The sequence below is a fragment of the Meriones unguiculatus genome, chromosome 15 (genome assembly GCF_030254825.1).
Source record: "Meriones unguiculatus strain TT.TT164.6M chromosome 15, Bangor_MerUng_6.1, whole genome shotgun sequence".
Lineage (NCBI taxonomy): Eukaryota > Metazoa > Chordata > Mammalia > Rodentia > Muridae > Meriones > Meriones unguiculatus.
Genome location: NC_083362.1, coordinates 59,172,447 through 59,416,977, shown reverse-complemented (window position 1 = coordinate 59,416,977; position 244,531 = coordinate 59,172,447). Strand labels below are relative to the sequence as shown.

At 44.7% G+C, this 244,531-nt stretch overlaps 4 protein-coding genes and 5 non-coding genes across 14 annotated transcripts; 3 read left to right on the top strand and 6 right to left on the bottom strand.

Annotated features, from left to right (window-relative positions):
* Positions 1–18,060: 18,060 nt before the first annotated feature.
* Positions 18,061–106,992, bottom strand: Xrcc5 (X-ray repair cross complementing 5). Of its 2 annotated transcripts, XM_021645386.2 has the most exons (21): positions 106,856–106,992; positions 103,887–104,000; positions 102,998–103,181; positions 101,313–101,361; positions 99,787–99,909; positions 95,421–95,612; positions 89,464–89,578; positions 88,088–88,226; positions 84,481–84,593; positions 79,250–79,312; positions 74,993–75,130; positions 73,968–74,058; positions 71,523–71,656; positions 68,608–68,804; positions 58,625–58,718; positions 56,567–56,636; positions 32,826–32,935; positions 30,870–30,966; positions 30,539–30,606; positions 19,076–19,147; positions 18,061–18,301 (listed from the first exon to the last, which is right to left on the bottom strand). In XM_021645386.2, the coding sequence occupies exons 1-21, from the start codon at positions 106,874–106,876 to the stop codon at positions 18,287–18,289; spliced, it is 2,199 nt and encodes a 732-aa protein (XP_021501061.1). In that variant the 5' UTR covers positions 106,877–106,992; the 3' UTR covers positions 18,061–18,286. The 2 variants fall into 2 exon arrangements, with proteins under 2 accessions (XP_021501061.1, XP_060224580.1); XM_060368597.1 differs by lacking the exons at positions 30,539–30,606; positions 30,870–30,966; positions 32,826–32,935 and having other exon boundaries at positions 106,856–106,975.
* LOC132648198 (small nucleolar RNA SNORA62/SNORA6 family) lies at positions 89,699–89,851 on the top strand. The gene has a single exon (XR_009586572.1). It is a non-coding gene; the product is annotated as a small nucleolar RNA SNORA62/SNORA6 family (small nucleolar RNA).
* A 5,815-nt stretch (positions 106,993–112,807) lies between the features above and the next one.
* Positions 112,808–131,450, bottom strand: Tmem169 (transmembrane protein 169). 4 transcript variants are annotated; one of them, XM_060368596.1, is made up of 4 exons: positions 131,316–131,450; positions 116,904–117,045; positions 116,195–116,598; positions 112,808–114,158 (listed from the first exon to the last, which is right to left on the bottom strand). In XM_060368596.1, the coding sequence occupies exons 3-4, from the start codon at positions 116,463–116,465 to the stop codon at positions 113,536–113,538; spliced, it is 894 nt and encodes a 297-aa protein (XP_060224579.1). In that variant the 5' UTR covers positions 116,466–116,598; positions 116,904–117,045; positions 131,316–131,450; the 3' UTR covers positions 112,808–113,535. The 4 variants fall into 4 exon arrangements, with proteins under 4 accessions (XP_060224579.1, XP_021501054.1, XP_021501051.1 ...); XM_021645379.2 differs by having other exon boundaries at positions 116,933–117,045; XM_021645376.2 differs by having other exon boundaries at positions 116,937–117,045.
* Positions 131,451–131,487: 37 nt separating this feature from the next.
* Positions 131,488–156,244, top strand: Pecr (peroxisomal trans-2-enoyl-CoA reductase). The gene is made up of 8 exons (XM_021645385.2): positions 131,488–131,690; positions 138,391–138,524; positions 139,306–139,471; positions 141,482–141,563; positions 143,441–143,537; positions 145,993–146,103; positions 153,277–153,388; positions 155,993–156,244. Exons 1-8 carry the CDS (start codon positions 131,567–131,569, stop codon positions 156,076–156,078), a joined length of 912 nt encoding a protein of 303 aa, XP_021501060.1. The 5' UTR covers positions 131,488–131,566; the 3' UTR covers positions 156,079–156,244.
* Positions 156,245–158,417: 2,173 nt separating this feature from the next.
* On the bottom strand, positions 158,418–158,608 carry LOC132648159 (U2 spliceosomal RNA). The gene has a single exon (XR_009586538.1). It is a non-coding gene; the product is annotated as a U2 spliceosomal RNA (small nuclear RNA).
* A 5,439-nt stretch (positions 158,609–164,047) lies between these two features.
* Positions 164,048–164,238, bottom strand: LOC132648165 (U2 spliceosomal RNA). The gene has a single exon (XR_009586545.1). It is a non-coding gene; the product is annotated as a U2 spliceosomal RNA (small nuclear RNA).
* A 5,170-nt stretch (positions 164,239–169,408) lies between these two features.
* On the bottom strand, positions 169,409–169,599 carry LOC132648147 (U2 spliceosomal RNA). Its single transcript, XR_009586531.1, has one exon. It is a non-coding gene; the product is annotated as a U2 spliceosomal RNA (small nuclear RNA).
* A 7,033-nt stretch (positions 169,600–176,632) lies between these two features.
* Positions 176,633–176,823, bottom strand: LOC132648135 (U2 spliceosomal RNA). Its single transcript, XR_009586520.1, has one exon. It is a non-coding gene; the product is annotated as a U2 spliceosomal RNA (small nuclear RNA).
* An 11,999-nt stretch (positions 176,824–188,822) lies between these two features.
* Mreg (melanoregulin) lies at positions 188,823–243,775 on the top strand. 2 transcript variants are annotated; one of them, XM_021645381.2, is made up of 5 exons: positions 188,823–189,142; positions 207,292–207,448; positions 238,194–238,284; positions 239,716–239,879; positions 241,974–243,775. In XM_021645381.2, the coding sequence occupies exons 1-5, from the start codon at positions 189,048–189,050 to the stop codon at positions 242,106–242,108; spliced, it is 642 nt and encodes a 213-aa protein (XP_021501056.1). In that variant the 5' UTR covers positions 188,823–189,047; the 3' UTR covers positions 242,109–243,775. The 2 variants fall into 2 exon arrangements, with proteins under 2 accessions (XP_021501056.1, XP_021501055.1); XM_021645380.2 differs by having other exon boundaries at positions 188,824–189,142; positions 207,289–207,448.
* Positions 243,776–244,531: the final 756 nt, after the last annotated feature.

Here is a 244,531-nt window from a genome sequence, read left to right as displayed (position 1 = left end):
ATATCATGTAACGTGAGTGGCAGGGTGTGGATGGAACTGGCCAGTTGGTATCAGCGTGGTTACAGTGGGTACCACATGTAGGCAATGGGAGACATAGCTCATGCTGACAACAAGGAGTGTCAGAGCAGATTTTTCTGTGGAAAGAGACCCTGGCAAGAAGGCTTAAAGCTGGCGGGCTAGAGGACTAGATCTTAGCAAATGTTCAGGAGTGAGGTAAACCGTAATGAGAAAGGAAAGAAAGGAAGAGAAGGATTAATGAAAGGACGAAACGCAGGAATGAATGAACAAAGTCAAGTGCTAACATGAATAAACTAACTTTACCTCGCTCGTGGAGAGCTCTGCAGAAGACGATAGCTGCTACCCTGTCCAGGTTAGTCTCCAGCAGGTAGGAAAGCAAGCAAGTTCATATTTCAGGACCAGATGGTGCTCGCCTCATTGACTTTCACGGCTGATGTCGTCTTGTATGCTGCATTTTCACTGGTTGTTTTATTTCCTTTATTTCAATTCATTCTCTTCTTGTCCCACTTTCATGCTTTGCACCACATTCATCACTCTGGCAGAGAGACAACTGGATCTCTCAGCAGGTGGAGTTTACAGGGAGCCAGGAAAACCTAGTTCCCACAGCTGAGCCCCTCCGCTCTGGGAAAACACTGCGGTGGGAACCCTGAGAACAAACAGTAAATACAGCTTCAGTGAAAAGCGCTGTTGTGTAAGCAAAATGGCATGGCCGCCAGTTACAGCCACGACTGAGAGATGAATAGCCTGTTACTGTCTTGCATGGGACCAAGTCTAAAGGAGTAAGTTCCAGGATGGTTGACATCCAGGTAATGTCTGCTGCGACTGCTTCCCTGTTTGGCCACCAGAAGGGACAATCAACCTAACCATCTGCTCATTCCATGCTCAGACACCAAGCGCCTTTCCTAACGGTTGCATCCTTTCTTCCCAACCAAGCAACATCGCCTTCCATTCAAGTCCAGGCCTAGTTGCTTCCAGAAATACTCTTCCAGCATTCTCTGGCACTTACTCCATATAGCCTTGTCCAGTCTGTCCTTGTCTGAGTCTTCTAGACATTAGGTGTTTCTGTCCTAGTTTCTCTAGACTCTAAGACCCTTGGGAGTGAGAATGGGACTTTCTCCCCCCTTTCAGAATCCAAGACTTTGGAAATGGCCTACACTGTTGTGAAGCTGAATGACACGTGTCCATGGCTCTTTTCTTTTTTTTTTTTTTAACATCCTGTTCTAGCTATGCTGTGAACCCTGGGCCAGCGCTTCTCCGTCAACTACTCAAAGAGGCTTCTACTGTCCCACCTGTGCCATCAGGGTTTGCCCATAAGGCGCATGATTTGTAAAGATATTCTGAGGTCATAAGAGGAAATAAGGCAGAGCAAAGCATGTCTGTTCCTTGCACCTTTTCTACTCTTACGCACGCTGGTCCTTCCTTTTTGGTTCTGTTATTTCTTACTCCTCTGCCTTGTATTTACAGCGCTATGTAACTGTTTCACATTTGGATTTAATTGACTCTTGGGATATTGATCAGTCCTTTTCCTGACTGGCACACAGGTCCCTGGATACATATTCGACACCTGTGTGGAGGTGGTGGCAATGGTGTTGTGTGTGTTAGTGGAACAGGGAGAAACAGAGCAGCAGAGCGGGGGCCAACTGGCTGCCTCTCTGGATCAATAATATTAATGATTTCAGAGATTTCCAAAGAGCTCCTGCCAACACTTTTGGCTTTTCCAATACTATTATCACGATTACAAGGGCACCCCACGGCCCTTTTACTTAAAGAAATGACAGCATGCTCCAAGTGAGAGTACTCATGATTTCTGTCTGCAGGGACTACAGCACTAATGTTTCCTGCGGAGAGGATGGCTAGGCTTCTGCTTGACCTTACCATGGGGTCAAGGTACAGGAAGAAGAGATGGCATACTCTTCTGACGGCTCATTTTGCCACTGCTGTCCACATAGTCACTTCTTCATCTACACTGTCCTAAGGATTTCCAACCCTGATGTTAGGCAACGGGCTAAGAAGCAATAATCCGAGGAGTTCTACCTGCTTTTATGGAGATACGTTATATGCTTAATCGGCAAGACGAAGTCTGGGGAGACACACGGCGGTTCCGCTCTGCTGTGTTGCTAATGGAGGATGTGTTCTCAAAGCCCTCCACCTCGCCAAGCCATTGCCACCCTTTATGACAGGGAGTGATGAACCGAGAAGTTGACTGATGGTGAATGGGAGCTGAGAGTCCATGGTCGTCACTCATTTCGGGGGAAGTGGTTTGAGAGCAAGGAGACACAACTAGAGAAGAGAAAGCCTAGAATCCATGGAAGCCATTCGTTCACTTCCTTACCCAGCATCTGCATATCGAGCGCCTACTCTATGTCAGGCTACACTGATGAACAGAAATTTAATTCAAGTCCCACCTACAACTTTGAATTTTATATTCACTATTATTTTTAAAAGTAAGGGGGGAGGGTAGAGAGGTGGCTCAGTGGTTAAAAGCACTGGCTGCTCTCCCAGAGTACCTGGGTTTGATTCCCAACATCCACCCAGTGGCTCATAACTGTCTATAACTCCAGTTCAAAGGGATCCAAGACACTCCTCCTCCTCCTCCTCCTCCTCCTCCTCCTCCTCCTCCTCCTCCTCCTCCTCCTCCTCCTCCTCCTTCCTCCTCCTCCTCCTCCTCCTCCTCCTCCTCCTCTTTTTCTTCTTCTTCTTCTTCTTCTTCTTCTTCTTCTTCTTCTTCTTCTTCTTCTTCTTCTTCTTCTTCTTCTCTCTGTGAGTACAAGTCATGCATGTGGTACACAGACATATACGAAGGCAAAACATTCATACATCTAAAAAATAAAAGTGTAAAAAAATGTAAAAATAAAAAGTGGAAATAGGTAAAATAACTATAAAAAGTAGCAAAGTTTTTTTTTTTAATAACATTTTCATACTTACTATACCCAAGATACGGTCACATTGGCATGTAATCAATGCTCCCCAGCAGGCACAAAGCCCTGGATTCAATCCCTAGCATGGCCTAAAAACAGGTATGGTGGCATTTGCCTGTAATCCCTGCACTTGGGAGGTAGAGGCAGAAGATTCAGAAATTTAAGGACATCTTTGGCTAAGTCATGAGTTCAAGGCTAGTCTGGGCTATAAGAGTGTCTGTCTGTCTGTCTGTCTCTATATAATCAAAGTGTGAAGGACTAAAGAGGCAGGTTGCGTTCTGGCTTTCACTAAGACACTGAAGCCCAGGGGTGCGTTTTATATTTTCGGCACGTCTCAGTTCTAGCCAAATACCAAGTCCCCCCCCACACACTTGTGAACACCAGCAACTGCACTGGACGGCTTAGCTTCATGTAACTTTCTGGAGGGGTCTATCTGGACCGAAAAGTCGCATGGTAACAATGAGGTAAGAGAGGCGCTCAACCGACGTCTCCACATGGAAATCAAGCAACGGCTGCGTGAGCTTGCAGATCTGCTGGGGGTGGGGGGAGGCTGCACCGGAGCTGCCGCGGCTACTGCTGAAGTGCTCCTTAGAGGGGCAGGCATTGTGCCGTGCACTTTCAATGTCTTGAATAATCTCGGCCTCTGGCACGTCTACCAGCTCCTGCTCTTCCGCTTACGCGGTGAGCAGACAGGCCTAGACACTCTAAGTCGCTTCGGACCATATGGCTGCTGAGAGCGGGCCAAGAAACCCAGTCTGTCTGATTCCTTACACTCGGGCATGTATTTACTATTCCGCATACTGCGTTCCTTTGGGGGAAGTTAGTCCATCTGAGTCTGCTAACAGCATGTGGTTGCTTCTTGGTGGTTAGGGTAGTTGCAGGGGAGAAAAGGCAACTGCCGTAAGCGGTGTGAACTGGGGACTCTACCTCCCTGGGATGTCAAGGATGGTCACAGTCCTTGGATCCTTCTGACTTAAATTATAGGCATCGACATGCTGGTTGACAAGAGCTTGATTGATTGAAGGTCCCTAGGACCGATGGATTCCTTAAGGAGGGCTGCCTGGTTTCATGACCACCTGCCACTGTCCCTGTGCACAGAGCCAAGAGGACACTAGGCCTTTCCCAACTAGAACTTCTAGCTCATACCAAAGTTGACTGGAGAGAACACTACAAGATTATCACAATGCTATACCTTCTTACGGCAGGTCCTTCAAAGCACAACAGAACAAAATTAAAATGTCCACATCCAAGAAAAATATTTCAAAAATTTCTGATTTACAGTAACCGCTAAAGTTCATATTCCCACATGGCTGCCAGTAGCTGGGATTCAGTCATAGCTGTTTCCCTTAGAATGGGATACATACCTCAGTTGGCCATAGCTCTCACCACTCCGTACTGTAGCTCAGGCAACCGGGATTACAACTTTCACTGATCCGCTTTGTCATTGCTTTCTACTGCAGATCCCCGTCTTTCTGTAGGCACACCTCAGGAAAACAGAGTCCACAGTCTGGCCATGTGGTTCTTAGGGTCGACAGGTATACTCATCACTTATATGTCCCTTCCAACACTTGCTCCGTCCTCACAATCTGGTCCTTAAGATCCCCCACACAGCCATTCTCTGCAGATCCGCCAAAGGCACCATCATGGCAAGGGCAGATGGTGTGGTACTATCTTCAAATCCCTCCATCACTGAAGAGATCTGAAACACTGATGTCTGTTTCCGTGTGAAATGTGCTTCCAATGAGGTCAACCTTGAAAGCCCCTGGGGTCCATTTTACTGTTGTCAGGGGTTGGGGAAAAGTATCACACTGTCTTCCTAGGGAGACCACATAGTATGATGGCTAGGAGCAGAGAGTAGGAAGCCATACATCTAGGTTTGAATGGCCTTCGCTTCTCACTATTTGTATGAACTTGGGAAATTCACGTCGTCTCCCTGCTTGTTTTTCCGGCTGAAAATGCTATCAGAATACGAGACCCTTCTGTGCCACAGTTAGTGTTGTGCAAGTTGATATTATTCTTACAAAACCACAAGCCACACTTTTAGCGTGTAAGCTACTGTGCTGTTTCATCTGACATAGTAGGCACAGAGAAATTAATGACTGTTTTCTCTCAAACTGTCACCAGAATGCAAAAGGCTCTAGAAGACCCTTACTTCTCTTAGAAAGTTTTTTATTTCAGCCAGACCTGATGGCATAGCCTGTCAGCTTAACACTTAGGCGATAGAGGCAGGGGGATCAGGAGTTTGAGTCATCTTTGGCTACATAGCAAGTTAGAGGCTGAACTGGGCCATATAATACCCAGCCAAAATAAAGAAAAAAAAAAGAAAGCTGTGGCTTCATAGCAGAGATTTAAAGGGTACGCAGTGCCACTTTCATGACGATTATATACTACTAAGAAACGGGTGTAACAAAATGACCCCTGCTTATTCTGTTTACTTTCGACAAAGAAGGGATCTATCTCACAAAGAAGAGCTGACATTTAGACCATCTCACAATCAAGATTCCCCAAGTGTTCCCCTGGCACCTGGTCCTGTTACAGCCTCATGACTCAGCTGCAGTATGAGGTAAGGATGCTGAATAAAGGGTCTTCCAACAAGCCCCTGGAGAAAGGCAGGATCTACTTCCTAGAAGAAAACTCAAATGCCAGCTCAAGGAATTGACACAACAGGGATAAGGTCAGGAGGATCCGTGGAAGGCTGCTTTGAGTACATGGGTGAACAGGTCGAGCTGGGGTTCCTGGTAGCCTGGAAACCGAAGAAAGAAGATGCAGGGGCCCGACACTTGGACCTTAGGTTCACTTGTACCATAACCAGGGTTTCCAGAACTTTCTCCACTAATGACCTCTCTCCAATCAGGTAAGTTTTACATAATCCCAAGTATATAGGCATATAAAATGGGTATACAAATTAAAACATTTACTGATAATAAATCATAAAGAAACATTTATATATATATTTATATATAAATATATATATTTATATATATATTTAATATAGCATATATATATATATATATATAGTAAAGATTAAAGAAAATTGCCATACTAATGCGATGGGTGCATTTAGGACTTTGGGGTCTTGTTTTGTTTTGTTTTGTTTTTTTTAACACAAATAATCAAATCTTGCCTGGATATTTGATGCTGCAGCGTGTGGAGTATCTTCAATGTCTTTCAAAGTTGATCCATATTTTTATTTTATAATGGCCAATGCTGAAAATACCACTTCACATAAATACACAGAACAAGACAGCACATGTGTGTTTAGGGTCATTTCAGAAATTGTTGGGCATTCTGTTCTAATCCCGAGCCAAAATTCATTTTTATAATTTTTTTTTGTGAAACCCAACTCAAACAGCAATTTTTAAAATCAAACATTTAAACATGATGATGGCGGGAAAACTATTATAACTCTGTGTTCTGTAATTAAGTTTCTATAGGAGAAGAAAATTTTCTATGTACGGTAAAAACACACACAGGGGTCTGGATTCTAAGCTGAGATGTTTTTGGGTAGGGTTTGTTAGCACTGTATAGCATGCAGGCATGTGTGTAGAACAAAATAATGGGAGGTATGCAAGATAATGCAGGATATGCAAGGCTGCAGCGAGGCCGTGTCGTGCAGCCCAGGCAAGCGCTTCCAGAAATACCTCAGACTCGTTATGCATTTGACTTTGAATTGGGATGGGATTGTTGCACATTCAGAAACTTCTCACTGTAACTAAATTTTTTCTCTTTTGGTTACACAACCCCATATTGTGGCTGTGACCCACGGAAGGAAGGAAGGAAGGAAGGAAGGAAGGAAGGAAGGAAGGAAGGAAGGAAGGAAGGAAGGAAGGAAGGAAGGGAAAGAAAGAGAGAGAGAGAGAGAGAGAGAGAGAGAGAGAGAGAAAGAGAGAGAGAAAGAAAGGACAAACTTGTCTATAGATCAGACCAGTAGCTTTGATTTTGCCAGACCCCAGGCTGCTCACTCAAGGAGACTGGACTGCATGATCCCATGATCCCTTGTAGCCAAGGACTCGCTGCAGCTCTCCCTGACCCTGCTTCTCATCCCTGAATGGCTATGATTATTAGTTCTCTCTGCCCAGTGCTTTTGGAGGTACACAGCAATCCGCCAAAGTGAGAGCTTTATCTATGATAAGATTCAAGTTCCTGTATTAGAAGATGCTTAGACCTTCAGAACCAAAGTAGGCTAAATAGAGGTTTTTTTTTTTTTAATTTCCTAGAGACAGTTGCCTGCACGGAGTACTCCACATTTACACAGTCTTTCATGAATCCAACACTGTTTATAACTGATAATAAATTATAAAAATATACGTTCATAACACGGTTTTGGCACTGGGGAGAAAGAACAAAACAACGTAGTATAAAATCCAGCAAACGCTTGCAGAGGTCATGGCCACTGGATTAAGAACTAGTGGATTAACCTGTCCAATCAGGCTTACCTGCCACAACTTACTCTGTATAGCCTTAACTTCATTAACCAGGTAGGTGCAAGGGGTGCCAGCAAATGAGGCCACTTCGAGAACAATCTACGATGCTATACTATCAAGACATCTTCCTTTGAGGGCTGGAGATACAGTCAGCAGTAGGATGCTTTTCTAATATGTAACAAGGCCCTGGGACGATCCTCAGCACACAGAGAGGGGCTGGCGGTGAGATCTTGGCATGAAGGTACATGCCTGTAATCCTAGCATTTTCAAACGCTGAGCCAGGGCTGTGAGTTTGTTACTGGCCTGCACTATGTAGGAACACTATGTTTTTAAAAATCGAGCCTTGGTAGGCCTTCTCCTCTAACTTAAGTCACTACCCCGTTCTATACCACAAGCTAGAAAAAGATCTGAAATCAAGGTATTTCCAGAGATTCCCCCCAAACTTCACAGATTCTGGGCTCCGGTGTCGGGAGTGTCTCTTCCTTTCCCAGAATCCTAGATGCCTCCCACTGATGGAGCCTGATAATAAATGAGTTCATTACCCTGGCTGCTGGGGCCCATGACAGCCCATCTGCTGGCATGATTAATTAAAACTTTGACTGGTGATGGAGGTGCCATCTCAGGGCTGGAAGGCAATTAATTGGAGTGTCTTCCAGAGCAGCATTTCTGCTGGATCCTAAAGAGACCCACAGAAGACAGAGTGGGGTCTTCAGGGGTCAATCCCATTGCCTCACTGGCCCGTATATTACCCGCAGGGAGGCATTCCCAAGGCAAGCTCATCCTACCGAAGACAAGGAAGAGCGGATGAACCAGACCCTTAGAGTCTAAGGAGGAGCGCTCACACCAGGGAGGGTTTACTACTCCTTCCAGGAGCTGGGAGTGTTGAGATTCAAAACAGAGCTTGCCTGGCCTGCGCCTTTAATCCCAGCACTCAGGAGGCAGGCGGGTCTCTAAGACTGAGGCCAGCCTGGACTACAGAGTGGGTTCCAAGACAGCCAGTGCTACACAGAGAAACCCTGTCTCAAAAAACCAAGCCAAACCAAACCAACAAAAAAACAGCTTCAACCTGTTTTCTGGACTTTGGGTTCTAGCACAGGGAACTATGCTTTCTATCAGACAAGTGAGATACATGTTCTTTGTTTGTGATGGGGTCAGGTCCTGACAAATCTATCACCAGCCGACAATGTCCTGAAATGCATTTGGTAACCATTGAATGGCTTGGATAACTGTCTCCCAAAAGCCTTGGTCACAAGCCTGTGGTGCTATCTGAAGATGTTAGAAAACTAGGTCACTGGAACCTGCCCTTAAAGGGGTAGAGCCCAGCCCCTTCCCATTTTGCTTTCTGACTGCCATGAGATGAGAGGTCTCCTTTTTACTTTTTAAGATTTATTTATTTATTATGTATACAGTGTACACCTGCATGCCAGAAGAGGGCACCAGATCTCACCATAGATGGTCGTGAGCCACCATGGAATTGCACCCAGGACCTCTGGCAGAGCAGCCAGTGCTCTTAACCTCTGAGCCATCTCTCTAGCCAGAGACGTTTCCTTTACTGCACAAATCACATGATACACTGCCTCATTACAGGGCCCAAAAGCGATAGACCAACCAACGGAAACTTCCAAAGTTGTGAACCAAAATAAAATGTTTTCTTCTTTTAAGCTGACTTCCTCAGGTATTTCGTTACTGTAACGCAAAATGGACTAGCATACCTGTCAAACATCATAACTTATCAACTGTGCAATATCGGTGGCTTTATTCTACAATCTTGTGCTGCCTAGCTGCTGTGGCTTGGTGCCATCGTACAGAATTGGGAAAGAATATCATGTTGCCACATATCATCATCCATGGCAAACAATTAAAACTGAAAATTCCAAGTATATTTTCTACTGAATAAAGATGCTTTCACACCATTGTAGAGTTGGGAAATTGTAGTCTGAGCCATTCATTCTACGTCAGGGATCCACTTACTAATCTGAACACTGACACACACTTATGGAGGGCAGGAAGTCCCGTGACCTGTCTGTCACTTGCAAGCTGGAGAAACAAGTAATCCAGTGACTTGGTTTCTAAAGGCTTATGAAGAAGGGTATTAGTGTTCAAAGGTAAGAAAACGTGTGAATTGCCGGTCCAAATCCCACCCCCTCCCCCACCTCTTCCTTCTGATGACAGAATGGGCACCTTCTTCTACCCAGGCTCTCAGTGGGCAAGATGACGCCTGTCCATGCTGATGAGAGTGGATCTTTATTTACTCTACCAACTCAGATGCCAAGCAATTCTAGAAACACAGCTGTTTGTTGCCAAGAGTAGACAGAAAACACTACAGCGATTCCCGAAAGCGGCTGTCCGTGAGATCCACTGAGGATCTGTCTCAGATACTTTCTGGTTGTCACGATAAAATACCCTAACTACAGCATCTCAAGGAGAAAGATTATTTCAGCACACAGTTCAAGGGTACAGACACAGCCGGGAAGTCAGGGCAGCAGGAACTTGAAGCAACTGCTCACATCAGCAAACAGAAAGGAAGGAATGAGCGCTCATCATTTGACTTCTTTCTCCATGTTATATAACCCAGGATTCCATGCCTAATGGTCCCACCCTCAGCAAAGATGGCTCCTCCTGTGTCAATTAACGTAATCAAGGTAACCGTCTATACCCAGAGGTCCAGATGATTCTAGTTGGCAATCAACACCATCACAGGATCCTTTCTGTCTGGTCGGCTGATTGAATTTTTTTTGAGACAGGCTCTGACCCTGTAGTCTGGGATGGCCTTGAATTTGGTATAATCCTCTTGGGTCGGCCTCCTGAGTACTGGGATTACACATGCGAGCCTCCATGCTGGCCAGCTGGGGAATCCTTAAACATGACTTCTGCTGGCTCCTTAGCTGTGGCATAAACAGCCAGGCCTTCAATTTGCAGGTTGGGAGGCCTGAGCTCTCCGGGTGATGCAAATGTACAGCACAGCTGAGCAACACAGCGCTGCCCAGAGGGCAGTCTGAAGACTTCCCTAACACCCTGAGTGGCTAGCTTCTGTGAAGAGTTTGGGGTCAGGGGAGAGCCACCCAGAGCCTGGTAAGAGAGAGCTGCAAGGGGCTCAGTAAATGTTCCTTGAGTTCAGATGGGTGGGAGGGCCAGCCCTCCTGCAGCCCCAAGAAGACAGCACTTAAAATGGTTTCTTCCTACCCAGGTAGTGACAATGGTAACAAAGGTCAGAACTCCCACAGGAGGCTGAAAACAAACAAACAACAACAGCTGATGAAAAACTATAAGGACTTTTCTGGAAAAGAGAGAAAGGTTGGGGAGAAATGTGGCTGAGGCAGAAATGGGGACAGGTGAGTCCAGGAGCAGTGACCACCTTGATATCAGAGAAGAGGGGAGAGCTGCAGACGTGTGGCCTGAGGGTGTGTTGAAGGGGCGTCCTTGCATATGCTTTTGACAGCGGCCACTTTCCCCCAAGATTCTGAAGAAGTGGAGGAATGGATTCCCACACCCAGTGGCTCTTTATGCTATCAGACACCTCTACTCCCTCAGAGGCTGCCCGGGCTTGCCCCCACCCCCACCCCAGTCTCCTCTCTTGGAGACTTACTGCAGCAGCCTCTGCATAGCTCTCCTGCACCCTGCCCCTGAGAAACCCCCTTCATTTCACTGAGTACTGTGATCTGCATAACCTTGCTCAAGTGTCCACCTGATCCTTTTCTCTCTTCAGAGTCAAGGGTCTCCAGAGGTAACGGGTCAACCCTGTCTTTGTAGTGGAACTCACTCCCATTTCCCTTCCTGCATTTGTACCCGCAGGCCAACCACTTACCCCTCTGTGAGCCTGGACTGACCTCTGCTGTGTCCTTTATTTGAACAGCCTGTCCTCTCTCTTGATTAAATTCTGTACCATTAGTGTCCATCTTAAGTGCTGCCAATTCCAGAAAGCAGCCCCTGCTATCGACTGAAGCCAATACCTCACCAGTGTCTTTGCTGCTCTTCTCATACCTCTTTCACAGCTCTGTGAACTTCTCACCCTACCAATCCAGGAACTTCCAGAGTACAAGCCATGCGTATTCTTCAAACTCTAATCTTGAGGGCCCAAGAGTATAGACACAGCAGGTGTTCAATACACCTTTATTAACTTGAATCTACAGAGTAGGAGCAAGTATACAGGTACCTGCTTGAGGACTGCAGGAAAATCAATAAGGACCTTTCTTCCCATCATCCTTCACAGGGTTTAAGCAGTCTACACAGACTCATAGAGAGAAACGCAAGAGGATGGAGCCACATCCTGGGACCAGGAAAAATGGGGATTATGTGCTCTCTTGCTTCGCAACAGTCAAGAACTCATGAATAAAAGGACACAGAGTACAGGGTGTAAATACGAACCAACATTTAGTAACAGACACACTGATCACTTCCTCAGTTTAGCAGCGTGGCCTTTTCTGCTTACCCAGGATGGACAAATGTCCCACCTCCCACAAGCTAATGCACATGTGTAAATGTACATGCATGCAGAAACACATGCTTTCGCCTTGTCTAGAAAGACAAAACCTCAGATTATAGCTTGTCAACAAACACAAATGCATACACCCCCAAAAAGACCTCATCTCCCCTGTGTATGTGTGTGTGTGTGTGTAGCAGCATTCTTTCCCCTCACACATAAAACACACATTTTTTTTCTAACTGTAATTTTTTTTCTTTGCAGTCAAGATAAGAGTTTTAGTGGTTGCACTGTTATTCTCCCCAAAAGCTATGCTGAAGTCTGAACACCCAGTACCTTAGTATGTGACCTTACTAGGAATCAGGGTATCTGCTGATGTAATCAGTTAAAAAGGGGTCACTGGCATAGGTTAAGCTCTAAATCCAATGTGAATGATGTCCTAGGAAGCAAATAGTGGGTCAGGAAGGGAATATGAACATATATGGCAGGCAAAGAGATTATAACTTGTGAGTGGAAAGACAGCACACACGCGTGTGCCAGAGGGGTTAGTTTTGCTCTTTAGCTATCACATAGCCTCTCTTTCAATTTCTCTCTTTCTCTTCTCCTCCCCCCCTCAACACTCTTAGTCCTGAAACTCCGAATGCCCTCTCTGCTTCAACTATTAATTAGAATCATACTTCCCATCTCTCTGTGCCAGTGGGCGGATAGCAGTTTATGAGTGGTGATTAAGCCTCGATCAGGGCGCTAATAAAAATGGCCCATAAAAGGCGTCCAGCCCTGACACTGTTGGAAGATCCAGGGCTCCGTGGGGTGGGGGTGGGGTGCCGTTAAACAAAGGAGCCAGAGGAACAGATACCTCATGGTTGGCTTGCTAAGATTCAAGGACTTGAAACACACATGCTTCTCCTGTTGAGAGCCCGAGGTTCTTTTCCTCTTCTTCTACTGTCACCAACATCCTTGAGGGGCAGCTGCCCATTTTATTTGGGAAAAAAAATGCACAGAACAAGTTGGGGACAGAGGTGAGTGCTGTTGGCTACTGGCTCATTCATGTGAGGCTCAGCAGAGCAGGAAGAATGCCGGAGTAGAGAAAGAATGTACACAACCCTGGAGAGACTAATAATGGGAAACGTTACTGGGTGCTCGCTCTGTGGCAAACATTTTATGTAGTTCACCTTCATTTTCCCCTGCAACCCTGGATGGCAGGTTAACATAAATCCTGTCTGACAGTTACAGAAACTGGGGTTGACAATGGTTGAGTGATTTATCCAAGGTCAAACAGCTAGGATACAGCAGAGGAGATGGAAAAACACCTTACACTTACATCATGGGTGTGCAGATGTAAGTTCTGGGAGCTGCAACTTGCTGGCAGAGACTAGAGAGGACACTGAACATTGCATGGCAAGAGACAGGGAGCATGTGTGGCTATGATCTTGACTCTGTCCTTATTCTTCTAAAGCCACCAGGGCTCGGTCATGGGGTGTCCATTTTGGTGGGCACTAAAAAACAGGTGTGTAGGAAGAAGACAGGAAAGCTATGTATGATATTATCAAGTGGTTTTGAAACCTTGGCTTCCAGAACTCCACATCTGTCCTCACTGCTTTTCCAATCACTGTAAGAGCCAACGACAGGCTTTCCCCAAGCCTCTGGTGGTAACAGGAAGGTCCACTCTGTCTCCTGAAAGCACTCTCTTAAACTGTGGCGGCAGGAGAAAGGCTATGGGAGGGACATAGTATGCCTTCCCAATCCTTTCTGGGGGTTCCTGGGCCTCACAACAGAAGGCAGGAAATTTTCCATCTCCCTCTAGAAGACTCTCTGGCAAATGTAAGTGTGAGGAAGGAGGTGAAGCAGGAAGGCTGGGAGGGCCTGGAGTTGCTGCTGCTGGCTGACTCCGTGGGAAGTGTTTACCTCAATGAACAGTTATATTTTGTAACCTTTTAAAAGTTGGGATGTAGGCTGGAGATGGCTCAGTAGGTAAAGGAACTTACTGTTATGCCTGGTGACTTGAGTCTGACCTCTAGGACTCACACAGTAGGTGAGAAGTACCTACTCAACTTCCCGTCTAACCTATGTCCATGGCATGGACAGAGTGGGGGAGGGGATTAAATAAGTATAAATAATTATTTTAAGTTGGAGTGCAAAGTAAAATGGCCGCCAGTTTTTTTTTTCCCCCTTAACACCATCAATGCTATTTTGGATCTGGAGAAAGACTATATTTAAACACATTCTTTGAAGTGGGCTGTTGGAAAAAACCATCAAAAAGTTTTGGTTTTTCCAAAGGTCATATTGTCCTCTTTGCTTCACGGTAGCCAGATCCAATGGTGACAGAGAAAGGAAGAGTGTCCATGGGCTGCCTCAAATCAACACAAGCCCTGGGCAGTTTCTGCTACTGAAGACAGAAGTCCCTTTGAAATGGAAATGTCATTCGTACTAAAACATATGTATAGTGGCACTGAATAAGTTTCTTTCAAATTGTCTTTGGAGCATGTGACTCACCCTTTTGCTTAGTTGTGGTCTCTTGACTTCTGGGAGTACATGTAATGTGTGAAAACTGTAAAAAGTCACCACTGGAAAATTTTTATGAAGCGCAATAAAAACAATGATGACGACGTTTGGCTTGAGAAGGGTGACTAAAATGTGTGTGGCTGAGATTACTTTGAAGAACATCAAGAATTTGAGTTTTAAGTCATGTACTTCCATCAGCTTTGGATGACCTATGGATGGGACATTTCCTACAGCCAGAGGCCAGTCCATCCTCCCCTCCCCCGGGGACCTCCAAAGCCCTCAGACACCAGAGGCAGACTCTCTCAGTCCACCCTTTGATGTAAACCTAGAGTCAGCAGTGGCCGTAGCTCCCTCCTCAGCTTTGTATCTGGCCCAGGACTGACCTCCAGAGTGGAGTCCATTCTCTCCTCAGGTGGTGCAAACACCATTCATCGTCTCCGGCCAGTCCTGGGGCACAGGCCACAGGAACTCAGTGCTGACTAACATGGTTCTCGGGTGTTGCTGAAGCTGCAGAAATGACAGCACAGAGCCAGAAGCGCTGAGGCTCCTTTCACACTCCCCAGGTGGCTTCAACGATGCCCCGTGAGGGCCTTCTGTACCCACTTCCAAAACTCTCCGTCAATGCAAACTAAGAAAAAAATCAAACACAGTTTTCAACCTTTTGTTCTTACTAAGGGAGAGATAAATACAATTCAAGTTTGTATCGTATACTCTGACCAGGGCATATCCGTTTCTAGCCTTAGTGCAGACACTACCAGAGAAGGATCAGAAAATCTCTTGCCTGTTTCCAAAATCACCAGAGGGGAACCCTCAAAGGGACAAGTCCTAACTCCAGTAACAGACGCCACATTCTTGAAATAAACAAAAACAATGTTGGGTATGGAACAAATATGACACTTTGATGGTATATTATTTATAAAGGTTTTGCCTGAATGTATGTATCTGTGTGACGGTGCCAGAACCCCTAGAACTGGAGTTACAGACAGTTGTGAGCTGCCACAAAGGTGCAGGGATTTTAATCTGTGCCCTCCGGAAGAACAGCCAGTGCTCTCAACCGCTGAGCCATTTCTGATGATGTATTTGATCTTGCCCCAGTGTGTGCTCCCTTAATCATTACCTTCAAACCAACAGCTTGGAATGCAGTTTGTGCGCTATGGCACACTTCTGTAATGCCAGCACCAGAGAAACAGAGGCAGGTAGATGTCGGAGATCAAGGTCAGCCTGGTATGAGTTCAAGGTTAGCCTGGTATGATTCCAGGACAGCCAGGCTTCACAGAGAAACACACATACACACAAAAAACAACCAACCAAACCTACCACCACCACCACAACAACAACAACAAAAAAACGGTGATATCTTAGGCACTCTATGTTCTGTGCATTCCTGGATCAGCTCTCATCTCCAAATCCTTTGTTTTTGTTCTAGTGAACACTTATACAGAGGCTTGGTCCTGGTCACAGGAACAAGGACTTCTGTTTGCTGGGCTCCTATCCAGGTTTAGACAGGGCATCCACATGATACAAGCATGGCTCCCCTGGGCAGCCTCTCTTCCTTGCCCACTATGAGAGGTCAGTTTATAACTCTCACCTGTAACTCTCAAATAATCAACTCCAAACACACGCACAAGACACAGATGCTGTACAGTGTCTCTGGTGGGAACATGAAGACTTACCCATAACCACCCACCGAAAATGAAGAACAGATGGACACGAACACCTGGGCTCCCCTGCTCCCCGAGGCCACTCTCCCTACAGAGAATGCAGCTCTGTCCACTTCACCAGCCCCCATCTCCACAGCTCTGCCCTAGCTTATGCTACAACCTTCACCAACACAAAGGCTGGAACCAGCCAAAACGCCTAGCTACTGTCGTGCCCCTCCAGAGTGCACACGCCTGTCTTTATCCTGCCACCTCCTACTCTCAGGGAGATCATCAAAACATTTACCCAACAAATCAGACCTGTTTCAGAATGAAGAGTTCTGCTTCAAAACAAGTCGCATTTCCCTGGTTTGCCGAAGACTATCTGCTGTTCACAGTATACATTCATGAACCATACCAGTAACACAAATTTTAGCATGCTGAAGAAGTAATAAATCTCCACTAACCTCATCCAGCTCTCTCAGGGAACCCTCTGTTCCCTCACTCATGCTATTGCAGTGGTGAAGCCCCCTGACCATAAAATTATTTTTGCTGCTACTTCATAACTGTAATTTCGCCACTGGTATGAATCATGATGTAAATATCTGTGTTTTCTTATGGTCTTAGGTGACCCCTGTAGAGGGATTGCAGGCCACAGGTTGAGAACCACTGCCACATTGCATGGCAAATGCAGGTGGGCCTAGAGAGAGAGAGAGAGAGAGAGAGAGAGAGTGTGTGTGTGTGTGTGTGTGTGTGTGTGTGTGTGTTTAAAATGGGCATGTTTTGGGGGGGGCTGCTTCTCCTACACAGACAGCCACACCTGTTCCCATCATTCAAGCATCCCCTGCGTAGCCACCACTGAACCCCCTCTCACTGGGAAGATTCTGTCTTCTCCAGGCAGTGTAGCCATGGCTGAAATGCAAGAGATTGCTTTAACTTTGATGTTCACAGAGGTGAAGGGACTCTGCAGCAGCTACGGGCTGGCGGCACTGAGAGTCGGTAGGCACAGCAGGCATCTGGGGAGCTATCTCAAACACTACACCATTACGTATCTAGAGCGATTAGTTCTGAATTATGCTTAAAAGGAGAAAAGGGGGCACTCCTATTCGAAAATGATTTCAAGACCCCCAACTCTGAACAAGGGTTTGCAACTCTATGCTTCTGATAGGTGGACAAAGAAAGCCACATGAGGATCAGAAAGTGAGGACGAGGAAGCTTGGGTGCTATTTTGAGGAAATTAAAAATGAATGAACTGACAGTTGGGTTGTTTAGATAATTTTAAACAGTGTATTATTTCTACTTTGTGTCCGTTCTGCAAATCAGGCAAGAAAGCCAGGGCTCACTCCTAAGCAGGCTCAAAAATGTCTTAGCTCGGTCCAGGGTTAGAGGCAGGCTTCAAACGTTAGCCATGAGCTACAATTTAACTGCCCCAAAGCTTGTTGTCTGGAAAGCAATTTTTGACTTCCATTTTGCTGTTGCTCCTGTGCCCTTTGCTGCATGGAAGAGAGGCAAGGCAACAATCAGCCATTTCTTGGGCCGTGGTCGCAGTACTAACGCAATCTAAACCTAGGGTCCCATATCACCTATAGTCCACACTAGAGACACTTTTGAGAGTTTAAGAGAACACAGTCATGCCAAGGCCATTCACTAGCCACCTTATCAAAACTACCAAAGCATATTCTGTGTCCTACCTTTGGTCACACAGACCTCGATTTTTTTTTTTCATGTACCACTAGATAGTGGTAACATGTCAAATAGCCACAGGTGGTTCTGAAAGCCAACACTGGAAGATTCAGACTCCACAAGAAATAAGATGGATATATAAGCAAGGGGCAGACCTATTAAAAAGTCTATTGGGCCAGAGAGATGGCACCCCAGGTCAAGGAGCTTGCCACCAAATCTGGTATCTTGAACTCAGTCTGCAGGACCCATATGGTGGAAGGAGAGAAAAGACACCTACAAGTTGTCCTCCGATCTCCTCCGGGTATACACACGCAAACAAATGTTATTAATGTTTTTATGTTAAAAAAAAAAAAGTCCATGTATCCTACCTATACTTTCTATCTGGAGCGACCATTCCAAGAGCACCTTAGTACTTACAGAGTACTTCTAAAAAGAAAGACTTCACACAAGACATGGTATGCCAGTCAGAAGATAATGACTCTTTATAAATGTGGATAGGGTCTAAGTTCTTCTTTGTAATATATGTGTTTGTGGTCACTGTGGAGATCTGGGTTGATTTGCTCCCAAGCTGTCCGCTGGAATGATGGTCAGAGCTTTAGGTCCCCCTGCATGGCCTCAGGATGCTCGGTCAGAACTCTCAGCAACATGGTGATGGCACTCTTGGGTTCCCCACACATCCATGGTCTATATCATGTCCAGCTGTAAACAAGAACAACATGTTTATAAAGGACCCAGGCCGCCCTTAGACCCGCAGCTCCGGTGAGAGGGCGAATGGAAACTGTACTGGTTGTTACATGCACAAACCTGTGCGGTGTTCCCTGCAACTATTTTAGGACTTACAACACCAAATGTTTCCTCATTCCAGCCCTAAAAACTCTCCCACAAAAAAGCTGGTAGCATCGATGTGGTTTTCATGTGAGGCTGAGGGCATGGTTTTCCCAAACGTGAACAATGGTCGTGAAAGCCCACGCTTACACAGTCTCCCAGCACCAACAGCATGGTGTGATGAGGTCCAGAAATCTTCAGGTGCCTATCAGGCTGCTTTGTTTATAAGAAGCTAATTGGGAACATTTAAGAAGTGGGCTTTTTAAAGGATGCCTGTATTTGTCAGCCCACACAAACTGCATGGTTTACTGCTTATTTCTGGTTAAGAACGATTTCAGTAAATTATGACCTTTTTCTACGAAGGGAATAGCGTCCCTGGCTCTGCTCTTAGCTCTTCAGAGGGGAGGATTAATCTGAATGAACACTATAATTGAAACCGCAGAAAACAGGAATTCCCATTATAAAATTACCTATACGATTATATTTGTAATGGGGATAATTAACAGTGTAAGGAGCGTCTGGTGTGTGTGAAGTTAATACACACACACAAAACAAAACAAACAAGTCTACAATGACAGATTTTGTGGCTGTATTTACAGCTCAGACAACTCCGTCTTCAAACACCTGGTGCCCATTAAAAGTACTCACTAAATCATCCACATCGCCACCTTCTTCGAGTCCTGTCTCGTCTTCTTTTGCTTTGTCCTTGAGGGCCAGAAACTGTAAACAGGAAGTCAGTCATTACACTAGGATCACTTTTGTCTTTTTTTTTTTTTTTTAACGAAAAGAGCAGGCAAACTCAGGAAGGCTGAGACACGGGAGTCAGTCCACACTAACTCATCACCAGAGAGAGCTCTGGCGGGGACGGGGAAGCATCAGTGCCTGGTAAGGAGGAGCTGGCGCGCACCCTGTAGGTATTCCATTTCTTCCGCAGGGCGCACTGGCATGTCCAGGCTAAGAAAACAGCAAAACCTCTCCCCCAGATAAAACCACCTCCTCTGGTCTCATTTGAAAGGCACAGAAGAATTACGCAAGATTATAACCATCTATTCCTGAACCCAACAGAGGACAAAACGGGCAAGCTTGGGAGGCTGTTGAATCTTTGGTGGAAATCCTTCTGTTTGTGTTAGAAATGGCCTGAAAACAGGCAGATAAGAGTAGGAGTAAGACAGAGATGCTGTAAGGAACCAGGAGTGACATTCAGACTTTTGAAAGTACCATGAGGCTCTGGAAATTATCTGAACACTATTTCCCATCCTGCCCCCGTCCAAGACAGAACAGTAGGGCATCTTTTCAGACTCTGGGGCACATGACCACTGTATGTAAGGGGTGAGTTTGACTGAAGCCTACTGTCCCAACACAGAAGGTGACCTTCCTGGAGCATCTGTACTCCAGGTAAGGTGACATGAGCCTGCGTAAGTATTTTGAGTGGGGTAGTGGAGATGGGCATGGCACATGGCTTTCTGTTGTTTTTCTGCACGTCAAGCAAGCCTTCCAGTTCAACCCTGCCTCCGTGCAATAGGGAAAAGGCATGTACCTGCAGCTTTCTCACTTTCCTAACATGATAACTGGCCAGATTTGTTTTCCCTATGAATCCATGTTACTTTATGAATGACAGGGATGACCATGACTTTTGAGACTGAGGACCTACATGAAGTTATCACCCTAAAAAGAGGTAAAGCAGTCTCCCATTAAATACGAGGCTGCATGGAGTGCATCCTGGGAGTGCACTCTGCTCAGTCACACACGCTCACTCACTCCCATGCTTGCACCCTTGCATGCATGCATAGACTTGAGCGCCTAACAGAGCTGCAGGTTTCAGGCTATTGCTGGCATCGCTCTCAGCCCTGGGACAGAAGCTGTGGCAGTCTGTTGATGGCTTCTCTTCCCTGAGTTTATTTTCCCCTCACTTCATGTTGATCTCCATTTTGACTGACATTCTTTAAGGCCACTATGGATCTTCCCATAGTTCCTTTGTCATCTTCCACGAGATCCCATTCAGAATTGGGATCAACACTATCAGAGAGAAAATCCGGGACAGACAGTCTGAACAGAACTGTAGTGCAGCTTAGGTACATTGATTCTGGGTGACATTAACAAAGATTTATGAGGACCAACTGCAGAAAAATGAAGTTTTGCACATGGTTTACTGTGTTGTGGTTTACTATGCCAAAGGTTAAAAATAAGCTTTGCCCACCCTTAATTCTTAACTTAATCTTTATAGTTGTCCTGACTATTATATCTAAAATGATTATTTTCTGCCTTGCCTCTTCCACTCATTATCATTAATCAACACAGACAATTTTCCACATATTAGAAATCTATAGTTAAGACTTACCTAGTTAGGGTGAAAAGAATAACAGGCAGAGTTGGCTCTTGCTATGTATCCCGAAGGGCCACAGATATCCAGCACCTTCCAAAGCAATGAGCCCATTCCATCTTGCGCCTCAGACACCTGAAACATGGCAGGTACTCCCTGACGAATCTAGAAAAACCCTAACACATCGTGGCAGTCATCCTCCAAAAGCTCCAATTCCCACTACCTCTCTTCCTGCAGGGCATCTTTATAGTGTAATTAAAGGACAACGTAAGGTAGGGCTGTCTGCACAGTATGGCCGTGGTATATATAACCAAACACCAACGGCACATCTCTGAGACAAGACCAAGTTTCTGGAAAGAACAGAGCAACAGAAAGAAGAAAAAGAAAAGCCTGAGTTTCCACCAAGTGCAGAGCATCTGCCGCTGATTCCCTGACAGACCTGCTCCACATCCCTCCATAAGCGGATTATGGCTACAGGCTGGGCGGCCTCCTTACCCTCCCCAAAGCCCCAGGCAAGGCTCAGCTCTTCCCCAGATCGCTCCTCATCGGTTTTAGCGGCAGGTCATTTCTGGCCTACACAGTGACAAGGAAGCTAGAGAGCGAGCACACGAGGACTGGCCTGCTTTCTCAAAGAACCACATTCTCAGACTGCAGCAAAATAGGAAGAGTCCTTCTCATCTTTCGTTGTTCTTTCCCTCAGCAATATCCTGAGTGGAGACAGAACAGAATGGACACTTGGGTGACATGCTCTCCCCTTCCTCAAACCACCATCATTTACTTGCGGTTACCACAAAGAGCCTCCTTACCTAAAGACTGATCATTATGAAATGAATAAACGGTCCTACGCTAAGTACATGAGATTCGATGCTGGCCACGTTCAGAGAAATGGAATCAATAACCTCTTTGTAGGAACTGCCAGACCTGTCCCTCCATTAAGACTAAAAGCTAACAATCAGACCCTTACCAGCACCCTTACTGAAGGCACACGGGGCCGGATGTGGTGGCTCGCACAGGCAGTGCCAGCACTTGGACGCTGAGGCAAGTGGAGTGCTGTAAGTTCCAAGCCAGCCAGGTCTACATATGGAGTTCCAGGCTAGCCTGGACCATAAAGTGAGACTTTTGTCTCAAAATACAACAAAGCCCTAAAGCTTTCACTGGGCTGATTCCAACACCACCAGGTGACCACAGCCCATTCAGCAACTTCAGGCTGGGACAGTAGTGGTAGAGTCTTTCTACCATGTGCTGAGCCTGGGTCCAATGCCCAACACTATAGCGATGAAAATTATGAAAACAAACAAACAAGCAAAACAAAGCTCGAGGTGGTAGTTCAGTCATGAGGTGAAGAAAGGGGGGGATCAGTCATGAGGTGAAGAAAGGGGCATAAGGAGTTTAAGGTCACCCTCCACTACACGGCGAGTTCAAGCCTGAAAAAGCACAAGGTTACCTAAAATGACACCAACAGCTTATTTCACCCTGCAGCCTGGTGTGCGGAACACAGCCAGAACCTTAGCTCGGCTGGTTTCTTGGCAGCCCCTGGGCAAGGACCTGACCATCGCACAACTAATTATTCTCTAATACCCCCTCTAACTCATGGGTTTGTGCTTAGTCTCAGATGAACTAAGGGAGGCGGAAATGTTTCTGTAAGGGTAAATGCTCTAAGCACAGGGGTTATACCCAACTTATACCCAAGTACGTACAAGAATATCTGCCATGACTTCATTTGTAAATGTCAAATGTCCCAAACAAGCCAAATGCCTGTCATCAGGAGAAATGGCTGACACTGTGGCCCTACACAGCCACAACATACAAGAGTAGTGGTGGTGAATCATAAAGAGCATGACTCCAAGCATACGGAGGCCAGGAGCAGACAAAAAGGTTCTCTTGTGGTGTTCAATAGCAGCTACGCAGGAGACAGGAGGTTCTGATGGAAAGGCACCAGCAGACATTTAGGTATATGATACGTAAAAATCCATCAAGTTGTAGACGCGTGACGTTTATGAATGTTCAGTATATGTCTGTTCTGCCTTAATGAAAATCTAAATGTAAACACCAGCAAGCTTGCTGTGCGTGGTAGCATAATCCCAGAGACAGGTGGTCTCTGTAAGTTAGGGGCCAGCCGGGTCTACAAAGTTAGTTCCAGGACAGCCAGGGCTACACAGTGAAACTCTGTCTCAAAAACCAAAAAATAAAAACAAGATAAAAATTGTCAGGTTTTAAATAACCATTAAGTAATATTGCAAGATCACACACAGTTTTTTTTTCCCCTAACAGGGTCCAACAGAGACCACCTGAGTTAGAGAAATGCTTCTTTTCTTTTTAGACAGGGTCTGGCTGTGCAACTTAGGATGGCCTTGAGCTCAGGACCCTCCTACATCAGCCTTGTGAGGGCTGGGGTTACAGTCAAGTGTCACCGTGCCTAGAAACAGTTCTTCAGAGACTGGCTCACTAGTTAAGAGCACTTGCTACCCTTCCAGAGGACCCGAGCTAGGCTCACAGCTGTCTGTCACCCCAGTCCCAGGGGGTCTCATACCATCTTCTGACTCTGAGGACACTTGGCATGTACGCGGTACACATACATACATGCAAGCAAAATACATATACACATAAAATAAAAATACATGCATGCCATACTGTGCAGGAAGAGGTCAGAGGACAACTCTAGAGGCCCCTCTTCTCCATCATGTAGTAAGCGCTTTACCTACTAAGCACTCCCCCTGGCCAAAAAACCATGTAGAGTATAAAATAAAGGGTTTGCTGCTATTAAGGTAGACACAAAAGCATAATTGTGCACAGCAGACACTGAAAGGATCCACACGGTTCAGGCTCTACTTTACGGTCTTTAGGTCACTGTACGCAGTCACTGTAAGCACCTTTTGGCGGTGCCAGTTCCTTGTTGAAATGAAGCAGATGGGGACAAGTGTGTTTTAGTGACTGCTGGTCAAAGGTTCCACTTATAAGACCATCCATTCACTCGGGAATGCAGGCCCAGCGCAGGGCATTTTAATCTTCTTGCTGTCTTTTAAAAGCTCACAGTATAACCCCATTTAACCTTTCTAGGGCTTGGCTTCCCAGTGCTAACAGGATGACATTCCACTCCTGTCAGTTCTTAGAAGGTCACTGTGAAGATCAGAGTGGTAATGGGAACCACTGGTTCTATGTTTAAATAAATACAAAATGTTATCCTCATTGTTTCCTACTCTTACCTGAACATGATATGTATAGATACACATATACACATATTCTAAATGAATATCATACACTGTGGAAGTTCTTTCTATGTCAAAATATTATCATGTAAACATTTATTATAAATACTAAATTAAGGGCTACAAAGACGTAAGAATACTTTCTACATCTGCATCAGTACATGTTTTCAGATCCCAGTACCCACATAAATACCAGGTGTGACCTGCCTACTAGATATGCTAGTGCAATATTGGCACAAATGCTATGGTGATAACCAACCACTTTCTGACTGGATTTAAGGCCCACTCCATGAGATGGAACCCATAACTGACACTGCAGAAGAGGCCAAGAATCTTGGGCTAAATAGATTGTGGGCCTAGAGGAGTCAACTACTACTCTGCTAAAGGAACAGAGCAATAATACGACTCCTAATGGAGAATGTTATGGCTATAGGTCAGTGCACGGCTCAACCCTCATCAAAGAAGCAGCAGATGAGAATTAACACAGAGACCCACAACTGGACAATGTGCAGGAAGAATGAGAGAGTTTGAAGCACTCAGTCCTAGCAGCATGCCTGTATCTCAGCCCTCCCCACAAGGCTCAGGGATCCACACAGAAGATGAGGCAACGGATGACACCACAGAAACACTGTCCTCCAGACACAGGACTGCAATGTGCATGAATCCCAGGACTGTTACAGCCTGCACAAGACTTGCACTGGCTCAAGCCACACAACACCCCAGCACTGAGAAGAGCAAACAGACACAGAGTCCCACCCCTTACCAAGAAGCTACTGGCAAGGGGTGCCTGCTGGGAAAGTGACAACCAGTTTTCTCCAACGAAGTGTCACAAGGTGTACCATCCACCCTCCAGGCCAGGCCCCCTCAGTAGCTGGCCAACTTAAAACTCCATGTTTGGGGGCTTTTTCTGTAGTCTCTGCTTTGTTTTTTGTTTTTTTTTTTTTTTTTCTTTTTGTTTCTTTTGATTTTTTTTTTTTTTTGTTTTATTATTGTTTTTTTTAAGAGGGGGAAGGGAAAGAACATGAAGTCTGGGTGGGTAGGGAGGTGGGGAAGGTCTGGGAGGAGGTGGGGAAGGGAAAAGAATGTGGTCAAACATATTGTCTGAAAAAAATTAATTAAAAAATAATAAAATCCAGGAACGGCTATGTGCACCTGTCACCGCAAAGATGTGGGAGGTGGAGACAGAAGGATCACTGGGGCTTGCTAGCTGCCAGCCTGGCTCCATGTTCAGTGAGGGACCCCAAAATGATTAGGTTTTATTCTTAACCTGATACAGCCTAGAGTCTCCTGGGAAAAAGAGTATCCGTAACAGATATCTGGATAAGGTTGGCCAACTGTGGGCCAACTGTCCTGATCGCCTTAAAGAGTATGGGAAACCCAGCCTGAAAGGGAGCAGCATCATTTCCTTGTTTGGGGAACGTGGACTGTGTCAGAGCAGAGAAGGCTGGCTCAGTACTCAGCATGCATTCATCCATTCTCTGCTCTTCACTGGTTAGGACCAGCTGCTTCAGGAACCTGCCTTGGCCTTCCCACAGTGAGGGACTGTAACCTGCAATTGTAAACCAAATAAACCCTTTTTTCCCTAAGATACTTTCTGTTACGGGGTTTTATCATAGCAAAACTATGACAGTCCCTGTCTCAACAATGAGACAATGGTGGAGCACGAGAGAGCAGAATACCTGAGGCTCTGTGCTCTTAAATTTGAAAGAAGATATCTTCCTCGGGCCTCCATGCACCTCCACATCACGTATACATGAAGTACTCTCACACATATGCATACGCACATGCATAAAAATAGTAAATTGGTAGAAGCACTAAAAATGTGAAAAAAGAAAGAAAATGGGTACTTTCTAGATGCAAAAGGCAATCCGCAAGGCTGCTATGAAACGTACTTTTGCAGAGGGTGTAAGATGATGCATACCAAAGCGCCTGCTACAGAGCTGGTACTCCATGAATTCAGCTGCATTTTTGGCTTCTCATCTGTCATAAAGTTTTGCTGACAGGGGTTCAACAAGCAAGAAGGCATCAGGCAGCCAGTGACAGGAGAAGTGTGTCCCCCACCTGTCAGTCACTATGCTAACTCCACTCAAAGATGGCGACATCCCCAGAGTTGTCTTAAACTACAACCAAATCGGTTCTGGTAATATCAGAATCATCTAACAACTCACCTTATTCCTAGCAATTAGCTGAAATCTTTCTCTAAAGCTTAATTATCAGCCATTAAGACTGTTGAGGCATAAGCTCTATGCTCTTAACTTTGAAAGACGATTTACATGTACAATACAGAACAAGTCTCGGACAATCCGAAAGTGTTATCTCTTTTTAGATTCCTTCCTTTACTAACTCCCTTCTCACCGACATGTGACATTTTTGGCTAAGATGTGCTGCTGGGAGGAAAGCCTACCTTTTCAACATCAGCATTCCCCACTTCCTGTAAGAACTAGAATATGTGGTCAGTCTCACCAAGATGACAGATTTTCATAATGCATAATGACTAATTAAATTACATATGGACTTACTACATTTAGCAAGAGCTACTGGCACAGCTTTACTCTAGCTTCTCCAGACCTGAAGCCCAGCTGTCTGTCAAATGCTGTCTGGATGTTGCTGTGATGGTGTCTTGTAGTAAGATAAACATTTATAAAAGCTGACTCAGGAACACCCTTGATAATGTTGGTAAGCCTCATCCAGTCAGGTGAAGGCCTTTCTCTCAGGGGTTCTTATTTGAGATGGTGACACAGGAATCCTTTCTTGATCTCAAACCAGCCAACCTGTCATTCAGATCTCAGACCTGCGCCACTGCTATCACCAGAGTCAGCTCCTTATAGTCAGCTCGTCCATCGTGTGCTGGACAAGAGGCTGGCAACAGTGATGTCAGGTAGGACCCAAAGCACCTATGTCCCTATAATCTGCACAGATTGGTCCAGGTGGGTCTCGTCATCTGTTGGGAACAGGGATTTACAAGAGACTTTTTTTTTCCCCTTTGAGGGTGTCATCTTGAGAGAGCCTTTGCTTTTGAAGGGTCACCCTCTCGCGTCTTTAAACTTTATAAGGTCAGGGTGGTAGCCAGCACCCATCAAGAAGGATAAAGACAAGCAAAGTATCTGTCCTTCTCGGTGTGTAACTTGAGATCCTCCTTGGGGTAAAAGCCTACACCCACAAAAAGTTTGTGTGTGCCTGCAAGGGGAGGCAGACGTGAAAAACTCAACAACTGTTCTCCCTTTTATAAAGAGATAAGAGTTGTCAGACCATGCAATATGATGACTGGCATTTCCCCATTACAGGTCACACTTTTATTCTCTAGTGTAATTTGAAGCCAAACTTGAATGCAGAAAAAGATACGGAATTTCTTTCTTTTTATAAGGTCTAGGTTAAACAGATTCATTCTCTTTCTCTCTCTTCCTCCTTCCCTCCCTCCCTCTCCCTCTGTTCTATTTGTGTTTCTCTGAAGACCCTTGATTGATTCCAGCACTGTAAAAAACTGATGAATAGAAATAAAATCAAACATCTGAGTGACATTCTCAAGCCCACGGCCCTCAGTACTAACTGTGGCAGGAGCGGCTCCAGGTACTGTGGAGCACAGAGACGATAATAAGCACCAAGGAGCACTCTTCGGAGTACTATGATCTTAATTCTCAAGGGTAGGCCCCGACCTGTTTTTTAACAAAAACTTATGCAATGGGTGGGGAGGGTGGGGCACAGCTCAGCTGGTGGTGTGCGTTCTCAGCAAGTTCGAGGCCCTGGGTTCAATTCCCAGTATTGCAGGCGTCGGTGTGGTGAGGTACACCTGTCATTTCAGCACTTGGGAGATGGGAGCAACAAGATCAGAAATCAAAGCCATACTGAGGAAATGGCTCAGCGGAGAAAGCACAGGATGGACACCTGAATTTAGAGCCTTACAACCCCTGTGAAAGCTGGAGACTCTCATACACATCTGTAAGCCCACAGTTCCTGAATAAGATGGGAAATTGAAACAGCAGAAGCCCCAGAAACTTGCAGGCCAGCTACACTGCCACAGGCAGCAGCAAAAAGAAATCCTGTCTCAAACAGAAAGACAAAATGACACCCAAGGTTGTCCTCTGACCGCCACACCCATGTCCTAGCCTGAGTGTGCCTGCACTCATATGAACACGCACTTCAACAGGTGTATACTCACACATACACACACATTTTGTTTTCAAGTTCAAGGTCTTCCTCAACTACATATAGGGAGATCAAGGCCAGCCTAGGCTATAGACCCTATCTAAAAATAAATAAGTAAATAAATCAAGCCAGGCACGGTGGGGCACGCCTGTGATCATAACAACACTCTGGGAGGAAGGGGCAGGTGAATTGCTGTGAGTTCAAGGCCAGCCTGATCAACAAAGTTAGTCCAGGACAGCCAAGGCTACACAGAGAAACCCTGTCTAGAAAAAAAGAAACAAAACAAGGCAAATAAAACAACTCAGAAAAAAAAAAAAACACTTTGTAAATTAAAATAATTAGTTAGAATTCTTGATTATTCCTGGTTATCTTCTCTCCCAAATAATACTTTGGTTCCTGTATGATGCCCTTTTTTTTTTTTTTTTTTCAATGCAGTTTATTCAGGAACCTTGAACAATCATCTGACCCTGGGGAAAGCCAGCCCACAGCTTAAATAGCCTCTGGGTAGCCAACCCCAGCATGCCACGTGGGCAATGCAGATAGGTCCACATACGTGGGAGCAAGCCAGATCCTCGGCCTTAGCCAAATGTGGAGTTGTTCGTGATAGAGAGCACTCACCATCGGGAAGGTGGAAGGCGGAAACCAGCTCTATCTTTAAGGCACAGCATTACGCAGCTCTCTACAGTTCCCCCTTTTTGTTTTAGACGCATCAGGCAAGAGTAGAGGTCTGATCTCTGATATTAGAAATAAATTGGGACTTTGTACTGATGTTCATTTAGGTGTCATCCACCCAAAGAGCATCAGACCCGTCCGATACCTTTTTCTCAGAGGCGGGACTTGAGGCATCAACCCGCATGCAATCAGACATGCTCTTCTCTGGGTCGAAAGCAGCTGACCCTGAGTGCAGTGCTTAGCCTCGCATCCTGAGCATAACATTTTAGCTTTTTATGGTAGCCAACCATGCTTGGGGAGACTGTCCTGCTTCAATGGCTGTAAAGGCCTGAATGGTCATGGCTGCATTACGCTGTTGTGAGACTCTAATCTTGCATATGTATGATGCCTTTTCTGAGTTGAAAATTCATGGCATTTTCCATTTGGCCTGAAGCTGGACGAGTAAAGAACATTCCCAGTCTTGTCCCTGCCAGTCCTTACTAGCTGTTCAGTTCTCCTTTCCACCTGTGCTTATTTCTGAGTCTCCATCACAGCCCTAATGCTCCCAGAACTTTGAGCTTCTAGAGGTCAGACTACTGTCATTACCCAAGCCAAGTGACTACCAGGCAGCAGCTTTAGCCCACTGCCAGCTGCCAGGTACTGTGCTAGTGGGTACTGCCAGGTACTGTGCTAGGGGGACTAGGTCAGCCAGTATCTGCAGCTGGAGCAGAGTATATAAACTATGTACTCTGAGTTACTCAATTTAATTTCATAAAAATTTCATTACAACCTTGAGGTACAAAGAAGAATTACCCAACTAAATAGCTATATATATTTGACTGACAGCTGAGTCAGACTTAATATTCAATACATCAAACACGGAGGCCTTAGCCTCATAAATGTGCCAATCAAAAGCTCATGGTTCTGTATACATGGGGTCTTCTGCTGAAAACACCCAGCTGTTCCCGGTGTTGGACTAGAGGGTTTCTCTGCCAGCTCCACACTGTATTCACACGAACAGCTTTAAAACCTCAAACAAACCACTCCCGAGACCTGTCTCAAACCAGCAGAATCTTTGGAGTGGTCTTTATCTTTTCTTCTTCTTTTTTTTTTTTTTTTTTTTTTTTTTTTAGTGCAGGGGAAGAAACTCAGTACCTTATAGGCACTTTCTAGCCAGTTACTCCACCGCAGAACCACAGTCACCAGCCCTTGCTGTTTAACCAGTTTAACCTTGCTGTTTAAAAAAGAGGTGGGGGAGGGTGCGCTACATGGCTCTGTGGGTGAGTGTGTTTGCCACCAAGTCTGACAACCTGAGTTCAACCCCTGGAACCCACAGGATAGTAGGAGAGAAGCAATTCCTGCAGTTGTATCAGGCAGCCACACAGGTACATGTGCCCAAGCCATGCACCACTGCATGCAGTCCACCCCACCACACACACAGACACACAGACACACAGACACACACACACACACACACACACACACACACACACAACTTAAATGTCATTTTAAAAACTTAAGGTGGGGAGAGAGTTGGGAGATGGGGACTTCACGGTCTTTGTTAGGATCTAGGCTAAGCAGGAAGTACACTGCGGAGTTCAACAGCTCTGCAGTTATGGAAGCTGGGGCTGCAGGTGGACTCCAGAAACAACAAGAACAGGCTGAGTGTCTCGTCTGAGAAGGCTGCAGCTGAGGCAGCCGACTTGACCAGTATGGAATGGGTGCACTGTGCTGGCAGCTTCCTGGTGGACTAACTCATCTAAAGAGACAGAGGGGATTAGCTCGCAGTACCTTTGTGGCTTCCTCGGCAGTGACAGAGCTTCCAGGGCCTTCATCTTTGCTGATCAAAGTAACTCCATCTAAAAAGTGAGGTGAAGAACATTGGAGACGATTCCCAGCATCAACTGTGCGCCCGTGTACATGTGTATGTGTGCACACACACGCGAGCGGACACACACAAACCCACACACAGGGACACACACATACATATCTCATACATGCAAACATGCAGATGTACATACATGTACACCACACACATGAAAATGAAAACTATTTCTTAAAAGGAAAGTTTCATATATATTTTAAGTAGCATAAATATCTGAAGAAAACAGCATCACCTTACCCTGAACAACAATTTCCCAGAAATGGTTTAATTGTTTAATTTCCACTTTCTCTCGAAGGGCTTCCAGGAAACTGTTGAAGCGCTGCTCTTTTGCAAACTGGAGTGGACAAGAGCACAAGAGGCAAGTCAGCAAGCACGGAGCCGAGCACCCCTTTCCCCAGGGCACTGCACCTGAGCCCATCAGAAATCAGAGGTGTTTTGCTAACGGCGAACCAGCAGCTCAGGCGGCTCTGCTCTTTGTGAACCAGAAAGCCGTCTATCCACGGAAGGCACGGAGCTGCTCAGAGCCACGTAGATTTGGGCAGCTTAGAACTTCATTTTTAACCTTCAGCACAGACAATTTCAAACAAGACAATAGTTCACTATTGATTGCTCACGCAGCAATCCAACTGATCACCTGACTTCAGGAATCGCCAATATATACAATCTTTGCTTCTTTCTGTCATTCTCAGAGACTGACCACAGGCTCTCATGCACGCCAGCTGAGTGCTCTACCGCTGAGCTACGTCACCCCAGTGGTAACTCAGCCAGGCTTGTTATGTCTACACTACCCACAGCATCTGCAGTAATTTTAAAGTGAAATTCACTCATTATTTCAATTATGACTATTTCAGTATGTTATATCTAATATAAATATGTGTACACACACATATATAAACACACTCATCTTGGCTCCTTGGCACATGCCTATAATCCTAGCATTGGGGAAATGGAGGCAAGGGAATAAGGAGTTCAAGGCCAGCCTCAGCCGTATTGTGAGTGTGGACTGCTGAGACCCGTTAACAGACAGGAGACTAGTGAGAGTGGGAGGAAAGGAAAAAGAAATGTCATTATGCATCAGAAAATTTGAGAAGATTTTTAAGGAGCAAAGAATCACTTGGTATTTTGTATCTTTAGATGAATTTCATGTTCTTTTAAAAAACTAATTTCACTTTTTACCAGGTCTACATTAAAATGGACCGATCTGTCTCCAGACCTTTTTGCTCCTCTTCCATCTTGCTTTCATCTTTGTGGTGCTGAGGCGGACGGAACACGGAGCCTCGTCCACACAAGGCTGCTGAGACAGATAGCCCTAGCCTTCCTTCTGTTTTCCCACCCAAGTCCTAGCTGGATCTGTGATGCCAACATGTACTCACCTGAGCCACGCTTAGCCTTTTCTTAATTCTACTTTTCCAGAATGTTGGGATTTTTTGTTTTTTGTTTTTAATCTGTAGGGTATTTGGATCATCTACTTCTGAGTCTTTTATTTTAATTTTAACCATTTTCTCATTTTCTTGTCATTCTTTGTAAGCACCTAAATTATTCAAGTATTAGTTTGTTCATTCAGCAAATATTTAATCAGCACCCACACAAAAACATACTCTCCTACTGTGCCAACTTTAAAAATACACCTTCCATTTCAAACTGGCTCACTTTTAGCTTAGAGAAATAAAGCCAGTAAATAATCTGGAAGAAGTTTATAAGCATTTTCTAAAAGTTCCCAACAAAACAAAGAAAAGCCACTTAGAACATTGCAGAATTATTGTTGTTTCTAGGGTTCTTTGTTTCTCCTGGCATTCATATACTACTGTTGTCATTGTAAAATCCTTCTCAACAATCACACTAATATATACGTTCCATCAATTTCCCTAAAAGAGTTGGCTTATCTTCTATAATGAGAGGGCTACCAGAGGTTACCATGGGACTTTCCTCAATTCTCTAAGTAGGAGCATGAAGCCTGTACACTGTTGTTATAAAAAGCTGACTCTGAGGGATGAACCCCTTCCCCAGCCGCAACTACCTCCGTTCCTCCTGAGAGATGATAATGACAGTTGCCATGAGTGTAGACATTTCCACTTTCCTGGATACTATTCTCAGTGAGAATGATGCTTTCCAAACCTTAGGCTTGTTTGTGGGGTGCTGCTTACCTCTGCCCTATGGCAGCTGTTGGAGCAGAAGATGGGCGAGCGTAATTACCTGAATGGCTTCTTCCCGGAAAGCTTTGATGCAGTCCATACTCTTCATGAAATACAGTGTTTCATTGGTATCCAAAAACTGTTCAATGTGACTTATTAACTGGCGACTCGCTAGAATACAGGGTAATAAATTTATTCTCTTAAGTGTGAGGAACATTTGTGAGAACATAGTACAATTCTTCGTGCATAACTGTAAGGATGGATAAACTCTTGTCCAAGAGTCTGGGAATCCGGATGCATACTGGCCAAGTTTCTTTGGGGAAGAATAAGATGCAAAAATTCTACCTCAAAAGTCTGTAAAACTTGGGTGCCAGGCATTGTGATCCAAGCCTTTAATCCCAGAACTCTGAAAGGAGAGGCAGGCAGATCTCTGTGAGTTTAAGGCCATCCTGATCTACAAACTGAGTTCCAGGACAGTCAGAGCTACACAAAGGAACCCTGTCTCAAAAAGCAAACAAACAAACAACGACAACAACAAAAACCAAAACAGAAAAAGAAGGAAAGAAAGAAAGAAATTTGGTAAGGGGCTAGAGGAATGGCTCACAGTTAAGAGCACACGCACTGCTCTTCCAAAGGCCAGGAGTTCTGTTTCCAGCACCCACAGTAAGGCACCTCCCAACAGTCTGTAACTCTAGATCCAAGGAAGCAGACACCCTCTTCTGGCTGCTGTGGACACCACACTCACACGCACATACTCCCACACAGACACATACCCACACATAATTAAAAACAATAAATCTTTTGAAAACAGAAATTGGTGATACTTTTAATTACCAGATTTATCAAGAAAAAAATTAATTTCTAAAGTGCTTAGAATTATAGCTAAGTATTCTTTCTGTAGGTTGCAGTAGGATGTTTTGTTTGCTTGTTTCATTTTAAATCTTGTTCTTGTTTTTATTTTTCAGTTTGAACAACTCAAAAACTACCTTCCTCAATGTATTCACAGGAAATTAATCCTGCAGTTCCTTCCCTAACTCTGAGACTTAGGGTAACTGTCAAACGATACCAGGCAATGAAAAGTAATGAGCAAGGGACAACCTACCTTTTGCCAATCCCATATCACATTAGGAAAGTACAGTCCACATTCATCACTAGAATGAGCAATCATTACTGTATCTATGCCCTTCCTGGACCTGAATATTTCCCATGCTTCTCAGCACTGCACTAGCTCTGGATATTTAACAAGCAAGAGCTGTTAGCAGGCAATGTATAAATGACTTGGAAAGCAGAAGGGCATTAATAATGTTATCATTTGCAAGGCAGGTTGAGACTTGTGGCTGCCTCACAAACAAAGAAAAAAGGAATTCTTCAGTATGAAAAAAGCAGAGGAAAACAGAAAGATGCCCTGACCTAAGCTGAAGAAGAAACCAATGAAACATGAATATCATGGCCTTAAGGCACACTCTCCTTCATCCTGAAATGATGTACTGCCTTGCTGCCTGACAGTTTATGTGGCACGGCCAAGATTCTTTAAGACTGCTATTTCCAAAATCATGACCTCATTTGAACACTATATTTAAAATGTCTGTGTGAGTACAATATTAAAAAAGCAAACTGCTTTTCAGAGTCACCTGTGAGGGCTCAGGGCCACTAACTCTGTGAAGCAGAGACCTGAACATTGTTCAGTGTCTTACAAAAGACCTGAATCAGTGCCATCTACTCATTTCCTGAGGACCTTAAAGCATGTCGAAAGGATTAAAAAAAAAAAAAAAAAAAAAACTGAATGAAGCATTTTCTCATATAGCAATTTCTCAGGAAGGAAAAAATATCCTCAAGAACCATTCCATTTCTCCTAACAACCCGGAGATTATGATCTCCATTATTATAAAGCATTTGACAAATTTGAGGATTAAAGAAACACTTCCCTGTGCAGTTTTAGAAATCTCCCCCAACGCGTCCTCCAGCAGTAAATTAATATCCAAAGTACAATTCAAAGGAGAGACAGCATGTTCCGATGGTCTTTTTAAGAAGGTAAATAATACAACCCTGATTATCAGGCAGGAGAAAACCATCAACAGGAAGCTCAAATCAAACAAAGGCATTTTCTCTTCCCAGCTTGCAAAGGCAAAGTAACCAAAGGTCTGATATTTCTAATACAGCTCATAAATGCATCCTGTCGCAAACAGTTTGATAGGAAGCTCACTTAGCATTATATATATCTAGCATTACATGTATCTGGAGGTCAAAGACACTATCTCCAATACTCCAAGTCCTCCATTTCTTCTGAAATGAGAATGAAGAATCTGAGGAAGCTATAACGTAACTGTTCTTCTGTGTGTTGTCATTTAGCAAGCAATTCATTACCTAGTTATTATGTAACTACTGTGTATAAGACAATTAAGCTGAAGGTAAGCCCCTTCCCTTTAAGGACTGCATAGTCTACTGGGGAATGTAATCAAACACACACTAAAACAATAATCATTTAAAAATAATAATGAATATGCAGAGGCTACGACTGTTATGAAACTATATTAACTCACCTGAAAAAAAAAATGTTCATGGGGCTGAATTTTTTCAATGGGGGGGGGATTATAGGAGGCATTATTGATGAACATGGCTCTTAACTGAGTAATGAAAAGTAGAAGTTGGCTTCTTCCAACGAGCCCAGGGAGATGGCTTAGTATATAGAGTGTTTACCACATAAGCACAACGACATGAGTTCTGCTCCCCAGCACCCCTGCTAAAAGAGGATCTCCAGGGCATCCTGGTGAGCTAGTCTAGCATAGTTAAACTGGTAGCTTTCAGGCTCAGTAAGAGTCTCAAAAATAAGGTGAAGAGTGATAGAGGAAGACACCCAAAGTTGACCTTTGGCCTTCTCTCTCTCTCACACAGAGTGAAGGAGAACAGAGGTGGGAAAGTGGCCAGAATGACTATACAAGAGTAAGGGAAGAAAAAGGAGTAAGAATTAGACAGAAAAATGCTGGAAAGAGGAAGTTAAAAGAGAGTATGTACATATGAGGAGGGTGGAATTTGACTCCTGAGAAAGAATAGAAGAAGGAATTCAAGGCTAAGGCCTTAGGAATGGTAATATTTAAAGATGGACAGAGGAATGAGAGCTGCAGGAAGCCAGAAAGAAAGAGTCAGAAGGAATACACAAGCCAGGACTTGGAGCACGGATGGTAACAGAAGAGATAATCTGTGTCCAAACTTTTACAAAAAGGGACATGGGATGGCTCAGTGGGTAAGGGTACTTGCCACCAAGCCTGATCTGAGCTCAGTCCCCCGAATCCATACGATATGAGAAGAGAAATTTGTACATGTTGCCCTCTACCTGAGCACCACAGGATGTCTCCCCATAACAACACACACATATACATATCATCATCATCATCATCATCATCATCATCATCATCATCACCACCACCACCATCATCTAGCTCAGGGGCCTATTAAGTAAGAGGTACTAAACTGTTTCACAAAAATCAGTTTCCTTATCTGTTTTATCCTGAAAAATGAAAGAACACACTCATATGCATACACACACACACACACACACACACACACACACACAAAAGAGCGACGAGACATAGACCAGCTTACAGAGAAAATACCCAAATATTTGAAAATACTCAAATAAAATAGGTAACTATCACAGCCAACTATCCATGTGCAATGGTGATATGGTAAAGAAAGTACATAAAGAGAAGGCATCTTGACATCCCATTTCAATTTGAGAATGAAGTTCTCAGGACCCGAGAACCTGTGCAGACTTAGTCTTGTATACATGCCTGTCACACCTGCCTAGTCCTTTCCCCTACAAGGTTGAGAAACTCAGCAGACGAACAGAACAACCTTCCAATAAATCCAGTGACTACAAAGAGCTGGATTTTGTCCTTCTAGAAGCAGTCAGTCACATGGCCAGTGCTTCTGGCCCCTGATTCTCAATTCTGCCCCCTTACCCAGACAATTTTGTGGTTCACTGACCATAATGAACCATTTAATATCAGGGCTTAGCAGTGGCAGGTAACACTTTACATACTAATTATGTAGGCTGCAGTATGTGGACAGGAGACTTCCCTTCCAACATTTGGGGCATGGCCCACTTCCTAGCCATCTTTAATAAAAGTAATCTATAAAAAATGACTGGGAGAAAAACAATACTCCTTCCTAGCTGGTTTGTACATTGGCTCCCTGTATGTATGAAGGAAATGCTGCTCATCAGGTGCTTTTCTCTGCTTCTATAGCAATTACCGGGCTAAGGGAAGAGACAGCCTGCCAGGAAGTCACAGACGCAATAACGCACCAGAATGTTCTTCAGATTAGCCAGTCACTCAATAATACTTACTAGTAGCAAATATAACAAATGGCCACTGGAAGAACCATCCATTTTAGGATACTACAGCAGGCAAGGGGCCTTCATTTATCTTAAGGAGGCTTCAAAGATATCTATTCTAGATTCAGGCTGTACCTGGGCTTAACAGCAATCTAGATCTTGTTCATATGTGAAAGGAGCCATGCATTCATGTCACATTCAGAGGATGCCCAGATTCAGAAGTGTTCCATCAGAAGACTTTTCTTGTTTTATCTGAAATACATGCCTTCCCTCTGCAGAAAAATGTAACAGCACCCCATGTCCTACAAGGCTGACCATGGTAACAAAGGTGGAGCCATTGGGAGCCATGACCTGGCCTGCCCATTACTCACTACCTCTGACCTACAAAGATGTTCTCACTCAAAGGAAAGAAGCTAACTATGGGCTTTTCTTCTTATCTGACAGAAACAAAAAAAGCAATGAGCTCTCTCACCTGTCTCACACCATAGAACGAACGCTGACGGCATCCTGAATGATTTTATTGAACGCAAGCATCATTCAGGATGTCCCCCAGTTGAATTCTCCTCACTGCTCCAATGCCTCACGGGAAGTTTACGTATTGCTTGTTCCGCAGGTATCAGTGCTTAAGTCATTTTTAAATAATAAGAACAGATTTATATTCCTAATGACGACGGTATCTTTATTTAAAAAAAATACAAGCCAGCAATAAAATGTATGAGTTTAAATCAAATAAACAGGTTAGGCCACTCGTTTTTAACAGAATAAAAAGGAGTAATGTTCATCAGCAACTACAACTATAGGCGAAGAGTCTGTCACCAGTTAAACCCACATGTAAATGACAAGCCTTACTCCAAACCAGAAAGTTGGAAAGAATATGTGCTGGAGAATAAAAAGGAATTTGTGGTGTAGATTCACAAGCACCTAAATTGAGCCGGATCACAAAATGACTCCTCTTCGGTGGCTCTTAAGGACAGCAGTTCTCAGCCTATGGGGCACGACCCCTTTGTAGGTTGAATGACTCTTTCACAGTCATTCAGAAAACAGATAATTACATCACGATTTGTAACAGTAGCAAAATTACAGTTATGAAGTAGCAATGAAATCGCTTTATGGCTGGGGTCACCACAACACGAAGAGCTGTTGAAAGGTAGCAGCATTAGGAAGGTTGAGAACCGCTAGTCTACGATATGAATTGGCCGCTGCGGGTCGAGCTTGTGAGTTTATCAGCCAGAAGGAAAGAAGTCACTTTAAATACTTACCACAGGAAATGTAACACGTCCTTACTCTCGTGATGGAAAGCTAGGAAGCCAGCTGAGAATGTTCTATAAGGCAGCTAGCAATCGGCAAGCAGCAAGAAGTCCTTGGCACCTTTTTCCTTTCCCTCTTCCAGCCCTCCTACCAATTTCCTGCTAGAATTTCCCTTGACTGAAACCTGCATTAGTCTGTAGACCTGTGAGAATGGGAAAGGCAAATGGCAGGGGCCACCTCGGCCTCCTGTCCCCTGACCAGTCAGTACACACAGAGGATGGAGTGAGGGCCGCCTGGTGTGTGCCTTATCATGAGTTTGCAAAAAAAAAAAAAAATCCCTCACTTTTGAACTGGGTGTTTCTGGGAGAACTGGATATTAACAAGGCATTATTTAATATAAATAATAAAGGAAGACAGCATTTGCAGCATTTTCTTTCCTCGCTAATGAGGGGGGATACAACAAACCCAGTTAAGTGACTGAAAAGGCTTACTAGCATATCTGAAGCTTTTCCTAGATTTTTTTTTTTTTAAGTTTTACTCTACAAAAACAGAGCCGTATAAAAGCCATTAGTTTCACTATTTGTAGCATCTTTAGCAAAGTGGCATACATTTCCTTCTCTCGTCAGATTTAACATGGGGAGATACAACCGCAGCTCAACCCCACACCACCACGTGAGTGTAGAAATGCACAGAAGGCAAATTGGGTGACTTCCCAGAGGACCCATGCCCTCACAGGGGGAAAACTGGATAGCTAAGAACAAAGAGAAGGTATTTTAAATAGTTTTTCTAAATGACAAAAGACAGGCTGATTTGTTCCTTGACCTAAGATTCCAAGAAGTTTTCCTTGGATGTCTATGCGCCTTGCTTCAGTTTTTACAGTCTCTAGTGAATATGCTTATGGGGAAAAAGAAAATCAACAAACACAGAACTACAAAGAAGCATAAACTTTATGAGCCTGAAAATGGCCTTTGAAAGTGCCTGTTCAGGCAGCAGTGAAGTAGGCGGAGCTTGCCCTTTGCTTCTTTTGTCCTTTGCCCCTTAGGAACTGTTCTGCTGAACTCTGCCTCAGAGTCCTTTAGCTAGCACAAGTGGTGTGGCTCCCTCATAGAGAGCAAAAAGCCAAATGCTCCATAAGGATCACGTCTTAGGTATCACACTATGCATGCTGGGTACCAGGGGATGCTGAGCCTAGAGTACAAGGTGCTGACCACCTCAGCAGAAGAGGTGCAGCCCTGGGTTATTGTGTTATTATTATCATTATTATTATTAACATCATCATTATCACCATCTCTTTCTAATAAGTAAAAAAAAAAAAACTCAATTAAAATCTCACCATCTAAGCTCCACAAGTTCCATCACAGCCCATTTTTTCATGCTTAACGATTTTCTCATTAAATGCAGTAATTTCTTACAAATTGCACTAATAAAAGTAAGTCCTGCTGGGTGTTTCGTCCCTTCTTAAATGCTGTCTTTTCATTGATGTGTTAAATTAAAACCCCAGGCACAAGGAGCAGAGTAAATGCAAAGTCTTTATTGTCAGAATCTACTCCTAAGGACTACAAAACTCTCTTGCTTTATTTTTGTTTTTATTTGTACTAACAGTGAGTCCCACTTCTGTAGCTACAAGAAAGGAATATGCTGAAGGCCTCTTAACCTTAGCTTACTCTGTAGAACAAAAATGGTAGCGTGAGCTAAGGAGAAACTAGCCAAATGGCATCCAGTTAGGTCACAGGATGTGAACTCACCACATGTAGAGAAGCCCAACAACACTCATTTTTTTAATCTGAATGGATAATAGTCATCATCCTCCCAAACAGTTTGGTTGTAAGACCAGATCTCTTCCCAGGGCAGGTGGCAAATTTTAAATTTCATAGTCAATAGAGGAACTCTTATAATCTTGCTTTTTTTTTTTATTCTTCATTAAAAACATATGCGTTAAACATTAAAAGCTCACTGATCATTGCCCAGAAAGCCTAAAGGTCATCAATTAACACAAGAAACAGAGCAGTGACATATAGAACAAAGGACATCCTCTTTCTAAAACGATTAATTTTCTCCAGCTCCAGAAAAAAAGGAATACATTTGAAGGAAAAAAAAAAAATCACACCATACTAACCTAAGAAACCAAAGGAAGACTTTCTCATTAAATAAGGAAGAGATTTCTTTGGCTCATTTATGTAACGTATACACCATATGTTTGTGTCCTGTATATGCCATACTCCTAAAAGAATGTGCTGGGCTTGGGGTGAGAGGCAAGAAGGGAAGAGAAAGATGGTTTCTACAGGTTCCCAAGGTCCTATACTTCTAACACTTGGCAAAAGTTATGAAAATAGAAGAGGTATGGAGAAATTAGGAGCCTTACCATCTTGATTTGATCCTATTCCAGATGGGCAAAAAGAAGAAAGAGGATTCAAGATGACAGTGTTTTGCAGTACCTGTCTGGCTTCATGCCTAGCTAGATACTGGTGTCATCAACTACTGCAGGCATTAAGCAGAAGGAACCAAGTAGCCATAGTAACAGCATAGCCAAGAGGAAGCAGTCTGGAACAGGAGACCAACCTGGCAATAGGATCCAATTAAAAGTTGGTAACTGAATGAAACTGGAATTCCTATCTCAGTTGATGATATACAGTGAGTAATCAGTTAGACTCCGCACAGGCGGCCACCAGATGAAGGTGCTTCTGGGCGTACTAGAGGCAAAGGGAGCACGCCGCTTCCACGATGCATCAAGGATCTGAGTCATTCGGAACAGCCACGTTCCAAATAAATCCTTGAGAACTCCACACCAACACCTACATTAACAAACACAGCACCTTTCCTTAGGAGCTCCTTAGAGCTTCTCCTTTTTCTCCCATTTACATTTTTATTGCTTAATGAAGAACATTTAATATTTAGAATTCAAATCTAAAAAGCTGTATTTCTCTATGTGTTAGTTAATCTTCTTTGCCAACCTTTCCTAGACTTGGAATCACCTAGGAGACATATCTCTGGGTGTATCTTTGAGGAAGTTTCCAGAGTTTAACTGAGGAGGGAAGAAGTACCTCCCATGTGGGTAGCTGTGGTGGTTTGAATGGGAATGGCCCCACAGACTCATATATTTGAACGCTTGGTCTCTAGGGAGTGGCATGATTAGGAGGTGTGGTCTTGTTGGAGGAAGTGGGGGGGGGAAGGGAGAGGGCTTTGATTTCCAATTCTCAATCCAGGCCCAGTGTCTCTTTCTCTTCCTTCTGCCTATGGATCAAGGTATAGAACTCTCAGCTAACCTCTCCAGCACCATGTCTGCCTGCATGCCACCATGATGACAATGGATTAAACCTCTGAACTGTACGCCAGCCCCAATTACATAATTTTCTTTATAAAAATTGCTGTGGTCATAGTGTCTCTTCAAAGCAACAGAACAGTGACCAAGACAGAAGCACCATCTCATCAACTGGGTCCTAGACTGAAAATAAGAGAAAACAGGCAGAGGAGCAGCATTCATCTCTCTCTGATTCCCGGCTGTGGATGCAGTGTGAGCAGCTACCACATATCCTGCCGCCATGTTTTCCCTGCTACTAAGGACGGTCTCCCTACAAACTGTGGGCCAAAGTAAAGAATCCCTTCTGTAAGGTGCTGTTGTCAAGTACTGTGTCACTGCAATGAGGAAAGGAACTGATATGTTCTATTTTTTTCTTTCAGAGTTCTAGAATTTGGGAAATGATTAAACAAAGGAAAAATTCTGGTGCAACTTAAAAATTCAAATTCTTACTACTTCTGGTCTGTTAAAGTTAACAACAGAAACAAAGTAACTCACTATAAGCTGGCAGTGTGCAGAGAGCATCAGAAAATAGGGAAGTCATTCTGTCTCACCCATGGAGGAAAAACTATGTTATAAGACAACTACGACTAGACTCTGCTACCTACAGGTTCTTAAAGCACAGAGTAAGTCTGGGGAAGAGAAAAGATAGGACATTTTTTCGGATAGAATAGCACAAGCAAGCACAGAGAGGAAGGGATCGGCAGGGATACTGTTTGGTTTGAGTACAGGGTTCACAGAAGAGGAATGCTGGGCCAGAGTGGCAGCATGGGATCACGTTGCAGCAAGTCTTAGATAGTGGACTGCAAAAACATGATGCATGGTTAAAAAGGGCTGACCCACATACTATAAGCTAAATCTATAAAACACATGGGCTAGGCTGAAAATAAGAACTTTATGGATAATTAATATAGGATGTTGGAACTGACCAATGGTGAAATAATGACAGCTTGGAACAGCTCAGTGGTAGTTAAGATGCAAAGAGAGATGTGAGAGGATGAATTTAGAAATGAAGGGATTTAAAAATGACTACAAAGTGGTCTGAAATGGTCAATCATTAAAGGGACAAAAACAGCAAATCATATTTGGGGGAGGTGCCACAAACATAATGAACCTAGGAAGGACCACTTAGGACATGTTGGGGGCCCTTTTAGGCTACTTTATGACCTATTTCTTGGCCATTTCCTTGACCTGTCTTTCGGTTGCACCTGGACTCATACAGCCTGCCTTCCCTCCTACTACACATCTTCCCTGCACCCCTCCCCTACCAAAGTATTGCATCCAGTCTCATGCCTTTAGAGACCATTTCTGTAACAACTTTCCCCAGAAGTATTCACGTCCAGATCTGGGTAACCAACTTAACATGCTGCTCCTTTCTCATCAATAGCAATTCTTTCTAGATGCTCAAGACAAGTCTTGAGAGTCACTCTTCATCTCCTTCCTTCTCTCGGGCCTAATAAGCAAAACTGCATACTGTACTTTCAAATCACATCAAGGGTCTGACCTCTTTTCACTATTCCTTACTCCCTCCCCCATGACCGCTTAACTCAGTAATCTCCTAAACCATCTGCCTCTGCTGGGTCTACCTTTCCAACTGAGGCATAAGGTCAAGCAGATTACTCATCACCTTTCAGGAGAGCACAAGGTGTGAAGATCCAGACCTCTGTGATGTGTGTCTAGCTACTTCTCTGAGCTCTACTCCCTCTGTCCTCCAGGAAGGTTGCCCCGACAGGGAGCCATGTGCATTCTTTTTCAGAGCAGGAGCATGTTGTTCCTGACTGCACACTCACCCTACATACCCAGTGGACGCTTCCTCCCACAACAATGAGGCCTCCGACCCTCCACACATCATCACAGTGTATCTTACTCCAGAACCCCAGTCCTGTCCGTCTGTAGAATTTCCCTTTACAGTACTGTAATCAGCTGATAGTATTCTCCCAAAATTCATGTCCTTTTTAGAATCTGACCACGTGACCTTACATGGAAATAAGACCCCCGGAGACACCATTAAGATGAGGTCACTAGACTGGACTTTATCTACTATGACAGGCCTCCTTATAAAGCAAGAGCAAATTTAGACACAAATACATACGAAGTACTCCATATTAGAAGGAAGCAGAGACTGCGGTAATACATCATAAGCCAAGAAAACCAAGGACTACCGGGTGTCACCAAAAGCTACACAAGAGCAACTAACACATTCCCCTCAAGTTCTCAAAAGAAACCAAATCCGCCAAACCTTGACTTCAAGGCTTCCAGTCTCCGGAACGGTGAGACCGATCTTTGTTGCTTTTTTTTTTTTTAATCAGTACATTATTTATAGCACTCGAGTGTCCAAGAACACATCCCCAATACAACTCCTATACCTAAGACTCGGGGATTATTCCTGGAGAAGGGCCAGAAGCATTGTAAGAGCACGAGAAACAGGGAGTTAGCTGTGAGATTGCGTCTCCTGAAAATGTCACAGAAGCTGCAAAAAGAAAAGGCAATTGTCCCCGGAGAAGAGCTCACAGCTGGTTATCCAATACCAAATGATGGGCCCTAAACACATACATATGAGTAACCATGTACAGACCGAGCGGGTTGTATTCATATGTGCACATCCATGCGCAACGACAATTCAAGGGGAAAATGCCACGAATCTGAAACGAACTTCTGTTGCTTTAAGCCATGCAGCCTGACCTACTCTGCTCCAGTGGCCTTGAGAGACTCTGTACTTATCACTCTATGGGGCACGCAGAGTGCTTTATCTGTAATTATCTCTGTCCTACCATTGTAAGTGGCTCACAGAAAACATTCAATAAACCTTCACTAAGTCCAGGAGCAAATGACCCAGTCTCACTGACTTGATCCTCCTCCTCATGGAAAGAAGATGCTTTCTTAGCCTCCTTTCACTGAAAACAACAGGGTATATTTGGCGCTTGCTATTCACTTAAGGAAACGGACGGTCTGCAACTCCCTTTAGTTTTACGCAAGTGGAAACAATTTCAACAAAGTTCTGTGGAGTAAGAAAATCCACACAGAAGAAGCCACATAAGAGACTAATGGAGGGTGTAAATACGATTGTAATTATATGGACACGCACCGTCTTCCCTTCTTTTCCCGTTGCTCTGATAAATTACCCTGGCGAAAGCAACCTGAGGGGGAAAGGGTTTATTCTGCTCACAATTCAAGTTCTAATTCTTCAGTGTGGAACTCAAGGCCACAAGAACGTGAAGCAGTAAGTCACGCCACACCCACACTCGAGAGCAGAAAGCAGGAAAATAATGAATGCATGCTGGTCTTTAGCCGGCTTGCTCCATCCCTACTCGGTTTAGAATTCTCAGTGTAGGGAGTGACGTCACCCACGGTGGGCAAGCCTTCCCACCTAGTTAACATAATCAAGATAATCCCTCTAATCGAGACACTCTCTCGTTGAGATTCCTTTCATAGCTAACACTAGACTGTCTCACAACTATCTAAAACCAGGGAATCCAACACCCTCTTCTGACCTCCTTAGGTATCAGCCATACTTATGATGCAGCCTAAATTATTCCGTATGTGTTTTCTTACACACATGCAGGCAAAACGTTTACACAAATAAAATTTTAAATTATTTAAAATTTTTTATTTTGTGAATTTTTTCTTTGTTTTAAGATGTTTTTTATTTTATTTTTATCAATTACAGTTTATATCCCACCTGTAGCTCCCTCCCTTTTCCCCTCCCAATCCTACCCTCCCTCCCTCTTCTCCCCCAATCCACTGATACGTGAAGTCCTCCTCCCCTTCCCTCTGATCCTAGTCTATCAGGTCTCATCAAGAGTGGCTGTATTTCTTCCTCTGTGGCCTGGTAAGGCTGCTCCCCCCTTAGTGGGAGGTGATCAAAGAGCAGGCCAATCAGTTCATGTCAGAGACAGTTCTTGTTCCCATTACTAAGGAACCCACTTGGACACTGAACTGCCATGGGCTACATCTGTGCAGGGGTTCTAGGTTATGTCCATGAATGGTCCTTGGTTGGAGTATCAGTCTCAGAAATCACCCCTGTGCCCAAATTTTTTGGTTCTGTTGCTCTCCTTGTGGTGCTCCTGTCCCCTCCAGGTCTTTCTATCTCCCCATTCTTTCATAAGATTCCCTGCACTCTGCCCAAAGTTTGGTTGTGAGTCTCAGCATCTGCTTTGATACTCTGCAGGGTAAAGTCTTTCAGAGGCCTTCTGCAATAGGCTCCTGTCCTGTTCCCTGTTCTCTCCCTCTTCTGATATCCATCCCCTTTGCCTTTCTGAATGAGGATTGAGCATCTTAGCCAAAGTCCTCCTTCTTGATTAACTTCCTTAGGTGTACAGATTTTAGTATGTTTATCCTATATTATATGTTTAATATCCACTTATGAGTGAGTATATACCCGTGTGTCTTTCTGCTTCTGGGATACCTCACTCAGGATGATCTTTTCTAGTCCCCACCATTTCCCTGCAAATTTCATTTTAAAAATTTTAACATATTATATTACTTCACTAATATGTTCAATTTTTATTTTATGTGTCAATTGAAAATTATTTTTAAAATAATTTTATTTTTGGTTGTTTTCTGTTTTGGGGTTGTTTTTGTTTTTGATTTTTTGAATAAGTTTTTTGCCTCTGCGTATGTATGTGCACCTTCTGCTTGCCTGATGCCCAAGAAGGTCAGAGGAGGGTGTAGGAACCTCTGGAACTGCAATTACAGATGGTTGTGAAACACCTCCAATGCCTCAAAAATCTATTTTTAGGGTGCTATAAAGAGAGCTCAATGGTTAAAAGCACTAGCTACTGTAGTGAGAATTTTGTAATTTTGGTTTCTTTAAAAAACACAGAAATGTAATAGAAACATGTTTTCATTTTAATCCCAAGTGTGGGGATATGAGGCTGCTTCACAGCAGGTGACTGTGATTTGCCTCGTGCTCTATCAGGGGTGTGGTTTTGCCAGCGGCAGATAGTTTCTGCAACTGTGTGACATTTGGAATTCTGGGAACTTGCCAGAGGATAGATAAATGCTGGGGCCCCGAGAGGCAGAGTTGCTGTTACTGTTGGTGGTTGGTTGGTGATTGGATGCTGTTGCAGTTTGTCAGGTAGTCATGTGCAAAGAAATGAGGAGAAGACATTAGATATCCGGACAGCAAAGAGCAAACTTGCCCCAAGGAACTCAATACCCCTAATCAACAAGAAATTGTGTAACAATAGCATCACCCCTTTTCCTCTCTATCTTTTTTTTCTCTCCTATCTAGTGTTAGAGCGTTAATAGGGGTGGAGAAGAGCACAAGAGGAAAAAATACACAAAGTAGCAAGTGTCAACTACAGGCTACACTTCCAGATGATCCAGGATCAACATAGCACCCCTATGGCAACTCAAAATTGTCTATCACCTCAGATCCAGGGAATCTGATTTTCTTTTCTAGTCTCTGCAGGTACCTACTTTTACACACATAGCATTCACACAGAGACATATACATTTAAGTAAAAATATTTTTAATAAAAAATTTAAAACATATTAAAAAGAGGAATCGAGTAAATTATGAAAAAATACATCCTAGATGATTCCATATTTATTTTCTTTTCAGTGCATAAGACTGATTACTGAACAAAATAAACATGAGCTTAATAAAAATGGCACAAAAGAAAAAAAACAAATGAAAGGAATAACAAACTGATACATTTTGCCAATCTATAAACATTGGTCTAAGACCTGACACTCTAAAATATCTATCAATAAAATTCTCTTCATTTCTCACAAGTAATGACCTTATGCTCCAATAAATTCTGAAATCTATGTAATATTTCCTATATTGAGTAACCTCATCTTTTCATAATATGAACAAATTCTTCTTGAGAAGCAGAGGGTTCTAAAAACAAGTATAATCTTGTAACACTTGTATCCAGGTTAATTTAAAAAAAAAAAAAAACCCAATACCCTATGTTACCTGAACAGACCGTGTTTTCTTTTTGGTGCCCTGTAGAAGTTCACTTAGTCTCTTAGTAAATGAGGTGAAGCAAAGCCCTGGGGGTGAAGAACTTTCAATACCCAGCACATCACAGAAAAGCGCTAGACAGAAAACCAACAAAGACGTGCATCCGAACAAATGATCAGCCAAAGCGACACTCCTGGAACGCTTCAGCTAACAGCAGCAGAATGCACACTCCTTGTCAGGCCACGGGGGATGTGTCAGGGTAGACTATACGGTAAGCCATAAGGCCTAGCACCATTGCAAATGGTTTTAATCACGACAGAATTCAATTCAAAATCAACAGCAAGTTAAATGCACGCAAAACAGGCTTGCATACAAATGTGAGAGCAGCACCACCAATTGAAACAGCACCAACTGGAAACAGTCCAAGTGTCCATCTGGTGAATGGAGAGATAGAACGTGACAGTACTGGGCAGGCAAGCAATAAAAGGTAAGGTTCTGTATTCATTGTTTTACCCAGGAATAAGCCGTCTGCTGAAGTACAGGGATCCACCCCTGCTGCACACTCCAACGTGGAAAACATAAAAACATAATCAGTCAAAAGCTGGCTGCAAAGGTTGCATTGAGAGATTCCATTTAGATTTTTCTAGAGAAAGCAAATCTTCAGTGACAGAAAGTACTTGCTCACAGTGGGATGAGAAGAATCAACTACAGGCATGAGGACCTTCTGGGGGAAAGAAAACATTTTCCTCGCTGGACTGGAGGATGGCAGTAAAACTCTAGGAACTCGTCAAAGCTCCCCAAGCACACTAACAAGGAAACTTCACAGTAGAAACATTTACTTCAATTAAGCTGTAGAGAGCTGGCACCAACACTGGATTCCGGAGCCCTACCTCAGTGTGGAAATACCACATTTCTACTATGGAACAGCCACTGAGGCTCAGCTGGAAAATCAGCCCGGATGAAACACTACAGGAAATGACAGAACAGTTCTCCAGAAAGAATGGCTCTTGTTTAATAAAAGTTCATCTTTCTGTTCTTTCTACAGACAGCCCTGCTGAGACCACCCTTAAGCCCTGCTGAAACTCGTTCTGTATGTGAAGCAAACTCCCTTCCCACTTCTGGCCAAAGACATGAGAATGGGCCGGTTTTAGTTTTAATTCCCGTGTAGCGCTGCATGGACCTAGGAGGGACTCACTGTATTGATTACACTTGCCATTTCTTCCTGCGTCAGCATATTTTTAGCCTTGGGCTTGCAATCTGCAAGAGGACCAAACACTTTTATTACATTTAAGTGTAATAACTCCAAGCTGTTTCTCGGCTACTCTCAACACACTGCAGCTGATTAGTGCCTATTTTAACAAAAGTCTAACGTCCTTGCCTAAACGTCTTAATTGGTTCAGAGCTTCTGTTGCTTGCCACCAGCAGTCACTTTAAGTCATTGATTAAAGCAGTTCGTGCATCAGCACAATCTGAAATCAGTTTCCTTCTTCAACCAGCTGGGCTCGAGAGGCAATCTTCACGACAGCCCAGTTCAAGCACCAAACACAAGGCCCTGCATGACAGTGGTCTACCCGCAAGGAAGAATCGGAATCTCTAGACGGTGAGGGGGAAAGCAAACTGCCATGAGTGAGGACTTCACTGCTCTCTGTCTTATCACCTGTATCATGTGCATTTACTGCAAGTGTGAACTCTGGCAGCAAGCAGAACTATACGCCCTTTCCTCCTAAGTGTTCTGCATTTCCGCCACCTGTGAGCATTGTGCCCTGTCTCACGGATGGCAGAAGTCACCAATGTAAGCTGGCTGTTCAGCATGTGAAAGGAATGTCGGAGTGGATTCTGGCCTCTTCCAGTTAGCTAAAGCAGGGAAGGCAAGAATGAGATCTGCACTTAGGGAACTGGGGAGATAGCTTAGCTGTTAAAAGCACTGATTGTTCTTCTCGAGGACCTAGGTTCGAGTCCCAGAACCCACGTGGGAATTCAACACTGCCTGGAAGTCCAGTTCCAGGGGATCTCATGCCTTTTCCTGACCTTCACAGGCATTGTACATCCACGATGCACAGATAAATATTCATGCAGAATTTGCATATATGAAAAAATGAATCTCAAAAAAAATTAACATTTTTCAGCCAAAGAAAAAGGTATCTTCCATTTTTTAACATAGACTATGGGGGAGGGGGGCTTATTCAGCAAGTTTTCGGCAAGCCACTTTACTGCACTGCATGGGGAGACAAAACCATCAAGGACAGGATTGCTGGGGTATGTTACATACAAGTCCCCGTAACGCTCTAATAAATAGCTAAGTGCTCACTTTGAATGCAGGCATCGCTTGTGCGTGTTCATTTTAAGGCTTCAGGCATCTTTCTTAAGGGACAGCCAGGCCATATTCTCCAAGGGCCATACATCATACTTAAGAGATTTTTCTCATGTACACAAGAGCAGCAACAAATCTAAGAATTTGAGAAGCAGAGAAAGGGTGGAAGCCTTTTAAGAGAGTTGCTAAAATATGAAAATACAACCAGACACACACAATGTATACATACAAACACATACACACATACGTATACACATACGTGTATTTATAGAAAGTGTGCATACACGTTCATGGGTGGAAGTATGGCTACGCATGTGCATGTGTGCGCAAACATGTATGCACTAATATGCAGAGATCAGAGGTCAACGTTAAAGTATCTTCTTCATTCTTTCTCTACCTCATTTCTTTCATTTGTTTTTAATATTATTAGAGACAGTGTGTGCATGTGCACGTGTGTGTGTGTGTGTGTGTGTGTGTATGTGTGTGATGCCTCAGCATGCATACAGATGTCAGATGACCACTTTGTGGGGTTCTCTCACCTTTATGCGGGTTTCAGAGGTCAAACTCAAAGTACATTTACCCACTGAACCATCCTGCCAGCCCTTCTCTCCCAGAACTTGGAGCTCACCAATTTGGCTCGGCCAGCTAGCCAGCACCAAGCCTCACTTTTCTGTCCTCCCCAGGGGTTACAGGCACACTCCACCACTCCACCACGCCTGGCCTGTTTCACGTGACTGCTAGGAATCTGGACTCTGGTCACGATGCTTGCACGGCAGGCACTTCAGCATCTAAGCTGCTGCTGGAGCCCCTGAAAATACGGCAGTGACTTGCACGTGGTGGTCTTTAGTTTCCATCTAATGCCATTTCTAGTTCCTCTTTTCATCCTTATTCCACTGCACTTTAATCACTTGGCTGATGAGTTTTATTACACTACCATGTATACTTTCAGGGCAGTGTTGTGTGCTAATTTAAGCTACAGAGGACATGAAGTGACTCTCTGGAGCTGATGCGGTGTCTCCTACACATTTGTAGCACTACGTGGGAAGCCATCCTAATTGCTCTGTGCCTCAACCCGCCCATGTGGAAGATGACTCCCGGGGCCGCTGATGTGTAATTACGTGTCAAATCGTAACACACCTCTTCTGCAGGTCCTTCAGGTTTCCAAAGAGTGTTTTATGTTCCACTAAGATGACAAGCCCTGATAAATGGTGCACGAAATGAGCCTGATACTCAAGTTCTAGGGCTTAGCAACTTAAATCAAGTAAAAAAAAGAAGCAAGTAAAAAATATTTAATAAAAAATATAAATTATAGTCTAAACCCCAAGAACTGGCAAGTGTGTGTTCTTTCCCTCATGACTACGTGCATCAGAGCTACTTTAAGGAAAAAAAATAAGAAAGTTATGTCAAACTTTTTTGAAAAAAAAAATGGGTCTAAAGATGTTTATAAGTTAGTCTCTGTATTTAGTATCTTTTAAGATGTTCAAGATATTTAGCAGAACTTTTTCTTAAGTTGACAAGATAATCTATTCTTTATCTGCACAAACTTTGACAGATTATCTAATTCATACTCAGAATTACATATATCAAGGCAAACTACAGAAAGGAAACAGAGAGAAAGAGAGAGCCTAAATCACAAGGCTCTAAAATCCACAGTTAAGAATTAACTCATGGCAGAAAAATCACGTATTTATATAAATAACTTCCTGTGAAAATGGTACAGAACTATCTCATATAAAAACAGAATGGAAAAATACACTTACTGGGCTTTGATGAATAATATAATTTCATTACCATTTAATCATAGCATATTTTACCTAGTGCTGGTAGAACTTGGAAAAACAAATTTTAGAAAACGGCTCTTAAAATTAAAAGAATGTTTTTGAAGAAAAACATACAGACAAGGTGAGGAAGGGGGAGACACATAGATTTCTGGGTGAGATCTGATCTACATAAACTAAAGGAAAAGGAGGAGAGAGTAAATCTCCAAAAGCCACAAGACAAACCGAGCGTCCTCTATCAAATGGGCACAGTGCATTGCTTCTCCTCACTTACAAAGAAAGCCAGCATCAAACAAATCGTGGAGGACGGGGTCTGTGCCATTTCTATCTGGGATGCCCTGACACCCTTTTTTCTTTTAAGCCAGTCACATTCCTGAAAGTTCAACGTGGTAGACTGGAGTTCCAGTTCCCCATCACTATACAGAAGCCTAATATAAAACAGATCCTATAATCTACATGGCAAAAACAAGATCCATGAATGGGAAAATCATCTTATAAGTTATGTTGCATCCTATTAGCTGTCTCCATGTGTCCATCTTTTCTGAGAGGAACAGCCTAGCTCTTTGACCTAATGTTCCGTATTCAGGTGATATTTATCAACTCAGACGGATCTGAGTCACACAGAAATGGGAGAAGTGACTAAAGTGGTGTGGCTATTCTTCCTCCTCTACCTTGCCCTCTCCTCTCAGACGATGTTAGCGTTAAGTGAAGTAGAGAAAGTGCTAGAAATCTGTGGTGTTCCTCAGCAGCCCTACTAATGGCTGGGTAGAGAAAGACATTCAAACACGTGGAAAGATTTGATTTGAGGGGTCTCAGAGGTAATAAATAAGCCACAGATGATAACACTCCTCTTATGAACAGCATGAATGAACAGGGAAATGAGCCAACTTTCACAACTGAAGGATGCTATTACGCATGCGGTCATGGCCAAAAACTTCTCCATCGTAAAACTTCAGTCACAGACTGGCAGGGCAAACAGCGAAAAAAGGATGTAATAGAAAGCCAGACACGGTAGCACACGCCTGTAATCCCAGTGCTCGGAATGGCAGAGGCAGACAGATCTCTGTGAGTTTGAGACTAGCCTGGTCTACAAAGCGATTCCAGGACAGCCAAGGCTGTACAGAGAAAACTTGTCTCGAAAAAACCAAAAAAAGAAAAACAAAAAAAGACAAGAAAGAAAGAGAAAAGAAAAGAAAGCCACCTGAGAGAGCATCAACAACAGCTCCCAGAAGGCCCTGCAGCCAGGAGGAGTGTGTTCTATATCCTATCTGCCAACACGATTAGAACTAGACTCATCATCCCTCACACTGAAAGCCAGAAGCCAAGGAAATGTGTAACTGTCTACTGCGGATTCTGCTATCAAGAGATGGCAGGCACTACCAAGGTCCTGGCGGACCTATGCTGCAAGCAGGCAGGACAGAGAGTAAGTGCTCCCATGTTTTAGTTAATATCAATATGTGATATGTCAGCTCTACCTCGGTAGTATTATCAACAGTCTACTGTTAGTCAAGCTTTTGTCCAATCAACCAAAAAAGACTTCCTCCTCCTTCCCCCAGAATAGAGGTCTCTTGAAAGGAAAACAGATCACCCCTGGGACACGCTTGAGATCTGGACAGAGTGCACTTCCGCAGGAAAGGAAGTGAGAGTCGGGGATCACAAAAAGCCTGGATAAAGAAATGCCCAAGCAGAAGAATAAAAGCAAGAAGTGAGCAGACAGAACTTTTGAAGTGGAAGCAAGAGTGGGAGGGACAAAAGAGGAGCCAGGTGTGAGACACAGGGCACCAGTTAACAAGCCTCATCCCTCTGCCGACAGCCCTATGGCAAGTCTGGTTTGGTGACAGCCGTGGGGAGCTGTGATTCACCACCCCCTAGGTGGAAGTACAGAGGACAACCATTACCACAGCACTGGCAATGCCTCATCCAAAGTGAAAGAACAGTCTACCGATCAAAAGGCCCATCACAGACGCAAGGTTTTAGTATGTGATGTCAAATGTAGGGAAAGGGGCCATTGAAACAGCTGAGCAGGTAAAGCTGCTTTTTGCCAAGCTTGAGGGCCTGAGTTGGATCCTGGGGAACCACATGATAGAAGGAGAAACCAGCTGCTGCAAGCTGTCTTCTGATACACACAAATAAATAATAAATAAATATGGTGTTTAAGATTAAATGTAGGAAAAGAGGTTGTTAGGAAACTGGGAAATATTTGACTAATGGAAAAATTCAGTATGTGAATGAGACTTACGTTCAAATCTCTGCTAATTTTACATTGTTTTAGATCAGCAAAATGGATATAACCGTACCTCTTATAATATACATGCCATGTGGTCTATGTGCCTTGTCACTGTAAAACACTGATTTGAACCACTAAGGCTGTGGCTCAGGGAAGCCATGTTTTCCCAAGGTTGAAGGAATTCTTAAGAAGGTTCTATCTCATGTTCTCATTAGACTTTGGTCTCCTGTACTCTCAGAAGACCTCTGCCAGGGTGGAAGTAATTCCAGACACCAAACTGCCCCTTCACCAACATCCCCTAGTATAGTGTATAAACCCTGTATTGCCAGAGCCATCTGGGTTTTGTGGTTGTCACTTGAGGACCCACAGTGAAAACCATAGATATGCCCATGGGTTAATTCACTCACTCTCCCATTCCTCTGCTCACTCCTCTCCTGAACCAGCTCTGGCAGCACTATCTTTGAAAGGGCTATGACATTTTCCCCTTCTTCTCAAGCCTTGGCAATGACTGATGACCAGGCCTAGGGACAAAGATTCACTCTCTGCCCTGAACACCCATCCACGTGTTTCCTGAATGAAAACAACCGTCTCGGGCAGCCACTATTAAAGTCCTGACTCTTCTCCATTTCCTCAGCATGACCCTGCAGAACTGCTACACCAGATCTATTAGGGTGGCAAGTAGTAGGAGAAAGCGCTATTAGACTATAATCTGCGCAGGAGACACCGAATAACTAAAAGGTGCCACACAGAGGTGATCAGAGCTGTATCTGCTCCCTGAGGAGACCACCCCACACCGATTTGGAAGACCAACCACTGCCAGAAAGGGACAGCGGACACTGACTGGCCAACGTAGTTGACAACAAACAATTAAAAACTAAGATTTCAATCTTTCTCCAAAGACAGAATAAACATGCCAGAAGTGTTGGCACTCTCCTTTAAGATCAGCACCTGGGACGCAGAGGTAGCTGGATCTCTGTGAGTCAGGGACCAACCTGGTCTATATAGTAAGCCCCAGGCTAGAGGGGTTACCAACTGAGTTGCTGCCCCTAAAACAACAACAACAAATGTATATACACACACACACATACACACATATGACTGACAACAGGGTCCTTCGATTTATCTGCCCTCTTCCAAACACAAAGTCACTGTAAAAGTCCCTAGTGATGACGTCATTCATGAAAGAAATTTTAAACAAGCAAAAACAAAAACACAAACAAAACAACAACAACAAAAAACAAGGTCTGCCACCTAGAATTCTATTTAGATGAAGAGATTTTTGGCTTTTGGTTTTTTTTGAGACAGGGTTTCTATGTGTAGCCATGGCTGTCCTGGAACTCACTCTCTAGACCAGGCTGGCCTCAAACTCACAGATCCACATGACTTTGCCCCTGGAGATCTGGGATTAAAAGTGTGTGCTACCAGCCCCAGATTAGATCAAGTTTTTTTTCTGTCTCATAACTCAAAGGCTCTTGGCCTACATAGTAACACTTAACAGAACAAAAGCCTCTTCCTCCATCTCAAAAACAGAGCATAGGCAGACCCCTTCTGTCCACAGATCATTATGACCACGAAGCTGGTGTTTTTCAGGAAATGGTCATGAACTTGGCCTTGGGTGTTCCTTCCAAAAGGATCTAACCTGGTCACTGCTGGTGCTCTCTGAGGCTTAGTGCATCATACTTATCTTTGGGACTAGCACAGCAATCCCAGGTGTTTTACTAGACCCCAGATTATACACTGTGCTCGAGAGTAGTGTTCACTGGTCCTGAAAAGTCAGTTTTTCACTAAAAAGCTGCCATGTTGGAAGAGAAACTTCTGTGCATGCATGAAGATAAACACACAGAGAAAGGGCAAATCATAAAGAACCTGACTCTGGGAAGCAAAAAAGGAATGTCCAGAGCCGACATAAAAACAGCTGGGCGGTGGTGGTGACGCCTTTACTCTCAGCACTTGGGAGGCAGAGGCAGGAGGGCTCTCTAAGTTAGAGGCCAGCCTGGTCTACAGTGAGTTTGGGACAGCCAGAGCTACACAGAAAAAAAACTGTCTCAAAAAAAAAAAAAACCCCAAAACCAACCAAACAAAAACCCTCAGGCTTACCAACTGCCAAATGCTGCCTTTCAAAGAGTCAATGGGCAGGAAGGGTAGCGTAATCGAGTGAACACTGGTCACTGACCCTCTGTTCACCGTGTAAACTGCTTTGGTATTAGCCACAACCTAATGGAATTACAAGCACTGTATGCTAAGGAAAGGTAAGAACAAAGTCATTTGAGAAGGATCCAGTATCATCCTTCAGAGACTGTAGGCGGAGGCGGCTACGCTCTTGGAACTGGGGCAAGAACCATGTCTCAGAAGACAGAAAGATGGGATCCACCTCACTCACAGGACACCAAAGAACTTTAAGGAGGTGTAAATAAAGGTTCCATAGTACCGATCCAAAGCTTTTGTAATAGGGAGGTCGGCACCACAGTTTAATCTCTGTTTGGGCAGATCTGTGCTGCATTGACTACCCCTGACCCATGACCCCTGACCCTGCTGTGTGTTCATAATGACAACGCAGTAAGCCCTGGCAAGCAGCACAGATCTACCCGTGAAGACCAACACTGTGAAAGCATTGCAATGGAACAGCACAGCACCTAATCTAGACCTTTAGTTAGACTATTTATCTCATGAACACCACGTGACTAGCATGCACTTACCTTCCTCAAAGCTGACAATCTTCTGTCTCACAAGAACACGGAAATTTTCAACAGGATTCACACTTCCAACCTGGAACAGACACCGGCAGTTCACTTCTCATTTTGGCAGTACCCACATCTTAGCTCCATTCAGTTACTCTGACAGCATACCCTGACAAAAACAACTCCAAGGAGAAAGGGTTTATCTGACTCACAGTTCCAGATTAAATCCATTACAGGGGAAGAAGCTTGAGGGAAATTGGTCACATCATAACCACAATCAGGAAAAGAGAGCAATGAATGCATGAATGGTAGTGTTCAACCTTACGAACTTCAGGATCCCCTTCCTAGGAAGTGGTGCCACATACAGTAGGCAAGTCTTCCCACCTCAGTTAGTGTAAGCGAGGTAATTCCCCACAGACAAGCCCATAGGCCAACCCGATCTAGACAGCTCCTCACATCAATTCAATTCCCAGGTGAATCTAGAGTATGTCAAGTTGACAGCTAAAACCAACCACCACACCTCAGGCAAGACAGATGGCTATATGCAGGATGTGTGCTCTTAAAGACAAAAGAGAAGGCTTTTCTCTCATTTTGATTTTCAGGACTCTCTTAAAAGCTAGAAGATTCAGGGGCTGGCAAGATGGCTCACCAGGTAAAGTCAGTTTGCTGCCGTGTTCAATCCCCGTTGTAAGTTGTCTTATTTCTAAACGTAAACTGTGACACACACGTGTGTATGCAAATACATACACATACAAAAACATCAACTTTAAAAAAATTAAAAAATTCAAGCAGTCACATAGTTGCCCTCTCTACCTCCACTTGACTATCTTTCTTCAAGGTGACCTATCTCCAGGGAGGTCAGAAGCCACTAGCCACCCCAACCTGAAGGCTTTTTGTGGTGGAGACCACCTACACGTTGATACCAACTCAATTAGGAAAGGGAAACATTGTTGTGTGAGGTCATGCTAAATACTTTTTCCTGTAATGATGATGACATGAGAAACTGCAGCCAAATGCTTGATTCACTGAAATTCTTTCTTTTTGTTTTTTGTTTGTTTGTTTTGGTGGGGGAGGCTGCTATTGGCCCTTTGGCATTGAAAATTTGGTAGCATCAATATGTCCATACTGAACATATCCTTTTAAGGAAGCAGATCATATATGCAGATTTGTGGCAGTGCAACTCTGTCAGGCTGCATGACACTTTCTAATCATACCTGTCTTTAATCGCATTAATCCTAACAAGGCCTCTGCAGCACTCAGATACCTGAGAAGGCAAAGGGGTGGCTGTATGCTCTGTCTGGTAAACTTACTACTTTGCTTTGCTCGGAATTGTGCGCAGGAATAAAGTGCTCAGGGCGTGAGAGATTGACTTATCAATACTATAAAATATTCCCAAATCCAAACCACGGTTCAGATGTTTGACTTTTCTGAGACATTTCTACTTGACTTTACTAAGGGAGAAGTGCTAAGATCTGCTGATTCAAAACAAGGTTGCATGTAAGAAGTTAATACACTCAACTTCCGGAAACCTCATCAAACAAAGCTGTCAAAGGGAATTTGATTTGGAAAGTCCTAACCTCGCAAGTTGGGTTTTGTGGATTTATTTTTTAAACTTATTTTTTAAATTACACCTGAGTATCTGGGTGTGGGTTTCTGCACATGAATACAGATGTCAGAGAGGGCCAGAGGTGTTAGATTCCCTGAAGCTGGAGATACAGGGGGTTGTGGGTGCTGGGGATGGAACTCCTTACTTCAACTTTATATATTTGAGGATAAGGTTCATACCATTAACTGTGCCCCACTTAATCCTGTCATCTTGACTAAACAGAAAACAGCAACATGAAGCCAGTAAGAAGATCTGTACAAGAGTGCTACCACAGAGGCACCCTGCTTACTACAGTCACACACATATTTCTGCACATCATTCACTCTCATTAATTACTCCTGGATAGAAAGGAAGAACTTGAGGTGGTTCGTGTGCAGAGAGGACTGGAGAAAGTGGCATGTCGACAGACTCATCAAGCCCACACCTCAGCCTTCCTGCAGTGGGAGAGAGGGCGGAAAGGCTCAGTTTACCTTGGTGACAGTCCCTTCAGCCAGGCTGGAGATACTTATGTGACCTTCTTCTTTCTCCGTCTTGCATTTTTTAGCAGCAGGTCCCTCTTCCTGACTAGAAAGGAAAGAAACAGGTGTTTTCCCCTTATCACAAAACAAAAATACAATACCTACAAGACTGTATGTGAAAATTACAGAGTTATCTTCCAAGCAGCAAAACAAACAGGCGTGACGTTAAGATGTTCTATCCAAGCATTGGGCACCTTCTCCCCGGCCTTGGGGCCCTGGCAGGAGGCCCTTGGAGTAACATGGAATTTATGTCACAGCGGTACAGAAGTCAGCAGCAGCTGCTTCATCACACAAAATGGCAAGCACAGGTAATGGGAGCTTAACAATGACTAAGAAACCATCTGTCCAGCTGTCCTTCTGGTCCCCGTCTCAGAATGCAGAGCCCAGCTTTTCATGTACACAGGAGAACTTTGTGTCTGAAAACCCACCTTCTCCACTGTACTAATTTATATAAGAGCTTTATATACAGCTAATTAAAAGTGTCAAAACTTACTAGACAATCACAAAATATGCAAAAACTTTTTAAAGTTTAACTTTTTTTTTAGATCACACCTTCTAATCTACTTTCTTAGGGCCCTGATTCTTTTTGGGCACAGTGCTAACAAAGCCCAACAGCATCTGGGTGCCAAGGAAAAGACAGCTCCAATAAAGGCCCTCAAACATCTTGCCTCAAGTAACATGCTAGCTTTAAAAACATGTTGGCTTCAAAGTCATGGGGATGTTAAGGCAATTAAAGGAGAAAAGGAAACCCAACCAACGATGCTTGCTATCTTCTCCTTCACAAAGTGAAACACAAGGATGTGAAAACTTTTCTCTTAAAGAAATACTAAGCATAGGTCAAGAGCAGCCATCAAAAAATAACTGAAATTAGCAACTAAGAAATTTCTAACTGAGGTTTAGTTAAGGATGGGGAGATAGCTCAGCCAGTAAAGTACTTGCCTTGTAAGCAGAGAAGGATCTGAGTTCAATTCCCAGAACCCATGACAGTGTGTATGCGTGTGTGTGTGTGTGTGTGTGTGTGTGTGTGTGTACATGCATACACATGCACTGTAGTCCTAGTGTTTGGGAGGCAGAGAGAGGTGGATCCTTGTAGCTGGCTAGTCAGCCAGCCTAGCCTTCTTGATGAGTTCCAGGCCAGCGAGAATCTTGTCTCAATAAATAAATAAATACATACATACATACATACACACATACACAGTCACTTTTTAAATGTGGATGTCACCAGAGAAATGACATCCAAGGTTGTTCTTTGGCCTCTGCACGTATGTGTGCACACACACACAAACATGCATAATATACACACATACATACACACCAAGAAATAGTCTACTTTAATTGACAGACTAAAACTATGTATGTATGTCAAAAATAATATGATGTTTGGGAATAAGTAAACATTGTTATGGTATGACTAACTAGAGCTAATGAATATCCACATTACTTCACCTTGTTCTTTTTCTTTTTTAATAGTAGTAGGAACAGTTAAAACTCTTTCTCTAGGCTTCTTCTCCTTTGGTGGGACTAAGTGGCGAGGTAGTGCTGGGCTCAAACTCATAGGCTTGTGCATGCCAGGTGCCCTTCCCTCTGTTAAGTATTTTCCAAATTAGTATTTCAAAATGTATTGGTTTTTGCTTAAATCCTTACCTTCAGACAGTAAGCCCAGAAATGAGGGTATCTTAAAAATGAACAGAGAATTAAAAAGGCAGAAACTGGATTCAATTAAAAAAAAAAACTTTTTACAAGGATGCACAGAATAATTAGCACAGTAATAAACATTGTGTGACCTAAAACTTTCTATTTGCTGACATTTTCCCTTTGAGAAGCAGAGAGGCGAGAAGTCAGGGGGACAAGAGCAAGAGATTAAGTTATCAAGGCTCTTTCCTTGCAAGAAGAGAAGTACATAAAGGCTGCTAACAGAAACGGAAGAAATTACACAGACCCAAGAAAGACTAATTCTGGTAGTGTGAGAACAAGCCACAGCCAGCCACTGCAGCTAGCTTTCACCAGCTCTTCCCAAGAAACAAGAATGGGGTACAGTTGAAAATCTTGGGACAAAATATGCCTGGGTCCCAGCCTTAGTATTCTGTAGACTTTTTATTAGAAATTTTTCAATTATTATTTTGTGTGTGTGTGTGTGTGTGTGTGTGTGTGTGTGTGTGTGTACACAGACACTCACATGCTACAGCTTTCATGTAGAGGTCAAAGGACATGAGGCAGCTGGTGCTCCAGACCTCTCCACTGTGGATTCCAGGAATCCAGCTCAGGTCATCCGCCATGCACAGCAAGTGCAGTTATGTCCTGAATCACCTTGCCAGCCCTGGTCTCAGCCTCTTAACCAGCCTCTTAACATCTTCTTGATACAGTCATGCGACTTGACTGTGGGATATTATCTAGGCTTTAGAGTTTATTAAATTACCACTTGGCTGAGCATCCATTTACACCTAAGGAAAGCACTGCAATGGAAAGTGTCATTAGAGGCAGCTCAGTGGTTAAGAGTATTTGCTGCTCTTGCAGAAGACTCTCAGGTTTTGTTCCCAGCATCCACATGGCAGCTCACCACTGTCTGTAATTCCCGTTCCAGGACATCTGACACCCTCTTCTGGCCTTCACGGGCACCAGGAACACACATGGCGCATATATATACATGCAGGCAAACACTCATAGAAATAAAGTAAAAAATGAATACAATCTGGACCTGCTAAGGAACACATGTCCTGCCTGGATTTCCACACCCCTTTTTGCATCATATCGATGGCTCGTACCTCATCTACTGCTCCTGTTTGCAGTAGATGGTGATTGACACAGACCCACAACTGGCCAAAGGGCAGACAGTAAGAGCCTATAGAATGCTCGGCTCTAACGGGAACACATGCACAGCAGCCCCATCCCAAGGCTCAGGGCTCAGGGGAGGGGGGCCACACAGAATGTAAAAGGTAGTCCTGACTGTGAGGCACATCTTCTGGACACAGCAGACAGCCCTGGGACCACATGCATAAAACCAAGCCAAACCAAATCCCAGCATGGGGAGAGGAGCTCGGCACACAGTTCCAGCCCCTGGCCATGGAGAGACTGGCGACTGTGAGCTGTGGGAGAGGAAGACTGTTTTCTCTAAGAGTGTAGCCCCTGGTCAGCTGACCATTCTCCAGCAGAAGAGCACGCATCCAACAACATTTGGGCAGCACACATTGTTCTTTTAAAACTATTTTTTTTTTTAAGTCAAAGGGTTGGGTGGGTAGGGAAACTGGGTGGATCTGGGAAGAGTTGGAGAAAGTAGGTTGAATATGATCGGAACATGTATGAAACCAAAGGATGAAAGTTGATAAATAAAAATCTTTTTAAAAAACAACAAAAAGAAGGGTTACACATACAATATGTCACATTGAGTTTTGTGGAGCTAGAGGTAAATCACGTGAAGACTTTCTTAAACCTTCTGAAATAAGACTGGAGGGAAGAAAAGATAAAAGTATATGGTATTTGTACACCATCCCCTAGTATCCAGCAGGTAAAAACAGCCCCAGAAATAAGTACATAGTAAATTTTACTATGGTTAAAAGTTTCAAGGTCAAACAACTAATATTGGAAATTCTGCATATAGTACTCACAATATTCATGTGATGTGGCAAAGGATGATGACATAATCTCCAGGTTACACAGGACTCTAAGCCCTAGAAAGCAGACAATGCCCACGCAGCCATATGGACACACAACCCTTACTGAAGCTGCATCTGGATGATGGGACCATGAGGAAGTTATTTCTCTCTTTTTCATTTACTTTCTGAAGTATGTGTGCATCTGGTAATTAACTTAGCAAAATGTGTAAGGAACACTGATGTGCCAGCCACTAAACTAGATTCTAAACCCTAAATTTGCCAACACTAACAGGCAATCAATACTTCCAACAAGGTCGGACAAATTCAAGAAGGGTGAACGCGTGAACAAACGAAATGCTGTGCTGGGCGGCGTGCCATGACCAGCAAGTGGCTGTCTTAGCTGGCGCACAGGGCCCAGCTGGAATGCGGCAAGAGATGGGGCTAGAGAGTACAAACATAAGGAGGGCTGGGGGTGCCGGTCACAGAGCACATGCGTGAGGCCTTGGGTCAATCCCGATCAAAGGGGTGGGAGTAGAGGTGAGGAAAGCAAATGGTAGCTAGAGTGTGGAGACTGCTGTCTGATCGCTGGATTTGTACAATGGTAGTTCATCTTAGGCGGAGAGTAGAGGAGGCCACTGAAAGCAAGGGCAGTCTGCAGTCTGAAGAGTCAGAACAACTGAAATCACATTCAAAATGTGAGGATAGGGGTACCCTCCTGGAGAGTGGGTTCATAACACTGAATGAGTCCATTATGGAGAGGAGAGGGAGGGAGGAATCGTGGCATTAAAGAACTTTAAGTGGCAGTGATGGAACTCTGCTCTGATGGCTCAGGAGAGAAAGGCACCTGCCAGCAAAACTGACAACCTGAGCTCCATCCCCAGGACCCAGATGACAGAAGGAGAGAATCGCCACCCACAGGTTGTCCTTGGACACCCCCAACACGTGTGCCACAGTGTGGGCATATCCCCCCACACACACACCCAAAAAATAAACAGAATTAATAAAATTTAAAAAAATCACTGGAATTGGCGGGCAGCCCCTAGGTGGCCTAGGAAAAGGGAATCAGGAGAAATCATTAAGACTAAGGCAGGCTTAGAGAGCTGAGAGTTTATACTCCACCCACTCTGAGGAGGGGTTGGGGTCAAAAGCTAACCTGCTCACCACGGGCCCCTGACGTAATCAATCTTGCCTACGTAATGACATTTCCATAAGATGGAAGATAATGGCTGGAGGTAATAGCTCAGCAGGTAAAAGCACTGCCTGCTCTTCCAGAGGACCGAGGCTCAGTTCCCAGCACCCACATGGTGGCTCACAACTGTCTGTAACTCCACTTATGAGGGATCCAACACCTTCTTGTAGCCTCTGGGGACGCTGCATGCCTGCCCAGGATACACAGGCACACATTCAGGCAAAACACCCATACCCATAAATTAATTATTTTATTTAAAGGGCAGGGTTCAGACACCTTCTGCACAGCCGAACAAATGAAGGGTCCTGGATCCCGGTTCACCAGAAGACAGGGACGCTTGTAGACCTTTCTAGAGGTCTCACTGTATGCACCTCTTCCTCTGTATTTTTTCACAATATCTCTTACAATAAACCAGGAAATGTTGAAAAAGGAAAAGGAAACATGAACCTTGCTGAGGGAGCCGAGTGTTTGGAAAGGAATGAGACCGGAAGAAGGGAAATAGCCACAAGCTACCTCAGAAAGGCAGGCCGGAGCAGAAAGCACAAGGCATGCATAAACAATGCTGGTGGGAAACGCTGTTAAGAGCTAACGGGCCAGGCACTGAATAAGCCAAGCACGGTAAAATTACCACAGTTAAACTATACAGCAGCCCTCAGAATCATCCACTGCCCTTGTCCTCTATAGATGAGCAAATGAAGGCTCATCAAATGCAGGTATTTGTTTTACACAGCACAGCCTAACCTGCCAATTTCAAATGCCAGTAAGGGGAAATGCTTGAATTTAGATTCAAATCTACCTGACTCCAAAATCAATGCCATTAGCCACTATATTAACCTGAACTGCAAGGAGCAGATTTGGGGTAAATTTAATACAGCTTGGTATACCAATTAGACATGGGAAGTTAAAGAAAGGGATGACACCCCCCCCCCCAAGAAATCAGGTGCCATTCTCTGAAGTGGGAAATACCAGCACAGAGGAGAGGTACTGGAAAAGCAGCATGCCAGGAGAAAGATAATTACGCCATTTCCGTACGCACTGAATTTGAGATAAATACAGACACCTGAGCCGCCCACGGATCGGATGCAGACAGACTTTGTGGCTTTCGAGGCCCTGTACGTGAAATGTCAATGGTGTGTGGGACCTGCCTTGTGAGGGCAAAGAGGGTTTAGGGCTGAGTGTCTGAGCTCTGGATTCAGACCGTGCGCATTGATTAAATCCTCCACCACTTACCAAGAGATCTCGGGCAAGTTGTTCCTTTTCTCCGACCCTCAGCCTTCTCAGGCTTAAGATGACATCAACAAAGCAACCTACTTCATAGGATGGCCAGAGGATCCAAGTACATAATGCAAGGAAGGCACCTCACATCATACCGTGCTCCGTGAGGCTGTTCTGAAGACAAGCACTAGACACACAACACATGTAAAGTCGGCAGAGAAGGAAAACATCAGAGGAGTCTAGCCGGGAGTTTTCAAAGCCTAGGAAAAAAAAAATCTGGAAGCTTAAGTTAGGGGAGATGCACAAGTTTCAAGAGGGAAGAATAACTGACAACGTCGAATGCTCTACAAAGAGAAAAGTGACTATGGAAAAGGACTGAAAGGCTGAAGGGAATTTAAGTGGTCGTATCTTTTGGATCTTCAAAGAGACAGCAGAGGCAGAAAAGAAGAAGCTGAGACAAGCCACAGTGTCTATTCCTGCAATAGACCCAGACTTAGAAGAAAAGATGGTGATTAGACTGGTGATGAGTAACAAGTAGCAATTAAAGGAGAAGCCTGGAGGGGTTATTTTGTTTAAGATGAAAGAAATGTTAACATGAAGAGGATGAGGCTACGGTGGAAAGAAGACATTATGAGTGGACCAGGGTAACAGCTAAGACAACAGGAGCTCAGGCCTGGACAACAGGGATGGCGAAGGGATGAAGGATGTCCACTGGGCCTGGAGAGAAGGAAATTAACATGACTGCACAGCAGGCAGATTCAGTGATAAGAGGGAACATAACATTGAGAAGTACCCACTTATAACCAGTACTTTCCCTATGAGATCATCACGAACACTGTTGCCATTGATAATGGGCTAGGGACATGATGAGGGCTTCTGGAAGACTGTTTCCTGATAAACACTGTTGCCATTGATAATGGGCTAGGGACATGATGAGGGCTTCTGGAAGACTGTTTCCTGATAAACACTGTTCTTTGCTACAATACGAGGTACGATATGACGGGGTATGCACTGAGTTTGGTTCCAGGGAAACAGCCTGAGTTATCAAATTAGTCCTCATGACAACCCTATGAGGCAGGTATCCCTACCACCCCCATTTCACTCGTGAGGAAACACAGAATAAGTGACTTCTGCCAATAGTCACATAGAGCAAGGGAGCTAACTCTCCCTGGCTGACTCTGGGACCTCGTATCTTGAATGTCAGTCAGACGAAGCTGTCGCTGAGAGTAAACAGGAGAGTGGTCTTAGGAAACTTGAAAAGAGCAGCAGCCCTTAGATGATCTGTACAGAGTCCAAAGAAAGCAAGGACGTGTATGCGTCGTATGCAGGGCTGGCCTTCAGCTGTCCCAACTCTCCTGGACACCTGTCCCAGAGAGATACTTTCACTTCCAGGTATATGCCAATCTGAAGGGAAGCAATACCTTCAGACACTGGGACGACATTTAGGAGACTGTGGGTCAGCAATGAAGACAGCACCACTATAGCAGGCTGAAGATGACAGCAGTGTCTCAGATGTGCTGTGTTTTCAGAGTGATGAGGTGTCCCTGACTGCCCTCCCAATAGTTCAGAGTTTTCTACACTGCATTTTGTTGCTGTGATCTCTCCTAAAATGAGACTTGTTTTGTAATATTTTCCAGTTATTATTGGGGAGGGACATATGCCATGGTATGAATGTGGGAAGGTCAGAGGACCACTCTTTGGAGCTGATTTTCTCCAACCATCTTCAGGTAACCAGGCTTCTAATTTTTACCCATGAAACCATCTTGACTGCCTAAGACTGTATTTAGAGGGGAAAAAAATCATAAAGATAAAATTATTTAACCCAAATCCTATCAAGTGATGTCGCTGTTATAAAAACTAGTGATTCCCAGCTTGGGAATCTTATTTTTTTACTATGAAAAGTTCCTCACTCCAAAATCTTAGCTTGTTGCCTAACTACTGGAAATAGGTAAATGGATTCAATGACAATGAATAAGTAAAAAACACAGCGCAGTATTAGCTATGTTTCCCCTAAAGCTAACTGGAAATTTTTCATTAAAATGGAGGGTTTTATAACCCATGTGAAAGAGACTGAGTCACCCTTGAATAAAGAGTGCTAAGAAAATATTTGTTAAAGTCATCGATTCTACGGTTCTTAAAAGCTAAGACTTCTGATAATAAAAGGTAGAGAACAGAAATATGAGTAAGAATGTATGCGTGAGCCATTCCCCAGGCCCCAGGAAGATCATTTGCCAAGGTCCCGCATACCACTGGAGCAAACAATAAACTGAGCACACCCAAGCTTCCAGAGCAGTGAATGAGAGGACCACAACTGAAGGTAAAATCACTGCAAGGACCAAACCACAGCACAACTGCTTTCTGGGTCTCTTCAGGTTTGTTTTTTAACCAGCTACTTTACATTTTAATTGAAGGAAGAGGAGAAAATGGTTCGTTTCTTTTCCATAGTACCAGAAGGTAATCAAGATCACAAACTAGAATTTAATGCCGGAGAGAATAGCTCCGTGATTGCAGTGAGATCAGAGCAAGGTGCCAATGGAAGAAAGACATAGACTTCACTGAGCTGCTCTCTGCTGGATCCAGTGGTGAACAGGCAGAGAAAGACGGAACTGAAGTGGGTTTTAGGGACAGGCTTTCTATGTAGAAGGCAGGATAGAATAAAAAGGGCAACAGCCCTCTCCAGGGTGTGATGGGAGTACATGTAACTGAATCAATCCAGGTCTGTTTTGTTTTGTTTTCCTTCCAATTCTGACAAAGCTTGGAGTGTTTACCTCTGGGACAATAGGAAGAATGCAAAGCTTTCTACTCCACTTGTACAATAATTCACTAAACATTGATTTATAGAAACCAATGAAAGTTTCTGGAAATTACTCATCCTTTCCCACTGGGTATTTATAAATAATAAGCCTTGCTTTGTCAATGAAGATACAGCCGTGGGAAGGAAACCAAAGAAAAAGGGGAGAGTGAATCATGGTCTGATGCCAAATCTCAAAATGCAGCAGAAAAAAAACATTATTTTAGCTTAAGAAAAAAAAAATCACCAATAACCAGTTGAGTGAAGTCTAGAAAGTCAATGTCACATATGCAAAGGATTCTGTATAATGAGTATATTTTTCTGGCTTACTTTTATTTATATAGAAATTAATATAGATTCTGAACAAAATGTAAAGAGGAGAAACACTTATTAGCCATTTGCAAGCTTGGCTGATCTATCATATGAAATGCATTTCACTCCTTAACCTGCAAATGTCTCCCTCATGCTGTAATCAGGCATGTCAGTGACCCACTAACAGAAGAGCTAAAGGGCCACAGTTTCACGGTCCTCCTCACTTCCTCAAAGATCTCACAGGCACTTAACCACCCTACATGGAAATCTCATAATGTTCAGGCTGTCCTTCCCATCCCCAGCTCTTTACTTTAGAGAGGGGACAATTCAAGACCAGCAGAATGACCTGCTGCTAAGGCAGACAGCTTGAATTTGATCTGAGGATCCATATGGCAGAATAAAAGAACCAACATCCAAAAGCTGTTCTCTGACTTACACATACACATACATGTGTGTTCACAAGCGCGCGCGCACACACACACACACACACACAAGTAAAGAAATAAGAATATAATAAAAATTGTTTTAAGAAAGGAAAATTCAACCTTGGGTAATCACTAATGTTGCTTAGCCTTCCTACGTATAATTCACAAATACCAAATTGTTGATGCAAAAGCCAGCCCAAGCCAGAAGACTGAGCCCAAGTGACCACCAGGGTCAACCATAACTCCAACGGACAAGGATTAAAAAGCTGCTCTGTCCCCCTCTGCAATTCCAGAAAACCCTGGGCAGCACCCTAATTCCAGGAATTCCAGACTTGTCTTCATGCCCGCACCCATCTAGCACCATCCCACCTCCCTTGCATTGCTACAAATCCCAAGGCAATGGCATCCCATACTTGTCTTGGAAAATGTCCTGGGCAGTCACTTGGTCCTTCTTCTTGACGGCTTCCATCAGAGGGAAAAGGGTCTTCACTTTAGAGAGTGGAATCTCACATTTTGCTTTCATCTCAATGGGGGGATCCAGCATATTCAAAATATGCTGCTGAATGGGAGGCAGCTGCTCCTGGGGATGTAAGGCCCTGTGCAGCAGGCACTGTAGGGAAAGAATAAAGGTGTTAAGGATGCTGATGCTTATACAGTTTTCTGTTTCCTGGTCAGGAGCCCTCCATCTTTAATTGGAAAGGCTATGAAACTCATGCCAAACAACAAAGACAAAAGAGAATGGCTCATAGGGCATTGGTCACATCTAAAACCAGCTACAAAAGCAGACTCAAGCACAGAAACAATGCCGTCTGTAAACCTCCTGGAGGGGTCCTCATCTTATAAACTACTCAGGGAATATACAAGGTTCCTAGGAATACCTCCCTAACACTCCAAGATTGCAGCTTTTTCATAACAAATCTTTTACTTCCCTTAACACACGCACTTTCTCTTTCAGTTGGTTTAGAGGTCAATGTGTGACGGGTGAGACAGAGGCTAAAGGGGAGCTGCCCATCCTGAGCCTCAGGAGAAAGCCTGGAAAACATGACAATACCGAGCTGACACAAGCCGTCAGCAGGAACAAAGTATGACCCAGTCTCCACGTGTTGCCCTCCATGCCCACTGACACCACCACTCCGGCCTGCTCCTGGCCTACTCACCCTCTGACTACTCTCTAAGCTTCTGCTGTCACCATCCTCCTGGTCATTACTCAAATATTAGCTTCTCAGAGAGCCTTTTCTCCGACACTACCTATGAAGCAGCCTCTTCGCTTGCAAGCTACTGTCTGATCATAGTCTAACATTTTCCAATTTTGTGTTTTTTCAAACACTTACTTAAAACAGTCTCATGAATTGTTTAGTTCACTTATTTATTATCTGGCCATTTCCCTTGAAAACAGGCATCTTCTCACTTACTGCTCAATCCTAAGCACAGAAAATATGCCTGGCATATAATAAGTATCTGATAGATCTTGACTGGGGGAATAAATGCTCTTTTTTAGGACTCACTGTTGACAGGGATGCCAATAAAGGAGTACAAGAGCTGGGTGAAGGCCAAGGGCAAAGCAACCTGTCCACTCTCCAAGTGACTTGAACTAGGTGCAGGCTACTTCCACTCAGTCATCAGTACTGCCTTCCGTCTAAGTCAGCCTTCGGCAGCACTTGAGGTTCCATTTGTATTTGACCAAAGAGTCAGTACTCTAGCAGCGATTTTCAACCCTCCTAACGCTGTGACCTTTTAATACAGTTATGTTGTGGTGACCCCCAACCATAATTTTCATTACTGCTTCCTAACTGTAATTTTGCTGCTGTTATGAATTGTAGTGTAAAGATCTGATATGCGACCCCTGTGAAAAGGTTGACACAAGCAAGGAGGTCACGACCTACAGGTTGAGAGCCAATGCTCTAACAGCACAGGAAGGTAAGCCGCAAGATGAACTTAAGAAACAATGAAGTGAGAGAGCCCACTGATGTTTCCCTCCTGTGAAGAAGGCTCTAACAGCCCATTTTATTTGTTATTGCCATGGATTGAACCTAGGGTCTTGCACACACTAGGCACATGCTTGGTCACTACACTACCCCCCAGACTTAGTCCCACTTTAAAACAACTGACATATTAGTAATTTTGAAGGGGATGAAAAAGGAGCCAAATAGCTCTTGAAATTTCAAACTACTATTTCATATCACCAAGCATACTGTTCATTCTATTCCATGAACTGTTTCTGTATAATAATAATAAAAAAAATGCTATCTAGACATTTGTGGCAAAACAGTAAAATAAATCTTGGGTTCAACAGTGAATATCACTTCGGAGTCAGTATCCTGAAAATTCTGGGGAACCCTCCCCAGGAATTCAATGACAATTTCATCTAGAAAGCCCATGTGCTCTTCCCTCAAGCACCCCGTTTCAACATACCAACAACTCTTCCCTCTCCATAGTATGTTCACTTATTAAATATGTTCACTTTTTGCTCACTCTTAATTACCCGATTTCCCCTTGAAGTTTATTGGGCCTTTTCAGTGAGTTCTCTGTCAGTTCAAGATACTGGCCCTTCGTTGAGAAATAGCTGATGAAGCTTCTCCCATTCCGTGGCTGTCTTTTCACTCTGCTAATAGTTTCCTTTTGTGGGCAAAGCTTTTTAATTCTGTGAGGTTCCATTTGTAAATTGTTGGCTTTATTTCCTGGATGACTCCAGTCCTATTAAAAAAATCCTGTCTACACCTAGATCTTGAAGTAGTTTCCCGACTTTTCCCTCTATGTTCTCTCCAGATAAGCAGAACTGGCTAAGCATGGGGCTCTTCGTATTTCTTTGCCTCATTCCGTCCTCCCATCAGGCATCCTTCTTTTTCTTTTAGATTTCTGACCATTGTTACTACCTTAGAGGAGGTTTCTGTAAGATCCACTTGCAAGAATCTCTCCCCTCTCATTTCCACAGTGTTGCCATACTGCTGCTGAACTGAGGCTTCGTATCTGTCCCAGCATTCTGAGGCAGAGGCAGAGGCGGAGGCAGAGGCAGAGGCAGAGGCAGAGGCAGAGGCAGAGGCAGAGGCAGAGGCAGAGGCAGAGGCAGAGGCAGAGGCAGAGGCAGAGGCAGAGGCAGAGGCAGAGGCAGAGGCAGAGGCAGAGGCAGAGGCAGAGGCAGAGGCAGGCAGATCTCTGAGTTCAAAACGAGTCTGGTCTACTTATTGAGTTCCAGGACAGCATGGCTAAATAGCAGAGACCCACTCAAGAAGAAAAAAGACAGGAAGAAAGGTAGAGAGGAAAAGAGGGAGGGAGGAAGGGAAGGAAAAAGACAAGAAAAAACAAAATAAGCTGACCTTTCCTTTCTCACCTGGAACAATCTCTGAAATTGAGGATTTGGAATTTTGGAGGTTGGAAACAAGTCTTCAATGATGTCTCCTTCCTCGTTTTTCTTTACCAAGCTCATAGAATCAATCAGATCATCAATAGCACTCAACTGTGCCTCTTAAAACAATGATAAAGAGAGAAGCAAAAGAGAAAAAATAGATTATTTCTATTATTCTCTGTCAAAATGAAATACTTTACATTTCTGAATGTAATAACACTGGCAGTTCATATAGCACCTGATCTGCCAAAAAGTATTCCCTAGTTACATAAGTGCTTAACCTGACTCTTGGTTTTCTCATCTGAGAAAGAGCTACTAGCAATAGTTGAGGCCGGGCGGTGGTGGTGCACACCTTTAATCCCAGCACTTGGGAGGCAGAGGCAAGTGGATCTCTATGAGTTTGAGGCCAGCCTCGTCTACAGTGAGCCTTTGGAAATGGAGTATCAAATCAAAAGCAAAAGAGTTTGTTGCAGAAAAATACAAAATAAAATAACTCCTCTATGAAGAGTTGGACAAAATACTTAGTGTCCAATAAGCTAATATTTTTTTTAAATAGTAATTACCTAAAGAGAAAGACATTTAAAAACTAACAAATTCCTAGTGAAGTGAAGCTTTCTAAAGGCACTGAGCAACCTTCAGCAGGGTCCAGCTGCATCACAGAAAGATACCCTTTGACCAGAACAAGCAAATTCCTTTGTGATCTGCTGGTGTCGCCTTCTCATTCTGTAAAGCCACTAAGGACACTGCACACACATGAGAACATTCCATTCAAGCTCCAAAGCTCCCTGATGTCAGAAACTTGATGGTTTCTCTTTGATGTGTCACTTAATATTTAGCAACTGCTCTTCAATAAAAATCTACCAAGTCAATACAAATGGCACAGCCCAAAGCTACATGGACAAGAAGCAAGTCTTCCCCAAAAAGCTTCTGGCTCTCCCAGCACGTGTCTGCCTTTCACTCTGCTGGTTCATGGCAGTTTGAGAAGCTGTCCAACTAGAATATTGTTTCTCACATCAATCACAGGCCAGTGGTAGAAGAGTAAGTGGTTTCTGAATGGTACCTTAATGCTTCTGTTTTCTACTTAAATGTCACAAGATGAAAGAGCATATAATTACGTATCACAAGGCACTGTCTGCCTGGGTCTGCACCTTCCACGGTGGTTTCAGGCAATGCTACAACCATCACCATCATAACTGATGAGCCATGAACTATTACCCGCACAAGGGAACACTCAGTGAGTACCACCTGCTATGTTCCCAGCCACTCTCTTGCTAGACAACGGTGCTATCGCACACCCCTTCATGAACATCAACTTGGGAAATTTGCCAATAGCTTTAACAGAATTCATTGAGACACAGGAAATAGGCCAACTGATCAAAAGATGTCCAACTTTCAGACTCAGGCTGGTTTATAAGAACTTCACTGAGCTGGGGTATAGCTCAGTGGTTAGATTGAAGGCATGGTATGCATGAGGCCCTGAGTTCAATCCCTAATACTTCCTTAATTAACAGTAATCAAGAGGTAGAGACATACCACCAGCCCGGCAACAGCTTCTCTTATACTCAGGTCCACATGCCTCTACCATGTTAGCATGAGACCGAGCTCCTGAGAAGATGCAGCAGCCCCAGGGACCCATTTGATCTCTTGATCTTCTTTACAGTACGCTGTACCCAAAGGGCGTAACCCTAAGAACCCCACTTGCAAAGTCACCTCAAAATTCCTGAACCCTGCCTTGATAGAGATAATAGAGTAAACTTGTAACCTAAAGCATCTGTCACCATTTGTTTTATCTCTTAAACTATACCTCTTAAAACTTCTATCATTATTCATCGTTGTCTATTTTTTGATGTTTTTTTTTTGGGGGGGTGGTTTTTTGTTTGTTTGTTTACATTCTACCCACAACTACACAAATGGTGAGTGGCCTAGAAGCCAGCACCTGTGACCGTGAGAATCACTCTGGCACTGAGACACCTGCAGCCATTTGTAACTACCAGAAGCTAGCAACAAGCCACAATGAGAACTGAATTGCAGCCATGAACCTCAAGGGAAGAAGAAAGCGGAAAGAGCATACTGAATACCACCACTGCCGTTCCAGCTACGCCGAACAGCATACAGGACAGGGAAGCCCGTGAATTCACTTCAGCAGGAGCAAACTTTCTGCTCACAACTGGAGAACAGGTATTCAGCAAGCTGCCCCTCTGATGGATGCCGTGAGTCAGAAGGGAGAACCAGACAATTTGGGATGTTAGGAGAATCTGCTCCCTCTCAGCACACCTGCTGGACCATCTTCATCGTTATTGTGAGTGTGTGATTAGAATCCAACTACTTCACCCCGTGAAATCTCGGCCCCGCCAACAGCTGCAGCCAGGTGATTTCCCAAGAAAAGTCTGCGTGAAGAGCCATTCATGAGAGAGATGGAAATAAGCTCACCTGTGGGAGTGCACTTCTTATTGTTATTCAGCGATGAGAACATGTATTGCCTCAAGTCTTCCATGAAAGGCAGCTGCACATAAACTAAACACTAATGAGAAAGAAAGCAGAGAAAAGCAGGAATCATCCATTAATGGAAATATATAGGAGTGGTCCCAGATGTTGTGGAAGTAGCACAGCAGAAGTAGTTCAAAACGTATCCAAATCTGACTGACACATGTAAACTAAAGTGTTTTGATGCCTATTGAGAACTTCACAGTTCTAAACAGTATGACAGATACCAGATATAAAAGGAATGCCTCAAAGCAAGGCTGCTACAAAGTGTAAAATGCAGGGCCAAGCAGAGCAAGAGGAAAATGCTGGGATGGCAGGACATCTGACTGGGCAGTCAGCATCCCTACCTGCTCCCACAGTCCTGCCGCATGGAGTTCTCCGAGAACGGGGACAGTAAGCAGGCCTGACCTGTACTTTAAATAGAAGAGCCTCAAATAGACTGAACTTCACATGAACCACAAGAAAATCATATCCACAACTTCTAATCACGGTCCTTGTTTGCTAAACTGGAGGTGATTTCTCTTCCCATGTGGCTCTGAAAAGGCCAAAAGGATGAGAACTCAGAGAAAGCCCTGCTTCATCTTTACTGGTTTAATACAGAGCTCCTTAAGAAGCTCCATGAATCATGTTGTTTTCTAACTGAAAACCTGGCTCGCTCACAGACCAGCAGTCCCAACATTATTTGGAAGTTTGCAAGAAATTCAGGAACTGGGTCCCCCTTAAATGTACATGACTAGAATGAGTATTTTAACAAGATCCCGAAGCAGAGCTTAGAATAAGGGAACAGACAGCAAGGAGCCCAGCAGTGAAGCACAGCCTAGCAGGTGTGTGAAGCCCAGACGTTGGATGAGTTGAATCCCCAGAACTACTGAAAAGGATTTAAAAAAAAAAAGAAAAAGAAAGAAAAGAAAAGAAAAAAGAGAAGATGGAAAAGGGGCAGGGGAGGGTGACAATGCCCTGAGGGGCCTTACCTCATAGGCATCCTTAATATAAGGAAAGGCTACACCAACTTGAGGGTTAGCTCTTTTGTCGTAAGTGTATCGGACGATGGCGACCATGTTTAACTCATCCAAAGCATGAACAAGGGAAGAGAGTGCAACAGCTGCCGCCTGTAAGGAAGAAGTGTGCATCAGCACAGGTCCACAACAGGACCTAGACACTCACACGGGACCATCTGCGTTTACCCTGTATCAGGCTTCTTTTCTGAGAACACACAGCTCAGTGGTAGAGCGCCCTGAGCAAGCACAGAGCGATGGGCCGCATCTACACTACCAGCAGGCAAAATAAAACGGTGCCCTTTTCCCCCTTCAAAACCAAATGGGTATTTAGCACCTCATCCAGAACTTTATTAGTGAGATCCCCACTACCTTAATCTCCCTTTCTCTGAGTTCAACCCACAGTCTACAAACTCAAGACTCAGCCTTCCTAAACAAAATCTTTCTTTCTCCTTGCAAAGATTACTATTGATCTGTCTCTTTCCTTCTCTTGTTCTCAAAACTTCCTGAATTAAGTCTGCTTAGAACATGATTATTCTTTGGCTCAATCCAGCTTTCGTCGCTGCTTTCTTAATGGACTACCGTCCGGATTCATAACTTCTACCTGCCAAATCTCTGGTTGGTGGACTCACCCACGTCTGCCCGGCCCCTTTCTCCATGCTCTGACTGCAGAAGTAAGTCTCTAATTATTCTGGGTGGGCCACTGCTCCCCAAGCTCTTTTCTTCTTCCAACTAGTCCTTAAAGTCTGCTTTCAGCCTCTCATTCTTCTCGCTCTAAAGCTCAATTTAGGGATTGTTTCATCCAGTCCCATGAACAGAAGAGTCAAAAGTCTTACAGCTCAGTGAGCAAGAGTGTTTGTTCTTATTAACTAAAGATGTAAGGCCTGGTCTTGGGCGTCTAGGCTCGAATCTCCAGCACCCACATAAAAATCTAGGTTGTGTGTGTCTGTAACCCTAGCATTCGGGGATGGAGACTGGCAGGTCCTGGGAGCTTGCTGGCCACCCAGCCTAGCCAAAATGGCAAGTTTCTAGTCCAGTAAGAGACCCTGTCTCAAAGAAATAAGAGAGAGAAAAAAACCCAGTATTTTTTTTTTTTTTTTTATCGCTTCTGCTTATGGGCACACAAATCAATACTGTCCTATGATCCAGGCATAGACCTCTGGTAGATATCTCCTCTTGCCAACTCACTACTACCTGTCTTTCCTACTTCCACTAACAGCACCTCCAACTCAACCAAACTACAGCCTCACTGTCCTTGACCTCCCTCATCCCTCAGCTCAGGCTCCGCGCTGTCTCTCAAATCCATCGCTGCCTCTTCTGCTCAGGGGTGAGCATGTCAGTCTCTTCCACAAGCCTCTAACAGTTCTATTCCAGCCTCATGGTGACCAGGGGAGGGTCTTGTACTTTCCTCCCCTGGTGCTTCTGCTCACATAATTCCCTTCTAGCTCCAACCCGCCCATGTCTTCATGTTTGCCTTACTAAGTAAGCGTCATCTTCCAAATTCCCAGACACTATGTGCTTTTCTTGTATCACAGCTACCTGTATCACAGTTAGCTACGTGTATCCCATCCCTTCATAAGAACCTATGGCTTCAATATCTTGCCATCAAAGTTGTCTATAGATTTCATAACAGATAAATTTCCCCTTGTTCCAAGTACTACTTTTGTTAATACTATTCTTTGCAGGCTCACAGGGCCTGTCAGAGAATAAAGGGTACTCCCTGTCTTCACTGAGCAAATGTATTCTTTACTAGTGGGAATGAAAGATGTACCACACAGGACATGTATGTTCTAATACTAAATCCCATAAGAGAGGACCAGATAAGCATAGAGTTGGGAAACAGACTATTTCTAATTTGCTTGGAATTTGAAATTGTATGTCTTTGATGGGACCAATAAGAATATTTAATGTGAGGGTTGATGGGTTAATGATTATGCTCTATATTGTAACAACACTAAGCCTGCATTTAACTCAACTGAGTCCTCATTCTTTTCTCCTCTGCCTGTCTCTTCTACACACACTGCATGCAAGTCAGCACATAAAACAGATATACTACACACACACACACACACACACACACACACACTTACACACATACACTATAAACAAATAACCAGAGAAAACATTTAAAGGAGTTACCCACTGGTCACAGGATATTTTAATTAAAACCCAGTAACATTCACACACATTAACAACCCCCACATGCTGCAGAGACTTTCTTGCAAACTTCCATGGATGGACACAAGACTGCCTCAGAAGAACAAGACAGCAATCTCTGATGACAGAATGATTCATCTGGAGCAAAACTCTGCACCTGTTGGCCCCAGTTCACTTCTCTGGTGTGAAGCACTGATTAATTTCTATTCCACATGATCATCCTCAAAATATACGAAGACTGCTATTACATCTGTCATCGCCCTCCTACTCCCCTATCTGCCCACACAGGCACTCTGCACACATTTTTTACTGGAAGCTCTCATACAGCATACTTTCCCTACTCTCCAGGAAGATAACATCAAAATTTGACTACCACATAAAAAGCTGACAGATGCCAAAGAGCCATTAGGAAATAAAGGTATCTTTTCTTAAAAAAAAAAAAACAAAAAACTCAAAGTGACCCTAGAATATGTGAAAATTCATTATATAAAATTGAGCCATATCTGTCACAACCCACAAAAAGAAAATCAAAGGACAACAGGAAAGAAGAAATACCAAGGTCACCAATACCTACCCCAGAATTAGCTCAAGGAACCAATCGGAGACAGCTGTCCCTACTCCCGTCTAGCTGTACTTTGTAACTGACTGCAGAACAGCTAGCTAGAACCTTGGACTAGCTTTACCCAAGGACTTCCACAGCTCACCCCTGAGAGCTTACCAAGTCTCTAGACACCAAAAGAGCCAATAAAGAATCTTTCATAATAGCTTTCCTAATGCACAGGCACCCCGATCCTAGTAAAACCTCTGAACTCTCCTCCATTCTTCAGGCACACAGGCTACCGCGTCCATGCACATGGGCCCTAGATGCAGCCCCAGTCTATTCCAAACACAAGCCGCCTTACTAGAAACTTCATTTGACTTTGACAACAGGAATTAGTTACTTATGTGACGAATTTGAATTGCAGCTCAGGCGCCTCATTACAGCTCTGTAACGGAACATTGCTCACTGGACTCCCTGTAGTTCTCATGAAATGATCAGAATTTCCTTTGCGGAAAAGGAAAACAAGTGCGAGTCAAATCCACAGCTGAGGTTTAAAAAGTTTAACATGAACAAAACACACCACACCAGACCAGCACAATTTCTCAGGAGAACACAATGAACTAGAATTCTCAAATATCAAGTCATATATGTGTTGTAATGGACCCACCCACACCCAGTGGATGTGGTGAAAGGCAAGCATCGTCTCCTGATGTTAACTGTTCTCGGAAATGGCATGACCACTTCTAGGTGAGCAGCCAGCCATGTTCCAGAATAATGGAGAGAAAGGGGTCACCAATACCCTCCTCCCACCCCAAACAAATTGACATTAAGTTCACTATTTTCTAATGCAACTATCTTCAAACTTTAGAAGCCTGCTTAAACTGTCTACAACACATTCTCTATTGGAATTTTCCAGCTCAGATCAACCCATCAATGAAATACTCACTCCTGACTTAATATTCCAGAAAGAACATACATACAAGCAGCAAGGCATGAATGTACAGTGTAAAGGTCAAAGCTCTTAGCCTGGAAGAAGCCAGCCCGACGAAAAGAAACTCCTGGGTACCTGGGAGACAGGGACGTCATCCACAGGTCACGAGCACTTCCAGAGGTCACACCAGCACTAACCAGAGAGGCAGGGGTCAGCATGGTCCAGCCCTCCGTAACACCCAACAGGAAATGCCCACGCCTAAGTCAAGCTGCTCAAAGGCTACTGCTGTGCAGGCACTGTGCTCAAGCTGAAACAAACTAATTTATAACTTCTCCATTTTCAGAGTTAAAGGTCGGTGATTTCCTCACTGCTGCTGTGCATATTCATATTAAAACACAAAGGCAGGCCATGCCGTGGTGGGCTCGCAAATCCCAGCACGTGATAGGCAAAGGCAGGCTGATTTCTTAGTTCAAAATCAGCTTGGTCTACAGAGTTCCAGCACAGGGCTACACAAAGAAACCCTGTTTCAAGCAAACAAGACCCACATTCCTAAAATAACAGTTCAGTTTTGTAGTACTATCTCAAAATTCCACAGCCGACTCACCTCATCATCTTTTGCTGCAAAGACCTTTAGAACTTGATATCCCATGAAGAATCTTCTATGAACCTATAAGAGTAAAAAAAAAAAGGGGGGGGGGGGAGGGTTGAAATAGCACACATTACTAAAAATGTCTGTGGACCAGTGAGGTCAATATCAAGAGCAACTAGAAACAACTTAGTACTTGAAGCTCAACTCAATGAGTGGCCAGGGCATGTCCTGAATTGTTCAATAGGCTGTACACTACAGCAGAGTGGTGGGCAGGATATAACCACATCCTTCAGAAGCCTAAACAGATGTGGAATTAAATACAATGCTGTATTATAGTCCAACAGAGGGCACTGGATCTTCCTCAGGAGCACTTCACAATATATATAAAAACTGAACCTCAGCCAAGACTCGGAAAGTAGGAACTAACCAAAAGAAAAGTTAAAGGTGGGAGCGATGGCTCAGCTGTGAAGAACACTTGCTGCCCTTACAAAGGGTACCAGGCATGTGCATGATGCTTATACATGCATGTAGGCAAAACACGCATATCCAAAAAAATGAATACATTTTAAAAAATAAAAAGGTGGAACAGTTTATACACTAGATCCAGGGCAGACATAACAGTGAACAGCAATCTAGAATGACAGGTACATAGTATGTGTTCATTGGCACTGCTTTTAGAACCGTGTAGCACAGTTCGGGGGAAGGTGAAACGTTAGGGATTAACAAAGCATGTCTCATAAAGTCTCTTAGGAATAAAGTCCTCGGGAGGGGTGACAAGCCATGATGAACTGCAAAGAGACCAAAGCACAGAGCCGATTCTGAGCAGGCTGGAGGTGGGCAAACTAGTTAGAGGAAATGTACTGCCGGTCCTTGCCCCCGCTTGAACTGCAGTCAGGGTCACAGAACTCTACAATACCTGACTAGAAAATGAATGCTACAGTTCCTGAAGTCACAGCCCCTGCACCCATCTACCCACCCAAGCTCTCACTGTCTGTGTAGCTGGAGCCTGGGGCTTATTTACAAGACCGTGCCATGGGCGGAACTGGGTAACATTTCTCATCGGCTTTTGCCTGCACTCCTTCTCCGAAGTGGAGGGACCACGAGCACTTTACAAAAAAATGCAGCTCAAAAAGACCGAGCTTCAGCTGGGTGCGGTGCACTCACGGAGGCAGAGGCATGCAGATCTCTGTGAGATCAAGGCTAGCAGTCTACACGGAAAAACCCTGTCTCAAAAAACAAGACAGAAGTTTAAAAGTGTGAGGTCCTCATTTCTACTTCATTTCCCAGCTGAAAACAATGGTTCTAAGGCATGCAAGAGTAACCCAATACATCCAGCACAGCACAGTCACAGAGATTTACTTACCCTGTTGGAATTTAGAATAGTCTTTTATTTATTCAACAAGTAGCTAATAAGGGGGCTGGAGAGATGCCTCGGCAGTTAAGAGCATATACTGCTCTTGCAAAGTCCTGGAGTTTGGTTCCCAGCACTTTCCTGACATAGGTGACTCACAACCACTTAAAACTCTAGCTACAGGGGATCTAACACCTCTGAGCTCCACTCACATACACATACCTACACACACACACACACACACACACACACACACACTTAAAAATAAAAACAAATCTTTAAGAAATAGCTAATGACATCTTTTCCTAGTATATCTTTTCCTAGTATACTTTTTCAAAGAAAAGCCAGGAATCTGAAAGGAAGTGAACTACTACAGCCTTTTCTGTCTTATAATTATATACATAGAATACTTGACAACTTGGCAAGAGAACTGAAAAACTGCTTCGTATTTTAAAGTAAACAGTACACACACACAAATACAGGGGAGTGGTACTGCACGTGACTAGAAAACAACAGTCACCATCCAAGCACAAAATTATTTCACACCAATTCATTCCACAAATGGTATTTTGTCAGCAGTCCAGCTGAAGATAGTGTGGAGGATCATGTGATTTTATTTAAGATAAATGATAAGCACTAGTCTGTTAAAAGGTGCATATCTGTATCTTGTCATAGTCCCCATGGAAAATACTATGTTTAACACCTTGTGGTCTTTGGTTAAGATAATACATGAAAGCAGGTATGTACAGTGGGCCATTCAAAACCATGCTAATTCATATGGCGAGTGTGCCACTAAATGATGGCACAGACTTTGGAGTCCAGGAGATGGCTCAAAATCCATGTCTACTCTCATTTCACTATAAGGTGTCCAGCTCAGGTCGTCCCAAAAGCAGAGGCCCCGAGACCTTTCTCAGCCGCACCACTCTAATCTGTTCAGTTAGCATTTGGCGCACAGTGGGCACTAAATAAACATTTTGGGAAAAGGGTAAAAATAAATAAATAAATAAAGATAAAAAGCTGTCTGGCTAGTTACATAATGAGGCTTATCCTCATTTTCCTATCTAAAAAAATGCATACAACAGTACACGCCTGAGGGGGTAATAATAACTGAGAATTTTTATCAAGGGCTTACATTGCCTGGAACACTGTAATTACTCACTGAATGGTAGTTATAATTATAATATTTTCATGATATTTGACTGAGACAGAACTTTAAGACAAAGCTGAGTGTGGCCCTGTCTGGCTGCTGGTTGAAGAGCAAACGATATGTCTGCATCTGTGACGCCCAGGACCATCCCATCTCAGGAAACCTGTGAGACTCTTCTTTGACTTTGGGGAACAGGGGGATTCTTCTCTTTGAGATGGACAGTCTCTGCCCATTTTCTTAAGCCCAGACTTGAACAAAAGTACCTTCCTCCTTCAAAAGCAAAATTAGTAAAATAAAATTGATTCAGAAGTTAAAAAGTTGATCTAGAAAGCACTTAATGATTTTAAAAGTAAAATTTGAAGTTAATAAATCTTTTAAAAAGAAATATGTATCTTTTTTTATGCTGTTCATCCTGGTTTTTCTTTGTTATTTAGCTAAAATAGGTCCTAGAACAGGTAACTTCAGAATTTGCAATTCTGAATTATACTAAAGGTGTTTGGGGTAAGGGGCTTGTCTGTCTATCTAAACACAGGCAAAAAGGGCAGTTTCGGAGAGATGTGGTAATACACATCTTTAATCCCAGAAAATAGAATGCAGAAGCAGATAGATCTCTTTGAGTTCAAGGCCAGCCTGGTCTACATAACAAGTTCTAGGCCAGCTAAGAATACACACTGAAATCTGTCTCCAAAAAAGGGAGAGAAGGGCTGGAGAGATGGCTCAGTGACTGAAAGCCCTGACTGCTCTTCCAGAGGGTCCAAGCCCAATTCCCAGCACCTGCATGGCAGCTCACATCTGTAACTCCAGTTCCAGTGACCCAGAACCATCTCTGGGCCTCTGCAGGCACTTCATGCACATGGTACACAATTATACACGCAGACAAACACCCATGCACGTCACAGTAAAATATAAAAATAGATCTTTTTCAAAGGGGAGACAGGTTCTACAAATTGTCTAAATAAGGTTAGTTTCACTCAAGATTAATAAGTATTGCCATTAATAATCGTAAGTTTCAACTTTACATACTTTGCAATGGAAATAACTTTAGGATTCTCTAAGCTTCCAAAGAATAGTTATGCTCACTTAGTACATATCATTTCGGTACATTAGAGATTTTAGGTAGGTTTGCCCACTTTTGGGCTTAAAGAGGTTTGTTTTGTTTGTCTTTTAAAGATTTACTTGTGTGGGTGTAAATGTATGCCATGTATATGCATGCCCCTGGAGACCAGGAGAGGGCGCCAGATCCCCCTGAACTGGAATAATGAATGGGCAATTGGGAGCCAAATTCAGTCCTCTGGCAGAGTTGTTCATGTTCTTAACCACTGAGTCATCTCTCCAGGCCTTGGCTCACATGATTTGAAGATACTTGTAACAGTATGGGTAATCACAGAAGCAAGTCTCCTAAGCCTCACTGAATTAACCTAGTACATAAGGCTTGTGTGCTACAGCTACACAAACGCAGAGTACTGGACGGTATTTATTTCCATTATAATTCCCACATGAGTTCTCCAAAAAAAATCTCTTCATCCAATCGGACGTGGTGGCGCATGCCCAGCACTCTGAGAGCAGGGGCAGGCAGATCTTTGTGAGTTCAAGGCCAGCCTGGTCTACAAAGTCTAGGACAGCCAAGGCTGCACAGAGGCACAGAGAAACCTTCTCTCAAGATACCAAAATAATAATAATAATAATAATAATAAACTATGGTCATCAATTTGCAGCCTACCCCAAGAACAGTGAACCTGAGATCTCTGTGACTCTTTGAGCAATGCTTCCTAAGAGAGTATGGATCCCATGGTAGACTGCTGCCCTTCCCCTTGTGTCTACTTCATGAATCTGCACTTTAGTGCCTAAAATTCATGTGACTTACAGACACGGTTCAGATCCTAGAACCCTACACCAGAAATTGAAGGAAAAGGTGATCACTCATGAATCAATGATATTCCGGAGCGTGGAGATGGCTCAGCGGCTAAGCACATCCCTCTCTTATGGAGGACCTGAGTGACCCACAACTGCCTGTAACTCCAGCTGTAGGGGGACCTGACTCCTCTGCCCTCCTGATCCTCTGCACTCATGTACATATGCCCACGCACAGCCACAGAGACACACACGGTAAAAAAAAAAAAAAATTTCTTTTAAAAATGTTAAAAATAGAGAAATGCTATCCTAAGATTTAACTGACGTTCAAACCTCAGGTAGACTCCTTATCTAGAAAAGCTTTAGTAAGCAATACAACTGCCAAGAACCAAGTAGCGAGGAAGCGACTTTGCGAACCTACTTTTCTGATTTATGCTTATTCTCTAAATCTTGGGTTTTCTTTTCAGATATCAGAGATGATGGGCTGGGGAGACAGCTCAAACTCCAAACATGGAGATATGCGTTCAAGGCCCAGAACCAATACTCTAAAAAAAGCCTACTGTGGTGCCATGTGCTTGCAATCCTGGCACTGTGAGGAGACAGGTAGATCCCTGGGGCTCACTGACCAGCCAGCCAAGCCAACTTGACAAGTAGCAGGACACTGAAAGACCCTGTTCCAAAAAGTCGCTGGACAGTACCTGAGGAATACACACCTGAGACTGTCCCCTCACCTCCACACACACATGGATACATGCATACAAACATCCACACACCACACAAATTAAAATTCTACATTTTAGAAGAGTGAGTGAGAAGTAAGTATGAGCTGTAAATAAAACAACCAATCAAAAGCTCAAGGCATGCATTTTGTTCACCATGGCAGAATGACCGCTGTACCTGAGAAGATCTACAAAATCCTAAAACAGAGAAGCACTTCCCCTCCGATTTATATTTCATTTGTTCCTCATCCACTTTAGAGAAAGGCACTATATCGCTTCCGTAGCGGAAACCTGGGGAACGAGAGCAGAGCACCTGTTAGACTTATGGGGTCTGAAACAAGCTGCGCATACATCAACAACACATGAACTCCAGAGCCGGTTTCTTCTGCTCCCTGGGAACAAATCATTGCCCCTGTGACGGACGGAGGGGAAAGCAGAGGCAGAAACAAGCCGCATACCACATACAGATGATTAAAGCCTAATTACATTTTTAAACCTGCATCTTCTGCCTACCCAGCACGGGAGAAGACTGTTGCAGACAGAGCACATCACTTATCCTCTGAAGACAACCGAGTTGACTACAGAACAAGCATGAGTTGTAAACATAATCAAAAGCACATTTAGCACATTACATTTTTAAACCTGCATCTTCTGACTACCCAGCACGGGAGAAGACTGTTGCAGACAGAGCACATCACTTATCCTCTGAAGACAACCGAGTTGACTACAGAACAAGCATGAGTTGTAAACATAATCAAAAGCACATTTAGCACATTTATTCAGAAACCCAGAGAACCACAGAGAAAATGGCCCACCGGAAATCTTCAGAACAAAACGTCCAAACACACACACTCAAAATAGACAAGCCTTCCGCCACCTAACTGAAGCCAAACTCCATTTAAAAGCATACGATTGACAAGCTCTACACTTTTCTGGATGTGAATTTATCCTATTTCTGGAGTTTGGTTGTTTTTATTTTCAGTGTGTTACGTTGGGTAAATACAGGTTCATATGCTCCTCCCCCCCCCCTCCCCGGCCCAGTGAAAAAAACAAAAAGCAAAAACCCTGACTCTGTTTACTGCATCTGCTCTCTGCTCTCCGGGAAGGCTGCACTCCTGCAGTGCCCAGCGTCTCTTCCTTGGGACTGCAGCAAGGATCATCAAAACCCAAGGGACACGGGAGAACCAAGGAAGATTGTGTGACCCAGTGTCTGCTCATTCCTGTTAGGCTGCTGGGGTCACGGAGTTAATAAGGAAGACAGCAATTTCAATTTTCATGCATGGCTTTTTTTTTTTTTTAAAGATGAAAACGATTCAAAAATTCCAATACAAAACTCAAAAGGAAACACGTGGTAACATGACAAAGAAAGTGGCATCTAAACCAAACAGTTTTCTTTTTCTTCCTCAGTCACTTGTATGCAGGTAGGAGAGGCTATACACACGTGTGTGCGTGTGTGCATACAGGTGTGCTCACTTGGGAGTCTGTGTACAGGTCAGAGGTTGACTTCACACACCTTCCTTTTTGTTCTCCACCTACTTTTTCAGACAGAGCTTCTCACCGAGCCAGGGGCCCTCCATTTCAGCAAGGCTGACTGGCAGGCAGACCCCAGCACTGTCTGACCCCAGCTGCTGTCTCCACGACCCCAGCACTGGGGTCACAGGTATTGTGCACTGACATGCCTGGCTGGATTTGTTTGTTTGTTCATTTTTGGTTTTTCAAGACAGGGTTTCTCTGTGTAGCCCTGGTTGTCCTGGAACTGACTATGTAGACCAGGCTGACCTCAAACTCAAGAGAGCCACCAGCCTCTCCCTCCCAAGTGTTGGGATTAGAGACATGGGCCACCACGCCCAGCCCATGCCTGGGTGCACAGAAGCACTTTACTCACCAAGCCATGCCCCAGACCCTAAGCCAAGTATTTTTTTTTCTAAATTTGTCTTATCATCAATCATTTTCTTATTTGAATTAACAGTATCTTAAAAGTGCTCAGTAAGACTGCCTCTGTTTTCTGGCTCTTCTACTTAAAGTGCGAGTAACTTTTACACAAGGCAGGGAGTAAAGAACAGACTCTACAGTACACACACTCTTTGGCTCACTTGTATCTACTAGATACTGTAGGTAAGAAAGAGGACAACCCACACATTAGAGAACAGACAGTGGGGGACAGGCAAAGGAAGGCAGTGCCTAAGTGTGAAGGGGTAATGGAGAACTGAAGAGCTTCCATACTCCGAGACTCAGAGAGCGTCTAACACTTCCCCTTCAACTGTACCCCCACAAAAAGATTTTTGTCCCGCATAATAGAGTTTTCTTGCAACAACTTGAAGAACAGGCCCCCTGGCCTCTGGTCCCTCCTCTTTCTAATGAGCTGTTACACTTACGTCCCTAATAGAACACTCCTAAACACTACCGAGCAATCCCCTAAACCATCAATGGCTCCATTTGCTTTTAAAATCATGCATCAACTCTTGAGTCTAGCATTGGTACTAGTTCTGAACAGTATGAAGGAGCACAGACTCTGGAGGAAGGCAGCTCCAGACCTAGCTCTGTGCCCGTACACCGCTACTGTGTGACTTTCTGTTAATGAGCATCTTCCAGCTTTGGTCCAATCTTGATTGTCTACTTGATGGGATTTGGAATCACCATGGAAACACACCTGGATGTACCTGTGACAAAGTTCCGACGCTGGGTTAGCTGAGGGGGGGAGACCCACCCTGAATGTGGATGGCAGCACCTCATGGGCTGGGCTCCAGGACTGAACAAAAGGGAGAAAATAGCTGAGCTCTAATTTGCTGACTGCAGACACAACGCAAGCCAGTGGCCTCACACTTCTCTTCCGTGCCTGGTAGGTGGGACCCTCAAACCCTGAGCCAAAACAAACCTCTCCTGTCTTAAGCTGCTTTTGTCAAAGCAGTATGAAAAGTAACTACTACAATCCTTCTGTGTAAAACAGAAATAGCAACAGTGTCTGCTTCGTTAGGTTGTGAAAATTAAGAGAAAATATAGGCTACCACTTATGACACGCCACAGCCCCTTGAGCCTGGCCTACTCCTTACTCAGGGTCCTTGTAAAGTATTAATTATATTTTGCATATAGTTCAATCCCCTCAAAGCTTCAAACTATCCCACTCCCTCAGACTTAAATACATGCAGTGAGATACAACGCCATACGTGCATTTTTTTTTTCAGGCCTGGGAAATTAAAACTATACTAAGTAGTGCACACCCTGGTAATAAGTTGCTCTAAGCACCCTGGCTGCCATCTTAAGCATCATTTGGCATCTGAGGATTTGAGCTCTTGAATATTCAGATATTCTCAGCTAGCTTCCAAGTCCTCTGGATAAAGATGCCATCTAAACATACTATTTAAGCCAAATGGGTGGGGTATATTTAGCAGAGCTTTAAAGAGCCTTGTGTGTATAAGCCATGACAACAATCACAAATAATCTTTTCCCCTAAGTGAGCATAGCCGGTAGGATATAAAACCTGAATCCTGACACTTGCGGGAAAGCTGCTTCAGCTGCTTTATAAGCGTCCTCCCAGCAAGTGAATCTGCACATTAGAATAAAGCCAAGTGCAAGTCCTGACACCTGACACATTTAAACTTAGAAGGCTCAAGCACACAGGTCCTTCCCGGGAGCCCAAGCTCCCCACTGACCTTCAGGAACCAGTGTCTCACCCTCCGCTGCACATCTGGAACTCAAAGGATCACTTCCTTTGACAACCTATGCGGCCTCCCATCCCCTAAGAGCAAACCTTTCCTGAACAAAAGTGCAGTCACTTGTTAACACACCTTGAATAGTGTCCTCTTTGGAAACCTCAGTTTCATCATCGTCATTTAAGCAATAAACAGTTTCTTTCCGTATATCTTCCTTCTTTAGGGTTCTGGCATCCACCACCATCCAACTCTTTTTAACTGTCTCCTGTACAATCTAATTTCAAAAGACAGATAAAGGGAAAATAAGAATAGACTGACTGGCAGAAAATAGAAATCTAACATACTCTCTGAACAATTACTCTAGCTGGAGCATTTAAGCCTCTTCTTTCCTGTTATGTGCATTTGAATTCAATTCAAAGGGGAATACCTTCAAACTGTCTCTATACTCCCCTTTTCTCCTTCCGTAATCTATAGGCACATATTGATTTCTGAATAATATACACTTCCTATAGAAAAACCCTCAAACTGCCTAATAAAGAGGGACTGTTCATTTTACCACGGCCAAAAAGAAGGGGAGAAACCAACAAAGGAAACTGAAAAAAATGAGACATTGACAGAGCACTCTTCTGGCCTTGGTAGAAACCAAAATAACTCAAAATTACCTCCATGGTTCTCATATGTTTGGGAATTAATTTCTTAGACATACAAAAATATGTCTGTATATTTATTTCTCAGATTTAATTATATTTTCAGCATACATTTAAAGGAGGGGGAGAGGCAAACAAAGTTATACTGAAGTGTAGATCAGATTTCCGCTCAGACTGGGATTGAAATAACTGCCGAAGGCAAGTGACTTTTCAAAGTGACCTATGCTGTAAAAATTCATGTGAGTAATGACATGCAACCTGACACTAACAAGTCAACTTTTTTTTGTTTGTTTGTTACAGGATTTCTCTGTTTTCCAGACAGCCTTGGCTGTCCCAGACTTGCTCTGTAGATCAGGCTGGCCTTGAACTCATCCGCCTGCCTCTGCCTCTCTGAGTGCTAGGATTAAAGCATGTGCCACCACGCCTGGCTACAAGTCAACATTTTTTTACATTCTATATGTGCTAGTACTATTGGATCGGTAACAACTGAATTAGGTATGACCATGTCTCCACGCTTTACACATAACTCTAGTGAATTATCAACATCCCTGCTATGATAAGTTAATCCATCATATTTTCTTCCTTCTAAAAGTAAAAGAGACAAAGGCCTGAATTCCTGATTAACAATCAATTGTCAACTCAGCAAAAGAGGAAGAGGAGGGAAATAAGCCGTATTATAAACAATTCTCCCCTCGTGCCTTTTAGATGAAAAGCTATACGGAGATTAAATCAAAAGGAAGAACAGCTAGTGAGGCAGCAATTATACTCTGAATAACTCACACATGGATTGTCAGCTTCTTACATAAACCTATTTATCTGCCCGGGAACACTGCTTTTTAAAAAAAACATGCATTTACTACCTACCGATTTATAAGCTACAATCTTTATAGACAAGTTGGGGCCGATGGTCAGCTGGCAGGGCCAGGGCATGGAACGCCTCTCAAGCTTCTTAAAGACACACAGCTGCCGTAGACTCTCACTTAACAAAGGAAAGCACATCATGAAAGACACAATTTTCAAATGTTAATTTGGACTAGATGGTTTACTTATTTCACTAGAATAGAAAGTGAGCTCGTGTTGATTGTAAAAATAGAGAAACAGTGCACACTGTTAAAGCTCAGATTGGAGGCCAGTCTTGGCCAGTGAGCTTCTGAGTGTTGGAGGTGAGCTACATTGAGATGGCAGGATTTTTGCTAACACCAGTAGAGCCTGCCTCAATGACTGGAGTTTGGTAGAGGTCACTGCTACATACATACACTCTGCCTTTCTACTGAGTATCCGTTTGCTCAGCTATGTTAGCAAATCAGTCTGGGGCACTGGGATCAATCCCTAAGTCCCGTTTTAAAAATCCACCTGTTTCAGGGTATGGTGAGCAGCTCTTTAATAGCAGCACCCGAAAGTCAGTCAGATAGATCTAATAAGCCTGGTTTACAAAGGGAGTGCCAGGGCTTCGTCATGAAAAGGCAAGAGAGAGAGAGAGAGAAACAGCTAGAGGATGGGGGCAGGAAAATGGCAACCATGGTTGGGAAGGAGCCAGAGACAAGTGAGCTAGCTGGCTTGTAAGGGAGTAGAACTCCAGTCACTTTCCTGTCAGGAGAAAAGGAACTGCTCTGCCCTCATCTAGTCAAGCATTTCTTTCATTTCTACCAATGACTTCTACCACTTATTCTGGACCAAGGACACCTTTGAGGGTAAGAGAAAAGCACATTCACCAGTGAGTTGGCACATAATGCAAGGTGTTCACACACTCCCAGAAAACATCAGACAGGAGGATATGAGCCCCACTCTACGTATCACCAGGCAGGGCACCCAGCATCACTGAGCACGACCCATCAGTTAATGCAGATTCCCCTAAATAAAAGACATGCGCACGACAGAGAGAGTTACACAAATACTACCACCCAGGCGATAAAGGAATCAGTAAGCTCTTGGTCTTTATGTAAAGTAGGTAACTATACAGGTTTTGTTTTGTTTTGTTTTGTTTTTTTAATGGAAGAAGGGCAGAAAGAAGATAAATGTAACATAGAGCAATGAATGCTTCACTTAACCAAAGATGAAATTTAGCCAGGTGTGATGGCACACACCTTTAATCCCAGCACTCAGGAGGCAGAGACAGGCAGATCTCTGAGTTTGAGGCCAGCCTGAACTACAAAGTGAGTTCCAAGACAGACAGGACTACACAGAGAAACCCTGTCTTGAAAAAACAAAACAAAAAAGGTGAAATTCAAGTCTAGTTTTACCTTCTCCCAAACGAACACAACAGAGGGCTATAGGAGAGGTGGAATTTGTATCACTCATTAAGACAAAGAGTAAAAGAATTAATAGTCTAATATACACAAAGTGTGTGGTCCAGGCCTTACGGCTGATGTCCTCAGTACAGATGAGAGAAGAATCTATGAAGTGGTAGAAAACTACCTTACATTACCCACCAAGTGAGAGGCAGAGAGGCCTCAGCAGAGTCCAATCCTCAGAACCATGTTACAGCATCAGAAGCTGTTCTGCCTGAACCCCTGCTTCCCAATTTCATAGTACACCTTGACTATGGGTTTGTGAAGACTGACTATGTCTGCACCAGGTCTAAGCTGCCTCATGAGACATTATTAGTCCACCCATGGCAACCATCATGAGGTATGGATTTTGTACCAGGAGAATTTTTTTAATTGTTTTATATAAGTTCCCACATCCTGTTTCTTTCCAATTAAAAATTTTGCCTGAAAGGTCACTCTCTTCTCTTAGTTTTTATTTGTATTATCACCAGGACAAAGATCATGTACGTACAGTGTCAGAGAAACTAATTTTGAAAATCCACTTATTTACAATCGACGTAACTAAAAATAGTCACTGTATTTGAATGACAAAGCTCTACGTGGAAGTCCCAAAATCAAACGAGTTTAAAGTACTAAGACATACACAGTCAATAATTTATCTGCTTGCTGAGGGGAAAAGGAGACAATTTTAAAATGGTAAATCTGTACTAGCTCATAACATGTTAGCTTAAGGCATGTATTCCCAAAGTTCAGAGAAAAACAACTTAACACACATCTATACACATTGTGTCACGAACACACAGTATGTCAAGACGTTTCACTTAATAGGATTCCTTGCTAACTTCTATGATGACCCCTTGGAAAATCATAATTTCATTCCAATTTATTGATAATTTCAGGGGTTTCCATATTCACAAAATCAGGGTGTATTTCTTGTCAATTACAGATCTCCAGAAATACTTAAAAACTGTAGCTGGGAAAAAAACAGATGTAGACTGTTGCTACGCACAAAAATGCCAACTGCTGACCTACTTCAACTAAGAACTTTGTTTATACTCCTGCAATTCGGGTATCAACAGATGAATGGAATTAATTCCTAAACAAAGGCAGCATTGTCCCCAAGAGTCTGAATGCACAAACTATTGCATAACCACAGTTTGACTCCTCAGACCAGTGACAGTACATACAATATAAACCTCCCAGATTCTTTGCTCAAAATAAGTGTGTATCCAACTCTAACCAGGAATAATACAGATAACAGAGATGACCTCTCCCACAGTGTCTATGGAGAGATGGAAAAAGCAGTTTCTTTTATTGTTAACGGTACTTCAGGGATTTCATTGTTTGTTTGTTTTTCAAGACAGGGTTTCACTGTATAGCCTTGGCTGTCCTAGAACTCACCCTGTAGACCAGACTGGACATCCGTCCCCTGCCTTTAAAGGCATATGCCATGACCCCCTGGCTAGGGATTTCATTCTTTAAAAAATCATTTGCCTTTTCAACACCAAGGTGAACGTTCTCCCTTCATAACACCAATATCGTAATGATACTGCTTTGAATTCTTTACATTTGAGCTTGGACTTTGGGTGTTTGGGTTGTTTACAGCTATAAGAGAGGGGTTCTGTTTGTTTATTTGTTGTAACAGGACTTGGTCAAACTATTTAATGATCTAAAGTCAGGAAAAACAAAAGCCCCAAATCAAAATCTGTATTATACCTTCCCATGATGCTCTCCAAAACCTGTATCAGAAAGTAAAGGAACACTAACAGTCTCCGACATGACGCCATTTTTCATAATTGACAATGGTTCATGCTCGTACAACCACTACAGAAACTAGTGTGGAGTTTAGGAAATATACAGCTACGTCACGCCTGGGCCCAAAGGACTCTGCAGCCTACGACAGAGATACATGCACATCATGTTGATTGCTATTCTAGTCCCAACTGTAAGGAAAGGAACCAGCCTACATGACCATCAACTTACGAATGGATAATGAAAATGTAGCATACATACACAAGAGAATTTTATTCACCGTTAAAGAAAATTATAAAATCTGCAAGAAAGTGGATAGTATTGAAAGGTACATTAGGTGAAATAACTTAGGCTTTGAAAGATAAATACATATTCGCTCACAGATGGATCCTGGCTTCTAATTTTTATTTATATTATTTTTATGTGCATTGTTGTTTTGTCCACATGTATGCATGTGTGAGGTTGTCAGATCCCCTGAAACTGGAGTTACAGACAGGTGTGGGACACCATGCAGGTGCTGGGAATTATACCCACATCCACAGAAGAGCAGCCAGTGCTCTAACCATTGAGCAATCTATTCAGCCCACCTCTAATTTTCCCACCTCTAATTTTTATATATGTCTAAATATGTGAGAAATGAGTTTACAGAGACTGAATTCTCCTCTCTTTCTCTGTGTGTGTGTGTGTGTGTGTGTGTGTGTGAATAAAACAGGACATATAATATGAAGGTGGAAAGATAAACACTAGAGGCAGAAATATTTAAAGTAGAGGTGGTTGGCAAGGAGATGGGAGAGTCAACCCAAACTAACAATGCATGAAAAGCTCTAAGAAGGCTGGAGAGACAGCTCAGGGAGTGAGAGTACTGGCTGCTCTTGCAGAGGACCCTGGTTCAATTCCTAAGCACCCACATGGTGGCTCACAACCATTTGTAACTCCAGTTTAAGGGGAGCCAATGCCTTCTTTTGTCTTCTGTGGGGAAGGGCCATGCATGTGGACCCACATATATGCAGGCAAAACACACTATAAATAAAATTTTTAAAAAAATTTCTAAAAGTCTTTCTATAGAGACATCAGGAAACCTGCTGCTCTGTAAGCTAATTAGAAGACAGGGCTTTTAAGAGTCTAAGTGGGGAGGTCTGGGTCTCCTGTTTGGATGATAAAGCTGTCCCAGAAGTCACAGGTTACTAAATCCCCCAGGCAGGTTACTAGTGTGAGATACTGGTAAGGGAAACTCCCGAGATCCCCCAAACAATAGGGCTTTTGCCACCACTGTGTGCTGCACAACAGAACTGGGTGGTGAGACCCTATTGCAGAAGGCACCGTGTGCTCTGGTTGCTGAGCATAGAGAGGACACCAGCGCTGAGCGCGAAGCTTGTCCTCCACTGTCTCACTTTCCCAATACTGCAAGGTGCTATGCAGACTGCTGGGAGAACTGTCACGAACAGTCTTACAGTCCACCATGTGGTCTCTGGGTACTGCGGTACCGACCCGAAAGGCCTACCAGTGTAACAGAAGCGAGACTATTATGGCAACCAAACCCCCATGCTTGAAGGTAAGGTCCAGTCAACAGGAAAAAGAGCACATTTAGTAGTGCAAACATAGTCAAAAGCCCATGGCTATAGAGGCAGAGGCCCTAGCAAGAGAAGCTACCAGTGTTTTGCTAAATGGACATGATGGACGTCTCTCTTCTAATAATTGTGTGTCTGTGACTGTGTCTGGGTTTGGGTATATGCACACGAGGACACACTCAGGACCTCTTGAAGGGCAGGAAGTATCCTTAACCACTGAGCTACCTCTCCAGATAGCTCCTTCAAATTGACTTCTTAACACCCATGTTTTCGTGCCTGGATTAGTGGTGCTATGTCAGCTTTGGTCAGAACATCTTTTTGTCGTAGGTGGCAATGACTATGGGTAGGACTGCCATTGGCCAAAGTGCTAAGAGTAAGTGCTTGGACGTTCAGCCCTCAGTGGGACAGCTATGCCCTAACAAGGCTCAGGGGGCACTGTAGAAGATGGCTCATAAAAAATGTAAAAGGCAGGGGAAGAGTGGAAGGTTGCAGAATGCTGTCTTACAGTCACACAAGACTGGGCCTGTTACAAAACTGCGGGGGGGGGGGAATAGGGGGTGCAAGTCCCGCCCTCCCAGAAGATTTATAGGCAGTTAACAGTTTATAAGGAAGGAAGAGATATTTCCTTTTTTTGGTGTGGTAAAGAAGAGGCATTTTCTTCAGGAGCATAACCCCTGGTATATCGGTCACTGTCTGTAAGTAATCTCTCACCCATGCGGGGAATAGAGGGAAAAGGAGGGGATCAGCAGGATCAGCAAGAAGGAGGACAAGAGGGGGGAATGGGGGTAAAATGGTCAAAAGACATAACATATATAAATGAAAAAGACATAACGAAAACAATTATTACCTATAATCAATATATCCTAGTAAAAGAACTCAAAAATAAAAACAATGGGTTTTATAAATGTATGAACAGCGTGGTCCAAAAATTGTGCCCCAAGCTTAGAATAAAAATGAAATCTCCTACCCCATCTCTAAGGCATCTACATACTCCCGAACTTCAGTGGCTGGTAGACGTCTGGAAATAAATGAGAACCCTGTGCAAACCATACAAACTAATAAAAGGCAGATGAAAGGTGAGCTTGTGACTTCTCTAATAAAATCCAGAACACTTATTACAGAATGACTGCTCAGTCAAGAACGGCTCAGACCAAGAAAATCATTAAGGAGGCCTCTGATCAAGGAAATCCAAGTGGAAAGATTCAAAGTCGCCACCAGTGTCTCCACTCCCTACCTGAAGGAATAGATTTCCTCCAGTCCATCTTCACCGTCTAAAGACATCATCACCCTTTTCACCATACGGAGGCCTCCCTTTTGCTGCTCAGTAATTCCTTTTTGAGGGAAAGAAGGTCCTTGGTGCTCCAAGCTGGAGGTGTCATCTCCTCTGTTTCCAGTCTCCTCATTCTTGCCGACCGGGAAAGGCAGACTATGAGAAAAGATCGCCAGTAAAGAAGATGAGCTTTGGTCCCAAATCTGGATTCCAACCCTCTGACTGTTACTACCAACGAGGAAGATGCATGCCTGTCAGGCAACCTTCCACAACTCTGTAATTTTATGTCAAGTGACATGTATCTACCCGAGTATTATTTCACCTTTAAATAGCTAACACTCCTTTGACTTGAGAAAAAGGAGAGACTGGCTGACACAACCAAATAACTGAAAAGGCAGGGCTCTCTGTGTGGCAAAAGGACAGCTCCAGCCAGGTCCTGAGCGCCTCTCACTACATCTCCACAGCTCACCTCATCTGCTGTTGCTCTCTCAGAATGACCTCTCCCACACAGCTCTATTACGGTCTGTGCCCCCAAGTCTCTTATATTGAAATTTAAGTATGGGGGTGGTCGGCAGGTGATCATGATGGTGGAACCCTGAGCAGGGGCCTAAGTGCCCCGCTGCCTTTTCTGTCTTCCTGTCATGTGAAGCCACAGCATCGTTCGTCTGGGAGGCAGACATGCCCCACAGAACACCCAATTTGCATTGGTACTGTGAGCTCAGATTTCCCTTTATAAATTACCTCGCCTGTATTGTCACAGCAACAGGAATCCGAGACAAGCTCATGGTGCCCAACTCTACTACCTAAGAAGGACAGGATGTTTTTACTTTGGTTGGGTTGGGGGTTTTGAAGGATGGGGGGCTTAACCTTTTATTGATTCTTTGTAAATTTCACAAAGAATCCTAGTCCCAATTCATCTCCCCATCCTAGTCCCAATTCATCTCCCCATCCCCTGGCAACCTGCCCCACAAAAGAAAAAACACACAAACAAACAAAAATAAATTAATGAACAAAACAAAGCATAGAAAGTTATGGCATGATCTGGTGCTTTGTATTTAATTAATTGAGATTAATTAATCTCCTGAGATTCTTACTGTTCTCTGAGCAAACCCTCACATAACCAAAATGATACTGTGTAACTCTGCCTCCAAATTATCCCTGATTGACTGAAAAAAATGCCTACACCTGGGCAGGGCAGACAAGGGGTAGGCGGAGCTAAGGTTTGAAGGCTTGGAGGACAGAAGGATCACGGGAAGGGGAGATGAGGGACAGACAGAGATAGGAGAGGAGAGAGAACAGAGTCACCATGGATCAGCGTGAACAAATATCACATGGCCAGGAGTCTGCTGTGAGGATCAGTGATGGAGAGAAGCAGCCCAGATGAGAAGCATGTGGAAGTATTTATGGGATACCGGATGGGAAGCAGTCAGAGCAATTGGCATGGGGCTGAGAGGTAACAGGGTAGCTTAGGGGTTCATATCTGCCCCCCATCTAACAGGCATCTGTGTCTTTATTGATATGGTAACAGATTAAATAATAACTGCCATAAAAATAGTAAATATTAATAGTAAATTAAAAGTATTAACAGTAAACATTAAATATTAAAAAATCGATATAAATAAAATAGTACAAATATTAAATAAATATTAATAGCCAATTTTCTACAACAATAGAACACATCTCATGATGGAAACTGTGTAGTGTCACAGCGGGTCCCACAGTATGCCCTGCTGAAAGACTCAGTAAATACTGAGTCCCTCTGATTTCAAACATAAAAATATCAGGAATCAACAGTCTAAAGAAGAGACCTAGAAGAGCTCACTGAAGGTCACTAAAGCCAAAGGTTAAGGTTCAACAAGAAATGCCTCCTAGAGCAAGTCCAGGAATTACACTAATCACAGCAGAATGCCGGGGAAGCTACCAACGATCCTTCAGGGTTTCTCTGGGAATCTTATAAATATAGGAGAAATTTACACATTTCTCTTCTTAATATAAGACAGGATGAATTTGAGGATGTAGCTCAGAGTAGACTGATTGATTGCCTAGTGTGCATGAGGCCCTGAATCCAACTCCAACACTGTAAATAACAGCAATAGTAGGAGGTTGTAAAACATAAAATACTTAAAATTCAAATGCTATTGTAGACATTAAAATCTTATACAAAAATCAGAACATTCCTAGACAGAAATAAAATCCAATTCTGTTAGGTTTCTCTCTACTTATTTGTTTGATATGAGGCTAAATCTAGGTTAGAATTACTAACCAGAAAACATATAAACAGTCAGAGGCTAGGGAGATGGCTCAGTTAAAGCACTTGTTAATCTTGCCGATGACCCAGGTTTGGTTCCCAGCACCCACCTGGAGGCTTACAACCATATGTAACTGCAAGGGATTCAATACCCTTTTTGGTCTCCACAGGCACAGGGCACATACGTGGTACACAGACATACATGTGAACAAAACACCCAAACATAGAAAATAAAAATTAATTTTAAAACATTTAAGCAATCCATACGCAAACTGAAAAAAAAAAACACCCAAATGCATTTAAGATAGTTCCATCTATGGCACTTTAGAAATGCTTTCACCTAAACAATAGCACTGATTTCTCGTATCCTAAGTCAGTGGAGATTTCTGTTTCCATTTTCTGAAAAGAAACTAAAGCAGCTGAGATGAAGTAACTGGCCCAGAGCTGCTCAGTCACCTGACCAACAGGGAGAAGCTCTTGTGTTATAGCCTTCTACCTTACTTTATTCCTGCAAACACAGATGGCTGATTTAGGTAATTTTTTCAGTCCACCCAATCCTCCAGAGGCCACCCCTATGTGGATGGAGGCTTAAAGGCAAGCAATCATTCTGCTTGCTGTAATTATGGCTTTCTGCGGAACCCCTTTCTTTATTTACTTAGCATGAGAGATCTGCATGGCCTGTATTAGACTAAAGTGCCTCCCCATGTATACGGCACAGGAGGTTGCAGTAGGTTTTTACTGTTACTGTAGCATCACCTAGCAAGAGACAGATAACTTGAAAGTGAAGCTTATGGAAGTTCACCCTAGAAAAAGTTACAGTAATGGTTCTTTCTGTTCTGCATTTGACCAGAGTAGAGGAAGCTAAAAAGGACCAAGGACCAAGTATGTTTTCAGGGAAGCTAAAGCAACTGACAGTACATAGAATACACTGAGCAGCAGGTGGCAGTTTTTAATACAGAAAGAAAACATATCCCAGAGAATGAATGCGACCAGTCAGGAAACAGGCAAGTGGAAGAAAGACTGCATCCCTTCTGCGTACTCTGTGGTGCTCAGGTAAGAAATAAAGACAGAGAAGGTGGCTCTTTCAAATGACGCTGGCAGAAGTGTGGTACAGTATGCTTCAAGCCCGAGGCAGCCTGAGACTGTGGGCGGGGACCTGAGCCAAGCAGGCCTTCTAAAGCACTGAGAGAGCCTCAGCCCAGTGCCAAGTGTCACTTAAAAAGCACTTAATTTCTTGAAGTGCCGCCTTAACAAGAAGCAGTTTGGTGGCTCTTCTGCTTGTCCCACGGGAAGATGTCCCTCAGCAGTCAAAGAGGGACACGTGTGCATGCAAGAGAGGTTCTTAATTCCCTGTGGCGGGTTGTCTAAGAGGCCAACGGCTTACCACTCTGAACTGAAGGCTTCTGAGTGCAGTTCTCAATTTGAAAAGTGAACGTCCCTGATCAGATTAATAATTCAACATCCTGTATCATCGCTCTGCTTCGGCCAAAAATAGGACAAGAAGAAATGGGTTTTAAATGCACCAGGAAGGATTAGTGTGGCAAGAATTCTTTTAGTGGGGATGTAAGATAAAGTAAATGCTAGAGGGGAAATTCAAGTTACCGTGAGAGGAGTGAATCTCTTCCTTTTAACTATAAAATACACATTTCCTCCTAAAATTTTATAATACAAATAGCAAATTACACTTTATTACATGTCTGCATCCTGAGAAAGGATTAAACATAGACTATGTGCTATAAGTTGATTCCTAACGTAACAATTTAGTCTATCCTCAATCTACGACTATTTGTAGTCATCATTCTCTGAGCCACGTTAAAAACAAAAACAAAAAAACCCATCAGGCTGCCAATGTCATCTATGCAGACAGGAGATAAACTAAGTAACCTCAAAAGATATTTTGGGTTTAATTCCTTGACTCTTTGGATCTAAAAGCAGTGATTTACTATTGAGCTCAATTTCTCTGCAGTCACCCAGCAGATTCCTACTCAGCCACAGAGAAGACTCCATGGGCATCTACACAGGACCCTGCTCACTGAGTAAGGGATGCCGAGATTTTCCTATCCATTATTGGCGGGATCTTACAAGAACTGCAGGGAGATGCCAGACTTCTTCAGGTTACAAAGAATAACATCCAGCTGATCTTGGCTGAACGGGCTGCTGAGGTCCGTGAAGATTTCAATATGCTTCTTCCCAAACTTCTTCCCTCTGAAAGAAGGAACGATCATATTATGAGGGCGTTCTCTGAGGGCAACTGCCCTCAAGCCTGCAGCCTCAGTCCAAGCACCAGAGCCCACACAGGGAAGAAGAGAACAAACTCCACCAAGCTGTCCTCCGGCCTCCACACATGTGCTGTATCATGTGATGCACACACACATATACGCATACATACTACAAAATGGTGATTTTAAAAAAAGTATTTTCCTGAATTTTTTTTCTAAGAGTTGAAAAAAATACACTTGGAGGCTGGAGAGAGGGCTCAGAGGTTAAGAGCACTGGCTGTTCTTCAGAGGTCCTGGTTCAATTCCCAGCATCCACGTGGCAGCTCACAACTGTCTGTAACTCCAGTTCCAGGGGATCTGACAGGCTCACACCAATACACATTAAATAAATAAAATTTTAAAAAAGGAAAAAAACATACACTTGGTCACTGAGCAAAGAAAAGCTAAGGGCTGAATCTAGATATAATTGGTCAAATGTGATTAGATTCCCCATTTCATATACTCTTAACGCTTAGTTGAGTTCTTATTACATACACAAGCCAACTTCATATAGTTTATACTTGGCTCAGCATTACAAACTATAATATTCTTGCGTCCCTATCTCTGATTCCCAGGGCTGTGATTTAAGACAGTCCCTTCCTACCCGCACAGCTTCAGAAGGTAAACCAGGGACTCCCCAGTGTAAGAGGGTATCAGCCTTGCAACTTCACTTTCCAAATATCGTGCTGGGGTACTACACATGGAATTAGCTGCAGGGTTTTGCAAAAGATACAGACTGAGAAACAATAGTACAGATTCAGGCCTGGGATGTCAGTGCAAAATGCCTCTTTCCCAACAATGCATCCGTGTGTACAAGGGGACACTTTTCAAGACACAATAATTAAGTGAATAATGGGTTAGGAAGTTGACAGAGTTGCTGTGCACAGCATGCCAATTACTTATGGCCCACACCCCTTAGTACTTAGTACTTTTTAAAGATTTGAGGTGATTAGTTTAAATCAAATTACAAAACTGAAATATGTCAACTGTTTCTTTCTCCCAGAGAAACTCCCACCAAATGTGGTCCTTTGTTTTAAAGTTCCAGAAACTAGAAAGATATGGGTGGTGGCGGAGTGGCACACGCCTTTAGTCCCAGCAATCAAGAGGCAGAGGCATGTGATCTCTGAGTTCAAGGCCAGCTTGGTTTACAGAGAGGGTTTCAGGATAGCCAGAGCTGCACAGAGGAAACCCTGTCTCAAAAAAAAAAAGAAAAAAAAAAAAAAAAAAGGAGAGAAAGGTTAACACTGACTTCAGACTACTTGATTAACAACAAACCACACAGTCTATGGAACACAGCAACACATCCTTTTCCCAGAAAGCCTCACTTCTGTCCTCAGGTGAGACACTCACATGGTTTCACGCTGAATCAAATCCATGCACACAATCAGGGCATCCAGGACTCAGCCAGTTAAGGGTAGAAACGAGGTCAGCAGTCCCTTCCTCCCATGATGAACATCACAGTTTCTCCCAGCAGAGCCCACTATTTGACAACTGCAGACACTGAATGACTCCAAAGAGCTTGCCCACGAGCCCTCCTGCAGAGTTGATTTCATATATGCTTTCTATCAACATATACACCCTGACAATGTGGGTGGAAAAAAACCACAAGCAATTTAACGAATATTCATTTAACAAAAACCTTAGGATGTCATTTAACAGCACCTACAACCTGTATTTGGTAATCAGCACATTCTTAAACACAAAGCAAGTCATAATGTATCATTTTCAGGTCACTCCAAACACTGCAGCACCTCTCGGTGGTCAAGAGTGGTACTACTAATTGTTTAGAAAAATGCTAAGAATACACCCTTAAAATTAGGGCGTTAATCTGCGTGTCTGTGTGTGTGTCTGTGTCTTTGTGTGTCTGAATGTGTGTGCCTGTGTGTGTATTTTGAGACAAGGTTTCATTTTCATGGTTAAACTTCACTGTCAATTTGACGTGCCTACGAGGCTGAACCTCAACTGAAGAATTGTCTCCATTAGATTGGCCTGCTGGCAGGTCTGTGAGGAATCTTCTTAGTTATTAAGTGATGCAGGAGTCCAGACCCCTGTGGGTGGTGCCACCTCTGGTTAGGTGGGCCTGGGCGGTTTAAGAAGGGCAGCTGAACATGAGCCTAGGGAGAAAGCCAGTGAGCAGCTCTCCTCTGTTGGTGGGTGCTTCAAACTCCTGCTTGAGCTCTTGTTGGTTTCCTTCCATAATAGAAGCCAAAATAAACCTTTCCTCCCCGAGTTGATTGTGGTCAGTGTCATATCACACCAACAAAGCAAACTAGAACAGGCCTCTGTGGAAGAGGTGAAAAATGAGAGATCTCAGCTTGGACAGCAACCTGATGACTGCGTAGAAGCATCTTTCACCTGGAAGAGCAGAGAGAGCTAGCACTCAATCTTCTGAATACACTTCTGTAGTAGTTTGAATGAAAAAAAGTCCCCAGAGGCTCATAGGGAGTGGTACTATTTTGAAAGGATTAGGAGGTGTGGCCTTGCTGGAGGAAGTATGTCACTGGGGGTGGGCTTTGAGGTTTTCAATGCTCAAGCCAGGCCCAATGTCATTCTCTCTACCTGCTGCCTGCAGACTGGGATGTAGAACTCTCAGCTAACTTCTCCAGCACCATGTCTGCCTGTGTGCCATTATGCCTCCCACCATGAAGATAAACCTCTGAACTGTAGGTCAGACCCAATTAAATATTCTCGTTTATAAAAATTGCCATGGTCAAGGCATCTCTTCACAGCAACAGACCCCTAAGACAGCCTCCAAACATGCTTCTCCTCAGTCCATGTATGCATATACTCCGTAAGACTTTCCCCCTTCCTATCCCAAGCTCTCAATATCACAATGCAAAGAGACTAGAAGACCTGAAGCTGGGCATTAGTTACTTAACTAATTCCATATTAATTACGCAATCCCTTTTCCTCAGAGGAAAAGATGCCCAGATGTTCAGATCTGAGACCCTGAGAGAGCCTCACCAAACTGGACTATGATTTTCCAGATAAAGGGAAAATTTATCTTCTTGTCTTCTTGGACACAAAAAGGATACTGTCAGCTTGCGAAGAACTTGGCTGGATTTTGCTTCCAATGTCTTCCAGCAAATCAAAATCTGGTAGCATCAGGTGTCTGTGCACTGTGATGTTCTGATACTGGTCCTCATTGGCAAGGGCATTACTAGTGCCGTCTGTACCAAAAAGCACTAAAGCAATCTCATCCTTACTCTCCGAAAATACCTAGGAAGGAATATCAAAGGTTGAAGACTGTAGTTGAACAGCCTGGAAGAAAAAGAACCCCTATGATCTTCAGGGAACAGGAAGATCATACCTCCTTAGACAGGTCCCCAGGGTCACGAGATATTAAAATAAATGAACATGGGACTTACTAACAGTGACAATTAGGCTCTAAGCAGACGTTTCCTAACTTTTAAAAAGTATTTTTTTATTATATATAGATGGGTGTTTTTCATGCGTGTATGTCTGTTCATGTTTGTGCCTTGTACCTCAGAAACAGGACGGAGTCCTGGAACTAAAGATACAGATGTTTGTAAGCCCCCATGTGGGTGATGGGAATCAATCCTAGGTTCTCTGGAAAAGCAGCAAGTGCTTTTAACCTAAGTCATCTCTCCAGCCCCTATGTGGATTTTTCATTATCTGTGGGTCTCACTTTTCATTTCAGCACAAATAAGCACGCATGCTTCATTCTCTTTCTGCTCTTGACTTAGACTAGGACTAAGTGGTGCCTGCCTCCTTCGCCTCCCCAGAATGATGGGCTCTCACCTGGACTGTGAACCAAAATAATAAACCCTTTCTCCTCTGAGTTATTTTTCATTAGATTTCTATCGTGTTGTTTATTTATTTAGACCAGTAACAGAATCTAAACCAGGACAGCTGTTTCTGCGGCAGAGTGGGCTACAAGCTTATGGTTAATCTGAAACCTACCTGTCGCTGGACAAACATAGTCATCACTTTCTTTGCTTGTTCAAACGGGGATTCTTCACCAGGAAAGGAGTTACCCATGGCAACCCCCACATCCACACACAGCACAACAGCTGCCTACGAACAAAGTCCCAAAAGGTACACAAAAAAACAAAGACGTTATTAACAAAGTTTCTGAAAGGGGTCCCTGTACTGCTAGTAGAAGGGGAAGGATAAAGGGAGGGGACATGTGCTATGGACAGAATGCATGTAAGACAGGTAAAGCTCCACTGTGGAGAACCTGTGAATGGACCTAATATTCCCTAAAAGCCACACAGATAGAGGGAGCCAATTCTGTGACTAACAAAGTTACAACCATAAGCAATGGCACCAGGTCGTCATTGAATAGACAGCAATCAACATATATTGGGGACTCTGTGAGTTTCTTTTCCTACTGCTGTGATAAAATACCCTGACAAAAGTAACTCAAGCGGTAAAGCCTTTGTTTTAGTTCCTAGTTCCAGGTTAAGCCTGTCACAGTGAGGGAGCTATATCGAGGCATAGAGCACCTGAGGCAGCTGGTCATATGACACCCAGTCCAAAGAGCACAATGGACGCACACATACTAGTGCTCAGCTTGCTTTTTTTACCTTACAAAACCCTGAGTCCTCTGACCAGGAAATGGTCCTAGCCATAGCTGAGATGGGTCTTTCCATATCAGTTACCATAATCCCCCACAGGCAGGCCCAAAGGCCCATCCAGCCCTGTGAGTCTAAAGTTTGTCAAGCTGATGATTAATACCATGACAGGGACTAGGGAAACACAACAAACTAAATGCAAAACAGACACATGTAAGCTGTATGTATTTTGTGTACAAAATTTAATTAAATATAAACTGCAAATGACCTGAACTAATGACTCATAATTTCAAGGTAAATTACAGACTGAGTCAACAAGATGATAAGGCTGTAACATTCTATCCTCACAAACATTTTAGTTTGTATCAACACTATAATGTTTTCAAGAAAGAAAAATGAAGGGTCTTTCAATGGAGAAAAAAAAAAATACTAGGTTAGCAATCCAGAGACCTGGGTTCTAGTCTCATCTCCACTCATGAGCTCTGATCCCTTGGGAATGTCACTTAACCTCACTGCTAATTCAGTGAGGCACAAAGCTGTGGGACTAGAGGCAGCCTAAGGCTGTTTCCAGAATTAACGATCTTACCCTGCACATCTCATCTGTGCTTTCTGCTGACCAGACAAAATGTGAGCAATTCTGGGCACCGTATCTTATAAGACAAGGATTTTAAAGCGATCAATTAAGAAGGCACTATTTTCTAAGTCAATGATTATCTGTCTCTAAAGGTGTTTTATAAACTTGGATGAGCCCCTATGGTAGGGAGATGATCCCTAACTTTGACTTTTTTGCAACGCACTAAGGAAATACTATATTCCCTTAGTTCATAAAGAGTGGAACCACATGATACACTGATATTAACAGATTTCAAAAGCAATGACAAGTTATTTGGGGATGAACAGTAATAAATTACTGAGTACCTTTGAGAGGAATTCGATTTACATCCCATAGTGATTCCTTAAGCGTAAAAACCGAATTTTTTAAAATATAAGAATCACAAAATATGCTAGCTGTGCTTATTTAATATATTTCCACAAACCTACTTTGAAAGTAGCAAACACTAAAGGACTAGAAGTCTTCTGTCAAGAATCAGAGGTTCAGGAAAGGGCATCAAAGAGTTTGACAGTATGAAGATTCTGGCTGGAATGGTCTGTGATACTTTAAGAAACTGGGAGAGCACAGCAATCTTCATGTCTATATGGAAGCAATCCAGCCTGCTAGGATTTTATTTAAAGTACGTCTGCCAAGCACAGTGGGGCAGCACTGTAATCCCAGCACTCAAGGAGGCAGAGGCAGGTGAATCTCGTGAGTTCGAGGTCAGCCCGATCTACAAATCGAGTTCCAGGACAGCCAAGGCTACACAGAGAAACCCTGACTCGGAAATAAAGTAAAATAAAGTACATCTGCCACACCTAAGTCCTTCCTGGGAGCTACAAAGTTTTCAGCAGCTGAAAGATGAGGAACAAAGGAGGTGAGGAACAAAGGAGGTGAGCAACATTATTATGAGTTCATAATTTAATCAAAATTTCCCGAATGGGGGTGGAGGAAAACCCCTACCTTGTGTGCCTGTATTAAATAAATAGGTAAGTGAATGAATGAACAAATCCTTGCCATTACATCTCTCTCTAGTAATCAAAAAATCACTTTAAAAGTTCACTCTAATTCCTTTATTAATCAAGGAAGACGGGGTCAAAGTTTCTTAGCAATAGAGCAGTTTGGGTTTGGGGTTTTGTTTTGTTTTGTTTCAGACCTCTGAAAATAGCTTCGGTTCACATGCATATTTTACCACCTATGGAAAGGGTGACTGTGTTCTAACCCCTTGGTCTTAATGCCTTGGTTTTCAGACTTACAAGGTAAAGACAATAATGTTCACGGCTTGGTGTGAAGAGTTAATGAAATCGGAATAAAAGACTTAGTTGTGCCTCACACAGTAAGCTTTCAATAAACTCGAGACAGTAAATTACTGTGAAGGTAATAACATGACACTTTACATTTTGAGTAATTTCATTCACACAATCCCCTATATGAAGCTTTACAAGCCTGTCACGTAGGGGATGATCTTGGCTAACATATATTTTTTTAGAACCCAGGTTCAAAAGCAATAAGGGACGCCTGCGTTGGCAGGCTGAGTGGATAGAAGGAAGAACGAATGCAGCTAGGGAGGGAGGAGGAGGGGGTGAGGCAGATCACGGGGGTGTGGAGGTGGACAAGGCTCAAACGCAGAACTCCGAACCCCGAGCCTTTCGCTTTGGGCATCCATCCTGGAGCCGGCACAGCTGCGATCCCACAGTTCCTGCTACCGAGCCACCCGCGCAGATCCCCGGCTCAGGGAAGGCAAGAAGCCCAGCTCTCAGTACCTTATTACCGGACCACGCCATGTTGCGGTTACAGCCGGGTTGGTTACTTCCCCCCTGGCAGCAACCTACACTGTAGCAACTCAGTTCCGGGCGGCCCTAGACTGCAGCACTTGTAGACTACAGCCTGGACTTCCGGCTCTGCGTGCAAGGGGCGGGAAAAACACGGGCTCTGAGCATGCGCAAACTTCTCTCCCTGCCTCCCTAATTCAGGCTTTGTTCTCTTTGAGCTGCTAAAACGGGCTGGCTAAACGGCTCAGCCGGTTAAGACTGGGGTTAAGACCCCAGTCCGACTCCACGTGGTGGAGAGAAAGAACCAACTCCCACAAGTCGTGTTTTGACGTCCACGTGTCCTAACACTAATAAATAAATTTAAGGTAAATAACACATTTAATAGCAAAAAGTAAATAAGAGGCAGGAGGCAATGGCTCACAGGTTAAGGATGTGTGCTGTTTTTGCAAGGGTGAGGAGTTCAGGTCCCAGAACCCACACCGGCCACCTCAAAACTCCAGTTCTGTGGGATCTGACACCCTCTGGCCTCCACAGGCGCCTGCACTCAAATGTACATACCCAACATACAGTTACATGCATACACGATTTTTTAAAAATGAATAATTGCTAGTGCTGAACTAATAACAATCCCTACTGCTGTCGTTTTGTATTGGTTCTCTGGGGTTAAGAGTTCCCTACATAAGATGAACCCAGAGAGTCACTTAACTCCTCTCAAAGCCTTCTAAGCACGGTACAAAAGAAAGACTGCCCTGTTGGTATGTTTTTGTGAAATGTATACAATATACCCTTGTTCATTTAAACGCTGATTTCTCTACCCCACTATCTGGTTTCAATATGGACATTGCATTGTGATGTTTATTCTAAGCATCACCTGCCTCAAGTTTGTGTACAACATGCCATCATTTGTTCTCTGTAATTTCAATAAAACGACCAGCCAGTGCTGTGCAATGGAGAGAATAGGGTGGGACATCCAGGTATGGAAGGGAGAAGAAGGAAGCGAGTGGGAGGAGGGGAGAGCAGAGATTCGGGAGAAGAGCACTTGGAACCACAAGGAGACGTGAATTGGACCTAAGATATGACTTAAAGCAAATATAATGTTGGAAATTCTGAACGTGAGGAAGCTATGTGGGCTTGGAGGTTTAAAATGGAGTAATCATTGCCCAGCATTGTGCTCTAGGTTAACTAAATATATCCTAGTCTCTTTGTGGTGATTTGGGTATACAGCTGGTTTAGGAATAACCGCTGTTTAACTAAAAGATAAATCAACAGTAGATATTAATAACCCACAACACCGCCCAGATGCCATGACCTTAGGACCAATGGCAAAAGAAAAAGTGACAATTCCCGAAGTAAAAAAAAGTAGGAAAGGTGTTCAACTTTGCAGACAAAGTGATTTAGTATAAACACCTTTGGCTCTGGTAAGAATTGCTTGTGAGTCATTTTACATAGAAAGCAGGCAATTTCTGTGCAAGAGTCATCAGAGGGAAAGGACTGGTGGGCAATTTCCTTGAAAATGAGTGAACACTCACTATAATTGGCAGCCTCTGTTTTTAGAAAAAAGGCATCTTTTTAGACTCCATCTTTCCCAGAACAGCCAGCCACTCCAGGTTAGCAGGTGTTTCTGAGAACTTGGTCTTGGGGTGTCTCATGCTAGCACTGGAACCTTCACTTTCAACCTGCAGAACAAAAGGATCTTGCTTTGTTCTTTTCCTTTCTTTCTTTTTCTTTTTTTCTTTTTGCTTTTTTGGTTTTTCAAGACAGGATTTCTCTGTGTAGCCTTGGCTGTCCTAGACTCTTCTTTGTAGACCCAGCTGGCCTCAAACTCACAGAGATTGGCCTGCCTCTGCTTCCCTGAGTGCTAGGATTAAAACCCTGCTCTACTGCACCCAGCTTCTTGTTTCCATTTTTATGTGACAATGTGAGGTCCTCTTGGGTGGATGTAAACATAAAACTAGATAAAGGGGTGGATGAGAGGTTGGTGAGCTATGCAGATGATGGAGATCGTGTATATTTTGGAGATGTCACTGTTGCATGAAGGAAATGGGTATTAAAGGAAAATGGAGAATTGTGAGCTTATTTTGGTAGCCGTGTAAACCATACAACCCAGCATTCTTACCCTTACGTAGCCCCTCCCTTGGATCTGTCCATGGGGCCTGCTTTCACCAGTAAATTGTAGTAGGATGAGTTCTGGGCCAAAGCTTTCAGAATGCCTAGCAGGTCTGCCTTCTGCAGTCTCATGAACCCTGAGCTCACGTATGAAGCCTGATGGCTAAGAAACTTAGTGCCGAACAGAAAAAGGCCAACAGAGCCACGTGGGGACTGCTGTGCACTGAATGTTTGTGTCTCCTCAGAATCCTTCTGTTGACATCCTAGCTCCCAGTGTGATGGTATTTGGACTCAGGGCCTTTGGGAGATGTTCAGATTTAGATGAAGTCACAAGAGCAGAGGCTCCTATTACTGGTGCTTTTTTAAACAACCACTGTAGATCACTCGTGAGCCCTTATTCTCCCCCAACCCTGCTGTGTGTGTGTGTCTGTGTCTGTGTCTGTGTTTCTACAAGCACAAAGCAAAAAGGACACCTACCTACGAAACAGTAGGAAAACTCTCAGCATAACTCTCAGCCTTGCTGACAGGACAAAATTACAACTGAAGGGACTCTGGCTAGCGCTCGGGCGGTGAGCATGGCTCTAGCAGGCTTTGCCCTTCTCTCTCATCCCCTCTGCCTTGCTAATAACCATTAGATTACATTCCTAAAGCTAGCCACCAACGTCTATCCCCTTATTTGGCAGCTTCCTCCTGAGACTCACTACCAAGGTTCAGCTATCAAAAGTCCAGCAATCAAAAGTCCCTTTTGGCTTACCTAATTAACACGCCCAGTTAAAAATAAACACTTCATCCTAACACAGGGTTTCCCCTTGTACCATTATAAAGTGCCATCTTCCTATGTGCCATATCTGTCTCCTCTCTACCTAGAGGCAGTCCTTTGTTCCTTCAGGACAAATAATCCTTCCCTGTCTCCCTTGATCCCTTCCCCTTCTCCTTCATCCTCTATCTCCTGTCTTTGTCTCTTACTCTCTGCCATCTGGCCCCTCTGGGGTAAATAAATCCCCCTTTGTGCAAAGAACTTTGTCTTGGGTATCCTGAGCCAATATTTTTTTCTTACAATAACTTTGTAGCTTTTGCCTTTATAATCCTTTGGCTAACAATAGCTGGGGCCTTACCTAGAGAACTCTCTCTAGTCTAGCCCTAGCCAGCCTCTTTTTAATAAAAAGGCTCTAGTTTACTAAAACTAAAATTTGAGTCAGACTGGTGAATCTCTGGATGACCCCAGACCCATAACAAAATAACAATTGTTTTTTAAAAAGTAAGATCTACCACACTGTGCTATTTAAAGTTAGTATTACCCTTGAATGTGTGTTGAATAGCAGTTTCCTTTGAGATCAAAACATCCCATCCTGTAGTGAAGTTCCGTAAGACAGAAAGTAAACAACTCAAAATAGCTTGAGGAAGTCCCTGAAACTGACCAGGTTAACTAGGCTCCTCCCTCTCAAAAGTATGCAATAGAGACTACTGAGGAACATGAAGCAGCTGCCTGGAAGAGGTGTAGACCAACTGAGTCACTTGGAAAGGAGGACACTCCTCAACCTACTGATCTGCCTGCAGGCTGAGCAGAATGCTCCAGCTTTCCCTGCTTTGTGACCCGTCACCCAGGCTTGGGGGGGCCTCTGGTGATGCAGCTGTCTTTGAATCATCTCTGCTCCTTTTTTTTTTTTTAATTTATTTATTAGGCATGTAATGTTCTGCCTGCATGTTACACTTATACTCCAGAAGAGGGCACTAGATCTTACCATTCTAGATGGTTATGAGCCACCATGCAGTTGATGGGAGTTGCACTCAGGACCTTTGGAAGAACAGCCAGTGCTCTTAACCTCTGAGCCATCTCTCCAGCCCCCATGTCTGCTCTTACAAGTAACTTCTCACCCATATTCCTGTCAGTAGCCCCAATAAAACTAATTGGTTTGCCAAGTTTGACTTTGGTGGTGTCCATACTTTGTCTGTCATGGCTTCTGTCTGACTTTGGTAGTCAGCTTTAGAAGGAGGAAGTGGTCAAATAACGTAATAGACCTTCATGGCTCACTTTAGGAATGTAAGCTCGTGTTTTTAAACAAGGCAGAGGGAATGGGGAAGGGCAGGGTCTGACAGAGCCATGATTGTTATGCTCAGGCCGGCTAGAGCCCCTTCACTACCTAAGTGATGACTGTATGAGCATTAGAACAAAAATGCGCAAGCTTTTGCTCTGACCCAGGAACTGTGACATTACAGGGACATTTGGAAGCGCATTAGAATCCTACAGCGATCCTATAGGAATGATGCCATGTTCAGCTACTTTCATCAAATACTAGTTTTTAAAGTCCATGTTTTATAAATCCTCATGTAAGTAAGTAAGTAAATTGAGGTGAGGGAAAGAAATTTTATGTTGTCCATTAATCCTCTCAATGTTATAAACTAAAACTCTATATGGGCATTCCAAGTTGGGTGAATAAAGCTGGAAAGATGGAGGGCATTTCCAAGACAGTCTGGGTTTGGTTACCAGCGCCTGCATGTCAGCTCACAGACACCTGCAACTCCAGTTCCCGAGGCTCTGACCCCTCCTGACCACCCCAGAATCAGATATGCCTGTGGTACACTTACAGGCATGCAGGCACCACTCATACACTTAAGTCTTCAAAGATCTCACATCCACAGGACCGCCAACAGGCTCCCCTTTCATTCTGAAAACTGTAGTGCTCAGGGCTATTATGGAGAGCCCCCAAAATAAAATAAGAAAATGCTAATCAGAGCTTATTATCTTTATTTCCATTTAAATTATTCATATCTCTGGAAATGCACCAGAAAGCACCATAGCTATCTTCAAAAATACTGGACACGTTTTTTTTTTTTTTCTTCTGATTAAACTAATAACAGGATTTCTTTTTCTTTTTTTTTTTTTAATTCTCTGAAAGTAGAGTTCAGCACCATACGTTAAATGAATGCCCCTGGCTGGCTATGGGGGAGCCTGATCAACTCCTCTGGTTGGTTCAGTTCAGAGCAATTTCTTCAGAACACTTCTTTCTGAGACAAGAAAAATTATCATCACCCCTTCTTTTGAAAATCCAAACCCCAAAACTCACTGACCTCCCAGGACTTGACATTTTGAAATCAGGGCACTCTTAAAATGAAGTTGTTGTTTCTCCAATCCAGACTCTTTCCATCTGGCTTCGTCTGTTACATTCCTACTGGTCCTGTCAGAAGCTTCGTGTTAGAAAGGTCCGAGCGAATAAGGCTTCTGGGTTTGGTGAAACCGCAAGCTAAATGTGGTTTGTGCTTTGAGCTACTGATCCCTGTTGGGTTGGCATTTGACAGATGCTCTCATTCTCTCTCTCTCTCTCTCTCTCATCTCCATCTTTATAGATTAAATATTGTCAATCCCTGTTCCCCCTTCCTTCCCAGGAAGAATTGTACTGTGACTATATGACTGTATGCTCCTATCTAATGGGTCTTTCCAGAGAACCCTGAAACCACATGACCAAAGGTAAGTTGCCAAGTACATGAGGTGCTACTATCTAATGCATAGTGTATATACTTCATTTCTATAATTCTCCGTGTAAGACTAGGGCTGAAATAACTAAATGAATAAACAAACAAATTAATAGAGGCCCATTAGTAGTTTGGAATTCTGAATGATATCTATCATAAGATGTTGATTCTTACTCGCCTACCAAATAGCCATTATCTCCCTTTTTTTTTTTTCTCAAATTCACATAACCCCAGTATTTGTCTAAGAATATAGTTACCCAGATAAAAAGATTACATTTTTCACCGTCTTTTGATTGTGAGGTCATGCTACTATAGTGTGGCCAAGGAGATACAGTAAATATCGATGGGAAGCTTCCTTGAAGCCTCCTTAAACAGGTCAGCTGGGCTTCTTTGCTTCTTCCGCTTTTGTTTGGTTGCTTGGCTGGTTGTTTTCCAGAAACACGGTTTCTGGAACTCGCTATGCCGGAGATGTAGTCAGCATTTGGAAACTGAAGAGAAGAGAGCTGAGGGCTACATCCCACCATCCAATGAAACCCAGATAATTTCATAGGGTCTTGGAATGGTCTGCCTCCAGACATCTACATAAGAAGGAAGTGTGTTTCTTTAACTCATTGATGTTCGGGACTTTAATTATATGCAGTTCTATCTACCCGTAAGTGATGCACACAGTCTTTAGAATAGGAACCTGGCTCCCTAAATGTGGCATTCCATCTTCATCTATTGTCTTCGTGGATTCAGTCACCCCTGAGCATCTTTTTGCTTTCTGTCACATTCAGGCACACACTCTCCCGGGTTACAGACACCAATAACACCTTCAGGCCCCTGAAGGGATTTCCACTCTATCTTCAGAGCCCTCATAAACAGTCATTTTAGGGCAAAGAGTCAAGAAGCATTTCAGATGAACTGCTTTGGCACCAGTCGCCTTTCTGTTTCCCATCCTCTTGGGATAACGAAGATGGTGGGACACTGCAGTGTGTGCAAGGATTTTCCAGGACTGCAGAGGGTATTGGGTAGCTTAAGAACTGTGGAATGACTATACTAGAACTGGAGAATGATTATGTTCTTATTAGGGCCTGGAAGGAATCACTGGCGGTTTAGACAGTAGAGGTTTCTACTTCCTGGATGGGGTCCTTGTTGGAGAGATTGCCTGAGATATTATCAGACTCCAGCAGTTCCACAATGCTGTAGGGAGAACAGTCCTCCAGACCCAACTTGCTGCAGAGCCAGCCACAGAAACCTTTCTCCATGTCACAGGCAGCTCGCCACCATGCTCCCCAGGACCACGAGAGCTGGACCACGGCAGCATAGAGCCCCAGGGAAGAGGCCATGGCCATGATGAGCACTGGATAGAAGAGAATGAGGCACGGACAGCAGGAAATCTTATGCCAGAAGGTCCTCTCCTCATTGTACACAAGAAAGATGTTGTACCAGGTGATAGTGCCGTAGTAGAAAGACACGACAAAAGAAAGGACGAAGACCACAGGTAGGCAGACCAGTGTCCAGAGGACCACGTGTGGCCCCTGGTCTGCCCCGACCTGGCAGGCCCTTCTACCCTCAGGTGCCACTTCCCTTGACAGCTCCGTGGGTTTGGTCAGTTCCTGCAGCTCCTTCTCTGTCAGAGTGACATGGATATCCACCATCTGACCCTTTTTCTTCCCTCGTGTGATGGTCCCCGTTAGTGTGACGTAGCGGCTGTCCAAAGGCACGTTCCACACACCTGTGCGCACAAAGAAGATGAGAGTCAAGGACCGAGGAGCCCACATTTCATCTCAGTGCTGGTGGGCCTCAGAGGGAGGAGTAGAGTTAGTGAGTCAGCCTCAGACTTAAAATGGATCTGCCTTGGAAGGCAATCTCTGCTCTTCTCACTCCCACAGAGACTGTGGGCCCCTGACCAAACTGTGGGCAAGAGTAGCACATCCTTCCTGTTGTTTCTCCATTTTTCTGGACCCCAGCCTTGACACAGTCTCTGTGATATAGAGATTGGTGAGGAACCTCACCAGTCACCACTTACCATGGTCCTGTGTCTGGTTAACAAGTGCTTTGAAGGCATTATTTATGAATATTTACCTGGGCATAAAATGTATGTATGTACGTAGACACAGGGGGCACAGTCCACCCCCTCCCTTCTGCCTAACTCTGTTTCCCTGAGATGGGGCACTCATTTTCTCATATCTGCAGACACCCTAGCTCTTCCATCTAAGCTATGAATACCTGCTCACTACACACACACATATACAAACAAGATATGTAATTAAAATAAGTTTGTTTATTAAAGGGTTTCTCTGTATAGCCTTGGCAGTCCTGAGCTCACTTTATAAACCAGGCTGGCCTCAAACTCACAGAGATCCACCTCCCTCTTCCTCCTCCAATGCCAGGATTACAGGCGTGCACCACCACGCGTGGCTAATAATTTTTTTTTTAATATATAAGATAATACGTTTGCATTGCTTGAAAGTCCCCTTGACTTGCACCAGCTCTGACAGTTCCCAGCGCCCCGCCCCACACTCTGCCCTTGCAAGACACACCAGGATCCAGCCTGGCTCCCCTTGCTGAACTGTCAGCATCCTCCCTTGGTTCTCTCCACACTGTCACAGAAACACCTTTTCCCGTCAAAAGGCCGGCACTGCTCTCACCTCAAGACCCTCGCAGTTTTCAAAACAAAAAACCAAACAAACAAAACTCTATTCCACGTCTTTCTTACCTGGCTCCTTCCTGTTCCCCGTATGAGTTCAAATGTCACTGCTTTAGAGGTCTTCCATGACACATCATCACTTCCCCACTCCACTGTTGCAGTTTTTGTTGTCTTTGGAAGGGATGTTGCCACCTGAAGTTACCCTTTCCACTGTCTGTCTTCACAGACTGAAAGGTCTGCAGTGAGAGCAGGGACGCTGTTCGTGTCGTCCGCTCTGGCCCTGAGTCTTAACATCTATCCTAATAGATGAACAGGTCTATCCATTGCCGTACGGTGATTTTTAACATAGATAACCCACAGGCTCCCTAATAGCAGCAGCTATTCTTAAACATGCAGAACACAGACATAAAGTTCGTGGTGGTGATAGTAAGAAGGTCTGTGACATACAGTATGCATACTCTGGAAATTAGTAAGCATTCCGGTTCCCTACAGTGGCTGGAGTGTCTTTAACTGGCGCTTGAGGAGTGTGAGCGTGTTATCTAGGTCCACACAATGATACTATCATATTTCACACAAATCTTGGCAATCCAGAATGTGAAGGAATAGTGTATCTCACTGATTTCATAATTTATAGTCACATACACACATATATATCTATATATAGATATATATGGGCTGGTTGACTTTTTGTTTTGTTTTGTTTTTTTGAGACATGATCTCACTGTATAGCCCAGGATGGCATCCAATTCATGATCCTACTGCCTCAGCCTCCCAAATGCTGGGATTATAGGTATAAGCTACCCCACCTGGCTGTTCATAAGTATTCATTATGTTCATAATTATTATGAAAGATAACAACTGTTGTTCTTTATCTCATATATGTTATGTAACTGGCCTATAAATCAGCTTCTTTTACACTAGCAGTTGTAAAAGATCGAGATCCCCATCTCTCCTAGACTTGAGGATGCTAGGCTATAAGTAACAGGTGTCAGCTTAACGAGTGAAGACCGGAACACTTCAAGAAATGCGTCATCAGAAAGAAAAAGGCAGTGAGTGGGAGGGCGGACCCTGTTTGGTTCTTCTTTCTATCACTTTGAACACGGGGCTCCAGAAAGACTCACCGTCATCTATGGGATAGTCCAGGAAGTCCTCCCCCTCCTCCTCTTTAGGCCGATCTCCACCTTCAGAATCTTCAGGCTCCTCATCCGTCTTCTCATTATCTGACCGGTAGATGATGATGGACTCCGGGCGAGACTCTTTCCTCTTCTTCTTCCTGCGGCCCATTGTGGATTCCCCATCCAGGGCCAGGGCAGCAGCCACTGCCCTTCTCAGTGAGCCATGGTGGGGGCTTGGGAGCTGACCCTGGCTTTCCACTGATGCTGACTCTTCCATCCCAGTCCTGATAACTTAGCTGGGCTTACTCTACAAAGAGGCTGACTTGTGTTGAGCTAATTCAGGCTTCAGGCATCACACAGCTTGTACCTGGAAAAGCCTATGCAAATGTGCCGCCAAGGATATTTATGACCTGAAAGACAGGAAGGCAAAGCAGGCTGGAGAAATTGGAAAATCAGCAGAGGAGGGAGGGGTCCATAGAAATCCTATTTCAATAACAGATAAGGGATAAAATTTTAATACTACTTTTGTCATTCATAAATGTACGGGGTTACATTCATAAAAAAACTCATCGGTATCATTAAAGGATGCAGAGTTTAAGAAAGTTAGCAAGGAAGGCCACAGGCAGGTAGGAGTTAAAACCAATCTTATTCTCCTCATAGATGGAGATTGGCATACTTTGGACTTCTGACTACCAAGAATAGATTCGAACAATACCAAATGGAAGAAGAGGAGAGAAAGCTCACTAACACGTCTTCCTTGCTATGGAACCCCAACTCCAGGTAAAACATGCCCTCAGAAAGTTTCAGGAATCTGGGTGAGCCGATTTCACTTCCAACACTCTGTCTTCTCTTTTGTTCTGTGGGTAAACCAGAAAGAAAAGATGCAGTATCTTTTAGAGAAAGTGTAAGCATGCTACTTTATGTTTGTAAACTAACCTCGGGCTAAGATTGATTTTCTAGCAGAGTGGGTCTCAACCTCCCTAATGCTTTACTACAGTTCCTTATGTTGTGGTCACCCCCAACCATAAAATTATTTTCGTCGCTACTTCATAGCTGTAATCTTCCCACTGTTATGAACTGGAATGTAAACATCTTATATGCAGGATATCTGATACGAAATTACTGTGTAAGGGTTGTTCGGTCCCCAGAGGAGTTGAGATCCACATGTTGAAAACTGCTGTTCTAGGAGAAAATTAAGAGGCTTTATCGGGAGCTTAAAATGTGAAGCCCAAATCAAGACAGGGGAGCTCTGACTTAAGCCAGCCAACCTCTCACGAGGCAGCAGTCCATTTCTGAGCTTCAGTCACCCCCAGGGGCTACAGTGACGCAGCTGCTACAGCGTGACCATTAACGGCATCCAGCCTGTCATATTTAAGTAACTGCTCATAGGCTTCCAGAGAGAAAAAGAAAAAAAGATGTTATTATGGTAAGTTTCCAACACTTGTAAAGGGGGAAGCTTCTTTTTATTACAGAAGATGGCAAGAAGTAAATTAATGTGTCTTCCTGGCACCCCTCGCCCAGTGCCAACAATAATACAGCTATTCAAAGCCAATCTTGTTTTTCCATAGTCTTAACAAAAAAAAAATCTTTCAAACATGTCATTTCATTTCTACTTCAGTGCTCATTGTAGCTCAGGGTTCAGGGTGCTTGCCACTGAAAGGGTTAGACTAACTTTGTAACCTATATGTCTTCTAAAGCCTATAGTTTTGAGTTTTAGGTCCAGGTTAAGCTAAAGCCTCTTAGTACCTTTCCAGAGAGTGAAGGAATGTGACCCTATCTGTGAGGACAGATATAAAAAAAGGGCAAGCAAGCAATGACCTTCACTCAACAAAAGAACGACCAGACCCTTGTCCTTGAGATAGCGTTTCTTAGCAACAAACCTAGACTTCTTCTGAGTAGCTTTTGACCTCCAGCCAAGAGCCCACAGCCCTAATCTTCAAGGATGAGCTAACCACCCCCACCTTCAATTGCAGCTGCATCCACACTTGGCAGGACTGGCCAAGCTTGAGCACCTAAGACTAACCAATTATCTTACTTTATAGCTTCCTCATCCAATCCTAAATTGCCAAAACTAGAACTTCAAATCTCCCGAAATTTTTCTTTTAAAAACCTAAAGGCCTTTGTCTCCCGGTGCCACTCTTTGCTGACCGGCAGGGGTGACCCCGTTGTACAATGGTTAATAAACCTCTTGCTTTTGCAACGAGTCTTGGTCTGGGGGAGTTTCTGGGAAGGGCGCAATCTTAAACTCCTGAGCTGTGAGACCCTAGGTCTTACACCACCAAGCTTGACAACCTGAGTCCCATCCCCAGAACTCACATGGGGAGAAGGAGAGAACTGACTCCTGAACGTTATTCTCTGACCTCCACACATGCACTGTGGCATGGGCAGACATATGCACAAACACACACAAAATAAATAAATAAATAAATAAATAAATAAATAAATAAATAAATAAATAAATGGGGTTTTTAAAAATATTGTTTCAGGGGCCGGTGAGATGACTCAGTGGTTGAGAGCACTGGCTGCTCTTCTAGAGGTCCTGAGTTCAGCTCCCGGATGATGGAGCTCATGAGCATCTATAAAGGGATCTGATGCCCTCTTCTGGCATGCAGGTGTACATTCAGCAGAGCACTCATGATATGTAGATAGAGACATAGATAGATAGATGATAGATAGATAGGTAGATAGATTCAGAGCCAGGAGGTGGTAGCACATGCCTTTAGTCTCAGCAGTCAAAAGGCAGAGTCAGGTGGATTTCTGAGTTTGAGGCTAGCACGGTCTACAGAGTGACTTCTGGGACAGCCAGGGCTATACAGAGAAGCCCTATCTCGAAAAAACAAACTGTTTCAGTGTTTTAAATATTAAAATTAAATTTAAAAATTACATAAGCTCACAATAAGGCAAGAAGACGGCCCAGCAGGCAAAGGCACCACTGAGCCTGACAGTCCAAGTTGAATCCTGGAATACATACATCATGGTGGAAGGAAAAAAAACCAATATCCCTAAAGCTGTCCTCTGCCATATACATCACTGAATATATATGGGATCTGTTTACGTCTTTGTCCTGTAAATGGGCCCCACATCTTTTCACCTGTAGCAATGCCACCCAGTGGAACTTTCAGCCATCGCATCCGAAATGAGGCAAATAAGGAAGAGTGGTTTTTGTTTGTTTGCTTGTTTGTTTATGAAGCTTTTTAAAAGGTTTATTTGTTTATGTATTTTATGTATGAGTGTTTTGTCTGTCTGCACACCAGAAGGGGGCATTGGATACCATGGAGGTAAGCCACCATGTGGTTGCCTACAGTTGAACTCAGGACCTCTAGAAGAGCCAAGAAGCCAGTGCCCTTAACTGCTGAGCCATCCCTGCATCCCAGAAGAACATTTTTAAAGAGATTTTATTCAGTGTGTGTGTGTGTGTGTGTGTGTGTGTGTGTGTGCGCGTGTGCACACGAGTGCGTGCATGCGCGTGCCAAGCTTCTCTGAGGCCCTGTTTTCTTCTGTCCTCTCATCTAACACTGGCTTCTCCCATTGCAGGAGTCCAGACTGTCCACAACTTTTCACGTAAGCGAGCCCAGTGGTTATCACATGATTGCATGTCACACACGCATACCCACACCCACGGCATCTCCCTAGAGAGACGGCAAGAAGAGGAGGCTTGTGACTTGCCTTCTCACTGTTCTTAGCATTCCAGTCTTCCTCAGAAGGTCCTGGCATACCTAGAAAGATGGGGTGCAGAACCTTAGCTTGAAACCTCATCCTGCCCAGAAGGCACGTGAGGGAGGTGCAGAGGACAGCAGAAAGCAAGGAGTCAGAACACAGCTCACCATGCTGATAGTCATGTCCTTCTGTGCCTGTAAAGTGCTCACCTATATCACAGTCATTCCATGACATGCTTCTTGAATGTCAGCTCTGCTGAAGGACTTGGGTTGCGGGAAACGTTTTTGTATTATACACAGACACTTAGGCAGTAGGATTTCATACCCATATACATTTTTTAATGAGGGAACTTGGAATCTTTACCCTTAGGGGGGACCACATCTTCCCAGCCTCTCCAAGTAATTCCCTCAGTGTGGGGCCGTTTTGCTGAGGAGCCCTGAGAACCCTGATTCCTGAGAGCCATTCAGCATTTTATGTTGGGTTCCTTGCTGCTTTGTTTTGGGACGTCCCTCTGCTCTGACTCTTCCTGAAGATAAATGGTTGTGTCCTAAACACCTTGGCCCAAGGAATTCACAGTCAGCTAAACTTATGCATAAGAGTTTCTCAGTGTTTTTAACGTTTTTGTGTGTATCTTCATTCAAAACTGAAAACTCCATCAAGGTTCCTCAACTTTTTTTTTTTTTTGCAAGAATAATAATAATAATTGTCTGAATAAAAATCCCCCCCCTTCATATATTTGAATGTTTGGTCATTAGGGAGTGGCACTACTTGACCAGGATTAGGAGGTGTGGCCTTGTTGGAGTAGGTGTGGCCTTGTTGGAGGAAGTTTGTCACTAGGGATGGGTTTTGAGGTTTCTGGAGCTCAAGCCAGGCCCAGTGGCTCTCTCTCCCTATTGCCTGCCAAAGTGGGTGTAGAACTCTCAGCTGTCTCTCTGGCAGTATGCCTGCCTGCTCCCCACCATGAGGACAATGGGCTAAACCTCTGAACCAATTAAATATGTTTTCCTTTATAAGAGTGGAGCCAGCGAGATGGCACAGAGGTTAAGAGCGCTGGTTGTTCTTCCAAAGGTCCTGAGTTCAATTCCCAGTAAACCACATAGTGGCTCACAACCAGATAGTGAGATCTGGTGCATGGGCACACATGCAGGCAGGATCCTGAGTACATAATAAATAAATCTTATTTAAAAAAAAAAAAAGTTGCCTTGGTCATGGTGTCTCTTCACAGCAATAGAACACTGACAAAGCCAAGGAACAACATTAGTGCAAAGTTGTTTGTTTGTTTGTTTTCATTTAAAATAATTTTCATACCATATATTTTGATCATTTTCTTTTGGTGCTTTTTTTTTTTTTTTTTTAGAATACAAGGTTACCCTGCAGGTGCAAAAAACACACCCTAAACACAGTGCCTTCTGTAAAAGGTGAGAATCTGCGGGTTCATGCTGTTTACTGAGGCCTCTAAAGCATGATCAGGTGATAAAGGGATAGAGAATATCTTCCTATAGGCCCCACCTTTAAGAATGCTATCCATAAGCACCTGGCTTAGTTCAAGCAGATGAAGCAGATGATAAAGGGCTTAGGATACAAAGGAAAGACTCAACCATCTTGCTTATCCTTTGGGAGAAATCACAAAAAAAAAAAAAAATCAACTAGAAGATAGAAAGGGCAAAGGACAGAGGACAATTATCTATTGTTTGGAAGGTCAAAATTGTCATTCCATAGAAAATAAATGTACCCGAGGCTTGGAACTACAGACAGAAACGGAGAAGAGCAGCTGTGTTTGTTAGTATCTGAAAAAATGTGACAGCATCCTCCCTGTCACATGGTAATATCAGAGGTACATCATATTGAGACATGGGCTTTGCTTCAGACTGGACAGCATCCTAAGCTTTGTTTATGTTTGCTCATCCATATCCGCCTCAGCTGAGCCCACTGGACAGGTCCACTAGAGACTGAGACGATTCAAAGCGAATAAAAAAGGAGAAACTAAAGAACTAAGAGTGAATGGATATTAAGGGTGTTTGTGGCACTGGAATCAAGGAAATACTCAGAACAAGAAGGAAATGAGGGGTTGGAGAATTAGAAGCAAAATTAGCAGAAAGCTGGAAACCCAGAGTTGCTAGGAACATGCAGCCTTGGGGGCCATGGGCAGGCAGCATTGTGCACAGACTCCAGCGATTCTCAGTACGAAACAAGACATTGGAAAATGGAGACTTTTTTGGTAAATAGTTGGAAACTTCCACATCAGTAGAGGCTGTCGCTGTGGTCCATAAGTTGTTTTTCATAGTATGCTCATTAATAATACAGCAAGAGGACCATTTGCCCCCAGTACCTAGTTTAAAATTGATTTTGTTAAAAGTGCATAAGGGTTGCTGGAGAGATGGCCCATCAGTTAAGAACACTGGCTGTCCTTCCAGAGAACCGGGGTTCAATTCCCAGCACCCACATGGCAGCTCACAACCACCTGTAACTCCTGTTCCAGGGGATCTGACACCCTCACACAGACATACATGCATGCATGTAAAACACCATATTTTTAAAAATAAATTATTTCTTTAAAGTGCATGGAGTGGGATCCTGGGAGTGGAACTGAGAGGAGTTAGGGGATAGAGTGGGCCTTACATATAATAAAAATACACTGTATATATAAATTTTAAAGAATCAATAAGAAATATTATATTAAAAAAATCATCTCCACTGAGCATGGATCCCAGACAAGGCAATGTGATACATAACACAAACCCAGCACGAACATGTCAAAAACACAGAAACAGCCCAAGATCCATCCAGGCACACAGAAGAGGCCTAGTGTTCCCCAACTGCAGCCTCAGACTGGCTGTGGGAGGCTTCCTCACAGACATTAGAGCAGCCTCAGACTCACACCCACTGTCTGACAGACCGTTCCTGTCAAAAATACTATCAGCCCTTCTTGACAGGCAGCCTGCTGCAAAAGCACTTTCCACTGCCGGTGGGTATGTTCCCGCGTGGGCAGAGGAACAGGCAGAGGGTAGTCAGCCACAGGTTGACTCCTGATGTTGCCAGCTCTAAGGTCAGTCTGCTCACTGCTGTACTACCAACCCCCAGGGAGATGGAGTCAGTTTATTCAAGGCCAGCCCCGAGGAAAACAGAGGAGACGCTGTGTTTCCGTTTCCTTCTTCCCTTCGCTCAAGACTCTATGGGGTTACGGTGAGACTGTGGATGAGAGATCGCCAGGCTGGATGGAGTACCTCTCCAGGCTTTGTCTCCGTCATTCTTTAAGAGTCTGGTTGAAACTAGCTGGGCATAGTGATGTACACCTTTAATCCCAGTGTTTGGGAAAACAGAGTCAAGCGGAGCTCTGTGAGCTCAAGGCCAGCCTGGTCTACATACTGAGTTCCAGGACAGCTACAGAGCTACTTAGTGAGATCCTGTCTTGAAAAAAAAGCAAAACAACAACCAGGAGTCTCACTGAACTTGGCTCCACCTCCCCACAGCATCTGCACTTTCTCTCCAGGTGCACTTTTCTACTAGTCAGTTTGTTTGTTTCTTTCTGGGGTGGGTGGAGAAGGGGGTATGTTGTTTTGTTTTATTTTGTTTTGTTTTGAGCCAAGTTTTCTCTGTGTAACAGCCCTGGCTCTCCTGGAACTCTCTTTGTAGACCAGGCTGGACTAGAAATCTCAGAGACCTGCCTGCCTCTTTCTCCCCAGCACTGGGATTAAAGGTGTGTACCACCACACCTGGCTGCCAGTACATTTCTGAGTTGAGGGGAGATGGGGTGTTACGGAGTTCTTTGAGAACTCCCCAGCACCAAATAAAGCATCTTTACAAGTAACAACAATAACAACAACAGAAGTGTAAACCAGGGGCTAGAGAGATGGGTAAGAGCTCTTGCTTTGCAAGCAAAGGAAACGGAGTTCAAATCCTCAACGCCCATGTAAAAGCCAGGCATGGCCATGTGTCTTTAACCTCAATATTGGCCTGGAGATGAGGGGGTGTTCCATAACATCTGCCACCTGTTCTATACTCTTTAGTATTTAGTTTTGCAGTACTTCATGTCATGGATTATGAGTGGCATTGTGGGCTCTCATTCATACCCACAGGCAGACTGTAAACTTGCAGAGGTCAGGTATCACCTCCTACTTCTTTGCCACTAGTGCATTGGAAACGTACCAAAAGGTCAGTATCCATCTGTTGACTTCTCAAGACAGAGAAGAAATAAATGATGAATAAAAAGTTTTGAGTAATGAACAAATAAATACCCTGAATGATGTAAAGAGTTGTTACAAAGAGGAAGGTCTAAATCTCTTTCCAGTGTTTGTACATATAACATGCTGTAGTGTTTGGTGTGAGAAACAGGTCCAGAATCTCTCTCTTGCCTTTTGGATTCTGTAAGAGAGAGCAAAACAAATCTGCCAAGCTCCCAAACTTTAATTAATAGGATCATCTTCCATCTCTACTCCCAGATCTGCAAACCAGCATGGCCCTGCAGAATGTTAACCTCAAACTGAGCCCTTGGTCATCCAGGGGATCAAGATATTGAAGAATACATTTATACTCTAGAACTTTTGCTTAGAAAAATTAGTTTTAAGTCACTGGCTTCTAATTTTGCTGCCTTAATAAATCCTTCACTCATTTAAAAAAAAAATATTATTATTTTTTGATCCAGGCATGGAAGTACACATCTTTAATTCCAGAGTTCAGGGAGCCGAGGCACAGGAATCATGAGTTTGAGTTATTTACTGAGAGCTTATATTCACAAAGAAACAAAGATATTTGAAAAACCTGAACAAAACCATATTGCTTTCTGCTTAAAACCCACTGCTGTAAAATGAAATCCAGATTTTCCATGCAGCCGCAGGACCTATAGAATGTAAGATCACTCTTCCATGCTGTATCTCCTCCCTCACAACTACTGTCCACAACCACTCAGGCTGACTATATTCTCAAGAGCAGCAGAGGCTTTTGCTCTACTCCATCACATGATCATTTCCTGTGTTCCCTTAAGTCTCAGTTCCAACGTCACCTCTTCCAAGGCCTCCTTTTCCCCCACAGAGAAAGAGCCCCTTCCCTTTCATGGTTTTTCATCCCCAAAGTCATTTTCCTGTGTAAAACTTATCAACACTTGTAACTAAGTAGTTGTTCTTTTTATTTGTTCGTCTTCTTTCCTCCGTGCAAGACTATAAACCCTGTGAGGTGGAGTCACACAGCAGGTCAACAGGCAGATGTTTAAGAAGACATTTTTTGGTTTGGTTTGGTTTGGTTGATCAATTGGTTGGTTGGTTGGTTGGTTGGTTGGTTGGTTTTTCGAGAGAGGGTTTCTCTGTGTAGCCCTGGCTGTCCTGGACTTGCTTTGTAGACCAGGCTGGCCTCAAACTCACAGAGATCTACCTGCCTCTGCCTCCCTGAGTACTGGGATTAAAGGCATCTGCCATTGCACCTGGCTAAGAAAAAAAAAGTGTTGAGGTAATAGTTAATCACTAGCCTAATTTTGTCAAAGACTGAGACTAAAGAGAAATATAAGAAAGATATGAACATGTTCCCCTGTGTGCTGGCTAGTCCACACTCGATAGGTTTTCCTCCCATATTTACTGTCTGCTTTTTACGGGTTTGCTCCTATGGTTTTTAATTGTATTAGGGAAGAGTAATTCGCACATGAGTGCAGGTACCTTCAAAGGGAGGCGTGATCAAGCAAATGATTAGTGTCCGGACAAGCAGATGTGGGTGGGAAACTTTACTGTCTGTCCCTCTACTTCCTGGTTCCACTCTTAGGAGAGCTGGAACGTGGTCCTTCCACAGTCCATTCAGACAAAAGCATCCCCCTCACAAATGTCTGTAGCTCCAGCCTCAGGAGGCCTGCCAGTCCCTAGTGGCTTCTGCAGTCTCTAGTGGCAGACATGTTATGCACAGACACCCATGCAAGAGAAACCCATTGGGACGTTCAAGGCAGCCCAATACATGATAGGACTTGATACTCGTAATAAGAAGGCCAACAATTTTGTTTGTTTGTTTTTTGAGACAGGGTCTCCCTGTGTAGCCCTTGCTGCCCTGGACCTCTCTTTGTAGACTAGGGTGGCCTCGAACTCACAGAGATCCCCTTGCCTCTACCTCTCGAGTGCTGGGATCAAAGGCGTGTCCTAACACGCCTGGCTGCCAACAATGCTCTCAAAGGAAGTTTTATTAAACAGAAGTTACTTACACATCACTAAAAATCTTTGAAGTCCAATCCCACAAAATGAGTAAGCCTAAAGCATCTTTAAAGGGCCGAGTCAGCAACAAGAAGCTGGCCTTTTAGTCCTTGCTGGCCGGATCCCATGTAATCAATCACTTGTGGTCACTCTTCTACCTCCATGCCAAACCTGTAGAACGGCCTCTCTGCACCTTCCCGGACATTTCAGCGGCACGCAGTTTCCCTACGGTCTTGTTCACACCACTTCTAATCCAGTACATTCTTCTACTCTTTCAGATAATTCAGCTTAAAGTACAGGTTTAGTGGGTGCAGAAACCAGGAAACCTAGAAGCCTGTGCTTTCGTGGTCGCTGCAGGGCAAGTTACTAGTGTGTAGGGTTGAGATTCGACTGGGATGAGCTGATAAAAGGCAGTGACACCAAACCTTGACCATAGAGCTGAGCACATAAGTGGTAGGAGTGATGACAAAGACAAGCACTTGGGTCTCTTCTAAAGTAGAAAATTATTGCAACTCTCTTTCACCCACCAAGCCCGCTGCCCGGCCAGCTCCTTTCACAGAGAAAGACTGGCCCCATTTGGCATGAGTTGTATAAAATTTCACGGGAGGATTTCTGATTTAAATTTGGTTAAACTGTCCACTTTTAAATAAACGGCCATGCGGGAAACTAACCAAAACAAAACATGAATGAGTTGCGGGCCACTGTTGGTTGACAAGAAGTTTCCAGTCCAACGAGGTTAAGAAACTTAGGAGTAAAACACACGCCTGTAATCCCAGCACTCAGGGAGGCAGAGGCAGGCAGATCTCTGTGAATCGTCTTGAAAAAAAAAAGGAAGGAAAGAAAGAAGGAAGAAGGAAGGAACGAACTTAGGAGCAGACCTTTTCCCTCTTTCCCATGTTGAAGCTGAACATCTTTCCAAATTCAGTCTGCCACTACAGGGTTAAGTGTGCCTTGCCTCTGCCTTCCTCTCCTTCCCACTCTTCCCTGATTGGTGTGTCTTATCATCTAAGGATCACAGGTCACCTGCCTGGGCTGGCTAGAATTTGCTGTTTAAAATTCACCACCACAGAGCAGGCCAACAACAAGGAAGTGCTTGTGATTTTACAACCGAAAGCTACCAGACTTTCTCATAAAGTCTCATTGAAGACGGGAAGGAATTGAGCTTAGGCCAGTATTAGGTGATGGGAAATTTCGGGGGAGGAACATCAGTCTTCCCCCAGCTTGTTCCTGTGACCTGGCAGTGAGCACAGTCAGGCTGCAAGCTTCCTTCTCCCTGGTCCTCTTGTAACTGCCGTAAAACCTGAATATACCTGACCTCTTCCCTTACTTTTTGTTGTTTCAGACTCAGGACAAATGACTGAGGTGCCTACTTAACATCTCAAAGTGGACTTGGATTCTTGGCTAGGCAACTTAGTCTACTTGATAATCCCCAGGCCAGCGAAGAGTCCTTGTCTCAAAAAACCAAGGTTGATAACTCCTACAGAATGACACTCTACATTGTCCTCCTATCTCCACACACACACACAGACACACACACACACACATACACACACGCATAACCACATGTACACATACGCACAGCTTAACTTTTTGAAAAGATTTTTCTGTGTGTGTGTGTGTGTGAGTATGTATATATGCACGCATGTAGGTGCCCACGGAAGCCAAAAGAGGAGTTAGAGGTGACTATGAGGTTCCCACTACGGGTTCTGGGAACCAAACCAGAGCCCTATTGGAGATCAGGAAGTGCTCTTAACTTTAGAGACATCTCTCCAGCCCCTAAGGCCCAATGTTTAACTTGTAGAGAGTTAATTGACTCACCAAAAGCATGACTCACCCCTCCCTTCTTCGCGTTCCTGTAAAAGCCCTAAGCCTCTAGGTTCCCTGTAATGAACCTTGAAGAATGGTAGCTCCCTGCCATCTTCTTGCTTTGCTGCTTTTCCAAATGAATATTTTTCCTTCCCCAGCAACCTGTCCCATTCACTAGAAGTCTGAAAGAATTCAGTAGGCCTCTCTGGTGGCTACTCTCTGGAGGCTATAGTGGGAGAATTACAAGTTCAGTGCTCACTTGCCTTCGTAATAGAGCGAGGTCAAGGGTACCCTGGGAAACTAAGTAAAGCCCTTTCCCAAAATAAAAAACCTAAGACGGCTGGTAGTATGACTCAGTGGGAGAGTGCTTGCCCCATATACCTAAGGCCTTCGGTTCAATCCCTATAAAGAGAAAACAAATTACACAGGCTGATTCTGCACCATCTGTCTACAAAGAAAACAGTTCCCGGTAGCAGAGGCAGACCTGGTACTCTCTTTACTTTTTAGTTACTGTCCTACCTACTGTGGTTAAGTACACCTCCCACCCCCGACCCTCTCCATTCCTACAGACTGGACAAAGACAGGGGAAACCCAGCCATGCACTGGCGCTGTATTTCCCCACGCCTAGAGCAGTCGCCGGTACACGAGTGTTCCTTAAGCACGGACTGAACACTCAACACATGAGCTGCCTTTGCGGGCTCTTGCTTCGACGCATGCGCCGAGCTAGATGCCTTACTGCTACTCCCGCTGCCCCGGACTCTGTGAGCCTTGCACGTTCAGAACCCCACAAGCGCCGTCGCTCTGAGCCAGCGGCTGTTTTGTAGAAGGGGGAAAAATGAAGTTAACCAGAAAGAAGGGGAGGGGGAGGGGCAGGGAGCTGGGTGAGCAGCGAGAGCATCTTAGAAGAAAAAGGAAGCGACTGCTCATGGGGTGTGGAGGGATCACGGTGACAGCGGGCTCTTTTCGATAGGACAAAGGGAGCAGGGAGCAGTGGTGCAGAGAACAGGGCTGGATTAGGCCAACGGAGGCCCCAAAGAGCACGGTGGTGGTCTAGGATGAGGGGTGGCTCCTGAAGGGGCTCCGAATTAAAATCTGAAAGCAAAGGGCTTCCGGGTGAAGTCGCTGGGTGGGCTGACTTTGAGGGGTCAGCAGGTCTTGAAATCGGCAGAGACAAAAAGAACCGTATCTCCTTCTTTTAAAGAGAGGAGCCCTTGGAGAGATCTCCACACCTCGGCACCACAGGTTTTTACCCGGATGGAGGGAAAGAGCTGCGCACTGTGCCTGCAGTGTCCTCGCAGCCGCACGTGTCAGCATCCCCACTGGACTTAACTGTCTCTCACCTCCAGTCACTTCTCACTTGAACCCCTGCCTCGGTCTGCTCGGGGGGCCACTCTCAGTACTTATTTATTTTTCTATTAAAAAGCCCATCTGAGGGGGATGGAGGTTTAGCTCTGTGGAGGAACGCTTGTGCAAGCTCCGTGGCCGGCTCTTCGGCATGGCCAAAGAACAGCCTGTATCACTTTGTCATTGGGATCAGAGAGCTGGAAATTATGTTGTCCTGAAGCAGTTCTTCAACACTTCTATTTACATTTATCTTTAGGGGACTGCGGCGATGGCTCATCGGGAAAGGGTACTGATTTCTGTGCAAGCATGAAGATCTTAGTCAGATTCCCCAGAACCTTGGCTTGTAAGCCCAGGGTCAGGGGCGTGCTGGACAGAGAAAGGCAGGAGGACTGCTGAGTCCCGCCTGCTGAAAAGGGACAAGCTCCTGATGCAGTAAAAGACCCTGTCTCAAGGGAATGAGGTTGACAGTGATAGAGAAGGGCATCCAACAGCCTCCTCTGGCTTCCATAGGAACACACACACACACACACACACGGAAGGGGGAGGTGTACACACATAAATACATCACACACAAAAATTTTATTTTTAAAAAGAGGTTATAGTGGTGCCATTTTAAAGTGTGTTCATAAGCATACAACTGGAGGAATAACAGAGCCCTTGACCAGCTACCCAGACGGAGATAAAACTACAGAGCTCTAGCGCTTCCTAAGTGCTTGTTGGTTGGAATCCGACTAAGCTGGAGAGGGAAATGCCCCTGAAAAGAGGTCAGGGGAGGGCAGGGGAGTAGAGGGGCTGGAAGGAGATGAGGTGCTCCCAGGACTGCAGTCTTGCTGGCGGGAGAGACTCAATGAGAGAGGTGATGTCTAATTCCACGCCCAATTCTCCTTGTGAATATTAAGTAGTGGCTCCAATCCCCACCTCCCCAAACACACACAAATGGCATTTGCTGCCTTAATACCTGGGAAGGGAAAACAGGGCACCCCAGCAAACTTAGAAATACCATCCTTCCTGGATTAAGACCAATGGACCAACATACTTCCTACATCTGCGTAAGGCAAATATAAGCAGAGAGAGGACTGGCTGAGAGGGTCGAGATGCGAGCTGCGAGCTGCGAGCTGCTCGGGTTGATGACCTGAGTTCAATCCCCGGGACCCATATGGTGCACTCAGAGAACTGACTCCTGTTAATTTGTCTTCTGACAGCTGTACTCATCTTTCTCTCTCTCTCTCCCTCTCTTACACACACACACACACACACACACACACACAAATAAATGTAATTTTAATGTTTAAAGGAACAAACAGAAGGGCAAGGGTGTGGCATCCCAAACCTTTAATCTCAGTAGAGGCTGGTGGATCTCTAAATTCCTGCTCTACTTAATGAGTTCCAGGACAGCCAGGGCTATATAGAGCGACCTTGTCTCAAAATAATAATAACAATAATAATAAAGCAAACAGAATGTGAGTAAAAATTGTTCCTTGGAACACATTCAGAGCTGAGAAGTTTCTTGATGAAGGAACACACTAGAAGGCAGGTCCTAAAAACATAAGCCGTGAGAAGAATCTTGCAAGAACCACGCAGCGACTCATCTTTTTTGCTGCTGTGTGGCCCAGATGAAACGGATCAGATCTCAAACCTAGAGAAGGGTGCTTTTTTTTCATTTCTGGGGGTGGAGGGTTGGGGGAGTGGGAGAGGGCACTGAGAACGAGGTGAGAGTGAGCCTAAATTTATTTTTTTTAAATCATTATTTAGGCTCTGTGGACAACTGCAGCTGTATGTCCTCTCCCACACCCTCCCTTTGCCACTCTCCCCGAAGATGAAGGGATCTGGGACCTGGATGCCTTCCCTTCAGCTAACCTAAGCCTTTCCCACTTCCTAGCCACCCGCACACTGCAGCTGGAGACCAGACAGCCGGATGTCTGTTGTAGACCGGCACAGCTAGGGCCCAGACCTGCAGCCTTTCTCTACGCAGATGCCCTGGAGATTTAAATGTAATTAATGGTAGGAGCTATGGCTCCAAGGATTAGATTTTCAGAACACAGAATATCCTTCTCATTTTTTTTTCTTTCTCGATCTCTCTCTTTTCAATTCCCCTTTCTTATTCCCCAATGTCATCGAAATTTAAAATTAAATATGAAAAATCGAACGAGGAGTCTCACCCACACGTGCACTGGGACACAGGAGAAAGGCTGGCTGAGGATGCAGAGGGCTGCAGGCGGCCGCCAGGAGCGGTCCAGCTCTGGGAGGATGCCTAGCGCGCCGCGAAGGCGGGGCCTGGGCAGGATCTGGGCGGGGCCACGCGGTCTCGGGGCGGGGTCTTTCAGTCACGTGGGCGCTGACTGCTGCTCTGCTCTCTAAAGAAGCTGAGGTCTGGCTTTGTCGCGAACTCAGGCACGGACTGTGTACGGCGATGGGCTCTTGCACTAAAGTTCAGAGCTGCCTAGCGGCCGGGTTGCTGCAGAACCAAGTGGCGGTGGTCACCGGCGGGGCCACGGGCATTGGAAAAGCCATCTCCCGGGAGCTCCTGCACCTGGGTATGTGAGCAGGCCCCTGGGACTGGGCACCGAAAGCAAGGTTTCGCACAGGTCTAGGTAAACTGGGTTCAGAGACAGAAAGAGGCAGGCCCTGGCGTGACAGGGCAGAAGTTGCCAAGCTAAAGGCTGCGAAGCTGAGCATTGCCAGGGACGAAAAAGAGGCTTCCCGTCCCCCCTCCCCCAGCCGAGAAATGTTTGTAGATCAGCCACTAAGTATCAAAGAAGTAAACGGACTTAGAACCAAAAGTATTGAGCCCCAAGTAGGAAATAACTAGAACTGTGGAAACATGCTGTGGAATTAATTGTGTCTTTGTAACCTTAATCCATTCGAAATGGTTGCTAATTCCAGATTAGGTGGCATTCAGCAAAAGATTGAACGCCTGTTTGAGAGGCTCTGATGGCACTTTCTTCTCACATATCCTGTCGTGAAGCAAGAAAAAAAAAAAAAGAATATTTAACTTAGAAGAAGGAACGCAAACACATGCGCAAGAAAGGAAGCCACCGAGAAGAAAATAGTTCTATTTAATATTTAGACATGTGAGGATGAACATCTTTGGGGGGTTTAAGAGTGCAAAGTTCAGCCGAGTGGTGTGGCATACACCTTTAATTCCAGCACTTGGGAGACAGAGGCAGGTCATTCTCTGAATTTGAGGCCAACTTGGATCGAGTGCCATCCAGGACAGCCGAGGCTACACAGAGAAACCCTGTCTCAAAGGGGAAAAAAAAGAGTTCAAAGCTTAAAGGCATAAGCAGAAAAAGTATTTGTAACAGAAAAAGTATTTGTAACATGACACTTTTATTATGTAAAGAGCTTTTGACAAGCAGATTTTTTTAAAACCTGACATAATGAGGGGAGAACGGAACCGTGCTATGGCCCAAGGATTCCAAGCTGAGCTACACATAGGAAATAAATACATGAAGAAGCGATCAGCTTTATCTTATCGGCAATAAATTATGAAATAAAAACAAGATGCCATTGCATTTTCCATCTTACCATTACTTCCAGCCTGTCTGACACCATGAAACTTTCCCCTAGAGAAAAAAAAGTAATACTAAAAAAAAATCAATCAGTAACCATGGTACAAAGGTCAAGAGCGTGGCCTCTGTCAGCGGATTTGTAGGATCTTGTTGCACTTTCCAGAACCTCCTGTGAAGAGGCAGGTGGATCTCTTGAGTTCAAGGCTAGACTCATCTACAACTGGAGTCCAGACAGCCATGGCTACACAGAGAAACCCTGTCGCAAAAAAATAATAATAATAATAATAATAATTGTGAATTTCTAGGTATTGAACTTGTTTTTGAGTACATTTGCATTAGGCAACATTACACCAGTTCTAGGGTCAGCTATACGCTATTCTGGCATGACTGAAATATTAGGACAGTCGTGTGCCCTGGAGATGCTCTGAAAGTGATGGATTTTGTCCCTAAGAAACTACTTCCTATATCTAAAAGAGATGTAGACATTGTATTGTATTATAATTGGATTACCTTCCATGAGAGAATATGAAAAAAATTGAGTTTTAAAGATTTGTTGTACCTTTGAGCCAGGCATTACTGCCGCATGCCTTCAATCCCAGCACTTGAGAAACAAAGGCAGGTGGATCACTGTGAGTTCGAGGCCAGCCTGGTCTACATGGTGAGTTCCAGGACAGCCAAGGCTATGTAGAGAGACCTTTTCTCCAAAAAAACAAAACAAAAGAAGAAAGAAAGAAAGAAGTTGTTGTATTTTTAAATATGTATGTGTGTTGCAGGTGGGGGAAAGCACATATAAGTGAGTGTAGGTACCCGTAGAGGCCGGAAATGTTAGATTCCCTGGAACTGGAGTTACAGGTGGTTGTGGGCCACCCAAGGTGAATGGTGGGGACCCAACTCAGGTCCTCTGCAAGAGCAGTGCATGCTCTCCTAAGCTCTGAGCCATCTTTCCAGCACCAACTATCTGAAATACTTTCTGCTATGGCTTTTTCATTTTTGTTTCTTATGCTGGAATTAATGGCTGTCCCCTGAAAGTTATTGTATAAACCCAAATTGGACAGTGGAATATTAGGAAACATTAGCCGAGAGCTGGCAAGGTGGGCGAAGGTGCCCACTGCCAAGCCTGATGACCTGAGTTCAACCCTCAGGAGAGGAATGATGGGAGGACAGTACTGACTTCACAAGTTGCCCTCTGATATCTTCACAAGCACCATGGCATGCACGCCCGCACATATGCACACGAATAAAGCATTAGCTGATTAAACATGTCTGCCTTCCATATATAAGAATTCTTATATATATGAATGACTTAACAGCTGTGACAGGTAGTCCCGGCTATCCTCTGTAGACCTAGCAAAGATGGTGAGCTAATGCTGTGCAAAACAAACTGATTGTCTGTGGGAGAAAATTACAAGTGCTTCCTTCTTTTGTAGAAATATTAGAAGCTCTTTTATTTTTAGTCACAAATATGTAAGAAAATGACGAAAAAAAAAACCCCACCACAATCAGCAGTGAGACCATGCCAGGGCATTGTTGGTGGGAAGGGGTTGGTCTAAGGGTGCCAAGTATCACCTGGGAGGAGTTGGGGAAGGTGGTGAATGTGGTCAAAATACATTGAAATTCTCAGAGTTAACAAAAACATGAATTAAAAGGGCGCAAAGTTTCAAGCAGACAGAAAGAATAAAGTCTGGCTGTCTATTCTGCTTTGTGTGACTGCAGTTAAAAATAATATGTTGAACGGAGCTGGTGAGGTGGCTCAGTGGGAAAAGGCACTTGCCACCAAGAATAAGGACAGGGATTTAGTTCCCTGGACCTACCTGGTAGAGGAGAGAACACAGTTCTGCAAGTTGTTCCCTGACTTCCACATGTATGCTGTGATCTCACACACACACACACACACACACACACACACACACACAATGAATGGATAAATAATAAAATAATTTATTGTTTAGAAAATGCTAGAAGACTTTTGTTTTGTTTGTTGGAAGAGTGTTGAGAATTGAACCCAGAACTTACGTGTGCTCAGCAAGTTCTCTCCCATCAACAGACCATCCCCAGACCTCTCTCTTTTAAAACTTCATTTCCATTCTGGGCCTTGAACTCATTCTGTAGCCCAGGCAGCCATTGGACTTGCTATCCTCCTGCCTCAGCCTCCCGAATAGCCAGGACTACAGGCTAGAAGATGAGATTTGGCTTAAGAATAGACTTTTACATATATGTACCACAAAGAAATGGTAAAGATGGAAGGAGATGTGCTAGTTAGTCTGACCTGATCATTGCACGGTAGACGTACAGTTATTTGTCAGTTACATGTAAAATAAGACCAGATGTAGTGACTCTTTCGTTTAATCCCAGCACCCGGGAGGCAGAGGCAGGTGGATCTCTGAGTTTCAGACCAGCCAAGGCTATACAGTGAGACCCTGTCTCAGAAGGACAAAAGAAATGGTTTCTTTAGTGTGAAGCTTGTGTTGTCGCTTCTTAAACGTCTCCAGCTTTTAGCTCAACCATTTTCCTTCTCTGTGCTGACCAGTCTGCATTCACGAGTTCGTGTCTTCTGGCTGCGTGCCCATGGTCAGCCAGCGTGTTATCATGCCTGCCTCAGCTAATCTCCTTGGAACTCCTTGGCTTCCCATTCTAATGTCGCTCCCATTGTCTTGGGGTTTCATTTCTTTGTTCTGCTTTCATCACATTGACAGTCTTGTTAGAGCATTCGATTTTGCAGAATGTCACACAGTTTATCATTGGAAGATGAGGAAATGGCACCGCTGCGGTCTGTACCGTCTGAGCTGAAGAACAGATGGGCAGGAATCAATTCCTACAAGACAGCCCCCCACCCCACCCTTCCTCACCCCAGCGCCTTTGTGTGTGTGAGACCTAATGAGTTTAGTTATGGTTGCTTGATAATCATGGGCTGGATGTTTTTGGTTTCTTTTATTAATGCATGAACAACATACCAGTAGCTACACCACTGAAGAAAGTTACTCTCAGGAGCCAGGAAGTTTTTCTCATATATATGGCTTTTGCTATCATTGTTGAAATTATGTTTGCAGTAATTTGTGTTTTTGATGTTTCAGCATTGTGCGCTATTCTACTCCCTTCTGCCTTGCTCTGTTCTGAAAGAAGTTCCTGTCCTTCGTTGTTACTGTTCTGGGTGTCATGCATTGTTTTTCTGTAACTGCTTTGGTGATTTCTCTCTTCATCAGTAGTATTTTTTTAGATTTATTTTTATTTTCAATCATGTATATTTGTTTGTGGGGGGGGTCATGCATGTGTACAGGAACCCTTAGAGACCATAAAAGGGCATCAGATCCCCTGGGGCTAAGGTTGCAGGTGGTTATGAGCCACCCAACGTGGGAATGAACTTGGGTCCTTCGAACAAGCAACAAGTGCTCTTAACCCTGGAGTTCTCTCTCTAGCCCCATCAGTAGTTCATTTGGGCATATCATCAGTGTCACTTCTGGGATGGTTTCTGTTAGTTGACATCTCTCATTATTGCTTTATTGCTCCTTCGTAGGTCCAGGGTTGTTTTCTCTGGATGCTGATCAATTTGAGCCTTGTTGCTGCTGGTTATTTTTATACTCCTTATAAACGTTTCTGAGCTCTCCTTCCCCACCTCTGCCCCCACTGCAATAAAGCTCAGTTACTTAGAAATAGTTTCATACTCCCAAAGAGTGTTTTAAAATTAAGAGTTGATTCTGGCGACCGTTTCTCTCTGGCTAATGTCACTCCACTGCCAAAGCTACACCCTTTACCCAGTGAGAGGTGTTTTGTTGTTTTTGGTGGTCAGTATATTGCCCCTTCCGGGGGCTGAGTGTTGGGTTCCTTCCCTAGCTCATTTTGAAGAGTTCTTTCCCCAACCTGTTCCTGTCCCCTCTTGCACTGACCTGCACTTACCTGGATAAAATCCAAGCAGGATTGTAAAACTCTCTTCATCTGTCATCTCCCTATGACCCATATGGCTAGCTGCCTGTGCCCCAACCCGCGGGGCTTCAACGGGGTTCCTAAGGAGAAGATTGGAAGGAATGGGAGGAAAGGGACGAGAGACGCAGGAATGAAGCCGGTCTGTTCATCTGATCAAGGCTTCCGTTTATTAGAAATTTTTACCCAACTTATATAGGGAGAGGGCAGGAAAGGGGGAAGGTTAATTTACTGCTGCAGGACATAAGAAGAGTGCCTTCATGCGTTAAATATTGTACCTGCAAGATACCATAAGGATGTTTTCTTAAGATATCTTACGGATGCTCTAACAAAGGGATGTCCTCACAATCTATCACCCATGATTTAGGGTCTAGATAACTCTTTCACTAAATAGCTTTAGGTCTCCACTAAATGACCTTTGCTCTCTACTTGGCTTTGGCTTCAGCAGATACCTTTGTCTCCACTAGATAGCTTTGGCTCACTAATTAACTTTTGCTTCAGCAGATACCTTTGTCTCCACTAGATAGCTTTGACTTTGGCTTCCGTAGATAGCTTTGGCTCCCAGCACGTCTGGCCTCCATGGAGTCCTAACTTCACCTTTCCCACTTCCAGAGACTTCTGGGCTGGGAATAAATCTATTCTGTGCTGTAGTCTGAAAGACCTCTGCAGGTTGTAATGATACTTACAGTCTGGGGGGGTCTCAATTGGGTTTGTTCTCTCTGCCAATAAAAGAATCAAAAGGCAGGAAAAATCGAAAGTGTAACAGGTAGTGGCAGAGAAATGTCACCCACCACAGACATGCAGCAGCCACATGGAGAAAAATGACTCCACAAAGCAGAGGGGGGACTGAGGAAGCTGAAAATTCCAGTCGCTTCTTAAGGGCTAGGGTTTTTTTTTTTTTTTTAAGTCTCTCAAATTTTTCTCCCCTAAGTTAGAGTTAGTCATGTTGAAAATAGAAAGGATGGTTGATTGGTCCACAACTGTTGAGTAAATGTCCTGATCCTGCCTTGAACTTGTTGAGCCAGCCCATCAGCAGGGGCCTGAGGCCAGGAGAACAGGCCCACAGGCCTTTGTTTTAAAGCTGCCAGCTTTTTGTCTCAAGTCAGGAGGGTGAGAAAGAAGTTGGCTAAAGTTCATCTTTATTGCCTAGCCATGGCCTCTCGCCCTATCCGTTTGCCAACCGGAGAGTCTAACTGCCGTCTCACAGAAACATGGCTTGTTCATAGGTCCCTCCTGCACTTGCGCTCTCTCAGTGGTGCCTACTCATTTTTAGTCCCGTGGCATTTGATATCCAATATTTCAAAACAACAGTTTTGTTTTTCCTGTGTCTCCCTGTGTTTCTCTCTCTCTCTCTCTCTCTCTCTCCCTCCCTCTCTTTGTGTGTGTGTGTCTGTCTGTCTGTCTGTGTCTGTTTACTCTAGCTGTTTAGTCATTTCAGGCTGGAGGGTAAATTCAATTCCTATTGCTCCATCTTACCCAAAACCATCCTTATTCCTCTTTCCACACCCCACCTTTTACAGGAATACACAAAATAGTTTCTGTAGTTTGAACAGCGTTTTATTCATTTATGTGTATGTGTGTGTTTCCCTAGATGTCTGTATGTGCCTGGCACCTGTGGAGACCAGAAAAGGGACATCAAATCGCCTGGAACTAGAGTTACAGACAGTTGTTAGCTGCCTTGTGTGTACTGGGTATTGAACCTGGGTCTTCTAGGAAGAACAGCAAATGTTCTTAACCACTGAGCCATCCCTCCAGCCCCTTAATGTGGGAAGCTTATTTCCTTTTCCTCTGGCTATTTTCTCCTTAGGCTGTAAGGTGGTCATTGCTTCCCGGAAGCTGGACAGATTAAACGCCGCTGCGGTTGAGCTGAGAGCCTCTCTGCCTTCCTCCAGCCGAGCTGAGGTCACTCCCATACAGTGCAACATCCGGAAGGAAGAAGAGGTAATCTAAACACGGGCGGGGCGGGGCGGGGCGGGGCGGGGCGTGTTCACTCAGTGTTCTCCGCAGAACTGGTTCCCAGCCCCTGCTGGACTTGAAGGTGGTGAGGCTCCCAGGAAGACAGAGCCTGTGAGGAGATGAGCCTGACTTACTGAGCTGGTGGCCTCAGAAGGAGGGGTGGGGAGGCACGGAAAGGGAGCTAAGCAAAGACAGGCTCTGGGCTACCCAATAGACCCTTTAAGGCGGTGGTTCTCAACCTTCCTAATGCCACGACCCCTTAAAACAGTTCCTTGTGTTATGGTGACCCCCCCAACCATAAAATTATTTTCATAGCTATAATTTTGCTACTGTTATGAATCATAATGTAAATATCTGATAGGCGACCCTTGTAAAAAGGCAGCAACCCACAGGCTGATGACCACTGCTTTTTAGGCATTTTTTTTTTTTTTTTTTAGTGTTCATTTTTGACTGATTTCATCACTGTTTTTTAAGGTTGGTACTTAGAAATTAATAGTGCTTAGGTTTGTTATGCTTAGGGGTGATCCCGACTCTTCGGTGTACCTTGACATCAAAATTGGAATTTTAACTTATGATTTGAGTATGGTACAGTGGTTAAGTTCACGCTGTGGGATTTGGGGGTTTATTTGCTGGTGTCTTTATGTGTTTGGGTTGTGTTATCTAGAATTAATATAATAGTCTACAAATTGCATTTTATTTCTAAAACAGGTGACTGGGCAATGTGACAGGTTAGCTTATTAAACTTTTTCTCTCAATGTTTCTTTAGGTGAATAATTTGGTCAAATCTGTCTTAGCAAAGTATGGCAAGATCAACTTCTTAGTAAACAATGGAGGAGGCCAGTTCCTGTGTCCTGTTGAAGATATCACTGCCAAGGGATGGCAAGCTGTGATTGAAACCAACCTGACAGGCACTTTCTACATGTGTAAAGCAGGCAAGTGTCTCAATAGCCACAAAACAAAACAAAACAGACAAACAGACATGTATCTTTAATGAGAAATCACAGGGAACGCTGGGAGAGGAGCTCTTAAGGGCACAGAAGCCTCGTGTCAATAACATTGGACCCCCGTCTATCTGGTATCTTATCAAAAGTAATGTATTAGTGGTTTGTGTCTCTGGCGATTTAGTCGTTTTATTTTAGTAGCATGCCTGAGTGTGCGCGTGTGCACGGTGGGCGTGTAGTTGCCTGACAAGGCAATGTGGGTGTCAGATCCCCTGCAATTGCATGTTCAGGTGGTTGTGAGTCACACAGTGAGGATGCTAGGAAGAGAACCTGGATCCCGCAGGAGCGACCACTCCTTCACCGCCGAACCATCTCTCCAGCTCCTGTGTCTCCTTTGTTTGATCGGAATCTTTATCAAGGATCTATCCTTTTAATTTTTTCTAAAAATTAATATTATTTCTTTTAAAAAAAAATCAGTATTCGTACTGTCTGACTACCTAATATTAGTCAGTCCTACCATTAATTTATAGGATAACCCAAATTCATTATTCCTCTTGTTCTGGTGATGATTAAATATAGTTTAAAAATTTGGGGGAAGAAACTTCACCATTTGGGAATGTATACTTCCTATCACGTACTGAAGGTTGTTTTTGTTATTGTTGATTCTCACTAAATTTCATCACTTATTTGAGATTCTGTGACTGTTAGATAATTGCCAAAATGAAACTGGAAAAAAAGACAATCCTTAAAAAATGATATGTACACAGAGGTGTGGTGGCGCTCGCCTTTGATCCCAGTGTAGCAGGCAGGGGAGGAGGAGGCAGGCAGATCTCTCTGTGATGCTCAGCCTGCCTTTTCATATTCTGGACCACCCACCCTGGGGTGGCCTCACTCACAATGGGCCGGGCCCCCCACATCAATCACTGACTTAAAAAAAAAAGTCTCCAGCACATTCCTTTAATCCCAGCACTTGGGAGGCAGAGGCTGTCAGATCTCTTGAGTTCTGAGTTCCAGGCCAGCCTGGTCTACAGAGAAACCCTGTCTCAGGAACAAAAAACAAAGAAATGCCTACAGACTTGCCTGCAGTCTAAAATCGTGGGGGCATTTTCTCATTTGAGGTTCCCTCCTCTGAGATGGCTCTAGCTTGTGTCAAGTTGACATAAAAACTAGCCAGAACATGTGTTTGGGTGTTTCATCCTCATTAGGGGTGGGGAAGTTTTGAGACAAGGTTTCTCTGTGTAGCCCCGGCTTTCCTGGAACTCACTGTGTAGACCAGACTCACCTCAAACTCAGAGAGCTGCTTCGCTCTCCTTCCCGAGTGCTGGGATTAAAGTCGTCCACCACCACTGCTGCCACCTCTGGGCTCTCATGTCTTTCAATTGATGAATTTTGTCTTAAATCTTTTGGTAGAAGTTTGTGGTTTTTATCATATAAACCTCACATTTTAAAATTCAGCTTGGGGACAGGGGCGTAGCTCAGTTGGCCCAGTGCTTATCTATCATGCAAGAAGTTGAGGGTCTCTCCTCACCGCTCTGTAACCCAGACATGATGGTGCCCAACTGTGACCTCATCACTTGGAAGGTAGAGCCAGGAACATCAACATCATTCAGGCTCATTCTCAACTACATGGGGAATTCTGGGTTAACCTGGGATGCATAAAAACAAAACACTTTTTAAAATTCAGGTTATGCTAGATACTCTATGGCTATTGTCAGTTTAAATGGGCCGATGTTCCAGTAATTTCCATCTAAATTATTACTTTATTGACAAATGTTTTCCAAGTTCGTTCTGTAGCTTTCCTTGACATGTTTTAGCATTGGCTCATGGTTTTTTAAATTAGCTTCCTGCTATCCAGCAATTAGGAGGTCATCCTGGGCTACATAGTCCTCATCCCAACAACAAAGACCAAGTTAAAATAGAAGACATCAGATGTATGCCAGAGCAGGATAGAATAAGGGAAAACACTGTTTAATACGATTGCCAATTGTCTGTGTTCGGCAGTTTACAATTCCTGGATGAAAGAGCATGGAGGATCTATTGTCAATATCATTGTCCTTATTAAAAATGGGTTCCCAATAGCCTCGTAAGTATTTTGTGTATTTCTTCTATGTCTGTAGATTTTGTTCTCTGAATGGGGGCAGTAATGAAAATTTTCTTAAATCAATGGTTCACTCCTTTAATAAGTTGTAACCCCAATAATTTCCTTTTTAAATAACATTATTATTAATCCTTGGAAATTTTCATACAGTGTATTTTGATCATATTCACCTCCTCCCCCCATTTCCTTTTCTTTGAACCTTTAAAAAAATGTGCTTGGAGACAGAGGTCAACAGCATGTGTCTTTAGCAATCCCTCACCACCTTGTTTTTTGAGACAATAGTCTCTCACCGAGCCGTGGCTTTCTAATTCAGCTAGAATGGCCGGCCACTGAGTCTCAGGGACCCTGCTGTCTCTGTCTCCCCCTTGCTGGGATTACAGGCATGCACTGCCATGGCTGACTTTGAGTGTGAACATCCAAACTCACGTCTTCAAGCTTGTGCAGCAAGCGCTTTACCTACTGAACCTTTTCCCTAATTGCTAATAATGCCTGTGCAGATTAAGGTTGCCATATGGTTCGAGTGAGAATGGTCCCCACAGACTCATATGTTTGCATGCTTGGTCCCCAGTTAGTGGAACTATTTGGGAAGAATTAGGAGGTGTAGCCTCTTCGGAATGGGTGTGGCCTTGTTGAAGCGGTGTGTCACTGGGGATGGACTTGTGTGTCACTGGGGATGGACTTGTGGTTTTGCGGAGGTGTACTTGTTTGTTATTTCTCTGACATTCATATTACCTGGAGTTCCTGTGTCTTTTCTGACAATTAATCGAGGTGTTACAAATGTAGCTGTAGCTGGTTGTGGTGGCACACACCGGTAGGATTTGCTGAAGGAGACAAATGTAGCCATCATTTGTTAAGTTGTGAAAATAGCGTCTTTGTTAAGTTGTGAAAATTAAATGGATCTGGATTAATTTAGATTTGAACACCATGAATATGCCTGTTTGATTTTAGAACTGCTAGATTGTAACTCATAATAGAAACTCAGAGCGCACCCCCTTCCCAAACTCTTGAGGGGTTGTACTTCTGACTAGTCACTGTGCAAAGTAACAAGTTGACTTCCTCTGTGGAAAATTTAATAACATACTTGCTGGCTGTATTATCTAGGACTTTTTCAGTTGTGTAGAGTACTGGTTACTCTGTTTCTCTAGCCACAATATATGGCAGAGACAGCTTAGAAAAGGAAGGGTTTCATTTGGCTCATGGTTTTAGAGGACTCCACCTATCCCAGTGAGGCGGGAACCAGGGGAAAGGAAGATGGCGGGTACTCAGCCAGCGTCTCCTTTCTCCTTTGTCCCTTTCTATTCTCACCTCTTGGGATGGTCCTGCCCACCTTCAAGGGTGGATCTTCCCCCACACTCTGCCCACAATGAACCCTAGTGAAATCTCTCAGGGAACATCTTCACAGACACACTCAAGAGATATGCCTTCCTAATCCCTGAGTGCATATTAGTCCAATCAAGTTGACAAGCAAAATTAACTGTTACATAATATTTAGCTGCTGAGCCGTCTCTTCAGCCCACAACTCAAATTCTTTACCCAGGGAAAATGGAGAGAGAGAGAGAGTGTGTGTGTGTGTAAAGAAAGATAGAAACACAATTTGATATTTTACTCTGTAATAAAAGGTTCGTTAACATATTCCTCCCATGTACATGGCTTTTGAGGGACACAGCTTAATCAGTATGTGATGTGTCTGCCTTGGCTTTGATAAGAAGGACCCAGCTCCTTCTTTAAACATAGATGCAACAAGACCGAGAACCATAACGGAAACAGTCTTGTGAAGTTCCCAAGCCACTGAAATGTTTGCCAACTTGGTTAATCAGAAGAATGTGCAACAGCAACTGATGATAATGTCTATGTCTCTAAAGGCACAGCGGGGCTGCAAGAGAAGGTGTTTACAACCTCACCAAATCCATGGCTGTGGCCTGGGCCAGCAGTGGAGTAAGGATCAACTGTGTTGCTCCTGTAGGTAACGGTTACATGTGAAGTCTGCTGACAGATTGGGCTCCTCCGATTGCATTTTTGTATAACTGTGTTCTTGATAGGGAGTATATATTAACAACTATGTAAATATGCTCTAAAAGCTTGGCTTTCAACATAGGTTAAACTAGGAAGGCAGTCGTTCATTAGAGTAGGTTATTTGATGATAACGAGATAGTGACCCCCACTCTTGCTGTAAATTAGCATCATGCATATTTAAACAGTAGCGATACAATCATGGATTGTAAGTCCCTGCATTATAAAAGCATCGAGGAAATTCCATTGCACGTTGAAGGTTAAGGAATGCCGGGGCTGGAGAGATGGCTTAGCAGTTAAGAGTGCATTTTGCTTTGGCAAAAGACCTGAGCTCAGTTCCTGTACCCACATCAGACATCTCACAACTGCCTGTAACTAGCTCCAGGAATTCTGACACTTTCCCCTTCCTCTTGCCTCCCCGGGTACCTACATACACATCCCCCATCACACACACACACACACACACACGGTTAAAATAATAAAAGTAAATCTTAAAAAGAAATAGCACTTTGGGGTCTGGTGAGATAACTCAGTAGGCAAATTGCTCGTTGTACAAGTGTGAGGACCTGAGCTCAGCTCCCTGCATTCAGGTCAAAAGAAAGACATAACAGCCACACCTTAAACACCATTACTGGGCCGATCCCTCGATGGCCAGACAGCCTATCAGAAAGAGAGTTCCAGGTTCAGTGTCTCAAAGCCAACAAACAAACAAACAGAAACAATAAGGTAGAAAACAGCAGAAGGCACCAAGATTGACCTCTGGCTTCTTCATATGCATGCCTGGTTGAGAAGATGCATAGGTGCATCCATACATGCCCCACACATGCACACAAAAAAAGCATTTTTCTGAAGAGTAATTTTCTTCCTAAGTGATTTTGTAATTTCTTGGTATATTGTTATTTGGAAAAAAAGTTGAATAACAGGATTCTAGGAAGAAACTCAGTTGTAAAACCAACTAGAAGCCAAGTCATGTGTTATAGGATCATAAATACAGCTACAATAGTGACATCAAAAAACTTTTTGTTTCATTTGTTTTTCAAGACAGGATTTCTCTGTGTAGCCTTGGCTGTTCTGGACTCACTTTGTAGACCAGGCTGGCCTTGAACTCACAGAGATCTGCCTGTCTCTACTTCCCCGAGTGCTGGGATTAAAGTCGTGCACCACCATGCCCGGCTGACATCAAAAATTATTTTTTTTAGCTGGCCACAGATGCTGGGGCTTTGATCTCAGTTTCTCATGAATTCGTGGCGAGCGCTTCACTAGCTACATCTGAGCCTTCCCCCTGGCCTCTGCTTTTTTTCAGAATGGTTCCTGTGTAGCCATGCTGGCTTTGAATTCATTATATAGGTGAAGTTGGCCTTGAACTCCTGGTCTTCCTGCCTCTGCCTCCCCAAATACGTATTTGTTGTAAAAATAAGCCATAGCTTGAGTCTCCCTCATATTTTGTACCAGGCATGTACTTTGAGAGACATTAGATGAAATATCTCTCTCTCCGCCTACACAGATCAACTCAAATTAACACTTCCTGTGATGTTTTCTGATCATGGCTAAAGTGGAAATACCGGCTCTGTTTGGGCTTGGTGCACACATCTGTAACACTGGTGGGGAACTGGAGAGGGAGCATAAGCAGATGTGCATGGAGCCCACTAACCAACCAGCACAGACAGCCTGGAGCTCTGGCCAGCCAGCTAGTGAACCAGTGAGGTCTGGATTCAGTAATAAGATGGAGAATGATTAAAGAAGAGACTTGTTGCTGACCTTTGACCTCCGTGCATGTGCACATCTGTTCAATCCATACACACACTCAAAATTTAAAATATTTTTAAATTAGCTTTCGAGGATACATATACCTTAGATTCGAGTGTGTGTATGTGTGTGTGTTTTAATTTCACTTTAAATTTAAGAACCAAGAAAATCCTATGTTTGCACGTTTTCCCTGGTAAAGCAGGCATGCTCAGAGGTAGATCAACTGGAATCCTTGGGCCCATTATTCCTGGTGAAGTACCCCACTGTAGTTCTTGCATAAACACACTCCTCAGAAACCAAGTCTTTCATAAAAAACACTAAGACTTAGCTGGTTGTGAAAGGGGAGAGAGCCCCCCAAATAACCATTCCGATGGTCTGCTTGTAGATAATGGTTTGCTGGACCCCTTTTGATGGTCTTGAGAAGAGTTAATTTGGAAACGTTTGTCTTTTGCATTGATGCTAAGCCACACTCGCTTTGTTGCTGGTCAGTGTGTTTCTCTGATGTCTTCTTCCTGTTGTGTGGGTGCTAGGGGTGGGGTCTGGGGCCTGGAGCATACCAGGCAAGTACTCTACCTCTGAGTTACATCCCCAGGCCTAGGTGTCATAACAATTTAATTCTCCCTATTTAATCTCCTTCCTGTTTTGCTTTCTAATACAGGGAACCATTTATTCCCAGACTGCTGTTGACAACTACGGTGAATTGGGAAAAGCTGCGTGGGAAATGGCCTTTGAGAATATCCCAGCTAAGCGCCTTGGAGTCCCTGAAGAGGTGATGTATCTGTCTGGCACTGGTGAGAATGTCTTGAGAAATGTGTGACATTCGGTACCCTTGGCAAATGGCCTGTCTGACTGGTCGAGGTGGTTATTTCACCGCCCCCAACCATTTCTCCTGTGCTTTGGGCTCAGCAAAATAACCTAGTTAGTTACTTTGACAGCTCCCTCGGGAGTGACGGCCATGACGTTAAAGACAACATCTTTCGCTCTCTCTGTGTCTACATTATTTTGCCGCATGCACTGTTGGCACAAACAGCCCCAAGCAACCCAGATGATTACAGACTCTTGATGCGCCATAGAGGGACATGCGTACAAACCAATAGCTTTTTCCTATGACCTAGGAGTAAACTTAGCTCTTTTTTTTTTCAATTAGTTGCAGTAGGAACCTGACATGATGCCCCTTAAGTTTTTGTGCTGTTATTTTAACTTTTTCACATTTTGGGTCTTTGTTCTAGTTTATACTGTCTTTTGAAACTGCTAACTCATTGAGTCATTTGGATCCAAATGCTGACGTAGTACATTATGTAATATTGAAAGAAAACATCTTGTAATGTCTCTACACACTGCTCAGATCTTTGAGTATTAGCAGTAAGTTTATAATGATGGTACAAACTCCAAAATTCCATTTTCACCTGAAAGCTTACCTTTTGTCATTGAAAATAGCGTCACATAATTATAGCCTCACTTCCTTCATTTAAAATAAAAAATAAAAAAGGTGATGTGTTTGGAGAAGAGGAGGCTCAGTGGGATAAGGAGAAAGATGAGAGACGGTAATGGGAATAATGACCAAAATCCACTATACACATATATGAAATTGTAAAAAACTATAATAAATTTATGGAAAAAAAAAAAGCTTGCCACACCAGGTGTAGTGGTGCATGTCTTTAATCCCAGCACTCCAGAGGTAGAGGCAGGCAGAGACCTGTAAGTTTGAGGCCAGCTTGGTCTACACAGTGAGTCCCAAGACAGCCAGGGCTACACAGAGAAACCCTATCTTGAAAAACAACAACAAAAAAAGGAGGGCATGAGTTTCAAAGAGAACAGGATGGGTGTATGGGAGGGTTTGGAGGAGGAAAAATGAGAAAAATAATGTAAGTATAATATTTCAAAAATAAAAGAAAAATGTAAACAATTTAAAAACTAAACCTTTATGAGGTTGGAGAGTTGGCTTAGCAAGAGTGAAGAAGGAGTGTTGCTGACCTGACAGCCTCTTCTGACCTCTGCAGGTGCATCTACATATGTGCAGGCAAAGTACTCACGCACATACAATAAGTATAAAAGAAATGCAACTTAAAAATGGCCACTGGACTTCTTCTCTGTGCATCAAAAGCCCTTGGGGTGGGGGTAGGGATGTGCAGAACGCCAGGTGCACTCACCCCACCCCCATTCCCACGAGTATCTGGGCCACAGTATCATGACAGCTTGTCCCTCGACTACCAATCCAGTTTGCATTCTTTAAAAACATTTTTATGTTGGGAGCCGCGTGATCGTCTCGTCGGCAGAAACGCACGCGGACACAGGAATCCTCCTGCAACAAAATCATTACAGTCACGCGATGAAAAGAGGAGAGAGAGCCACGGCGGCCGGGGCGGGCAAGACCCAGGCGGGGAGAGGGGGAGGAGGAGAGGAGAGCCCCGATGTGGCGCTGTTTATATAAGCCCGGGTCGCACCTGAGTGACATGTGAATACCCTGATTGGCTGCTCACTTTTTACCCCGCCTGATGACTCAGGCCCAGCATGCTTAGCGTGCTTACGCAATCCGCGCATGTGTACTGGAGGTTTACAGTTTTGAGGGCGGGATGTCAGCGCCACCTAGTGGCGTCTGAATCTCGGCTCTCCACATCCCCCTTTTGTTTTAAATAAATGAAAACTGCCTTAAAGCCTATACACGGTACAAGAGGGCCCTAAGCTCGATCAAGCGAACTCCTTCTTTGGGGAGTAAGCGATCAAGAGCTTTAGATTACTCCCTTACCCCACCAGGTGCAATGGAGACAGGTCCTCTGGGTGCAGGGGCTAAGGGAGAAGATTAAAGAAGGAGGTGACACCCATTCCCGTGCAATGGAATAAAATTCCAGGGAATGCAAGGGCTGTCATCCTCCTATTTAGGTACCATAGCCACTTAGGCAAAGGCAAACATTGAGACTTGGATCACTCATCGACTCAGTGCAATGGGTAAAACCCCTGAGGTGCATCGACTGAGTGTCACAGTCTGTTTTAATTTTTTAGCATGGATAATCAAATTTTTGGGAGATGATCCTTGTTCCAAGGCTGCTAGTACTTGCGCGATTGCGACCTAGTCACGTTTGTTTTGGGTACTGAGTTTGCAGAACAACCAGAGTAAAAACACTAAGCCACGACATAGCGCTGCACCAAACATTCCAACCCCCACCCAATCTTAAAGTAAGAAAAGGCAGAAGAAACCCAGGGTAAAGCCAATCTGTGGGCAATGAATCCACTCGAGTAGAATTAGTGGTCATCCTCGCCGCCCTTGACTCTTTAAGCAGTAGCAGATGTATCTGTTGAAAGATCATCTTCAGCTGTCACGAGCTTTCGCGTGAGGCGCTCCGGTACACAGAATGGATTGTTTTCTTCCTGTGGGAAAACACAGACAGCTCCCTGGATCTTATTAAAATAGGATCCGGGCCTTTCCACTGACTAGTTAAGACAGCCTTCCATTTGATCATTTTCTTGGGCCTATTAGGCCCTGAGCAGTGGCAATCAGCCGCCGAATGGCCTTGACTGTCCAAATTTAAAAAATTGAGTGTGAAGAGTGCCAAGGAAACGGTCACTCATGGCACTGAGGGCAGAGCCTCCTGGACTCCTCCCTTTTGTTTTATTAAGTAGGATTTTAGGGTGCGGTGAGCACGTTCAATAATACCCTGACTTTGAGGGTTATATGGGAGACCAGTCAGATGGGTTATTTCCATCTGATGACAAAACTGTCTAAATTTTTGAGAAGTATAGGCTGGCCCATTTTCAGTTTTTAGAATTTTGGGCTTTCCCCAGGCACTCCATGCCTCTAGGCAATGTTGAATAACATGGGCTGCCTTTTCTCCAGTCAGGGGAGAAGCAAACATAACTCCAGAGCAAGTATCAACAGAAACATGCAAATATTGAAGTTTACCAAAAAATGAAATGTGGGTAACATCCATCTGCCACACTTGTAGTGGACAGATTCCTCTGGGATTAATCCCAACATGAGGCATAGGTAAGAACTGACAGCAATTTTGACATTGGGTAACAATATCTCTAGCTTCTTTTCTAGTAATGTCAAATCGACGCAATGTCTCAGCTGTAACATGAAATCTTTTATGAAACTCCTTAGCCAATTCTAAATTTGAAAGGAGGGCAAATGCAATCATCTTTGTGGCTCGATCTGCCAGGTCGTTTCCATGGGACATGGGCCCCGGTAGACCGGAATGAGCCCTAATATGTGTAATGAAAACAGGGGCTCTTCTGGTAATTAAGGCAAACTGAATCTTTTGAAAAATTTTTGCAAGCTTGCTAGACGCTTTAATTAATCCAGCAGCCTCTAAGATTTTGGTTGCATTTACCACATAACTAGAATCAGAAACAATATTTAAAGGACCTGGAAATTTTTCCAAAACTTCTAGCACTACTAAACATTCCACAATTTGAGGCGAGGTCTCATGATATTGCTTAGAAATAACTTTATTATTAACCACATAAGCTCCTATTCCTGTTTTTGACCCATCTGTATAAACTACCAATCCATCCCGAAGTGGTTTTTGGGACGTTACATGCGGGAAGACTACCTCCTGAGTTAAAGCAAATTGCAAAATAGGATGTTTTGGGTAATGATTATCAACTGAACCACTAAAGGAGGTAACTAGCACCGCCCAAGTATCAGAGGTAGCAGTTAATACCTGAACTTTGTGAGCCATATAAGGCACTATTAAAGACTTTGGCTCCTTCCCAAAGTATGTAATGGCTGTTTTTAACCCACAAAGTGCGAGTTGAGCGACTGCATCCGGATACCATTCAATAATTTTTGTAGGAGAAGCATTGGGATGAACCCACACTAAGGGTCCATCTTGCCATAATACAGCAGTTGGTAAATGTTTAGTTTTAATGACACACAGGTCAAAGGTCTTAGTTTCATCTACACGTTTTAATTGGGCATCCTGTAAAGCGTTTTCTACCACTCGCAGGGCATGGCTTGCAGCCGGTGTTAAGGCTCTGGGTGAAGAAATATGAGCATCCCCTTCCAAAATATCAAATAGGGGTTTTAATTCAGCAGAAGGAATCTTTAAAAACGGCCTAAGCCAATTTATATCACCTAATAATTTTTGAAAATAATTTAAGGTATGTAAATGATCCCTGCGAATTTTTATTTTTTGAGGAACTATTTGTTCCGGATAAATAACAGTCCCTAGAAAGGAACCTACTTCTGAAATTTGGACCTTTTTAGTGGCAATATGCAATCCCCATTGTTGTAGGGTTTTTTGTAACAAAGGATACGACATTAAAATTGAACAGTACCTGAACAACATGGTGGCAAACTTATAGCTCTACCCTCTTTATCTCCGGACCAGTATGGCGGCTGGCCACATGCAACTGAACTCAGCTGGAAATCCTAAACAAACATGGCAGCCAAACTACAGCTTTACGTGCTTTTTATTGCTGAACCATCATGGCGGCAGGCCATGTGCTAGCATTAGCAGGCTGCGACTGACAACACCAAGTACAGCCACTAGGTGTTGCTGATATAGTAAACACTGTGGAGCATCTATAATCCCCCACAACCAAAAGTTTTTAAGTGATTAAACAAGCTTTAAAATTAACTGCTTAACAGAACAATTTTAAACTGTAAAAATTATTTTAGCCATACCAAACCTATTAGCTAGAATTTTTTTCTTAAAACAGCATAAAAAACATTTTGTAATGAACAATCATCAGTCCTTTAAATGAATTATGTGGAGAGCACATGGGAGGCAGGGCCTCTTAACCCGAATTAAAGATGGCGCTGGCCACGTGGGGCGGGGCCTCCTTGTCCAAACTAAAGATGGCGCCGGCCACATGGAAACTGCTGACATACCCAAGGTCCCGCCCATTTTTCCCAAAGCCAAGATGGCTGCGCCCAGTTGTCAGCCACGTGGAAGCCTCTGATGAAAGCCAAGATGGCTGCGCCCAGGCATTTAAGCAGGAATTTTAATCTTATTGGATAAAGAGGCTTTTTTTTTTTTAAAGAGGAAATCTTTTTTTTTCTTTTTTTAAAGATGTATTTATTTATTATTTATGCAATGTGTGTTAGCATGTACACCTGCACGCCAGAAGAGGGAACCAGATTTCATGTTTAGATGGTTGTGAGCCACCATGTGGTTGCTGGGAATTGAACTCAGGACCTTTGGGAAGAGCAATCAGTGCTCTTATCCTCTGAGCCATTTCTCCAGCACCCAAGAGGCTTTTTTTATTGGGTTTTTTCTTCTCCTTTTACCTTTTATTCCCAGGGCGTTCTTTCCCTTATCTCTCACTTCCGTGGCTTTAACATCCACAGAAGGGCCTTTCTTCTTAGAGACGTCTCCATTTCTATCCATTGGGGCCCCTAATCTCTTCTCACGTACTGATTCTGGCATGTCGTCTCGCATCTCCCCTACCCTTAACCTTTTGCTAATCCTTTTCCTTCCGAGGCAGCCCTCAAGTTTGCACGAAACCAAAAAAAGGAGAGCTATGGCAGCTATCACAGCAGGGAAGGCCATAAGGGCTTCTGCTAGCCGAAATGAGAAACGGGATAAATCAAGGTTGAACATGTCTTTCAGGACAAACCTTAATGTTGTGGTTCTGAATTCCTCCCCGCTAACGGGGGCTCTCCTTACCCAGCACTGGCGGTAGCAGGCTCCCTGCTCCCGGGTTTCGGCACCAGATGTTGGGAGCCGCGTGATGGTCTCGCAGGCAGAAACTCACGCGGACACAGAATCCTCCCGCAACGATATCTTTATTACAGTCACGCGATGAAAAGAGGAGAGGAGAGGGCTGCGGCGGGCCGGGACGGGCGAGCCCCGGGCGGGGAGAGGGGGAGGAGAGGAGAGCCCCGCTGTGGCGCTGTTTATATAAGCCCGGGTCGCACCTGAGTGACGTGTAATACCCTGATTGGCTGCTCACTTTTTACCCCGCCTGATGACTCAGGCCCAGCATGCTCAGCGTGCTTGTGACGTGTCAGTACCCTGATTGGCTGCTCACTTTTTACCCCGCCTGATGACTCAGGCCCAGCATGCTTAGCGTACTTACGCAATCCGCGCATGTGTACTGGAGGTTTATAGTTTTGAGGGCGGGATGTCAGCGCCACCTAGTGGCGTCTGAATCTCGGCTCTCCACATTTTTAAACACTTAAAAAATTTTTTTTATATGAGATAGGATCTCACTGTGTAGCTCTGGCAGGCGGGTCTCTGTGAGCTCAAGTCCAGCCTGGTCTACAGGGTGAGTTCCAGGACAGCCAAGGCTTCACAGAGAAACCCTGCCTCAAAAAACAACTACAAAACCAGGAGAGGAATGTGCTCAGGATCATCTCCCTTTGTGAAACTTTGCTTCCATTTACCATCATTCAAATGGATCCTGCTTGGTTTCAGGGAGTTTCTCTAAAACCTCCCCAAGTGACTGCACTTGAGAGGATGTGGTGGGGCCCTGGAAGTCCCCCTGGTGGGAAGCTCCTAGGGTCTGCATAGCTGTGCTTCAGGCCTGACAGGGTGCCAGACTGAACAAATCAGAAGGCCAGCCCTGCTACACACACAAACTTACTATATCTGGGACCAAGATGTAAGAGGCACATGGCAGTGATGACCAACAGGGTTGTGGCAGACAAGTAGGAGCCTCAGAAGGGAGTTAAGTGTTGAAGCAGGAAACTGCCAGGATTCAGTGGCTTCTCAAACCATGCTGCTTGCCTGCCACTGTCTATGGCTTCTTCACATCTTTTGGTTTGCCCTGACCTGATCATTACCTGACTTCACTGCTGCCCAGACTTTAAAAGGACACCGTCCCTGTGTTGTGAGACGGTACGCGTGCGTGAGGACTCATGGTGCAGTCCTGTGGTTTGAGGTGTGATGATTCATGAGGATCAGGCTCCCAGGGATGGAGAAGCCTTCATCCTTTTCTTAAATTTTGTTTTTTAGCCTTTACTCACGTGTATGCACATACTCTCTTCTGTTCCCAGGTCTCCTCTGTGGTGTGTTTCCTGCTGTCTCCTGCGGCTTCCTTTATCACTGGACAGCTGGTCAATGTGGACGGGGGCCAGTCTCTATATTCTCACTCCTTCCAGATACCAGGTAAGCGGCCAGGAGGTGAAGTCACGAGCTCTTTACCTGTCCATGCTGTTTCTCAAGTCATTACTTCAGAAGAAGAGGTTTTCTCTTACAGAGCATCAGAAAGTACAAAGTGTTTCTATCTATGATGGAATCTTAAAGAAAATGTTCTCAGCTGCAGAAAATATCTAAATCTCTAAGTACAAAGATGGATAGAAAGGAGGCATAATTCCTCTTTTCCCTCCAGTAAGTTGTGGGAGGCACAGTTCGATTCTGCTTTGTCCTTTCTTTGGAATATAAGTGTGTGTGTGTGTGTGTGTGTGTGTGTATAATATATATGTATATATATGAAATATATATCAAGTGAAATAAGTTTCTATATTCACTTTTTATTCATAAAAGCAGTATTTATTTTATTTCACTGAGACAGAATCTCAGAATCTCACTGTGTAGCCCAGGCTGACCCTGAGCCTGTCAAGTGCTGGAATCACAAGTCTGTGCAACAATGCTTGGCTTGAAAACTGTACTTTTATGAATCCAGTTCGATAACAGTATTACACACGATTGGATGTGTGTGTTTGTACCTCTTTGGGGATTGGAAGGGTCTTATAAAATCCCATAGTCCAGGCGGTGTGGTGGTACTCACCTTTAACCCCAGAATTCAGGAGGCAGAGGCAAGCAGATCTCTGTTCCCAGGCCAGCCTGACAGATCCTGTCTCAAAAACAACAAACAAAATCAGACAGTCTAATGTCCTAGTTTTACAAATAACAGAACAAACCCTCAGAAAATAAAAAACACAGGCTAGAGAGGTGACTCAGTGAATATGAGCACTGCCTGCTCTTCCAGAGGACCCAGTTCAATTCTCAGCACCTTCATGGTGGCTCACAACCATTTTTAAAGATGGAGGAGCTGATACCTTCCTCTGGCTTCTGCAGGCACCAGGGATACGTGTGTTATATTCATATATACACAGGAAACAAACATTCTAATAGCATGGTAATGGCCAGGGGTGCTGCTTAGTTGATGGACCCCTTTACCAACATATGCAAACCCTAGACGGAATTCCCAGCACCCCATAAAAGCAGAGATGATGGTGTGTGCCTGTAACCCCAGAACTCAAGGTGGTAGAGGCAGGAGGATCATCCTCAGCTACATACAAGTTTGAGGCCAGATTGAGCTAGGTAGCATAGATTGTAGGCCAAAAGTAAAAATAAAAATAAAAAGAACGCTAAGAACCCAAAACCTCAGAAAAAAGTATAAACACAAATATATTTGACCTCCTTCTAGTGTCTATTAGCAAACTGATGTGTGGTTGGTAGGACTGCCTTGTCTCTTTCCCATCCTTGTGGGCTTCTAATGTGGATATGGTGATATCCCTAATGCTATGAATATTTGTTTGGTTGGGATTTTTGTTTTGTTTTGGTGTTCTGAGACAGGATCTCACTATGTCTACCTACCTCTGCCTCCCAAGTAATAGAATTAAGGGTGTTGCCACCATGCCTGGCTCCTCTTTCTTTTTATTTAGTTTGTTTGTTTGTTTTGTTTTTTGAGACAGGACTTCTCTGTGTAGCCTTGGCTGTCCTGGACTCACTTTGTAGACCAGGCTAGCCTCGAACTCAAGACATCCATCTGCCTTTGCGTCCCTGAAGGTTGGGATTACAAGCATGTGCGATTGTGCCCAACTCTTTCTTTTTGTTTTTTTTTTTTGTTTGTTTGTTTTGTTTTGTTTTTTGTTGATGAAAACCGCACAACCCCCAATATGTAGCACTGATTCTACTGTGCTCACTATTAAATACCATGTAGGCATTTTTGTCTTTGCAACTAAGGTCCTAACAAGCATAGTGTTAGGACCGTTGTGGCACTTTAATCCCAGCGCTCCGGAAACAGGTAGGTGGATCTCTCTGCACTTGAAGCTATCCTGGTCTGTATAGTGAGTTCCAGGGCAGCCAGGGCTACTTAGAGAGACCCTGCATCAAAACAAAACAAACAAACAAACAAAACCCAACAGTAAATTCCCTAGGATGTTGGGGGATTAAGTTAGATTATACATGGTGTTAGGTCCTCTGTGGCCTATGTTGCTTGTCACCATTTACCTCTCAGTCAAGGAAGTTATTGACTCATGAACCAGGTGAGACTTATCAAGACAGCCTTTTCCTCTTCCATTGTGTTTGTTCCTGTGGGGTCATCTTTGTTTCAAGGCTGGCTTTCTTGGTGGTAGGATGGCAGCTTTCCACTCCAAGACCACATGCCTTCCTTTGTCTGTATCCAGCTGATTGGAGAGCCAGGAGAGGGAAGGACTTCACTTCAACATGACTTTCTCAGTTCTGAGTCTGCTTTATGTTGGATCAGCTCACGATGTCCACCAGTAGCCAGGCAGGGAGTGGGAGGCATGGACAGTTACACCCTTTACACACAGGAAGACTGAACTGAGAAAGCTATTGAGTTGCAGGCCTGGCGTTCAAATCTAAGAATTTTTGCAAAACCTCCTGACCTACAGACTTCTTTTTTTTTTCCTAGCCTCAGGGAGTTAAGAAACAAGCAAACAAAACCATGAGGCTTGGATGGAAACTAGTATGAAAGGTTTAAGAGATTTGCAAATTACATACACTTTTCCACTTACTAAACAGATCATGACAACTGGCCTGTGGGAGTTGGGGACCTTTCTGTTGTCAGAAGGATGAAGGAATCTTATAAGAAGAAAGCCAAGCTCTGAGCCAAGGGAACACCCACCCGTCTTGTTTCTGCGTGCCTTAGCATCTTGAGAATGTTTTGTACTTCACAAGATCTTATAATTTCTGTGGGAAAAATCACTTTAACATAAGTAGTTTTATCTATGCAAAAAGTGCTCCCAAAATAAATGTCTCTTCATGTTCAAACCAGTTATCTTTTAACCTATGATTTTTTTTTTAAAGATCTCTTGTTTGTGTGTGGTTTTGTTTGTTTGTTTTGTTGAGACAAGGTCTCTCTTTGATAGCCCTGGCTATCCTGGAACTTACTCTGTAGACCAGGCTGGCCTTGAACTCAGGAGATCCACCTGCCTCTGCCTCCCAAATGCTGAGACTAAAGGTGTGCACCACCAGTGCTCAGCCCTTCATCTTCATTATTTTAAACTGTGTATATTTGTGTGTACATGGGGGAATGGGGAATGTGCACATGAGTGCAGTGCCCAAGGAGGCAGAGGCATTGGATCCCCGTGAGGAGGAATTTTAGACAGTTATGAGCCACTTGATGTGGTGCTAGGAACTGAATTCACTCAGATTTCCCAGAAGAGCACTGAACCATCTCTCCAGCCTCCTAACTTGTGACTTTTCCTCAAAGAACAGAGGCAAACAAACATAAGGGTGTATCTCTATTTCTAAGAGATATTTGAAAAACTGTGAGCCATTAAGGATCACAGGGGTGTGGCGGTCGGCACACATCTGTAACCCCAGAACTTAGGCGGAGGCAGGAGGATCAGGAATTCAAGGTCGTCCTCAGCTGCTTAGGCAGATCATGAACTCCAGACAGCTTTTACAGTCTTACTGCAAAATAAAAATAAAAACACTGAGATTGTGGCACATTTATCATCGGCACAGCTGGAGCAGAGTAGTTTGCAGTTCCTTTGGCCCGTGAATCAAAAGTGTGTAAGACTAAAACCACTGCCCGTGGGCACAATCTGTTGCCTCCACATCTGGCAGCATTCTTGCATCTCCTTGGAGGAGTGGTCCCCAGGGAGGATGCCATTTTGCATGGGATGGCTTACCCATGAATGTGACTTTCTGCTAGATCCCCATAGACGCCACACTGTAATTCCAACAAGAGGACTTCAGTCTGAGGAGTATGATGGGATTTCTTGTAGAGGATTGACTAGAGATGTTGAAACTTTGAAAGGGCCAGGTGATAGTGGCTCATGCCTTTAATCCTGGCACTCAGATCTCTGTGAGTTCAAGGCCAGCCTGGTCTTACAAAGGGAGATCCAGAACAGCCAAAGCTATACAGAGAAACCGTGTCTCGAAAAACACACATGTACAAAATAACAATAACATCAGAAACCTTGAAAGAATATGAGAAGAATGGAAAAAGCAGCCAGCACTACAGGGAGGGCTGAGAAGAAGCCCTCAAAGCTGAGCCTTCCCACCCGGACACTCATACAACCAGATCCGGTGCCTTGATGCCTCGAGAAGCCAAACCCACCTCCTCCTGCAGCGACGGTTCTCACCAGTGGGTCAGGACCCTCAGAAAACACATATTTCTGATGGTCTTAGGAACCCCCAGTTACACACTTATTTTTGTTGCTACTTCATAGCTGTAATTTTGCTGCTGAGCCACGACTCGGGTCCTAAGACCATCAGAATTATGTGATTTACAATGGTTGTGACCCACAGGTTGAGAACCATTGGCCATCCCCTCCTTTGGACCATGCCTAGGGCCACCTGACAAAGGACAAGCCATGTAAAGAGCCGCTCTCAGTTTTCACAAGGCTGACAGTAAGCAACCCCTTACATTACACATTACGTAGTGACTTCTCTGCTAGCCTTGTGTAAGTGGGAATCCGGCACCCAGGCCCACTAACTTACTTCCCTCTATTGCTGTGCCCACTGTACCAGTTCTGGGATGTGCCTGACTGAGGTGTGTAGCTGGCCTTGGAGTGGGAGGGTAAGTATTGATGTGGTATATATAGAAGTAGCGCTTCAAGCCTCCCTTTCTGGGCTAAATTTTTCAGCTGTCGTTGACCAGAATTTTACGTGCACACTAAACCCTCTCTCCCCGAGGCGTTTTACATCCCATATAAATACCAGTTGCATCTGCAGATTGGACATTCAATAGGTTTTATAACCACCCCTGGCTGAGGTCTTATGGAAATTTTGACCAAATCCAACATCCATGATATAAATCTGGGAGAAATACACTTTAGATACAATAAGCAATCTATGTAGTAAGCCCATAGACAACAGGAAACCTAAGCGAAAAGGAGTTGAAACACAATCATTAGTGTCTCTTCACACTTGCTAACTGTTTGGCGTCCAAAGAAGAGAAACACCAAGTTCTTTCTTTCACAAATATTATTCCCCGAGGGGGTGCACCGTTCCTGGAGGTACTGCAATACCAGGTCGATGCGTGGAGTGGACGGAGCAAGCTCCTATTCCAACTCCTAGCTCCAAAAATCCATTTAATATATTGTCCTCGGATAGAGGACGTATCAGATATTAAACTGATAAGAACAGATACTACACTTGATCTTAGCCAAAAGGCCGAGAAGCGATGCTCAACCAAAGCCGCGCACCCGTGCCCTGCGCCCGCGACACACACTGACATCGTGGTCACCGCTCGCGACCCGCCCTCCCGGCCTCCCCGGCGCCTCCTTCCGCCTGCCGCCCGCGTCCGCGTCCTCCGCGCCCCACTCCCTCTCCGGCACCCGCGGCTTCAGCGCAGGAATTCCACGGCCCCGGCTCTCCCGGCGTTCCCCGCGCGCGCTCGCCGCATCTGATTTGCATGTCCCCGCCCCTGGCGAGGGCGTGGCGATCAAGACTCCTCCCGGCTGCCTCCGCGCGGCGCACGTGTCCTCTCCCAAGCGCTTCCGGTTCACCCTCCTCTGAGAACGGATGCGCGAGGGGCGGATCCTCGGCCGGATGCACCTGAGGAGCGGAGTGCGGGAAGGTGGCGGGGGACGAGCTTGTCCAAGACGCGAAGGGGCTGGTTTCGAGTTGTTTGGCGTTTCTGGGAGCGAATGAATGAGTTTGGTGGATTCTAGTCCACGCGGCCGACCATCCGCGCCGCTTTCCCCAAACCCTGAAGCTATGTGTGACTTAACGCCGAGTCCTTCCCTGTCTCACCTGATCACTTAAGGACTGAATCCCGGTCTTTTCTGCATCCTCCGCAACCTCGAGTGAATGTTACGGCCCCTGGGCATTCACTGTCCGTCGTTTGGGGCCAATTATTTTTTACTCCAGTCTGCAGTCTTTGAGGGCTGTGGTATGCCCATGTTGAGTGCATAGCATACATTAGGTGCTCAGCCAATGTTTGTGGAGAGTCTAAACGACGTGTTTGATGCACACAAGCCCAGAATCAGAAGCATCTGGGACCCTGGCCCGATTCAGTGAAGAAGGAGGAGATAATGGGGATGTTCTGGGAAATGTTTTGAGGTCAAGGCTGAAAGATGCCAGTAAGTTTCTGTGACCCTTTCACTTAACTTTTAAGTTGAAATTTGTCACTTAGGTCAACGTCTCGGGGGCGAGGGGGTGGGGGTTTCCAAGATGGCCAAGGGGTTTATTCCAAGGGGTTTAACTCCCAAATACCACACCTGAGAACAAACAGCATGAGCTCTGCAAGATCATGATTTCCTCTGTAAAGTGACTGCACAGTACACAGTACCTTTAAATGTCTCGGGAGACAGGAGGGAAAGCAAGAGTGGACAGTGGTAAGGGTTCTTGCGAAGCTGGATGTTAAGTTCCGTTCCTGACCTACCCAGCTGGTGGAAGGAAACAACCGATTGCTGTCACTTGCTGTCTGCCACATTTCCTCCACATGCTCCGTATGGCACGCACTACACGCACACACACAGTTTCTGAAAGTAGAGACAAGAAAGCAGGGAGCCAGTTGGCATCTGCCTATAATTCCAGCACTTGAGAAATGTGGACAGTCTCAGGTTTGAAACTGAGCTATGAATTTCATAGCTCAATTCAGCTATGAAGTCATTAGGGCTAGCATGCTCAACATATATAGGATTATTATTATTTTTTTTTCTTCTGAAAGAAAGGCCTGGAAAGATGGCTTAGTAGAGAAGAATTCTAACTTTCCTTGGAAAGAACAAGTTCAATTCCCAGCCCTCACATCCGGTGGCTCAAATTGGCTAGCAGTTCCAGCTCAGCGGGATCTGCATACATCAGGACATACCCCAAAACACAGGTACACATGATAACTTTTGTGTGTAGCAATGGAATCACTAATCAGTGAAATCTGAAGCCTTCTGGAAGCTCAAAGGCCGGCCCTGTGGATGAGCTTTCCTTAACTCTCAGCACAGCAGAACCCACCACTTTGTGGGAGCAAATGAAGGAACTTGTGTTGAGTGCCACCATTTTGACTTCAGACTCTATTTTACCTAAGCTGACCAACTCCCTCTCTAAGCAACAGTGGTACCCAAAACATAATGCTTGTTGCTAACAACAGAGAGAACAGAGGAGTTTGACTGGTTGGACAAAAAGCTTACATGCTGTGTCAGGTGGCAATGATGGAACTCTTGAGAAAGTCCTTAATCCCTGAGTTCTGATTGGCAAAAATTACAACTAACTTGGCCCAGCAGGTGCTTGAGGTTTTTATGCTTATGAACCCTGCTTATGCCGCTTCTCAGGGCTGCCAGGAAAAACAAGGCTCTCAAGACCCTGTCTAGCAGTCTTGATAGATCAACAACTCTCCTTATGTGGTGGGAATAATAAAATATTTTGTTGTGTCATGAGCCCACTGGTGTTTCTTTCCCCTTCCTCGTAGCACACAGGGGATGCAGTGTAACAATCACAGATCTACGATTAAAACTGTCATATTCCCACTGCAGAACAGAAAGCCAGACAGCTGCATGACCAAGGAGAGCAAGTGGGAGACAGCCCTGGGCTCCCAGGCTCATACCTGAGTTTTTGTTCTCCTAGTCCACTCCAAAGCCCTGGGCGGTGGGTGTGTGCTATCCAGAAGTCCTCTTAGGCAAAATGTAAGGTGTTGCCTACTAAAGTCTTTCATTTGATAAAAACATTTTAGTAAGGATGAAATAGATGTAGGACTTTGAACATATAGATGTAGGATTTTGAACATGGTAGCTGAATGTAACAGATTTGTAATTTAAATCTGTTAAATAATGAAATGAGTCTTGGGCATGTTTAAGTCAACAAAATACTAAACTTAAGCCACGTATTACAGTGTATACCTGTAATGGCAATAACTGGGCAGCTGATACAAGATCACAACTTTGTAGATAGTCTGGGCCATTTAAGGAAACCTTGTCTCAAGAAAAGAACAAAAAGATCCAAGGGACTGGGAACATAGCTCACTCAGTAAGTGCCTTACAAGCACGTGGACCTAAGTTTAATCCCCAGAACCCATGTTTAAAAGGGGGTCGGGGGCTGGAGAGAGGGCTCCATGGTTAGAGCACATACTGATCCTGCAGAGGGCCTGGGTTCCATTCCCAGCACCCAATGTTAGCTCACGATCATCTTTCACTCCATTTTCAGATGGAGTTGCATCTCTCGAGTAGTGCACTTCTTCTGGCATGAAGGCACTAGTTTTGCACAGGTGCACATGCTTGACACGCAGGCTGACTTTCATAAATAAATCTAAAAAGTAAAAAAAAAAAAAAAAATCATAGCCAGGTGTGGGAGCTTGTGCTTGTAACCTCAGTGCTGGGAAGTCCCTGCTAGCCAGCCGACCTAGCCCGACCTAGCCTGCTCAGACTTGCAGACCACTGGCTGTTTCAAAGCGTGAACATGAAGGTATGGATGGCACCCAGGATCAATATGCAGAGCTAGCTTTAGGTCTCTGCCAACATTCGCTCACACACACCCACAGGCAGGCACCAAAACCACCACGCTGGGAATTAGCTCAAGCTGGTAGAGTGCCTGCTCATCATGTATGAAATTCTGGGCTTCACCCAGCATAGCCTAAACGGGGCATGATGTTTTGCCCCAGCAATCCCAGAACTCGGGAGAAAAAAGGAAAAGGATTAGGAGTTCAAGATTAACTCGGTGTTCCAATTTAATCTGTCTGGGACTACGTGAGGCCTTGCCTCAAAAGTACTCCTTAAACTTAATTTCACCTCTTTAAATTTTTCTTTTGTGGGGCTGGAGTGATGACTCAGAGGTTAAGAGCACTGGCTGCTCTTCTAGAGGTCCTGAGTTCATTTCCCAGCAACCACATGGTGGCTCACAACCATCTACAATAAGATCTGGTGCCCTCTTCTGGCATGCAGACAGAACATTGTATACATAATAAATAAAATATTAAAATTTTTTTTCTTTTGAAAATGTTGATACTATATAATTTTACTGTTTTATCTTCCATTACATTTACTTTTAAAATATTTTATTTGTTGGGCCATGGCAGTACATGCCTTTAATTCCAGCACTTGGGAGGCAGAGGCAGGCGGATCGCTGTGAATCTAGCCTGGTCTACAGAGTGAGTTCCAGGACAGCCAGAGCTACACAAAACAAACAAACAAAAAAGAATAAATAATAACTAGAATTGAATAAATAAAGCAATCATAGTGTTAGGACACACACCCGTAATCCCAGTAATTGGAAGATACAGGCTGGAGGACTTGTGTATTAAGGCCTCATCTGAACTACATGAGATTCTGCTTTTAAAACTTTGTGGTGGTTTGAATAGATATAGGGGCCATAGCTTCATGTGTTTGCATGCTTGACCATAGGGAGCAGCATAATTAGGTGGTGTGGCCTGGTTAGAGGAAGTCTGCCACGGTGGGGGTGGCCTTTGAGGTCTCCTGTGCTCATGCTCTGCCCAGTGTTGGGTACAGTCCCTTCCACTGCCTGCAGATCATGATGTAGAACTCTGAGCTCCTTCTCTAGCACCACATCTGCCTTCGTGCTGCCATGCTTCCCAACACGACGATAGTGTAAGCCAGCCCCAAGTAAATGTTTTCCTCTATGAGAGTTGCTGTTGTCACGGCATCGCTTCACAATAGAACTCTCAACTAAAGACAGATATCATCAGTCCATCACCATCACAGCAGAATTCCATAGGAACAAATGTACATTCTGTTGGCATTCAGAGAGTCGGAGCTGAGCTTAGAGCTCCATCAGGACTTAGGGGTTTCTTAGCACAAACCGCCGTGGTTTCTAGCTGCCGTTGATATGCTACGTAGGACGACCTTGAGTGTCTGACCCACACTCTCTCCAGAATGTAGGATTATAGTCATGCTCCACATCGAGATTAGAAATAGGAAAGGTACAGGTTGGTGTGTGGGCACCAATTTATGCTTAACTTTTGTCATGTAAGAGCGGCCCTTGGGGAGCACAGAATCCTTGGTATTGTAGGAGGGTTGGCCCTGCAGAGGTGAGAAGAGCACAGATCTCATCTCTTACGCAAATTTTGGCTGTCCTTTGCATTGGGAAAGTGTTTGCTGAGGCAGAAAGGTTCTAACGGTGCAGTTCATTATGCAGGCACCATACAATGGGAATGTTGTTGGGCACCCCCGTAGAGTTCACTATGGACTTAAACTGTGACAGCGCACGTAAACATGGAAAACAGGGGGCCAACACAAGGCAGCACTCAAAAGGAGAGTGGCCTCCAGGCACACAGAAGAATTCCGCCCCCTTTTTTTAAGATTTTTTTTTTATTAAAAAAAAAAAAGATTATTTATACAGTGTGCTGCCTCCGTGTAATGCCTACATGCCAGAAGAGGGCATCAAATCTCATTAAAGATGGTTATGTGGTTACTGGAAATACGAATCAGACCTTTGTTAGTTGACCAAATCCAAAACTCCTTCATAATAAAGTTTTTGGAAAAGAAACAGTTAAAAACAAGGTAAGTAATTTGCAGGACCTCTACAGCCAACATAAAAATCCAATGAAAAGAAAATAGAGCACAGAAAAGCATGCAAACTAAAATTAGAGTAAACAGAATAAACGTTAAACAGAACGAAGAATGCTATAGAAAACATAAGAGTAATCAAGCTCTTTTCTTGGACAAGTATTGTTCCCCGAGGGGGTGCACCGTTCCTGGAGGTACTGCAATACCAAGTCGATGCGTGGAGTGGACGGAGCAAGCTCCTATTCCAACTCCTAGCTCCAAAAATCCATTTAATATATTGTCCTCGGATAGAGGACGTATCAGATATTAAACTGATAAGAACAGATACTACACTTGATCTTAGCCAAAAGGCCGAGAAGCGATGCCCGACCAAAACCGCGCACCCGTGCCCTGCGCCCGCGACACACACTGACATCGTGGTCACCGCTCGCGACCCGCCCTCCTGGCCTCCCCGGCGCCTCCTTCCGCCTGCCGCCCGCGTCCCCGTCCTCCGCGCCCCACTCCCTCTCCGGCACCCGCGGCTTCAGCTCCAGATTCCACGACCCCGGCTCTCCCGGCGTTCCCGCGCACGCTCGCCGCGTCTGATTTGCATGTCCCCGCCCCTTTGTGGGGGTCGTGCTGAGGACGGGCCGAGCTTCACAGACACTTCCGGCTTGGCGTCCACCGAAAATAGTGGGACCCGACCAGATGACCCCGCGAAGCCACCGAGGTGGACGGTGGCCGAAAGGCGGACGTGCTGGTCTTGGTTTGCGTTGGTTTAAGTAGGAACTCCCCCTCCTAAAAGGCTGGCTCCCTGTGGGTGGTGTAAGGACACTGGCGTTGCGGTGATCGTCTCTGCTAAGTATTTCCATAATGTTGACAAGGCAAACTTACTTGGGTAAAAGCCGTACTAAATGTTGATCCCCTTCCTCCCCTCCAAAAAAGTGTCTTATTTGTTGAAATTCCTTAACTGGAGCCGGGCGAGGTGGTGCACGCTTGTAATCCCAGCACTCTGGGAGGCAGAGGCAGGCCGATCTCTGTGAGTTGGAGGCCAGCCTGGTCTACAAAGAGAGTCCAGGACAGCCAGCGCTACACAGAGAAACCCTGTCTCAAAGGAAAACAACATAACAACAACAACAACAAAAAATTCCTTAATTGTGTGATGTCTTTGAACTGCTTTACAGATTTCAGACTTAAAAAAAAATGCAGATGCTTAACACTAGCAGATGCAATAATAATGCAGGGATCAATGGTACTTTGGCACGTGATAGCACAGCCCTTAACAGACGAAGGGATCCTTAGCTCCCAGAATATTACATCATGTTCAGTTAAAGGCCAAGAGCTGGAAGGATGGAGAATCACAGAGGGTTCAGAACAACCCTGATGGGAGTTTACCCGGAACTTACACTGAAGAGCTATAGGCTCTGGCCTGGTTCTGTGTCTCGTTGAGTGTTATAGAGAAATAACAGAGGAGTAAAGCTGGGTGGGGAAGGCAGGGTGGAAGAACAGATCAGGCAAGGCCTAAGCTATAGGAGACCCCGCCTCAAGTAAAAGACAATTTCCTGAATGTAAAGGGCAAAACCGTAAAGGAGCACAGTCCTAAATGTGTTCATGTGTAAGCACTCAGGCCTGAAAGCTTTGGAGCCTCTTACAGCATACACAAACACCACCATGATACGTTCTATTAACGAGTTTTTGTTGTGTTTCCTTATATTAGGAACTTTTATCACCTTGTAACCATTACCTATTTAATCAGTTTTTACTAGCCTCTAGTTCACTAAGGAAAAGGCACACGTGGTGGTTTGAATAAGAATGCCCCCCCTGGAGACTCATATACTTGAATGCTTACTCACCAGGCAGTGGATTAGGAGGTCGGTGTCACTGGGGATGGGGGCTTTGGGGACCTCTGGAAAACAGAGCTCTTAACTTCAGAGCCACCTCTCCAGCACCTAGATGCCTTTTCTTTTTTATAAGGATTTCCTTGGTCATGGTGCCTCTTCACAGCAATAGAACAGTGACTAAGACAGTTCAGCATAGTAGGTCATACTAAATTTTTGTCAGGAATCCAGTAAGACCTTTCGAGGTATTGTTAGGAGGGCTGACCTTCCCAAGGTGAAGGAAATTTGAAGCCAGATCCATGTGATCATTGTTCTTTCGGCACTGGAAAAGCTATGGCAGGAAATCTGTGTCGTCAAGGAAACACAATAAAACGGGGATACTGGGTACACAGGCAAAGTTAACCATGGGTTTATGGTTAGCTGTTGCGGTAGATTTAAACAAAGACAGGGCTGAAGTAAAAAAAAAAAAAAAAAAGAGCACACTGCACGAATCAGAGCATGAGTCCCTCAAGGCACACATAAATACACATTTGAGGTTCCTAACCTTACAAATGTTTTTCTCTGTGTGTAGAGAACAAAAAAGTCCTTGTGTGTACATGTAAGCCCAGGAGAAGCTAGGGAAAGTTAAACACACAGGCGTGTCTCTTGAAAGGAAGATTTCATCTGTTCTCTTAGAATGCTGGAGAAGAGTGTCCTTTACAACCGGGTGATCCTTTGCTATCTGTAGACAGCAGGCTCCTCCTGTATCCCCCAGAATTTATGCTCCCCTTTCCCCAGACTCTTCCCCCTAAATCTTGAGCACTGCTTCTAGGCCTTAAAACCCATCCTTACCAGTGTTACTTGTGTCTTACAAGAGCCTAAGTGCCTTTGTTGGTATGATGTTCTTTTGGAATGTACACACTTTACCCTTGTTCATTCAAATACTGAGTTCTCTCCCCCACTCTCTAGTTTCAATCCGAACATTGCGTTGTGATACTTACTCTAAGCATCACCTGTCTCAACTTTGTGCAAACATGCCAACAACCAGCCACAATGTTGAGCAATGGAGAGGAAGAAGTAGGAGGGAGAGGGGAGGAGCCAGAAGACAGGAAGGAGTGGGAGGCAGAGGAGGAGGAGGAGAAAGAAGCAGGGAGAGCAGAGGCTGGGGGAGAGGTCTTGGAACAACGTTGGAGAAATGAACCAGACCTAAGATACCACTAAAAGCAAGTATAATGGGTAAAATCTGAATGGTAGAACTATGCGGGCTTGGAGGTTTAGGAGAGAATAATTATTGCCCAGAATTGTGCTCTAGGTTAACTAAGTAAATCCCAGTCTCTGTGTGGTGACTTAGGTATACAGCTGTTTAGGATTAACCGCAGAATTACTAAAAGATGTATCAATAGCAAATGTTAAACGCAACACAACATGATTGCTATGTTATTCTAGGGCCAGGCTAATCCTGACTCTCATAGACAGTGTGTTTACTTCAGTCAGTCTCTCCAGACCCTAAATTTTGGGCACCATCTCTTAGTCAATAGTACACGTGTTTGGTTTGGTTAGTAGGTTTTTTTGTTTTGTTGTTTTTTCCTTCGAGACAGGGTTTCTCTGTGTAGCCCTGGCTGTCCTGGACTCACTCTGTAGACCAGGCTGGCCTCAGACTCACAGAGATCCCCCTGCCTCTGCCTTCCAAGTGCTGGGATTGAAGGCGTGCGCCACCACTGCCTGGCTAACAGTACCCATTCTTATGAAAGAAGCCACGTGTACTTTGTAAGGAATTTCGGTGTAAACATGCATTAAATTTGTTGTACACCTGGGACTGAGTTAACTGTTACCAGAAAACCTCCCCCCCCAAAAAAAAAATTGTGCTGCACTTAAATATGACTAAAACAAACCAGCTGGTGTCAGACTGTGGAAGTCTGAACCAGTGACAGGCAGCTAAGTCAAACTAAACCAAGTTTTATCCTTCCCTCACTCAGATCATTTTCCTGCTGGTTGTAACAGATCATTTTCCTTACAGAGACCACCACCACCATCACCACAACCAAGACACACAAACACACACACACACACACACCACACACTTCCTCTGAGGATGAATAGTTTGTCATCTTTGTATTCCATAAAATACTAGGCTGACACTCACTAACGTATATGAGGAGAAAGACCACCAACCCAAACCACGACCAAAATCATTAAAGTAAGTAATTAAAGCCTTTCAAATTCCATGTACATGGGCTCAGTGATTAAGAGCACTGTCTGTTCTTCCAGAGGTCCTGAGTTCAATTCTCAGAAACCACATGTGATCTGATGCCCTCAGATCTGGCATGCGGGTGACCTGCAGATAGAGCACTCCTTTGACCCCAGCACTTGGGAGGCAGGGGCAGGTGGATCTCTATGAGTTCAAGGCCAACCAGGTCCCAAAACAGTCAGAGGTATACAGAGAAGCCCTGACTAGAAAAAAATTAAATCATACACATGGGCTGTATCTCCCTAAGATGGAGCATTGGACTGGGGGAAATGAGGTTTTATAGCTCAGGGATAAGGGTGTTCCAAATGGGGGGGTCTGAAAGACAAATAGGTGAGGTTACAGAAGCAAAAGAAAAGCAAAATAGTTTGGTATAACAACCTCTTGTGAAACAAAGACACTGTTGCAAGGTGGTCATGACAAGATGGTGACAAGGTGGTCTTAATAATGTAGTCATAACCAGGTGGTCATAATAACCTTTGAAACAAATGCATCGTTGCCATTTTTTGTAACAGAACTATCTGTAGTTAAGGTTACAGGTGGGACACAGCCCAATCCTTGAGAAACAAATTTAATGTTAAATAGGCATGAACCTACTTTGTCTTTACTATCATATGGCTTTGAAGGGTAAGATGGAGGCAGGCTGGTTTATCAATAATGTGATAATAAACACTTGGTAAAAAAAATGAGTACTTCAGGAGGTCACAAGCAGGGACTGGAGAGATGGCTTGGAGGTGGCTGCTCTTGCAGAAGTCCTGAGTTCAACTCCCCAGCAACACATGGTCTATAATGAGTGCCCTCTTCTGAACTGCAGGTCAGAACACTGTATATGCATAATCTTAAAAACAAGGAATCCCGCCAACCCCCTACCTACTCCACTAAGGTTTGAATGCTCACAAACATTTATACACACACACACAAATTATTTTTAAAAAGTTACCTTTAAAGGGCTGGTCGAGGTGGCACAAACCTGTAATCCCCTTGGGAATCAGAGGCAAGTGGATCTCTCTGAGTTCGAGGCCAGCCAGGGCCAGGTCTAAAACAGGAGTCCAGGACAGCCAAGGCTACAGAGAGAAATCCTGTCTGGAAAACAAACAAAACAAAACAAAATAATAAAACAATTAGCTTTCAAAACTAGTTTTCGACACCCCTGGCCTCATTCTTAACCGGCAAGTCCTGGACAGTCCTGGCTGTGTTACACAGAGAAACCCCATGTCAAGAAAACAGTGTTGCGTGCAACACTGGCAGGTGCTTTCTCAACCAGCAAACTGCAACTTGTGACGTCCTAAAATAGTCAAAAGAGGATCAACTGTAAACCATTCAGCATAGAAATCCAACCTAAAACACTAGTAGAAGCAAACTAAGTACCTCCAGAGAGAAGACCACTGCACAAGCACAGTGACTAGGTAGGAATTGAAAAAAAAAAAACAAAAAAGAAAGAGTGCCACACGAGAGAATACAGTTCTTTTTCTTAACTGTGATTACTCCCCCAAGGGGGTGCACCGTTCCTGGAGGTACTGCAATACCAGGTCGATGCGTGGAGTGGACGGAGCAAGCTCCTATTCCAACTCCTAGCTCCAAAAATCCATTTAATATATTGTCCTCGGATAGAGGACGTATCAGATATTAAACTGATAAGAACAGATACTACACTTGATCTTAGCCAAAAGGCCGAGAAGCGATGCCCGACCGAAGCCGCGCACCCGTGCCCTGCGCCCGCGACACACACTGACATCGTGGTCACCGCTCGCGACCCGCCCTCCCGGCCTCCCCGGCGCCTCCTTCCGCCTGCCGCCCGCGTCCGCGTCCTCCGCGCCCCACTCCCTCTCCGGCACCCGCGGCTTCAGCTCTAAATTCCACGACCTCGGCTCTCCCGGCGTTCCCGCGCACGCTCGCCGCGTCTGATTTGCATGTCCCCGCCCCTGGCGAGGGGCGTGGCGACCTGGGGTTGAGCATCCCGTTCTCGGCAGCCTCCGCGCGGCGCGGTAGGCTGACTTCGAGGCTCTCCTTGTTTGGTCCTTCCCCTCCAGGTGTGGGACCCGATCACTCAGCAACCTGACCGCGTGGGTGTCCCCGCCTTCCCGCCGCTCCTGCTTCCTGCCCGCGCGAATTAGAAGTGGTCCTGCGTATTTTAGCGAGTCCTGCCTGTGGCATTGGGAAAGTTTTGTTAAGCATCTTCGGGTAGTCTCAAGGACCTCCTCTACCGAGGATGCTGGAAAAATGACCGGGTGGTTGAGAGCACTTAACTGCCCTTGCAGGATCCGGATTCGGTTACTACCTTGTGGTACAGCTGTCTTATCAGTTCCAGGAGAGCCAACACCCCCTGTTGGCATCTGTGGACCACAGGCCAAGACATCCATACACATAAAATGAGTCTTAAAAAAAAAGCTTTTGGCCTCACTACATATTAGAATTTCTGGACAACTAGGATGAAGCAGGGTTGAATTTAAGATTTTTAAACCGATTTAAGCCGAGGAGTTAACAGGCACGCAGGAAAAGGACAGTGCACACCCACGTGTGAATGTGGACCTCTCAAGATCGTGTGTCGTAGCAGTAGCAATGTATATGATTTTTGTGTCTCCTGACTGTGTACTCTTCAAGACATTTGTAAGGATCTCCCCACACCTGCCTTCTGAGCGGTTCCTGGGGTGGCTCGGATAGGATCACGATCTGCAGGTGAAAACAAAACGTTGCACAATGGGTTAAGATACGCCTTTCACTGTGAAAATGCGTGTGTGTGTGTGGGTGTGTGTGTGTGTGTGTGTGTGTAGGGTGTGATTTACTTTCTCTTATAGCTGGGAAAGAGGAAGGTTCGTTGCTACTTGAATGTTTCTATTTTCAGTACCTATATATAGAAATAATGTCTCAGTATAGGCAAGGTCATTGGAAATGTTGTTGATTGTGCTTGAATTACTGACAACTGGAGAAAAAAAAAAAACAAACTTCAACTGACACCAGGAAAACGTTCTTCCAAGTCCCAGTAATTTACCACCACCACCACCACGTTTTTTTGTTTTGTTTTTTGTTGTTGTTGTTGCTCAAAGTTGTCCCCTGGCCGCCACATGTGTACATTGGTACGTATGTACTTCCTCCATCACATACAAACACACACAATAATAATAAAGTTGAGAGAGGGACGGAGGAGCAGACGCTGAAGTAACTGCTGCTCTTCCATCCATTCAGACCAGCGCAGAGCCTGGAACTCCGGCTCTGGGAATCTGCTGCCCTCTTCCGGTTTCTGCAGCTACCAGCATGTGCCAGACCCAAACACATTCTCGTAAAAAAGGGTAAATAGTTTCTGCTCAAAGAATTCATTTTAATATGATTTTATTTACCAAAAGAAACCAAACAGGGTGTTTACTCGAGTTCTCAAACTAGGAATGGTCCAGTCAGGAGACTTCAGGAGGAGGCAATGGGACATTAGCAACCCAGCCCTTCACTCATATTTTCTTCTGGGAAATTGACAGGGACGGTCAGTCAGGGAACAGCGGCATCTTCTAAGTCCTCCAGTTTTTCCTGGGACTTGGTCCATGGAGGGTTACTTGGGAAAAATCCTCTCTTTAGGTAGGAGCCGTTTCACACATGCCTCTCTCCACACACATGGACTAATTCCTAAAGGAAAGCTGTGTTTTCTTCATTTAAAACCAAAACAACAGCCTCCCCCAAACTAGTATTTGAAAACTGGATCTTTGTGATGTCAAAGCTGATAGTCTGCTTTTTTTCCATCAGGTCTTTACCCAAACCAGCTGGAAACCCAGAGCCTGCCTTGTTTCTGCTACACTTTTCAGCAGGTTGTCAAGCTTGGTGGCAAACACCTGTACTTGTAGAACCATGTTGACAGCCCCAGGGCCTTCTTGACCGGAATTAGGTACTTAAAATGTTGGTGTGCTCTAAAAAACTATTTTATTTACGTCTCTACTTCCCTTCTCCATCCCAACCCTTCCAACACCGGGTAGGAGAGAAAGAAGGTTAGTGGGTATAGGGGCGTAGTTCTCTTTAGACTACTTCCTGTTGTTTAGGGTTGTTGGGTTCCTCAGGGCAAATCCAATCATCATTCTAGGATATCTCCAACAACTTCTTCTTGTCAAATGGAAAAACAACAACCAAGAGCAGCATGGAAGAGCTCCTCTTCCCTGGTTCCCCCTTTCTCTCTCTGGGCTCTGTCATTCACTCCCTCTCCAGAGTCCTCAGAATTAAACTATCTGCAGCTGGCAAAGAGCCCCTCTCAGAGCCCGACTGAGGCAAACAGTCTGCTGCTGTGGACAGTCCGAATCAGCCCCATATTCCCACACCTGGGATTAAAACAGAACCATGTTTGCATACATAACTGAGTTTGTAAAGACACCAGAACTTCCACTACGGGGAAACAGATGCAGATGGCTGGTCTTGTGCCTGGCATGCTGTGATCATTCAGTAGAACAGTGGTTTCCTAAGAGGCAGCTCTGCATCCTCTGCCCTATGCCGAGCCCCGTCTCCGGCCCTCAGCTGCTGCAGCAGTCTGTCACTCCAGCCCCACACGTGGAGATGTAACTTATTTCCTAAGGTATAATCTTTGATTTTTAAGGTATCCAGGGAATGTAGGGCGCTTCCTCATGGAGGGGGACAGTTGGAAGCTGGGAAGGAGGTGGTGAGTCGTGTTGGTGTCAAGGAGATAGGAAACTTAATTTCTGACATTGAGCAGACACTGTCTAGGCCTTGCTGTCTGTGACTTCCCTCTTCCTCCCTTATACACGGCTGTTAGAAGATTAATGCTGAATTACATAAGAAATACAGTAATGCAGCCTCTTACGTCTTGGCAGAGGATCACTGCTGTCCTTTTTGTCACATTGCCCCTTTGTGTCCCCTCCCCTCAGGGCTGTCTGGACTAGGCAGCAGGCTGAAACTGCCGGGTGATTACATAGTTGCAACACTGACTCCACACTTGAAATGTCACCTGCAGGAAAGAAGGGGGGGGGAGACTCACTAGCCTCAGGAGGTGAACAAAAGGTCGCGTGCCCCGGAGAAGGAAACGCTGGAATAGTCTTGAGAACCCCTACACAACGGTGCAACAGGAAGTGGACAGTTGCTGAAGGTGGAGATGGACCAGCCAAACGCAGCAAGCAGGACATGTTCAGACTCTGCGGCTCCCTGCCAGCACGGTAGAGAGCTGCTTTCACGTTGTCCCTGTGCCTTGTAAACTAACCCCTCACCCACAGTCCTGTTAGTAACCCCAACAAAAACCCATTGGTTCACCTGGACGTCAGTGCAGTTACTACTCTGTTCTGTTGTGGACTCCCTTTCTGGGGTGAGTATGTGTTGCCCCAGGAAAAGTCTGCCATGCTTTGGCTGCGCAAGGGGGAGCTTTTTTTAGGTTGGTGCAGTTAAAGTGGTGTTGGGTCTGGGCTCATGCAAACGAAACACTGAGGATGCCCCGTAAGAGGAGCGGGGGGGGGGGGGGGGGGGAACAAACAGCTTCATTTCCAGACACAGACTGAGACCAGGGACACGGCTCAGGGTAGGAACATCGAAACCGTGAGACCCAGCCTTTTTTCAGTCAGTTTATATAGGCAAAAACCGTAACTGGCTCCTGCAAAGGGTTGCCGGGGGAACAGGGTGGTCGGCTCTGACTGGAGTTGTACTAATTAGACAAAGCAGGTTTTTCTGACCTTTAATTTAACGGGTCCTGGCTAGCTTGTGCTCAAAGACAGCTGCACGTGTAGCTGACCACCGACCGAGGCCATAAGACATGTAGATCGGAAACACAGTTTGTTGGTGGATGTGATCAGGTACGGGGATTTCTCCCAGAGTGGAAGGTATAAACCTTTTCCTCAGAACATAAACATATTTTTAATTATTTGCTCTTGGTCAGCTTGACCTCATGCAGAGAGTTCTCTCTGGACCGGAGATGGGGGTCTTTGGTGTTGATAGTGGAGTATAGCAGCCCTTAGCAAGATGGGGCGTGACCGCTGCCACTGTGGTCCCTGCTTTGGTGGGGAGACTCATTCTGAATGTGAGTGGCAGTAATCTGTGTGCTGGAGTCTTGCACTGAATAGAAAGGAGAAAGCAAGCTGAATTGTGATGGTTACAAATTAACTCCAGGGGCTGGAGAGATGGCTCAGAGGTTGAGAGCACTGTCTTGCTCTTCCAGAGGTCCTGAGTTCGGTTCCCGGCAACCACACGGTGGCGCACAACCATCTATAATGGGATCCGGTGCCCTCTTCCTGCATGCAGGTGTGCCTGCAGATAGAGCATTCCTATACATAAAATAAACAAATCTTAAAAAATAAAAAAAAAGAAAACAAAAAACCCCCTAACTTCATTGCTTCAAAGTAAGTTTCTGTGAACAAAGGGGAAAAACCTTGAAATCGGTAAGACCTTATTCTTAGCCTAAGGACTGCTAACCACAGCATGTGTAGACCACCACCCTAAGGTCAGCCTTACCAGCAGTTGAGTCTTAACGGCAATCTAAAAAACCGATCTCGGAGCCCCCTTTTCTTCTATTGTGTAATTGTGAAAAGCAATTATGGGAGTTGACTTAGCTTTGATAGTATATAGTTGGGCCTGTTGTGCAGATAGGTACACCCTGTAGTTAAGCAAGAGAAAAAGTGTGGAAGTTCTGGGCTGACTTTTGCCCTCCCAGGGCCATGCCTCTTGTGCTTCCGGCTGATTTTCCCTCTCCTGCTCTTAGTCTAAGCTCTCGCTTTTCTTGTCTCCCAGGTCCTCTTCACCTGAGCACTGTGTGAATTTGCATGACAGATGAACCTGCTATGAATCTGGTTCCTTCCATCGCACAGAACATTAGTCCTGTTGTTGGCCAACAAGGGTCAGGGTGAGGCCTGTTGGTTGAGAGGTGAGGAAGGAGGTGTTCTCTGTGCCGAGTTAACAGAAAATACCTGAAATCAAGGGCTTTCTGTCTGGTGTTTAAGGCAGGCCAACCCTTTATTTTCTAGGGCCCACGTCAGTTGTTATAAAATCAGAAATACTTATGAAAAAAAAGAGACAGGATCCCACTCTGTATTCCTGACTGGCTTGGAACTCTCTATGTGGACCAGGTTGGCCTTGAGCTCACCGGAATACACCTGCTTCTGTCTCCCAGGTGATGAGATTAAAGGCTTGGGACATCACACTTGTCTCCAGCCAGTAACCAGGGCCATGAATGCATACGGAAATCTGGGCTTGTAGTTGAGGGAATTCTTGTTTGGAAACATGGAGAACCTGGAATCACAGGACCTGTGGACGACAGGACAGTGCAGGCAGGAGCAGCAAAGAACTAGAAAATATTAAAGTCACCACAGATGTGGCCTTTTTTTCAGCCCACTCCATGTACAGCATGTAGGTGGCCTGCAGTCAGTGTGAAAACATTTCTACTGGTCCTGTTGTGTAGTTCACACTCTGGGAATGATATTTTGGCTTTAGATATCCATTTGTCCTTGCAATTCTAGACTAATGTCTTGTCTAGATGGGACCCAGTAAAGTGGTCCCTGTACCCACTTCTATCCCACTTCTATTGAGCTTTCCTTTTTAAAATTTTATCATTTTGCATGCCTGGGTGTTTGTGCAGTGCCCTTGGAGGCCATTAGGGGGGCAGTTTCCTGGTACTGGCGTTGCAGACCATTGTGAGCTCTCCCCTGAGTGTTGGAAGTCGAACCTGGGATCTCTGGGAGAGCATCCAGAGCTCTTCACTGCCTCAGTAGTCCTAACCTTCTTTGACAAGTGTCCAAACAGTTAGTTTTAAGACTTAACAGAAGTTTCAGCCAGATGTGTTTATGTAAGACAGGTAAGGAAAAACCCCTAGAAATTAGAAGGGAGGCAGAGGCAGCTATCAATGAGCACAGCCTACCCTGACTTGATAGCCGGTACAGAACTCCTTCGGAAGGTGTATCTGAGTTAAAGGCCAGCCTGGTCTATAAGTGAGTTGAGGACAGCCAGGGCTGTTACACAGAGAAACCCTGTCTAAAAAAAACCAAACAAACAGGGCTTAGAGAGATGGCGCAGAGCTTAAGAGCACTAACTGCTCTTCCCGGGGTCCTGAGTTTAATTCCTGGCGACCACAAGGGTGTGTTTGGGGCATATATAATGAAATCTAGTGCCCTCTTCTGACCTGCAGGTCAGAACACTGTATACGTAATACAGTGTTAAACCCTCCCCCCCCCAAAAAAAAAAAGAAAAAAGAAAAAAGCACTAGCTACTCCATTATGGCTGTGTGCTCACAAACATTTATATGCACACGCAAATTATTTTCTAAAGAGTTACCTTTAAAGGACTGGTCGAGGTGACACACACCTATAATTCCTTGGGAAGCAAAGGCAAGCGGATCTCTGTGATTTAGAGGCCAGTCCAGGACAGCCAAGGCTACATAGAGAAATCCTGCCTGAAGAAAACACACACACACACACACACACACACACAAAAGATAAAATATTATCTTTCAAAACTAGTTCTGGTCTCATTAACAACAGGCTGTGTTACAGAGAAACCCTATCTATCGCATGGAAACAGCAGGTAGGTGCTTTTTGATCCAACAGATGCACATTGGGAGCGCAGACAGATGCATCCACTACTTGAAAGATGAAGTTAACTATTAGATAATTATCTAATAACTTGGGGAGTTATCTGATAGAAACAAATCAGTGGCAAGCCAGGAAAAAAATAAAAAAACTTGCTCTTCAAAGAGGTGGACACCTGAAAAAAAAAAGAAAATACAACTCTCTCATTTAACCATAACTTTTTTCCCCCAAGGGGGTGCACCGTTCCTGGAGGTACTGCAATACCAGGTCGATGCGTGGAGTGGACGGAGCAAGCTCCTATTCCAACTCCTAGCTCCAAAAATCCATTTAATATATTGTCCTCGGATAGAGGACGTATCAGATATTAAACTGATAAGAACAGATACTACACTTGATCTTAGCCAAAAGGCCGAGAAGCGATACCCGACCGAAGCCGCGCACCCGTGCCCTGCGCCCGCGACACACACTGACATCGTGGTCACCGCTCGCGACCCGCCCTCCCGGCCTCCCCGGCGCCTCCTTCCGCCTGCCGCCCGCGTCCGCGTCCTCCGCGCCCCACTCCCTCTCCAGCACCCGCGGCTTCAGCGCAGGAATTCCACGGCCCCGGCTCTCCCGGCGTTCCCGCGCGCGCTCGCCGCGTCTGATTTGCATGTCCCCGCCCGTGGCGAGGGCGTGGCGACCGAGCCCTGAGCTTCATCCCGGCAGCCTCCGCGCGCGGCGCACCGGTTGGCCAGGGAGGTCAAAGTGGGGTTGGGGTCAGATTGCTTGGGGAGCCGGGGAAGCGGACGGTGGCTGAAGTAGGGGGACCTTCTGTTCTTAGTTCGCGAGGGTTGGTTCCGAGTCAGGTGGTCGGCGCTGGGTCCGTGGCGCTTCTCCCAGTCCTGAAGCTGTGTGACGGTCACCTTGTCCTCCCTTCTCTCACTCGGTCACTTAACGACTGAAGTCCTCTCCAGGGCCCGTCCAAAGCGCGATCCTGGGATGTTACGGTGCCTAGGCCTTTGTAGCTAGTTCAGCCCTTGGACTCAGTTACTCCAGTCTGCTCTCTTTATTGGCTGTGGAGTCACCAGGATCTCTCTCAGTGCGCCGAGCCCCCTGTCGGGTGCCCAAGGTGCAGTGGGTACTCAGCGAGACGCTTGTGGAGTGACTAAGCCTGGGATGGATCATGATGTGGACACCCTCAGAATCTCGGAGGGGCTGGGGGCTGCTGACCTGATTCAAGGGTCAGTAATTCGAGGTAGTAGGACATCAGACAGGTGTGGTTACCGCTCTGGGAAAAGATAGATGGGAAGATGGAGCAACGGTTCTGAAGACCCGGGCATGGCCTCTTTCCCCGTTATGTAGCCCCTGTCTGCTCTGGATCTTGATATGTAGACCAGGTTGCCCTCAAACTCTTGAGATCCACCTGCCTTCACCCGGCTATTTGAGGATTTCTATGTTCACAACGTTAGAACGTTTGCTCAAAGTCAGATTTGGCCAATTTTCTAGGTGGGTGACCTTGGATAAATTACTTTATCCGTACTCTTCCATACTTAACTTCGTAGGCCTCAACTGTGTACGAAAAAAGATTGAACGTTCAAAGTTGATAGATCGAAGCTCCGCACGCAGGGCCGTTCACAGAGTGTTCCCTTCTAACTTCCCTTCTCCTGGGCTCAGCCGACAGTGCAGCCTGCCGCTCCTACTCCCTAGGTTGGAATTGTAATACATCTCCTAGGGTTTCAAGAGTCTGGGCATGGGGCTCTGCGTGGCTGGGGACGGACCCAGGGGATTAGGAAGGAGGTCGGAAGACAGGCTGGTAACAGAGATGGAAAGCTTTTTCAACAGCAGTGCCTGGATACCATGAGCAGGGAAAAACAAAACAAAACAAACAAACAAAAAAAAACAAAACAAAAAAAAATGGGCCCTGCTGTTGGGAATGACTTCCCCTCCTCCGCTCCAGAGCCCCTTCTATACAATCTTTAAAAGGGCTATAGTGAGTTACATAATGAAAGGACCTTAGCTCCTGGGTAAAATAGATCCAACCCTGCAGGTGACCCCTGAGACTTGTGACTACCCCTTTGTGACACCCGCTCCTCTTCAGGGCCACCCGGACTGCAGTGGCTGGGGGTACCTGCTCAGCCCTGCGTACTTCCTAACTAGTGCTACACGGGACTAAGTTTTCTGGAAACTTCTTGAAGCGTCCAGTTGGCACCTCTCTCTTCTAGAATTCCACAGGGGACGAATAAATTCGCTTTCCTGTGCTATCAACAGCCTTTCCTGTCTGTTCTGTGTCCCTTGCTAGTACAAAGCCCTGTGACGCCTCTACAACCTTTTGCCAGGCGTGGCTTAGATAAGGAAGAGCCCCCTCTACGTGTATATTAACAAGGGAGGGCTGCCCCAAGTGGACCTGGCTTGAGTCTTGAGCAGCGATGAGGGGACTCTGCTGAGAATGCCTAGTGCCATGTCACAGCTTCTCCACAGAGTGGATCAAAATAGCGAGGGCTCAGGCTGGTCCATGTTCAACCATACAGTAGCTGTGTGAGACCTGAGACAAGCCGCTTAACCCTCACAGAAGCCTTCACCCATCACACAACAGATTAAAGTGTGCCGGTGTGAGGCTCCGCAAAGGTGAAGGATTTCACTCTGAACCGGCTTTTGCGGCCTGCAGGTTAATGCCTGTTTGAAGATTGGATTAGGGAGACTGTGGGAATACTGTCCTGCCGGACATAGTGGCACACACCCTTAATCTCAGCATTCAGGAGGAGGGACAAGCAGATCTCTGTGAGTTCAAAGTTAGCTTGGTCTACATACTGAGTTCCAGGGCAGCCACAACTATCTCTGAAGGGAAAGAGAGTGGTTGAGAAATTATCATATGCTTGGTGACATATTCCTGTGAAGGAAGGAAGGAAGGCTGAGATGGGAAGCTTGGCTCTAAGTGACAGTCTTAACTGAGAACTACAATTCTTTGGTTTTCTCTCAAGGTCTTTAAAGCAACCTGTCCTGTGTGGGCAGCAACTAAAGATTCCCCCCCTTTCTTTGTAAGTCTTCTTTTCCTGTAGAAAACGTTTATTCTTCTATGATGTACATCTTTAGGGTTTTTTTGTTGTTTTGCTTTCTGAGACAGGGTTTCTCTGTGTCTCATTGGCTGTTCTGGACTCTTTGTAGATCAGGCTGGCCTGGAACTCACAGAGATCCGCCAGACTGCCTCCCTGAGTGCTGGGATCACAGGCGTGCACCACCATGTCCTGTGTTCGTTTGTTTTAACTCTTTTTAAGATGCCAAGAGCTGTAGGGGAGCTATCATTTGGAGTGAAATCATCACACAAATTCTTCATCTTTAGAAACTCTATGGAAACTGGACAGAGATGAGCCTCCCTGGTGCTGGAGTATTCATGATGAATCCAAGTAGCCTGGCAACAGACTTAGGGGACCCAGTCTTCATGAGCTGAAATTCATTAGCAATTTAAGTGAAAGGGAGGGTTCTCCATAAGGAGATGCCTACCTGAAGAGATTAAGCCTCCCCTCTCTCCCTTTCTCTGTCCTTCCCTCTTGTGAGAAAGGGTAGTCCAGACTGGCTTTGATTCCCCCTTTTTCTGTTTTTGCTTTTTTTTGTTTGTTGTTTGAGGCAGGGTTCCTCTGTGTAGTCCTTGCTGTCCTTGAACTCTGTACACCAGGCTGACCTTGAACTCAGAGATCTGCCTGCCCCAGTCTCCTAAATACTGAGATTAAAAACATGCACCACCACCACCACCACCACCACGTGGCTGAACTGATTCTTGTGCCTCAGTGGTGGCGGTGTAATATCCTGTGGAGGTTCTGTATCAGAAGGGAAAGGTGAGCTGAATTAGCAAATTTCACACAGTGAAAGCAGCGCTCAGCTCTGACCAAATCAAACATTTAGAGTGAACGACACATTTCCGGAGTTCTGGCACACAGCACATACTGTATTCATTGGCAACAGCCACCTTCCTGTGGCACAGCTTCAGCGACTGTGCCCAGGGGCGTGCCCTCCCCCTTCCTCCCTCATGTCCTGTTCTGGTTCTTGGCCTGTCCAGCCTGTGCTGCTCATCCCATCTCTAGGAGCCCCAGGCGCCTCCTTAGAAAGAGTCATGTACAGCCACGTGACACTGCCTGGTGGGATGTATTTTGAGAAATGTTCCGAGGGGAGGTTTTTCTTGGTGACATCACAAAGTACAATGGGGGCAACATCATGAGAGAGTATTCTGTACAGTCAACCACATCCTTAGGCAGTACTGAATGCAGTTTGGTTTTTTTATTAACCCCAATCAGATTTTTTTTCTTTCTTGAGACAGGGTTTCTTTGTGTAGCCTTGGCTGTCCTGGACTCGATTTGTAGACCACTTTGGCCTAGAACCCACAGCAACCCAGGTGCCTCTGTCTCCCTGAGTGCTGGGATTAAAGGTGTGTGCTCTAATCATGAATTTTATGTAGTTAAAATCTCTCACCAGCGCATTTAGCCAAAAGATGGATCTTTTTTGTGGAATTGTGTCTATTATGCTGACATGACAAACTTATCTAAATAGATAAAAGTGGAATAAATACATTTTATTTTTTTAAAGATTTATTTATTATTTATAGTGTTCTGCCTGTGTGTCTGCCTCAGGACAGCAGAGGGCATCAGATCGTACTACAGATGGTTGTGGGCCACCATGTGGTTTCTGGGAATTGAACTCAGGATCTTTGGAAGAGCAGACAGTGCTCTTAACTGCTGAGCCATCTCTCCAGCCCAATAAATACATTTTAAAATCTCAATTTTAGTCATTTGTTGGAGTTGTTTTATGTAATTTAAGAAATAGATTTTCAGTGGTGACAAATACCTTTAATCCCAGCATCCCAGCACTCAGGAAGCAGAGTCAGATCTCTGAGTCTGAGGTCAGTCTGGTCTATAGAGTGAGTTCTAGGACAGCCACAGGGCTACACAGAGAAACACTGCCTTGAAAAACAAAAGATATATATGTGTATTGCCCGTTTACTCTCATCGACAAGAAAAGAGAGGACAGCGTTTTTTCACTTAGCTGGGCATTCACAGGCCGAGAATTTTTTTAAATATTTAGATGTTGCTGTGACTAAAAGTGAGTCCTTGGAGGCACTGGCCTGCTGCAGCTTTGTCGGTGGAGGAAGGCCGGTTCACTGATCGGTTTCAGGTCGTAGGCCCCGTCTGTGCAGTCTTGCAGATCATTTACAGTGAAAGCCACAAGGTGGCAGCATGGAGAATCATGCAAGATTCAGCGCAGCCCTGATAGGTTTATCTGGTATCTTCCTTCATCCGTGTTAAGAATTGCGTAGGAGAGTTGCTGGACCACGGCCTGTTTTATATCTCATCAGGAGAAGTAATATAAAGGAACAGGAAGTTAAAACCTTGTAGACGGAAATGTGTCTATCTGTGGCAATGAAATTGTGCTTTGGGGCAAGTCTTCTGTGGGGCTCTAATAAGCAAAAAATGAACAAATATCCATCCTGGCCTTTCCCTGTTATTGTTGGCTATTGATGCTGACAGGGAAAGGCTTCCTTGCAGTGGACCCCCTCTGTATACTTTGTAAGCTCTGTAAACCCTCAAGGCAGGAGTTGCTCCAGAACCAGGTCCCTCCCCCAGACCTCTCTAACTGTCATAACAGCATTTCCAGTTTCCAGCCTCTGTAACTGTCACAAAGGTCATCTCCAATCCATTAATAGGACCCTTCCCAGATCATGCTAAGTTTAGGTGGAAAGTCTGAACCAAAAGCCACCAAACCCTGAGCAGGAAAACCTACCCGTCCCTGAACTGCCCTAACTTAGAAAGCTCCACCCCCTTAAAAAAAAAAATCAAAATCCTATATAAAGCCTGTGTTTGCTCAGTTCCCTGCTGTCCTCACCTGGGAGCAGGGCCAGTCTTCACTGGATTCATCCCTCCATACCCTAGACCCTTTCAATAAATCTCTTTTATGAGATTTGCTGCCTGGTGTGACTTTCATCCGAAGAAGCCGAGAAGTGGAGCGGGGCTGAGGCTCCGCCGAGGACACCCTCCTCTGGAAGCTGCACCACCTCTCCTGAGGAGGCTTCTGTTGTGTGGATTCTGGGTCCTTTGTCTCAGGATACCCTTTGATTGGGATACCTTCTCCCCTCAGAGCTGTGTGGTTCTGGGCTCCGGGGGTCCCAGGACACCCTTTCATCTGAGCAGGAAGGCCAACACTTTATAGTTTTTATTTTTCTTTGGGGGCAGGATCTCACTATGTAGATCTAGCTGGCCTGGAACTTGCTATCTAGATAAAGCTGGCGTCGGACTTACAAAGTTCTGCCTATGTCTGCCAGGTGCTGAGACTTGTTATAGATTCTGTAGACTCTTTTTTTAAGTTTGTGATTCTGTGACTTGCAACAAGTAGGTGTTCGTGGGAAAAGACAGGGCATGATAGGTTGTCCTTAACTTTAGTTGTGGTCAATGTCATAAGAGCTGGGAGAACATGAGCTGCTTGGTACTGGGTTGGGGAAGAGAGATATCCTTGCAGGGCAAGAAGACCTCAAAATCTAGCTCTCATCCCCTGGTTGATCACTGATCATTGATGATTGTTGATCAATTCTTGCTATGGTAAGCTGGTTTGATGGTAGGGTTAGATATAAAGGATATAGTTAGAATGGTGCTGCAGCCATTTTCCCACCAGGGTTCCTTCCTGAGAGGAGATGAGGGACTGAGTCAGGCAAAATGGTCAGGGGAATCTTGCTGCTCTGACTGACTAGCAACCAGATTGCTTCTTTATTTATACAGGTGTCACAGAACAAAGACAGACTAATGGTTACCTAAGTGGTATAGATTATGTATTTGATTTTTTTCATTACATGTCCAGGGTTACAAGTTCAGTCACAATTAGAAAGTACAAACAGAGCAGGTCTTATTTTTATTATCAGCCCTTTTAAGTTCCATTTAAAGAATCTAAAGAATGTCTTCTCCAAAGCAAACATTTATTATTTGACAGCCTGCTTTTAGTCTGGCCGTGTTTAAAAGCATTCCAGACAAAAAATATTTGAGCTGTTCTTTTTATGAATAGTCAATACTAACACCTAACTTCTTTTCCTATATGTTTCATTATCTATAAAGTAGGAAAAATTTATTTTAGTCGATCTTATTTGCTGAGTTTTATTCCTTCAGGACTGCACTCTGTCTGAACCCCTATATTTAAACTACATTTTCAGAGAACACCTCTCCTTTGTCTTCTTTTGAACACCCTCAATTCCATGGGCACCTCACTACCCATTGCTCCTTATCCTCTACCAGGCACGGGCTATGACCAAAGTAGGCTGAGCAAATACGCCTTCCACAGTTCACATCTTAAACACAAGGACCCAAGATGGAGAATGCTTGAGGTTGAATATGAATTACTTTAGGGACAGTTCCTTGAAAGGGAGACTAAAGGCCATGGCTACTTGGGTGCCCGGAGCATTCCTATTGGACTTTTCCCATTCTCTGTGAGTTAACTCAATATCCTTTTTGCTTACTAAGGACAACTTCTTTTTCTTTCAGACATAACCCCTTACAGTCCCATGAAGGGCAGAAAAAAGATCAGTGTGATAGAGAAAGAGCTAACCAAGGAGCACGCCCCACGCTTAGGTAGTGTCCAAAGCCCAAGTCAGACTTGGAGAGGATTTGTATTCCTGTTTCTCTGCTTGTCTTCTCCGCCCTTCTGCCCCGTCACCTGTGGTTTCCTAGACTGCAAGACACTCAGTGCTTGCTACTACTTCCCCCCAAGAATACCCCGAGAAAACCTTAATAAATATAGTCTGTGTTCATTTTTCTGTTGATAATAATTTTCCCCCTAAACCTTTATTTACTTATTATTTATACAGTATTCTGTCTGCAGGCCAGAAGAGGGCACCAGATCTTATTATAGATGGTTGTGAGCCATCATGTGGTTGCTGGGAATTGAACAATTGAGCAGCCAGTGCTCTGCTCTTTACAGAACTATTTCAAATCTGGGAAGAATTCAACTTTTATGTAAAAGTAACTTTTATTCTCCAGATTTAATTGTCTTCTCAAAGACTTACTGCCTCTCTCTGCTATCCTAGGCCCAGTCCTGGAAGCCTCTAGCCTCCCATACAATCTAATGTAGGCCTAGAATGTTTTCAGCTTCTGAGACTTACTGCTGAATAAGCTCACCCTTTCCAGCTCTTACTGAACTTTGGATGGCTGATTCAGTTCAGCTGTTCTGGCTCAAATGCCTCTCCTAGCTGACTGATTCAAATTGGCTTTTTTTTTTTTTTTTTTTTTTTTTTGCATCTTAACTGAATTGCTCTGCTTGGCCTCGTACTAACTTTGGCAATCGGTTCTAATCTTCTGCCTCCTTCTAATTCTCTGGTTCATTCTGTCTTCACCTGTCTGTAACTTGTTCTCTCTCTGCAATCTGTCTCTGTGAAACTGTTCTGGTAAAATTGCCTCCTTCCTTGAAGTCCTCCTTCCTTCTCTGGTCTTGTGTAAGTTGGGCATATCCTATTCTGTCAAATCTTCCTCTGATTCATCCCCTGCAAGAGGAGTTATCTTAAGTGATGAGCCATTTCTCTAGTCCCTGTTATTATTATTATTATTATTAAGACAGGGTCTCACTATGTAGCTCTGGGTGGCCTAGAACTCTCTCTATAGTTGAGACTGGCTCCAAACTTAAAGAAATCTGCCTATCTGTCTTCAGAGAACTGGGATTAAAGGCATATACTACCAAGCCAGAAGGCAAAGGCCAGCCTGACCTACAAAGTAAGTTCTAGGATAGCCAGGAGGACACAGAGAAAACAGAACAACAACAACCATCGGTCCCCCGACACCACCAGGCCTGGCCTTTTATAGATGTGTTTGAGTGTGGGTAATGTACATGAGCGCATTTATCTATAGAGTCCAGTGGTATCAGATTCCCCTGGAGCTGGAGTTAGAGGCAGTTGTGAGTAGGCTGATGTGTGTACTGGGAGCTGAACACAGGTCATCTGCAAAACCAGTGTGTGCTCCTAATTGCTGAGACATCTCTCTAATCCTGGCTCTTTAAATATTTTAATATCTTTTTGTTTTGTTTTGAGACAGGGTTTTTTTTTTTTTTTTTGTATAGTCTTAGCTGTCTTGGAACTTGCTTTGTAGACCAGGCTAGCCTCAAACTCACAGAGATCAGTCTGCCTCTGTCTCCCTGAGTGCTAGGATTACAGGCGTGTGCCACCAGGCCGGCTTAATATCTTATTTATTATTTATTTATTCATTACAATTTATTCACTTTGTATCCTGGCTGTGGCCCCCTCCCTCATCTCCTTCTAGTCCCACCTTCCCTCCCTCTACTCCCCCTATGTCCCTCCCCTAGTCCACTGATAGGAGAGTTCCTCCTCCCCTTCTATCTGACCCTAGCCTATCGGGTCTCATTAATATCTTGTTTTTAGTGTGTGTGTCTGTTTGCACTCAAACACACACTTGGACACACACACTCGGACACATACACACACTACGCCATGATGTGCATGTGGAGGTCAGAGGACAACTTTTGGGAATCAGTTCACTTCCACCATGTTTATCCTGGAAATCAAACCCAGGATGCCAGGTTTGGCATCAAGTACCTTTATCCACTGAGCCATCTCCTTCGCCCTCTTGGGATTTCTTGATGTGATTTCTCTGATCCATGTTGGTTCTCCACTGTGCCTTAGCACATCTCTCCTGGAGAGGTACAACCCCTAAGTAGAGCCAGAAAAGTTAAACAGAACTTTCCATGGACACCCTAAAGATTTTTGGTGGAATCCACCAATGATGCAGCATTGAGGTTTAAATATTTGGATTTTTCTTATTTTTCCTTCCTGCGTGTTTCCTTTCCCCCTTCCAGCTCTCAGTAATTGTCTGTAAATTCCTGAAGGACTCCAAACTATACGAACTGTTTTCAAAACAGGCTCAGAGTCTTCCTTGACACAGAGAAGTCTAAAAATAGAGACTGGCCCCTTTCCTAGTTCTGCTGTGAAATCAAGCAGCTGACGGCTCTGTGAGTCACCAATTGCCCCTGGGGACTGCCAGCTCCCCTGACATGAGGTGCTCAGGGGCTCTTGGTAAATGTCAGATGCTACTGTGTGTGGTTGGTGATGCTGGCGTCCACTCAGGCGGCAGAGCAGTTGGGGGAATCACTCTGAAAAGGGAAGCTCACTGCCTCCCCGTGAAGGATGTCTGAAAGGGAAAATGGGCTTGTTAGATGTTCAGCTACAGAGCTGAAGGTGGGGGAGAAGCACGGTAGTTCCTGCAGCTCATGAAAATGAGAGAAGGGAGTCAACTCCCTGGAGGACACACACTGACAGACACTGAGGTGATGAGCCTTAAAGAGCCAATAAACAGGGCAACAGGCTCAGTGGCTCAGGGAAAGGCAAGCTGGAAAACCTCAGTTGTATGCCTGAAAGGAATCCAGGGAAGGTGGAAGGCAAGAACCAATTCCTGCAAGTTATCCTCCGAAGCCCACATCTGTCAGGACACTCATAGACTCCCGCCCCCCTCCAGTAAATAGATATAAGTGAAACTTTAACAACATTTCACCTACTCTTTTTTTTGTGTGTGTGTTCATGTAATTTATGTACATGAGTGCTCTGTCTTGATGCATAGTAGAAGAAGGAATCAGATCCCGTTACAGATGGTTGTGAGCCACTATGAGGTTGCTGGGAATTGAACTCAAGACCTCTGGAAGAGCACTTAAGTGCTCTTAACTGTTGAATCATCTCTTCAGCCTTTAGTAGGTGAACTTTAAGAGAATTTTAAAAAGGGAACTTCAACTGTTTCATTCGTGTCTTAAAATTCAAATTAGAGAGAAAAGTATTAGTAATTTAAAAGTAGGCATAAACTGGACATGATCTTTATTAAGGCTGAATGCTAACCTCCTGATCCAAGTCATTAAAGAGGCACGCACTGCAGAAATTGGGTATGGCAGCATACCTGTAATCTCAGTTCTTGTGTGGGTAGAGGCAGGAGGTCAGAAGTTCAAGGTCGTCTTCAGCTATATAGGGGGTTTGAAGACATCCTGGGCTACATAAGACCTTTTCAAAATAAAATACTGGGGATCCCGTTGTGATGGCACACGCTTATAATCCCAGCCCACGGGGAGGCAGAAGCAGGTGGATCTTTGTGAGTTCAAGGCCAGCCTGGTCTACAAAGCAAGTCCAGGACAGCCAAGGCTACACAGAGAAACACTGTCTAGAACAAAACAAAAAAGTAAAGCACTGGGGGCCTTGGAGGTGTAGCCCAGGGGTTGAGACTGTTGTGAGCAAGACCCAGGTTTGACCTCTAGGCACACGCACCCTACCATGGCATTTGTTATCCCCCCATTTTTTTTGCCTTAGTTTTTCTATAATATATACTAATTTATTTTACCATACTTGATAAGTGTTTATTTCGTTTGTCCACTCTCCCTGTAAAATGTTCACTTATTTTTTGCTGGCCTTATTCACTGGGCAATCCACATGTCCTAAAACACGCCTCACACAAAGCTGATAAAGATTTCTCAAATAAATCAAAGCAAAAACCAAAACCCCTTTGTTACTTGTTTTGGGGATAGGACATTCCTGTGCCTGAGTCTAAGCTGGAATTGTTCACTGGAGAGCAATTTGGCAAGATTCATCAAGATTAAAGGGGTATCTTATGATGCAGCAATTTAGCCTCCAACTCTTTATTCAGTTGATAAAGATGCACCCAAGTTCATCCGTTCAAGGGTGTGCACTGCAACCCAACCTTGTACAAAAGGCTGGGATGGGCCTACAGGTTCACCATCTGGTTAGAGAACACACTGGCATCCATAAGATCGCATTGTTTGTCTGGGTTAGGAAGACAGAAAGGTAGACACACTGACAGACTGCATGACACTGAATGAAACAAGCCAGGCACAAAAATGTGCGCATAGGAAGGGTTGGAGAGAGGAAAGGGGAGTGTGTGTGTGTATGGGTGGTGTAATTATATTTTAATTTAAAAAAATTAAGATGGGTGGGGTAAAGCTACCGTCTGCACATAAAAAAGAGGAGGGGTTTTGGGAACTGGAGAGATGGTTTAATAGTTAAGAGCACTTGCTGCTCTTGCAGAGGACTCTGATTCTGTTCCCAGCACCCACTTGGTAAGTTCACAAAAATACAACTCTATCACGGTATCACATAAACAGCAACTCTAGAACTCACAAGTGGTTGCTTTTATATTTTTTTATTATTATTTTTTGCCCTTGAGGACTGTTCAAGGGCTGGAAGTTTGGAGAAAAAAACAAAACAAAACAAAACAAAACACCTTTTCAAAGTGGGTGCTGTGAAAGACCTTTCAGTTCCTCCGCAGTGAAGCCAATTAAAAGGACGGTTGGGTTCAGCCTCGTGCTGCAGGCCCCCCGCTGCCCAGCGGCCACCCCGGGGTTCTGCGGTGCCGCCCGAGCGCACTGGCTGGCTCGCTCTCTCACTCGCTCGCTCGCTCGCACGTTCCTTAGAGGGCAGCAGCGGGACGCCGCCGGGACGCATGCGCGGGCGGCACCCAGGGAATTAAAAGAGAGAGGGAAAAAGAGCTCCCGCAGAAACCGCGCAGCTCGCGTCCCCCGCGGCCGGCCGCGGCGTGATGCGCACGGCCCGGCCCGTGACGCCGCGGCCGCCCCCGTCCCGGTCCCCACGCCCCAGCCGCCATCGCGCGCCCGGCTCCGGGATCCCGGCTCGCCGCCTCGCTCCCCATGGGGCTGCGCCGCTGGCTGCGGAGCGCCTGCTGCTGCTGCCCGTGCCGGTGCCTGGAGGAGCCCGCGCGGCCCGAGAAGGAGCCGCTGGTCAGGTGCGTCCCCGGCCGGGCCTCCCTCGTGGAGTGGTCCCCGGGTGTCCTCTGAACCGGGGAGGGGGTTCTGTGAGGTCACGCCGCGGCGCCACCCGGGCCCCCCCTGCCTCCCTCACAGCCCGTCTTGGATAAGAGGTTTTAAGCCCTAAGGTTCTTGGTTCGGAGGTTGTTTGGCTCGGAAAGCGCGGCTCCCCGGAGGCAGCTCGTGCCCCCGGGGCGATGCTGCCGTTCGGTGCAGGGGCAAGGCTGGGAAGAGAAGTTTCCAGAGGGGGTCCCCAGCGGATGAGGATGGGCGACTGTGGGCAAGAAAGTTTGGCTAGCTCACCCGAAGTCCTGACCAAAAGAAGTCGATTTCAGTGACTGGGTGTGAGGAGATCTTTCTTGTGATAAAAAGCAATGGACCAGGGACAGACAGCCTATTGACTGTTCGTTGTAGCGTAAGCTGTGAAATGTGAAGAAATTTAACGCTCGTTAGCTACGCACAGCTTTTGCGTTGTTGTTGTTGTTTTTTTTTTAAACGTTACTTTGATATAAGGATAAGCACAAGAGGTAGCAGAACAAGGCAGTCATAAATAAGACATCCCCGAGTGTGGGTCCGGGGATGGTGGGGGTAGAGGACTGTGATTTTTATTTTTCCTTAAACGATTTTTTTTTAAAGGAATTTGGTGAAATTAAAGTTCCACCAAATCGTGCCTCAGGGAAACAGAATATTTAGAATGAAATTAGGGCACAGGACATAGGGTTGGGAATCCAGGCTTGGTGAGCAGGTTCTGAGGCCAGGGCCGCTTCCTTAAGGAATATGCAATGAACACGATGTTTGCACAACTCTTTCCGAAGCATGGCTTACCTTTCCTGATTCTGTCAAGTCCAGACAGTTCCCCTGACTTGGGAGAGTTACATAACCCACCCAGCTTGTCTGCTCTTATTTTCCGGCGCGTTAATCACGGTGGACTTGCCCCGGTAGGAACTAGCCACTCTTAGTCCCTCCGAGCTCCAGGCCAGTGGTGACCTTTTGCCTTCCACCCCTTCCTAAATGCTGTTTTTCAAGTAGTCTCCTTTGATCACGATGCCCTTTTTCATCTTCCTCCTGCGTTTTAGGCCTTGGAATTTATCATATGGTTATTTGGTGAAGTATTTCATGTATATGTCCAGACACACAAGGCACTATAAATATATTATAGCTACACAACACACACACACACACATACACACAGACAGCCGCTATACATATACATATGTTTGGTTGTTTTTGCTAACAGCTCTCTCACTTAGATTTTGAGGTTTGAGCATAGAGAGACTGAGTTACCTATCTTTAATTTAAGATAACACTGTAGAATTTTATCTCAGGATGCCAGGCTCTTGGTTTTTGGGAAATAGAGCCTTCTATTTAGTTTCAGCCACAGTTTTTTGATGTTTCCAGAAACACAGAAACAGCTTTTTTTTCCCCCTCCTAGGATTGCTGGACTTCAGGTAACTATTATTTTGAAATAGAGACCCTCCTCTCTCTTGCTTTATGCCCAGTGTATGAAAGTCCATGAATTTTGTGACTTATTTATTTATTTGGAGATTAGGTTAGCCCCTATGGTGGGGCAGGCCTATAATCTCAGTACTTGGATGGTGGAAGAGAGAATCAGGTGTTCAAAGCAGCCTTGGCTACAGAAGTTTAAACACAAGCACCCATCTAAAAAGACATGTATAGTCAGTTGGAGCAGCATAGCAAAGTATTGATGAATCTGGCTACCTGGGATGAGTCATGTAAGTGGGTGACTGGCCCTAAGCTATATTAAGATTATTTGTGCCACGGTTTCCTCATATATTTGTTAAGGGTGATGATAGTACATGCTTCAAAGGATTGCAGGGAGAAAGGAGAGGAGGTCATCCGTGCCAAGTGCTTAATATAGTGTCTGACAGCATAGTAAATGCTCCATAAATTTTAATTAGTATTAATTTTCATTGTTATTCTTCTGAGCATATGAGTATGTGTCATGTGGTCTTAGTGATATTGTGGAACCATTTTGATATAACCACTTCAGAAGGTGTGTTCTTTTCTACCCAAGTCATCAGAAGATCTGGTTCGAATTGGTTGTTTTAGCTTCATTATTATTGCATGTTTAAGTGTGTGATATGGACATGCATGCACGTGTGTATGCATGATCACATGTGCAGGGGTACATGTGTGTGTGTACAGAGGCCTGGGGTTGATGTCAGGTGTCATGTTTTTAGAACCCACTCTGCAGACGAGGCTGGCCTCACAAGATGCCTTTGCCTCTGCTGAGATTAAAGGTGTGTACCACCACTGCCTGGCTGTCAGATGTCTTTTTGATTGCCTATATGTTGGGGGGAAGGGGTATCTCTCGAATTCAGAGCTTGCTAGCTAGCCAGTTTGCTTAGGGGATTCCCTGTCTCTGCATCCTGAGCTGGAATTACAGGAGGATGACTATGGCCACCTGGCATTTATTTATGTGGGTGCTGAGGATGCAAACTGTAGTTCTCACATTTGCATGACAAGTACTTTACCCCATGAACTCTCTCTCCAGCCCCTAGTTTATTTTTTAAAATGTACATCATCTTACCTCCAAAGGTGACCTCTGAGTGAGATCTGTTCAAGGTACAGATTGCATTCAGGCTCTCGCATAAGCAATATTTCTTTGCATATATTGTTGTTTAATTGTCACTGTGACCAAAAGGGATAGATCTTATCTATTTATAAATGAGGAGTCCTGAGCGCTAAGAAATTAAGTAATAAATTCAAGGTTATAACTAATAAGGGAGGCTGTATTTGAAAGCCAGGTGTGGGGCTGGAGAGATGGCTCCGCAGTTGAGAGCATGGCTGCCCTTCTGAACGGACTTGAGTTTGGTTCCTAACACCTGAATGGTGGCTCACAACTGTCTGTGACTCCAGTTACAAGGGATCTGATGCTCTCATCTGGCTCCCAACGGAACCAGGCACAAACATGGCACACAGCCATACACACAGTCAAAACACCCACACATATAAAACAAAATAAATACTTTTTCCCCTGAGACAGGTGTTTTTTTTTTTTTTTTCTGTTTTAGCCTGGCTGTCCTGGAACTTACTGTGTAGACCAGGCTGACCTTGGGCTCGCCTGAGTTCTGCCTGCCTCTGCCTACTGAGTGCTGGGATTAAAGGCATGTGGCACCACCACTCAGCTTAAATAAATTTTAAGGAAGAAAACAAAACATTTGGATGACATGCACCTGTAAATATGGTACTTGGGAGGTATGGTAAGTGGAAGCAGGAGGACAGGAAGGTCAAGGTCTTTGGGATATGGTGATACACACTTTTAATCCCAGGACTCCATGGCAGAGGTGGGTGGATCTCTGTGGGTTTGAGGCCTGCCTGGTCTATATAGAGAGTTCCAGGTCAGCCAGTGTGACACAGTGAGTTTATGACACACACACACACACACACACACACACACACACACGCACATGCACACGCACACACACATGCACATGCACATGCACACGCACGCACACAAACACATAAAGTTCAGGGTCAGCCTCGGTTATATAGTGAGTTCAGGTTCAGCCTGGGATATACCAGACCTTGTCTGATAAAGAAAGAACATTCACATGGAACAGAATCTGTGTCTGTCTGGTTCAAAGCCTGTCTGTACCGGCTGGAGAGAACACTCAGTTGGTAAAGGGCTTGTCTTGCAGGCATGAGGGCCTGAGTTTATCTGCAGCATACATGTAAAAAAGTGTGTGCACACACATGATAGGGTATGCTTGCAGTCCCAGAACTGGGGAGTCCTACTAGCTGAAGAGGTGGAGATAATCAAGATCCTTAAAGCTTACTAGATCAGCTCTGGATCAGTGAGAGACCATGTCTCAAAAAGCGAGGTGGCATTGTCTGAGGAAAAACACCAGAGGCTGATCTCCGTCCTCTGCGTGTAAGAGGTCACACACTTTCTAGGCCTTGCCTTGTAGAAACGGACAAATACTTTCTAGAAGTAATATTAATATGCTCTAACTGTTATTAGATATCACTGCCGTGGCTTCTGCCATCTTGGTCTCTTTCTCCTTCCCTTCCTGCTGGAATTGTGGGTATGTTCCATCATGCTTGACTGTGTGGATGGTGGGGATCTGAACTCAGGTCCTTACACCTGTCTAGGAAACGAGCCGTCTCTCCAGCCACCCTTTCATTTTTAGGACCCCCCATGAGCAAGCATAGTGTGGGGTTGGAGACCAGAGTCTCGGCCTTAGCTTTCAGGCCGCTGTGAGATTTGGGAGGCCTCTCTTTGGGCCTTGGTTTCGTCTATAAAATGAGATCAGCCTTTAATTGTGACCTGGAAAGGTTGTTGCAGGATGTTAACTCACATCTGTGCAACCTGAGGCTGTGGTATTGGGAAGAAGCCTGAAGACTCAGAAAGTGTGAAGCCAGATGTTTTGTTCAGCTCTTCAGCTTCCCAGGGCTGCCTTGAAACTCACAGTGGAAGAAGCATCCTCTCTCCTTTCCCTCTGTCCCTCCCTCCCTTCCTCCTTCCTTTTTCCTCCCTTCCTTTTTCCCATCCTTTCTTCTTTCTCTCCCTTCCTTCTCCCTCCTCTTTTTTTCTTTCTTTTTCTTTCTTTCTTTCCCTCCCAGTGCTGGGGATGGAACTCAGTGCCTTGTGTATACTAGCCAAGTGCTCTACCCCTCAACCCTTTGCCCCTAAAGTAGACATTGCTAATACAAGACAGTGTAAGAACAACCCAGGCCTGGAGAAAGGACTTACGGCCTGATCTTAGCCCAGGTTACAGTCTGAAAGAAAGCAAAGGTTTCTTTGGATCATGTACTCACTGCCCACTGCCAGTGGGGTGGAAGTCTCGTAAGTACTGACTCACAGATCGTATCAACCATCCGTATAAGTTTTAGGTTCTGTGTGCCACTGTTCCCCACACTGATCACATCCCTAAAGTAGGGTAAAAAGCTATTGGATTAGCCTTCACAAGAAGGATTTCATGGCACTGAGGCGAGAGCAACAAGGCAAATGGGCTGTTTTGAAAGGGTTGCATCATCGGCCATCAGTCTCTCACGTGCTGAATCACTTCAAGTGGGTTGGCTCAACAATTCATGTTACTAATTATAAGAAACAAGTGGGAGCCAGGTGTGGTGGCGCATGCCTGTAATCCCAGCACCCAGGGAGGCAGAGGCAGGTAGATCTCTGAGTGCGAGGTCAGCCTGGTCTACAAAGTGAGTCTAGGACAGCCAATGCTACACAGAGAAACTCTGTCTTGAAAAACAACAAAAAAGAAAAGAAAGGAGAGGTACCGATCAGGACTGTCACAGCAGCGATGTGGTGGCTTCCAGCCACAGAAATGAGTTCCTTTGCAGTTCTCCATGTCTGTTATTCTGAAATCAAGGTGTCCGTGGGGCCATGCTCGCTCAGAACACTTTAGGGCAGTGGTTCTCAATCTGCGACCCCTTTGGCAACCCTTTAGCTCCAAAAAATATTTACATGACGATCCACAGCAGTGGCAAAATTATAGTTACAATGCAGCAATGAAAATAATTTTATGGTTGTGGGATCAGCGCAACACGAGGGACTGTACTAGAGGGTTGAAGAGTTAGGAAGGTGGAGAAACGCTGGAATCTAAGGATCTAAGAATCTAAGAATCTAAGGATTAGTAGGGCAAGTCATTTCTTGCTGATCGCAGCTTTGGGGGTTCCTGGTGTTTCCTGACTGGCGGCAGCACAGTTCACTCTCTTCCTCTGTTGTCCATGCTTCTTTCTTTTGAACCTCAAATGTCCTTCTCTTACTTAGGAGGACCTGGTCATTGAGTTTAGGGACATCCCTGAAACCCAGGATGACCTCAACTCAAGATCCTTTAACTTACAACACCTTAAAACCTGTATTTCTATTCAAGGTCTCATTCACAGTTCCTGGGGATTAGCACTTGGCTATAACTTTTGTGGGAACACTTAAATTCACTATATAGAGTGTTTTTGAAAAATGAGTGAGCTAAGGTTTCCTCTTTGTTTTGGTACATTGATCAAACCTAGGGCAAAGTAAGCACTTTTTTTTGATTTTTTTCTTCAAGACAGGGTTTCGCTTTGTAGCACTGGCTGCCCTAGCCTAGCTTCGTAGACCAGGCTGGCCTCAAACTCACAGTGATCTACCTGCCTCTGCCTCCTGAGTGCTGGGATCAAAGGTGTGTATCACCATCCCACGGCCAGGTAAGCACTCTTACCAGTGGACGACAGCCTTGGCCATCCAAAGCATTGCCTTTTGATTTCACATTTGTAACTTGGTTTTTCTGTATCTCTTAGAAAAGCATGCCCTTGCTATGTAAAAATCCACCTGAGTATCAACTGTAGCTCCAGACCCCTAGTTGCAGACACTGTTAGGCAAAGAGAGAGAGACCCAAGTCCTCTGATATCAGTGTTTTGGCTTTGGAAGAGGCCAAGATAGAACATGTGGTGTAATGCCACACAAAACAGCATCTCTCCTGAGCGTTGCTTGGTGTCTTCTCAGGGAAGTGGGATTCTCACTCCTCCGCCTTCATTGTCTGGAACTGAGAAGCAGCACCATCATTGTGAGACACATCACTGGCATTGTCTGGGTGTTCAAAGGCAAAAGAAGCAGAAAGCACCAGGCGTGCTTAAGTTCTTCTGTGGTCCAGGCAGGCCTTTAACTGTGGTCCTCCAGCCTCAAGGGTCCTGGGCAGCTGGGATTACAGGCCTGTACCGTAGGCAAGCCTGGTTTAAATTGTCAACTGTCGATGCTTCTCTCTTAAGCCGCTTGAGTGGACACAGAAGCTTGCAAATATCCTGCTCCCTCCTTGTTCCAAGCACCCACCTGCCGCTTCACGATGCTCACAGGTGGGCGCACAGAGATGCTCTCACAGAGAAGAAACGAAGCACTCCGTTTTTCTGCAGCACCTGGATGCCAATTATGGAAAATAAATGAGATCTCAGTTTTGCTTTAGATAATTATTCTGTGTCCACCAAGAGCTTGTTTTAATGTCTTAGGAAGGGATGGAATTTCTCTGAATGCCCCTCAGGCCATGTAGACATAGTCTGAGCCATCCTACTGCTGACGTTTCATCTTCCCTGAGCTTGCCTTTCATAGGTTGTCCTTCATACTCCTGGTGTAGCAGGAACCATGGAAAGGGCCTTGGAAATGTTAGTTGACTATTGCCCTAACCTATGAGGCATAGTTGCTAGTCAGATTCTATGCAGTTACCTTAAACACCCAATGAGTAGCTGGTCAACACGTTTTTATTTAATGTATTCCTGTTGAATGGCACCTCACTGTTGGTCATTAACCTTGAACTCATGGGGAATGGCTGCTGTATGTCATGTGTGAACAGAGTTTACTTAGCACATGTCTTTCATTTATTATGTTATATACACAGGGTCTTTTTGTTGTTGTTTGTATTTTGAGACAGGATTTCTCTGTGTAGCCTTGGCTGTCCTGGACCCACTTTGTAGATCAGGCTGGTCTCAGACTCACAGAGATCCGCCTACCTTTGCCTCCCTGAGTGCTGGGATTACAGGCATGTGCCATAGCACCTAGCATATACACAAGGTCTTATATAACCCAGGCCGATCTCAAACTTGCTGAGGATGACCTTGAACTTTTGATCCTCTTGCCTGTACCTTCCAAGCGCTAAGATTATAGCCCCATACCACCAGACCTAGTTTATCCGGTGCTGGGGATGTAACCCGGGGATTTGTGCATTTGAGATAAGTACCACACCAACGGAGCCACCTCCCAACCCCATCCGCTTGCATTGTCACATTTCAGTACCACATTCTAAATAGCAGATCACCAGTAAAAAGTAAAAAAAAAAAAAAAAAATGCAAAAGGTGCCACAATAAAATGCTTCATTTTACAGGGTAGACTTGCATAACCTTTGAGTTGATTGAGTTATGTATATTGTTGATTGAGTTATGTATATTACAAAAAGGACATTTGCTGCCAGCCTAAACAAGAAGAGCAGGCCAACCTCAACCGGGAATGTTTGCCTGAGCTTTCATTGCTCTGTGCCTGCCCACGTATGACCTTAAATCTATTAATTTTAGTACCAATTTTAGGGCTATAGGTAAATTTTAGTGCGTGGGAAATTCTTTTTTACCTATGGGTTCTGTGGATAATGTGGATCAACATACTAACCTCTCCACCTGTCAGTTGAAGAAACAGGCATAAAGAGCTTCAGGGACTTTCGGAAAGGCATGCATAGTCATGGCTTTCACGTCTTGTTAAATTTTGGGGTCACTGAGAGAATGGAACCATTCCAGGATGCCAGGGGTTACGCATCTCTAGCTGCTTCTTTACTGTGTGCTAGAAATTGTGTTTTGAGTATGAGACTTCCCTAGAATGGTGGTAGCCCCGGGGACCAGAATCCCTCAGGCCCTTTCCCTTTCCCTGTACTGAGGCTAGAGATGAGCTTGCAATGTGTAGAGGAAGGATGGGGGTGAGGCAGGGCTCAGGACATTTGAAGGGGGTCATCCTCTGCTTAGGTTTTGTTACTTGTTGTTTTTTGAGACATGGTTTCTCTGTGTAGCCTTGACTGTCCTGGACTCGCTTTGTAAACTAGGCTGGCCTCGAACTCACAGAGATCCAACTGCCTCTGCCTCCCCAAGTGCTGGGATTACAGGTGTGTGCCCCCGAGCCTGACTAGTGTATCACTTCTTATGTGGTCAGAGTTTTTCACTTTACAGGCTGGACTCATGTGACCTTTGACATTCACCCTTAGAAGGCCTTACAAAAAGTTGGCACGTGTGTTGATGTTGGTGAGAGCTCTCAGCCTGCGGTCCAGATGGCCCAATTTTCCCATTGCAGCGTACTGTTGGATTTGCAGAGGCAGGTCTCAGCAGATTTAAATGGTTGACACATCTTGACCCCAACCTCTGCACCACAGGCTAAGTTCAGCCATAGCGCTTGCCAGAGAGGGAGTCACAAGAGTCAGCCGATAGAGACGAAGGATCCCGCTGCAGGGCGGAGCCTGGATCCACGAATCCTGTCCTAGGGCTGGCACGTTTACCTTCTTGAGACCTAGAGCAAAGCTGGAAAATATGGGGCTAATCCTGGAGCAGGGACGCAGGGGTCAGCCATTCACTATCTACAGGACTGTTTTTGTTTGTTTGTTATTGACGCACTCTTACAATATAACTCTGGCTGCCCTCAAACTTTTTGTGTAGGTTGGGCTTACCCAAAACTGGTGAGGATCCTCCTGCCTTGGCCTTCCAAGTACTGGGATTAGAGGCATATTACCCAAGTGGCAGAATCAAAGGCGTGTACCACCACTGCCCAGCTACCTCCATCTTAGTGTGTGGGAGTTTCCTCTGCATGAATGTATCATGCGCTTGGCTCTTGCCCTGGGGGCCAGAGGAGAACATCATTTGTTCTGGATCTGGAGTTGCAGGTGGTTCTAAGCTACCTCGTGGGTGAGGGGAACTGAAGCCGGTCTCTGGAACAGCAGTCGGTGTTCTTAACTGCTGAGCCACCTCTCCAGCGCTCACAAGGAAGACTTTTAATGGTTTTCTTCCCTGGTAACCCACAGCAGCATCCCGGTTCTCCTTTTGTGACCTGTCTCAGTAGGTCATGTGACACTGGAAGGTCCCTAGAAGGTGACATTTCTTCCTCTTGTACTTTATGATCTAGGTTTCCTGGAACTTTCTAAATGTCTTGAAGTGACTACATCACTACACGTTTGTGTAAAAAGACAGTCATCTGCCCTCCTATGTCTTGCTCTCTCTGCCTAGAACATTCTTTCTCTGGCTTCCCGAGCTGATAGTTCTCATGTTATTCAGATCTCAGTCATGGCCCGACTGCCATGTGAGACCCTGTGAGACAGGGTCTCTTTATGTAGCCCTTGCTGTCTTGGAACTCACTGTGTAGCTCAGGTTGTCCTCGAACTCACAGAGATCCGTCTACCTCTGCCCTCCGAGCGCTGGGTTTAAAGGCGTGTGCCACAGTGCCCTGCTCATCTTAGTTTTCTAGACACTCTAATATGTGTATGTTTCAGAGATATCACAGACAAAAGGTGTTCCGTATAACGAACTGTATAGGGCACACTCCTGTAAACCACTGCTTAAGGCAAGAGGTGGATGTTGGTAGCCTCACATCCCCTCCCGGAACCTATCTAGACTTTCATCAAAGCCATTTCCTTGTATTTCTTTACAGCCTTACCACCTCTCTGTACACCTTAAAGATACAGCCTACTTTTGCCTTTAAACTTCACACACTTGGGGCCAAACCTCGTGTGTTCCCACATGTTTTACTTTTCTCCCCTGTTGTGGTTCTTCCTGCTGCAAGGAGTATTTTTTTAAGTTATTTTATTTTTATATTAATTACAGTTTATTCACTTTGTATCCCAGCTGTTGCCCCTCCCTCATCCCTTCCCAATTCCACTCTCCTTCCCTCATCTCCTCCCATTCCTCTCCCCAAGTCCACTGATAGGGGAGGTCCTCCTTCCCTTCCACCTGACCCTAGCATATCAGGTCTCATCAGGACTGGCTGCATTGTCCTCCTCTGTGACCTGGTAAGGCTTCTTCACCTCCCCCTTCAGGGGGAGGTGATCAAAGAGCCAGCCACTGAGTTCATGTCAGAGACAATCCCTGTTCCCATTACTAGGGAACCCTCTTGGAGACCGAGTTGCCATGGGCTACATCTGTGCAGGGGTTCTAGGTTATCTCCATGCATGGTCCATGGTTGGAGTATCAGTCTCAGAAAAGACCCCTGGGTCTTTTCAGATTTTTCAGTTCTGTTGCTCTCCTTGTAGAGCTCCTGTCCCCTCCAGGTTGCAAGGTGTATTCTATTACACTCGTTCTTTCTACCAGCGGACTTGAGAGTGGTCCCCAGTTTAATACTATTAAGCATGTTTCTAAGGTCAGCACAGACCACAGAATTATTCAGCCTTTCCTGTGGCCCTTTCCTGGTTCTGTAGAGATGCTAAACAGGGCCTCTGTGACTCTCACCCTCTCTGCCTAGAATATTCTTTTTCTCTTTTCCTGCATAGATAGCTCTCACTTTATTCGGATCTCTACTCAGTCGTTTTATCAGACAGTCCCCCCGCCCCCGCCCCCGCCATGTCTAACCCTGCTCATCCCCTCTTTCAGAACCTCTCTGTGTATTTCTTCATAGTCCTGGCTATCATCTGACAGAAACACATGTGCTTATCATCTGTCCCTCCCACAAGACTCTTAAGTCTGATTTTCATCAATTTAATCAGCTGAACAATGTGAACAGGTTTTTGTTTTGTTTTGTTTTTGGAGCCCAGTGACATAGCTGCCAGTCTCATCTCTTTTTGGAGCCCCGTGAATTTGGAAATCAAATGCTCAGTAATTCAGCAAATATTTACTATCTGTTGTGTGCTAGGTACTATGTTAAACACTGAAATAAACCATTGAGCAAACACGATGGCTGGACCTGGTCCTCGTGTGTCCTCTGATGGTGGTAAGCAAAGGACACAACAGACAGTAAATATAACAAGATTTACGAATTAGATATGTAGAAAGAGAAAGGATAGAGCTGAAGAGGCGTGCTCACAAGAGCTCTGTCCGCCTCTGCCTCCCAGACTGCTGGGATTAAAGGCATAAACCAGCTTTGGTAACAGTGGGTCAAGTAGGTTTTTATGAAAGAAAATTAAAAAGCCAGTTATAGAAGAAGTGAAGAAAGGACAGAGGAATGAAAGAAAGAAGGGAAGGAAATGGAGGGGGACAGGGCAAAAGGGAGAGAGAAGACAGGAGAAGGGAGGGGCTGGGTAAAGAGGGAGGGACCTGTAGAGTCCCCTGCTCCTTCATAGGGAAGTGCCAGTGTGAGGGGCTGGCCAGGTCCTAGTTGGGGGCTGGATAAGGAGGCCATGGGCAGAGAGAGAGAGAGAAAGGAAGAATTATACAGCTTCCTGGGGTCTTCTTTCTAACCTCAGGATTTGCTCCCTTCTCTGCTCACAGCTTCAGTCTAATATCAGCCATTGCTGACCCAAGGCCCAGGAGCAGAGCAGCGAGGCCATTGGCACCTCTGGCCAGCAGCCATAGCCATCTGTGTAGGCGTGGTATTTTCTGTGTCTTTTCAAAATCTTTTTACATGGGGTTCTTGGCAGTGCTTTTGGAATCCCAGACTTTCTCTGTACATGGCTTTCATGCTGACAGGCCCTTTGCAGCCGAGTCCTCAGGCAGACTTTTACTTAAGACGCGTTGAAAGAAGACTCCCCATCAGTTTGGGTCTTATGCCCTGAGGTGAGATTAGGGTGAAGTGCAAGGCCTTCCCCTGCACAGCTTGTAACAGCCGGGCAGCTTCTCAGATGCCTGGGGTTCATTAAATATTTAATATCAGCAGATGGTGGCCAGGGGCAAAGAGGCCACTTGCACTTTAAAACCTTTTAGACTTGGTTACTATGTGAGGAGCAAGAGGGAGAAGCTGCTGGCTGGAAGCCCCCTTCCTTCACGTGTCCTCCTGAGGCCCAGGAGCCCACTCTCAGTTCACTTCACACACCTGCTCACTTCCTAGTCTGGGGCTCCCAGTGGCTTCCAGGTTGCTCTTCCTCGGGTTATTTGCTTTCTGCTTTTTTAGTCAGGTCACTCGTGGTTGCTTTCAGAGTAAAGGTAGATTGATGTCGTAGCTGGAGTCATCCAGGAGAAGTCTGGGATGATCAAGACTGAAGCCTCAGTTGCTGGTCAGACATATACTTCTAGAGCTCACACCTCAAAGAACTCACGTCCGTGGTTCTTTCTTAACTGTGCATGTGTGTGTGTGTGTGTGTGTGTGTGTGTGTGTGTGTGTAAGAGAGAGAGAGAGCTCAACAGTAGGCTAGGCTGGAATTACAAAAGTACCTTACCCATCCTACAAAGACAACTACTTTCCCCGCTGAGCTCTCTCTCCAGCCCCTTGACCATTCTTTTGACAGTTATCGCTAGAATAATGACTTATTTAGAGGCAGGACTCCACCTTCCCTCTACTTGTAAGGAAGACTTATTAGTACTGAAGAACATGGCCACTTGGGTCCCAGTAGGGGGACATTGGGGTAGGCAGATGTGACTCTGCAGAGATGAGTGGTCTCAGGAGGGTGGGGGCCACTGACGGACGCCCCTGGAGAGGCTGTGTTCACTCAGGGCAGCACCCCACGGACCTTTTCCTGCTTCCCATTGCCTCCTGAGGATCATTGAGAAGGCAGAGCTTGAGGCTCTCCATGGGCTAACTTCCAGGGAGGGACAGAGAGGGAGAGAGAGAATGCTCGCTGATTCAGTCCCTGTGAGATGGATGATTGCCCTGCCTTAGGGCAAAGGGTGCTCAGTTACTGTCACTGGTAATTGATCCCACTTATTGGATGATCTCATTGTGAGGTGGTGTGTGAGCAGGGCATCAGTGTTCCTGGGATCCATGTGGCTACAAGTCTAGGGAACACATGAAATTTCTAGTCTGGACTCCAGGGGATCCAGAGCAGGATGTTGTAACAAGCTGACAGCTGGATGTCTCACCAGCCTGGAAAATACCTTAGTTATCTTATCTCCATGCTTTTGGTTTTGAAGAGGGATGAGAGAGGCTAGGTAAATTTAGTGTTAATCAACTTTATGTTACCAGGTTTTCAACAGACACTCCTTAAAGGATTAGCATGCCACGTGCAGACTGAGACAAGAGTCTGATCAAACCCTTTAAGACAAAGGAGGCAAATGCAAACAGAAGGCAGACACACCAAGCTTTATCCCTTTCTTGGCTACCCATGGGTCATCCATGGGTCCAAGAAGGGTCAGTGCTAATGGGCAAAAGCAGTCTCTCAGTGCTTGTTCCGACAGTCACTCAGGAGGGATGTCAGCTTTTCCTTGGAGAAATTTAGGCCTTAGGAGAAGTTTAGGCCTTAGCTCTCAAGGGGGATAGTGCACTTAACCCTTCCTGTCCCAGGTGGCTGTATAACGGGAGGGCTGGCATAAGCGAACCCTTGTTGAATCCGTGGTGCCCTAGTGGCATATAGGTTGCAAGAGCTAGTTAGGCAAAGAAGCTGGCTTATTGCCACCATGCTCCTCTGCCACGATGGTAACGGAACAAGCCTCTGAAGCCGTAAGCAGGGGCCCCCAGTGGAATGCTCTTTTGTAAGAGCTGCCTTGGTCATGGAGTCTCCTCACAGCAACAGAACAGCGACTAAGACGCACACCCCTCCTCATTCACGTGACAGTTGGTTGTGACAGCACTCCCAGCCGAGCAACTTCCTTATTCCTTTTTCAGAGTTACCGCTCTCTACAATCCTGTGATCTGACCTGTCACAGTTCACGTGACAAAAGCCTAGACTAGCACTGTCTTCGTGAAGCCTGACATCAAACTGCCCTCGCTTCTTTACCACACGTCACCGCAGCGCTGTGGCATATGCTCACTAGAGCTAGAGGTTCCCCAGCTGTTGACACGCGCTGTCCTTTCTTGAACTGGTTTTCCACCATGACACTTTGCCCTCGATCCTCCTTTGGGTGAAAGGCTGGTGTCATCTCCATAAAAACTCTAGAGCTTCCTTATCCTTTCATGGAATTGAACACTTCGCCCTCTCTGCTCTTATGGCATTTTGTGCTGTAAATCGTAGTTCATTGTAAGGGCAGAGACAACATCCTATTTCCACAACATACAAAACACTCTGGTATTTATCAGTGGTTTTGATAAATAACTGAGTGAAGGTTTGAATGAGTGATTGAGTTCAGCATGCTTATTATTTTTTAAAAATATTTTTAATTATTTGTCTATTTCTTATCTTATGTACATCGGTGTTCTACCTCTACATGTGTTTGTATGAGGGTGTCAGAGCCCCTGGATCAAAGTTACAGACAGTTGTGAGCTGTCATGTGGGTGCTGGGAATTGAACCCGGGTCCTCTGGAAGAGTAGTTAGTGCTCTTAATCACTGCCGTTAAGCCATCTCTCCAGCCCCTCAGCATACTTTTTGAAGCCTGTATGCACAGAGCACCCCCTTCATTGGCCTCTCTTTCTCTTTCTCTCTGGTTTTCCAAGACAGGGTTTCTCTGTGTAGCCCTGGCTGTCCTGGAACTCACTCTGTACACCAGACTGACATTGAACTTAGAGATCTGCCTGCCTGTGCCTCTAAGTGCTGGGATTAAAGGTGAGTGCCACCACCGCCTGGCTGTAGCCTGGGATTTTACCACCACTGTTCAGTACTCAGTGTCTTGGTCCTATGCTGGGTCAGGTGGCTAGCCTCTGACTGGCCTTTCCTCCTCACCTTTTGCCCTGGTTTTCTTGTGTGGGTCCTGGCTGTCTTTCCTAAGTCTCAGGACTTGATTGACCGCCTGGTCTGCACCCCCTCCCTCTAGCCCCAGGGCACCTCTCTTGCTGGGCAGCTCTGCTGATTCCCAGTCTGGTGACTGGTTCTTACTTCCTGTTGTGAGATTTCCTTGGTGCCAACTTCCAAGTGCGTCATGTTTGTGGGCGTCTTGGGCATTTGCCTTCAGCCTTCCCATTTACTCTCATCACTCTCGTCCCTCCTTCCCAACTACCGCCTGTTTTTATGGATGTCTTCTGTGTGTTTTCATTTGCCACACCCTCGTGTTACACACTACATGTGATTGCTGTCCCATGTGCACTGGGCCTTTTAGTTCTGCCTCAGAATGGTCTCTGTCTGTATCCAGGTAAATAAGTTGGAGCTCAGAATGGCTCTGACCCCCTTCCCTCCTTGCAGCCCCTCTCCCACTGAGGTCAGCTCCGACACCCTAATTCTGCTGCACACGGTCATGGGTGGCAAACTTCGTCAGCTCCAAGCTGTCATCCAAATCCTGTTGTCTCTCACTTGAGTTATCTAAATTGCTTATGTATGGGCATATGCGTTTATTCTGGTGCTCGGGATGAAAACGGGGCCCCACACACCTTAATTACATCTTTGTTTTCTCCTTCCTCTTTTTAAAAACATTTTTTAGATTTTTTTAAAAAAAGTGATGTGTATGTGTGTTTTGCCTTCATGTGTGTCTGTGACCATATGTACAGGTGCTTGAGGGGGTGTTGAACCTCCATGTGGGTGCTGGGATTCGAACCTGGGTCAGCTCCTCAATTGCATAGTTTAAAAAAAAATCTCTTGAATCCTCTCCTGCTGTCTCTCAAGCATTCCCCACACTTCCCGAGTAGAATTTTTTTTTAAGCATCACAATCCTGCCTTCACTCAGGAGTAAAACCCTAGAAAAATAACAGGTGCGTGACCCACGGGGCCATGTGTCTCTTGGCCCGAGCTTCCTCTCCAGCTTGCTTTCTTCCAACGTACCCACTGAGGTTCCTCAGAAGCCTCCCTTGCTGGCACCTCTGTTGTTACCTGCCTCCTTACGGTTCTAGCATGGTTTCTTGGTCACGCCTGCCCGATGTCTGCTGCCGCAAGGATCTTCTGTTACCATCCTAGATGCGTTCTCACATGGCCCCTTTACAGCACTCATCATAGCTTTTAATTAGAGAGCCATGTGGTCATCCAGCAGTAATTTCCCATTCTTGGTTCTAGTGAGCACCAGAGGACAGGAGCCAGGTCCATGCGCCGCCAGTTTTACTGAGTCCCGTGATTAAGGTGTAGTCACCCTTCCTGCATGTTATTAGATGAAGTGAGTGGCGCCCATGTGGCCCCGCTTGTCCTGTCCCTCAGGGGTTAACTGGGGCTGTGCTCAGGCATGCCTCGGTGTGTGATGCTCCATCACCAGCCTCCCCGAGGCCAAACATGGGTACGCCTAATAAAGGAAGATTCGTGAAATGAGTACAAAACAAGGCAACTGAGCTTTTTTTCATGTATCTGTATGTACTGTATGTGTGTGTACGCATATAGGCACACATGTATGTGGAGTGCGGTGGGCTGCCAGACACCTAGCTTTGGGTTCTGGGGGTTTGACCTCTGGTCCTTAGCCTTGTACAGTGTTTGTTTGGTTGTTTTTGTTCGTTGGTTTGCTAGCCTGGAACTTGCTCGGCAGACCAGGTTAGCCTCAAATGCATCGAGGTCAACCTGCCTCTGCCTCCCCAGTGCTGGGTTCAAAGGTGTACATCACTACACCTGGCCCCAATTAAGAAAAATGTGTATGGGTATTTTGCCAGTTTGCACGTGTGTGACTGGAACCCTTTGAAGCCAAAAGAGGGTGTCAGATCCCCTAGAACTGGAGTTACAGATGGTTGTGAACCTCCATGCAGATGCTTGGAATTGAACCTGGGTCCTCTGGAAGAGCAGCCACTGCGCATAACTGCTGAGATATCCGTCCAGCCAGGAAGTGTTTTAATCCCCACCCTACAACTGAAATTCTTAGTCCTTGATAATTGAGTGTTTGTTTTGTTTGTTTGTCTGTTTTTGGTTTTTCAAGACACAGTTTCTCTGTGTAGACTTGGCTGTCCTGGACTTGCTTTATGGACCAGGCTGGCCTTGAACTCACAGAGATCTGCCTGCCTCTGCCTCCCTGAGGGCTGGGATTATAGGCATGCGCCCTGTTTCCTTGATCACTGAAAGTATTTGGGTATATTTGGTACTTAGGGTTTTCTTGGGGTTAGCGAGATGGCTCAGCAGTTAAGAGCACTGGCTGCTCTTCCAGAGGACCTAGGTTCAATTCCCAGCACTCCCATAGCAGCTCAAAACTGTCTATAACTCCCACTCCAGGGCATCTAAAGCTGCCACACAGATATGCATGCAGGCAAAGCAGCAATGCACATAAAATAAAAACAAACCATTTTTTTTCTTGTTATGCATATGAGTCTTCTGTTTGCATATATATATATATATATATATATATATATATATATATATATATATATATGTCTTTGCACCACAAAGTGTTCCTGGTTCCACAGAAGCCAGAAAGGGTATTAGATGGAACGGGAGTTACAGATGGTTGTGAGCTGCCTTATGATCTGAACCCAGGGTCCTCCTCCAGCTAGTGCTCCTAGCCGCTGAGTCATTTCTCCAGCCCTAGGCTTGTGTGTGTGTGTGTGTGTGTGTGTGTGTAGGAATTACACCCATCTTCCTATCCCTTTTGGGCTATTTTAAAAGTAATTAATTTTTAAAGTAAGTTTGTATTGTGTTTACGCTTAATTATTAAGAATAACTCAAAAAAAAAAAGAATAACTCAGACCTTTTTGTTATGGATAAGTTACATATTTGTAAGATACATGTACAGTATGTAATATTATGCATATATATGGCATATAATATATAATGTACATATATAACAATCCTTATGCTTTCTTTTATTTCACAGTAGTAATAATCCATATTCCTCATTTGGAGCCACTCTGGAGAGGGAGGATGAAAAGAATTTATGGAGCATGCCTCATGATGTGTCCCATACAGAGGCGGATGATGACAGGATCTTGTACAATCTGATCGTCATTCGTAACCAGCAGACCAAAGACTCAGAGGTAAGTGCTTCTGACATGGTACTGTGTGCAACTGGTATGAGGCAATAAGAGTGGCTGTTACAGGGTTGGGGTGGGGGTTGGCTGTGAGGATGGAGTCTGTTGTGCAAGCATGAGGCCCCAAGTTTGATACCCTAGAACTGGGCATGGCAGCACGTGCCTGTAATCTCAGTGCATAGGAGAGTCCCTGGCTCAGTCAGTCCAGCTGAATTAGTGAGCTCGGGTTCATTGAGAAGTCCTGTCTCAAAAGGTAAGAAGAAGGCTGGAGAGATGGCTCAGGAAAGTGCTTCCTGTGTAAGTCCAGTGACCTGAGTTAGGGCCCGCAGAAGCCATAAAGAAGTCTGCTTCATTAGCACATGAGTCTGTAATCCTAGTGTGCCCCTCCTGGGAGAGAGCAGACAGAGACAGGAGAATTGCCAGAAACCCACAAGCCGGCTCGCCTGGACAGCAAGAAAGACCTTGTTTTAAACGAGGTAGAAACAGGGACTGATGGCTGGAGCTTGTCCTCTGATTTACACACACACACACACACACACACACACTAAAAAGAAATGGTAATTGCAAGAAGACCAACTGGAAGTAAAGAACGAAGCACGACTACAGGGTCAGCCAGTGTGGTCCAGGATGATCTTGAACCCTTGAGCTTAAGAAATCATTCTGCCTCATCCTGCTTGGTAGTAGGGAGTCACTCTACATCTGAGTTCTGTGAAATGAAAGACATAGTTTTAGCAGCATGCATTCGTACTGGTTAATTATGGTTAGTTAGTCTTGGTAGACTTGCTTGATACCATGATAAGACCCATCCTTAATTTTTACCTTAACAGTACACATTACAGGTAAGGCAGTGCTGTTGAAGAGCAGTGAGGGGGTGACTTGGGATCTTAAATCATCCATCTCTTTTCTTTCTAGTTCTGAGTTGTTGGGACCTGAATCAGTGGTGTGTGTGTGTGTGTGTGTGAGAGAGAGAGAGAGAGAGAGAGAGAGAGAGAGAGAGAGAGAGAGAGAAAGAGAAAGAGAGAGCAAACTTCCATGTTTAAAGGTTCTTAAACTGTGTGTGTCAATCAGACAGCACAGTTTTTACAGTAAAGCTTTAATACTCCTAAAGACTAAGGAGTAGCACAGGGACAGTAGAACGTGAAAAGGAGAAGAATCTGTGAGTAAGGGTAGCAAAGAAGATCATGGTTCCTCCATTCTTTCGCTATCAGAGTATTATCTAGGATAGTTTTTAGGTCGCGCAGCTGAGGCTGCCCCCCTCCTGTGTTTCTGGCTTGCTGAGTAGACAGCCACAGCAAACACACACTGACCGTATGGTTCTGCGCTTTATGGTTGTCGAGAGTAAGGGGAGTTAGAAGCTCTGAGAAAGTCCCACTGGGGTGTGTTAGCAACAACTGTCTTATCTGTTTATCTATTTTGATTTGGTTTTTTTGAGACAGGGCCTCACAGTGTAGCCCAGACTGACCAGGAATTTGCTATGTAGGCCAGGCCGGCCTGGGACTTACAGAGCTCCGCCTGCATTTGCCCTGCCCGGCGTTTAGGGGTAACTAATTTAGAAGTGAATGTGTTTTGGTGCTTCGGTTTTGGCGTGTTTCGGTTGCCTTTGGTTAGAGTTGGGATGAGGAAAGGTGGTGTTTTCCGGATCCCTGACGGAGAAGCAGATGGTGCAGCTCACGAGGGCAGCGGTTCTCAACCTGTGGGTCGAGACCCCTTGGGGGCTGAACGACCCTTTTACAGGGGTCGCCGAAGACCGTCAGAAAACACATATATTCACATTATGATCCAAAAGTGCAGTTACGAAGTAGCAACAAGAATGATCTTACGTTTGTGGGGGGTCACCATGACATGAGGAACCGTGTTAATGGGCTGCCGCATTCGGAAGGTTGGGAGCCGCTGCGCAAGGGGGTTGTTGGCAGCTGAGCTCTGCAGCAGTCCTGGGAGGAGCTCTTGTCTCTCTCCCTGTCTTCCTTGCGTCTGTCCGCTTTTGAAATGACAGTTCAGGAGGCAACAGGAACCACAGAACAGTCTCTTCCCAGGTGCAGCTTCTGAAGAGAGCCAGGTGTGGAAGGGCCACCTGGAGCGATTTGTTTCGTTTCCTTTGTTTTTTTTTTTTTATTCTTGCTCAAGAACGATATCAAGCTTCACTCTCAGATGGTTATCTAAGACAGATAACCATATAAATAACGTGAAGATTTCACAGTTACTACACATGACATGATTTGAAGTATCTGCTCACCGGGCTTCCCTTTCTTTAAAAAAAAAAAAAAAGCATAAAGTAATACGATTAATAAAAAGTGCTTGCATTTTCTTTCAAAAATTGAAGTGAAATTATATACATTATTCATTTCTCACAGATTGGCCTATAGATCACACAGTCTTCTGCACCTTGCTTTTGGTCCTGCTTAATGTTTTCCGGATACATTCCCGTTTCTGTATGCTTACATTGTCGTTACTGCTTTTGGAGACTTCCCGGTATTCTGTTGTGTGGATTTACCACTGTTTATTCAGTCAGTCCTTATTGCTGTTGAGGGTAATTCTTCCTTTCCTATTAGAAGCCGTGCTGCAGTTGACATCTAGATAGATTGTAGGACCTTTTTTTTTTTTTTTTTTAAGGAGTTGCATGCCTGGGTCACAATGTATGCATCTAAAATGGAATATAGGGGGCTGGAGAGATGGCTCAGTGGTTAACAGTCCTGGCTGCTCTTCTAGAGGACTTGGGGTTCTTTTCCCAGCACCCACATGGTGGCTCACAACTGTTTGAAACTCCAGTTCCAGGGGATCTGAAGTCCTCTTCTGGCCTCCATGGGCGCCAGGCACCTGCATGGTGCATGTATGTACATGCAGGCAAAACACTCATGCACAGAATAAAATAAAATAAAATGTAAGTGGAAACTAGGAAGAATACTTGAGGGACCAGAATGGAGGTTGCAATCTGAGATATCCCCAGGGAAGAGGTTGTAACATCAATGAATGATGCGGTTCTCCTCCCCCACCCAGCATCTGGAATGGTATTAGGAACTCATGCTACTTTTATGGGCACAATTGCTGAGCTGTAGGCTTTCTGTCCTGCTCAGAATGTAGGCCCTAAAATGTTGGAACTTTTGCTTTTGAGAGTAAAACTGAAAAAAAATTAACATATAAAATAGCGAGATTTGTGTGTGTGTGTGTGTGTGTGTGTGTGTGTGTGTGTGTGTAGTTATTTATTTAATTTTTCGAGACAGGGTTTCTCTGTATAGTCTTGGCTGTCCTGGACTCAGTTGTAGACTAGGCTGTCCTCGAACTCACAGAGATCCGCCTGCCTCTGCCTCCCGGAGTGTTGGGATTACAGGCATGCACCACCACACCTGGCAAAGTAGCCAGATTTGAAAAGAACTCGCATTAGAAAGTTTGCCAGCTAAACAAAATGTTAGCAGATTGCTGGCACGTGAGGACATGGAGAATGGAGCCACCACTGCTTACCAGCGTCACTTTGTGCGGGGTGATTGTACAATGGACTTACCACTGTTTTTGTGAAGATGAAGTTAGAAAGCCAGTAAGATGGCATTTTAAGTCTGAAAAATTACATACTTCTCATGATGCGATTTCCTTGCTCAGAGGGGATAACTTTGGTACACGTTTTAATAAAACAGAGGATTTGGGTTTTGAAAGAAAAATCCCCCCTGATAAAGGAATGCTAGGTAATTTCTGAATGTATCGTGTGGAGGCTCAAAGAGTACATTAAGGGACCTGAACAGTGTTTCTCCTTGAGTAACACCAGCACCAAAGGCTTGGCAACATTCAAGTTTAGGAGTCTCTGAGTAATGAAGAATAGTTTCAGATTGTGCTAGCCACAGTCTCTGCATTAAATCTGGGGCTGCTGGGGGAGACTACATACCGTGATGGCCGACTCCCGATGGAAAAGCATGCAGAAGAGAAGATACACGGTGAAGAAAAGCCTCCAGATTTAACCTGTGGTTGTCAAAAAAAAAAGTGTGAAGAGTAACATTGTTTGACTCTCACAGACAGAATTCTCTTGCTTTCATGCAAACCTTTAAGCGCCACTGGAAACCATACGTCCAGCAGGAGAAACGACACCGTAACAGCCCTGCAAGTGGTGAAAGGCGATTCTTTGAATGGTGCTGTGAAGTGCTTCCTGTTTGGCTAAGAAATAGCCAACAGTCTCATATTCAAGTCAATAAATCCTTATCTGCATGTTCTTGCTCATTAAACTGCTTCTGTTTTACATAATACTGTGTCCTAAGGAGCTTAATAATTGTTAATGATCTATCCATTTGTAAAACGATAGTAAGTATAGTGGTTTTGTCCAAAATAATAATAATGATGATGATGATGATGATGATGACGATGATGACAGTGTTTAGCACTACTGTTCTCAATTTTTGTGTATTAGGATGCCCTTGTACAACTCGATAAATAAGTACTGCTATTGCTTCCATTCTAAGCAACTTAAGAAAGGCCACAAAGCTGTTAAGTTTAAAGCCGGGATTAATTCCGCAGTGCTAGGAGTCAGTCTAGGCAGGTGTTCTGTCACTGTGCTGTGTCCCCAGCTCAGATTTGACACTTTTGATTAAGAAAATGCACGTTAAACGTCAGACCGTTCTTACCAACACTCTTAAATACTTTTTACTGCATAAGGTATGACAGAAATTCTGTGCTTACTTTCAGAGCTTATAAGTAATCACGTGATCAAAAACGTATGTAGTTGTCATGACAGGAACCCGCCAACTTGTCACTCAGGCATATTTACACATCTGCAGGTGCCCCTTGGTCACCAGATGCTTGTGTGGCTGGAATACAAGTTTGTGGTAGGAGCTGCATCACGCCAAACCCCAGGGGAACAGCTAAATATTATTGGTGTATATATATATATATATATATATATATATATATATATATATATATATTTAATTGCAAAGACAAAGTCATACTGTCAGGACTAGGTTCTGGTACCCTGTTGCCAGGCATAGCACACAGTTCCTGTAATGTTTAAAATAGTACCTGGCTTTCGTTGGGGCTATTTCTAGCGCTGGAACTATCATGTCCTTAATCCAGAAGGTAACAGCAGAAGTGTAGACGATTGGGATATTTGCAGAGACAGAGAAGAGAGGGCCAACCTGATCACAGACCAGCCACATGGAGGGTCTCTGAGGCATCCGGGGAGACTTGGGCGTTCCAGTTGGGCTCTGTATCAGTGCTCTAGCAGGTCTCCAGAGCTGGGCAAATGTCACCCTTTCGGGGCCACGTGATTGCTTACAAACGGGTGAACATTGGCTAGTGTTGGCAACAGGATTGCAAGTGGGAAGTATAAGCGGTTCCCCAGGTAATTCTGGATCCTTCCAAATGCCCCCCTTTTGGGGGGGGTGGATTCAGATAACTCAATCACCGAGGAATGCATCTTTTTTGTTCATTTTTGAGGCACTCTGGCCTTGTACCCCAGGCAAGTGTGCTGAGCGGGAGCCAAGTCCGAAGCCCCCAGTGCCTTCAGTTTTTTATTTTACTTCACTAGTAACCATTTGGATTTAGGTGAGTTAGAGGGGGATTCAGAAAGCATCGGATCCTAGGGGCCAGGGGTCTTGCCCGTTTTCTAGGTCATAGTATTCATGAAGTACGGTGCCCTGTGCCAGGCAGCGTGGTGTGCTGTCCTGACAGGCACAGAGTTCTCGGAAGCTTAGGGAGGAGGAGTTTCAAAGGTGTGCTCAGGAAACTTTGAGTCATCTCAGAGGGTCGGAGGAAATGGGAGGGATAACTGGGGTCCCAGCTCGGGGCTGTGACCCAGAAGCCTGTCTGATCAGAAACACCCTTCCGGTCTCTCCAGTTAAGTTTGGGAAAACTTTCTGGGCTGCTTTTTTGTGAAAGCCAAAGTTGCCTGGGTGTATGTTGACTTGGTGCTGTCAGTAGGCAGTGGAGTCTGTATGTTCACGGGAACACGCCCTGGACAGCAGATCACAGAACGACTTCGGTCATTGTGGGGCTATGCAGGGTGACAGGCCCCTAGTACTGTGGCATATTTCCAGATGGAACAGTCCCTGAACTACAGCAGCTCACATTCTGTTTGTTTGCCTTACTTTAAAAAGGATAATTATTACCAGAGGTCAACATTAACATACTCGGCATTTTTTTGTTTTACGAGTCTGCGCAAGCCATGTGAACTAGCTGAGTTGAGGCAAAAAAACAAGGGCAAGGAAGATGTGAGTGGGACAGAGGACAAGGATGTCGTTACATGTGTGGTAGCATGCCTAACGTCGAAGATCATGGCTTTGGAATTGCACAGCTTTGAGGGTAAGAGGTGTATTGTCGCCGTGTTCTAATTAGGTGACACCTTATTCAACCGTAAAGCATTTATGCTATTTGTTTTCAAGTTGAATCACAGTCACCAAGTGTTAACTAGGGAGAAAAGAGTCTAATATCTAGTGTGGCCAAGCATATAAATTGAGACTTTCCTAGACCAGCTGAGACATAGACCACCTTTTTTTCTTTCTTTTTTTCTTTTAATTGTGGTAAAATACACATAAGAAAACTTACCATTTGATTATTCCCTCTCCTTCTAAATAGATGTCTGTGTGTATGCAATTTATTTGAGTGTGCCTATGGAGGCCAGATGACCACCTCAGGTGCTTTTGGTACAGTCTCTCATCGGCCTGGGATTAAGTGGACTAGGACTGGTGGCTCACTAGCCCTAGGGTCTGCCTGTCCCCCTCACTAGCGCTGGGATTGCAAGCATCTGCCACCACTCCTGACTTAAATTCTTTTGTTTCTTTATCTTTTTATGGGGTGTGTGGGGGAGGGGGTGCGTGTGCCTGTGCGAGGACTACTTGGAGGAGGTGGTTGGCTCCTTCCTCTTCCTCCTGATTGTTGGCATTACAGGCGTGTACCCTCACACCCAGACGGTTTATGTTGTTTAAAACAACACCCTCGGGGCACGTGCCTGTAAGTTCTAGCACCCTGGGAGGCAGAGGCAGGTGGATCTCTGTGAGTTCAGGACCAGCCTGGTCTACAAAATGAGTCTAGGACAGCCAAGGCTGCATAGAGAAACCTTGTCTCAGACAAACAAACAAACAAACAACAAAAAACCAGAACATTTGTAGAGTCACAGGACAACCTGTTGGAGTGAGTTTGGGGATTAAACTCAAGTTTGGCAATTTATATATCTCTCAGCCCATTTATAAACTGCCTTGAATGTCCTGTTCAGGGGCATTTAAGCAGCTATTCCGCCATCAGTGTCTAGAAAAAAAAAAAAAATTAACTCTCCTACCATTAAATAACGGCTAGTAAAACTCTTCTTCCTTTGGCAGCTTTTCATATGAAATCTCTATGAATTTGTCTACTTTTAGCACCTTACGCATGTGGAATCCACATGATTGATACCTGTTCATATGCGTGGCATGGCACCTGAAATCCCTCCCCCCCAAAAAATAAATAAATGAGAGAAAAAATTATTGCAAACAATTTTTCAGGCTGTATATTCTGATTGAAAGACATTTTTAAAAAAGCCAGAGGCGCTGGCAGATGCTTGTAATCCCAGCAGTAGTGAGTGGGGACAGCCAGATCCTAGGGCTCGTCTAGGCTACTCAGTTCCAGTCTAGGGTACTGAATTCCAGGCCGTTGAGAGACCATGTGTCAAACCAAGGTGGACAGCACCTGAAGAACAGCACCCTGGGTTTGTGAACTGTTCCCTTTGCCCAGCGTCGTCAGCAGTCATCCAAGCTGTAGCAAGTGTGGGGCTCTTCCTCTATCTGAAGTCTGAGTATGGTCTGCGTTCTCTTCGGGTACCAAGCATTGTTATCCACCCGTCAGAGACACAATCCTCACTTCTACCTTTGGCTTTTATGAATGATAACCGTGAACACAAGTGCACCCAGATCTTTTGAGAATCTTGGCTTTTAGTTCGTCGGCGGACAGGGAATCCTGCGTTTTTGTGTTCTGAGGAGGTGCTGTGCCATTTTGCACAGCACCTGCACCGTTTTACATCCCCACCTGTGGGGAAGAAGACTTTCAGCTTCTCTAAGTCCCCACCAACACTGGCGCTCACCTCCAAGTCCATCGCTAATGCGCTGCACAGCTCCCAAGCTGACCCGTCTTCTCGTCCATATAGTGTAGATGCAGTTGACGCTCCGAGCTGATGAAAACCACTCAGTGGTGGCGTTTGGTATGTAACCCAACAGGCCGGTGTCCGTCCAAGCCTCCCCCTTCTGTCTTCCCACAGAAAGGAAACGGAGCTTTTTGTACTGGAATTCTGTGTGTTGGGCCCGTGTATAAGGATGTAATGCCTTGACTGCTTTCCCTTACTCTTTTATTTTGTTCTTTCTTTTTTTATTACCTTTATTATTTGGATGGGGTGTGTGTGTGTGGGAGGGTATAGAACAGATTTCAGGAATTTGTTCTCACTTTCTTGTATGTGTGTTCCAGGGATCAAACTCAGGTCATCAGGTTTGCCAGCAAGCACTTCTACCTGTTGGGCCATCTCAACAGCCATTGTCCTTTTTTTTTTTATTTTGCAGACTTGTCTTTTTATGTAGTCCAGGCTGGCCTGAAAAATCTCTCAAGCTTGCTTCAGGCTTAGTACCATTCTGCCTCAGTTTCCCAAGCACGCTGGGATTGAAAGGCATGTCCCACCATGCCTGTTCTTGAGGGTTTGTCCTTGTTGGCCTCCTTCTGAAGCTCCAGGAAGGTTTGTGGAAGTGGTTAATTTACCTACAGGTACAGATAGCTCTGTGAAGTAGGCCGGACTAGTGGGCAGAAGCTGGCCAACTTCCTCCATACCCAGTGTCTCACATCCCTGAAGCAGATTGTTACATTGTTACACCTCGGTGGTATAGTATCTGTGGTGAGGAAGGCTACGTCTTCTTTGGCAGGCAGGTACGAAGCAATTTGCTAGTAAGATTTGTTTCTTTATTTTTCACCTCAATTTACAGAAGCCAGATGGGGTTGAGAAGAAGCTAAAACTACAAACCTGTCTTAAAACTCTTATTTAAAAACAAACAAACCAGTTGACCCCTTACACTTTTGGAACACTGAAGATGAATATCAAGCTAAATCTCCACTGACCTTAGTACAGCCTTGGTTTTTCTGAGAATTATTGATGCCATTAGAGATGTCTGCCTGCAGTAGTCATGGATGTAGTGGGAGGCTTCCCACAGTGGTCTTGAGAGATAAATGAACTATCTATTATAAAAGAGCAAATGAGTGAGAAAGGAAAACAAAGATATGAACCGACTTTTCTTAATACTGTCTGAGGAGAAATGGGCTTCCATCAGTGTGGGTTATAGAAAAAGGAAGGGGAGGTGCCCAGGGTCTGTGGGCCCAGGGCAGAGAGCTGCATACTTCCCTTTGCCCATCGCTGTAAGCTTAAGCAGAAGTAACAGGGCTGTTCTGAAAAGCCCACAGGTGCAGAATTTTACAGAAAAATGATGTGAGACGTTTTCCAACTTCAGGAAAGCCCAGTGTGCCACTGCTACTTGAAGAGGTTCTAGGATGGTATATGTAGGGGAATTGTGACGATGATGGTTTCCATCTTCCAAAGGACCTTACATTCTGGCTGCTGTGTCTGTCTGTCAGTTCATCTTAACGATAGGGGAGATCCAGGCCTGCCCCTACCTCCCAGGGGATTAAAGGCCTGTACCACCATGTCTGGCCACCTTATTTTATTTTATTTTTTTTATTTTTATTTTTATTTTTTTTTATTTTCATTTTCTTTTTTGTTACGGTTAATTTCACGTGCCAGAGCATCTGGGCTACCATATTACAAGTATTTGGTCAAGTATTCTGAGTCAGCCAAGATGGCTCAATGGGTAAAGTAGCTTATAAACTTGAGGGTCTGAGTTCAGATCCCCAGCTCCCATACTAAAAGCTGGGCACGGTGGCGTGTGCCCGTGAGCTCAGCAGTGAGGAGGTGGAGGATGCCTGGAGCTCAGTGGCCGGCCCTTCTCTGTATCAGTTCACTGATCTCTGGGTTCTTTGCCAGACCGCACCCAAGTGAGAATATCTCATTCAGTAAAAGCATACAGACACTACTCTGCAGCAGAGACTTTCATATTCCTCTAGTTTTATAGTTTGGTTACAGCTCAGGTGGGTTGCCTCGAATTCATAGGCTTTATTCAAATACAATCCTCTCCCTATTATTTTCTAACATGTCCTGTGACAGTTGTTTCCCCAGGGACCTTTCTAAACTGTTTTGCTTTGGTTTACCTTGGGCATTTTGGGAAGGGGGTGGGGATGAGGGAGGATGTGTGTCGAGGAGGGTCAGAATCAGGCTCTGTGGCATTCCTCCAAAGTGGACTGGCCCGAGTGTGCATGAAGCCACCAGTCACGTTTGTCTTTGCAGTGTCCCATCAGCCTTCAGAAGCCAGTCGTTTACTCTTGCCTGCATCATTCAGAGCTTTGCTGTTGCCTTTTCCCCACTCTGCCCCTGTGAACATTCCTGCCCCCCGACTCCTGCCTTCTGTTGCTCTTGCTCCTCTTAGAAGAAATGAAACTGGCTCTTAATTGCCTGGAATGCTTGAGAGCCCTGGGTACTGACGCACCAGGACTGCCTGATGCCAGCCTGATTCAGCTGAGGGATCACGGGAGAGTTCTGAGGAGTACTCAGAAGAGCCACATGGCTTGTTTTCTGGCTTTGATTGCCCTTGTGGGAAATAGATCTCCCGGTTCAGTTCAGGTCCCCAGTGCACTGGGGAAAGGGGATCACCAGGGTGCCAGGCCGCCTGACACCTGTTCCACCCGTAGTTGTTATGCATGGTCCTTTTGTTTTCAGCCCAGGAGTAAGCCCTGACCCTTTATGGTTGTGCAATTTAAGAGGAAGTCTGTATAGCTAATGAATACCAGCAGGCACAAATAAATGCCAAGTTTAATTATGAATCAGGTGAGGAAATGCCACACCCAGCTTTTTATTTTTTATTTATTTATTTTTAACCAGTTTATTGTCATCACTGTTAATCAAAGCACTTAACTTGGGGTAGTTTTCTGTGGACCTGAGTTAGAATGAGCTTTGTTCCTTCTTCCCCAAACAACGTGTTTTGCTGTAGGCGGCTGCGATTATGCTGGAAGTATGCGATGGGGCCACAGGTTGCTAGTACTGGCTGTGCAGTGTGTGACTGAGAACGTGATCTGACACCCAGGCCCAGGTACCTGGCCAGTCATCCCACACGGGTGTGGTGGAGGCAGCCTTTTCTACAGCCAGGGCATCTTATTCGTTCAGCGATACAACTGAATGTGATTCGGTTTCTCCTAGCTTCGCTTTCACCCTGATTTACTTTTTCTTTCTTTTTTTTTTTTCTAGCTTCAGTTGGCCTTACCAGAAAACAAAAAAAACCAAAAACAATTGAAAATAGGTGCAAAAGATATCAATACAAGTCCACTGCCTTGCAGTTTGTGGATGAATCTAGACATACCTCGGGGATGTGGCCTTATTAGCTATTTGCTCTGCACTCTTTCTAAGCAATCACATAAACTTTGGGGGGACTTTGAGGAACTCTGGGGAGGGGGGGTGAGATGGCAGCAGCCTGTCAGAAAAAAAAAAAAAAAAAGATTTTGGACTGCGTAGAGATTCAGTGTTTCAGTCCAGGTTTAATAGTCTGCAAAAATAAATAGAAAAAAAATACTTTTCTCATATTATACTGAATATGCCCATTTTCTGTAAAAAGCTGGCAAGTTTCAATATTTTTTTCTGATGGGGGGTTGGGAGCTGCAGCGTACAGTCATGATTCATTGCTTCTTTGCTTCCCCAGGCATGGGTTATAAGTAGGGATTGAAACAGACTCCTTGAAGTAGGATTGTCCTACCCTTTCTGTGATTAAAAAGGGAGTGGCGTCTTTATACCAAACTGTCCCCTTGCTGATCTTCAAAGAACTCTCTAGTCATGCAGCCTCTAGTGTCTCTGTCTCATTATCGTTTAACTGGCATGTTTTTTCCAGTAAGTACTACAACCTTGTTTGTTTTTTGTTTTCTCTTCTCAGATTGAAGGCCCCCCCCTTTCTCTGTGTAGGCTTGGTTTAATTGGGAATTTAAACAAAGCACATATTAGGAGGAATTCAGCTAGGGGAAGGGGTGAATGACGTTAACCTGCACTGAAAACATTTTATTTTTGCTAAACATTCATTTAAACATTTTTCCATTTATTTGTTTGTTTATTTGTATGTGTGTGTGTGGGACTCACACATGTGAATACCATGGCACATATGTAGAGGCCGGAGGACTGTCTCTGGAGTCCGTTCTCTCTTTTCACCATATGGGTACTAAGGGATTAAACTCAGATTGTCATGCTGGGCAGCAAGTTGGTGCTTTTACACACTGGCACCAGCTCACTAGCCCCAAAGCGTTCACTTCTTAAGATTCAATCATTTCCATTGACTAATTTTGTTATTTATTAATTTTATACATATATACACAAATACAACATATTCTGATTACTTTCTCCGACCACCCTCCCTTTCCTCAATTCATGACTTAGTGGTTTTGTTTTGTGATCCACAGTTTAATCTGGGCCACTTGTATAACCACTGGATTGCAGTTACTCTTGAGACCTGATGGCCCCGCATCATCAGTGAATCTGCCTGAATCTAATGCTCCCAGGTAGTTGAGCAGTGAGAGCTGAGGCCCCCTGAGATTCCTCTCCATTTCTGACTGTGGCCTAGCCCATTCTTGTGTACACCCGGTGCAGGTGTCCAAAGCTGCGGAGTTTGTGACTGGGAGAACCGCATCTTGCCCTAAAGATGTCATTTTACAGCCCCTCTCATTATTTTCTAGCTCTTACATTTCTTCTGCCCGGTCTTCAGTGTTCCCTGAGCCTGTGATAGGATGCTATAAAAGACTCAGGGCTGATACTCAGCAGTTTTGAGAGAGAGAACTGAATCCATCCGTAGTCGTGTGTGATATGAAGGGCTTTCTAGCTGAGGATGCCAGGGCTTGGGGAACTTCCCTGGATTAAAGTTGAAAGCACTTAGCCACCTTCTGAACCCTGCTTGGGATCCAGGATATCCTGGGACAGAGATATCCTTGGCCTCCTGAGGTTGGAGGCCAAGGCACTGAACACAGACAGTTAGCACCAGACAGACCTCTGAGGTGGTGAGGGAAGATCGTGGACAGCCCAAGGATGCCCAGAATGCCTTTCCCATCTGATAGGCAATGAAGAGAATTTGAGAACTGGTGCCTCCCTCTCTGTGGCAGATCACTGGTTGGTGTTGAAACAGAGTCCTTCAGGCCACTTAGTCTCTGCCCTAGTTTCTAAAGGGCAATTCTTGTTCTTTTGTTTCTGCTGCTTCCTACTTCTTCTGATTCTTCTAGCTGTAGAAAGTTGAGGGCAGAGCTGTATAAAACCACAAGGAAGGTATGGGAGCAGAGCCGCCCCTCAGTTCATCTGCTCTTTTCTTTCTTTGGGTCCTTTTTCTTTTGGTCCAGGACATTTTCACCTCTATTTGTCTGTCCCTATCTTTATGTGACCTTCTCATCTGTCACATGCTAAAAGTCTGGTCACTAGGGAAGCGTTGGATTCCTGGAAGTAGAGTTAAAGGAAGTTGTGGGCTCCCTGATGTGGATGCCAGGAAAGAGCAAGCAGCAAACTTCTACCTTCTCCTGTCTTGCTAGCCCTATATGCTACTCACTTTAATAGTTTGATCCCTGACCTGATCTTTATCTCTTACCTTTTGAAAGTGGTGTTTGGGCTGTATAGAAACCAGTAGGTGTACCTAGTGAAACTTTCCAGAGTGACACTCTCCCAGTGTACTCCTTCTCCAAGTGTGGGTGGCCGTTCACCCCGCTGCCTTTTATCCAGTTGTGGAAGCTGATGCTATGCTTATGGCCTAATAATTACTGTTCACTGTCTTACTCTGTGTTCTGTTGCTAAACAGAATATCTGAGTTTTGCTCATAAACAAAGGGAAGACTTCCATTTTGGCTCATGGTTTGGGGAAAGTAGAAACTCAAAGAGCATGGCATGATGCGAGCCTTTGGGTGCTTCAGCTCATGGCAGATAGCAGAATGGCAAGTGGGCACTCTTAGAAGAAACAATGCGCCAGGGAGCCCCTCACTTCATAATAACCCTCTCTGAGGTAACTGGTGATAGTGGTCTGAACAGATTGTCCCCCACAGCCTTGGGTACTCGGTTGCCGTCTGGTGGGGCTGTTTGGGGAGGTTTAGGTGGTCCAGCCTTGCTGGAGGGATTACGTCACTGTTGGAGGGGAGCTCTGTAGCTCACCTTCCACTTCACTGTCTCTGCTTTGAACTTGCAGCTGAGGATATGACCTCTCAGCTTTATGTTCCCGCTGCCATCGTGATGGACTCATATCCCTCTGGAACCATAACCCCAAATAACCTCTTCCTCCCACAAGTTGCCTTAAGGGGTCATGCATTTTATCACAATAACAGAAAGACAACTAATACACCAATTCAGTCTTCTGAGATCTCGATTAACCCTTTTTCATGAGAGCAGAGCTCTCACGGCATAATCACTCTTGAAGGTCCAGTCACTTTCGTAGATGTCACATTAGCAGTTAAATTCCAACAGAGGTTTCTGGTGGAGCAAAAAGGACCATAGCAAGGGCAAGGTGCTTCTTCCAGAGTGCTTGCACTGTATACTGAGCTTCATAAGGTGAGTAGTCTCGATTTTCTAATGAACGAAATAGAAGGCACAGAGGTTATATATATAGTTTGGTGGTATAGGACGGAAATTGGCTCAGATTCAGACCCCCTCACCCCTCGCCTTTGCAGTGCTGTTCTGCTTTGAAGGCTGTGAGGATCAGTAAGAAACTCTTGTGTAAAGGCCTGCTTTTAAGCTTATACTTCACGGATGCAGTTGAGGTATATTTCGATTTCGGTGGGAATGTTAGCTCGCCATGGCTGCTGTACCCAGTGATGTGAACGGGGTGGTTTTCAAAGACAGAAATGTGCTGTCCCAGAGGTCTAGAGGCTCCACGTCTGAGATCAAAGACCTGTTTCTTCTGAGGGCTCCTAGAGGGGCACTGTCCCAGGATCCTCTCCTAGACATGATGTATGTCATGCCATCCCATGTCTTTATGTCACCGTCCTCTGTGTGCAGATCTGTGTCTCTACTTCCTTTTCTTATATGGATATAGCCTCATTGGAATGGGACTCTCCCCTATGACCTCATTCCAATTTAATTATCTTCAGAGAAGGTCACCTATTAAGGAAGTGGGAGTTAAGATGTCAACATATGAGTGTTGAGGGGGCACATCAACCCATAATGGTTAGCATGCCAGTAAGACATGCTCTTTCTTTTGGCCACCACACACAGACAGCAGTAAACACAGGTGTACGTTGAGGGATCTGCCAAGGGGAGATGGATAGCAAGCAAGTGAGTGTGATGACAGGTGGTGACAAGCACTTTGAGGTCAGGACGGTGTAAGGGGCAGAGAGTGATTCTGGGGCCAGGAGTGGCTCTGAATGAGAGGAGAGAGTGAGCTTTATGCAGGGGCTTCCTGGCTGAGGGAACAGCATGTCCAAGGTTCTGGAATGACTGCCCCTTATGTAGGAAGAGAAGGAGGGAAGGCCCGTCGTGGACACAGCAGAGGACCGAGGAAGAACAACACAGCCGGGGTGAGGATTTTTAACTTTGTCCTGTACAAATACTTTTTTGTTTCCTCACTGATTCTGGGTACATGGATCTGGGAAGCTCACATTCCTTGGGAGTCATGAGAAAGCTTAGCCGGGAATTCCTCTTCCATCCCTGCGCGTGACTCAAGTATCTCCGACACCCCAAGGCGGAAGCACTGTCTGCCCTTTGTTTTCCTGGACTACACTTGCTTCCCAGGATGTTTATGTGGTGGGGCCTCCTCCCGGTGGTACAAAGGGCAGCCAGCCTGTTCAATGCTCAATGTGAAACATTCATGAGTCTCCTAACCTCAGAGCTCCCTTCCTCTACGGCAGTGGGTCTCAACCTTCCTAACGCTGCGACCCTTTAATACAGTTCCTCGTGTTGTGCTGACCCCTAACCGTGAAATTCTTTCCGTTGCTACTTCATAGGTGGAATTTTGCTACTCTAGTGAATCATGATGTAAATGTTGTGTTTTCTGATGGTCTTAAGCGACCCCTTAATGTAAAGGGGTCCTTTGACACCCCCCCCAGAGCGGTGGCGACTCACACTACTCTAAAACAATCCACTGTATGTCCAGATGTCTTTTGTCCCTCTTGACACTGTGTAGGCTAGTCGGGTGGCATAAATGTGCTGATACAAGCATTGGAGAGATGGCCTGCTTACTGTTTAATGCTTATTGCTCTTGAAGAGGTCCTTCGGTTTTGGTTCCTAGCACGTATGTGATGTCTTTCAATTTCCTGTAACCCCGGGCATCCGAAGTCCTGTTCTGACCTCTGTGCATTCATGTATGCACATGTGCACACACAGAGACATGCACATTCATGTACATATATATATATTCACATACAATCAAAATTAAATACATTTAAAACATGGATACAGGAAATAAAAAACCTGGGCTGGGGTGGCACACGCTTTTAATCCCAGCACTCGGGAGGCAGGGGCAAGTGGCTCTCTGTGGGTTGAAGCCAGCCTGATCTATAGAGTGAGTTTCAGGACAGCCAGGGCTACACAGAGAAACTGTGTCTGTAAAAACTAAGAAAAAAAAATGGATACAGGAATCTTGTATTTTTTGTCTTGTTTTGTTTTTTCACTGGCACCCATGAAATTAAAAGCAGAATGTCAACTTCTAAGTGGGAGAAGTCACAGAGGCACATGGATGTAGTGAGATCTACCCAAGAGTACGGGGGTAGGCTTCTGGAAGAGACAGAATGTGAGTCTCTTTCTTCACAAGTGACTTCCTTCTTTCCTTCCTTCCTTCCTAAATGATTTATTTATTCTTACTTTATGTGCATTTTGTATTTTGCCTGCATGCATGTCTGTGTGATACCCTGGAACTGGAGTTACAGACAGTTGTGAACTGTCATGCAGGCACTGGTCATTGAACCCTGGTCCTCTTAGCTGCTGAGCCATCTCTCCAGCCCCCTCTTCATGATTCTTGACACCCTGAAAATAGCTTTCACACTGCCTGTAACTGAAGATGGTCACCAGCCGGTGCTCTGTCATATGGTTGTGGTTTTTTTTTTTCTTTTTCTTGTCTTATCTCTGCAACTTTTCACCCCCAAATGAAACCTACCGTGAAACTTATAAAATGACAACAACTTTGGTTGAAATGGGGTCCCAGTCTACATTTCTCCATGGTAGGCGGCTCCCTAGACATCCTTGTGGAGACTGCTGGACACAGTTCTAAAAACACTGAGCCAGTAAACGTCCCTTTCAAATTCAGATCTGAAAGCTACAAAGGATACTGTGTTAAACCGTTAGTGAAGACAGATTATGTTTTAGGGAATAAGTTAATTTACCACTCATTAACGGGCCAGTACAAATTGGGCGCGGTATATGCCTTGTGCTTGAAGTGAAAGTTGGCGGCAATCTTTTTTGAAGATTCATTTATTTATTATGTATGCAATGTTCCGCCTGCATGTATGCTTGCCAGATCTCATTATAGGTGGTTGTGAGCCACCATGTGGTTGCTGGGAGCTGAATTCAGGACCTCTGGAAGAGCAGCCAGTGCTCTTAACCTCTGAGCCATCTCTTCAGCCTGGCATTTTTTTTAATTAAAAATTATTTGTCTGTGTGATAGAGAGAGAGAGAGAGAGAGTTGGCTCTTCTTCCACAGTGGGATCTCAGGTCATCAGGTTTGCTAAACTGTCTTGCCCACCCAGTTAGGGGCATCTCTAGAGTAAACAGTAGCTTCTGAGCATTCATGCTGTATTTATTTCCCATCCAGTTTGCCAGCAGTTTGTGCAAGTAAAGTTTTTTTTTTTTTTTTTTTTTGGTACCTGTTTACATATTCTCTGAGGCTGCTTTTAGGGATGTTGTGTTGAGTTGTGTTGCTGTGACTTGAGAGCTAAATTTTTTAGCATCTGGCTCTGCCTTGTGAAGAGCTAGCTGCTGAGCACCACTTGAGGCCGCTTAGGCTTGGTGTTTTATTTGGTGCTGGTAGACTTGCCTGAATGATCGTGTGATTTAATTTTCACACGAAAAGAGCACAAAAATGGGTCCTTGGCCAGAGGCTTCTGAAGCTCACTGGTAATGTGAATTTGGAGGAAGAGGTCTGCTTTAGAATTGAGAATCTTGGAATTTTTTTTCATGTGTAGTAGGAAATATTTTTTCATTTCCTAATTTTTTCCCTTTGAATAAACCAGTAATAAAATGATCCAGTATATAATATTAGTCCAAATTAAAAAACAAATCTTGTTGTGGCACACTCCTTTAGTCCCAGCACTCAGGGAGGCCTGAGGCAGGCGGATCTTTTGAGTTCGAGGCCAGACTGGTCTACAGAGTGAGTTCCAGGACAGCCAGGGCTACACAGAGAAACCCTGTGAAAAACTGAAACAATAACAACAAAGTCCCCCAAAACTCTGATCTTTATTGTAAAAGCCAGAGGTGGTAGATGACTCCAGGGAACCAGCATCGTGCAGACTCACAGGTTTGATACACAGATAAACTCATGGAGACTTTGGCAGCATGCACAAGATTTCACCGGGTCTCGCCAGACCGGAAATCCCTGCATTGAGAAGGGGAGTTCACTAAGCCCCACCCCTAACCAGCTGGTACTACCTGCTGGGAAAGGGAAGGTCGGTTTTCTCCGGTGGAGTGTCCAGGACAAGGTCACGTCTGAGAGTAGTTAGTCAACACAAACCAGACTCTTTTGTGTGTGTGTATGTGTGTGCTTTTTGTTCTGTTTTGATATTGTTTTGTCTTACTGGTTTTCTTTTTCTTTTTTTGGATTGTTAAGTCTGTTGAATTTTTTTTTTTTTCTTCTTGAGGGAGAGAAAGAGGGAAGATGAAGTTGGGTGGGTAGGAAGGTGGGGGAGATCTAAGGGAGGGGAGAAAATATAATCAAAATGTATTGTATGAAAAAATCCATAATCTTTAATTTCCAACTATATTATAACGTACTCCGTTTTAGATTTCTGTGAGGCCACCCTTCTGCCTCATACTTTCGGGATTTTAAATTCACAGGAACTGTCTTAAGGGCCCCTTAGTTAATGAGAACCGACCATGATGATAAGGAGGCAGGCAGATGACTGACAGGGCAAAGGTCCACTGAAACTAGAAAGGGCTGAGTCTCCAGGATTATCAGGCCCTTCCTAGCTGGGTTGATAAGGAGGCCACACCTGTCTGTGCCAGAAAATGGTTGGGTAATGATCAACAGATGTTTTAGCCAGAGAATTCCCAGGTGAAACCAGGACTGTTTAAGTGGCTATTTTACCTTGAGACCTACAGTATCAGTCTTTTTAGGTTTTTTGTTTCCGTTTTGATTTGTAGACAAGATTGGCCTTGAACCTGCCTCCCAAGTGCTGGGATTAAAGGCACCACCACACCTGGTCTATTTAAGCTTTGTTAGAGCGACATGGCAGGGACAGGAGCCCCACAAGGAGACCAACAAAACTAAAAGATCTGAGCCCAGGGGCTCCTGCAGAGACCGATGCACCAATGGAGGACCACGCATGGAGAGGACCTAGACCCCCTGCTCAGATGTGGCCGATTGGTAGCTCAGTCTTCCTGTGGATCTCTTGAGTGAGGGGAGTAGGGGCTGCCTCTGTCATGAACTCAGTTGACTGCTCTCTGATCACTCGCTCCTGGTGATGCAGCCTTGCCAGTCTAGGAGGAAGAGGATCCAGGCAGTCCTGATGAGGCTTAACAAGCTATGGCAGATGGCAGTAGTGGAGAACACCCCCTTTCAGTGGACTAGGGGAAGGGGATAGGGAGAATAGGCAGGGAGGGTGGGACTGGGGGGAGCTGAGGGAAGGGGCTTCAATCAGGATATATAATGAATAAATTGTGAAGAAAAAAAATTAATATAAACAAGAAAGGGAAAAAAAGAAGGTCATATGCAAATACTATACCACTTTATATAAGGGACTTGGGCATCTTCATATTCTGATGTCTAACAACACAAAATATGCAATTTATATTTAAATTTATATGTAAATAATATATTTATCCTTCACTATACTTTACAGTACCCTGAATTGTAGCACCCAGTATTAGGTAAATTATGTAAACAGCTTCCCACAGACCGCTCATACATTTAAACTTGGCTGAGGTCTTTGATGAAGCAGCCTTTATCATAATACATTCTAGTTAGTTTTGTGTGTGTGTGTTTTGAGACAGGGTTTCTCTGTGTAGTCTTGGCTGTCCTGGAACTCACTCTGCAGACCAGGCTGGCCCTGAACTCAGAGATCCGTCTGCCTCTGCCTCCCAAGTGCTGTTATGGAAGGCGGTCACAACCACCGCCTGGCTTCGAGATACATTCTTAAGATAACTGTGTGAAATGGCCATTTCTACCTTGCTAGAAATAAATTCTTTGTGAGCAGGAATTTAATCTTGTCTTTTACTTTTGGTGACAGCAGTAGATTGCCATTTTTTCCCCTGCAGCAACTGGAGCCCCAGAACTCAGGGTTGGTTCCAGGTTGTTTCTTGGGAATACTTCTGACTCATGGGAAACACTGCTTTTCCTAGCAGTTTCAGTAAGAGCACATTCTGAGTTGCAATCCTAACACCCCGATGAGGCCTGAGACCTCGCGTATTAGACAAAATGAGATAGTTTGTACCGATTAGCAGTTCCTTCCCATGGCTTCGATGGCATACTTAGGCAGTGGTAGGAGCTATAGGCTATCTTTTGGCTTAATCTGATTAAAACCAGATAAGGAATTAGGTCGCAGTCCTTGGACTACAATGTAGGCTGTTTCCAGAATTCCAGAGGAGATAATGGGGTAAAAATAAACAAGGGGGTAGGGAAAGCATTGCTCAGCATTTGCCTTTGACCTTTCTTAGGGCAAAACCCTTCTTCTGGGTACAAACAGATGAATACTGCAACAGGCTGTGGCTGAGTTATCGAAGTTGTAACCCATGGATAAGATCTGGGGTCTGAGGCCCTGAGTGCTATGCATAGGATCTGGCCCCCAGGATTTCCCTTATTAATCTCTGAAAGGTGACATTGTTTTGGTGGACCTCAGGGCATGGTACAGCAGCATTCTAGGCCTGATGGCTCGTGAATCCCAGTAAAATCTGCTGTTGTGTGACTTTCCCTGGGGAGATGTAAATAAATATTTGTTTATTCACTCCAGATAAAAGAGGGCAAGGAAGGACCAACGAATGAATTCCAGGACTGATGTCCATGTCCAGGACTGATGGGTTAATTACAGGAGATAGGTGACTCAGGTAGACACACTAGGAAATCACACCCTAGTCATCTGTTGTTTTCTTCTGACACAGTCACAGTTGGAATCTAAGGGAGAGGAGCTTTCTGAGTCTTGTGAGGCTCATGAGCTTGTCTCCTTCTGGGAAGAAGGTTCACAGGCCTGTTGTCATGTGGGTCACTGTAGGTGCTCAGGTGGTGGTGGCCGTATCCAACATGGAGGAGGAAATAGCTGTACTACACCAAGTTTCCCTTGGCAAGGAGAGCCTTCTTTTTTTTTTTTTTCTAATTTATTTATTTATTTATTGATTGGTTGGTTGGTTGGTTGGTTTTGTGTGTGTGTGTGTGTGTGTACATATGTACATGCCATGGTGCATGACTGCATAGAGATCAGAGGACAACTCCCAGGAGTTGGCTCTGTCCTTCTACCATGTATATTCTAGAGATTGAACTCAGATCGTCAGGCTGCCTTTTCCTTTTTAGTGCTGGAATTGAAGGCATTTACCCACCGTGTCTGGATTAGGATGATGAGTCTGTCTTCCTTCCTTCCTTCCTTCCTTCCTTCCTTCCTTCCTTCCTTCCTTCCTTCCTTCCTTCCTTCCCCCCTCCCTCCCTTCCTTTCTAGACAGGGTTTCTCTTGTGTAGGTCTGGTTGTCCTGTAATTCTCTCTGTAGACCAGGGTGACCTTGAATTTGGAAATATGCCTGCCTCTGCCTCCCAAGTGCTGGGATTAAAGGTGTGTGCTTTCAACACCTGTTGAAATGATGAGTTTTTCAAAATAGGAAGAGTTTATTGTGAGGAAGCCAAGCATGTCCAGTAAGGAAAGTAGGCCATAGCACTTCCTATTTAAGGATGTGGTCATGGGGTATTTGTGGCTCACAAAGCTGGGTGGTCTGGGATGTGGGAAAGGGTGACTAAAGGTAAGGAAAATTGAAAAAAATAAAGGTAATGTGTATATGCATAATAAAATTTCAAGGCTCTTCTCATTCAGGAGCCGTTGACACTAGCGTGCTTTGGGTGAGACGTTTTGGCCCTGTGACTTTGACAGGTCAGCAGTATCCATTTTGAGCCACTCACAGGTTCCTAGAAAACAACCATAAGCGTATGACCACGTAGAGAGGCATGAATTTTAGCACAGTCCACTGGAGTGTATCGCTTAGCTGCAGGATTTTCACAGCTGGTGATGAAACTGAGTACCTGGAAGCAAGCAAAGCTAGACGGCTTGTTTCCTCAGCTCGCCAGATGCAGTTCCAGCATCAGAAGCTGCTTCTGTGTCTCGGAAGGAGGGTCTGGTGAGGCTTAGTGACACCTTCTTTGGAGCGTCACCTACCCAGCTGAAAAGGCTCATTTCTCCATCAGCAATGGTTATCAGCAACTAGACCCTTCTTTTTTAGATGGAGTGTCCCATAGGAATGACATACTGTAGTTGAAGCCATAAAGCCAAATGTTGGGGAGACAAGTATCAGAGCCCCCATAAGCCTAAGTGCCAGTCCCCTCGACACTGACCCCTCCTGATCTCAGTTCCTTGGTACCCCTTTCTCAAAGGTTCATCTAGGCTGATACTTATCCTTTAATGCACTGGCTTTCTCTGTTCTGTCATTTGAGCCTGTCCCATTTGGGGTGAGGTAGAGGCAGATGGTAATGAGTGGACCAGCTGTCTAGGAACAAGGAAATATAATCCTATCTTTCTGCTTTCGAGCCATGTCTAATGGACAGAGAAAGCAAGCATTGAAAGTGCTGAAAGATAATGCTCCTTCTGCTCAGGTGGCCTTGACACTGTCTAGTCCAGGGATGTTTAGAGGAAACTCTCGTCTTCTTTTGCATAATTGATTGTCTGTCCCCCTTCTTCATTGCCAAGTCTCTCCAGTCTGTCCCTTGAACCAGGTTGCATGAGATCTGGTTGCACTGGCCTCCTTCCTGCTGCTGGATAGTAATGAGCCGCTGGAGGATAGACAGGGCCGCTCTTCTGCTTCCTGTACTTACGAGGCCAGACCGGAGATCTTTCTGGAAGATTTTATATTATGTCTCTTTGAATCCTCATTTCCATATCACATTGGTGATAGAGGAACAGTGTCATGGGCTGATTTGGGTCTGAATGAGTGGCAGCTCTTTGAGAAATAGGGGATTTGGGAAGCAGATAGTCTTGGATTTGAATTTAGGTTTCCTACTCAATTAGCTGAATGGTTTACCTCATCAAGTCTCACCTAAGAGGTTTCTGCTGTACATCCTCTTGGGTTTTCTTCTGAATGTGATGCTGAATGTAGATGTGCAAGCCAGGGCCCATCACACAGTCCCTGATAGCTTCAGTTCCTAAAGAGACACATCTGGAAAAGCACCCTTCCATCTCAAATGCCTGGGACACAGAGGGGAAGGGTTAGTAGATTACTTGGTTTTATTTCATCTTCATTGAACTACTTGTTTTTCAAATATATTTGAGTTAAAATACCTTATTGTATAGGTGTGCCTTGTTCAAGAGAGGAAAAGATTACATAGTATACATTTTTTTTTAATGTTTATTTATTGTGCATGCGTGGTCCCCTGCACTCATGCAGCCAGTGCACATGCAGAGGTCAGAGGACAGTTTGTGAGAGCCGGCTCTCTGCCTCCACCATGTGAATCCTGGGAATGAAAGTCAGCCTTTTAGGTTTGGCAGCAAGAAAGCTCTACCCACCGAGGCATCCAGTTAGCCCATAAGTAGCTTTTTTTTTTTTAATAAGATGTAGTGCTATCTCTAGACTTAAAAAAGATACTTCATCACCTACAAAACTTGGCTTTCTCAGGCATCTTATGTGCAGCCGAACTCAACAAACCCACGGGAGAATGTGCCGTGTGAAAAGGACTATGTAGGTCATGGAGGCACTCAGGTTCTACTGTCCAAGGAGCCTGCCCACTAGTCGTTAAGGACACCCTGCACATAGCATTGTAGCGATGTATAAGACAGTAAACCTACAACAGTGTTCATAAAGGAGCTGAGGGCATTCAAGAGAATTTCCAGTTAAGCTGAAAGAGGTGGTGGCATTTGAGCTGAATTCTGAAGCATGCTGCTTAGGATTTAGATGGAGAGGAATGAGGATGTGATCGTGCTTGGTCAAAGGCATGGAGGGCCAGCATGTCCTGAACAGCGGGCATCTCCGCTCTGCAATCTCAGCACTCAGGACGGGGAAACTGGAGGACCGCTGCTAGTTCTGGGACAGCCTGGGCTACGTAGTATGAGCATGTCAGAAACAAAACGAAGCATGGGGGGACGCTGTCATTTTCAGCAGTGCGGATGAGCATAGAGGTCATTGTTTTATGATCTACACGGGATAAGGCAGACACCAAAAGACAAATACTGCCTGATTTCACTTTTACATGGACTCTAAAGTAGCAAATTTGTACAGGCAGAAAGTAGAATTGTGGTGTCAAAGGTTGGGGTGGTAACCAGGCAAGATGCTGGTTAGACAATACAGTGTTTTAATTTTTATTTTTGAGATTTATTTTTATGGGTGAGTGTTCTGCTGGCATGTATGTTTGTATACCATGCGCACACCTGAATGCCCACAGAGGTCGAGAGAGAGAGAGAGAGAGAGAGAGAGAGAGAGAGAGAGAATCAGATCACTTATAGCTGGAGTTTTACAGATGGTTGTGTGCCCTCTGCAAGAGCAGTAAGTTCTGTTAACAGCTGATCTAGCTTCTAGCTCTCCAGCCCTGGGAGTACAGTGATTTTGTGCAGGGGAAAGCGGTCTCTCTTAGTTAAGGTTTCATTACTGTGAAGAGATACCATGGCAACTCTTGTAAAGGATTTTTTTTTCTTCTGTGTAGCCTTGGCTATGTACACCAAGGCTGTCCTTGAACTTACAGAGATCTGCCTGCCCTTGTCTCTCTGAGTGCTGGAATTACAGGCATGTGCTACCACGCCCAGCTGCAGGGAAACATTTAATGGGGGCTGGCTTACAATTTAGAGGTTTAGTCCGTTGTCATCATGGCAGGAAGCATGGCGGCACGATGGCAGACATGGTGCCAGAGAAGGAGCTGAGCATTCTACATCTGGATTGGCAGGCAGCAGGAAGAGAGAGTGACATTGGCCCTGACTTGAGCTTCTGAAACCACACAGCACCCCCCAGTGACACCCCTCCTCCAACAAGGCCACATAATAATTCTACTCCTATGAGCCTGTGGGGACCATTTTCATTCAAATCACCATATGGTCTAAGGAGATTAAATTTGCTATTCACAGCCAGCTGCTGGAACTCAAAGCTGGAAGGTGGTGGCATGAGATTACGTTTCTTTTTCTCTTGTCTACGCTGTTGCTTCAACCTTGTTAATCAATTAATTCTAATCTGATTTGGCCAACAACTGGATAAAAGAAAGCCCCCCAAAAACTTGAGCTATGAACATCTCTAGGTGTTCATTTCAGACATGAACATTTCAGTTTGGCCTGGTTCCCAGGTATTTCATGGAATTAATTCTGCGTAATTCTTTTTGCCAGATCTTTGCTAATTCACTCATTTTTAATATTTAAGGCCACCACAGGACACTGGCCACAGTATGGTGTTTTGGAAAGTATGGGGAAAACAAAGAAGATAATGATAGTATATGGATGGGCTGGATGGATGGAAGTTTGATCCCGGTTGATCTTATGTGCAGGTTATTTGCAGTAGGGGAGGCTGGGATCCTTTTGCTCACGACGAGATCATAAGTGGGTAAGCAGTCTCCAGTGGCCTTTATCTCCGCTGTCTGGCAGCAGTGAGAAGAGTTGTAGGTAGTCAGAGCACAGACGGCGACCTCTACTGTTACTGTCCTGGTTCAGGATCCAGATATAGGATTCTTGGCTCTGAAAACGTGACAGCTCTCCAGAACTGTTGGGACCAGGGCTTACAGGTTGTTGTCTCTGGCTGTTAAAGTCTTTGATACCCTCCCGCCCCGTGTCAAGATTTATTTATTTACTTATATCTGTATGGGTGTTTTTGCCTGCATGTATGTGTGGCCTCATGAATGCAGTACCTTCAAAGACCAGAAGAGGGCATCAGATCCTCTGGAGTTACAGATGTGAGCGGCCATGTGGGTGCTAAGCAAACCCAGGTCTTCTGCAAGAACAGCAAGTGCTCTCACACTGATCCTTCTCCTCGGCCTTATCAGCTCTCTCTTATTGACTCTTCCTTTTACCTTTGTTCTGTTGACTACTCTGGAAATTTTCAGATACTCCTCCAGTACTTAGTAGCTCCTGCTAAGACTTGGGGTACCCATACCAACAAACAGGAGTGTGTGTGGGGGCACCATGTGGACTGATCTGGGGTAGCTGGGGTTATTCAAGCACAGCATCCCTTGTCACTGAGGATGGAATCTTGGAGGGCGGATGAGATCTCTGCTGGAATCAGAATTCAGGTTCTGGACACACTGCTATTGGGCAGGTCTTGTGTTGCCAGGGGCAGCCCTACTAAGTGTGGCCTCTGCAGGCCACCTGCAGCCCGGGATATCCCTGGCACTTGGTTCTACATGGTACCAAGTTATTGGCACTGCATGGTTTTGCATACCCATAGGATAGGATCTATAACTGTCAAGCTGGAATCATGTCACTCCCAGCAGGTGCTGCTGCCTGAGATGGGCACCAGTTTAGCTGCGAGGTTGCCAGCTGCTGCCCATCACCAATCACAGATGTCTGTTTTGGGTCAGTCACAGTCATTAAGCCTTGTGTCAATCATAGTAGCCTCTCCATCAGGGGGATTGTAAAACAGTAATGGACAGCAGGAGGGGAAAGTCTGGCACCTGGATGATCCAAGGGTTTCCTCTTCCAGATGTCCATTTTTCAGTTATTTTTCTATTGATAAATATCAACACTGAATATTGTATCCATTTTTAGTGCCTCTAACTCTGAAAAAATAAAACTTTTATCTATACACAAAGAGAGTAAGGCAAGAGAGACATCAGCACCCCAAAGTGAGACAAATTAATAGATTGTCAACCGCAAGTTAAGGAAGCCACCTAACGGTCTGTTGTGTAAGTTAAGGTTCTGGGTCCTTTGAGCTGGTTGGTTATGTGGGCTCCTAATCAGGTGTGAGTAAAGTTCTGATCACTGTGCACTGAGTTCAGAACACATGGTCAGTTTGGTAGGGAGGAAGCACTGTATGATGGGAATACTTTAACCCGTAGCCTTTTAAAGATTTGAAGATTTTTAATCAAGTGTGTGCATATATGCATGAGTACAGTACCCATAGAGGCCAGAAGATGGCACTGTATCCGTGGAGCTGGAGTTACAGGTGGTTGTGAGCCACGAAACACGGGTGCTGGGAACTGAACTTGGTTCCTGTGCAAGAGCAGCATGACCTCTTGACCCTGGGGCCATCTCTGCAGCTCCTGTGTATAGTCTTAAAACCATGAAAAACCCATTACTTACGGCAACTTTATGAAACTGCAGTGAGACAGCAAAAAACCCTAAACCTGAGAACAGAAGCGAGAATGATAGTGAGAAAGGCATAAAAAGCAGCCCCAAATGATGGCAGTCCCAAAATGCTCACTAAACCCTACGTATTTTCTACAAGAAGACACTGACATTTCAGAGGAAAGTGGAAACTGGTTAGTCATAAAATCCAGGGTCCAGAAAGATGAAGCAATCTTTAGGAAAAGTAAATTGCCATTTGATGCTAAGAACTTAGAAAAGTTTCTTCTGGCTGTCGCAAGTGGGCTGTTGTACAATATTAATGTGTAATGTTCTCTATCTGTATGGTGTATGACAAATATTTGTGGGTGTTTGGGGATTATTTATTTTCAAAATTTTGCTTTTCGAGACAGGGTTTCTCTGTGTAATAGCCCTGGTTGTCCTGGACTCACTGTGTAGACCATGCTGGTCTCAAACACACCCAAGATCCACCTGTGTGGGTGTTTTGTGTATGTCACCATATGCATGCAGTGCCCTCAGAGGCCAAAAGAGGGCACCAGAGCTCTTTGGAGCTGGAATTGCAGATGGTGTGTGCCGCTGTAATTCAAACCCGAATCCTCTGGAAGAGCAGCTTGTTGGTGCTACTTTTGTGTGTGTGCTATTTTTAAACTCTATTTTATTTGGGTTTCTTATATCTCTTTCTCCCTACCCCAATCCCTTCTAACACCCAACACTTGGTAGGAGAGAAAGAAGGTTAATGGGAACAGGGGCCACAGGTTTTCCTTAGCTGCTTCCTGCTGGTTAGGGTCGTTGGGTTCCTTGGGGCAAGTCCAATCGTCTTTTTAGGATATCTCCAACTTCTTCTCTTCAAACTGCAACAGCAGCAACCAGGAGCAGCAGGGGAGTAGCAGCCTTCTTTCTTGGAGCTCCCAGTTGCCCTCTGGGTCTGGCATTTATTCCCTCTCAGAGTCCTCAGAATTAAACTTTGTGAAGCTGGCAGAGAGCCCCTCTCAGAGCCAGCAAATTGTTTGCTGCTGTCGAGATGAGATCTGAATCAGCCCCATATCCTACACCTGGGATTAAAACAAAAACATGGTTACATAACTGAATTTTTAAAGACACCAAAACATCCACTACAGCAGCTAGTGCGCCCAGCTGCTGGGCCGTCTTGCCACAGTTTCTAGATGATTTCGCTAACTTCACTCCCTTCAAAGGCCACAGGCTTTTTGTCTTTGACTCTAGGCACCACACACTTACTTGTGCACAGGTCCTTTTATTTTTATTTCTGTAAAGGACTAGGAAACCCACAACTTCCTGCCTCAAAGGGTGGCAGAAAGCCCACCCCTTCTTACGGCACGACCCCAGATATGATCTGAAATGCAGTCATGACAAAGCCCTTTCTTATTCACAGTGATATCTTTTGGCGCACGTGAGTGGCAGCCGAATTTATTTTTCTTTGCCAGGCATGAAAGTTGAATGGCAGTCTGCAAGGCAAGGCCATTTTAAAAGGAATTTAGCTGGGAATGAACGGCCCTGATGAAACATTTTCAGTTTCAGGAGTCAAAATATTAAATAGCTGGAGCCTTAAATCGAACACTTAAAATGCTGTTCTCTGCAGCTGTGAGGACAATTGTATCTTTTCTAAGAAAAGGTGTTCATTATAAAGTTATTGTTCTTTAGAGGTAAGTCTCCTTTAAAAGCAAATTTCCATGACAACTGAAGGCAGCGGTTCTCAACTTTCCTAGTGCCTCGACCCTTTAATCAGCTCCTCATGTTGTTGTGACCCCCCCAATCAAAAAATGTTTTTCCTTCCTATTTCATAACTGTAATTTGCTACTGTTAGAATTATAATGTGAAGATCTGATAAGCAGGATATCTGATATATGACCCCCGTGGAAGAATCCCCAAAGGGGTTGTGACCCACAGCTTGGGCACCACTGCCTTGAGAGAATGTTTAATGTGGTAAAGACCCAAGATTCAGCTTCTCTATGAGGCTCAACAATTAGGATGCTCATACTACCCAAAAGCTGATAAAGCACTTTCCAGGATGGTAACCTTTTAACTTTTCTCTATCAAGAGAGTGATGCTAAGAAACAGTGAGTGTGGGAAACACAGCTAGGAGACAGGATGTTTGAGTTTCCTTTATCTGTATATCATTCTGACAACAAACTGAGATGTAGATTTTTTTTTTATGGACTTGGGAGTAAAACTTAGGTTCAAACACCATTGCCAATATCTATTACCTGGGATATATTAGATTCATCATGTAAATTATTTGAGCCTTGGTTTCTTCATCTACACATTGCCTCAAATACATGGGTTCATTGTAGGCAGGCATTGACCTTTTTTTCTTTTATATTCATCTGTGCGTTGTACATATGTGTGTGTGGTGCATGTGTGTGTACTGATGTGAGCAGTTTTCCTCAGCCACTCTTTACCTTATTCGTGGAGGCAGAGTGTCTCAGGTGAAGCCATAACTCACCAGTTTGGCTAGTCCAGCTTTCCAGCTACTTTTAGTGTCCCCTGACCCGGGCCCATATTTCTGCCTCTGAGCACTGGAATTATAGACAAGCCTCTACACCCACTGGATATCTGTAGAGGGCTCAGGATCTGAACTCTGGTTCTGACCGAGGCTTGTATAGCAAGCAATTTACCTGCTGAGGCAGCCTTTATCCTAATATTTTATACCTTAAATCCTTTTTCTTTTTAAAAGATTTATTTACTTATTATGTACACAGTGTTCTGCCTGCATGTGCCTGCATATCACATGGTTGTGAGCCGCCATGTGGTTGCTGGGAATTGAACTCAGGACCTTTGGAAGAGCAGCCAGTGCTCTTAACTTCTGAGCCATCTCTCCAGCCCTTATACCTTAAATCTTGACAGTAGTCTTACATGGAAACTTTACCATTGCTAACCCCATTTTGCAGGTCAAGGTCACTGCCATGGAGAGAACTGATAATCAGAGAGTCTCAGTTGCATCCTTAGATATGATATCACCCAGAGGGGGACAGATTCTTCAGCAGTGGGTAGCTGATGACACTCTGGCCAACGAAAGCCATGTCATCTATGCTTTCTTTTCTTTTAGGGTTGTGTTCGATAGGCGTAGAAGAGAAGAAACACATGTTTAAGCAATATGCAGTTCAGAGATGAGGTAGGGGTTTTAGGCCAGAGGGCGTAAGTCAGAGCGAACTTTTTTCTGTTTACAGGAGTGGCAAAGACTCAACTATGATATCTACACCCTGCGGCAGGTGCGAAGGGAAGTGAGAAACAGATGGAGGCGGATCTTAGAAGATTTGGGTGAGTCTGAAAGAGATCGTGAAATGGTAAAAATAACTAGTCTGTGTGCATTGCTTTTCACTTTTTCCACCATGGTTTTTGCCAAGAGATTGTCAGCCACTGACTAATTAAATTGCCTTCTCCTGGTTAGCTTCTCAGTTTTGCTTGTATACTCTCAAGCATAAACCTTGACATTTCTGTTGTCAACAGCTCATGTTACTTGGCCATATTAAATTACGTCATCTGTCCCTACATATGAGATGACAGAGGGTAGTAAAGCCATTGGACATTAGTTGCTGTTTACGGTTTTTGCTGTTATCTGTTGATTGAATTAGATGGAGGATGATGGACCAAATAGCTTTATGGATATGATAGGCTGAAAGAAATACTGTTTGTAAGAGATATCGAGACACAGCAGAAAATTCTAAAAGAAGCAAAAGGCAGCAAAAACTGCAAGGTTGGGAAAATACACTTGGCATTATGGTAGGCATTGAATAATGGCCTTTCTTAAAATAAAAGAAGCTTGCTTTAGTGTTCAAAAATGGATGGTCACTTATTTTTTTCTTTTGAGACGGGGTTTCTCGGTGCAGCCTTGGCTGTCCTGGACTCATTTTGTAGACCAGGCTGGCCTTGAACTCACAGAGATCTGCCTGCCTCTGCCTCCCGAGTGCTGGGATTACAGGCATGTGCCACTGTCCCCAGCTATGGTCACTTTTAAAGTCCTTGACGATTCTTCTTTGAAATGCCATGATCCCCCGGCATTAGAGATTTTCAAAGGTGGGATACCAGGTTGCTAGCTCTTGTTAGTTGTGGAATAATGGGCTAAGATGGAGGCTCTGCCCTCTTAACTCCTTTTCACAATGTAAGTCAATATGAGCAGGTTTCATTCTTCCAGTCTCTTCTTTTTTTTTCACCAGTTCACTAGACCACAACAAGGAAAGAAAATGGGGGCTTGGAGATGTAGGGACCTGGGGGTGACAACTGAGTAGGAGGGGCATAGGGAATTCTAGGATAGGGCAGCTGACAAAGGGCAGTGAGCAGTAGGGGTCAGGGTCTGACCTCCCTCAATAGAGGGGAAAGGTAATGCAGAAAAGCCAATAAGGAGAAGCATGGTATAGTTTTAAGTAAAGAGCCACTCACACATAGCTGGGAAGCAGCAATCAGTAGTGGCTTTGATTTTAGTTTTCACTGTACAGAATCCACACTTGGATTCTTTTTGTTTTGTTTTATTTTTGAGACAGGGTTTCTCTGTGTAGCCCGGCTGTCCTGGAACTTGCTTTGTAGACCAGGCTGACCTTGAACTCAGAGATCCACTGGCCTCCGCCTCACGGGTTCAAGGCTGTGCGCCACCGTGCTCGGCTGGATCCCTTCTTAGTAATCACAGGGCTGGTATCACAGAATGGGTGTTTCCTAGTTATGATGTCATACCAGGGCTACATTTTTCTACCTCAGGTTTTCAAAGGGAAGCAGACTCTTTGTTGTCAGTGACCAAGCTCAGCACCATGAGTGATTCTAAAAACACGAGAAAAGCCCGGGAGATGCTGTTAAAACTGGCCGAAGAGACCTCTATCTTCCCTGCCAGCTGGGAGCTCTCTGAGAGATATCTCTTGGTTGTGGTAAGTGGATGCCCTTCCTCATCATCCGTTTCTCTTTCCTCTCACCTTTTCTGTTATTTCCCAGGACCCTCCCATCCCAGCCTCACCAGCTCCACCGGGACATGAACCTGTGGCTGGTGGCACCAGAGCCACCTGAAAAGCCTTGAGGAGAAGGGTTTCTGGACTCCATGTAAATCTGTTGAAGCTCAGGCAGTCTCTGTTTTTCAGAGGATTTCTTCTGTGTGGTTAAAGTTTCAACAGTAGGTCAAAGAGTCAAAGTATCTATATAGCCTAAGGTGGGAAAGACTGAGGGAGGGACTGGGGAGGTGTTCAGTTGGTGATATGCTTGCTGGCTGTGGCAGCATGGGGAGCTGAGTGTGTCCCCAGCGTCCACTTGAAAAGCCTGACATGGTGCCAGTGCTGCTAATCTCCAGGCTGCGATGTAGTGAAACAGGCAGATTACCTTACTGTAGGCTTGCTGGTCAGCCAGCCTGTTAGAGTCAGGAGTCAGGAGCCAGTCTGGTGAGACTTCTGTTTCAAAAAAAGAGTGAAACAAAGGTCGGGTGGTTCTTGAGGAACACCACCAAAGGTCACAGAGGCCCACCCAAATACACTTACACACACATACAGACACACATACAGACACACACATCCTTGTATATACATATGTTCTCACCTGAAAAATATCGGTGGAAACACCTTTTGGGTAATATAAGTAAAAGACTAAGGTAAGTCTCTTAAGTCTTGACATTTGTTTTGTTTTGTTTTGTTTTTTATGTATAATTTTATTTTTTTATTAATTACACTTTATTCACTTTGTATCCCCCCATAAGCCCCTCCCTCCTCCCATCCCAATCCCTTCCTTCCTCCCCCTTCTTCATGCATGCCCCTCCCCAAGTCCACTGATAGGGGAGGTCCTCCTCTCCTTCCTTCTGATCTTAGTCTATCAGATCTCATCAGGAGTGGCTGCATTGTCTTCTTCTGTGGCCTGGTAGGGCTGCTCCCCATCAGGGGGAGGTGATCAAAGAGCAGGCCAATCAGATTATGTCAGAGGCAGTCCCTCTTCCCATTACTATGTAACCCACCTGGACACCGACCTGCCATGGGCTACATCTGCGCAGGGGTTCTAGGTTATCTCCATGAATGGTCCTTGGTTGGAGTATGAGTCTCTGGGAAGACCCCTGTGTTCAAATTTTCTGGTTTTGTTGCTCTCCTTGTGGGGTTCCTGTCCTCTCCAGCTCTTACTATTTCCCACTTCTTACATAACCATGCACTCTGTCCAACAGTTGGCCATAAGTCTCAGCATCTGCTTTGATAGTCTGCAGGGCAGAGCCTTTCAGAGACCCTCTGTGGCAGGTTCCTAGGTTGTTTCCTGTTTTCTTCTTCTTCTGATGTCCATCCTCTTTGCCTTTCAGGATGGGGATTGAGCATTTTAGTCAGGGTCCTCTCTCTTGATTAGTTTCTTTAGATGTACAGATTTTAGTAGGTTTATCCTATGTTTTATGTCTATATGAGAGACTATATACTGTGTGTGTCTTTCTGCTTCTGGGACAGCTCACTCAGGATGATCCTTTCCAGGTCCCATCATTTACCTGCAAATTTCATGATTTCCTTATTTTTCATTGCTGAGTAATACTCCATTGTGTAGATGTACCACAATTTCTGCATCCATTCTTCAGTTGAGGGGCATCTGGGCTGTTTCCAGCTTCTGGATATTACAAATAAAGCTGCTACAAACATGGTTAAGCAAATGTCTTTATTGTGTACTTGAGCCTCTTTTGGATATATGCCTAGGAGTGGTATAGCTGGATCTTGAGGAAGCACTATTCCTAGTTATCTGAGAAAGCGCCAGATTGATTTCCAGAGTGATTGTACAAGTTTACATTCCCACCAGCAGTGGAGGAGGGTTCCCCTTTCCCCAGCATGTGTTGTCACTTGAGTTTTTCATCTTGGCCATTCTGATGCGTGTAAGGTGAGTCTTGACGTTTTTAATGAATGTTTTTCTTGCTGGTATTATTTCTAGGGCAGGCTTTATTATTTATTATTACTTTTTTTCATCCATATGGCTTGGTTTCCAACCTGCAACTTTCCTTTTTTTTTTTTTTTGAACTGCAGGATCGTCTCATCGCTCTGGATGCTGCTGAAGAGTTCTTTAAGATCGCTAGCCGAACTTACCCCAAGAAGCCTGGGGTCCCGTGCCTGGGAGACGGCCAGAAAAAACTACAGTATCTTCCATTTCCAAGTCCCTAGAGGGAGGCCCAGAAGGACGGAGTTCTTTTACCTCGGCACCGTCGTTTGCCAAAGTCAGGCAGCTCCCTGCAGTTGATGAGCCAGGAGAGGGCTTCTCCACTCCAACACAGTTCTGAATCCTATAAAACATAAGGTCTTCCTTAGAACCTTGGCCTAAGAATGCTTTGGTTACACTGAAACACCTGGGCCCCGGCCATGAGGGAGGTCAGAGGGTCGGCTGGCGGCTAGTCCTTCCTCCATAGTCAGATTCCAAGAACTCGCTGCCTCCTTGGTTATAAAAGCTCCAGCCATTGAACCCCAGGGAGATGTTCGCTAATCCACAGAATAGCGTGACCAGTAGAGAAAGTGTGGCTGAGCCCCGAGTTACTTCACCAACACTGAAGTAATCATTATTAAATGTAATACTAGATGTAGTGCCTCAAATTTCATGAAGTTTTAGACCTCTCTTTGATTCGGAAACACCTGCAGCAGCTCAAAAGGTTCGGGGCATCCTTTTGAGCATCGTACTTTTTTTTGTTTTTTGTTTTTTTTTAAGTATAGGTGGCCCAGACAATAGGAATGTGCAGGCGTGCAGCCCAGATAGCAGAACTTCCAGCACCTAAGTGTCTTCACCTGTGACGCGAGCACCCTAAAACCTCAGCACTAACCCCCCAAATTAAAGTTACCCAGTTACCTCATTTTTTACATGTTGCTCATTTCTAGTCCAAAGGCCCTTGGTTTTTTTTTTGTTTGTTTGTTTGTTTTCTGAATAGCATCTGTGAACTGGAATGTTTGGCCTATATGCTGCCTATTAGCCGAGGGTTGCAGCTGTCCTGTGACCTTCTGGTGCAGACTTGCAGACACGAGAGGCAGTGACCTACCCACAGAGGTCTTCTCTCCCTCTGAAGATGATTTTTCAAAATGGAACTATGCTAACGGTGCAGGTTGGCCACAGACCAAGAAGCCCTGTTTCCCAAGATCTTAAGCAAGAAGCTTGCCAAGAGCTTGTGGTTCGTCTTGCTGAAGAGCCTTTAAAGACTTTGAGACTTGTCAGTAGACTGCTGAGAACAATAGAGATATTTTTATTTTTTAATGATTTTGCACTTCTGACTTCAGGTTGAAAATAAATATCTATTGGTCTGTTCAGGGGACTGTGACTTGAAAAATTTCATATCCTGAGAAGGGTTTTTTTTTTTTTTTTTTTTTTTTTTTTTTTGCTTGTGTACTCCATGTTTAAAATATTCCCTAGGAAATACGTGTCTTTCATCCACTAATATATTGTAGACTAGTTTAACAGATATGTTTCAGGAAAATTCTTCCTAGTTTAATAAGTAAGGTAAAAATTTTATTTTTTTTTAATATTTACTGCTTAATTTCTGCTTCATAGTGTTTAAAATTAGCCGGTGGATACTTTCAGTTACTTCTGTGGGCTTTTACAAGATAAGCAATAAAATAAACAAAAGAAATCTTAGAATGTTGTATTGTTTTTATCTCTCAGAATTTGTTTTGTCTTTTGTCATTTTTAATGTCAAAATATATGAGCTTGTCTGTGTCTGTGAATTGTAAACCATAATTTTAATTTTTTTTTGGTAATGAACAAGTAAGGATAAAATTATCTCTGAGGTAATTAGAATATATGAAATTACCCAGGAATGTTTTTCTAAGGAATTAAAAAGATTTCTCTGTGAGCTTTTAAGTTGAATGTGTGTTATGTTTCTGACAAATGAGAGGAATTCCGGTGTTGCTTCCATGCGTACATTGAAGGGAGAAGAAACCGAGGGGCAGATGGGTTTAAGGATCTTCTGCCCCCTAAATCCAGTCAAGAAGTGAGTTTGTTCTCAGATAAGTAGACACTAGTGTACGAGATGCCTGGAGTGATGGAAGTGGGCCCTTGAGAAATCACAGAGTTCTCAGCAGGACCAGGGCTGCAGATGGGTTGGGAGGCCACGGGACTCTCCTGCTGTAATCACCACCTCCTTGTGGACCACTTGAGTACTTCTCAAAGATCCATCTGTGTGCTGGTTTTAAGTAGTAGATGGGAACACATTTTTATATTTAAGCTAATTAGTCTATTGGGCATCTGGGGAAAAAAAATCCCTGTAACCAGCAGGTTGAATACCTGAGTTTATATTTCATGGATGTTATTGGACAGGACAGTAAAGTTCTATAATTTTTTAGAGAAAATGTTTAACGTGGCGATGAGGGGTGTGTTCATGGGGTGCTGGAGTCAACTAGAAGCTCCTTGATACCTCTGCAGGCCAGATGCTGTTTCACAAGAAGTCTCACTGATAGCAGAGGTGTGTGTAGAGTCCCGGTGGCAGGATTCCATCGTCTGAACAAACAAACTGGACACAGTTACCATCAGGCATGGCCTGCAGAGAGCTTTGGAGATAGCTGATAGAACATGGCAGATTCGATGGGTAAACAGGTAAAAATTCGATGGT

Bases quoted from the DNA above. Each gene is read 5' to 3' on its own strand.
- Tmem169 (XM_060368596.1), bottom strand. From the start codon at position 116,465: ATGGAAGAGTCAGCATCAGTGGAAAGCCAGGGTCAGCTCCCAAGCCCC. The intron at 114,159-116,194 runs GTGAGTCTTTCT...TTGTGCGCACAG, and splicing joins GGACTATCCCATAGATGACG to GTGTGTGGAACGTGCCTTTG.
- Xrcc5 (XM_021645386.2), bottom strand. From the start codon at position 106,876: ATGGCGTGGTCCGGTAATAAG. The intron at 101,362-102,997 runs GTATCCTTTTTG...TAACTGGCTGAG, and splicing joins AAGTTCTTCGCAAGCTGACA to TCCTGGATGCCCTGATTGTG. The intron at 56,637-58,624 runs GTAAACTGAGCC...TGTCTGTTCCAG, and splicing joins CTGAAGGGACTGTCACCAAG to GTTGGAAGTGTGAATCCTGT.
- Mreg (XM_021645380.2), top strand. From the start codon at position 189,048: ATGGGGCTGCGCCGCTGGCTGCGGAGCGCCTGCTGCTGCTGCCCGTGC. The intron at 207,449-238,193 runs GTAAGTGCTTCT...TTCTGTTTACAG, and splicing joins AGCAGACCAAAGACTCAGAG to GAGTGGCAAAGACTCAACTA. The intron at 238,285-239,715 runs GTGAGTCTGAAA...TTTCTACCTCAG, and splicing joins GCGGATCTTAGAAGATTTGG to GTTTTCAAAGGGAAGCAGAC.
- Pecr (XM_021645385.2), top strand. From the start codon at position 131,567: ATGGGCTCTTGCACTAAAGTTCAGAGCTGCCTAGCGGCCGGGTTGCTG. The intron at 131,691-138,390 runs GTATGTGAGCAG...TTTTCTCCTTAG, and splicing joins CCGGGAGCTCCTGCACCTGG to GCTGTAAGGTGGTCATTGCT. The intron at 141,564-143,440 runs GTAAGTATTTTG...ATGTCTCTAAAG, and splicing joins AATGGGTTCCCAATAGCCTC to GCACAGCGGGGCTGCAAGAG.